This window comes from Vombatus ursinus, unplaced genomic scaffold, assembly GCF_900497805.2.
Source record: "Vombatus ursinus unplaced genomic scaffold, bare-nosed wombat genome assembly UNPS02014945.1, whole genome shotgun sequence".
Taxonomy (NCBI): domain Eukaryota; kingdom Metazoa; phylum Chordata; class Mammalia; order Diprotodontia; family Vombatidae; genus Vombatus; species Vombatus ursinus.
In genome coordinates this window covers 3,947,199-4,235,556 of record NW_020954723.1, presented here as the reverse complement: position 1 = coordinate 4,235,556, position 288,358 = coordinate 3,947,199, and the positions used below count along the sequence as shown (strand labels likewise).

At 36.2% G+C, this 288,358-nt stretch overlaps 1 protein-coding gene across 3 annotated transcripts; it reads right to left on the bottom strand.

Moving 5' to 3' along the window:
- Nucleotides 1-51,290: 51,290 nt before the first annotated feature.
- RPS6KA5 (ribosomal protein S6 kinase A5) lies at nt 51,291-242,243 on the bottom strand. Of its 3 annotated transcripts, none has more exons than XM_027844930.1 (17): nt 241,920-242,243; nt 195,133-195,204; nt 178,859-179,077; nt 152,057-152,172; nt 146,729-146,836; nt 132,737-132,820; nt 117,053-117,156; nt 110,302-110,452; nt 106,569-106,730; nt 105,048-105,173; nt 104,543-104,676; nt 103,350-103,443; nt 98,576-98,746; nt 80,567-80,758; nt 64,785-64,941; nt 56,551-56,714; nt 51,291-53,187 (listed from the first exon to the last, which is right to left on the bottom strand). In XM_027844930.1, the coding sequence occupies exons 1-17, from the start codon at nt 242,026-242,028 to the stop codon at nt 52,951-52,953; spliced, it is 2,400 nt and encodes a 799-aa protein (XP_027700731.1). In that variant the 5' UTR covers nt 242,029-242,243; the 3' UTR covers nt 51,291-52,950. The 3 variants fall into 3 exon arrangements, with proteins under 3 accessions (XP_027700731.1, XP_027700732.1, XP_027700733.1); XM_027844931.1 differs by lacking the exon at nt 241,920-242,243 and adding an exon at nt 241,728-241,774; XM_027844932.1 differs by lacking the exons at nt 51,291-53,187; nt 56,551-56,714; nt 64,785-64,941; nt 80,567-80,758 and adding an exon at nt 98,251-98,447.
- Between the last annotated feature and the right edge of the window lie 46,115 nt (nt 242,244-288,358).

The window sequence follows — 288,358 nt, the reverse complement described above, 5'->3', positions numbered from 1 at the left end:
GGATTTGGGGGAGGGGGGTGAGAGGGTGTTAAATATTTTGTATTTTTTTAATTTTAAAATTTTTGATAAATTTATTTCAATAAAATTGGTTTCCTTTGTATTCCTCTGTATTTTAATTTATGCATTTAAAAACATTCCTGTGAGAAGGGGTCCATAGGTTTCACCAAACTGCCAAATCAACATTTATTAAGCACAACATTTATTGTACCAAGCAGGAGGCAGCTAGGTGACTCAGTGGATAGGGCACTGGGGCTGGAGTCAGGAAGACCTGAGTTCAAATTCAACTCAGATACTTACTAGCTGTGTGACCCTGAGCAAGTCACTTAACCGCTGTTTTCCTTAATCCACTGGAGAAGGAAATGGCAAACCACTCCAGTGTCTTTGCCAAGAAAACTGCATGGAGAGTGTGATCTGAGGGGTCATGAAGAGTTGGACAAGGGCTGCTCATCCACCTTTGGTGTCCACCTGTCACCCAACTCTCACCTGTGGCTACAACATGCACAGAGACCATCCTCCAGTAAACCATCTTGGGCTAAACCAGGTTAAGGGTAATTGACAGGCCTCAAAACCTAACGGTGAATTAGAGGGAAGTCTACCCCAAACACATGAAGACTTCCCCCAGCAGAATGGGCAGATGAGAACAATTTGTTCTAACAGCAATGAAGACAGCTTAAGCAGGTGCTATGGAGAGCTTAGAGCAGGGGTGGGGAACCTGCAGCCTCGAGGCCATACGTGGCCCTCTAGGTCCTCAAGTGCAGCCGTTTGATGGAATCCAAACTTCACAGAACAAATCCCTAAACTTCACAAAACAAATACCCTTAATAAAAGAATTAGTTCTATAAAACTTGGACTCTGTCAAAAGGCTTCACCCAAGGACCTAGAAGGCCACATGTGACCTCAAGGCTGCAGGTTCCCCACCCCTGGCTTAGAGATTTGTCAGATGTTGAAGATATAAACATCATCCACTGCATCCCAGATCACAGACAGTCGTCTTGACTTTTGTTCTGACACTGGACTTCCAGAACTCTGAAAGACAAAACAAGGCTGAAGACTTTGTGCAGATCTGCCTCACTTAAATCTAATTCACACACAGATCAAGACATTACCCCATGAAGTCACTGGTCCTCTTTAAAACAAAGCTCTGAACAACAACTATGTGCCAGACACAGAGCAAAGCACTAGGGACACAAAGAGGCAGAAAATATTACCTGCCCTCAAGGAGCTTACAATCTAATGTGGGAGACAACATGCAAACAATATATACAAAGCAAGCTATACCCTGAATAAATAGGAAATAATTAACAGAGGGAAGGCACTAGAATTACAAAAAAAGTGAAAAACTCCTGCTTCAAATATCCTCGTATCTAGGAAGAGGAACTGGATTGAGCCTTGGCAATTCAATTCAAAGCAGTAGATGTGCTATGTGCAAGACACCCGCTTTGTCTAAGATAAAACAAGTGGTCAGTCCCAGTCCTGAAGTCAATCAATCTGTCTCTCAACTAGACATTATTAAGTGCCTACTATGTACCACACACTGTGTTAATCTCTGGACCTATAGGTGAAGGAGAGAGAAAATATGTGTGACAATCCAATTCAAATCTGATCCAAATTACATTTTTTAAAGCCCAGGTAACAAAGATAAAATGCAACTTCTATAGAGGAAGGAAAAAGGACTCAAGATTTTGAGTCATGAGATGAATTCCAATCCAGGCTCTAACCCCTAAAACATGTGAAACATCAACCAAGTCATTTAATGTCTCTGTGCCTCAGTCGACTCAACTGTAAAAACAGGGTCAATAATATATACTTTACCTTCCCCACAGGTTACATCTCTTAAATACTACAAATGTGAGTTGTTAAAATACAACATTTGATTGATTTGTTTTCACAAATACATAGTAAAATAATATGAACTAAGTATTATCTGCTATCTAAGGAAAAAGGAGAAATAACTCTGGGCTTGGGGGAATCAGGGAAGGTTTCACTAAGGAGGGAGCTCTTGAATTGGGACCTTGAAGGATCTTAATAGGCAGAGATGGGAAAAGGGGATAAGTAAGGGGGAGATAGATACCACAGGCAAAGATGCCCTTCTGAAAAGGTATGGTAAAGGGCAGGATAAATCTATGGTACAGTGAGATTGGCAGGCATGAGTCCATTCCAGCAGAGTTAGGACTGGGCATAGGCATGGTGGACTGTATCAGTCTCAAGAAGCAGACATCCCACACTTGTCACTATTCCTTACCAGGTAGGTGCTCATTTCTCTGACACAGTGGTGGACCCTCCAAAATCACTAAGAGCACATTTCCTTAGCTCTAAGAATTACTGAAGAATAGGGATTGCATTTAGCTGACCTTACCTCCCATACTTAGCCCAAAGTCTTTAATCTTTAAAAAACAAGTCTAAGTTACTAGTAGGACAGGTGTTCCTTTCCCCATTTTACAGATGAATAACCAAAACTTTCCTTTAAATACAATTTCTATGATGAGCAAGCAGATTTCAGAAAAACATGAAAAGGCTTATATGAACTGATGCTGAGTGAAGTGAGCAGAACCAGGAGAACATTGTACACAGTAACAGCAACATTGTGCAATGGCTAACTTTGTTAGACTTAGCTCTTCTGAGCAACGCAATGATCTAAGACAATTCCAAAAGACCCATGATGGAAAATGCTATCCACATCCAGAGAAAGAACTATGGAGTCTGAATGCAGATCAAAGCATATTATTTTCACTCTGGTTTTTTTTCTTGTTTTTTCCCTTTTGTTCTGATTATTCTTTCACAACATGACTAATGTGGAAATATGTTTAGTACAATTGCACATGTATAGTCTATATCAGATTGCTTGACATCTTGGGGAGGTGAGAAAAAAAATTTGGAACTCAAAATCTTATAAAAATGAATATTGAAAACTATCTTTACATGTAATTGGAAAAAATAAAATACTATTAAGTAGAAAAATAAATAATTAAAATTTTTTAAAAATATATAATTTCTAGCTCTAAAAAGGGTCCCAGTCATACAACCCCTTCCTTAATACCAGTCTCAGCATTTCATTCAGACTGAACCTCGTAATTCTAATCTTAATTAAAGCACAGTAGATCTCCAGTGCCTGGAATTTTTACTGGAAAATCTTTCTTTCTTTCCATCGGGATTGAAATGTTCTTCTTACTTTAATGCCTTAAAAGATTTATGATTTCATCAGTGTGGGTGTTCTCTCTATGGAGATAGATTATAACCTCTTCCTGATTCTAGTAGGTGATCTTTATGAGTTGCTGGAACCAGAAAAATCCATCACCAAGTGGTGATGATGAACCCCCTTCCAAACTTAGCAAGACTTGGTTCTAGCTATCATACAGTCTATCACATCACTGAACCCAGAATCAAGAGGTGTGAAGAGTGTGTTGAATTCTATGGTAGCCTTAAAGAAAACAAATTCACTTCCATGTACAGAGACATGATGCTGGAGAACTATATAGGAACCTTCTCTGCCTGGCAGCCTTCGAACCCTGGCAATGTCTCCAATCTGTGTCCTTTCTTTTGATTGGGACCTTCATAAGGTGACTGGGCCGTGCTCACTTCATTCCCTTCTCTACTATTCGTTATTCTCCATGATTCTCTGAACCACCCACCCAAAAACATAATAAATGTTTAATAAATGCTTTATCCATCTGGCATTAGAGGAAGACTTTAATGTTAGAGATACAGGGGGTGTTTCTATAGCATGCTTCATCGCTGTGGGGAACCAAGGAGCTTCCCAGAAGTTCCATAAGTGGACACAAAATTGTGAAACACCAGGAAGTGATGAGATCTGTATGGGGACATATAGGTCTTAGGGCTTCCTTTTTCCTTTCTGTTGCCTTTAAAAGAGACTTCCTGATAGCCAGGTGGGTGGTGGCAGTCACTGATCGCAGTTGCTGCTGCAGCTCAAGATGGGAGCAGCATGACCCTTAAGAAAGACTTTCTGGTCACCGTGTAGGACAAAACCAGGGAGCTACTGTAGCAAACAAATGAAGACATTGAGAGTGGGACACTGGGCAGTGGCAGTTACTGATCAACACTGCTAGCACGAGCCAAGACTCATTTCACCAATGGTCAGGACCAGTTTGACTGGAGTGGGGTGGAGGGGAGCCTTAAGCCCGGTGACCGGTATTTAAACAATCCTCTTCTTACAGAAGACAATGGAAATCAGCACAATGAAGATGAATCCATAGTCAAGGGAACTGACAGTTGTTGAAATCCCATCAACTGACAAGATGGAAGGAAGGCAGATCTCTGCCCTCTGGACTTTCTTCCCCACACTTCTCTTTAAATATAATTCCTAATCCCAAGGGGGTCCCAGACATACATTGTTGTTGCTCAGTCATTTCAGCTGTGTCCAACTCTTTGTGACCCCATTTGGGGTTTTCTTGGCAAAGATACTGGAGTGGTATTCTATTTCCTTCTCCAGCTCATTTTACAGATGAGGAAACTGAGGCCAAGAAGGTTAAGAGACTTGCTCAGGTAGTAAGTATCTGAGGCCAGATTTGAACTCAGGAAGATGAGTCTTCCTGATTTTGGGCCTGGCACTCTATCCACTGTACCACCTAGCTGGCCCAACCCAACCCCAGCCCCAGACATACAACCCCTTCCTTAATCCTTTCTCTGATCTTTAGAAATGGGTGATTCTGGACTATTCCCATTAACACCCCACATACACCTCCACACATCCCACACCCCCAACGATATTTGTAAGGTCAAGTGGGAGGAATTTGGGAAGATGTTTAAGGAGGAAGGCTTACAAGTATGAGCACTAAACTTCTCTTCTATTTTCATGATATTTAATGAACTATATGGCCACAGCGTATTGTTCCAGTGAAGGTAGAAGGCCACTTTGACAGGGTTAGAAAATTCCAAATGTGAAATGAAAACAGAGCCATAGATCTCCTATTTTTTAAAATAATATTGAGAAATGTTCCATGTAGTTAAATTCTGAACCCAGCCAGTGTGGGTTTTAAATTGCTTAGCACTGCCATTTATAGCTTCAGGGGACAGGAGTATCAGAGTCCAGATAGACTCTAATGAGACCACTTGTCTGAAGGCTTGACTAGAATGCCAGGAAGTGAATGATTCAGATACTATACTCCTTTGGTGGAAAATTGCTATAGTGGTACACTGACTTTCTATTGGCTTAAGTAAGGCAACATACAAACTAATTTGGACTATCTACACTGCATAACCCACATACAGTGCCTCAAGTAAGAGCACGTAAATGTAAGCACCATCCCCACAAACCAGGATCATTTGAATGTCAAAACAATACTGGATTTCCAATGTTAACACAGACCGCAATGGAAGTAGTCCATATGCGTGAAGATGAAGCTGACAAAAGATAAAATCCTCACCTTGCTGGTTTAATTGAGCAAAGGGGAAATGGAAATGATAGAAAATAACTAAAATTTAACAAAATGAGTGTTTGCTAGGCATTGGAGAAGAGAAGACAAATTAACCCTATGAGCTGAATGGTTTAAATGTTTACCTGTATAGAAGCAGTAGCCTTAAACACCTGACCTCTCCAAATTCCCTTCCAGTTCGATGATATTGCAATTCTAAGTCCATTAATTAGGATCCTAGAAAAGTTGCTGCTTCAAAAAACTTAGAGACAAATAAATAACAGTGTGTAAAAATTTTCCTAAACTGCAGGTGAGACCACCTATAGATAGCATGCCAATAAATTTAAAAGTAGGAAGTATTTAATGTTGATAATAGTAATTATGCTGGCATCTTATGTCTGGGTTTTCAGGTTTTACGAGTTTGACAAGGATGTGAACAGCACAGCCTTTGGGCCCAATCCAACCCAGAATGCTTGCAGGAAGGGAGCCAAGCTGGAGAGTGCATAGGCTTGGTGTCCCCAAGCTAATATTTTGAAAGACATCAACTTGACAACCACAGGTACAAGATCTTGTGGGTACTTAACAAAGGAGGAGTGCTAATAATGTCAGTGGAGTGAGTACCTGTCCTCCATGAACCTGGTTCCTTCCCTTCAAGTCTGACTTTTTAAGTGATCATTTACTGGATGAGTGGAATATGGAGGCAAAGCAGGGGAATGGGAAATTGGGAATATCTTGAGGGGGAAGAGAGGGGACACCTGAGAAAGGGGGAGGGGTAGAAAAGGAAGAGGAAAGGAGAATGAAGGAGCACAAGAAAAAAGGGGGAGGAAAAGGAAGTAGTAAGAGGAAGTACAAGGGAAGGAGGAAGAAGAAAGAGGGAACATGGGGAAAAGGAGGATGAATAAGAGGGGAAGAGAAAAAGAGGAAAGAAGATAGATATAGAGGAAAGGGGGAAGGAAGAAAATAGGATAAGGAAGAGAGAGGTGTATGGGTGAGAAGGGAGGGAACAAGGGAAGAGCTGAAAGATAGAGGGGAAGGATGGGGAAGGCAAGGAACATGCAGAAAGGAGAAGACAACATCAAGAATATAGATGGGATAAAAAATAATAACAATATAAAGAAAAAAGATAGAAAAAAGACACAGGGCAAAAGGGAAGGGTGAACACAATAGAAAAAGGAAGGGAATTAGAAGGGACATGAGGAGAAAAGAGAGAGAGGAGGGGCAGCTAAGTGGCCCAGTGGATAGAGCACTGGAGTCAGGAGGACCTGAGTTCAAATCCAGCCTCAGACACATAACATTTACTAGCTGTGTGACCCTGGGCAAGTCACTTAACCCCAAGTCCCTCACCAAAAAAAAAGAGAGAGAGAGAACGAGGATATAGAGGAAAGACAAAGGGGTATAATATAAAGGAATCATGTAGAGAAAGGAAAATGGAAAGGAAAAAGCAAGGAGGAGCCAGAAGGAAGGAACACTGGGGAAAATTATTTCAGTCTCTGAATATCCTGGCAGGTTATCAGTAAAGGAACTAGGATCCTATAGATGTGGGTCAGTTTCAAGATGGAAAAGAAAAGCATGGAAATAGATTAGGCAAAGGTAAGGGGCCTGCATGTTGAGAACAATAAATTTTAAACACCAGTTTAGACTTTGAAATTAGTAGTTCAGACAGAGGAAGGATAGGGCCCCATCACTTTATCACGCTGCATGGGTCAGATATTTCAAGAACTTAAGAGTCACATGCTTACTATCTCTAGAATGCACCATGGTGAGATAAACTACAGAAATATATTTGGGTAATTCAGAAAGATGACTCAGCAGGGTTGAGAAGTTAGGTCTGCCATGCGTTCAGTTTAAGCAGGTTTTCTGTCCAGGTTCATGATGATTCTTTGCGTCTGTTCACCCCTCTGTAAGCACCCTTGCCCTGCCTTGGTTTTCCCCCGAGATGCACCTGTATCCAATAACCTCCAGCTATGGAAACTCTGATGGAACAGAGCCAATCTGTCTCCCAGAATGCAGGGATTGTGAAATTTAAGAAAAGCTTTAGCCCTAATCTTAACCATAACCCACACGTTGCCCAATAACAAGAAGTCTATACTGTCACCAAGGAAGAAAGGTGCAGTTGCTTCTTGCTTAAATGGGGAGACAGTAGCTGAAATGAGTTAGCTCTGGAATTTAAAGGGATCGTTCTATCATTTCCTAAGCATGTACTAGGTGCCAGATGTGGTGAGGGAAACAACAAATACACATGTAGGGATGGAGACTGGAATGGTGATTTCATTTGTAGAAGGAACTCCTAAAAGAAAAACTCCTGCCAATGCAGGTCAGCATCTGCTTTGCAACTTGGAATGTTTCCTAGAGTAAGGAGAGGAGAAGAGGCCTTCTCAGCTTCGCACAGGCAGGCTGCACATTAGTCCATTTCTTTTCATTTCAGATCGACTCCTTCGAGTTATGTCCAAGGGATTTGGATTGGCCTTGTGCTATTGATATATACACACATATATATGTATATATATGTGTGTATATATATATAATATATATATATATAAAATGTGAAACCTCATATAATAGCATGATATACCAATAACATAATATTAATTGTATTATATTATTTATATTATATACAAATATATTTTATAACCAATGACTTGGCTATATAGATGGCGTCCTTTTCAAATTTGCAAATGACACCAAGCTAGGAGATAGAACTGATTAACAGTCTGGATTCAAAAGGATCTTCAATGAGGTATTAAACAATTCAATGGATCTTTTAACTTCCTCTGCTCAGAGTATGGAACCTCTGATTAAATCCTAAAGATTCTCCTGAGGCGATAAGAGTTAAATGACTTGTCCAGGGTTGAACGACTAATGAGTATGAAACAGGATTTCAAGCCAGGTCTTCCTGGCTCTAAGACCAGCATTCTTCCCACCATACCAGATGCCTCTTTAAAAAAAAAAAAAACAAAAAAAAAACATTTTTTTATTAGACCTATGATTTAATCAGCTTAAGAGAATTCACGAAGGACTTTCTCCACCAACTCAGATTTTCTGCAGTTGTAGATTCTTTACAATTTAATTTATAGTCTTAGAGAGTTGACTACACCCTGAGAGACCTACTCATGGTCAAATAGTCAATGTGTGTCAGAGATGAGACTTGAACCTATGTCTTCCTGATCCCAAAGCCAGCTTCCTCACACTGCCTCTCTATATTAAATTAAACCAATTAATTAACAAATATGGGGATAAATGTAAAGGTTTATACTTGAATTCTAAAAAAAAGTAAAAGATGAGGGATACATGGCTAAACAGCAGCTGATCTGAAAGCAATCTAGAGGTCTTAGTGGACTACAGACTCAATATGAGTCAATATTACCACATGGTAGCCAAGAAACTGATTACAGTACTAGGTGGCATTAAGAGAGTCATAATGTCCAGGCCTAGGGAACTGATAATCCTGCTGTACTCTACCCTGGTCAAACCTGGTCACATCTGGAGTATTGTATTCAGTTTCTGGATGCCACAATTTTGGAAGAACATTATTAAACTGAAGGGCATTAGCAGATTGAGGATATAATTTCATGCCATATGAGTTAATAATTTCATGCCATATGAGGAACTGGGATGTTCAACCTGAAGAAGACGAGAATCATAGCTTTCCTCAAGTAGAGCCTTTCCCACAAGTCTTAGTATGGTTCAAAGCTTAGACATTCCAGTTGAATCACTCAGTTTTATATTCAAACTTTTAATATAGTCTGAGTTTTGTGCTGCTTAGATTTTTAATCTTTCTGAAAATAAGAAACTTAAATGAACATATACGTGTATCTTTTCTTCAAATACCAGATTTGCCATAAATGTTGTAACATAGGCATGTAGATGATTGATCCTGTATGGAACTGACTTCTTTTATGAAGAATCCAAATTGTCCCAAAAGTCTTAGTGCAGTTCTAAGCCATTAAAGCTCCAACATTTTTGGAACACTCTGTACTTGAAAGTCTGTCACATGGAGAAGGGATTAGACATGTTATACTGGGCCATAGAGAGTAGAGCCAGAAATAATGGGTTAAAATTGCAAAAGAATAAATTTAGGCTTGATGTAAGGAAAAACTTCCTAAATATTAGAGCTATCCAAAAACAAAATGTAACTGTCTTTGGAGATAGTGGGTTCTACCTCATGAGAAGGCTACAAGGAAAGGCTGGATGACCATTGATCAGACAGGTTATAGAGGAAATTTTTATTTAGATGTTGTTTGGACCGGCAGCTATACAGCACAGTGGGCACAGCGCTGGGCCTAGAGTCAGGAAGACTCATCTTTCTGAGTTAAAATCAGTACTCAAACACTTACTAGATGTGTGACCCTGGGCAAGTCACTTAATACTGTTGGCCTCCGTTTCCTCATCTGTTAAGTGAGCTGGAGAAGGAAGAAAATCCCAAGTGGGGTCACAATGAGTTGGACACAACTGAAACAACTCAGCAGCAACAACCATTAGTTGGACAGAAGATCCTTCCAATCCTGAGATTCTGCGTTCATGTGAAATTCCTCCTTTCTCTCCAATGTGCCAACTCTACTCCAATCCCTTGTGTTTCAGTAAGGGCCACCATCAACTTTACTAAGATGATGGAGGCCATCATCTGTCATGGTCCCAGAGAAACATGAGGGTCTAGCAGTACCCCTGAGCTATTTTTATAGTAATAACAACTCATGTTTCTGTTCTTGTTTAGTTGTTTCAGTCATGTCTGACTCTTTAAGACTCCCTTTGGGGTTTTCTTGGCAAAGATACTAAAGTGGTTTGCCATTTCCTTCTCTAGCTCATTTTACAGACGAGGAAACTGAGGCAAACTAGGTTCCTTGTCCAGGGTCACACAGCTAGTAAAAGTGTCTGAGGTCAGATCTGAACTCAGGAAGATGAGTCTTCCTGACTCCAGGTATGGCACTCTATCTACTATGCCTTCTAGCTGCCCTGAAGAGGGAGATAATGTGGACACAATTATATACATATAAGTTATAGACCAGATAAATTAGGGATAGTTTCAGAGAGAAGGCACTAAGATTAAGGAGGACTGGGAGGACTGAGAAAGACTTCTTGTGGAAGGTGGGATTTTAGTTAGAGCTTAAAGACAAAGTTGAGGAAGTAGAACGTAGTAGGTATGGAGTACAGCCAGTGATATATCTAGAGTGGAAAGATAAAGAGTGTCTTGTATGAGGAACAGCAAGGAATCCAGTGTCACTAGATCAGAGATTATGTGGAGAGGAGTAAGGAAGATTGTAAAGGGAAGAGGTGGCCATGTTATGAAGGGCTTTAAAAAACATCAGATTTCCTATCCAAGCCTGTAGGTACTAGGGAGCCATTGCAGTTTACTGAAAGTAGGATGACATAATCAGACCGTCACTTTAGGAAGATCAGTTTGACAGCTGAGTGGAGGATGGATTGAAATAGGGAGAGATTTGAGGCAAGGAGACCCACCAGTAACCTCTTGCAATAGACCAGGTATGAGGGGACAATGACCCACACTAGGGTGGTGGCAGTATCAGAGGAAAGAAGGGGATATAGATAGATGTTGTGATGGTAGAATTGACAGCACTTAGCAACTGATTGTATCTGTGGGGTGAGAGAATGAGTGGAGGATGACACCTCAGTTGTAAATCTGGGTGACTGGAAAGATGGTGATATGGACTACAGTAATGGGGTCAAATTCAAATTGATCAGTTGGGGGGAGAGAGGGTTGTCCATTAAACCATACATAAAGATCCCTGATGGCTGCATATTGACTTAGAAAACCATACATTCATATTACCTATGTTTTATTGTATTTTTATTTATTTTGTTAAGTATTTCCCAATTACATTTTAATCTGGTTCAGCCCATGGCCACTGCACCTCTGGTCTACAGTATTAGGAAAATTAGGAATAGGGAAAGTTTGATGGGGAAAGGGGGAGGGAGGAGCTAAGATAATGAGTAAATTGTAATGTAATATAAACAAATTCCAGCTAACAGAGATGGGTACAACCTTGCCTTAAGGGTATTCACAGGTAGATCTATGCCCCACCTGTCATTGCAAACTAGCTTGCCAGGTTCCTAACAGAAACCCCTTGTATGTCGTGAGTTTGACTTTTCACATTCTGTAAGTAATGCTTCTTAAACCCAAGGAAGAACCTGAGAAACTTGGGAATCAGATGTGAAAATCAGAAGTCTAACCTCCTGCTTCAACAGATGAAGAAACTGAGGGCTGAGGAGGTTGTGACCTGCCCAGAAGCACACAAATAGTGTCCCTAAAGATTTAATTATTTCATCTCCAGAACTCCTACCCAGGGGCCCACTGGTCTGATTGACTAGCACTTCCCCAGGTCCCCTATTTCAGACTTGGCACCATCCATGCCTCACTTTTCTCCCAGGCTGTGTTGCATTCATACTCTGCCATTACTTCTGAAAAGGGTGTGTCAGTCTACCAAATACCCCTGCCTAGCCATTATACATACGTACATAACATATACAATACATACATACACACATATACACATACAAGTATACATAAAACACATACATACATATATATGTGTGTGTGTGTATATATATATATGTATATATATATATATATGCATATGCCTCCCTTTATTAGAATTGGGCAGCTAGGTAGCACAGTAGATAGAGTACCAGACCCAGAGTCAGGAAGACTCATCTTCCTGAGTTTAAATCTGGCCTCAGACATTTACTAGCTGTGTGACTCTGGCCAAGTCATTTAACCCCAGTTGCCTCAGTTTCCTCATCTGTAAAATGAATTAGAGAAGGAAATGACAAACCACTTCAATATCTTTGCCAAGACCCCAAATGGGGTCAGGAAAAGTTGGACATGATTGAAAACAACAGAACAATAAATTATTAGAATGCCCTTCTTGAGAGCAGTAGTTGTCAGACTCTTGTATCTCTGTGCCTAATGCTTAACACATAGTAAGCTCTTAAAAATGCTTTTTAAAATTTATCCATCTATAGCCTTCTCTCCCCCAAACCACCAGCCATCCATATCAAGGAACTAGGAGAAATCTTGGATTGCTTACTGGATAAAGGGATTGAAGAAGCTGTGTCAAAAGGGTGAGTTAGGGTCAATCCTCCATCTTGAAACATCTTGGCCTTACAGAATCTTGCTTTAAAGATTCTTGGGAGAAGACGAATCTTGGTAAAGGTTGCAGACCTATTCAGAAGTCTACAGGAGGGGTGGAGAGACAGGCCCAGGAATGATTAGAAGGTTAGCCTGCCACAGTTTTCCTTAGCCCACCTGAGGTGATAAGCCGGAGAAAAAATAAGCAGGGACAGTTATTTATCTAAGGTATTATTAACCCAAAGCTCTGGATAAAAAAGGAGAGAAGAGGAATTTGCTCTTCTGGGCACCATAGGTCCCTGTTGTAATCCTATAGAAGTATAATCCTGGGTCTCCCTCCTCAATTTACCTCCTTTTTTGGCACCTTACCTATGGGTGAGGATATTTATAGGGGATGGACAACTTTCATCCACTGAAACCCATCACCATTATTTACTTTACAGTAGAGACCACCTCCCATAGAATTATTACGTCTCTCCCAAAATCATTCTGTGCAAAACTTAAATGTAGGGGATCAAGGCAAACCTAACTCTTCTAATCTTCCTATTTTATTTTACCCATAGGAGGCAAGCCCTTTAGTTCTATATTAGATGTAATAAGCTTTGTTACACAGTAGGATTTTATTACATATTCATTGGCAGGATTTGAACTCAGATCCTCTGTCTCCAGAACTTAGTTTCTACTAAACAGTATTATCTCCCAAGGCAGAAAGCCATAGTGTTAAAAAAAGAATCTTCTTCTAGGTGATCAAGTTCCCCTAGGTCTGAACTCAGTTCTGACTGCTTGCTTGGGACCAGAGGAGAGTGGCCTCTTAGTGGAGAAGGGAGACAGATAAGTGCTCCAGGCTCTTGGACCCAGGAGCCCAGCTCTTATTAATAGGCTTATATGATCACACAAAAAAGGAAGATTAGTGAGGGTGGACAGTTGTTAGACGTAACAGGAGTAGTGGAGAAGGGAACTGCTAAGCACAATGTGACAATTTCTCCTAATAAACTGCAGGAGGCAAGTTTGCAAGCCCATCTATTAGGTGTGCAACAAATACAACAAGCATTTATCAAACATGTACTATGTGCCAGGCACTGTAAACACTGGGATTACAAAGAATAATGAAAGAGTTCCTGATCTCAAGGAGCTCACAGTCTAATGGAGGACATAACATACAAATAGCTATATAGTACAAAGTATAAACAGGATAAATTGGGGATAATCACAGAGGGAAGGCATTAAGGGGGCTCGGGATAGGTTTCTTGTAGAGGGTGACATTTTAGCTGGGATTGAAGTAAGCCAGGAGTCGGGGATTAGGAGGGAGACCCTTCCACGCAGAGAGTCAGAAGATGAAGCATCTCCTGTGACTAACAGCAAAGAAGCCAATGTCACTGGATCTTTGAGTATTTGGGGAGGGGGTTGGTTAGTATGGTGTAGAAAACTGATTCACCCAGGATTTTTTTTTCAAAGAAAACAGAACTGTCCTATTTTGTGGCTTGGTTGTTTTGCGAGGCACCTGACACTTCCGCTAAGCAAAACTTTTAGGTATTTGGGGAGAGCTTAAGATAAAAAGCAGGTGGGTACCAGATAAGAAGCTTCACCTTAGGTGAATAAGGCAAGCGGCTTTCAGAAGCCTCAAGCCAAAGGGCTGTTCCTGCAGGGTAGCATGAGCCAATGAGAATCGATCCTGATGATGTAATGCCTCCCACTTGGCACCTCATTGGAGGGTCCTAAAGACTATTTCACTCAGCTTTGGAAGAAAGATTGCAGAGGAAGAGGTAGAAGGCTGGGGCAGAGGAAATTAGTAGATAGGGCTAAGAGAAGGAAAGGGAATCTCCCAAACGGAGCTGTTCCCTCAGTTTGTACCTAAAGGGAGGAAATATCCTGGGGACTACTGCGCCTTAGCTGGAAAAGCTTTCCACCATGGTCTGTGCTTCTTCTATCCCCCTTAACTATTTCTGGGTTCCCATTGAGACAAAATTCCTGCATAAAAGCCTGTCCTCTGACTTCCCAACACCCAGTCAGTCTCCCATAAATCAGATTTCTCTGTGCTGTTGTTCTGTGCCCTTTGAAATGAAAGATAGGATTTTTTAAAAAATGAGATCAACACATTTACAAATACATAGGATATGCTAACAACTTACAACTTTCAGGAATGTATTCCTTGATTTTTCCATAGCATTCTTCCCAGCCCCCTTTCCCTATATTAGAACAGGGGATATTTTTACCGTTATAAATCACATTTTAAAGCAATACCATACAAGGCAAAAGCTGGCAAATATTTCAGGGATGTCGATTGACTGAAGTATGCCCTCTTCAACACTTGTTAGGATTTGTGGGAGAACTTGTGTACTCATTATACTAAGACTTGTGAGGAGACTTGTGGGTTTGGGGTTGTCTTTTTGTTTTTGTTTTGTTTTGTTTTTTAATAACTTCACTCTGGCCTCAGATCAAACACTTGACACTTACTAGCTGTGTGACCCTGGGCAAGTCACTTAACCCCAATTGCCTAAAAAAAAAAAAAAGAAAGAAAGAAACAACTTCCCATTCTCCCTCCACAGGGCAGTTTGTAATCTCAGTGTGAGGGCTTTTCCAAGCAGTTTACATCCTTGGAAGTTTACTTGAACTTCTTCATCAGGCTGGGAGTTGTTGGGGAGGGGCACTAGATCAGATATTACATAGGACTCTTCCTGATCATTGCCTTGTGGGCCATTCGGTTTCAGCTCAAATTCTGCTTCCTTCATGAATCCTTTTCTGTTCCCCCCACACCCCTAGCTGCTTGACCTTGTGCTTAGTTTATACTTATGAAATTAAGGAAGGGAGGTGGGTTTGAACAGAGTATGCCCAAATTAGAACTTCCCTTTCTGATTCCAACTAGCCCTGTTCATGACTCAGCACTGAAGGGATGTTGGTATGAAGAATCGAAGTCCTTGTTGACCTCTGAGCAGGAAAAGCCAGTGACTCAGAAGACTTTAAAAATAAGGAGTGACTCCATCCCTATCCCCTTCTTCTTTCAACCCTTCAGGGGGCCTTCCATGAAGGAGGGGTGGGGGTGGGGATGGGAAGATCAGCTTAACATATTCCCAAGCCCCTCCCTCCCCAGCTGTCATAAGCATACGGCAGTCAAAGCCCATGTCCTGCCCAAGCAAGAGATACCTGGTTTAGGGCTACCTCTTTGTGTTTTCTCTTTCTCAATTTAAGTAAGCTAGTATTAATCCCAAGAGGAGGAATATGGCCAAGGCTTGAAGGTCATCTTGTGAGCTTCCAAAGTTCAACTGTCCCCAGCTCTTTGGTTGGAGCTGACTTGTGGTAATAGGAGGAATCCCTGGCAGCTACTACAGTGTTCTTTTTTTTGTTTGTTTGTTTGTTTTGTTTTTGTTTTTAGGCAATTGGGGTTAAGTGACTTGCCCAGGATCACACAGCTAGTAAGTGTCAAGTGTTTGGTCTGAGGCTGGATTTGAACTCAGGTCCTCCTGACTTCAGGGCCGGTGCTCTGTCCACTACGCCATCTAGCTACCCCTACAGTGTTCTTAAGGTAGGCAGCCACCAAGAAGAGAATGAGCTCTGACCTGGTTTGCCTAACAAATATCTACCAGGAGAGGGACAGTGCATAGCCAAGGTGAAATGCAAAATGCCTGCGTAACAGAGTCTCACAAGGTACCTTATGTTTAGATGAAGTTTAGGTATCAACCTTCTGCTGAAGTATAACAGAAGCTGTTTGTTTAAGTCTGTGGCTGTCAAATGCATACTTGTCAGTGTTTTGTGTTTAGATTTTCTTTAGAGGGTAGAAAATAAATACCTGCCCCATATCTGATTCATATAGTACCTTGAGTGCCTTTATACTTCACCCTTTGGGAGGCCTCTCCTTAAATGTGGGTCAAAACCTAAGCCTTAAGCAATTTTTCCCCAGGGTAGGGTCACAACAAGCCAAAGAGCATGAGAAAAGGAGTCTGACTCTTCTTCAGCTGGTCAAGCTCCCTTTCAATTAGTTCAGGGCATGAGTTCCTTAGTGGAGAAAAAGAGGGAGGGATAAGTATCCCAATCCCTTGGACCCAGTAGGAGTTCATATTGTTAGACTTCTATGTATACATGCTATCTCTTTGGTTAGAATATAAGCTCTTTGAGGGCAGAGAAATTTAATTGTGTCTTTGTATCCCCAGCACCTAAAACAATCCCTGGCACAAAATAGGCTCTTTGTAAATGATTATTCTTCATTGATTATGAGTTATGTGGCACTCTAATAAACATAAGCATAAAACCCTGGTTGGGGGTGGCGAGATTGAGGCCCAGCTGTGAGTAGAACATTCTTTTATGCAAGTAGGAGGGGTGAGCAAAGGAAAATGATGACACTTGAAAAGTTAACAACTTTATTGGAGTCAAAGGATATACTTCCCCCTTCTCTGCCAAACCAAATGTTCTGAATCTCCAGCCTCCGGGGTGTGCCCGGTGATTTCATATTATCTCAGTCATTCATTGGAGGGAGGAAAGGAGCCTCATCAACTATTAAAGCATTAGCCCTCTCAAAGTTATTTTCATTCTAATAAAGGTCAAGGCTTTACCCAAAGGAATTAAGAGTTAAGGATGGGATTTCAGTCCTCAGGGGAAGTATTTTTAAATTAGGAGTGTTCTTTGCACCCTCAAATGGCAAACCTGTCAGTCTCATTTGGATTATTCCTTTATTTAATTTCCTTATTATAATGATGTCGTTAAACTTCACTAGGCTAATTTTTAAAAAAAATTTGTAAATTGCTTTGTTTATATATGTTCCCTGATTAGACTATAAGCTTAAAGGTGAGATGAAGACTGGATACATAGATCTGAGAGTTATCTATGCAACCAGGTGGTGGCATTATCTGGCAAGGTTTGGAGGTTTAAGGTAGAAGGCAAAAATGAAAGGTAGAGGTACTCATGGCCCCATTTGGGTCATTGGAATGTGAGCATGGCCATTCTTCACAAACCACTATCTTCCTCTTGCCACTTGGCTAATCTGGTCACCACCTTCTATCTAATGAATGTGGGGAGAAACAATTGAGAAGATACAATGGCTCATTAGTACCCAACCCCCCCATGAATTCATGGTTGTTGATTATTTCCAATTTATCCTGTGTCCATTTTGTTTGTACATAGTTGTTTGCATGTTGTCTTCCCATCATAATGTGAATTCCTTGAGAGCAAGGACTATCTTTTACCTTTTTTAGTATCTCCAGTGCTTAGCACAATGCCTGGCACATAGTAGGTGCTTAATAATTGCTAGTTCACTGACTGAAAACGAAATGGAGGCACCGTTATAGGTCATATCTTCTCTGCTACTGGGAAGTTTATAAAAGTTATTAATAAATCAATACCATAATATTCTCTCTTAATTGGCTCAGTCCTCAGCTAGATGAAAACAACCAAACCATTAAAACCACACCCATCAGGGTACCAACCAGCAGAGGAAGCAACTAATGGGGCCAGCCCCTTTCAATGCCCACTCTCTAGTCTTTTGACTCAAATTGCTAAATGCCTGATGGTTGTGGTTTTAACTGTTTTGTAGTGAGTGTTTTTTTTTTCTTACAAGACTGGGAGAAGAGATAGGCAGTTATATACTTTTATTGCCTCCCCCTTTCTTCCTACAGATGGTTGAGATTTACTTCCAACTCTATTCTTTAAGTCATATTTAAAAAGCTGTCTTACCCTCGATGTAAAATTACAATGGGTCATAACTTCTTTATGACATGTGTATTTTCTTATTTGTAAATGAGAAACAAAAGAAAAAGTCAACATCTGTTGGTATAAAACTGGAAAGGTTCGAACCTTGTTCCATAACTTTAGGATGAGAGCTGAGTCAATTAAGAGAGAATATTATGATACTGAAACCAAAAGCACAAGGCCCTTCCTCAGAGTGGTTTGGGCTAGGGCTCTGAGTACTGTGTATCTAAAGGGTAAAAGGGCTAGAGAGGAGAGAAGATGGTACCCTACTTCACCCCAGAGCTGGCAGGAAGGACCAAATCATAGTATTTATTGCTAAAATGGACCTTGAGATCTAATTTTGTATTGCATTTTACATTCATTTACAAAATTTTTAAAAAATTAGCCTAGCGAAGTTAAGTGTGCTAAGTGACACAGTAGATTGAGTGTAGGACTTAGCTCAAATCATACCTCAGATACTTACTGTCTTTGTGACCCTGGGTAAGTCACTTAACCTCATCCAGAGGCAACCAAGTGGATAGAGCACTGGTGCTAGAGTCAGGAAGATCTGAGTTCAAATCCAACCTGACATGTATTAGTTGTATGATCATGGGCAAGTTACTTAACTTTTGTCTGCCTCAGTTTCCTCAACTGTAAAATGGAAATAATAACAGCACCTACCCCCGAGGGTTGTTGTGAGGATCAAATGAGATCATATTTGTAAAGTTCTTAGCACAGTGCCTAGAACAAAGCAGGCACTTAATAAATGCTTGTTTACTCCCTCCCTCTCAGACTCAGCTTCCTCAAGCATAAGGTGGGGATAATAATAGCACCTACTTCACGGGCTCATTGTGAGGATCAAATGAATTAATACATGTAAAGTGTACATTATATAAATGCTATCTATTACTACTACTGATAAGTTAACAGAGAGGATAGGTGATTTACTCGAGGTCAGCTGTGTGAACCTGGGCAAGTCACCTTTGTCTGCCTCAATTTCCTTAATTGTAAAATAATTAGGATAGCAGGTACAAGTAGTAGGAGCAAACAGTGAGTACAGTTTAGTTAGTAACAAGCAGGGCCAAATTCAAACCAAAGTTTTCTGGATATAAATCCATGGATCCACTACATAATATAGACTCAGGGTATTCCCACATTGAGACTCTAAGACACAGGCCAGCTGTAAATTGAAGGCAGGGAGGGTTAGAGAGTTATATGTAATAATAACAACTTACCATTTATATAGCTCCTTAAAGTTAGCGAAATGCATTATTGAAATTATTTTTTTTTTATCCTCCCAACAGCCCTCTGAAATAGGTATTTGAATTAAGGCATAACTATCCTCAGAAACTGAAGCTTAAAATGTTTGGCCAATGTCACACAATAGTGTTGGAGGCAGCATCTGACTCCAGGCCCAACATCCTATCTCCAGCTCTCAGTAAGTTGGAGCTAGTTAGCTGTGTGTAATTGGCATTGGTGGGTCAACCACAAATTTCATTTAAATGATCACTTTGATCTGTCCTCTGTCCTGGGACAGGCAGTGCTTCTAACACACATATACAGATTGGCGCATTTGAGTTTCACCTGTTCTTTCTCTCCTCCTCTGGATCCCCTTCCATTGGCAGTGCTAGAAGGCAACACTTGAATTCTCCAAGGGCAAGGAGACCAATGGAGTGAGAGATTCTGATAAGGCTTTCACCGTGTCAGTTCAGGACTGCAGCTGCATTGGCTTGAGCCTCTGGTAAGTCAGGATTCCTGTGGTCCTCTGCGTCTATTCCTGTTACATAGAACTCACCCTGGAGCAGATTTAAAAATACTTTCAACTGAACAACGGCGCAGCTGAAAATAAATCTTGGAGCACATTATGAGATTCCACAGATTAGGTTGGCAAGCTAGACACCCGCCTAGGTCATTGATTCTTAGCTTCTTTTGTGTTAGTTGGCAGTTAGACTCCCTTTGGCAGTCTAATGAGGTCTATAGACCCCATCTCAGAATCATTTTTTTAGTATGCAAAATAAAATAAACAATATTACAAAGGCAGCTAATTATAATGAAATATAGCTATCAAATATATATTTCTTAAACTTCACAGACCTCCTGACTTCTATCTATGGACCTTAATTAAGAACCTCTGGTGTAGAGTTCTAGACTAAGAACCTCTGGGCTGTTGTCCCTCCTTCACTTTCAAAGAGGACCAATTACATCAGGAAGGTGATATCTTGACTTGCAAGTGGATTGGATTTAAGTGAGACAGAGCTGTGCAGAATCATCAGTCTCACTCTCTCCTCCAGAGTCCAGTGGCAAGACGTAAGTCAAGATGACTGGTGATGGCCCAGCTCTAGATGTTACAATTTAAAGAACATGATCAGAAAAGCATCTGTGAAAGATCATCAGAGTTGGAAGACCCCTTAAAGATTATCAAAACCAACTCCATCATTTTGTAGAGAAAGAAACAGAGACCCAAGAGGGGTGAACTCATTGACTTTCTCTTCCATGCCCCAGAAAGCTCTTCCCTCTGGAAGCTTGTTCTCCAGGCCACTGAATTCACACAATGGAAGTACCATATACCGCTGGGTTTTACCCTCTGATTGGAGGTCCCTTCCAGAACTTTCATTTAACGAGGTACCCACACCAACTATGTCTCTTTCCTCTCTAGGCTACAGCACTCCAGCCTTTCTTTTTGATTTCTTTTTTTTTTTTTTGTTGGCTAGGCAATGGGGTTAAGTGACTTGTCCAGGGTCACACAGCTACTAAGTGTCAAGTGTCTGAGGTCGAATTTGAACTCAAGTCCTCCTGACTCCAAGTCTGGAGCTCTCTCTGCTGCGCCACCTAGCTGCCCCTAATAATAACAACAATTTGATTTTTTTTTTAGCCTTTCTTTACCATCCTCATCCTCCCACCCCATTCTATCTTACTTCCCATTCCCCTCCTTAGGGAAGGGACTCCCTTTCTCTGTGCCTTTCTTTGTATTTCCTGTGCTTAGCACAGTGCCCGACACATTAAGCACTTAATAAATGCTGTTTGACTGACTGAACTAACCTGCCTAGCATCCCATTGCAAGTTAGTAGTAGAACCAGGGCTAGAGAATTCTCCTCTCTAGACTCCTTGTTTCACTTGCCAACCATGTTTGCAGATGCTGGGGGAGGCACAAAATTTAGTTAAGATCGTTTTTGTCCTCATGTAGTTGATAATTCAGTAGGGGAGTGAGTCACAAATGGGGTGTATGGGGTGTTCAGGAAGACTAGCGTCTCTGGCGCGAGGCCTTGTCGAGCTCTTTTCAGGGCTGCTTATCCACCTTTGGTGTCCACGTTTCACTCAGCTCTCACTTGTGGCTCCAAAAAGCTGTAGCATACATAGTGACCACGTGCTGGTAGAACCATCTAGACAGACTGGCTAAACTGGATTGAGGGTAACCAACAGGCCTCAGACATGTCAGGGGGTTAGGGGGATGTCCTCCCCAAGTATGTGAAGACTTCCCCCAGCAGAAAGGGCAGATGAGAACAATTTGTTCCAATGGCCGTGAAGGAGGCTGAAGCAAGTGCTGTAGAGCTCAGACATCAAAGATGCCAAGGTCATCCCCTTCATCTCCAGCCTTCCCAGACATCCCGGCTTTTGTCCTGCCACTGGACTTCAATGATTGTAGAAGACAGAGTGAGGCTGATGACTTTGTGCGACTCTGCCTCATTTAAATCTAATTCATGCATCAGTCAAGACATCACCCTGTGATGTCATTTGTCCTCTTTGAAAACAAAGAACAAACAAGTCACAAGTACAGATAATAATAATATATACAACTTTACATAATAAATGTATTTAAGAATTAGAACAGGGCATAGAATTCCCATATTATTTACAACAAGGATTCCTAACCTTATATATTGTGTTGTGACTCCCTTTGGCAGTCTAGTGAAGCCTATAGACCCCTTCTCAGAATAACATTTTCAAGGGCATTAAATAAGACACATAGGATTACAAAGAGAATCAATTACTTTGAAATACAGTTATCAAAATATTATAAAAACGGACCCTAGGTTAAGAACCCCTGATTTATAGTTTTTACTACACAACCTTCTCTTACATGTTGCTTTGTAGTCTTCTCTCATTACTCTCATTTGATTATAAACTCCTTGAGGTCAGGGACCATATTCTATTTTTTAAATTATATATATTTTTAATTAGCAAAACTCATCCTCGTCATCCCCCTCAAACACTCCCCACCACCACATTGAGAATGAAAGAAAACCAAAATCCTTATTTCTGCAATAGTCTTGTCCAAAAAAAAAAAAATGGAACCATGTTCTATTAATCTTTGTATCTTCCCCCAGGGCTGAGCATGATGCTTTGAACATTGCAGTTGCATAATAATGATTTGTTGAAAGAATAAATGAATCTGTCTCATCATTTAGTCCTATCTCATCCCCCCTCCTCCAATTCCTTTCTTCCCCCAAAGTCTTCCCACCTCAGTATGACAGTCTGGTACAAAACTAGGGACAGAGAATAGATCACAGAAAAATCATAGAAGTATGGAATTGGAAGAACCATGATGCTAAAGAGTCAGCACATCCCTTTGCTTCTATTCTTCTCTTTCCCAACCCCTCTTAATTCCAGTGCTTTCTCTCTTTTAATTATTTCCTATTTATCCTTCATAGAGCTCATTTGTACATATTTGTTTGCTCGGTGTCTCCCCCACTAGATTGTAAGCTCCCTGAGGGCAGGGACTGTCTTTTACCTTTTTTTTGTATCCCTAGTGCTTAGCACATTGCCTGACACATAGTAGGCACTTAATAAATGTTTATTCTAGACTGGCCTACATCTCCCAGAAAATTAGTTGAAATGAAAATATCAAAGTGAATACCTTATTTACATTCATTAATAGGTTCTTTTTTTGTTATATCTGTCATTTATGATTAACTTCATATCCCTTCCCCCCTCTAAAAAGCCCCTCCCCCCATAATCTTTGTTCACTTATAACAAGTAAGTATTGTCAAGGAAAAAAAGTCTTAATACATTAGTCATGCCTAGAAATACATATCTTATTCTAATAATAGCTAGCATTTATATAGTGCCTACTATGTGCCAGCTACTGTACTAAGTGCTTCATTACAAATATTATTTCATTGGAGCCTCACAACAATCCTTTGAGGGAGGCACTACTATTATCCCCATTTTACAGTTGAAGAAACTGAGGCAAACAGAAACAAAGTGACTTGCCCAGGGTCACACAGCTAACAAGTATTTGAATCTGTCTGCCTTACTCCAAACCTAACACTCTAACCACTGTGCCATCTACCTGCCTCTATACCCTTGATTCCACACATGTCTGCCAAGAAGCAGGAGGCACCCAGCCAGCCATCAGTCTTCTGAAGTGATGATCTGTCACTGTATTAATCAACATTCTGAAAATCTCAACATTGCATTCCTTTACATTATAGTGGTTATCAAGTAAATTGTTCTTCTGGTTTTGGTTATTTCTGCAATCAGTTCACACAAGTCTTTCCACATCTTAAACTCAGCATATTTATGACTGAACTCTCTCTCCCCTTAAAATTTCCCTTCTTCCAAACTTCCCCATTTCTGTCAAAGGCACTACCATCCTCCCACATCTCAGTTTTATAATCTCTCCATTGTCTGAATTCCTTATTCTCCATTGCTCCGTATACAGTCAATTGCCATACTCTGCTGTTGGTGTCTTCACAACATCTCTCACGTTCAACCCCTTCTCTCCACTCACATGGCAACCACCTTAGCTAAGGCCTCCTTCATCACCTAATGCCTACGTTATCACAACTGTGGTGATTAAAACGGTTTCAGGAGACAGAATTTCTGGATAATTTAATCATTTTATTAACAATGCCAGTATTTTAGTAAGAGGACGGTCATTTGGCTGTCTCTCTCTTAGACCAAAGACTACCATGGCATGCATGGGCTTATATGTACATTGGAAAAGGGGTGTTCCTGACGGTGGCAATCCACTCTGATTGGTTAACAATTAATGAGAGAATGAATATTACAATGAGGGGGCTGGACCTGAACTTTGACAACTTCATTTACTTCAAAAGGTACCCCCAGCCTTGGGCAATCTATTCAAAGAATTTCTTCCTAACCCAAGGCAAAGCAGAAGGGAGTTTCACGTTAGATTAGAAGCCTGATCTAATTGAGTGGAGTAGTAATACCCAGAATGAGTAAAATGTTAATTATATTTTCCATCAGCCCTGTCCTTGAGAGACTGGACAAGGAAATAGTACAGGGGAAAACAAGCTGGGGTGTCCCCAGTTTTAATAAGTGGCTACTAATATGAGAGAGATATAATCATTTCCCTCATAACATAAGCCTCCTAATTGCTTTCCCTGCCACAATCTCACCACCCCAGTCCATTTTATACATTGCTGCCAGAGTAATTTTCTGTAAGCACAAGTCTGACCTTGTGACTCCCCTATTAAAATAACTCTAGTAACTTCTTATTGCTTCTAGGATAAAATACAGGGCATCCCCAAAGTCTTAGTGCAGTAAACTTCGTTAAGATTTTGGGGACACCTTGTAGGAATTCCTCTGTTTAACTTTTAAAATCCTATACGACCTGTCCCCAACCTATCTCTCATTCCTCATTGGACACTACTACCCCTCCTGCATTGTGATCTAGCCAAACTGGCCTTCCCTCTGTTCCTCTGTTCATGACACTCCATCTACCATCTCAGTTCCTTTCCTCTGGCCATCTCCCATGCCTAGAATACAGTCCTTCCTCACCTGCACTTTACCCAATCCCTCTCTTCCTTTTAAGGTGCAGCTCGGGTACCATCTTCTACGCAAAACTTTTCCTGATTGCCCAAAGTATTAGTTAGCCTCCCCCCACCACCTCCAAACTACCTTGTGTTGATGTGTGCATACATATGTCTATGCATGTATACATAAATGTCTGGGGAAATTGAGACATAGAAATATGGAATATTATTGTGCTGTAAGAAATAAAGAATATGACAGGTTCAGAGAAGCTTGGGAATCAACCAGTATTTATTAAGCACCTTCTATGTGTCAGGAACTGACTTGGTTTGGTTTGCTGGGAACACGGAAATGTCAGGGTACAGGGCACCATTTGCCTGGAATGAATTCACACACTCAAACCTTCTTCCAGTCAAGTGACAAGGTTTATTATAACACCGATAAAGAGGGTGAGATTCTTTGGGAACCTGCAACTTGATGGGAGTGAGACTGATACATACAAAAGGGACAGTGAAAGGCTCTGGGTGGGATTAAGGAGTGGTAAGTAGTCTGGGGTGGGCCAGTGATCTGGGCTGCTGGAATGTATGGGAAAATTCAGGAATTGGATTGTTTCTAGAGACATGGTCTTTTCCTTTCAGGGGTCCAGGTCCCATAACCCCATCATTACTATACCAGGTAATGGAAATACAAGTACAAAGACTTAAACAATCTCTCCTAGTAATGTTCTTACGTTCTAATAGAGGAGGCAACAAGTGCTCATAAAAAGATATACAACTTAAATATAAAGTTAGTAAATACATATATGTGTATATGTGTACATATAAATAAATATAAGATTAGTAAATACATATATCCATATATGGACATATAAATAAATGTAAGGTTAGTAAATGCATATATACATATGTGTTCATATAAATAAATAGGTTGGTAAACACATATATGTGTGTGTATATACAAATAACTACAATGTTAGTAAATATATATACATTTATGTATATGTGAATAAAGGTTAGTAAATACATATATGTACATATAATAACTAAATAAAAAGTTAATAAATATATATATGCATATGTGGACATATAAATAAATTTAAGGTTAGTAAACATATATATACATATAAATAACTAAATATAAGGTTAATAACTATATATATCCATATATATAAATATAAGGGTAGTAAATATATACATGTGCCTATAAATTACTAAATATAAAATTAGCAAATACACATATACATATATGTAACTATAACTACATAGAAGGTTAGTAAATATATTTATATATGTGTATAAGTAAATATAGATTAGTAAATATCTATATACATATATGCATATGAGTAAATAAATAAATATAAGGTTAGTAAATTCATATATACACATATGCTTTTTCTTGTTGCTTTTCAGTTATGTCCAACTCTTTGTGACCCCATTTGGGGTTTTCTTGGCAGATAATACTGGAGTGGTTTGCCATTTCCTTCTCCAGCTCTTTTGACAGATGAAGGAATGAGGCAAACAGGATGAAGTGACTTGCCCAGGGTCACACAGCCAGTAAGTGTCTGAGGCCAGATTTGAACTGAAGTTTTCCCGACTCCAGACTTGATGATTCCAGACTTATTCTGTGCCACCTAGCTGCCCTATACATACATGGACATATAAATAAATATAAAGTTAGAAAATAAGTATATATATAGGCATATAAATAGCTAAATGTGAGGTTAGTTAATACATAACTATTATAGTTATATATATATGTGTATGTATTATAGTTAATACATAAAATAAATACAATGTTATTAAATACATATATACATATAAATAAATAAGGTTAGTAAATACACATATACATATATGGACATATACATAAATAAAAGGCCAGTAAATACATATACATAAATATATATAGGCATATTTACTAACCTTGTATTTAAGTTGTCTGTATTTTTATAAGTATTTGTCTCCTCCATTATTAAAATGTCAGCTCATTGCTAGGAGAGATTGTTTACTTCTTTGTACTTGTGTCCCCATTGCCTGGTGCAGTTCCTGGCACATAGTAGGTGCTTAATAAATGCTGGTTGATTCCCAAGCCTCTCTGGATCTGTCATATTCTTCATTTCCTACAGCACAATAAAATTCCATCATATTTCTGTGTCATAATTTTTCCAGACATTTCCCAATTGATGATTGCATTTCTCCCTTCCACACAACAGAGATTAAGGGCACGGTGCCCCTGTGATCTGGAAAATCCACACAACATTTTTCGGTGCTCCCTTCATACCAGAGAAGTCTGACTTTTTTCTTTTTCTTTTTCTTTTATGGGGTGTCTATAGTACCTTATTGTAAAATTTGAGTTAAGTATTTGATTGTAGGCTCCATGTTGTCTGCTGGCCTTTGTGTATTGTCTGCAGCTTCTGCAAAACTCCCCCAAAATTCCCATTTAATTTCTTATGCCGAGGCACTATATATCAAAACCGCCATGGGAAAGTTGTGATGTGGAAAGGATAACTATACTCACTTTGCTAATAAAAAAGTGTTGCTATAACTCTTTTGGGCACTAGGTGGCGCAGTAGATTGAGCTCAGGCCTGGAGTCAGGAAGACTTGGGTTCAAATCCAGTCTCAGACACTAGCGGTGTGACCTTGGGTATTTCACTAACTCTGTTTGCCTCTATTGCTCTTCTGTGAATGGGCTGGAGAAGGAAATGGCAAGCTATTCCAGTATCTTTGCCAAGAAAACCCAAAAAAGGAGTCACAAAGTGTCCAATACAACTGAAAACAACTGAACAACATAACTCTTTATGTATATATGGGATCTTTGCCTCAGTTTTTTTTTTTTGTTGTTGTTTTTCTACTTCTTTGGTGGTATATACCTTGTAATGGTATCGCTGGGTAAAAAGGTATACACAATTCAGTGACTTTTGGGGTATAGTTCCTGATTGTTTTCCAGAATCGTCTATTCATACCTCAACTATCAGTGCCTTAGTATGTCTACCCTCTTACAATTCCTCCAACATTCATTTTTTTTTTACATTTGTTATCTTTCCCAATCTGTTGGTGTGAAGTGAAATCTGAGTTGTTTTAATGTACATTTACCTTTTAATTATTTGTTTGAATTATTCTCCTATATGGTTGTTGATAGCTTGGATTATTTCGTTTCAAAACTGTGTGTTCATACTCTTTGACCACTTATCTTTTGGGGGAAGATGATCGCTCTTGCAAATTTGTGTCAATTTTCCAGGTATTTTAGAGATTAGACCTTTATCAGAGATATTTACTGCAAAGATTTTCTCCAGTTCACTATTTCCTTTCTAACTCTAACTGCATTGATTTTGTTTGTCTTTTCAATTTTATATAATAAAAGTTGCCCATTTTATCTTCTACAATTTTCTCCTTTTTTTGTTAATTAAAAATTCTGTACCTAGCTATCACCTTCAATTCCCTTTTCATTTTTTTATGATGTAATCTTTTATATTTAGGTAATTTATCCTTTTGGATATATTATATCTTTTTATAGGTATATATAAAGATTATATATATGTATATGTAAAGGTATATATATGGTATATCTTTTTAAAAATAATTTTATTGTTATTGCGAAATTGACAAACATGAACATTTTTTCATATAAAGAACAGGAAAAAAGAAATTGCAAATCTTTTATAATTGCAAATCTTTTATGCTGTTTTAAAAAAGTATATAAATTCTGATTGTATTGTTTACCATTAATTTTTCAAAAGTACTTTCACATTCATTGTATCTTTTGATTCTTACAATAATTCTATAAGATAGATTTGATTGATGAGGAGGCCAGCATAATTTGCTTAAGTATCACGGAATTTTAGAGCTGGAAGTTCTCAGACATCATTCCATCTAATCTCATTTACAAAGGTGGCCCCACCTACAGTCTTCCATGGACCAGTGAGATAGCTCCCTGGGGGAAGGGTTTTCTAGCAGGGCTCCACAAGTTTTGGTTGTAAGGGAATGTTTGTGGAAGTATGATGTTTGGACACCAGAAGAGCATAGCCAGGAGACAGCATGGAAGATAGCCAAAAGCAAGACAAGAGTCTGTTTAATTGAGTGAAAAACAGTAAGTCTTTCCTTGGGGTAGCCAGGCACATGGGACTGTAGCATCTCAATTGGATTGAATTCGGAAGAAGCATAGGAGATTCTCTCTCCTGGACCGTGAAACAAGTGATTAAGGGACATGTCTTTCCTCTCCCTTTCCACTTCCCATCTCTTCCCTTCCCCTCTCCTCTCCTGTCCTTTCCTCTTTCCTCTCTTCTCTTTTCTCCTGTTCTGCTATCCTTTACTGCTGCTCCTGGTATTTTGTAAGCTTGATTCTCTTTGGATAAATTAATTTGTTCCCATAGTCAGTGATGGGTATGTCTTTAGTGGAAAGCACAACGTGTGTGGAGGTATGGGCCTGAGGGCTTTTGTGTTTCACAAACTTTCTACCTTAACAGCTTTGTAATTCTAGCTTGGGAGGTAAAAAAGCCTCCCTGGGGACTACTGAGTCACAGTTTAATTTTATGAATGATCTTATAATTCTTTCAAGAAGAACCCTGAAAATTGGACTTGGTCCCACTTAGATTTCCCCTGGAAGATTGAGCAGTTGGAGAATAGCGCTGCTAAGGGCCAGGGTGTATTTGCTGTTTTTGTAGCATCCCAGCCCTGATTCACAACTGCCTCAATCTTAAATGGCGATTTTCATCTCCTGGGTCACTATCCTGTTCCAGAGATAACTGTTGTTTGAAACTGCCCCAGAAGCCTCAAGAAGCTGTCGGCTGTATTAGGAGCAGCCAGTTCCTTGGGTGGTTTTGGGTCAGAGGCACTAGCTCTTCTATAGCCCTGCCCAGAAAGGAGATTTGGGTCAACTCTCAGGAGAGAGCCTCAGCTCCAAAGGCTGTCTAGAAGCTTAGACTGAGACTTTCCTGAGTGCCTGGTAAAATGGGATTTCTGATTGCTTAAGTACCCTGGGTCCTGGCACAGGCAGGACTCTCTGAGGGACAGAGAAGGCATTAAAGGCCTTTTTGGAAAACTTACTTGGCTTCTGAGGGGCTTTCTAAGGTGGCTTTCATAACTCTACTCTGACCACTTCAAAGCTGTTCCATTCTGACCATGCCTTTTTTTGTATACCTTATTGGTGTACTAAGCACTTTCTATCTATCTATCTATCTATCTATCTATCTATCTATTTATCTATCTATCTATCTATCTATCCATCTATCTATCTATATGTATATATATACATATACACACACACACACACATATATCTTATTTAGTGTATACTGAAACAGGTATTTGGATAGAAGAGAGAATGCCCAGGTTCCTAGGAAATTTAACATAGATGTAATTTATTGAAGTCAAAATGAAAGATACAACAAAGGCAGGGCTTATAATAAAGACACCTAAGGTCCCTTTTATCTCAATCTAGGACATGCCATTACACACGTGAAGTATGCTTAGAAACTAGTCAACTTCACCAGGATGTCAACTGACCTGAATGGCCTTTGAAGGTAAGGTTTGGTTCACACTTTTATACTGTAGAGGACAGAGAGAGCTGGTATCTTCTACACATACATCAGTCTAGGCTAAGGGGATCCTAAATATCTTTGAATTTAGCAATTATGAGTAAGGTATATGAAGATGTGGGTAGAATTCCCTTGGTGTTCTGTGGTTGCTCTTAACAGACTCAGTCATTCTAGCTGTTTTTATGTGGCACAGTGGAGAAAGTTGCTAGACTTTCTAGGTAAAGCTGTGGTATCTAAATGTAATGGATGCTACTGTGCAATAAGAAATGATGAACAATCAGATTTCAGAATATTCTGGAAAGGCTTGCATGAACTGATGCAAAGTGAAATGAGCAGAACCAGGAGAACACTGTACACAGTAACAGCCATGTTGTGTGATGACTAACTTTGATAGACTTAGCTCTTCTCAGCAACACAATCATCCAAGACAAAGGACTCACAAAGGAAAATGCTGTCCATATCCAGATAAAGAACTGATAGACTCTGAATGCAGGTCAAAGCATATTTTTTTCACTTACTTTATTGTTTCTTGTGTTTTTTTTTAATCTGTTTCTTCTTTCACAACTGTGACTAATATGGAATTTTTTTTTTACATGATAGCAAATGTATAAACTGCCTACCATTTTCAGAAGAGGAGAGTCGAGGGGAGGGAGGAAGGGAGGAAAATCTAGAACTCGAAATCATATAAAAATGAATGTTAAAAATTTTCTTGACTTGTAACTGGGGGAAACAAATAAAATACTATTAAAAAAATAAAAAATGTTTGCTCACTTGACTTGACCTAGGTTTATATCCTGCTTTGCTTTAGACACTTTCTGTGTGTCCTGGGCTAGTTACTTAACCTCCCTTAGCCTCTGTTTCTTCATATGTGAAATAGAGATAATAATAGCACCTATTTGACAAGGTTGTTGCAAGGGACAAATAAGATACTGTATCTCAAGCACTTAACAAATCTTAAAGCGCTATATAAATGCTAGCTATTATTATTACCATTACTATTATTATTATCACTATTATTACCATGTCCCTTCCCTTTTTCCCTTTGAGTTTCAGCAGAATGCATTATATGTTGTTTGTATTCTGTTGGTAGACTATGTAAGATGGAGGGGAAGGGCAAATTGGTGGTTCAGTGTTTGATAAATCTCTTTAATTTAATCTTTATTACTATAAACTCCATATTTTTTTTTCCACCCAAAACAGCTCATCTTGAAACACGGCCTAGGCTCGGCCTCAGGAATGATGTATATTTGGCGCATCTTGTTTCTGGCTCATTTTGTTGTGTACCATCACATAATCATGTTGTTGTAGAGATAAGAAAACTCACAACTTATCTGCTTAGCTAAAACCCTAAGGTTTTTTAAAGTCTTCATTTTATTGACAGCCTTCATTTTTGTATCACATTCATGAATATATCCCTTCTGCCTCTCCTATCCACCAAGCCTTGTCTCGTAATGAAGGTTTTAAATGAAAGAGGAAAAATATAGTTCAGCAAAACTAGTCAAAACATCATCTATGTCAGACGGTATATGCAACATTCTACATCTACATTCGCATACACTGCTTCCCATCACTTTATCTTGGAATGCTATTTCTGAATTTGTATATGCTTTTTTTCCCCCTTGTAAATTAATGCTAGGAATTGCAATTGTCATCTGGAATACATGGAAACAAGCAGTTATAGGGAAAGAAGAGGCAGATACCAGAACTGGTCATCCCATCAGCAGCAGACCATAAGGAAATGTCATCAGGAATCAGTGTGGCAGATCATTGAATCTAGAGAGTGAAGCAAGTTCAAGGACCAAGAAGCTAGGGGCTTTAATGCTTTGGGTTGGGGGTTAGAGATCAGTAAAATTGAATAAATCAGTAAAGGTGAAAGCTCTGGAGCAAAAGTCCCTTGGATTGGTTCCAAAGAAGAGCCTGGTGCCCTGGGAACCTGATAAGATAGAGCTCGACCAGGCCTGACCAGGGCCGGATCATCATATTTCCCCTTCAGCTTCCTTCCCTCCACCAATATTCCCTTAGCACTCTTTCACCTCTCTTCCACTTAATCAGCCCCAGGCAATGTCTAGTACTTTGAAAAATGCATTCAGGACTAACAGCAAAATAAGTGCAGAGTGTTTTGACTAATTCATACTAAAGTGTGAATGATAATTGATGAGTAATGTTCTTTAGGGAGATCAGTATTTTCAATGGGGATAATGCCTTAATCCTGAAGGAAAGAATGAATCTTAATGTGGAACTTCAGACTGATGGAAAAAAAAATTAGAGAAGGTGGTGCCCCCTCAGACCATACCACTGGCCTTGGCTTTTTGCTGGGCTGTTTTGCCTGCCACTGCTACTACTTCTTAATCATCCAGAGCTGTGCTGCATTGTTTGAAGGTGTGGTCCAAGGAGGCCTTGAAACTGTTCTTCTTTAGTACCAGACAGACTCTGCAGGACCAGCTGCTGTTTCTAATCAAGCAACAACTTCTATAAATGCTTCACCCAGAAAGACTGATGAAATTTTCAGCTGGGCCCTCCCTCATGAAGGAGAGTAAACATTCACTAGTATCATCCTTTAATGTGAATGTCAGAGAGAATAAATGAACACTAGTCGTGTTACTGTTAAGTCGTGTCCAAGTCTACAGGACCCTATTTGAGGTTTTCTTGGCAAAGATGCTGGAGTGGTCTGCCATTTTCTTCTCCAGCTCATTTTACAGATGAGAAAACTAAGACAAATAGGGATAAGTGACTTGCCCAGGGTCACAGTTATTTAAGTGTCTTGAGGCCAGATTTGAACTCAGGAGGATGAGTTTTCTTGACTCTATCCACTGCACCACCTACCTGCTCTATTGCAGTCATACTTCCTAGGAATATTGATGAATTTTGCATATTATGATAATGAATATGAGTTTGTAAAGCTTTTAAAATGAGGTTTTCCTGATCCACATACATGTTCCTGAACATTCCAGGGGACTACTTAAAGGGGCAGTCATATATGTCATATATGCCCGGGCAATTGTCATGTATGACAAGCCAAAGGATAGACATTAATTTCAGTGTATACCAAGAGAAATATCCCCTGAACAGTGGAAAACCCAAAACTTGGCTGAGGGGCAATGATATTCCCTGGCTCAGTCTTGCAGGATAATTACTTCAGTGTCTTTATAAATAGCTCTACACTTGCCTTTTTTTTAGCTGCTAAACCACAGGGCTGACTTTGTAATGTTTGCGACAATCCTGTCTGTGATTTTGCCGGTGTGACAGACTCCATGGCCCTAAAAGAACTCCAACTGATCAAAGTCAGAGAACTTAAAAACGCAAACTACAAAGTCAGAATTCTATCTTGTTGGTCTTATCTGGATGTTAAAATTGATAGAAAACCTCAGCTGCTTTTCGTAGCTTAAATTGCGTTTGCTATTCCATAATCACATCTGATCACTGTGATCAGCTACAGAAGTCTGACATAATAGAATAGAAAGAAGGCTGGATTGAGAGATCAGGGTCCTGATGTTACTTTTGCCATTAGTTAATGAACTAATTAGTTAACATAGTTAATAGTTATATTTACATATAGTATATAGTTAATATGGTTAGTATTTATAGTTAATACATTAATTAGTTAATATAGCACCATGGACAAGTTTAATTTCATCTCAAGGGCTCTCAATGGTCTCATTGTGAAAAGAGGCTTTTTGGCTAGACCTCCAGAGTGACTTTCAGTGACGTAGTGCATGCTGAGCCTTCCTTAGTAATCGGCTTAAGAGACATGAAGGGCCCAGAATAGGAAGTAGAAAGGAGAAATAAGAAGATGTTGTTGAGAAATTTAGTGCTATTCTGCTATGATTTATTTTTAATGTATTATTATTACTAATAAAAAGAAAGTAAGAAACATTTCAAGGAATACTTGGTCATGTTGTCTTATAGTATGCTCATGATAAGCTTTAAAGCAATCTGCATCAACTTTATTTTATTTTACCCACTGACTACTATGTACCAGGAATGATGCTGGAAATACAAAGATAAAAACAAAACAATCCATGTGCTTTAATAACATACATTCTACTGATAGGAGCTTACCAACGTATTCTCTGCTAGCATAGCCTTTGAGAACTCCAAAGTCACCTCCATATTAGGAGTAGGAATTTAGTGGAAAATTGGCTTCAACAATCTTTGTGGTTGCATCTATAAAGGAACTTTAACATATCCACAAGAAATGCCTTGTTGGGGAGTAGTTGTATTTTTGTTCTACTGAGTCAATTACTTTCTTGTAATAGGCTGGGACAGAATGTTGCAAACAATCTAAGACATAATCATTTATCAGTCATTTTCAACTATTTTGGGGAGAGGGTAACATGGGAGGGTTCAATTCTGTAGGGAGGTGAAGGGTAGAAGGTTATATCCAGAAATGACTATGACATAAAATCAATACATGTATTTTTAAAATAAATAATTAATCAAAGGGCATTTGCAATAAGTAGAAGCTTGAGAACACTGAAAGCACTATGCAGTTTCTACAATATGATGCAATGTTGTCGGTCTCCTGCTACTTTTTAAAATTATACTTTTTTCAATTAGCAAAAATCCTTCTTCTCACCCTTCCCCCACAACCCCTACCCACAACTGAGAACTAAAGAAAAGGAAGCCCTGTTGCAAACATGTATAATCCATCAAAATAAATGTCCACAGTGACTGTGTCCAACATTCTGTACTCTGAGTCCTTCACCTCTCTCAGAGGAGGCGGAGATAACATTTCATCTTTGGTCCTCTGGAATCTTGGTTGGTCATCAAGCTGATAAGAACTCTTAATTCTTTCAGAGCTGTTGGCCTTGACCATATTGTTGTCATGATGTAACTTGTTTTCCTGATTCTGTTCACTTTGCTCTGCATTAGTACATACAGATCTTCCCAGGTTTCACTAAAACCATCCCCTTTGTCATTTCTTATAGCATTGTAGACTTCCATCACATTTATGTACCACAACATCCATTCCCCAATTTATAGACAACTCCCTAAGATTCCTATTCTTTGCTACTTAAAAAAGAGGTATATTTTTATACATCTTTAGAGTTTACTTTGTTTAGGATTAATCCCTCTCTTAACTTATCCTCTAATTTCCTCTTTCCTTGTTCTTTCCTATTTCCCTGTTGAGTTAAGTGTATTTTTGTATTTGTGTATGTGTTTTTTTTCTTTTAACCAATTCATATTAGTACTCTCCTTGGCCCAGTTCATTACCCACTGAAATGTTTAATCAAAATATTTGGGCTTAAATGTATTAACCTAACTCAATGTGCCTTCTGTACAACTGCACATCATAATCAAGGCAATATGCACTCTGCATCCACTTTTCCTTTTTTTAATCAAGTGTCTACTATGTACCAAGAATGGTGCTGGGGAATGCAAAGATAAAAATAATTCATGTTCTTTAAAAACTTACATTCTATTGGTAGGAACTTATCAATTTATTCTCTGCTGGCAAAGCCTTTGAGAACCCCAGAGTCACCTCCACATTAGGAGTAGGAATTTAGTGGAAAATTGGCTTCAATGAATTATGTTTAAATGTACCTACTGGCCCCAGGGCTCTTATTTATCATCTATTATATCAGATGATCAAATTAATTGATAGCCACTTTGAAAGGTACCGAAAAACTGGTTCTGAGGAAATAATACCTTCCACTGGTAAGTTTCAATAGACCAGATGGAATGGAGGTGTTTGAAAAAACTGGTAGAGTTAACCTGAAAAACACATTTTTTTTTCAAGTGCAATGGATTGAGCGCTGGGCCTAGAGTCAGGAAGACTCATCTTCCTGAGTTCAAAATTTGACCTCAGATACTTACTAGCTGTGTGACCCTGGGCAAGTCACTTAACCCTGTTTGCCTCAGTTTTGTCATTTCTAAAATGAGCTGGAGAAGGAAATGGCAAACCACTCCAATATCTTTGCCAAGAGAACCTCAAATGGGGTCACAAAGAGTCTGACACAACTGAAATGACTGAACAACAGAAAGGATTTCATTTTAGTTCAACCCCTTATTTTACAGCTGAGGAAACTGAGGCCCTAGAGGTTGTGACTTGCCCAAGGCCACGAGGCAGTTAAGTGGCAACATGCTTGACTGTACCACATTGCTCTTTCTGAAACAACCCAGACGTGGTATGTCTTTGAGTAACAGAAGTGTTGTTATGTGGAAGAGGGATCACATCCATTTCTACTCAGCCCTGAAGTAAGCAGTAGAGAAAGCAATGGACTTGGAATTAGGAAAGCCTGAGTTCCAATCTCATTTACTACATTTACTAGCTATTTGACTCTAAGCAAGTCACTCAAGCCTCTCTTGAGTTTTGGTTTCTTCATTTTTAAAATGGCAATAATAGTGCCTATAATACCTACTTCCCAGGGGTGTTTTGAGGATAAAATGAGATAACAAATGTAAAATGATTTGCTAAACTTAAAATTTTATACAAATGTCTGCTATGATTATTAAGAAAACATTAGTGCAATAGAAATATTATCATTCATGCTCAGAGGGGTTTGCTTGCTGATGGTCACACAACTAGTAAGTGCTAGAGCTAAAATTCAAACCCAGCTCTCTCAGCTCTGACTCAAATGCTCTTCTCTGCTCTAGTATATTGACCTCCAGTGCCACCAGCACAGCAGAACAAAGCAGATGTGTTATAGCGGGTAGGTCTGCACAGCATGTTCATTGGTGCCAATGACAGAAAACCTAGTAACATGCAATCAGCCATAACTATAATTATAGTTCTGAATGAAAGATAATTGGATTGCTACGTCTTTCAAGAGGGAAATGTATTAATTGTCACTGAACCATAATGAGAGCAATATAACAAAGAAAAAGAGTTTTCGGGTATTTGGAATTGACAAGTTTATTATTTTTCTTAAAGCTAGAACAAATATACCTCAACACATAAGAGGCTAGTAAAATGTAAGCCCTTACTGCTTTGTTAAAAATAAAATCCACATATAAAGCTTTTCAGCAGAACCCCAAAAGCAATAAAACACATTTTATCTCCACAATATGTGTTCTACTTTTCGATACATGTGTCGTCAAGTTGATACAACTCATTCAGTACTTGCCTATACAAAGGAAAAATAAACTTCAAGACATGAGGGGAAAAAACCACATGCTTTTCACAACTAAGACAAGTATCTATTGAACTCTTTAAATCTGTCAATAAATAATCCATAGTATAAAAATCCTTAACTCTGTATAGTTTAAATTAATGGCAGTGCCAATTATCACAATAAAGCAATCAAAGAACACTAATGCAGCTGAGCATATGTACATCAACAAAAAAAAACAGACGCGAATTGGAAATCTTTGTTCTCTAAATAATTCCTGAAGAACCGAAGTTCAATGTTACACAATAAATTAATACCTTAAAGTTCTAGCCCAGCTAGAAGTCATCAGTCCTAAAAAGTGATTTACCATAGTTAAAGATTTGCATATAAAGGGTATAAATGTTAAGTCTTAGGTCAAGAGATAAGTAAAGACCATGGCTAAATGTTTAAGTCACTCCTTTGGAGAAGAATCTCTATACAAATATTAAATAATCATAATAATAAAATGTTCTCCTATAAGATGGAGATATAAACTGAAATTGATCTTTGACATGTAGAATAACTTTATTCATTGCATAAACTGTCTTGGGTTCTGCAAAGAGTTATGATACAGAATAAACATGCTGAAATATGAATTACATGCTAGTGACCTTGTTGGGTTTACCCAAAGCCCTTATTGAAGAAGATCCACTGTAAATGCTATTCAAATGGATGATTGCATAAAGTTTCCTCCATTCAGGTCTAAACAAGGAAAAATTGGCAATACCTGAAGCAATTTTCAATCTAGGAGCTCAAATACATCATTTTAGGCTACAGCAGTTCATGTGGGGAGTTGAGGCAAGGGGGTACATTGCTGAGAGGAGGTAGAAGAAATGGAGGAGGCATAGTATTAAGGTGGAAAAGTCAGAAAGTACAGAATCAGCAAGAAAATACAAACAAAAAGAATCTGTGAATCACCATAAAAGCTGCTGATCAATCCATCTTAACTAGTAGAACATGTACAGATCAAGTAATAAGCTGGCTATAACAGATGTTTCTGTAATTTTGATGGAAAGGTGAAGACACAGCTATTCAGGCAACCAAGAAGAAAAGTACCAAAGGTACAGACCTTAAACTGGGAACTGGGATGGATACGGGCATATATCAATGTCTGAAAAAAATTTAAATGGGGGTTTAAACACATTTTGCTTTTTGCTATGCAGATATAGCCAATCTCAGAATCACAGAATTTCAGAGCCAGAAGGAATCTTAGAGATTATCTAGACCTGTTTCCTCATTTTATAGGTGAGTATTGGCTCAGAGAAGCTTGCCCAAGATAGACAGTTGGTAAGTGGAAGAATTGTACTACTGCTCAGATTTCTTGAGTTTTAAATCGAGTGGCTGTGTTGTCTGAATGACCATTTTGAGGTGTTGCAGAGTTGAGCCAACTGTACAATAATTTAGCTGCTTAAGACAATCAAAAAGAAGGAGGGAAAGATTGAAATCATTAGGAAGATCATTAGGGTGATTCCTATCTGTCTTAACATGAACACTACAAAGTAGAAAAAGTCTGGATTTCAGCAAGATTAATTATACCATGCTTAAGATGTTATTGAGATGAATGAGGATTCCCTTATTTTTATGACTGTAATGAAATAAAGAGAAAATATAAAATGGTTTCTTTCACTCATGACCAAATTTGTAGCAACTAAGCATACCACGATTCCTGAAAGATGACAAAATGGGTTTCTTTTGGTGATGGATAGCCTATGTTGGGCCATCTTCTTCATCACCTTCCCTCTTTTACTCCAGCTAATAGACAGGTCTTAATGCAGTTTTAAAAAATAAAAAATTTTGGAGGCAATCAGGGGTAAGTGACTTGTCCAGGGTTACACAGGTAGTTAAGTATCTGAGGCCACATTTGAACTCTGGTCCTTCTGATTCCAGGACAGGTGCTCAATCCACTGTGCCACCTAACTGCCCTAAGGTCTTATATACTTTGAAGCAGAATTTAAAATCTACTAAGCGTTTGAAGCCTTATTCTTTGAGTCTCCTCCATAGCAATGACACCTCTGTTTTCCTTAAGATATCTGCACTCCACACACATAATTTGTACCAGAAAGTTTGGGTTGTCTCTATGGGTAAAAATCTCTGCTTGAGTAGATTCCCACTAATGAAGGATAGACGTCAATGATATGAGTGCCAACATAACACAACATAATACAAATTGTGACCAAAAGAGACATTTAAATACTTGAGATCAGAAAGGCAGTAGGAGACAGACTCCTTGCTTCCATATCTCTGGTACCTTTCAAATCATTAAGAGTCCAATTCTCCAAGATGTCCTCATGAAAGTCATCCCTGAAACCTTTAATGGACTATTTATTGCAATAAACTCCAAGTCTTGATAAAGGGACATATACAAGTCGTTTCCTTTTTTTTTTTTTTTGGACTTTATCTACCATCTTGTCCCAGGATGCTCTCATACTTCTCAGAGCACGTTTTCTAGAAGAATACACGATTCTAGTACATACCACCTATCTATGCCCTGAAAAGATGTCAAGTCCACTTTCATGACTTGCTGGGGACATAGACCTAAGATCACGTAGTCTAAACTTGTTTTAGCAAATGAAGAAACTTTTCATGGCGGTGATCAATGTATCCCGAAGTCCAAAATTTGTACTTCAGTGGCAGTCATCACCACCATCATCAGACATGAATTTGTAGCCTAACATATTGATTTAAGGGGTCTGTATAGAGAGGGTGTCAGAATAGGAATTGGAGCCAACCTGTACTTGAGTATGAATCACTTTTACAATATCCTCAAAAAGTGAAATGCTTAAAGATAAGAAATCCATCAATCTCAAAGGCAGCCCATTCCACTTTTAGGTAGTTCTAATTGCTAGAAAGATCTTTCCAACTTCAAGCCTAAATTTGCCTCCCTACACTTTCCTCTACCCATGGCCCTTAGTTCTGTGTTCTAGTCCTCAACGATATATCTTTCTAAAAGTTTAATGATTTGGCATGCTACTTCTGGATCTGCCGCTGTTCCTGCTCCCAGAAAATCAAAACAACACAAGCTTGGCACGAATGTAAGATGGTCTTATTCCACATGGATCCAAAGAACCTTTTATAAAAAGATTGTTTCCAACCTGGAAACTAAAGAACCAAAATATTGGTTTCAGTAACATTATAAACACTGATGACAAAAAGAAACAAAATTCCCACATGTTCCAAATGCAAAAAGATAAGTTAGGAAATACACGGTTTCAAAATTATTAAGAAGGTAGATTAGGGAATCCAACTTAATATTAAAACTTAAAAATGCACTAAGATCACTGGGACACTTTGTATTTTAGGCCAGTTATAGAAGAAAATATTTCAGTATAAAACTAATGAAGATACAAAAACTTTCATAATTTTCTAGTTTTAGTGATTTAGGGCTAGAAAGGACCTCAGAGCCAACAACTAATCTCACCCCTACATTTTGTTTAAGTCTTCCATAATAATAAAAAAACAGATTCAATTTTTAGGAATTTCTTGAATATAAAATGTGCTACAAATACTGTCAATAAGGTTATTGATTAGATCATTCATGTGGTCCTCTGAAATAAAATCAATTAGCTAAAAAAAGTCTTTAAAAAAGTCATGTTCAACAAACTGACTACAATGCTATAATGTAAAAACTCAAAGCACAAAATTTACTACAGATTATAATTTAAACATACATGGTGTCTATAAATAGTAAATATTTATTTAATTCTGAATATTACTCTTTTGCTATCTGTCTGAAATAGCTACTCAATTTAGTTGGTACAAAACACCTCAGTAGAACTCCTTCTTAAATAAGTTGCTGTTCAACACAAAGTAAATAATACCATATCTTTGTGATCAATGAAATGTTTGGCTCTTCCCTTTTCTGTCTAATGGTCCCTAATACACTTGTGAGATAGGGAAGGGCAGATATAATTATCTTCATTTTGCAGAAAAGGAAACTGAAGCACAGACTGGGTAAGGGATCTGCCACAAGTCACACTGTTAATGGTATATATCAGGCTAAAATGCTAAGTACTAGATCAACCTTTCTCATCATGAAATTATCAGGAATATTCACACAGCTGTCACAGTAAAATATCACATATTGCAATTCTGGTCCTAACTTAAGCCAGGCAACACTGAAGGACATTTTTTGGGGTAACCTTTTGTCCTTTTTAAAAAAAAGACAAACTCTTTTTAAGGTAATGTGGGTACTGACAGTCACCTTTAACTAAATTAGCAAAATTTTAAAATCTGAACAAAGGTACAGATTTGATATTAGTGAACTGAAAATAATATAATCTCCATTACATCACAATTTGTTGCTTTATGATAGGCTTGCTACTAAACTCTACCTTTCACCTTTAAAACAAGTACTGCCCCAATTTTCTCAGTGTACTTTTAAAAATAAAACAAAAAGTACATTAGGAGATTCTAGACACACACATTTTCATTTTTTATACTTAAAAATGTGGAACTGAAGTTGAAAATACATTAACAATGCCATCTTATTAGGAGATAATGCCTCAACTAGATTTTCATTTAAAATTGTTTATTAAATTTATGTCCTATAACTAGATTTGTGCATAATCAACTAGTGTATATATACTGGACCTTATAAGAAAGCTGTGTTTTATGTGTGTGTGTGTATATATATATATACACACACACACATATATATACATATATATATATACGTATATATACACACACACATACATACACACATATATTTTAGATGCCCATTAAAATGGAAATCCACTTCAATAATGAGTAATTTAAAAGCACTTTGCAAATATAAAGTGCCAGATTAATCTGAACATTATATATATACTCACTCATGGTATGGTGGGTGCACACTGCAGTATCACAGGGCTAAGACTACTTTACTGTTCTCCACAGAAAGAAATTTATCTTAAAAGTAAATTCTAATAGTCTTCTAATTAGGGACCATTAGTTATATACTAAGTATTCACAATGAAAAGATCGAATTCGCCATTAAGTATTCACAACGAAAAGAATTCACAATGACATGATTAGATTCTGAAAGACTGTTAGAAATATCTTCTAATTATATTTGAGAAAATGAGTATGAGGCTTTCTGCAAAGTAAAAATAAATAAGATATTTTTCTCTAGTAATTAAAAAAGGATTGTAATTATATGATGGCACAAGGTCCAAAAAATGAAAAAAACATGACGTGTGTATGTGTAGCATAGCCTATTTCAAAATTGTGTTTGCTTCTTTTCAGAATAGCTCCAGAGAGTATTTATTTTATACACAAAATGAAATCTGTGCTACTTTGGATGTGGTAGATACATGGACTGTTAGAGCTGGAAGGGACTTTATACATACTACCCCTTCATTTTATAGTCTTAGCAGATGAAATTGAGAGAGTCAAATGATTGAGTTATCATAACAAGGTCATGTAGATGTTAAGTCCATTTTGAGTAAATTTGATTCTAAGATTTTTTTCCCTAATAGATATTTGCACTACTTCCTCAAAATGTTTTGTCCTTAACATTTTCATGACACTGTATCTATCAGATATTTCTGAGTGCTTCATCAAGAAAGAAACAGGATGAAGGGCATATGTATTTTAAAAAGTTAGTTCCATTGGAGAAGAATGCTACTTACAGTAAAATAGTATTTGAAAAAAATTTCATTATTAAAAAAAGCCAAATGTAGATTAATCAAACACATTTAAAAAAATAATTTATAAAACATGACAAGGCTATTTAAAATTTTTAATTGATTTCTTTCTTTTTCAGGGTCAAGACCTGTGATTTCATCTGTGTGGGGAATTCCCACTGAGATGTTTATCACTTGTAATCTGTCTTCTGGAAATCATTGTGTATTTATAGGTTTAGTCTCTTCCCTTTGTTGAAATAGAATTTTTACTCAGTGTTGTACATTGTAATAAAGTTAAGGTTAACATGGCTGACTACCTAACAATATTTTCATTCAAAGATCATTTGTACTAAAACATATGTCAATATATGCTAGCATAAACAGAGGAGAAATTCAAAATCATTTCTTGGTAGTTAATTAGGTGATGTAAGTCCCAACTGGTAATCTGAATACTCTTAAAATACAGGACTCTTCACAAATGATAGCCTAGAATGATTTTTTTTTTTTACATAGCCAGCTACATCATTTAAATGTTTAAATTCTCCTATCTAGTTTCTATTATTTTGCGGTATAGCTTATTAGAATTTAATACTCTTAACATAGCCACTTAGATGTAAAAAATCCCTAAATGTGTTTCTACCTTTTGAAGAAATATCTTGACATTCAGGTGGGAGAGGAAGAGGCATATAACAGTATGCATTATTTTCCTGAACTTAGCATGAAACTACTACAAATGTTAACTACTAAAGATTTCTTCCTGTAAACCACAAAACATGCATTCAGTCTGAAATGTGTGCATAGACTTATTAGATTTTTAAATACACATATTTCTAAACCAACACTTCTTAAATTCATTTTCCCCTAAGTTTATCATTAAAAATTTTTGAGTGTTTCTGCAAGTTCGTATATTGACAATGACTTTTGATAGCTTAAGAGCAATATCCAGTTCAAGATAAATATATATGTATATATAGATATAAAAAGGATAGGCAATCACTTTTGAATAAAAAAATCTAGAAAACTCACACGTGATTTTGCACATAAACCGTAAAACTAATATATGTATATATGTATGTATGTGTATATATATGTTGTATGTTTACATATCAAAAACGGTGATTCAATAAAATATAAATTGCATTAAGTACAAATAAATCTATCTTTTTAGCTTAGAATTTTTGTTAACAAATCTACTTATGATTCTATTAATGATGCAACAATATATTTATACTGTCCCATAAATAATAGGTTTACTTTATTTTAAATGTTTTAAGCAAATATATTATACATTTATCATTAAATATCTTTAAAACATTTACCATTCAAATTTTGTAAAAACTTCTGAATTTCTACCCTACACAAGTAAAGACTTTTATATAAAACAATGAACAATACTAACTTTTTTTTATAAAATCATTTTGAAGTATATACAAGGCCTAAACAATTTTCTTCAAAAAGCTTTTTTCATTCTATAGCTTTTTCATTAACAAAAACCAGATTTCACTTGTTATCTCAATCACTTGACAAAATAATTTATTATTATTACTGAAATACTGATAAAACTAAAATTGTACCTAATGGGTATATAAATATTTAGGATAAAGAAGATAAAAAATTTACTAGATATAACCTTAGAGTTAAGAAAGAAAATATTATAAGAAGGGAAAAATTATAAAATTGCGAATAGCAGTGTTTCAAGAATAATTTCTAAATGAATTCAATATTTCTTTTATTTCACCTGTATTATGTTTGATGTAAAGAAACCTATTGTAGGTAACTTTAGATGAATGAGATATTGACATACACACATCAAACTGTTTTATAGAAAAAGCTAATGTGGGAGAAGATTTGAGAAAAGTACTAATAAAATAATCTGCCTGTGAATCTAGGGAATCATCTTAGCTTCTCCTTTGTTAGAGATCAACAAGAATGATTTATCCTTACAGCAGAGATAACAGTCTTGTTAAACTAGAGGTAATCATCCTTTAAAGTATATATTGCACTTTGATACTGCTCAAAAGCCCAGAGAAACATTTTCAGATTTTCACATATATGGTTTTTGCAAGGAAGAGAAATATACAATTTCATTAAAAAAAACTGAATTCTGCCTGTAGCAGAGGATTTCCGACAATGTTAGCAGTATTTATTTTTAAAACAGAGTTGATGCCATGCCAAAAAAAGGCAGCGTAGAGGTGGATATTCCTTGAATAGTATGTATTGAAATTGATTACACATGAGAACTACGTCAGGAAGGGCTAGCAATAGCTGGCTGAAAGTTTTTAAGGCGCCTGTAAATCTTACTCCTATGATCCACCAACCAATTGAGATAATTTTCCAGCCTCCTAGTACCATCACTCACAGATTTTGTGAAACAAGATTACAAACAAACTACAAAATTAGTAATTGTTTAGCCCTTAGAAGATAGAATTAATCCACTGGATAACATTTTTTAATTAGAAAGGAACAACAATCAAGAAAAAAATAAATTCATACTTCTAATCTACTAAGAAAAGTGTGTAATAACTGTAAATTCCTAAATTTAATTTTTTCTCTTAATCACTAGCAATTTTCAAATTCTGGAATACCAAGCAACAGTAAGTCATTTTAGTTTTTTAAAGCATTTTCTAAGTGGCTTCATAATTTATAAAAAAAGGTATCAAGTTACAAACTAAAGTCAAAATGCAAAGCCACAGTCAATATTTTTTTTTAACCTGTGGGTTTGAGGGTGGGCATGTATCATGTTTGCTTCTGTGAAAGGTGCTAAATTTCTTATTTATCCTTTCAATCTTTGGTATTTGATTTCAGAAAGTCACATAAAATGCTACAAAATGAGATGCTTTTATGATGCAGATGCCCACACTTGGGGAACTTATCTACTCATTATAAACTTTACTCATCTTAGCAGCACAGAATCTTGAATTGGAAGGAAACTCATAAATCATTGTTTACCCCCAAATCTACATAATGAATCCTTTCTACAACATTCCTGACAAGTGATTATACAGTCCTTAGTCAAGTGGTGAGGAGTAATAACACATTTTAGTCACTGATGGGCCGCACTCTACTCCAAACAACAAAAGTTTTGTGGCCATCTATCAGTAACCACGAATTCAAGGATCCTAGGCTACTTGTTTTGTAATTTGGAGTTGTATAACAACATAACCACATGAAGAAAGGCAAGACTTTTCTGTAGGTACTTCCTGAATATGTAGATGTGGAATCACAAACAACAGTATATTCCATTAGAACAAGAAGTTCTACATAGATAGCACCGAGTAATCTATTTTTGAAATAACACACTTAGTAAATACAGTGCTTTCCTAACAGATATAAAAAAAAATTGCACACACAGTTACTATTTCCTATACTTTCTAAAACAAGTGATATCCGACACATCAATCATGATGATTAAAATGATTGTCCCTAAATAAACAGATCTCTAGTCTTCCTGGTTTGATTTTCATTGATTAATGTTAGTAGGTAGGTGAGTGTGAAGAAGGGTTGCCTAAATGTCTCCACTCAGAAGACAATCACTTTACTGGGTCTGTATAGAAACTCTAGGTAGCCATTATATATGCATGTCTTTTAAAAAAAATTTTATTATCATATTTTTTGGACAACAACTAACTAGAGCTCTCATAATAAGATAATAAACTCAAAACCATTTTGGAAAGCTGCCATCTTTAACTTCATGCCAATTTTTCTGTCTCTAACGTTATTTACTTGTCCATAAATTATCATTTCTATTCTAAGATTTACATTTCCATAACTCAAGAAAGAGGCTCTCTTCAAGATTTTGCATTATGGTTCAATCCAGAGAGGAGCGAGAAGTGGAAAATGCACTACAGTGAAATACCAGGAAAATCAAATTAATGTGTGTATGACACAAGTTTAAAATGTGTAGGGGGAGCAGAAAAATGGTTGGGAGAAAAAAGAAAATGCACTCATAAATATGAAAAAAATCTAACAAATGTGGTAAAAAAAATGACAATGGATATGTTTACTCTTAATTATCAATGCGGTCTAAGGGGCACAAAAATGCTTTCATCCAACCATTTCCAACAATCCTGCTAAGACATAATGAATGGAAAAGTTTATTTAAAATCACATTCTCATTCTTGCTTAACGTTGTGGGAGAATTTACATAGTTATAGAATAAAATTCTAGTAATTTAAAATGTATTCTTTTAAAATTAATTTAAAAAAGCAATGTTTAAGAAAATATAGAGCTTTAAATAGAAGTTTAAAGGCACTGGTTTTATCAAATTAAAATTCTAACTGACTTAAAATTCCTATATCTATGCTCATTTGGTTTTCTATCATACCTTTTTTTTCCTTAAATTCATAGAATAAGCAATATTTTAGGAAAAAGGACTTACTAAATTTGGGGATTGCAACAAAAACACCTTTTCAACAAAATAGCACCTACATATTTTCTCTGCTTATTTATCAAAACAAAAACTATTCTACACTTTAATTTTAATTTTGCTAGATTTTTTTGTTTATGATAGATGTGAAAATAATCTATCCAAATACACTGTGGAACCTGAACAAGAATGAATATGAAAGAGTTAATTAGGATGGGGAAATGTCTGTTTTCAAAGTCCAAAATTTATATTACTACTTAAAAAATCAAAATGTCATGAGTTACAATAATAATAATAATAATAAAAGCATCATACCAGTCTAAATGACTACTAAACTAATCTTTTGCCTTGAAATAAAATGTGAGAAATGTCAAAAGTACCCATGTTATTCCTTAGTGGGATGAAAAATAATTATGAAACAGGTCACTTGAAAATCTTTGGAGAAAATGGTTTATTAAAGCTTTATGGAGTGTTAAAAAAAACTACGATAACACTACAAAGCAACATGTCTATTTTTGAAAAAAAAAAAAACAAACAAAAAACAACAACAACAAAAAAACAAAAAAACAAAAACCCAAAAACTGAGACAACCTCTTCGCAGCAAACTGAAGTTCAACTTCCTATTGTGGAAAATCAAGAACTATTCATAAATACTATTCATAAAACTCCAATTTTCCTTCTTCAATTGTGCAATTTCAAAATACATTTGGGGGTTGAGTATAAGATGACTTAAAAGTGGATAGGAATTTTTTAAAGGAAAACTAAATACTCTTAAGGGATGATCTAAAAAGAAAATGGACTTTTGGTAAGGTGACAGATTTTGTAAAAAATCAAATACAGTGCACAGAAAGGAGCCTTAACAACAAGAAGAAAATTAACAAAATGTAAAATACTATTGCCACAGTGTCCAGAGGTGCAGAAACAAATTAAACACATTCAACCTACTCTACAATCACCTTTAAAATATAAGCATTCCACTAACATGTTCAAATCTTTAACATTTTCTTTCAGTCATGACAAACCAGAAGTGTTCCGTATTTAGCAGTAAGAGCCTTCATTTTTAAATACATGTTGCTTACACATAAAAATCTGGGTTCTTACACATGTCATGTAAAAATGGAAGTAAAATCATAAGGATCAATTATTTTTGTTCATATACTCACCTACTTTGCCCAGGCAGGAAGAAGCCAAGTGTTTTGGAAAAACATTTATTAACTGTACTTGTTATAATCTAACTACACATCCCAGTTTTTCTGGGACAGAACCAAATTCAAGGGAAAAAAATGTACTTTCAAAAATTGAGGTTTTGTGAAAGGATTATATCTTTTCACATGATTTAAGATTTTGGTTCAAAAAATATGTTTACCTCAAGTCTAACAAAAGCAATATACAGAGCAAAGGTAGCTGGCCAATTTCCAGACTCATGAAACAGGATGGACAAACAACTTTAGACAAGGAAACAAATTTCGATGGCAAGCACCCAGCTAAAAAATACAACTGGAAGCAAACAAATGGAAAGAAGGAAACAGGCCAGAAGGAATCACCTGCGAAAGCTCAACAGACAAAATACTACAGATCAAGACTGAAATCAGGCTTGTGAAGTGCTTTTACGGTGAAAAAACTGCCCCTTTCTCCTTGAAATCCATATCTAAAAGCACTTTATAAAAAAACTATCTTTTTGGGGACACATCTTTTATTTCTAAGAAATGTCATGGTTTGAGGTGGACTTGATTAGGAAAATGAATAGTTGAATAAAACCTACAAGGTAGTTGTAGAGACTTTTTTCTCTGGGTTAAGAATATTTACAGTATTTTAACTGACAAACATTTCTTTCCCTATTTTTTCATCCCTTGAGCCCTTACAATTTAAAAATTGCCTCCTATTAAAATTCTTGATTCATTAGTTTTCTGCTATATTAGTTTTTTAAAGAGCCAGTTCCCTAAAGAAGATATACATGTGAATGATATATTTAATTATCATAAGGAAATATGATAGGATTTAGTAAGATAACTTTTCCAAATTTATTAAAAAAGTAAAAATAAAAAGATATTTAATAAAACTATAATAGAATTAATCTACAAGACAATTATTTTTGCCATCATTTAAGTGGCTCATCATAAATAAACTTAGCTTTTTAGGAGTTAATAATTATTAGGAATTTTATTACATAAACAAACATCTTCTCTTATCACTGGCCAAGAGAAGACTACACTGAATAATTAACACATCCTGGGTGACAGAAATGAACAATAAATTAGAAATGGTCCCCCAATAAAAACCTGTTTCCTAGTGAATGTCTAACACAGCTAACTCAAAGAGGTGAACAAGAACACATTAAAGAGAAGTGATGTTCTCATAAAATAACATTTGAGAATATATTTAAAAATAATGTGACATTCAAAATAGATTTTATAAGTCTTCTGTAAATAAAAAGTTATTGCAATTCTACTAGTCTTTTAAAATAATTTCTCATATAATTAAATGTATTCATTATGTAATCACTTTAGAAACACTAGAAGCATTAAAATTAAGACTAATTTCAAGTGGAAATAGAACTAATACTGGAATTCAAGGCAGGAATACTGGGATGTGCATTAACTGTTTCAGGAAAATGGGTATATGTTTTATTAACGTACTTTCTCAGAGGTGTGACCCATATTTCCTAGATAACTGAAAGAGTTCATGTATTTTAGAATATCTAATATACATTTACTCACCTAAAAGGATCTCATCTTATGGATACTGATGAATAGAATCATAATTTCTATAAAGCTAAAAAACTGATCTTTTCTTTGTTTCCTTTCTATAATATCATCTTTATTCATATCTCAATCATTGATAGTAAGATTCAAAAGAAAATAGTACCCCATTAACTAGAACTTATAATGGGTCAAGTCACATATTTCCCAAACAAGTACATTCCTACAGTAAAAATGCTGTGGGAGGTGGCAGTGGTGGATTTAGGTGGAATTACAGTCTGCCACACTAATGGTATAAAGGTAGTCATATATCTCTTTTTGGTTTGTTCATATGCATTTTCATTATCTGTTGATAAAGAAGACAATCGTTTCATGTTAACATTTTGCATGCAGGAAAACTGTTTTCTATTTTAGTAACCTGAAAGCATGAATTTCAAAATGTAATGCATTGTATATTACGAAAGTCTGAATCCAAATTTAAATGGTGCTAATTACAAGAGCATAATACATTAAATAGTAACCTTTTGGTATTTATAATTAGGGGAAGGAGAATTTTGAAAAGGGAGGCATTACTATGGACTTAATTTGAAGCCTTATCAGAGTTAATCCTTGATTAAGAGATGGGTTATTAATTTGCGGTTTAACTTAACCTTTCCTTCCTCATTAGTTACGTGTGGTTTTTTGCTTATTTTATCACTTTACAAGCTCTTCCATTCAGAGGAAGACAGGGGAAAGAAGAAATGAAAATTACATCTTTCAGTTTTCTAATGTTCACTTTAAGCTAGCATCAACCACACTACCAAAAGCATATTGTTTGAAAATTTTTCTTAACTATTTCCTTTATACAAGAAAATCCCTTTAGGTTTATACAGCAACTGTATATTTACTACTTTATTGTACAGTTAAAAAAACTACTTATAGAATAACATTTGATATTAATGGAATTTTAATGAATATTAAAAATTCAGGTTTTATTTGCATATTCTGTGGACTATATGTGGATTGTGGTAATTCATTCTAGGCTTTCCCATCATTACCTTAAATACCTAGTGCACAAATAACAATCCCTGACTCAATAAGAATTATGAAACCATTGGGCTCTTTCAAAAATAGGAAAAAATACTCTTAATAATCATTAAGAAGAAAATGTGAATAAAATTTATATCAATATTTTGAAAATATCAATGTTGGCCATTTAATTCCCAGTGACATCAATTACATAATGATTTAATATTAAATATTTTACTACATACACAGTGCAATATTTCAGTATTCACATCAGGCTAAAGTTAATGCTGCTATTATCTTTGATGTTACCATCAAGAAAGTAATAAATAAAGTAAGTTCATGCCCAAATCCTTTCCCAAATATTCAAAAGGTTATCACTGATTAAAACCACAAAAGAAACTTAGTCTTGGCTTTACTACACATATTCTTGTAAATGTGGCTAATCTTGATTTTCAGAGTCCTTACAACTCCCTGTGATTTCTGTAAAATAAAAACTAATCTACACTTCCTATAACCTTTTTGTTGTTGTTTTTTTGCATAGGGAATGGATTTATTTAATTTTAAAATGCAGCAAGCTCTTAATGAAACTTCTTAGACAAAAAGTTAGCACTTAAGATTTCCATATGAGTTCAGAACTTGAGCAATAAAAGTGCTCTGCATAAGTTTATAAAATGTTTTTCATATTTAAAAGTTAACAACTGTAATGTTTCAAAACAAATCACATTTAGGATGCTAAAATAATTATATACATAATAAACTACCAGAAGAGGAAATCCCTCCCTGTAGCACAACACAGTGTACAGTTATGAAGCACAGTGTTTAGTAAAATTTCCCTTTAGTTTGTCCTCACATCAGTGCATAAGTGGCATATGATTTCATCATATAGCCAGGCCTATTCTATTTGTTGCATACAAAGTAGAAGAGGGATGTGAGGAGTAATTTAAAGTAGATAATGGAAAAAATGGTTAAAATACAGTACATGTGCTATAAGCTGTGCACTTTATAAAACAGTCTGCTTTCTTTCATCATACTCCTTCATAAAGTGCAATATGACTTAGAAAAGAGATAAATGTACCCTAACATTTTTCAATAACCATTAAAACATTGCTAGGAAAGAGCAGTGTGTAATTAAAAACGTACATAGCTTAACATGCATTTCACATGGATCCCAAACACATACTGTGGGATCTTATGTTTTTTAATCCTTTTTAAAAAGAAAAAGATTTACATTAATAGGTTATCATCATCTGTAACCATAAACTGGAAACAATAAGTTAAAACCTTCCCTCAAGAAACAAACATATTTAACACATTAAATTTATCACAAATTCCTTATGAAAAAACCAACCACCTTCACTGGTAAGTCATTGAGCAAAGGGTGCAAAGTTTTCTTTTAAACCCCATGCCATCCAAAATGGAAACAAACGGTCATCTTAGCACAGGCCAATTCCTGTTAGCAGACATCTAAAAAAACTAAGACATATTTTGTAAGCAGCTCAAAGCTAAACAGTTGGGGAAAATCTCTAGTTAAATTTACTGAAAGCTTTGCTCTTTTAAGAAAAGTACTGTTGATAGATATTATTCTTGATTTCCAAACAGTGTTAACACTAGCTCTATTCACAGTAATATACTGTGTCCAGAATAACTGGACAAGGACAAACCAAATGGGTTATTTAGAAGAAATTCATTAAAAGGCAGAATTCAAATGAGAGTAAGAAGACATGGCAGGTACTTTTAAACCAGTAAGCATCTCTCAGTTCTAAACCAGGGGAAGTGAAGGCGCGGTGTATCACCAACTCCATGCCCACCGTTGTGGCATTCTTCAGTCAGAGAACTGGAAGATGGTCTCTGGATTATTGCTATCGGGATTGCTTGGCTGCAGTGTCTTTGTTGGTGTAGTTTTACCATGAGAATGAGAGGAAGAAGAATGAGAACTTTCACTTGAACTGCTGCGTGTCTCCGTACTTGTGCTGGTTTTCTTCATTTTCCTTCTCTTTGCAAGAGGAGCCTTATCAACATTCTGAAGGCAGAACCCCTCCCTCTTGTACTTGTTAAAGGCCTAATGGAAATAAAAATGACATATGATAGGGTAAGAATATGTTAATATAGATTACACTAGTAAGTCATGACAAGAACCAACATTTGGGCATTCCCTTCCTCCTGACTAGGAGGATTTCCAAACAGGCAGCTAGGTGGAGTAGGTGATGGGCCTAGACTCTAGAGTCAGTAAGACCTGAGTTCAAATTCAGCCTTAGACACTTCCTTGCTGTGTGACCTTGGGCAAGTCACTTATCTCTGCTTGCCTTAGTTTCTTCATCTGTAAGGTGAGCTGGAGAAGGAAATGGCAAACCACTCCAGTATCTTTGCCAAGAATACCCCAAACAGGGTCACAAAGATTTGGAAACAACTGAACAACAACAACGTTCTCTCTCTCTTTTTATGTTTGAGAAATGAAGTCTTTATCAGAGAAACTCACTGTAAAATTTTTTTTCACAGTAATAATTACCAACTATGTATTTCCCCCCCTCTTATTTTCTACTTATCCTACTCTCTCTTTTTATATTGCCCATTCTCAAAAGTGTTTTGCTTCTGATTTTTACCTCTCCCAGACTACTCTCTTTTCTTTTTTTATTAATTTATCTTGATTTATCAACAATCACTTCCATAACCTTTTGAGTTTTAAATTTTTCTCTCCCTCCCTCCACACCTCCCTCCCCACGACAGCACACAATCTGATATAGGCTATACATATACATTTCTATTAAACATATTTTCACATTAGTGAAGTTGTAAACAAGAATTAGAACCAATAGGAGGAATCACCAGAAAGAGGAAACAAAACAAAACAGAAGAAAAAAATAGCAAATAGTATGCTTCGATCTGCATTCAAACTCCATAGTTCTTTCTTCTTTGTGAACAGCGTTTTCCATCATGAGGCCTTTGGAGATGTCTTAGATCCTTGTATTGCTGAGAAGGGCTAAGTCTATCAAAGTTAATCATCACAGAACATGGCTGTTACTGTGTACAACGTTCTCCTGGTTCTGCTCACTTTACTCAGAATCAGACCATACAAGTCTTTCCAGTTTTTTCTGAAGTCTCATCATTTCTTATAGCACAATAGTATTCCATTACATTCATATACCACAACTCGTTCAGCCATTCCCCAATTGATGGGCATCCTCTTAATTTCCAATTCTTTGCCACCACAAAAAGAACGGCTATAAATATTTTTGTACATGTGGGTCCTTTTCCCATTTTTGTGATCTCTTTGGGATATAAACCTAGAAGTGGTGTTGCTAGGTTAAAGGGTATGCACAGTTTTATAGCCCTTTGGGCATAGTTCCAAATTGCTCTCCAGAACAGTTGGATCAGTTCACAACTCCACTAACAATGCATTAGTGTTCCAATTTTCCCACATCTTCTCCAACATTTATCATTTTCTTGTTTTGTCATGTTGCCCAATCTGATAGGTGTGATGTGGTACCTCAGAGAAACAACAACTCTCTTGCCTGTTAGGTTAGGAAGAAGTGTCTTTAAATCACCACCTCCATATTATTGAGGATGGTAAAGTAGACCATGGGAGGAATATTTTTAAAAGTTGTGCAGCATAACAAAATTGCCCCCATTGAAATATAACGTGCAGGTCAAGGGTTCTATGTAATCAATGGAAGAAATCAATTAGACTCAATTTAGGAAATTATTGATTAACTAGAAATATCTGGAGAATGCTAACAATTCAGAACACCACCATTTTACTGGCATCAGGTCTTTGAAATTTTTATCACCAAGCAACCAAACTGAGCAGCTATGTTTCATTATAGTTCAGTTTAACTAAGATGTTGTCTTCTTGACTCCAGGTCCAACAATCTGTGCCCAGTAACTTGTTCCTGGTTATTATAAAAAGTCCCTCATTGATTGCTTGGCTAATTCCTCACCACAGCTATGCTGAAACTATTCTCCTTTAGTCTCCAGCCCCAGCTTTTTTTGTTCAGTCATCTTCAGTCATGTCTGACTCTTTGTGACCCCGTTTGAGGTTTTCTTGGCAGAGAGATAGGAGTGGCTTACCATTTTCTCCTCCAGCTCATTTTACAGATGAGGAAACTGAGGCAAACCGGGTTAAGTGACTTTCCCAGGGCCACATAGCTTGCAAGTGTCTGAGGTGCAGTGAGCTATCCATTGTGACACTTAGCTGTCCCCCCACTCTCATCCCTATTCTACAGCTATTATGTCTATGAAGCTGGCACAATCTAGGCCACCTACATAAAGCTAGCCTACTAGAATTTCTCTTTTCTTCAATACACATGCCCTATCCTGACCTTTCTTCTCTCATTCTTCTCTTCAGTCTCAAAGGAAACACTGTCTTCCTTCTTTCTTAGAAAACCTCTTAAGACTGTATTTACTTGTTCCTGACTATTTCCATACAACATTGATTTTTCTTGAATTACCACTCCGCACTTTTGTACACAATTAGTTACCATAATAACATGCACTTCATGTTAGGCTGAAAATTTATCAAGTTTCTTCATTAATAACAACAATAACAATAATGACAGCCAACATTTACATAGTGCTTACTATGTGCCAGGTACTGTGGTAAGTGCTTTTTAAATATTATCTCATCTTGATCACAACAACCCTGTGAAGTGGGTGATATTCTTATCTCCATTTTACAGATGAGGGAACTGAAGCAAACAAAAGGTTAAATATCTTGCCCAGGGTCATACAACTAGTGTGTGACCTATGTGGCTACATTTGAACTCAGATCTTCTTAACTCCAGGTCCAACACTCTATCCACTGCAATATCTATAGGACACACAGAGAAACATAGACACAAGACAGATACACAGACAGACACACACATTCACACAGTGTATCTTGACTCTCCATCTAGACAGCAAACTAGTTGAGCATGGGTACTGGATTTTCTACTTGCTTTGTATTCATGTTGGCATTTTGTAGAATGTTATATACATAATAACTACTTACTGAAGGAACGGCTTTATTTTTGTATAGATTATATAGTTTCAACACAAACGTTTATGTTTTTTAAAGGAAACAGCCTGGAATTTTTTCCACTGTGGCAAGTCATATTATAAACAATTTAAATTTGCTACTTAAAATTATGGAACTGTTAAGCAAAATACCCTTTTGAAATTCCTTTTGATATTCAAATAAAGAGTTCTGTGGAACCAGAAGTGAATCTGATCCATTAAACATATATTATTTTCTACATATATTAACATATATTGAAGTTACCACACAAATTTTAGCTGCTATTATAAATCTAACATTTAAAAAATAGGGCATATACTATCTATAAAATTGCATTTATGAGAGATTCCATTCATAACATTAAAAGTAAAATCAGTTTATAATCTTTTTCCAAACTTTAGTTTGCTTTCAAAGCATATTTGCCCTTACATGAAATGTTGCTTTTACACAGGTATGCACAGCAGCTCCTGAAGATCCTAGTATATCTGGAGTCATCAAAGGATTTGAAGATAGCTGACTGCCATCTTGAAGCCATTCATTGTATCTCAAGCCAGACATTTTAAGTCTCTTATGGGGATCCACTGTAAGAAGTCCTGGTAGAAATATATAATGTATTTTTATTTTATACAGTTGAACACAGAGAGTGGTGGCTTTGTGCAAGGTACTGTGCTCAATGCTAGAGGAGATACAAAGGTAAAGAAGATAGAAAGAAGTTCTGTTCTCAAGGAACTTACAGTCTAGTAGGGCTGATAAGACAAAACAAAAAAACCCCAAATATTTAGTGTTAAGGAAGATTTCTAAGACATTTGAAATTTGTAAATATTAAGACTAGACATAAATCTGAATATGTAACATGAGGGAGTCTACAAGTCTTCAAACCTGAAACATCACATTTTGATTTGAAATTAATCCTTCTTTGAACACTAAATGGTGATATTGAGTTAATTGTTACCTAGGAAAATGCAGAAAGACTAAATGAATTTTCAACTATCATAAAATCACTAAAAGAATTTTAAACAATATCTTTTGGTTTTATATCACCTTAATTGCTGAACATATTCAGAAAAAAAGCAGTTTAGCAAAATCAATTAACCACCAACCTATGTCTGACGTGCACATTATTCCACACATCATTCCCCTACCTCTGTAAAGATGGGAGGGATACAGCTTTGCGACTCTTCTCCAGGGCCAAGCTTGGTAATTATAATTTCACAGGATTCAGTTTTGTTTCATTGTTGCTTTTCTTTCTATTTACATTGCTGGAGTCTTTGTAGATATTGTTTTTCTAGTTCTCCTTACTATATTTTGCATCTACTATTGTCTCTCTTTATCATAATAATCATTTCTTAAAGGGCATAGACATCTTAATCACTTTCATAACATAATTCTGAACTTCTTTTTAAAGACTATTTTATCTTAAATTAACAAGCCCTTATTTTCTTGCCTTCTCACAATGAAAACAAAAAATACATATATTCCGATCACCACACTGGGCATGTCTAAGAACGTCTGTCTCATTTTGCAATGTGAGTCCATCAGTTCTCAGTCGGGAGGAGGGTTAACACACTTCATTTTGGTCCCCTGGAATCCTGGTCGGTCATTGTACTGATCAGAGTTTTTAAATCTTTCAAACTTACATTTACAATGTTATTACAGAAATTCTCCTGGTTATTACCTTACTCAGAATTGGTTTACATAACTCTTTCCAGATTTCTTTGAACCCATCCCTTTCAGGATCTCTTAAAGCACAACAGTATTCTACTACATCCATATGTTATAATTGGTTCAGTCATTCCCTTAGCAAGCATTCTCTTATTTGCAATTTTTTGCTTAAACGTTTAGAAAGAAAAAATATTTTTGCAGAAATGGGTCCATGGTACAGCTAGGTGGTGCAGTGGATAGAGCAGCAACCCTGGAGTCAGGAAAATCTGAGTTCAAATTTGATCTCAGACACTTAATGAGCTACGTGACCCTGGGCAGGCCACTTAAACCTGACTGCCTCCAAACATCAACAACAACAACAACAACAACAACAACAAAATCCATAAAAATCAAATGTGTCCTCATCATCTTTTTTATTTTTGGCATTTGACCTAGTAGTACTAGTATAGCTGGGTTAAAAAGTATGCATGGTTTAGTGGTACTGGGGGGCATAGTGCCAAATTGCTTTCCAGAGTGGCTGTGCCAATCCATAGCTCTAAAAAGGGTCTTTTTCCTCCGATGTTTGTTTTTCACAACATTTCCTCAACAACATTTGTCATTATACTTTTTTGGGTTATCTTTGCCAACTTGAGATGAAACCTCAGAGTTATTTTAATTTGCATTTCTTTAATTATTACTGATTTACGACATTTTATATGTTTGTTGATAGCTTGTATTTATTGCTTTAATACTTCCTGTTCATATATTTTTGATTATTTATTAATAGGGGAAAGAAAACCACTTATTTTTATAAATTTGAGTTCTTTATATATCTTGAAAATTAGATTTTTATCAGAGAAATCTGCTGCAAAATTTTTTTGGCAGTTGTTTCCCTTCTAGTCTTAGCTGTAGTGGTTTTGTTTAAGCAAAAAAAAAATATTTTAGATAATGAAAACTGTCCATTTTGTCTTCTCTCTATCCCGTGAATGGTCATAGACTCTTCCCCTATCCACAGATGTGATTTCTTCCTTGCTTTCCTAATTTTTTTATGATATCATCCTTTAATATCTAAGTTGTATATCCATTTGGAGTTTATTTTGGTATATGGTTTGAAGTACTGGTCTAAACCTAATTTCTACCAGAATGCTTTCGAGTTTTTCCAGCAATTTTTGTCAAGTAGTGAGTATTTACCCCACCATCGAGGGCTCTCTGGGTTTAGCAAACACTAGACTACTCTGCTCATTTGCTTCCATGTGTTGCTGAAGCTAGTCTATTCCACTGATTCACCTATTTCTTAACCAATGCCAAACAGTTTTGATTACTGCTTTGTACAGTTTGGGATATGGTATTCATAGGCCCCCTTCTGACCCAATTTAAAAAACAATTTTCACTTGAGATTTATTACCTTTTGTTCCTCCAGATGCATTTCATTATTTTTTATTGTTCTATAAAGAAATCTTTTGGTAGCCTGATTGGTCTGGCTCTGAATAAGTAAATTCATTTAGGTAGTATTATCATTTTTATTATATTGATTCAGCCCACTCATGACTAATTAATATTTCTCATATTGTTTAGGTGTTTATTTACATAAGAAGTATTTTTTTAAACAACTCTGAAAAACTTAAGAACTCTGATAAGTGCAGTGAACCACAAAGATTACAAAGGACAACTGATGAAGCATTCTATCCATTTCCTGACAGAGATGATGGATTCAAGATACAGAATGAAACAAACATTTTTGGACATGGCTATTGTGGCAATTTGTTTTGCCTGATTATGTATATTAAGTATAAGGATTTTGTTTTTATTTATTTTTTTCCCAAGGGACAGCAGAAGTGAAAAAGGCAAGAAAATAAGTGCTTGTTAATTGAAAAATAAAATAAAATGAAATAAAATTTTTAAACAAATTGTACTTGTATTCATATAGTTCCCATGTATCTTGGTAGGTAGCCTCCCTAGTTATTTTTTATGTTACTTTTTGAAAGGGATTTTTCTTCCTAGCTCTTCCTGCTGGGTTTTGTTAGTAATATACAACAATGCTGGTGATTTATGTGGATTTATTTTATATCCTGCAACTCTGCTTAAGTTACTGTTACGATTGTTTTTTTACTCTCTAGGGTTCTAAGTAAATTGTCTTATCTGCAAAAGTGACAATTTTGTTTTCTCTTTGCCTATACTTAATCCCACAACTTCTTTTTGTTTTACTGTTACAGTTAACATTTCTAGCACTTTACCAATTAGTAGTGGTAATAACAGACATCCTTGATTTTTTTGAAAAGTCTAGTTATTATTATTATTTATTACAAACAATGCTGGCTCTCTGTTTTAGATAGATGCTAGTTACTACATTAAAGAAAGGTCTATTTACTTTGATTATTCCTAGTTTTTTTTTTTAAAGTAGAAATGAGTATTGCATTATGGCAAAAACTTTCTTCATCTACTGATAGAATAATATGAATTTTTTTGTTCTTGATAATACTATGGCCTACTATGTTGACAGTTTCCCTAATATTCAACCAATCCTCATTTCTAGGATAAATCCAACCTGGTCATAGTGTATAATTTTTTTTTTAATGTTTTTGTGGCATCTTTGCTAATATTAAAAAAAATTGTCAATATTTAGTAAGAATTTGGAGTATAGTTTTCCTTCTCTGTTTTGGCTCTCCCATTTAGGTATCAAAACCATATATGTATTATAAAAGGAATTTGGTAGGATCTTTCTTTTCCTATTTTTGCAAACAGTTTATGTAATGTTAGAAAACTAATTGTTTTCCAGTTTTCCTAGACATTTTGGTCAAATAGTGAGTTTCTATCCCCAAAACTTAGCTCTTTAGGTTGATAAAATACTAAATTATTATGGTTATTTACTACAGTATATTTTGTACCTAAATCTATTCCACTTATGCACCACTCTATTTCTTAGCCACTATCAGATTGTTCTGATGATTACTACTTTACAATAAAGTTTGAGATCTGGTACTTTCTTGTTTATTTTTGTTAGATTTATCTACCTCTGAAAGGACTATATGGAGGTCCCCAACAATTACAACTTTACTGTCTATTTGTCCTTATAACTCATTTAGCTTTTTCCTTAAGAATGTGGATTCCATGGCTTTTGATGCATATATGTCAAGTACTAAGATAAGTTCATTGTTCATGGTACCTTTTAGCAAAATGCATTTATGTCTTTTATTTGAATCTATTTTTAGCTGTGATCTTGTCTGAGAATATGATTGCTACACGAGCTTTTTTGAGTTCACCTGAAGCATAACAGATTCTATTCCTATACTTTATTTTAACTGCGTGAATCTTTTTAAAGTGTATTTCTTATAAATAACATATTGTTGGATTCTGCTTTCTAATCCGTTCTGCCATTCTATTATTATTGTTAGGAAATAGTAATACCTAATATTTATACAGTACCATTCGATCCTCACAATAATCTTGTGAGAAAAATACTATCATGATTTCCATGATACTTTGATTCCTTTATGATACTTTAAGGTAATTTTTTCCTTTTTACCCTACAGCTTTCTCTTCACAAAGAAGGTAGCGAAAAAGAAATGTCTCAGCACCAGTGCTCTACGTTTGATATAATTTGCACTCCCATCCCATTTTTCTTATCTTCTCTTTCAGACTCAAATCAAAGTTCTTACCTCTATTTCCTTCTATTTTAAATCGCCCCAACTCCCACCCCATGCTAGAATTTATTTTGCTTATGACAACTCCCTCCCTTGGGCAGCTAGGTGGCATAGTGGGCTTGGAGTCAGGAAGACCCGAGTTTAAATCCAGCCTCAGACATTTACTTCCTGTGTGACCCTGTGCAAGTCATTTAACTCTGACTCAATTTCCTCATCTATAAAATGAGCTGGAGAAGGAAATGGCAAACCATTCCAGTATCTTTGCCAAGAAAATCCCAAATGGGGTCACAAGGGACTGAAAATGACTGACTCCTACCATCTATGCTCTTCCTATTCCTCTCTTTCCTTTTCCATTTCCTTTCCGCTTTCCTACTGAGCTGAATATATTTCTACACCATTCTTTTTGTATGTATGTAAGCTCCCACGTGTGTTCCATCATTCTTTGAACAGTTCAGATGAAAATGATACTTAAATGATATCAGTTCCCTCCCCATCCCTTCCTCTGTGTATAGTCTTCAACCTGCACACCCAAATTATATGAGATAATTCTTCCCCTATTCCTCTCTTTTTCTTTACTACTATATTCCTTTTATTTTACCTTTCCTTAAAAATTAACAAAGTGTAACAAAACCATTTCCAGGACCTCTGTCTTATTTAGTTCCTTCTATGTTCCCTAACGATATTAAGGGTCCTGAAGGGACATTTGTATCATATCCTCCTCTTAGAATCTAAATACTTCCTTCTTGTGTAATCTGTCTCTCTTGTTTGCTCAATCATCATTTGTCTTTTTATGTTCCTCTTGACTCCTGTGTTTGCATTTCAAAGTATCTACTCAGCTCTGGTCTCTTTTATCAGGAATGTTTAGAAGCTGTTTATTTCATATATAGGAGGATTATATTAAGTTCAGCTGAGTAAGTTATTTGTAGCTGTCAGTCTATATCTTTTGCTTTTTGGAATATCATATTCCAACCTTTTCACTTTTTTATAGTGGTGGCTAAATCATATATGATCCTGACTATGACTCTTTCGCACTTGAATTCTTTATTCTGCTGTTGCAGTATTTTTTCTTTGACCTAAAGGACCTAGATTTTGGCTATGATGTTCCTTGGAATTTTCATTTTGGGGTTTCTTTCAGGAAGTGATGGATTATTTCAATGTTCACTTTGCTCTCTGGTTCTCGTAGATGTTAGAATAATTTGTGATTTCTTGAAATATGATAGCTAGGCTCTGTTTTTGGTTATAACTTTCAAGTAATCCAGTGATTCCTAGCTTTTTTTCCTCTCTAACTTATTTTCTAGATCTATTGTTTTTTAAAAAATATTTTCTTCTATATTTTTCAGTCTTTTGAATTTATTATAGTATTTTTTCATGTTTTATGGAGTCACTGACTTCTGCTTATTCTAAATTTCAAGGACTCTGTTGCTTGAGTAACATTTTGTACCTCTTGTACTAAATTGTTAATTCTCTCTTGAAGGTTTTTCTTTAGAACTCTCATTTATTTTCCAGTTCTCTTCTAGAGCTCCCTTTCATTTGATAATATAACTTTTAAGGCTTTAAAAAAATTTTTTTGTTTCATTTCTTCCAGTCTTGCCAAACTGTGTTTTCCTTTGAGGCTTTTTAGGATTGGAGTAATTCTCTTTTTCTGGGTTTGTGTCTTGGGCATCCTTGGTCCCATCATAAATCTTTATTGTTGCTGTTGTTTTTGTTTACTAATTTTTCAGCCTTACTTGCCAAATTGGGAATTTGTGTTAGGGCCAAGCTTTGTGCACTTCTGTAGATAATGCTGGGTCTTGTATTGTCGTTATTCCTGCTGGGTTTTTGAGTGCTGCTTTATTCAAGGATCTTAGGAGGGGCTCAAGCTACAAACTTTAAGCAGGTAGAGTTAAAGAGTTTGGGAACGGGGGTGGCCCATAGCTCTGTGGCTGATCCCTGGTCCTAATAGCAATTTAAAATCCCAAGAGAGGATTCAACCCATAGGCCAGTAATGAAGACAGACACTGTGGACCAGGGGTTGGCCAACAGCTCTGTTGCTTTCCCAGCTACCTGACAGGGAATGAGGCCTACTGAGGGAATGAGGTCTGCTGAAATTCCATTCACAGGGCAAGCCTAGAGTTTTTTGTTTTTTGTTTTTTTGGCCTGAACCCAAACCAGAGTTAGGAGCCTACAAACCTCAGAGACTAGGTAGGCAGTGACCATATTTAATATTCGTCTATCCCTCTGCCTACTGGCTGAATCTAGGTTCCTGCTCTAGGGTCACAACAACATAGCTATATACTCACCCTTGGACTGTATTTCCTGCCCTAGTTACTTGCCTGTGGGCTGACTCTCACTGAAAAAATGGTCCCCTGAGGTTTCTCCTTGGATTTCCCAATCACTACTCAGTCTGGTGCTCTTTCTCAATTTTTGTCTAAGTTGTTGTGAGAAAGAACTGGGTTGTCTTGCTTCCCCCTACTCTGCTATCTTTGCTGTTCTCCCAAATTACTTCTCAGAATGGTCAGATGAATTCATAGCTCCCCCAACAGAGTCTGTCTTTCTACAGCTTCTCCAACACTGACTATTCTGATCTTTTGTCACCTCTGTCAGTTTTCTGTATCTGAGCTGAAACTTCCAAGTTGTTTTTAACTTGCATTCTTACTATTATCAGTGATTTGAAGTAACCTTTCACAGGATTGTTAATAACTGTAATTCTTTTTTTATGAATGATTTGTTCATATTTTTTGACCACTTATTGCTCAGGGAATGGCTTTTGGTCTTACATATTTCTGCCAGCTGACTTATTAGATATCAGACCTTTATCAGATATATTTGTTGCAAAGGTTTATCCCCCAGTCAACCTTTTCCCTCTTCTCCTAGTTACATTAGTTTTATTCCTGCAAAAGCATTTCAATGTAATAAAAATTAATTTTTTTTATATTTTGTAACTATTTTTATCCCTTTTTTTGCTTAATTATTCACACCCTAGCCATAGCTATGAAAGATACCTGATTCTCCTTTTTATGTTATGATCCTAAATATTCAATTCACATATGCATTTTGAGTTTATTTTACGATTTTATTTCTTTGTCTAATTTCTGTCAGAATTCTTTTCAATTTTCCCAGAAACTCTCATCAAACAGAGAGTTCTCTCCTAGGTAATTTAGTTTTTTCAAAATGATCCAGCACTGGGTTAATGATTCCTCCTAATTGTCTCTTCCACTGATCCTCTTTTCTAAAATAATTAATGTTTACAAAAAGATCGCACTGTAAACTTAAGTGAATATAGTCTTGAGAACTGAAAGAATATACTTGATTTCCTGGCCAAAAAAAAGTATATACAGGTACTTACAACTTAATTATAATCATGAAGCCTAATAAAATATTAAAAAATCAAAACCTATTTACCTTGAATTAGATCTTTGGCTTCCTGGGATACATTCTTCCAGGCTTCGCCTTCGAAAGAGAAATCACCTTTTTTAATTTTTTTCATGATTTCTACTGCACTGGTAGTTAAACTTTTGTCATGAGACTGGAATGGAACCTGTCCTGACAGCATTGTATACTATTAAGAGAAAACAAATGGAACATTAAATTAAGATCACAGAATGATTCTGAAGTTACTACTGATAATATCTAAGGATACAACTAATAATGGTGACAATTTTATTAATGCAAATTACTATTCAAGTATTAACAAACAGCATCACTGCATTTAACAAATTATTTTATTTACAGATCCCTGAGTATCCTTCACACTGAAAAAGCTTGGTAGTTTTTTCATTGTTTTGTTCTTGCTTTTACTTGTCTTTCCTTTCTTTTGTTCTTAATCATATATCTGAATTCTCCCCATTGAAAATTAAAATAAAATTTATAAAAAAATTTTCTTTAAAAGTAAAATAGCTTGTTAACAAAGTGACACTACACTTTAGAGCTAGAACGCATTTCATAAGTTATCTAGTCCAATCCCTTAATTTCCAGATGAGCGAACAGAGGCCTAGAGAAGTCATATTTAATACAATGCCAAAGTGATTTTCCTATGGTACAGATCTGACCATGTCACTCTTGCCAACTCAAAAAATCCAGTGACTCCCTATGAATTCTGGGATGAAATATGAATTGTGAGTCATTTAAAGCTCTTTATAACCTAGTCTCATCTTACCATTCTTGCCTCAGTACATGATTCCATTTTATACACTTTGTTCAGTCAAACTGGCCTCCCTGGTCTCTTCCAGAATTCAGCTTCATTACCACCTTTGGCATGTCTGATCCAGCTACTTAGTGCTTTTCCCCCAGGTTATTTTGCATCTTTTGTTTTGTATGTGTTTTATGTTTACCAATATATGTTTATGTTGCCTATCTGATTATAGCATCACTTTGTAAAGGTAGAGATTGTTTTGTTTTTGTCTTTGTGACCTCAGTGCCTATATGACACCTAGCACATCGTAGGCACTTAAGAAAGGTTGTTGGGGGGGGGGACAGAGCCAAGATGGCAGAGTAAAAGCAATGACTTGTTGAGCTCTCCCCCAAACACCTCCAAATACCTGTAAAAAATAGCTCTAAACAAATTCTAAAGCAGCAGAACTCACAAAAAGACTAGGTGAAACAAATTTATAGTCCAAGACAGCCTGGAGGTTGATCTGAAAGGTATACAGTGCCGGGCGGGGAGAGGAGTGCAGTTCAGCATGGGCACGCAGGCAAACCAGGCCTCAGCAAACCTGGAGCAGGCCTCAGAGGACTGAATCGAGGGCATCTGTGGTGGTTTCCAGACTTCTTAACCCACAAACACCAAAGACAACTTAGAAGGTCAGCAGGAAAAGTCCGCGACTACAGTGAGAAAGAGAAGCGTGGTCCCAGCCCCAGTCCCCAAGCGAGGCCCTAGGGCGGTGGCTGCTTCCTGAGCTTCCGGCCCACAGATTGAGGGGGAATTGAGTGACTGATCAGAGGGGATTGCAGGGATCTCTTTGCTGGTACAAGATTCTCTTGCTTTGCCCTTGCATGGATCTGGGTCACAGGTCTGGGTGGTGGTCCTGGGGCAAGGAAGAGTACTGGAGAGAAGGCAAGAATTCCTTTTTATTTTTCCAGGTTAAATAAAGCACAGAGCAGGAACGTTTTGACGTGGTTTGATGTGAGTTTCCTTTGTTTTCAAGTGCGTGTTAACATTTATTGCCTTTTTTCTAGAGCCTATATCAAATTCTGATAAGCAGTATTATTTAATGAGACTTTTTAATTTTATTATTTGTTGTTTTCCGTCCCATGGCAACTGGGTATTTATACTTCACAGACAACTTTTTTGCTCTATGTCTTCAAATCATGCTTCCCTTAGACTATTATAAAAATTCTTGCTCAGAAAAACTTCCCTAGTAATATGTCTATTTGTTTATATATACTCTATCTTCCATAGAAAAGTATTCTTCATTCATCCACTATAGATAAAATGAGCACATGTCAAGTCAACAGCATTGATTATGTGACAGGCACTGTGCTAAACACTATGGACCTAAAGAAAGGCAAAAGATTGTCTTTGCTTCTAAGGAACTCACATGTTAATGGAAGAGAAAGCATAGAAATAACTATGTCCAAACAAGGTATGCACAGGATAAACTGGAGATAATTTCAGTGGGGAGGTGTTATTAGCATTAAGGAAAATTGAGAAAGGCTTCTTGCAGAAGATGGGATTTAAACTAAGATTTGGACACAGAGATAAGGAGAGGATTCCACTCCTGGGGACAGACAGTAAACATGTATAGTCAGAAGATAAGAATGTCAAACAAAAAACAGCCAGGAGGCCAGTGTCACTAGATCACTGAGTAAGTAGAAGGGAGTAAGTTATATGGAAAGATAAAAAGGGGCCAGGTCATCAAGGTCTTTAAAAGCCAAACAAAGGATTTTATATTTGGTCCTAGAAGTAATAGGCAGCCGTGGAAATTTAATGAATTGGGGATGTGTATAATATAGTCATATCTTTACTTTAGGAAGAATACTTTAGCAGCTGAGTGCAGGCCTGGAGTAGGAAGAGATTAGAGGCAGAGAAACCAACAAGAAAACAATTGCAAGAGTATAGGCATGAGGTGAGGAGGTTGGATCTGCACCAGTATGGTGGTAGTTTCAGTGGAAAGACAGGGGCTTATGTGATAGATATTACAATGTAAAATCAAGAGAAATTGGCAATAGATTGGATGGGTGTGTGTGTGTGTGTGTGTGTGTGTGTGTGTGAGAGAGAGAGAGAGAGAGAGAGAGAGAGAGAGAGTGAGGAATTGAGGATGACACCTAGGTTGTGAGCCTGGGTGGCTGGGAGGATGGTGGTAATCCTGACAGTAATAGGAAAGTTAGGAAAAGGACAGGGTTTGTGGGAAACATAAACGTTCAGTTCTGGATGAAGTGAGTGTAAGATGTTTATGAGACATTCAATTTGAGATGTCCAAGAGGTAGTTGGAGATACAAGACTATAAGTCAAGAGAGACGTTGGTGATAAAAAGAACTGAGGATCATCTGCAGAGATGATAACAGTAGCTGTCAGGTAAAACCTTGCTGAAGATCCAGGAAAAAAAAATGGGAGCAGTCAGAGAGTTAGAAAGAGAACCAGGGGATAACAGCATCACAAAAACCTAGAGAACAAAGAATATGAAGGACAATAGTTACTGACAGTGCCAAAGTTATAGAAAGGTCAGGGAGGATCAGGACTGAGAAAAGGCCATTAGATTTGGCAACTGAACAATCACTGGTAACTTTAGAGACAGCAGTTTCAGTTTAATTATGAGGTTTGGTAATAAAATACAATGAAAACATCACAAAAAGTATCTGGAGATTTTATATTTGACATATTTGGCAGATAAATGAATGAGTACGCTGATAACAAATGTGTCTATTTAGGCATGTTAGAAAAAGGGGAAGGGTAAGCATATGCATACCATTTAAAACTTCCTTACCCTCCCAAATGAGATGACTGTAACTTATGCCACTAAATCATCAAAGACCCATCCTTATACTTAAGACTAAAAGATTTTTAAAAAGGTTGATTTTTAAGTTATGTTTTGAGAAAGAAGAAGACCCATTGCTTGGACTAGTATTAAGAGATGAAAAAAGAAAAGACATAACTACTGAATTCCTATTTTTCTTCTATCTGCTCTATCAAGGACAATGATTTTCAAATTTGGAAAGTTATAACAAACATCATGATACAGTGGAGAAAATACTAGATAAGTAATTAAGAGATTTATGTATATGTATTAATCAAGACTCAGTCAATAATTATGTGTGAGACACTAGATCAATCACTTCTCTGGTCTTCAACTTCTTTGTATTTAAAATGAGGCTGCACTAGATAACCTTCATGGTTTTTAATAGCATTCAGTTTTGTAATTCTAAGAAACAGAAGATGAACATCAAAAACACAAGCAAAATGCCCCAAATCACTATCAATAAGAGAAATACAAATTTTTAAAACTCTGAGGTCCTACCTCACAACCATCAGATAGGAAAAAATGACAAAAATTGAAGACTGTGAGAAGACAGGCATACTAATGTATAGTCAGTGAAGTTACAAATTGGGCCAACTCAATTTGGATTTCTAGAAAACAATTTGAAACTATAGCCCAGAAGTCACTAAACTATATATGCCCTTTGATCTAATAATACTACTACTTAACAAATATCCCAAAGTGGTCAAAGACAAAGGGGAAAGAGCCATAAATACAAGCATATTTATAGCAACTTTTTTTGTTGTTGTATAAAGAACTGGAAACCAAGTGGGTGTCCAACAACTGAGGAATGATTAAACAAAATGTAGATATGACTATGTATGTAAGGTGGCATGGTTCCAATTTAATACAGGCAGCCAGGATCCATGGCCCATAAATACCAATACTGTGCTTGTTCTGTATTGACACACCACTATGTAACCATTAATGTAAACTTAGGAGTTTGGTCCATAAACACCAACACTGTGCTTGTTCCGTGCTGATACATCATTATGTAACCACAGATAATGTAAACTTATGAGCTTATTGTTGGCATGATGCCTTCTTTGTGTGCTTCTCTATCTATCAAATGAGCACTGGTGGTCAGTAAGTGCGGATGTTCCTGTTCCTTGTCTCAGCTGGCCCCACTGAGAGTAAAGTGAAAGTGTGGCTGTGGATGCTGTACTAAAGGTGGATGTTCCCTGCTTGTCTCATCAGCAGCCATGATAACAAAAAGACAGACAGATGTTGTAAGGGGGATGCTCCTACTCCTCCTCTCACCAGCCACTGCCAGAATAAAGTGAAAGTGCAAATGCTTCCACCCCTTGCCTTGCCAGCCCCTGCAAGAATAAAGTGATATAACTCCTTGTTGCAAGAATAAAGTAACATAACCCTCCACTGTCATCCTTCGGTCTGGCCAGATCCAGTGTAAACATGATAGAGGCTGGAGCTGAGGAGCTCCCACATTACAGACTGGAATGGAATATTACTGTTCCAGAAGAAATGATGAACACGACAAATTCAAAGAAACCTGAAAAGCCTTGTATGAACTTATGCAGACTGAAAGCAGAACGTGAAGAACAATTTATGCAATGATTACAACAATGTAAAGGAAAACAATACTGAAAGAATTTAGAGCTTTGATCAATGCAGTGGACCAAACATGGCTTCAGAAGACTGAAGATAAATCATGTTTCCCACTTTTTGGCAGAAAGATGATGAATTAGAAATGTGGAATGAGGCACACATTTTCAGACATGGCCAATATGATAATCTGCTTTTTTGACTATGCTAACCTGTTACTATTTGGGGTGGGGTAGGGGGAAGGAGAATTAAGTTGGTGGATAGTTACAGATATTTAAAAAAATAAAAGAACATAACCATTTTTAAATTTGCAGAAGAAAACAAAATGTCATAAGAGCACACAAATAGGGCAATCTTGTTAAATCTTTTAAATTTAACATAAACAAGAAAGCAAACTACATAACAAATTCATAGTTTTGTATATAATTCTGATTTGTTCTTTACATGTTGACATGTCTGTTTGTTGATGATTTAGCTCAAAATAAAAAACAAAATAGTAAAAAATAGTAAAGGAGTTATCTAATAGTTTAAAGTAAGTTCAAGTCTTCAAGCTCGGACACATTCATCCCAGAACACTGGAAGAACTTGTGATTGTGAAAGAACCTTCTATGAGAAATTATGGAGAAGAGGAAAGGAAGCAGAAAAATAGATCAGCAAATGTCCCAATTTTCAAAAGCAGATTAGGTAAATTTTAAAAACTACATATGGGTAGTCTTGAATCAGGTCCTCAGCAAAATCAGTGAATAGATGATAAACAGATGGTTTGTGAGGACCTAGTAAATAACGAGTACTAAAAAGATCCATTTACTACTAAGGAATTAGTGCCAAATTAACTTCACTTTCTTTTTTGATAACATCATTGGACTTACAGCTTTACAGATATAACATCTTGATTTCAACAAGACATTCAGCAAAATCTCTCATGATCTCTTTGTGAGGAAGATGTAAAAATGTGAATAGGAAGGCAAAAGAATTATGCTTTTCCCTTGGCCGTGTCCAGTTTAACATTTTTATCAATAACTTAGAGGAAGATGTGTCTAATAAATCTGAAGATGACAAAAAGTTGGGAAGATATGCTCATCAAATTTGAAAATGGTAGAAAGATGGGAAATATAGCTAATTGGATAAATGACAGATTCAAAATTAAAAAATGATCCTGGAATGAGACAAAATCAATAAGATGAAATTAATAATGATAAATGGAAAGTCCTTAACTTAGCATAATAAAAATCAATTTCACTAGATTGGGCAGATAATTGGATTAATGCCATTTTTTTGTGGGAAAAAAAAAGACTCCCAAATTTACACCAATCAGGCCAAATATGACCTGACATTTGAAAATGAATATCTCAGACATCTCAAACACATCTTCTTGTGTCTATATTAATATCTCTCACATCTGACTCCTCTCCATTCACACAGCTATAACTTTCATTCAGTCTCTCATCACCTCTTGCCTAGATTAATGCAAAGATCTCTCAAAAGTCTTCCTGAAAAAAAAAAGAAAAAAAAATCTTCCTGCCTCAAATCTTTCACCACTTCAGTCTATCCTTCTCATTGCTGCCAAAGTAATTTTCCTTAACTACAGATATGACCATGTGACTTCCCTTCTCAATCAACTCCAGTTGCTTCTTATTACACCTAGGATAAAATATGAACTCTGTTTAGTTCCTACTTTTCCAGCATCACTGAGCATTATGGCCCCCTTACACTTTGAGATCAAACCAAACTTGTCTCCTCTCTGCTCCTCATACATGATACTATATCTCCTCTCTCCATGCCTTTGTAATTCACTTCAGAATCTTCTCTTCTTTCAAGACATCTTCTGCATGAAGCCTTTCCGGATCACCTCAAGTTCTAATGTCTTCCCTTCCAAAACCTCTTATATTTAAGTAATCTGGGGTTTTTAAGCATTAAATTAAAAAATTTCAATTAACAAAAGTCTATTTTCTCTTTTTTCCACAGCCCCCCTCCCAAATTATGGGAAAAAGAAAACTCTAGTAAGAAATGTGCCTATTCATTCAAAACAAATTGCCACACCAGACATATCCCAAAAATATTTCATTCTGCAACTGAATTCATCACTTCTCTGTCAGGAGATGGGTAGCAAGTTTCATCATTGGTTCTCTGGAATATTAGGTGGCACTGCATTTATCAGAGTCTTCAAAAAGTTTTTTTTTAAAAATACTGTTATATAAAAAATGCTCTCCTCATTCTGCTCACTTGATGCTGCATCCACTCACAAAAGTCTTTTCATGTTTCACTGAAACCATTTATTTCATCTTAAGGTAAAAGAGTATTCCATTATATTTATGTAGCTTCTTTTGTTCAGTTATTCTCCAAATGATGGGCATTCCTTTTGTTTCCAGTTCTTTGTCACTACAAAAAGACCTGCAATACATATTTTTGAAAAAAAAATGGGTCCTTTTCCTTTTATTATTTTGGTGTTTGGCCTACCAGTGGCACAGCTGGGTGAAAGTGTATGCAGAGTTTAGTGACTTTTTGAGCAAAGTTCCAAATTGCTTGGTGATGTCAATTCATAGCTCCACAAATGGTGCATTAATGTGTTTAGTTTCCCACAGTCCCTCCAACAATTGTCATTTTCCACTTCTGTCAACTTTGCCAATCTGATGGGTATGAGATGGAATCTTAGAATGTCTTTAATTTTAATGTCTCTTATTATTAGTAACTCGAAACATTTTTCCACATAGAAATAACTCAGATTTATTCCTTTAAAACTGCCTATTCATATTCTTTGACTATGTGTGTGTGTGTATAGTCCTCTTTCATCTTGTCTCCCTCATTTTATATATAGATACACACACACACACACATATATATACATGAGAATGGTTTTTATTTTGATTAATTTGAATTAGTTCATTATATATATTAGAAATGTGAATCTTACCAGAAAAACTTGCTGAAAATACTTTCCCCTAGTTATCCATTTTACTTCTAATTTTAGCTGTATGGATTGTGTTTTGCGAAAAACCTTTTAGTTTTATGCAATAAAAATTATCCATTTTATTTTATGCAACTCTCAGAGCTATCTCTTGTTTGGGCATGAACTTCCCTCATCTATAGATCTGAAAGTTAATTTCTTCCTTGCTACATTTATGATGTCACCCTTTATGTCTAAATCATGTATACATCTAGAGATTATCTTGATATTTGATGTGAGAGGTTAGTCTAAACCTAATTTCTGCCAGACATATGACTAGCTTTCCAAGCAGTTTTTGTGCTATATTATTTAGTTTCCAATTACTCTTTAATATTAAAAAATAGCTCTTCACTGAATATGATTTTTATTGTATTGTGATCAGTAAAAGATGTGTTAAATATTTCTGCTTTTCTACATTTGCAAAGTTTTTGGGGTTTTTTTATACACTAATACATGGTCAACTTTTGTAAATGTGGCATACACAGCTGAGAAATATGTAAGTTCCTTTACATTCCCACTCAGTAATTGCTAGATTTCTATGATAGCTAATTTTTCTAAAATTATATTCAGGTTCTTAACTTCACTCTTTTTATTTTTATTAGATTGTTTATTTCTGAAAGGGATACAAGAAGATTCCCAACTATTATGGTTTTACAGTCCATTTCTCCCTGTAACTTATTTAACTTTTCCTTTAGATTCTATGTTATTTTGTACATATATATTAAATACTGATATTAATTTTTATAGTATGTTTTTTCATAATGTAGTTTTCCTGTTTATTTTTTATCATATCTATTTTCCCTACTGTCTTGTCTAAGATCATAACTGCTACATAAGCATCTTTTTTTCTTTTAAAAATATTTTATTTGTTTTAATCAGCAAACATCTATCTTCTCCCTTTACCCTTCCTACCCCCTAACCCCAGTTAGGAAATAACGGATGACAAAACCCATTACAAATATGTTGGGCAATCAAAACAAATTTCTACATAGCCCATATTAAAAAAAAAAACAAACCTTTTCTCATTTTGAGTCTTCCACTTTCTATCAGGAGGCAGGTAGCATATTTCACATTAGTCCTCTGGAATTGTGGTTAGTCATTAATTACACTAGTAAGAGTTCAGTAGAATAGAATTCCATCACATTTATAATTTGTTCATCCATTCCCTAATTTATGGGCACCTCCTCAGATTCCCATTCTTTGCCACTTCAAAAAGTGACACAGCCACTGCACTGGTGAGCATGAGACCAGCTCAATACTCTTAACCCGGAGGCGCACTGATGAGGCGGGAGACAGCAAGATGGCAGTGGCAGAAGCTCCATTTATTAAGTGCTAGTAGCTTTCTTTTATATCCCTAGTAACACCTGATCAAAGCATGATCTCCACGTGATAGCCGATCACCAAGTCTGCTGGACACCTGCAGCCCTCGTGTCAGGGGTATGAGTAGGACTTTTCTCCCAGTGAGAGGAGAGCCGAGCCAACCGTGGGAGCTGCGTGTCAGCAAAGAAGAGGTCTCGTGAGACTTCCTTGTTTTTGCCACGCAACAGGTTGTGACCCTCAGCTTCTGCTGAGAGAAGCTAGAACTCCCATGAGAAATTACCCAAACAAAAAAGAACAATAAATACTTTCTGTATCTCTTTAGAGTGTGTTTTGTGTAGTATTAATCAGTCCTCCTGCTAATTCCACATGCCCCCATTCTCCCCTTTTCCTCCCATTTTCCTGTTATGCAAAATATTTTTCTGTATCCAACTCTGTGTGTGAGGTTCAAGTGCCAGCCGTTCCTCCTGACTCCCCTCCCCCTTTTTATATAGATGTCTGCTTGCACACACTGATTATGTGAGATAATTTCCCCTAATCCTCCTTTTCCTATCTCTACCCCCAGTATATTCCTGTTCCCCTATCTTTCCATACTTTTCTTAAGATCATCAAGACATAACAGAACCACTCCCAGTCTAATTGGACTCCCTCTATGACTCTTTTGATGGTAGGGCCGAGGGGGGCTACATGTATCATCTTCCCATATTTGAACGTAAATAGTTTATCCCTGTTTAATCCTTTATCTTCATATTTATCTTTGTATGTTTCTTTTCACTTCAGTATTTGAACTCTGAAGTTTCTAGGCAGCTCTGATCTTTTCATCAACATTGCTTGGAAGTCCTTGATTTTATTAAAAATCCATTTTTTTTCCTCCTGGAGTATTATACTCAATTTTCCTGAGTAAGTTATTCTTGGCTGTAAGTCCATTATCTTTTACCTTCAAGATTATTGCATTCCAAGTTCTTTCCTCCTTTACAATGATGGCTATGATTCATGTGTGATCCTGATTGTGGCCCCTTGATATTAAAAATTTTTCTTTTTGGTTACTTAAGTTTTTTTCTTTGGCCTTTAAATTCTGGATTCCACCTATGATGTATCTGGGAGTTTTCAGTTTGGGCTTTTAGAAGGTAGTCAGTATATTATTTCTATTCTCATTTTGCCTTCTGGTTCTGAGCAGTGTGGGCAGTTTTCTTACAAGATTTCTTGAAATAGTCTAAAAATTAGTCTCTCTCTCTCTGATCACAGAAATCAGTTCAGTGATTTCTAAGTGTTTCCTTCTTGATCTGTTTTCTAGGTCAATTGTTTTTGCTATGAGATACCTTATATTTCCTTTATTTTTTCAAGTTTTAAACCTTAGTATTTCTTGTTGCCTCATGGAGTCACTGGCTTCTATTTGGTCCATTCTAACTTTCAGGGAGTTTGTTGCTTGGACAAGGTTTTGAATCTCTCGTGTCAAGCTGTTAATTCCCTTCCCAATTCTTTTTTCCATAGCATTCATTTCTATTCCAATTTTTCTTCAAGCACTCTTATTCCATTTATAAAATAACATTTTAAACTCCTTTTTAAACTTTTCTTTCATCTCTTCCAGAAATTCTCATTGAATTTTTGCCCAAGCTATGTTTTTCTCTGAGGCTCTGCTTATATATGTTTTGGAATCTGGGTTCATTTTTTGAGCTTTCCTGACACCAAAGTAGCTCCTTATGGTGAGATTCTTTTTTTGTTTGCTCATTCTTCCAGCTTATTTCCTTACTTTGAACTTCATGTTAGAGTTGGCCTCTGTGGCACTTCTGGAGGTTAGATCTGAGCTTGTCCTTTTGCAGCTTTCTTAGGGTAGCGGTGCGTTGTTCTAGGATCTCAGAGACAGGAGCTGCTAGCTTTCAGTGTTCTCAAAGTGATCTGATCCTGTGCCAAGTCTGATGGCTGCTTCCTTGGTCTAAGCTCCGCAAGTTCTTGAGCTGGGTTTGAGTCTGTGCAAAAGCAGACTGCTGCTGGACTCTGCCTCCATCAATCAACCAGAAAGTTTTGTTGGTTCAAGTAGTAGAACTGTAGGTTCCTCTTTGGTCTGAGATTTTTGCCTTAGTTTTTTATCTGCTGGTTGGGCTAGATGGTGGAAATAAGACCCTATTTTGAGTCTAGGGTCTGAGCCACACTCCTACTGGCTTCTGAGGTTCCTCCTTTCTTAATATACCACCCAGAGCCTACTTACCTAGCAATGGCAAGCCCATGATTAAGTTCCCTTCTCAAAGGAAAATGATAAATGTTGGAGAAGACATGAGAAAACTGGAACACTGATGCACTGCTGGTGGAGTCGTGAACTGATTCAACCATTCTGGAGAGCAATGTGGAACTATGCCCAAAGGGCAACCAAACTGTAAATCATACTCTTTGATCTGGCAATATCACTACTAGGTCTTTATCCCAAAAATATCATAGAAAATGAAACAAAAATATTTATAGCAGCCCTTTTTGTGGTGGCAAAATTTTGGACATTGAGGGAATGCTCATCAATTGGGAAATGGCTGAACAAGCTATGGTATATGAATATAATGGAATACTACTGTGCAATAAGAAATGATGATCAGGCAGATTTCAGAAAAAACTCTGCCATCTTGGCTCTGTCCCTACACAAGTCTGTGCGTGTGTGTGCGTGTGTGTGTGTGTGTTCACCTGAAGCAAAATAGATTCTTCCTCTGCTTCTTATTTTAACTCTGAAAATATTTAAGTTTCAAGTGTGTTTTTTTGTAAACAACATACTGGAGGATTCTGCTTTTAAACCATTCTTCTATCCTCTTCTGCTTTATAAGTAGGTTCATACCATTCACATTCATAGTTATGATTATTAATTGCATATTTTCCTGGAAGTTTTCATTGTGGGATCGAGGTGATTGGTGGATTCTTTCAATTATTTATTTTACCCTTTGGTTCTAAGATATCAGGGCAGTTTTCTTTGATAATTTCTTGAAAGATGCTATCCAGGCTTTTTTGATCATGGCTTTCAGGAAGCCCAATAATTCTTAAATTATTTCTCCTATATCTATTTTCCCGGTCAGTTGTTTTTCTAATGAGATATTTTACATTTTCTTCTATTTTTTGATTCTTTTGATTTTGTTTGATTGATTCTTGCTATCTCACAGAATCATTACTTCTATTTGCTCAATTCTAATTTTTAAGGAATTATTTTCTTCAGTTGGCTTTTGTACCTCCTTTTCCATTTGGCCAATTCTACTTTTTTAAGGAGTTCTTTTCTTCAGTGAATTTTTGCACATCTTTTTCCATTTTTTGTGCTTCCTTTACCCAGCTCGACTCTTTTTTCATAATTCTCTTGCATAACTCTCATTTCTTTTCCAAGTTTTTCTTATTCCTCATTTATTTGATTTTTAAAATCTCTTTTGAGTTCTTCCAGGAGAATTTTTTGGGCCTGAGACCAATTCATACTCCTCTTTGAGGCTTCATATGTAAGCATTTTGACACTGTTTCTTCTTCTGAGATTCAGTTTTTGCTGTTGTTGTTGTTGTTGTTGTTGTTTTTGGTGAGGCAATAGGGTTAAGTGATTTGCCCAGGTTCATACAGCTAACGTATATCATGTGTCTGAGGCTAGATTTGAACTCAGGTCCTCCTGACTCCATGGCTGGTGCTCTATCTGCTGTGCCATCTAGCTGCTCCTGAGTTTGTGTTTTGATCTTCCCTGTTGCCATAATAGCTTTCTCTGCTTAGGGTTTTTAAAAAATTTTTCTTGTTTTTTAGTTTATTTCATGACTTTTAGAGCTGAGTTCTGCTCTTAGGACACTGTCCCAAGCTTCTTGCACCAGCAGCTAGGGGGTCGGTCACTGGCTTTCTGTGCCATGGACTCCGGGACTGGCAGCTAGTCTGTTATACTGGGATCTCCTAGCCTAGTCTTGCAGGTTGTGTTGGGGCCTCTGGGTCTGCTAGGCAGCACAAGCCTGCTATACTGTGGCTGGAGGCTTCACAGTTGGCCCACTGTGCCACTGGCCTGCTGAGCTAGGACCGTGGGGCCTCAGCTGCTGATTGGTGCTGGGGCTAGAGGCCTCCTGCTGGCTTACTCCAACAGTGCTTGTACTGGGCTGTGCTCCCCTTTTACCCAAGTGAGACAGACCTTTCCTATAGTCCTTCCAAGTTATCTTGGGCTGGAAAATTGTTTTACCCTCTCCTTTTGTGGGTTCTGTTACTCCAGAATTCGTTTTGAGGTATGATTTAAAGTTGTTTCAAGGGAAATTGGAAAGAGCTTAGGTAACTTCCTGCCTTGTCTCTGCTACCTTGCCTCTGCCTCATGCATATTTTCCTCCATTCTATTTGCTTATACTCTTTTTTCTTTCTGCTCCACTTTTCTTTCTTCTTCATTTAGTACAATAATTTAAGTGATTATAATTAATGAAATCTGAATTCACTTACATAGAAAAAATAGAAGCTAATATTGTGTTTTTCAAAATAAGCTGATTTCTGATTTTATAAGCTTCATATCAGAATTGTTGAAGTGATAAATTAGATCTTGAAGGTTTTACAAAAATAATACAATTAAGGCTTAACACTGTTTAAATACAAAATACTTACAATTTCATCAATATGGATGCTCCCTCTAACAACACAGATTGCAACCCCTCCATACCTTAGTACAATTTTAATAGTAGCTCTGTTCCCCCCACATTCCAAATATTTATTGCATGGCGAACAACTTTCTGGTAATGAATCTCTTTAAATTCCATAGCACATAGGTAGGACCAGCCCTGAAGTCTTTCTGGGTTAATAAGCCTTGTCAGAACTCATAATGTATTAGCATAGCCTTCAAGAGACAAGGTTACCTCCATGCTATGATTTTCAAGAACCAAGGCTACTCTCATGCTATGATAAGATATCAGTGGAGACAATTTAAATAATATAATAACTAGAAGTAATCTCTTCCCAATTTTCTTTCATAACACTTCGTATTTCTCTAATGCATTCTATTACATTCTAATTTACAATACATTTATATGGGTACATGTCTTATCTTTACTACTAGATGGTAAGTTCCTTGAAAGCAAGGGCCATGACTTATTTACATTTACATTTCCTAAGGGTCTAGTATGTATGATAGGAACTTAATAAATGTCTTCTGAATGGAAGAATAAAAGATGATGGGCAATGGCATCAGGGGACACACTATTGCTTATTCAGCCCATTGTTCTGTTTCTGAAAGTGGCACCAAATATTTTGTGACACTGGGGTTGCTACATGCCATGAAATATATCCAAACATTTCTAATTGTTCTTAAAAGCTTATAATAAATCATTGATTAATTTAACTAAATCATTCTTGGATTTATGTTTTCAGGTTGTATAGCCTCTCAGGATAGAAATTTTCTACAATTTTATAGTTTTAATGAAAAGCTAAATAATACCATCTCTTTATTATCCTACTTTCATATTATATAAAACAAAATGTTAATTTATTTTGATATTATACTGTAGCTTCTTGAATTATAATGCAACTCATTTGTGTTTATTCATATCATAATATAAAGCTGCTCACCAAATATTTTTGCAAATAAAAGGCATATTTTAATTCTAATGTATGAGCCCAAAATTCAAAATGAACAAAGAATAGTACTAATACATTTAAAACATACTAGCAAATGAATCTGCTGAAGAATAAGCAGCAAACAAAAGGGTAAAAAGAAACTATGATAGCTTGAGAGATATCTCTAGATAGATATATGACATATTCAAATAAATTAAGAAATAACTTGTAGGGCTATGAGAATTAAAAGTTTAAATAAAAGAAAAGGCAAAAATAAGTAAGAACATGTCCACAAAAAGGTGAGAAGAATGGCAAGGGGACTAGAGAACATCCCATACACTGACTGATTAAAGGAGACTGGAAAGAAGAAGACTTAGGGGTGATTTGATAGCTATCTTCAAATAACTGAAGGGCTGTCAAATGGAAAAGGAATTAGATATGTTCTGTTTGTCCCCAGAGGGCAGAACTAGGAACAAGAGGTAGATGGTGTAGACAGAAAGATTTAGGCTCAAAGTAAAGAAAAGCTTGGTGTAGACAGAAAGATTTAGGCTCAAAGTAAAGAAAAGCTTCTAATAATTAGAGCTGTACCAAAGTGAAACAAGTTGTCTCTGGAATCAGTGGATTCCCCTCAATACTTTGAGCAAACCTGAATGGCCAATTCTTTAGGATGTTGTAGAAGAGACTTTTGGTCGGCCACAAGTTGAGGTTCCTTTTATCTTTTAGATTCTGTGATTTTTCAGAAATCTAATCATCTGTGTATTTTGAATAATTAATCCACTGGTATTCCCAAATTCAACAATGTGATAGCAGCAAGATATCAATTCAATATACTTAATTACTTGAACAAGTTTATTACATTGAAAGAAACTCACCAAAATGACTCCCAAGCTCCACAGATCACAAGATTCATCATAGCCATTATGATTTAAGAGCTCTGGAGCAGCATAATGAAGGGTAAAGCACGGTGTTTTAAGAGGCTGATTATCAGGTGGCTTTAAACGTGCAAATCCAAAATCAATTACCTTAATTTCCAAATTATCATTTTCATCAGTGAACAATAAATTCTGTAAAATATAAACATTAAAGTTAGATTAATGATTAACATTCCATAATAACAGTTGCCTTTATGCAATGCTTTTAAGTTTATCAAATATTTTACATATATCATCTCATCTGCTTTTCACAACAACCCTATGAGGTATGTACTACAGATATTATTACCCTTATCTTACTGATGAGGAAACTGAAAATCATCATGTATCATATAGCTGGTAATCTCCACTTACTCTAAGGTTACCCTTCTTTCCACTATACCATACTTCCTTCCCAGTAGAAAAGATCCTTGAATATATGCTATTTATAACTATAATTTAGAGAAGTAGCATAGTATAGTAGCTTATGAACAGAAGGATGTTGGATTAGGTGGATTCTACTTCTAACTTCATGAAAAATATCAAACCATTGACAACGGGCAAAACACATGATTTTTCTGTGCTCAATCTTATCATCTGGCAAACAGGGATAATACATATTTCCATCTCTAAAGACAATTATCATAAAGATTAAGAAATAACTGAACTGTGCTTTTAGATCACTAAGTGAAGTATAACACACTTGTAAGATATTTCTGATTGTTTAGAATTCAGTAGTATAGAAGCTCAGCTCTACTTAGCAGCATATGTGGTATATATTTCACATAGACTAAAGAAAACTTACATAAATAAGTCTCATGTGCTATTCTGCACAGAATGCCCAATAGGCTACATTAAAAATGCTACTGAACAGATTGGTAGTACTGTATAAAAATATACTTCTGCTAGAATTTACTATAAATATTGGTGCATTGGCAAACAGACCAAATTTAGGGAACAATCTTCAACTCTACCAAATTATATCAGAGTTCAAGTTCCCTGATTTATGTAACAAACAAATTCCTAGTAAAGTATCAGAATTAAATTGCTGTCAAGAGTTTTGCATGTTATGTTGTATTGTCCAGGGAAAGAGAACTTGATTAGGAGTCAGGAATCCTGGGTCCCAGTTCTCATTTTGTCACCTATGGAACTCTGACCAGTCTCTCGCTGAATCTCACCATTAAAATGATGAAATAAGACTAGCTGATATCTAACATTCTTTCCAACTATACATTTAATGTGTTTCTTTATCTTCAGATTCTGGCAATTAGAGAAAGATATATCTTTATAGTATCTTCAGTTGGCAATCTGTGTTTTTGAAATTTTTTTAAAATGAGGAAAATGTATTGCCATTTGAATATAGTCATTTTTTATTTTACATTGATTCTATGTGACTGGCAAGTAGAAATACGTTGTTACATTCAAAAGAAAAGAAATGCTATGTTAATATTTTAATTATGGCTTATTTTAAATAAAATAACCCTTTATTGATATTTTGCTTTTTACATTTACATTTTACATAGTTTTCCTTAATACTCCTCCCCTTCCCAGAGAGCCATCCCATTTAAAAATAGTATTTTCTTATGACAAAAAGAAAAAGACAAAAAAAACCCAGTACAATCGATCAATACATTGAAAAAGTCTGAAAACACATACAATATTCAATGCTTGTAGACCTCTCACCTCCACAAAGGGGTGTGTTAAGAATGTATTGTCATGTATCTTCATTCAAGCCACGCTTGTTCTTTATAATTTTGCAACATTCTCCTTTGATTTTGTGTGTGTGGCTGCTCTTAACATTTACACTGTTGTATTCATTGTGTGTACATATTCTGCCTCTGCTTACTTCATGCAGATAGTTCCATACCTCTCTGTATTCATCACATTCATCATTTCTTATAGCACAAAAATATTCCATTACATTCATTTACCACACTGTGTTTACTCACTCCCCAATCAATGGACACCTACTTTGTTTCCAATCTTTTGCTATTGCAGAATACTGCTGTAAGTACTTTGGTGTATATGGGAATTTCCTTCCTTTCAATGACTTCCTTGGGGTATGTGCCCCAAAATGGAATTTCTGGGTCAAAGAATATGGACATTTCAATTGTTTTACTTGCATATCTCCAAACTGCTTTTCAAAATGCTTGTATCAATACTTGTATCAATTGGGGGAACTATTGATAGTTCCACAACTTCTCAAATATTGACTTTTGCCATCTTTTCTGATTGGCAGGGTTAAAGGTGAAATCTCAAAAAGGGTTGTTTTGATTTGCATTTCTCTTATTATTAGTGATTTGGAGCATTCTTTCATGTAGTTGTGAATATTATGTAATTCTTTTGAGAACTACTGGTTCATATCCCTTGATTACTAGAGAATGGCTATTATTATAAATATGTACATACACATACAAATAAAATATTCACATATATTTATATATGTAACATGAAACATAATGTTAATTGGTTATACATCTTGGGGTAAATTATCTCACATAAAAGGGGAAAGAACAAGCTTTTACAGGGGCAGTTAGGTGTTGCAGTGGATAGCGCTCTACCTTGGAGTCAAGAGGGCCTGAATTCAAATGTGGCCTCAGAAACTTGACACTTACTAGCTGTACAACCCTGGGCAAGTCACTTAACACCGAATGCCTCACCAAAAAAAAAAGAAAAAAAAGAAAAAAGCTTTTACAGTGGAGGGGAAGAGGGGGGAAGTGAGAGGGAATGAGTGAATCTTACTCTCATTGGATTTGGCTTAAGGAGGGAGTAACATACACACTCAATTGGGTATGGAAATCTATCTTACCCTACAGGAAAATAGGAAGGAAGGGGATAAGAGAGGGGGGATGATAGAAGAGAGGGCAGAATTGGGGAGGGGGTAATCAGAAGCAAACACTGGAGAGACAGGCTCAAATGAGAGAATAGAATAAACGAGGGGCAGGATAGGATGGAGGGAAATACAGTTAGTTTTTCATAACATGAGTATTACGCAAGTGTTTTGCCTGACTATACATGTATAACCCGTATCGACTTGCTTGCCTTCTCAATGAGGGAAGGTAGGGAAGGAAGAAGGGAGAGAAGTGGGAACTCAAAGTTTTAAAAATGAATGTTAAAAATTGTTTTTACATGCAATTGGGAAATAAGATATACAAGCAAAGGGATACAGAAATCTATCCTGCCCTACAGGAAAATAGAAGGGGAAGGAGATAAGAGAAGGGGGGGTGATAGAAGGGAAGGCAGATTGGGGGAAGGGGTATTCAAAATGCACACTGTCTTGGGGCGGTGGTGGGGAGAGATTGGGAGAAAATTTGGAACTCAAAATCTTGTGGAAGTGAATGTTGAAAAGTAAAAATAAATAAATTAATAAAAATACAACTAAAAAAAAGTTTTGCTTCTGTCTTTGACCTATTGCAATTCACTCTCCCTTCTATCACTGCCCCCTCCTCTTATATCCTTGCTTTCCTACCTTCCTGTAGGGTTAGATAGATTTCTATAACTAAGTATATATGTAATTCCCTCTTTGAGTCAATTATGATGAAAGTAAGGCTCATGCACTTCCACCCCCTAAGTTCCCCATCTTACTCTACACTGTAAAATCTCTTTCGTGTCTCTTTTATGTCAGATAATTTACCCCAATCTCCTTCTCTCTTTCCTCTTCTCCCAGTGCATTCCTTTTTCTCACCCCTTAATTTTATTTTTTAGATAATAATCACATCATATTTCATTCACAGGCCAACTGTCTATATATACTCCTTCTAAATGCTCTAGTAATGAGAAAGTTTTTAGGCATTATAAATATTTTCCCATGTAGGAATGTAAATTGTTTAACCTTATTGAAACCCTTATGATTTCTCTTTCCTTCTCTTGAGTTCTGTATCTGAAACTCAAAATTTCTCTTTATCATTGGTCCTTTCAACAGGTATGCTTGAAAGTCTTCTATTTCATTGAATACCCATTTTTCCCCGATTGATTATACTCAGTTTTGGTGGGTAGGTGATTCTTGGTTGTAATCCTAGCTCCTTTGCCTTTTAGAATATCATATTCTAAGCCCTCAGATCCTTTAATGTAGAAATGGCTAAATCTTGTGTTATTCTGACTGCAGCTCAACAATATTTGAATTCTTTCTTTTTAGTTGCTCACAGTAATTTCTCCTTGACCTGGGAGTTCTAGAATTTGGCTATAACATTCCTGGCAGTTTTGGGATCTCTTTCAGGAGGTGATCGGTGGATTTCTTCAACTTCTATTTTTTACCCTTTGGCTCTAGAACATCAGGGCAATTTTCTTTGATAACTTCTTCAAAAATGATGTCTAGGCTCTTTTTTTTATCGTGGCTTCTGGTAGTCTATTATTTCACTCAAAAATTTTTGTTTTATTGTTTCTTGATTATGGTTTTTTAAATTCTGTTTTCTTGATAAAGTCATTAGCCCTCATTTATCCAATTTTAATTTTTAAAAAATTGTTTTTTTTTTCAGTGAGCTTCTTTATCACCTTTGCCATTAGGCCAAGTTTACTTTTTAAATTCTTTTCTTCAGTGAATTTTTGTACCTCTTTTTTCCATTTGGGCAATTCTGCTTTTCAAGGCATTCTTCTCCTCACTGGAATTTTGGATGTCTTTTACCATTTGGCCTATTCTTTTTTTAAAACTGTTATTTTCTTCAGTATTTTTTTGTGCCTCCTTTACCAAGCTGTTGACTCTTTTTAAAAATTTTCTTGCATCTCTCTCATTTCTCTTCCCAATTTTCCCTCTACCTCTCTTACTAAATTTTAAAAATCTTTTTTGAGTTCCTCCATGTCCTGAGACAAATTAATATTTTTCTTTGAGGCTTTGGATGTAGCAGTTTTGACTCTGATGTCTTCTTCTGAGTGTGTTTTGATCTTCCTTGTCACCATAAGTAATTTTCTATAATCAGATTTTTTCCTATTGTTTGCTCATTTTTCAGCCTATTTCTTGACTTTTAACTCTGTACTAAAGTGGGGCTCTGCTTCTGGGGTAGAGGGCTCACTTTCCCAGGCTTCAAGGTTTCTGTGCTGCTAGCTTCAGAGCTAGTTCTGGGGGGAGTGTGGTCTGTAAGCTTTCAATTCTTCCAAGGTAGTATGATCTAAGGAGAAGTGTTTTTACTACTCTCCTGGCCTTTGCTCTGGTCTGAGTGACCACAAGCACTCTTCAGCCCTGGAACTGTGACCAGGGTCCCTGCTCCCCTGCAGCCACAAGCTCTTGTATGCTAGTGATCTTTCTTGCCGTGGCACTGACATCCACGGCTGTGAATAAATCTGAACATGGGCAATGCAACAGAGTTCTGCTCCCAGTGCCAGCAAAAGGACCCCTGTAATCTCCTTCTGAGTAGTTGTCTGACCCTCTCTTACCATCTGTGAGCTGAGAGGTCTGGAAGCAACTGCTATAGCTGCTGATTCAGTCACTCCCAAGGCCTGTTGCTGGTTTGCTGGGGATGGTTTGCACTGGCAAGGCCTGCACTGGACTGTGCTCCTCTTTCACCCCAGTGTGACAACAGACATTTCCTGCTAACCTTCTAAGTTGTCTTGGGCTGGAAAATTGTTTCACCCCTTCCTTTTATGGTTTCTGCCACTCCAGAATTTTGTTTTGAAGCATTATTTAAAGGTGTTTGGAGAGGTTGGGGGGAAACCTTAGGCGAGTCCCTGCCTTTTCTCTGCCATCTTGGCTCCACCCTCTCTCTATTTTGTTATCTGTGTTTGTAAGGATATGATTTTCCCTTTGAGGACTGCTTTATCCACATCCCAGAAATTTTAGTATATTTCACATTTCTTTCACACAACTGTTGTTTCTATGATTTATTCTTTGATCTACTCATTATTTAAAATTTCACTGTTAAGTTTCCATTTAAATTTGTCTTTTGTTTATGATCATTGAACTAATCGCTATTTTTATTATGCTATGGACTGTAAGTGATATATTACCATTTCTGAGTCTTCACATTTGTTTGCAATATCTCTGTACTCCTATAAAACACATATTTTTGTTAGGTCATGTGGTGCAGATAAAACTGCATATTCTTTTGCAGTTTCATTCAGAAGATACTATAATTCTATCTCTGGTTTCTCCATCAATTTGTTCAGTGCTAATCTTTGTCTTTTGTATATATTTCTGTTAAGACTTATCTAAAACTGAGAGTGGGACACTAAAATCTCATATCACTATGCATATAATGTTACTATCCATGTATTTATGTATTTTTATAGCTCAGTTAATATTTTCTTTATGAGTTTAGATGCTAGGGCATATGTTTTGAAGCATATATGTTTAATATTTATATTGGTCTCTTGTCTACAGTTCTTTTCAGTATAATATAGTTTCCTTATTTATCCCTTTTTATGTTTTGAATGTTTGTTTTTGCTTTATCTGGCAGTATGATTACAGCTCCTGCTTTTTTGGATTCACTTAATGCATCGTGAATTTTTTTCCAGCTCTTTGTTAGGAAAGGTGTCTGCATACATCTTTACTTTTTAATTGTTTCTTGTAAGCAACAGATTGTGAGGTTTTGTTTTCTTATCTAATCTATTATTTTTTCCTTTTATTGGATTGTTTAATTTATTCACATTTAAAGTTATGAGGTTTATATTTTCTTCCATTTGTCTCTAATTTTTTTTTCTAAGTTATGATTTTTCTTTCTTCTATTGTAAACACAGTACTATGTCTCAAGTTATTTTAGCTTAATCTTTTTTTTTCCCTTGGCAATTGGGGTTAAGTGATTTGCCCAGGGTCACACAGCTAGTAAGTGTCAAGTGTTTGGTCTGAGGTCGGATTTGAACTCAGGTCCTCCTGACTTCAGGGCCGGTGCTCTATCCGCTGTGCCACCTAGGTGCCCCTTAATCTTTTTTTTTTTAAAAGACAATCCTATTCCTACTAGCTCTATTCCCCTGACTCTCCAGCCTTATCCTCCCATTTGTTACCCCAGACTCAGGTTTTGAAGTTTTGCTTATTAGTTCCTTTTTCTTTCTTGCTTTTATCTAATTATTTAATTCCTCCCTCCCCTTTCCCCCTTTCAATTATGTAGCCAAGTAAAATTTCTCTTACTCACCTTCCCTTCAAGTTATTGTGTGTATTAGTTTTAAAAATTTCTTAGTTTTTGTGGCTTTTTTTAAGAAAGGATTTCTTTCCCTCATTCTCATTATTATTTACCTTCTCTTTCAGTCTGTTCTACTCTTTTATTCTTTGTCTCATGGCCCTCATATTATTTAGTGCTTTTTAATTCCCTTGTATTCCTCATGGAATTAAAATGATGAGGTACCTATTTTGAGTTCTCTCTTCAAAAGGCTTTCTGTTAGTGCCTTGTAGATCTTGTGCTTCCTGTTTCCCTTTTTTCCCCTATCATGCCCCAGCAATTTCTGCAGTAATAGAGAAGATATATTGTCTACAGTAGCATTCCTCCAATGTACTTGATTGGGCAGTTCATTATTAACCTTGGTACTCTTATCATTTTTTTTTAACCATTTGCCTAAAAATTTCTTCCCTTGGTGCATGCTCTTCCACTCTTCTGGTTGTCAGATGTTCCCAGGAGCTCTGATTCCCCTTCTCCTGAAGCATGAGAAGTGGTTTCTCTAAGCACTGAATTCCTGTAGCTAATATTCACCATAAGGTCCATGTTTCCCTATGTAGAATAGCTCTCGTCTCTCATAAAAACATTCAACAGGGATACCCACTCTCACCACTGAAACAAGGTTCCCCCTCTTTTTTTAAATAGTATTTTATTTTTCCCAATTGCACGTAAAGACAATTTTTAACATTCATTTAAAAAAAAATTTAGTTCCAAATTCTCTTCTTCCCTCCTTCCCCTCCTCTCTTGCTAAGATGGTAAGCAATGTGATATAGAGTATATATGTGCATCCATATAAAACATATTTCCATATTAGTTTTGTTGTGAAGGAAGAAACAGCAAAAGAAAAAAATGCCAAGAAAAAAATAAACAAAGTGAAAAATAGTATGCCTTAATCTTTATACAGATTATCAGTTTTTTTTTCCTCTGGTGGTAGAAAGCATTTTTCATCATGAGTCCTCTGAAATTGTCTTAGATCATTATATTTGTGAGAATACCTAAGTCATTCATTCATGCAATATTGCTATTACTGTGTACACTGTTCTCCTGGTTCTGTTTACTTCACTTTGCATCAGTTCATGTAAGTCTTTCCAGGTTTTTCTGAAATTATCCTGCTCATCATTTCTTGCACAATAGTATTCCATTACAATAATATACCACAACTTGTTTAGCCATTCCCCAATTTTTGGGCATCCCCTCAATTTCTAATTTTTTTGCCACCACAAAAAGAGCTGCTGTAAATATTTTGTACAAATAGGTCCTTTTCCCATTTTTTGGATCTTTTGGAGATATAGGAGCTATTCTATATAGTGGTATTGCTGGGTCAAAGGATATGCCTGGTATCATAGCTCTTCAGGCATAGTTCCGTTGGCTCTTCAGAATGGCTGAATCAGTTCACAACTCCACCAACAGTGCATCAGTGTCCTAATTTTCCCACATCACCTCCAACATTTGTCATTTTCCTTTTCTGTTATATTAGTCAATCTGATAGGTGTAAGGTGGTACCTCAGAATTGTTTTAATTTGTATTTCTCCAATCAATAGTGATTTAGAGCATTTTTTCACATGATTATAAATAACTTCGATTTCTTTGTCTGCAAACTGCTTATTTGTGTCCTTTGACCATTTATCAATTGTGGGATGACCTGTACTCTTACAAATTTGACTCAGTTCTCATACATTTGAGAAATGAAGCCTTTATCAGAGACATTTGCTGTAAAAATTGTTTCCCAGCTTTCTGCTTACCTTCTAATCTTGGCTGCATTAGTTTTGTTTGTGCAAAACCTTTAAAATTTAATATAATCAAAATTATCCATTTTACATCTTGTAAGGCTCTCTATCTCTTATTTGGTCATAAATTCTTTCCTTTTCCATAGATCTGGCAGCTAAACTATTCCCTGCTCTCCCAATTTGCTTATGGTATCACCCTTTATGTCTAACTCATGTATCCATTTTGACCTTATCTTAGCATATGGTGTAGGATATTGGTCTATACCGAGGTTTTCCCCCTTTTCAATCCCTCCCTTTATGTTCTCATCCATTCTCCTTTGGACTTTCTTCTTCCTAAGAGACTAGAGTTTATTTTCCCTCATTGTTATCTTTGATTTGAACAGGGTGCATCACATATTCCCCTGTATCTTCTTCCTCCTCTCCTCCTTTTTTACAAACCTTCTTATGTTGTAATATTGTTCCACAAAATTTTTTTTTTTGCTCAGGCAGGGTGCTGTAAGATTTAGTCCATGAATTGTCCAGGCTATTTCTCCACCATTGCTTCTATTTGACTTCTACTTTCATCCTTGTCTACTTGTGTATATTTAGAAAGTAGTCTCTTAATAGCCTTTCTGTTGTTATTTTGTTAATGTTGCTGCTGCCATCATCGTTCCTTGGTTGCTGCGGTTGTCTGGGGTGTTTAAAAAGCAAATAATCTTCAGGTTTGGTTTTCTTCCTAAAAATATTTTGAATGCTTCTTTATTGTTGAATATTCATTTTCTTCATTCATAGTTAAGATATGCTTAGATTTCAAAATAGGCCACTTTGGGCTGCATCTTGAGCTCCCACTGCTTGTCCACATTATCTTATTCCCTCCTGCATTACCTGTTGGGTGCAGAATAGTCTTGTGTTATCCAGATTTCCTTTCCTTTATATTTGAAGGTCTTTCTCCTGGCTGCTTATAAATTTTTTTTCTTAATGAAATTGTTGAATTTAACTACCACTATATGTCTTAGAGTTTGCAGCCTCAGTTTTTTTGTTTTTTTCCTGGAGGTGGTCTAAATTTTTTTGATTGGAACTTTGTTTTCTGTGTTCAGACATTCTGGGCAGTTTTCTAGTATTATTTTCTTGCATTATATTGCTCAAGTTTTTTGGCTTATCAAGTTCTTCTGGAAGACTTAGCATCCTGAAGTTGTTTCGATGCATTCTGTCTTTAAGATCAATATGTTTTGTGTGTTTTGAAAACATGTTTTCTTTTAAAGTTACTGCTTTTTGCTTCTCTTCTTCCATGGGGTTCATCACTTCCCTGTGTCTACATTCCCAATCAGTTATCCTCTCTTTTGTTTCTTTCGTGAGACTTGCCACTCGGGAATCATTTTTCTACTCTGCCAGTTATTTCTGCTGTGCATGCAATAAATTCTTCTCTCAATTCTTATTTCTCTTTTAGACCATTTAGGAACAGTGTGCTATGATTGATGCTTTCTTCAAAATTCACAAGCTCCTCTGCCTTATAAGGTATTGAATCATGTTCCTTTGTTTTGCAGCATTTATTTATAGATTCCTGAAATCTTTTACTACATCTGGAGACCATATTTCCTTCTGCTGTTAATGATTTCCTTGTTGGTATATCTGCTTATGTTCAAGGTCTTTGAATTTCTTCCTCCTGAGATCCTGAATAATTTCAGTATTTCTTCCCCTTATTTTCCTCTACTGCTCATTTTCTGACTCTCTTGTGAGTTTCCTGGTACCTGGATCTCAAAGTAACTCAGTCTTTTTCCACACTGAAAAATTTACAGTTCACAAGCCTAGGTTTTAGCCCCAAGTGCCTTCTGGGAAGAGAGAATTAACCCCAGATGGATGATAGGCTCTTTCCTTCAGGCTTAGTGGAATGCCACACAGTGTCCCAACACATATGTCTTGCCTAGTTCCCTCTGATCCTCAGTTCTCTGGCCAACTGGCCAGAGTGCTGCCATACAGCTATTGCAGCCTGAGCAAATTTTTGCCACTTGGAGTTTGGCACTGGGAGGAGGGGATGTCAGGGGGAAGAGTTGAGTTCTATTATGAGCAGACATGTTCAGCCCCATTCCCTTTGTTTCTTCACTCAGGCTATGCTCAGAATGCTGCCACATGGCTATCAAGACCTGTGCAAATATCTGCCACTTCAAGTACAATTTGGATCTTCAAGGCATTGGAGGATTGAGAGAGCTGGAATGTGAAGCTGAGTTCTGTTATAAGCCAGGGGTCAGTTTGTGCAGCAGCTGTATTGTCAGGAATGTGAGCAGTGGGGCAGGGGTATTAATTGGCTCTTAGGAGAATACTGGCCTTCTCTTCTATTAGTTCATTGACTTTTTACCCTATTTGAGTTCTTAGTGTTTCAGACTGTGGTGATAGCTAAAACTGTTTTATTTCTGGTTCATAATTCCTACTTTGGAATTACCACCTAACTATGCTTTCTAATTAGTTCTAATCCAGACTTGAGATTTTATGGGCATGTGGAAGTCACAGTATGGAAACTTCTTTCACTAACACATATTGCAACTTTTCCAATGAAACCTGGGTCCAGTGCATTTTGTATATGTGTCATATACTCTCAGCTGAACTCTAAGCCTTCAGAGGGCAGAAACCATGTTTTATATGACTTTATTCTGTGAAGGCCTAGCATAGCAAATTGCAAATAGCAGACATATAAAAAATGCTAAATGGGCTTAAGTTGTAAACATCTGAAAGTAAAACATTAAAAAACTGTATTAAAATTTTATGAAGACCTTTTCACATTTAAAATTTATAAAACTTATAATACAAATGTCAAACTAGACACTACAAATTGTGCTACTAGAGCAGATTACACTAGGGCAGATAAAAAGAATGTTTTCAATTTATGGTGTCAGTTTATGATGAAGGAAGTACCTGAATATACTAAGTACCATTAGAAATAGTATTTCATGGACTCTTCATCTCTTACATGATGGGGATGAATATAAATCCCATAGAATTTTTTTTCTGAAACCTTTTTTGGATTCATTCCTTATTCTACGTATAATACCATTAAATACATAATCCAATACTTCATAACATCATATCACACTTGGATTGGTGCAACAACCTTCCTGTTTTCTCTATACGTCTTTCTAAAGAGAATAATGTTCGTAGAACAATAGCTCCTAGATGTTACTCCCTTGTACAAAACTCTGTGGTAAATAAATTGTAGTGCTTTCAGCTTTATTCCTCTACCTTCACTTTTCTTATTTCTTTAAATTCTACTTATAATGTTCCCCTTGTATACGCTTTTTAACTCTTCTTGATCCTTTTGTTTTTGTTTCAGAATTTTTGCTTTGTTTAAGATTTGACAATGATTAACTCATCTGTTATATGCCTTATCAAGGAAATGCCTTATCAAGACATCCAGGACCCTCCAAACTTATATCTCCTTATTCTTCATTCAGGTTATTCTTTTCTTTGGTCTCAAACTACAGAATGATTAATTCCAACCTATGCCTTTGGTAATACAACTCCTTCAACCTGGAGAGCAGGTCTTTCTAAAATTTTAGTTCCTCCTTAAACTTTTCCAATAATTCTAATCAATATTGTTCATTTCCCTCCCTGACTGCCCATACTATTAGCTTAAAAAAACAAAATAAATCTGAAACATATGGCACTTAACAAAATATAAGCTTCTTGAGGGCGGAGACCATTTCATTTTTGTCTTTATGTCCCCAGTACCTAACAAAATATGTTGCATATAGTACTGGTTAATAAATATTTGTTGAATTGAATTACATTTTTGTTATTTAATTGTTTGCTATCTTGGTTTTGTTTCCCCAACAATACTCTAAGCAGTTGTTGAATCACTGGTCATTGATCTTTCATTACTAAGTGAATGAGAGAGATATCTAGGTATGCCCCAGGACTGTTCTATGTCCCTTTCTCAGCAATCTCTTGATCACAGCAGTTTTCATGTATTTGGTTATCATCTCTATACAGATGACTTTTAGATGAATACATTCAGCCTTCATCTATCTCCTGAACTTCAGTCTGAATCACCAATTGCCCATTAGATATCTCCAACTAGATATCCTCTAAGCATCTCAAATTGTACATGTCCAAAACAAAACTCACTATTCTACTCCTCCCATCTCCTCCCCAACTTTCCCTACATTTCTGACTTCTTTATTTCTATTGAAGACACTTGGGCTACCAAAGGGACTATTCAATCTGGCCTCAACTTATATTGCCAAATTTACCAAATACTATTCTCTTTAATGTATTCTATATGTTTAGCCAGACTGGCCTTTGTACAGCCCTGTCCTGGCACTCCATTTCCCATCTCTTTGCCCTTTCACATAGCTATTCTACATACCTGGAATGCATCTTTAATGCCATCCTAGTTTCCTTCAGAGTCAGCTCTGGTACCACCTTTTGACATGACCCCCCCCTTCCTGCTTCCACAAATTGCTAGTACTTTCCTCCCAAAATCATCTGGGTCTCCTTGCCTCAAATCTCTCCCTCACAAATCCATCTGCCAAATGATTGCTAGAGTGAAATTTATGAAACACAAGTGGCCACTCCTCTGCTCAATGAACTCCAGCAATTCCCTATTGCCCCTAGGATCACATGCTTCTGATTATCTTTTAAAACCCTTTATAACCTGGTTCCAACTTACTTTTCTATCTTTATTATACATTACTTCCCTTAACATATTCTGCAGTCCAGGCAAACTGGCCTTTTTGCTGTTCTCATATATGATATTCCTTCTATTTGCCTTTGAATATTCCATCCCTCATGACTGGAATGCAGTGTTTTTGCAGTGAATGCTGAATCTGTGCTACCCATTATGAACAAGGTCCTGTGAACCAGCTGGGTCTCTTTGACTCAATATATTTCAGTATTTTTTCATATTTTATCAAAATTATCTCAACTTCATCAACATGATTGGGTTTATTCATATTCTACACTATTTTTTCAAATTTTAAAGGGAAATATAATTTCCTGTAATAAGTAGAATAAATCAAGCATTTGTTAAGCATTCACTACGGGCCAGGCACTATCCTAGGTATTAGGATTACAAAATACAAAGGCGAGGCAATCCTTGCCATCAAGGGGCTTATGTTCCAGAGGCAGAGATATATGGATATTTTATATATGGGTATTTAAAAAATGCATATAATACAGATACAAGGTAACCTTATTGCGACAGCCACTGGCTGCTGAGGGATCAGGAAAAAGCTTGTGCAGAAGATGGCACTTTAGGTGATGCCTAAAGGAAACCAAAGATTCTAAGACGCAGAGCTAGAGGTGAGGAAGGAGAGCATTCTATGTATAAGAGTCAGCTGGTACAGAGGCCCCCAAAGAGGAAATAGACTATAGTGTTCAAGGAACAGGAAACAGGCCAGTATGACTAGACTCTAGAGTACATGGAAAGAAGAAAAGTGAGAGGGTGGGCAAGGTTGGTATAATGACTGGGACTTACAGAGTGTACATGTTATATGGGTGGTGAGGGTGTAGGACTGGGGTGACCTGGTCAGAACTGTACTTTAGAAAAATCACTTTGGTGTGGAAGAAGGATTGGAGAAGAGAGAGGCTTGAATTAGAGAGTACAATTAGGAGGATCTTAAGGTGAGAGGTGATGAAGGCTTGAACCAGAGTGGTGGTTATGAGTTACAGTAGATGAAGAAATTCTGAATGCTGTGGATAAGTTCACTTACCATGGTAGTATACTTTCCAGGAGTGGTTATGAGGGTAGAGATAAAGGGAAATAGGGCAAGATATTGTGGAAGTTAAGCCAAGATTTTGCAACTGACTGAATATGCAGAGTAAAATAAGAGTGAGGAACAGAGGATAATGCTAAGGTTGTAAAACTGAGTGACTACAAAAGATGTGATAGCCTTGACAGTAATATGGAACTTCAGTGGAGGAGTAGGTTTTTTTGGAAAATATAATGAGTTCTGTTTTGGACAAGTTTGGATGACATGATTGACATGATGCATGTAGGGCATCCAATTTGAATTACTTAAAAGGCAAATAGTGACTGGTATAGAGCTCAGAAGAGAGACTTGGGCTTGATATTATTGATCTGGCAATCTTGTTAATTAAGAGGATAATTGAACGTATGGGAAGTGATGAGATCACAAAGTGAGAGAGTATACAGAGAAAATGGAAGCAGGTTCAGGGCAGAAGCTTGGGGCAGAGGAGAGGAAAGAGTATTCAGAAAGAAAGGGTCAAATTCAGCAGAGCTTAAGAAGGATAAAGACTGAAAAAAGGTTTTCAGATCTGGCAATTAAGAAGTCACTGGTAACTTTCAGCAGAGCAGCTTCAGTTGGATGATGGGGTCAGAAGTCAGAGAACTATTGGCAAAGAACAGACACAATTTTTAAAAGGAGATTGGCAGAGAAAGGCAGAGGAGATACAGGATGATAACTAGTTGACATTGTAGAATCTAGTAAAAAGGGATTTTTTTGGTTTGTTTTTGTTTTTTTTTTAAGAATGGGGAGACTTGGGCATATTCGGAGGTCTAGAAAGAAAGGAAGCAGTGAACAGAAAGAGATTATAATGAAAAACAGCTCAGTTTTCATTAAATATAATTGTTGAAGATTTTTTCCTAAAATCAGGAGGAATAATAAAGAAATAAAAGAAAGCTAAAAATACTCATTACAAAGTTTTTTTAAAGGCATATTAGATTTTACAATATTCAAATCTAGATATGTGATCTCAAATCTGCTATGATTATATGCATTATAATTCACCATAATTAAGAACTTTATCATCTACTAAAGGCTAAAAAACAAGTGGGATTCTTTAAGTCTTGAAGAAGTTTCACAGTACATTTAAGTCAAGTCTAAATGTAGTACAATCACTGAAAAGATGGGGAAGTGGGGAAAGAATAGACTAATGAGCTTTTATTAAAATGGAAATGAAAAGATATTATAAATGTCTAACATTATTCTGTATTGTGAATGAACTATGATGCCCCTAAAACCATTGCTAAAAAGGCAGATGGAGTAAAGTGCCTAGCACAGTGCCCAGCACATAGTAGGAACTTAATAAATGCAGATTTATTTGATGGATTAAGGGCAAATGGCTACTGTTCTTATTTCAGTGACTCTAATGCCATTCTATCCTGTTCTGAGCAGCTGCACACCAAACTGGAGGCCCCCTCCTAATTTTTATTTTCTCTTTCCCCAAAGCCCACAGTACAGAGACTGAATAGATTTTTAGAGGCAGGTATTGGGTTTGGGGATGTGTACAGTCAGAGGTAGTGGGGAATAAGCACTATAGTTTCTATGTTTTTCACCTAATTTTGAAATTATAAGTGAGTAAGTGATAATTTTTAAAAACACGCAGCACCTTATTAAAGTATTTAGTGATCTCATGTAGTAGGAATGATTTTACCCATACAGGAAACCAGCAATGAATACCACATAATTGACCATTGAAAGAAGTATAAATTTCTGATCTTAATGAAATATGGATTCAGGGTAGGAGAAACACTTCAATTTCAGAAAAATATTCTAATATTTAAATCACAAAATGAAAGATGTCCTATAAGAAGCTAATAAAGTACCCCTTTTTATTACTCCAAAACCTGGGGAAGCTAGGTGGTACAGTGGTTAGAGCTCTGGTCTTGGCCTCAGGAGGACCTGAGTTCAAATCCAGCCTCAGATACTTGACACTTATTAGCTGTGTGATCCTGGACAAGTCACTTAATCCCAACTGCCTCACCAAAAAGCAAAAAAAAAAAAAAAAATTACTGGAAACTTACCTAAGAATGTATTAAATAGGTTAAAAGTAGAGTTCAATTAAAATATTTTTTAAAAGTCTCCAAGTTAGATAAATGAAAAGAGTATAATATTTTTCATTAAATATGATCAGAGGTCAAATTTGGGGAATACATATACTCAGATACATATATGAGATGGTTAATCATTAAAGAATGAGATATATGAAAATGTGTGGTTCTATATAGACATAAAGCAGTAATTTCAGCACCTTCCAGTTTTAAAAAAATCATGCCTGTTCCTTGTCTATCAGGAAAACATTTAAGTGGTGTGCTTTCACATTTAAAAATAGACGTCTAATCTCTAACACAGAGCACCATATTTTCAGTGGGAGGCAAGTAGGAGAGTGAGAACTGCAATGAAGGAAGCACAGAGACTGCTTTAAGAGCTGAAGATATATGAAAGACATCTTTTTAGGCAATTACCTATAATATTAATAAAAGTACGTGAGCAATTATAGCCATTGAAAGCTGAATTTTAAATATGTTAATCAGCTGTATTGGTGTGATCCAAAGATATCTGTGTTAAAAACCAAAGTTATTTAAATTAAAGGTATGAATTCTATTTCTAGAGAAATATTTTTTATGTCTTTACTCACATGGAAATAAGCTTCAAATAAATTATTATTTTTAATGCTGTTTAGGGTGTAATATAATCAACAAACATTTAACATAACTATATGTTTTAAAAGAGAGGAATATACGATTTTGTATTAAGCTAATGGGAATTCATTAGTATAAAACTATCAGTTACACATAACACAGGAATAATTGGTTCATTCAAACACAGCAAAATTACTGTTTTTCTCATTAGTTTTCTAAAGGAGGCTTTAAAGTTCACAATTTTGCTATTTAAAAAACATTTATTTGAGAGACTGAACAACTAGAAATGAGAAATACACAAAAAGCTGCTACATTTGAAGAAGTGATTGCATAGTTAACATAAATTATACCACCACAGCATTTAAAAATACGCATACAATACAGTTAAATAAACTAAGGAAATTATATTTGGATACTAGCAATGCAACTCTTTACATTTCTATTCATAGAGCAATAAATAAATCAGAAAGGTAAAAAAGTACGCTTTCTAAATGCATTACTAAAAAACCCCTAATATAGTATGTGTGTATGACAATATTTCCTGATTTTTTTTGTTACAAAATTTCCACTGCTAATTTTAGTTCACAACTGTTGCATAAAGCATTCATTTGATAAAAGGATCTCTCACCCATACAAGTATAACTTCAAGATGATCAACTGGCAAAAAAGGATAGTTTCTTTTGAGACTAAAAAGAAATCCAAAAAGCATGCTTTTAGTTTTTTTTTTTCTATTTAAGAAGAATGCCCTAGAAGTAGAAAGGACACAAACAATTACTGAATAAGTAATAATGATGCTATTTAAGATTATATATACCTCAGGCTTCAGATCTCTATGTACCACTCCCACATCATGCATGTGGCTTACAGCTGAAACAAGCTTCCGCATGATATAACTGGCTTCAGTCTCACTGAAGTGTTTCTTTTTCTTAATTCGTTCAAAGAGCTCTCCCCCATTCAGAAGTTCCATCACCAGAAATGTGTGAAGCTAGAAAACAAATACAATTGTGTGTGGAATTCTTAATATTGGTAAGTCTGTGTTAATGCTAAGTCTTTATGACATTTTCGATAATTTATTATGAGCATTACAAATTGTGTTTTACACTTGGATGAGTCAAAGGTTTAATCAGTGAAGCTTTATCTTCCACCGATGCAATTAATGATCCCATCAAATGTTCCCATTTTGTGCTATCTGAATCCATGTTTTTTCATCAATCATTCATATAGGGTCTACCTAATCTGCTGGAGAACTTCTCAGGGGTATCAGGCAACACTTGGCCTTTCCATCTGTTGTCCCTAAATAACCCCTAAATAACTAGGGGTTTGTGAAATGTTAAAAACATTTTTTTAATTTTAATTTTTTGGTTCAGATCTGTGACTTCACTGGTATAAGAAACTTCCGGGAAGGAAACCCTAACAATACAGATCAGCATCTGTTTTGCAACTTAAAATCTTACTAAAGAACTGTTAGCATCATTCCGATGTTGAATGATTGTCCCAGAGTAACACAGCCAGTATTTGTCAGAGGTGTGACTTGAACTCAGCTCTTCTTGACTATTAAGGCTACCTTTCTATCCAATCAGCCAAACACCTTCACTTGTATGTATTTCAAAATATATAGTCTCCTTGTTAAAATAATAGGTGTTCAAAGTAACAAAATAAAGGAAAAATGAGGAAAATTATGGCTCTTTAGAATTTCATTTGGGTGATGATGGAAAATCTAAAATACCATAGTAAAATATTTGCATATCTTTTTCCTGAATGATTTCCTGGGAATTCCATGCAATACAAAGGTGTTACACAATAGGAAGAATGCTGAAATTCAAGCCTGCTTTTAAAGCCTTGCTTTGCTACTTACTACTCTGTGAACCTGATTCTGTGGCTGACCTACACTTCTGAGCCCATTTCCTCATCTGTAAAACAAAGGATTATACTAGATGACCTTTGAGGTCCCTTCCAACTCCAAACCCATAATCCTAGATGGCCTGGGTTCTTAACTTTGGATCTCTGGAGAGATTTCAGGGGGCCCATGAACTTACATTTTAATTTTTACTATTTTTTTCAATTTCGCATTTTCTTCAGTTATGAATGTAGGAAATAAAACATTATTCTGAGAAGGGGTCTACAGGTTTCATCAGACTGCCAAAGGAGTCAATGACATTAAAAAGGTTAGGCATCCCTGCTCTACGGAAAGAATTACTTCAACCCTCACAATCTAGTTTTTTTTTTGACTAAGAAGTAGAAACAGCGTTGATCTTTACTTTTAAGAGCATACAGACCAGACTATGGTCTTTCTTAAAAATAAAGAAGATCAATGATTACTTTGGATTCCCCTCCCTGACTGAGAGCATGATACAACTATTTAATGGCAGACTTAACTTCAAAAGGTATAAAAATGTTTTTCTACCACCTGGTCTCAGTGTTAGCCAAGTAATCAGTTTCAGAGCTCCTATGAATACCTATGACAAACACCTATGTGTCAAGCTGCCAATGCATTATGATGGAAATTTACAAGTGACACTCTATGTCTTTACACTTACCTTTGATCTCAAATTCATGAAAGTTCAGATACTGTGCCATGATTAATTACACTGTTTCTTTCATAAATTAGATAAGCTTTGCATGTGTTTTATTACCAAATATTAACATAGGAGCTATTGAAAAAGTACATTTTAAAATTAAATCTTAAAGAATTCTCAAATTTAGAAAAAGGGTAAAATATTCAAATTATAAGGCCCAAGCATAACTGCATTGTTATCTTCTTTAATAATTCAAGAATCTATGTCCTTTGCTATCACAAATAATAACCCTATCACAACTTGGAAGTTAGTTTTCAACAACTGCTATGGCAAAAAATTTGGTCAATTTTGGTCGACCTGATGATAAGCATCTCCAAATTTAACTAGGCTAGCTCTAAAATGATGAAGGGAAGATCTGTTGGTAAGCCATCCTCCAAACTTTCCAGACTTTCCACTAGCACTGACACTGAGACCCCCAAGGACACCTCCATTTCATGATGACATATAAGAATAGGACTTGAGTGGAAATTCACTGTCATCTAATATCATCTGAATATAGCATGTTTCTTTTCTACTTGGTAAAAAAAAATACAATGCAAAGTCTGTTAAATTAAGTGCATCATTCCAGTATGTAATGAACAAGATATAAAAGTGAACTGTTACCTCTCTATGAGACCAACTCTTAGGCTATCAAAGACCAAGCTAATTTGACATAATTTTTCATGGATGAAGAAGGTCAAGGTTAAACATTTAATATACATTTGAGTCAGTTGGCTTCATAAAGAGAATACTATTCCACATTCACAGTCTGAAGCCATACCTCTCATCCAGCTGCTGTTATTAGTTACAAAGAATGGATGGTATGAGAGTATGGCTCAGGAAAATCCAGCAACACTACTGGAAAATCAATCAACCAACAAGGATTTATTAAGTGCCTATATACTGTAGTAGGTACTGGGGACATAAATACAAATATGACATAATCCCTGTGTTCAAGGAATTAAGAAAATAATTTTAAAAATAAGTTATTCTGATGAAAAGTTAACAGAGTTTTCACATAGGAAGAATACCACATTTATATAAGAAAATATGGGATTGTATCATATGAGAAGCAATTTGTTCTGATGGCTCCTCTGCATAAAAAGTAAGAAATAGCATAAAACTAATACAAACACACATAATAACTTTTGACTATATAAATATAAACTAGGCATTAGGAATCTGGTACCTGAGATCTGCTGTCAACCTGCCAGTCAGGGGCCAATCCCCTCTGATGCCACCTGCTTGGAGATTAATCTGAGATTTTTTTTTAATGCATAGTAGCTTCAGAACTCTAGCTGGCAAGTCTTACCTCTGACTTTTAGGTTGGAAATAGGTTTCAGATGCCCCTTGATATCTTGGGTGGTGATATGGGGACAGGAGGATACAGTGCCCCTCATAATTCAGCACATTAACAACACCTGAAAGTGGGAATAAGCAGGAGGGAGGGAGGAAGGAAGGAAAGGAGAAGCCAGTAATAGGAACTGGTACAGGAGGAAAGTCTGAAAAATGTTGCCGCTGCCACTGGTCACATCTTTTCCTCTGGCTCCTACAACTTCAGCTTTGTTCTCACAGCATGGACACTGATCCTGGGTGCGTGGTTTCAAAGCCATAAGTTCTTCTCCAATCCCAAGTGCCTTCAGTTAAGCTGATTCTCTGACCCTTGATGAGAACAAAAGGCTGAGGGACACTGCATCCAAATGCTTAGGTGGCTGCAGACACAATGATCTGGGGTCCCTCAAACATTATTTTCTCTATCAGCTTAGCTATATTTAATGCAACTTCTCTTCTCACTGCCAGCTTGCTCACACTAATCTGTCTCTTGACCCCACTATAATTCCACTAGCCTGGTCAGATATTTCAGTGAATGAGGGTAGCACACTAGAGCTGTCCTAGGTCAATAATGTCATGGTTCCTAGTAGAAAGACAAGAAAGCTGAGATAAAAGGAAAAATAGAGGCTGGCACTTGGCTTCTGATTTAAGCTGGTCTTATTATCTGGAACAGGGTAAATAACATTAAATTTACACTTTCGGGTGTCTCCTTTACTTTCTGCCTAAAGAGGCTAGGATGCGAGGCTTTAAGAGCCCCTCTAGGAAAGAAGGGATTGCTGAGTAACTATCTATCCAGTACTGGGGAAGGTAGGCGTCCTAGGAATTAGGTTACAGCTATGGCAGTTGAATCATCAAAAAAAAAAAAAAATGTAGCTAGTAGCAGTGATAGCATTGTCCAGATCCCACTAACATTTAACCCGTGTACCACAATCAGCCCTTCCTTCCTTTAATTGAGTGCAATTTGATTCATTTCAATAAACATTTATCAAGGATTACTACTGTATGAGCTATGCACTATACTAGGTAACAGGAAAACAAAGATGAAACATTTATTAAATGTCTTCTTCCATTTTATGTGCAATTGCATATAACCACATACCTAGTTTGGACAGGTATATGAATCTGATATAAAGATTTTGGGGAGGGGAGTAGGTGCTGTTCCAATGGCATGTGAAATTTCTTTCCTATCATGACCTGTAGTGTCACTCAAAATGGCATTAAAGCCACAAAAAGACTGTCAAATGAGCTATATGTTTTCATTTTTGCCAACAGTACTCTTCCAAATTAAAAATAAGTCACCATCAGGATTTACTATTTGAATGTATAATTAATTACTGTTAGTGTTTAAAGTAATCAACTTTTTGTTAAAGTTAATTCCTTAGAACTAAAGGAACCAACCAACCAAAAAAAAGGGAATATGGACCAAATACAAAATAAATGCTTATAGGATAATTAGTTACATGATCAAAGAAATGACTTCTTAACATTCTGAGAGTTAAAAGGAGGGTACTGGAAAAATAAAGGACCCCCTATATTAATTGATTTTGAAGAGTCTCTAACAATACATAAGAGAAAAGATTAATATGTGGTCTAATTTTAGTATATGTTTTTATTATGATAAATGGTATGTTTATATCAAACCATCCTGTCAGTTAATGGTAGGCAAAGAAACGATAATGCTTATGTTTAGCAGTGAAATACCTGATCATGATAAACTTCATACAACTTCACTATATTGGGGTGTCCTTCACAGAGTTTCAAAGCTGTTATTTCTTTCTGAGTGTTGGCTTCCATTCTGTAAAATGAAGCAGCCATATTGTACCAATCTATTCAAGCATATTTCCAATCCAATACTACCCTAAATCTAATTCTGTTTTTATTTAATGTGCACCAAAAACTTAAAATCAGTGTTAGGGCAGAACAAAATTTCTGTGAAAGTAATGACTTGTACAGTTCATTTGGACAAGCAGTCCATTTATTTCAGAGAAAATCACTGTCTGAGTCCCTAAAAACCAAGTCAAATGATAATATTCCCTATGTCTCATAATTTGGTAATTGTATTATGTGGTACAATTACAGAAGTCAGAACAATCATTTACTAAAACACATCTCTTTGCTAGTCCTAATAATAACCCTTAGTAACCTAGTATCTTTTTTATTAGAAATGTTTTATTGATGATTTTAAAAATATTGTTATCATGCCTCAATGACTCTCCCCATTGTATTCCCCAAAAGAACTCTTCCTTGTAAAAAGGAAGTACAGTCAGGTAAATCAAATCAAGACATTCTGACAATGCTAGACTAATTTCTAAGGAAAAGTAATTGCATACATTCAATAGCATCTAAAAAAATCCAGACAAATCTGATTATTAGTAACACTTAATAAAACCATCTCAGTTAAATGTCCCTGTCAGAAGCAAAGAACATTTCTATTAAAATGCATTATAAGGATACACGCTGTCTGTGAAAAAAAATTGTTACTATAAAGTACAATATCTAGTGTAAACTATTATTTTGAGACAGCATGTCATAATGAAAAGAACACTAGATAAGGAATTAAAAGAAATGTGTTAAAATTATGACTCTTCCACTTATAAGCTATATGACCTTGGTCAAGTACCTTAACTTCTCTGAGTCTCATTTATAAAATTAGAAAAATAATATGTGTACAAGCTGGTTCTCACAGGGCTATTGTAAGAAATGAAATAATGTATGTTAAACTGTGATGTAAAGTACTAAATCAGTATATGTTATTATGAATCAAAGGACTGAACCTCTGAGTACAATCCTAAAAATGTTTTGAATCATGATTTTTTTAGGAAAAACTTCATTTATAATATTAATTAGATGGTATGGGTATAAAAACACAAAAATATTTTTAAAAACATTTATACCTTTTGCTTATTATTTTGACTGCATATTCTTGGTTGCTTTTCCTATGTAAACATTTTCGACAAATTGAAAAACTTCCTTCTCCCAAAGGTTTGTCTTTAAGATCTAGGTCATAGTGCTGATAAAATGGAGAGTCCTAGAAACAAATCAACAATGTATAACTTAGAGAAATAACATTAATATACAATACTTAAAAGACCATCTTAGAATATTGATTAATATTTGATATTCACTAAAACAAAGTTCTAATATTTTTATTTCTTTCATCCTTGTTAAAATTCATTTAAATTATGTAACCCTATTATACTGTTTTTAAAAGCTGTATCAGCATTTAACAGTTCTTTAGAACAAAAGGTACAAATCAAACATCTTCAGAGCATTTTTTCTCACATTAAGACTTTAATAAATCATAGACCTCTTAAGAAACAAATATTACTATTAAAGTACTCATATCAGAATTCATTCAAGCCACAAATACATTCTTTAGCTTAAAAAAAATCTATCTACCTTCATCATTGCACTCCTGGCGACATTTGTTATTCCTGGACGTTCAATTCCCATGTGAAACTGAAGAGGATCTATGACAGCTGCATTACGTTTAAATAAGATAGAAGGAGCAACAAAAGAATACCCCTGGGGGTGGAGAGAAATAAAAAAAAAATATGATAAAGGTTATAGACCGAAAATATTAAGTTTAGGCTGCTAGGATTCTAGAATTTTTGAAGAAAGGAAAAAAATTAAAAGATGGGTAGCTATTATTTTATTTAAGGTTTAAGACACATTTTTGTTAGAAATCAAAAGGTAGAGAGATGCTTTTTAGAAGAAAAATATGCCACCTTCTGGCATAGTTAAATTAATTTAAAATTAATAAATTTTAAAAAATGCTTTCTTTGTCATCTCAAAAAAATGATTCTTAACTTCAGTTCTTTTTCATTGGTAACAAAAGCACACATTTCAAAGTGGCTAGATTTCAAAGAAACATATAGTTAGGGAATTAAAAAGAAGCTGAGTTGATACTAGAATAAGTGCTATTTTAAATTGGAAAAGTGGGTTTCACCATAAAGTTTACAATTTGTGAACACTTGATCCTATTACTGGATTAATTTAGCCCAATTAAATTTAAGGTCAAAGTTTCATGCAATTTACAAACATAATATAGTATACTAATGCAATGATATATCAACAGGACAATGATGCTTAATCCTGATTAAGATTACTAAATAATATATTTGTTTGTATTTGTATTTGTAATCCATGATTTAAAGAAATAAAGCCTATTAGTCAGAATATAAAATCTCAAAGTATAATAAAAATCATTTTTAAATTGAAAAATCTTTTTTAAATGCTTAACAAGTGGAAAGTAATTAAAAATAACTATCTAACATAAAAAGTGAAACCAACAATTGTAATGATCAACATTTCACTCTATACAGAAGTAAAATAATTAAGCACATTTTCTATAAAAAAGTTTTGAGAAATAAAAGCTATCATATAGAACTACAAATAAATTAATTTTTTGCATATCAAACTCTTTTTCTTCTTTTTTTGGCCTGGACCTGTGATTTCATCAATGTAGGGAGCACCTAGAATACTCGTAGAATACTCTCTGCCAACGTAGATTAGCCCCTCACCAACAATTTACAGAGTTGCCTGGGGACAAAAAGAACTTAAATGGGTTACTGAGAGCCATAACCTCTAAGTGTCAGAGGTAAGACTTCAATCCGGGTCTTCTTGACTCCAGCAGTGGTTCTGCATTTACTACACCATGCTGCCTCTCATATAGCAATAATAAACTCTTAAAATACCTTAAAATAATAACTATAAAATAAACCATAACATCTAGCAAATGTAACTGATAGCTGTAGCCTTTCAATACCCCCTTGCACTAAATTAAGAAACATTTAAAGAACATTTTCTTAAAAGACTGTTAAAAACATGTAAAGACAGGAAAAACTAATAATCAATTTTCTAAACATATGTACACTAAATATATAAAGGTATTTAGAGAGATCTGCTTTTTAAAATTACCTGAAATAGCCTCTCTGAACTCTGAGGCAGAGCCGCAGGAGAATATGTGGGATCCATTTCTGTAAACTCCTCTGCAAAATTACTGACATCTAACTCATCCCGGATTACTGGTTTAAATGGTGCTGGCACTTTTTTGGCAGCTAAATCATCCCAATTTATTTTCTAAAGCAAAAAGTAAAATTAAAATTAAGTAGTAATTAACAAAATAAGATAACAGAGAAAAATGATTTTGAATAGAATCACTAAATTTCAACAAATTGGACTAAAGGTAGTTAAGAGTTTAATTCCGTGACTTTAAAGAAAATGTAAATCACAGCTGTCATTCAGAATGCTACTACTGAAAGGTACCATGTATTTTAGAATACTGTGGTATCCTCCAGGGGGCACTGCAATATACTAGTTTAGAGCCAACAAAAAAGGAAAAAAACTTCTTTCATCCAGAAGTTTCTTGAAAGGTAGCAGGCTAAAGCAAAAATACAAAAATTTAAAATTCTCACCAAAGAGACCAGTTGCTATTCAATTATTCTTTTCTGATATAATTAGAGTTGTGAAAAATCCTCTTCTTGCCCCTAATTTCATTCTTCATTCCCAACAGGCACAGAGCTCTCACCTTCTCTCAAGTCTCAGCCCACATCTCGCCCTGTCTCCCGCCCCTCTCCTCCCCTCCCTCGACTTCTCTCCTTTTCAGAATTGAATTATGTTCACTGATCCTATTCTTTTTCTTTTAGTAGTTTTCTAATCAACTGATGCAGATTGTTTGGGAAGAAAGTGGTATTTGGAGGAGGAAGGATTGCATGATCCTATAGAAGGTTTAAGGAGTTTCTAAATATTAAAAATATGATAATAGATAAAAACCTCATTCAAATTTTTTTCAATTCCTCTTAACTCTATTTTCCATAGCAATATTTACCCTGATAGTAAAACATACTTGGTAGTACTAGATTAAAGTTATAACCTGACATCTTTCCTTCTTATTTATGTCCTTCCTAGTACTTTAACAAATTAGTCTTTTAAAAACTTAAAAAACAAAACAAAACCCAGTCTCAATACATTCCCCTAAATGTTTATTTCAGAATGTCTTTTTAAATGATTCTGGGTATATAGTGTGAGGCAGTGACTAGTTACCAATAGTGACTATGTGACAGAAACTAACAGTATGGAGAGTAATAAAAAAAGCTAATGAACCTATATATTCCTACAGACATTGCTCTATTAAATTTAATCAGCTAATACAAAGTGTTTTCCTTATGCCCTCTTGTGGAAGAAGTGGGAATAAATTTGATCATAGAATTTTCAAATTTGAAGGGACCTTCAAGATATCCTAGTTCAACCCCTTCAATTCCATAAATTATGATCTTAAAATCTAGAGAGGAAAGTGACTTGTGCTGTTTTCATTGACACAGTAATGGTTTCCATTCAAAATGAATCATCCGTTGGAGCCTTGAATAGTTGGAGAGCATCCAGAAGGGCAACCTGGATATCGAAGGGTTCTGAGTTCATGACCAGTTGAAGGATATGGGGACATTTAGTTTGAGGAAGAAAAGATGTACAAGGGACAAGATCAGTGTCTTTAAGTACTTAAGGGCTGTCATCTGCAAGAGTGATCAGAATCTTTCTCTTCAGGCCCAGAGGGAAGAGTTATGAGCATTAGATAGAAATTGAAAGAAAAAAAAGGCTTGAAGTAAGGAAACACTTCTTAATAGTTATTTACACAGAAGTGAAATGAATTGCTTAGGCAGCCTGGGCAGTGCTATGTAAAGATTGAATGGGTTTGGAGTCAAGAAGTTACTATGGTTATTCAATCATGTATGACTCTTCGTGACTCCGTGGACCATAGCAAGCCAATATTGTCCACCGGGTTTTCTTGGCAAGGATATCAAAGTAGTTTGTCATTTGCTTCTCCAATGGACTCAGGCAAACACAGATTAAATAACTTGTCCAGGGTCACAAAGTAGTAAGTGTCTGAGGCTGGATTTGAACTCAGGTCTTCCTGACTCCAGGGCCACAGCTCTATCCACCGAGCCATCGAGCTGCCCCTGCAGTCAAGAAGAATCGAGTTCAAATCCTGTCTCAGACACCCAGCTATTAGGCTAGGCCATGCTGGGCAAGTCACCTAAGTCACTTATCTCACTCTGAGTTTTCTCATTTGTAAAATGAGGGGGTTGGACCTGATGGCCTCTGAGGTCTTTTCTGGCTCTAAATCTGTGAGGGTGTAGTCCGAGATGTGCTGACTGACCTTCTTCACTGGACATCTCCAGAGCCTGGGTATCCAGTTGTTCAGGATGTCAAAGAGGGGATCAACCCTTTTTCAGACATGACTTGGACTAGAAGGCTACTGAGACGCCTTCCAATTCTTAAATTCTATTAATTTTATTGACTGAGGTTAATTTTTAAGCCAAACTGCTGAATTTTATCTTTGAAAAGAGAGATGGTATTGTTAGTTTAAACACTAATCTTTCTAGGTATATGACATTACAGAGCTTGCAGTTGTATCTTGAGAAATTCACTTTATTTTTAAAAGACTCAGAAACTCATCATAGATTGTAGGTTTGTCTTCAAAACTTGGCAGTCCTTAACATAAATTGAAAATTTTGATATCAGCTATCCAAAGTTTATTCTAAGAAACACATTTTTACTTTTGATTTTTTTTAATACTCAAAATCTTCTTGGTTTCAATGATTTTTTTTCATGTCTTCTGGGTAAATGTCATACAAAGATTTTTCTTAGAAAGAAAAGGAACCCAAAAAGTTGATAGTGACTTTGGATTATAAATATTCTCAGGTCATACTTCATTGTTGTTGTTCAGGTGTTTCGGTGGTGTCTGACTCTTCATGACCCCATTTGGGATGTTCTTGGCAAAGATACTGGAGTGATTTGCCATTTTCTTCCCCAGATCATTTTACAGATGAGGAATTTGAGGCAAACAGGGTTAAGTGTCTTGTCCATAATGGGGTCACACAGCTAGCAAGTGTCTGAAGCCAGATTTGAACGCTTGAAGATGAGTCTTCCTGACTTTGGCCCAGAACTCTGTCCAGTGCACCACTTACCTGATTCTTCATTAATATGATGTTACTGCTTTGAAATCAAAATCACAGTAGCCAGGCTAGCAATGCTGCATCTTTAGAGAGATACTAAGTTTGATGGATTTGTCCTGTCAATTTCATAATCCAAAGAGTAAAAAAAAAAAAATTATTCCCCCTTCCCCCAATAACAATCTTCTGGAATTTTTCTGGGCAATACTGACCAAAATAAATAACTAAATTGATGGCTGAAGACAGTTATTAATCTTAAAAAATCATAGGTAAAAACCACTATAAAAAGTAAAAAGCAATCCTATACTACAGATAAATCACCAAGAAATACGTAGATTCTAAATTAGCCAAGAGATCTCTTATAGAAAAAGAAAAACACACACACCCTGGCATATTCAAGGCCTCTTTGTAAAATAAAAAAAAATTTACTTGCATAAAAGTTGATAAAGTGATAGCAATATCTAATAAAATGAAAGTGACATAAAATTAGAATATATAAATAGAAATTAATTTCTGGATTCAACCAATTCAACCAATGTGGTCCAATGGCATCATATTTTCACATGATATGAGGATAGTAGCAGCCTTAAAAGAAAATAACAATAAAAATGACTCAGGGCAAAGATTATGGACAATCATTTTATAGAGCACAGTATTATACACACAGTCGACACAATAAATATTAACTGAATTAATTTCACCTGAAAGAAGGGATGCTCTTTGATTTCATCTGCATCTCGTGGACCGCAACCCAATCTTTTCTTAGGATCTTTCATCAAGAGATGCTGAATTATATCTTTAGCTAAAGCACTCATTTCTTGGGGATATGGAGGTTCACTTTTTAATATTCTCCTGTAGATAAATATTTGCTATTAAAATATAACATCCATAGTAGATGGCTAAATTAAGTATTTCCTTTAGAAAACAGTGTTAAGATACTTTATAATTGAATTAGGCCTTGAAAAATTTTACTTAAAAACATGTTTAAACATGAGGTACTGGGTTCTTAAATGGAAGGCAATCAAGAATGAAAATTAAGGCATCATCCTTCAATAAAAAATTAAATATACTTTGATCTTTCCCTTTCTATTGATTCTATCCCAGCTATCTATGATTATTCCCAAGTTTCTCCATTCATTGAAAACAAAAATACTCATACTTTCCCTTGATGCTGTCATCCCCTCAAGCTACTGTGTTAAATCTCTCCTGTGTTATACTTAATGAGATTTTAGTTTGGAATTAAAGGAAGCCAGGGGAGTCAGCAGGCAGAGATGAGGAGGGAGAGTATTCCAGGCATTGGAGACAGCCAGAGAAAATGTCCAGGAGATGAAGTGTCTTGTTTGTGGAACAGCCAGGTCAGTGTCACTGGGAGGATGGTGCTGCCCTCTACAGAATAGGGAAAGTAGGAGGGGGACAGAATTTAGGAGGAATGATGAGTTCATTTTGGACATATTAAGTTTAAGAAATCTACTGGACATCTACATAGAGATATCTGAAAGGAAGGTAGAGATGTGAGATCAGACCTCAGCAGAGTTTCGGGCAGGATAGGTGGATGTGAAAATCATTAGCATAGAGACAGTAATTAAAAAAAAACCCTTTATTTTTAACATTAATTTTTTAAAATTGGGTTACAAATTCTCTCCTTCTTGTCATCTCTCCCCCACCCACTGAGAAAGCAAGCTGTATGATATCAATTATACATGTGAAGTCATACAAAAAATTTCCACATTAATCATGTTACAAAAATAGGTGAGAAAAATAAAGTGAAAAAAGTATTCTTCAATCTGCATAGAGATAGTAATTAAATCCATGGTAGCTTATGAGATTATCAAGTCAAGTACTATGGAGGGAGAAGAAAAGAAAGCCCAGCACAGAATCCTGAGGGACATCTATGGTTAGAGGGGGTGACCTGGACGAGGATTCAGCAAAGGAGACAGAAGAAGTGGTCAAATATGTAGGATGAGGGCCAGGAAAGAGTGGTGTCCCAAAAACCTAGAGAGAAGAGAACATTAAGGAGGAGAGAGTGATAAATAGTATCCAAGGCAGCACAGAGGTCAAGAAGAATGAGGACTGAGAAAACACCACTGGATTTGGCATAAAAGATCATTAGTTAACTTTGGAGAAAGCAGTTACAGTTGAATGATAATGTTGGAAGTTGGATTGTAAGGGGTTAAGAAGAGAGTGGGAGGAGAAAAAGTCGAGGCATCTACTGTAGACAGACTTTTTGAGGACTCAGCTTTTATAAAGGGCAGAAGAGATATAGGACAACAGTGGAAATGAAAGGATCAAATGAGGATTTTTTTTCATGATGAGAGAAACATGAGCTTGTTTGTAGGCAATGAATTGGTAGTCAAGAAGAGTTTGAAAATAAATGATAGAGTGGGGATGACAGAGGGGAACACTGTTAGAGGAGATGGGATGGAATATCTTGGAGGAGGGAGAGACTGATGTCAAAAATTGTAAAAAGGTTGAGGACTATGACTGAGGAAATGTGAAAGTATTTAGCTGATGAGATTGCTGATAACGTGAAAGAACAGTTTCAGCAGACTGGTGGTGCTGGAAATTCCAAGGGGAAGAGAAGTGTGGAAGTGGAGGCAGCAAAAACAGACAATTTTTTGTAGGATTCTAGAAGAACAAGGACTCCTGTGGAAAACAATGAGATTAAACTGGAGGCCAGACTACAGCAAAAAAGGATATTGTAGGAGTGATATAGAAGGATGGAATAAATTGATAAGATAATGCTTTCTCTGACAATGTCAATCATGCTTTTCGTTTAAGCACATCTTTTTGCTTTTTAGGACATGTGTAACTATTTCAAACCATAATTTCCCATTTCCCTTGAACCTTCATAAACATAATGCTAAACTATTTTAAAATGGGGTTCAGTGGTGACCTGGTTCAAAGTAATGAAATTTTCAAAATCAAAATTTCATTTTGTGATTTGTAACAACATTTTGTCAAATAAATGTATGAAATCAATAAAGCTTTCTCAATATCCGAAGACAAAAATAAAAGAAAAAGGAAATTAGAAATAAACCATCTCAAACAGTCTCTGAAAATAAGATATCAAAAAAGTTCTTTAAAATATTTTATTAGCTGAAAATAATTTACATTTGTTTTTCAAATAATTATGAGCAAGAAAGCATCTTGACAATAATAAGATCAAAGTGAAAAAATAGAAAGGCAGCTGGCCCTGCTCTATTCTTATAGTCACATTTTTAACAGTAAGAATTAGAAATTAGAAAATGTGAATTAGAATGTAAGTTCATTGTGAGTAGGGATTGTTTTGTTATTCGTACTTATATCCCCAAGGCTGAACATGGTGCCTGACACATAGAAGGTGCTTAATAAATACTTGATGACTGACTTATTGATTAAAAGAGCATTACTTTCGCTGGTAGTAAGAAAATGGAAACAAAGGACTACCTAAATAAATTGTGGTACATGAAGAAACAATGGCATCTCTCAACAGACTATACATTATAGGGTAGGTACCAATTTTTATTGGGAGAAGAAGTTTCTTGGCGTTTACCAATGAAATTTCAGGTTAAAACAAAGAATGCTTAATATAAAGAATTCAGAGATGTATGGAAAAACACGAATTAATGAAAAGTGAAATATGCAGAATTCAGAAATAAATGTACAAAATGACTATAATAATGTAAATGGGAATTTAAAACAAACAAAAAGAAACTGAATGCTGTACAATCACAATGACTCAGAAGAAGAGGTACGAAAAATCTATTTCTCTCCCATCATGTTGGATGAAATATGAGTGTAAAACACTGTATATGCCATCAGATTCAGTTGTAGTGTTGGTTAGCTTTGATAAACTCCTTTATTTTTCTTTCTTTGTTTATTCTTTGTTAAATGGGTAGGGCAGGAAGGAGGGATAAATTTGGAAATGAAGTTCATACAAAAAGAAAAAATATTTAAAAGAAAATTAGTGAGCAAGAAAAATAATAATGTTGATTACTTTAAATTCTGCAATTTTATTATATGTATTCATATAACATTTATGTATCTATCTTTAAATAGAAATTCTTGATATAAAGTTATTTTATTTTAGTGATTAAAGATATGTATAAAAATATTTAATATATACATGTATATTGCATGTATAATTTTGTGAGCTTCTAGAAGCTTGATATAGTAGCTAAAGAAATTTGTTCGTGGAGTCACCAAGACCTGCCTTCAAGGCCTACATCTGACAAATACTAACTATGTAAGCATAGGCAAGTCACTAACACTCTTAGTATACATGAAACTCTGTAAGACTACAAGTTAAAGATGAATAGCTTATCTGCAATGAAGGAATTTTCATTATTTTGCATTACCCATCCAGGAGGGGAGGAATACATAATTTTAGTGGTTCATGGTAGAGAATTTATAGGTTTTCAGTATACTTTAGGTTGGTAAAACTTTATAATGAGAGTGATTAGCTTAAGAGGAAAATTCATGTCATCAGCTATGTTTAAAAATTGCAACAAAAATCTAGAACAGATTTTAAAAATTGTATAAAAAGAATTGCTAAATATATTATACAATGGATACCTGATTGAAGCATCAAAATATCTTATTTAATTTCATGATCTTCTCTAGCTTTTAGATTTTGGATAGTCCAATTTAGATAAGAGGGAATTTTGAAATAGAAATTAAGCCTATTATAGTAAAAAAAAAAAAAAACATTTTTGAGACCAGAAATAATTGGCATGCTCATCCCTAATCCCAACTTCTCATTCCCTAATCCCAACTTCTCATTCTCTCATTCTCATTCACCTGAATCCTACTCTTTCTGAGTCCCACTCCAGCCTTTCCCACTCATTCCACTGTGTGTCCTTTGGAACTCCTATTTCATAGTTAACTATTAGCATAGAATTTTAATAGCTTAAAACTGCACTAAAACTTTTGAAATACTATATATATGAGCAAAACTCTGTCCTGTGTAATGTCTTGAGTCATTCTTATGTAAAAGGCGACTTTCAATTTATTTCTCTTTCTTCTAATGTTTATATTATTACATTTTAAAAAATCTATACATTTAATTAGAGGTGGTATGGCATAATAGAAAGTTGGCCTTAGAGTCGGGAAGACCTGCATTCAAGTCCTTCTCTGACATATGCAGTAATTCTGAGCAAATCATTCAACATTTTAGTACCCCAGGCAGCTCTTCCAGACTAGAAATTGCAAAAGAGTTGTCAATTAACATTGTTAAATCAAGCTTCTCAGAATTTTCTTACACAAATGGAATCATAAATTAATTCAAAGATAAAAAAGAGAATCCAAACTCTCAAAATACTTAATATAATGATGGAATTAGTCTGGGTTGTGAGTTCTATCACCAATATTGTTTTATAAGCAATATAAACATGAATATTTTTTATATTAACAATGTATAGCTACTAAATTATAATGAGATTTTTGTATTTCTTTAAAAGATTATTAGTTTTTACAAGTTAGGCCATTATAAAAGTAATAAAGAAGAACATTCAGGTATAAAACTCTTAAAAACTAAAAAAGCGGGGCAGCTAGGTGGCGCAGTGGATAAAGCACCAGCCCTGAAGTCAGGAGGACCTGAGTTCAAATCCGACTTCAGACCAAACACTTGACACTTACTAGCTGTGTGACCCTGAGCAAGTCACTTAATCCCAATTGCCTAAAAAACAAAACAAAACAAAAAAACCCCCCAAAACTAAAAAAGCTTTTGGTATTATTCCAAGGTAATATGGTATAAAAATAATTTAAAAAAACTATTCATGTCACGTTTCCATAACTTATAAATAAGATGTTACGTTTAAATAAATCTTTATCTTGTTTTCTCATATAATTTTTTTTTGAGTGAGGCAAGCAGGGTGAAGTGACTTGCCTAGGGTCACATAGCTAGTAAATACCAAGTATTTGAGGCTGGATTTGAACTCAGGTCCTCCTGAATCCAGGCTGGTGCTCTATCCACTATGCCATCTAGTTGCCCCACTCACATAATTTAATGAACATAAAATAGCGCCACCTTTTTTTAAATGGGAAAACTTTGATTTAAAACAGTAATTTAATCATTTAATGAATTAGTGCTAATTCTGTAATTAAGATTTCAAGACTTGTGATTTCTAGCAGTATACTCATATAAAAATAAGGTCATATCCACACTTAAAAAAGAGAGAAAGGAAATCCTTTACAATGAAATTTCTTTCAAACCTCACTATCTTTGACTAACATATGTAAATTGCTTTGATTTTCAGAGCACAAAGGAAATACAATAAAAGTGGTAAATGCTAAAGAGCAAAGGGTTATATTCTGTTGGCCATTCATAGATAGTGAGACAATAGATATTCATACATCATGGGTTGGGTAGGCAGGCCCACAATGGAGTAAGCATTACCATCTGTACTTGTCTTGAAGGTGTTGGGAACACCAGGCCTATGTCATATGTAGAATTATGATTGATTTTTTAAGTACAACTTCCCTGGACTCATGTAGAGAACTTTCTTCAAGATTATGTCACCTTTAGAAATACTATATCTTTTTTTCCCATTTAAAACAAGAACAATTCTCTGAATATTAAATATATTTGGCCACAAAAATATTTTTGGCATGCCACAAAATTCTCTACAATTCCCTGAGATTTCAAATTTAACTTTGGGACTCTTTGAATGGAGAAATAACATCTTTAATTTTATATATCTACAGCACATAGTTATATTTAAATATTAAACCAAGTTATATCTTTGACCTTAATTACTAATATAATACTTGAATGTATAGAGCATATAAAGAAGGAAAACCGAGCAAAACTGACTGGTAACAATATCTAGTCACAATACTTACATTTGAAAAAAAAGTACTGATTATATTAATAAGACTTTAAGTTAGTGTCAGTTTGTCATTCTGGATTGTACAACTCAAGGTGCAAGATTAGTTTTTAAAACACACTGACATAGGGGCAGCTAGGTGGTACAGTGGATAGAGCTCCAGCCCTGATGTCAGGAAGACCTGAGTTCAAATCCAGCCTCGGATCAAACACTTGACACTTACTAGCTGTGTGACCCTGGGCAAGTCACTTAACCCCGACTGCCTTAAAACAAAACAAAACCACACTGACAATGTTGCAATTTTTAGGTTACTTACCTCCTCTATTGAAGAACCTTAAAAATCTGTTTTAGCACAATTAATAATAAAGCTCTTTAGACAGTGAGAAAGCAACTACACAAATTTTATCTTAGATTTAAACTTTGATTTTTATATTGTTTCTGTTCACTCCTTGTAAATCAATTCTGTCTTTGTAAATCAAAATCACTAACATTCTTTCTATACAATGGTGCCGACTATATGGAAATTCTCCAAATAAGCTTTTCCAACAAACCTGAAATAAGATCATGTCTTAAATTGCTTCCTGTGGCAGCAGATTTCAATAATCAATTTCAATGAAAAACTACACATTTATTTTATTATACTTACCTAGATATTTCAGCTTGGGAATTTTTCTCTCCATCAACAGTAAACGGAGACGCTCCAGTTAATAATTCATACATAAGAACACCTAAACTCCACCAGTCAACTGCCTATAAAACAATAATCATTGCACTTTACAGAATTACTGACAAATAAGATTAAAAAGGACATAATTATTTCTATAATGAGAATTCAATAATTTTAGTAGATATTTTTAACACAAGTTTTGTACTATTTCTATAAGCATATATGTATATATATATATGTATATGTATATGTATACATGGACAAAATATTAAGGAAGGTTAAATTATCAAATGCACAAAAAAATTAGAGGACTACTACCAAGGTAATTTATTTTCCACAAATTAGGCAGTAATAACAATATAATTATATTAATGGCTTCATTTGCTCTCCCTAGTTAATTCTGGGACTCATGCCTTTGAAGAATTTATAGTAATGATCAAGTAATGACACTATAACATAAAAGTTTTCACTTGTCAGCAAGCCCCTAAATTCAAACACAAAGTATTTCCCCAAAATGAAGTCTATTAATTAGATCAATAAAAGTGGTGGGAAAGTCATGTTGAGGAATACTATTAATCATTCCCAGTGTTTTTGAGCTTGGCACATAGTCCATGCTTAATAAATGCTTGTTATTGATTGATCAATTGATTCTGAAACTTCCTAAATCAGTTTTTCTTGTGAAAAAACAAGAAAAACAATTTTCTTGTTTCAAATATACTTCAGAATCTTCAAGGAGGAGAATCATAAATTTAGATTTGAGATCCATGTGACTGGCCTGAATATGGGCTGCACCTTTCCTCTACATCTAGTGTGTACAAACACTAGAATAAGGCTGATAATTAGTGTTATTTTCAGCCTATATACTGTTTTTCTTTCAGAGAGGTATAATATTAGGGGTTTGGCTTATATTTAGGGATGGCCTACATTCAGACTAAAATTGTAAATGGTGTTATATGATTGAGAACATGGAAAAGTATATGTTTCTTTTTAAAATGCTATTTATGATGAAAATTATTCTGACTGAAAAATCAGATTAGTTAAGACTGACACTAGATGACAAAGTTCAAGCCAACATGAGATTTTAAATGGAATTCTGGCCTTTAAAAAAAACAACCCTGCCCTCGAATTTTTCCTGTTGTACCAAAATAAACTAAAATTTCAGTAGACGACTAAAAACTTACAAAATATAAGAACTTTAAAGTATGCAACAATATCACATGCCAAGGAAAAAAATTTTTTATAAGAAATACAATACAAAATCTAGAAATTTTGGTGTTGGAAAGATAACTGTTAAGTAAGTAAAAATACCTTTCATAAAACCATGACAGGTACTCAAGAAATGTTTGTTGAATTGGGAAAAACAAAACAAAACAAAATTATTAAGAGGGAATAAATCATCACTTCACTAATTGGATCCTTAGCTTCCTCATTTTTAAAAAGAAAGGGGTTGGACTAGATAAGCAGAACTACAACAGGTTGGAATACATAATTTTCTTTAGTTAAACTGTTCTTTTAGTCCTTGAGTAGTGATTTTTGAGATTTTTAATAGGTCATAAACTTGTATAGAATCCAAGCTCTCAATTTTTGTAAAAAAGGTAAGGCACAGAAAACAGCCAAATTAACTGAGCAATTTCTAAAATTACGGGCCTTTACTATGTCATGAGGTAAAGAGTACCAGAGTTGGAAAGAAGGAGACTGGGTAAAAGTTCTGACTCAGATACCTAATAAACTACAGCTACTACAGTTGTGTGATCACAGGTAAATACCTGTTTCCTCATCTAATAGGGATATTAATATTTGTAATTTACAGAGTTGTGAATTTTAACTTTAATACTTTGATGGATCAATAATCTCATCAATGTAGATATTCCCTAAGATAATACCAATAGCAGCCTATTTAATACCTTCTCATCCTGTGTGATTCCAGTCTTTATTGTTCTGTAAATTCTCTACTAAGCATGCTGGGGAGGGGTGTGTGTGGTTTTCTTTAGTTCTCTTAACATTGCTTGGATACCAAAGATGCATGTGAGTATTAATTATCCTCCACTCTGGCTCATGGTCTTTCCAATGATACACTTCCAATGATAACCTTTACATCAATGGTGTGAAACTCAAATAGAAATGGGGCCTCTAAAACTACCCAAGGATTTTTATAGGGCTTCATATTGACTTAGAAAACCACATATTAGCATTACTTACATTCTATTATATTTTTGTTTATTTTGTTAAATATTTTCCAATTTGGTTCACTACTCACTCCTGAGTGTTATGGGACACAATGCAGCCCTTGGTCTTGTGCTCAACACCTCTGCTTTATACCACTTTAGATGCACAAATCTTTGTAATGGGCTGCAGCCTGCTCAAGCCCAGCATGAGCCTCTCCATTGCCCTTAGGATAATCATACACAATAGGTGGAAGAATACTGTTGTTAAAAAGATGGACCTTTTGTGAACTGATCCAACCATTCTGGAGAGCAATTTAGAACTATGCCCAAAGGGCTATAAAACTGTGCATACCCTTTGACCCAGCAATACTACTACTAGGTCTGTATCCCAAAGAGATCATAAATGAGAGAAAAGGACCCATATGTACAAAAATATTTATAGCAGCTCTTTTTATGGTAGCCAAGAATTGGAAATTGAGGGGATACCCATCAGCTGGGGAATGGCTGAACCATTTGTGGTTCATGACTTGGGGTATATGAATGTAATGGAATACTATTGTGCTATAAGAAATGATGAGCAAGTGGATTTCAGAAAAACCTGGAAAGACTTACATGAACTGATGCTGAGTGAAGAGAGCAGAACCAGGAGAACATTGTACACAATAACAGTAACACTGTGTGATGATGAACTATGATAGACTTAGTCTTCTCAGCAATACACTGATCCAAGGCAATTCTAAAAGACTCATGATGGAAAATGCTATCTACATCCAGAGAAAGAACTATGGAGTCTGAATGTAGATCAAAAAATACTATTTTCACTTTTTTCTTTCTCGTGGTTTTTCCCTTTTGTTCTGATTCTTCTTTCACAACATGACTAATGTGGAAATATATTTAATATGATTTGTACATGTATAACCTATACCAGATTGCTTGCTGTCTAGGGAGGGTGGAGGGAAGGTAGGGAGAGAGAAAAATTTGGAACTCAAAATTTTATAAAAATGAATGTTGAAAACTATCTTTGCATGTTATTGAAAAAAATACTATTGAGATTAAAAAAAAAAAAAGATAGGCCTTTGATTCATGAATAAGTTTGGGGTCATTAGAAGCACTGCACTTTCCCAAAGGCAATCCATGCCACTCTTCTTGTTTTGTTAGATTCTAGGACCAGTTTGTTGTCTAACTTGTGAAGTGTCCATTTAGCTACCAATCATTATCATAGTTTTGAAAACAGGCATTGTAACTTTTCAAAATTTTTCCCCTATTGGTGGGTCAAACTTGAGTAAAAGCTAATCTCATTTGGGAGACTCTGAAATGCTCCAGGGCTTAATGCAACCACTATCCAATATTATCTGCAAATGGGAGCAAGACTATTTGGAAGACTATATCAACTATGGGGATTTTCTTTTCTATTTGGACTCTGAGGTGGACATCCTCCATGACTGAGCATATACCTCCCTTCTTTATGCTTTCCCAGATATTAACAAAAGAGGTATCAAACAAAGGTTCCTGTGTTGTTAAATCTTCTAAGGTGGCATTTTATACTACTGAATAAAATTCTTCTTTATAGTCAACAAACAATAAGAAGAGTTGGATCTTGTATTCTGTGTAACCTTTAGGAAACTGTGACTATATAAAGACATGATCTATTATAGAAAGTAGTTTAAGAAAGGCTTTCCTTTTATTATTATTTTGTTATATGTAAAATCAATGTATAATATATAGCATATGTTATTATAATTATATTTTACATATGTATATAATTTATAAACAAATATAATTATTACTAATTTTAATTATTACAATACATAGCATCATTATATTAATACATCATTATTGTTTTATTAAAATATCTTTATTAAGGATGCCCTAGAAACAAGTATAAATGACTCTCATAAAAATTTTTGGAAAGATAGAAAAATACGCACAGAGTCCAGAAGTTATAAATATTCTCTTAACTATTTTCTAGCAACAACATGTTTTTTCTCATGCTTTTGGTGACCTCCTTTTTTTAAGATCCTTTATCAACCTCTCAACACTCTCAAATTGTTTTTGATTCCAGCACAGACTTCCTCTGGATACATTTTTGGTTTATTTTCTTTAGTGTCACTTCTTTGTTTTCTTAGGGGATTAGGACTGTTACAATACAAATGTGGTAGCTCCATTATCATTGATGGTGGAAAGATGATCAACAAAAGTTTTTGATTTTTTTCCATTTTTTGTTCTATTCTCATCTTCCTTCCACTTTCATCCTTATATTTCCCTTAGCTAATTTTGATTAGGTGGGCCTCTTCTCAAACATTTTAAAATTTATTCTTACTTTTGGGGTTTTTTTGGAGTTTTATGAGGTGACATTGCTTACAAAATGATGATCATGCACTATTTTCTAATATAAGATATTACAAATGATTTTATGCTGTGAACTCAATTTAAATCCTTGGCTGTCATTTCTCTTCACTAGGCAAGGTGCTCAAGGATTTTTTTTTGACTGAGGTGGTTTCTAGACTCTTTTGGTCTCCTCCTTGTGGCAATTAATTTACATGAGCTGAATTTCCTTAGTCTTCATCAGTGTTTGTTCTTTTAATCATTTTCCAGTTGTCCGCTTCAAAAATTTGTTTAAATAGGTCAGGTTGGAGTTATCTCAATTATTCACCATATCTTTGCATTTTTATTTTTCTTCTAGTTTGATATGGATTTTTATCTTCACTACAACAAATCAATGGTATGACTATATACAGAAAGCTTTTTTGGAAATAACCCACAGTCATTTTAAATAGTTATTTCTTGTCATAATAGAATGAGTTTCACTTCTGTGTTCTTATTTGATGCTCACTATTTCTGAACTTGCCAATTCACTTTTTGGAAAAAAAAATAAGAGTAATCTCTCAGATGACAGGAGGCATCTATTTCTACAAACCTCTGACACACTTTTCTATCATATTACTGAACTATCTTTCCTAAAATATTTTTTGCTGACTTCCCTTGCACTCATCTTTGCATTAAAATCGCCAGATATTAAAGTATATTGTTATTTAATTTGAAGAGGTTTATCAAATGCATCACAGAATTTTTTGTCTTCATTCTTCACAACAGATTTTTGACATATGTTACCATTATTTTCAAGCTGATCTTGCAGAGGTGACAAAATGTCCCAAGAAATGTTTCTTGTCCTTAGATACATGATAAAATTGACTAAAAACTCTTCTCTTTGACTCTCCAGGGAGAACTTGTGCCCATTCTTCCATATAACTGCAACTTCATTGTGCCTTTTAGTTTTATATATAGTGAGATTGTTAAAACCAATAGAACTAAGTTCCTTTAGTATTTCCATTTGTTGGTCTTTGGACAAGGATCTCACATTTAGAGTACCAACAGCTAAATTAATTTTTGAAGCAATCTTAAAAATGCTGATTCTTTGTACTTCTTGCCCCCTTTTCAGTCATTCTAATTTTGTCATTATAGATGCACAGAAGGAGTATGAAAAAGAGTGGGGGCCATTTTTTATTTTCTTTATTTTCATGAATTGCTATGGTCAAAAGATTCATCACTAAGTAGCCATTTTAATGGCGATGTGCTTCTCTGTAGTTAGGATACTTCTCAGAGAATGGGCATAATTTGTTGCTGAGATTGTACTCAAACCATTCCAGTATGAGGAAATCTACAAAGTTTATCATGCTCTACTGGAATAATCTTCAAGAATCAAAGGGCACCTCTAAGCAGTGATGAGGCAGCACAGCAGGGCTTTGTGAAAGTACTATCCTTAAGGTATTACATAAATTTGAATTATTATTATAATTATCGATTGCTTATTGGGAAAATTAATTATATTTTCACAAAAACTTCCAACTAAAGCAAATAGCATATTAATAAATCAGTTTTTTAGAGAATTTCTCTGTCCAAACAGTTCCTCTGGAGAAGAGATACCTTCACAATGGCCTTCTTATAATTTTCTTTTAAATGTGAAATGTGATCACTAGGGTCAGGCTAACCTGAGGCAATTTATGGGGAAGGAGATGCTTTACAAGAGTGAGACTTTAGAGTGAGACTATGATGACTAGAAATAGCAATCTTAACCTAAAAAGGTACCATCATTTTAAGGGTTATACAGGATACCCAGGAATTAAAATGATAAGGAAAGATAAGAGAGAATGTTTAAAAAAAGGTACTTGAACAGGATCAAAGTCATCATAGCCTGACTCAGGCCTATAGTGTTATACGTGTGAATTTCTTGTTTATTTACTTTTTGTTGCAGAGGAAGGGATATTATCATTTTTTTTCTTGTCTGCCAAGAATAAGAGTAAGAGGAAAAGGATTAAGGAGAAATTAAATGAATTTAAGCCTCGTAAAAGAGAAAGAGAGATTTTGCTATATATGTTCACCTCAGGAAGCTTCCATGATAATCCTGATTTAGTGCAAGATAGTGGGAGAAGGGAAAAAAAGGATTAGATTTCTAGAAGAATCATTAAAAAACTGGAGGGTTTATATATATATTTTTAATATTTAAGCTAATTTTTCACTCATGAAGACTATCAAAACTTTTAAGCAGATAGTCAAATGAGTTACTTTGTCTCACACACAAAACAAAACCAGGAGAAAGAAACCAGGCATGGGGAAAATATGACTGCTTGCCTTCTTTCTTATTGTGACTTTTCATGTAGCAAAAATTAACTAATAAAAGAGGAGAGTAAAATCAGAAATGCCCATAATTCAAGGAAATATTTTCTTCAGTACTGCTCTACACCTCTTTAACCAAGTTATTAACTTCATTTTTCATAATTTTCTTGTATGTTTCAATCAATCAATAAACATTAACTAAATATCTACTATGGTGCCAGGCACTGTACTAAATGCAGAGGTTACAAAAAAGAGGCACAAGATAGTCCCTACCCTCAAGGAGTTTACAATCTAATGGGGAGACCATAAGCAAACAAGTATTTTATACAAAGCAAACTATATATAGGATAAAAAGGAAATGATGAACAGAGGAAAGGCACTAGAATGAAGTAGGGTTAGACAAGGCTGCTTGTAAAAGATGAGATTTTAGTTGGAACTTAAAGGAAGTCAGAGAATTCAGTAAGTGGAGTTAAGGAGGAAGAACGTCCTAGGCATGTGCAACAGCCAGAGAAAATGCCCAGAGCCTAGAGATGAAATGTTTTGTTCATGGAACGGCTAGGAGGCCAGTATCACTAGACTGAAGAATATGTATCAGGAAGTAAAGTGTAAGAAAACTGGAAAGGTAGAAGGGGACAGGATTATGAAGGGGTTTGAATACGAAAATGGATTTTGTATTTGATCCTTGTGGCAAAAGAGAATAACTGGAGTTTATTGAGTGTATAAGGGGAGAAGGGAAGGTAACATGATTGGACCTGAGCTTTAGAAAAATCACTTTGGTGGCTGAATGGAGAATGGACTGGAGTGGAGAGAAACTTGGGGCAGGAAGACCCACCAACAGGCTACTGTCGTAGTCTAGGTGTGAGGTGATGAGGGCCTGCAATAGAGTTGTGGGAATGTCAAAAGGAGAAAAGGGGGCATAACTGAGAGATGCTGCAAAGGTGAAACTGACAGGCCTTGAAAACAGCTTGGATATGGGGGTAAGAGATACGGAGGAGAGTCCAGAATTAGTCCTGGGATGAAAGCCTGGAGGACTGGACGGTTTAAGAATCGCTGAAGGGGTCAAGAGTGGAAAAAGTTTAAGAAGCTCTGCAAAGTAGTAGGGAAGGAAGGAGGAGGGGGTAATTTTTGGGGAAAGATTATGAGTTCCATTTGGGTATGTTTGATTTAAGATGTCTACTGGGCATACATTTTGAGATGTCTGAAAGGTAGTTGGAGATGGCAAATTATAAGTCAGTAGATTTGGGGACAGGATAGGTAGATTTGAGAGTCATCATCATAGAGATGGTAATTAAATCCATAGGAGCTGATGAGATCACCAAATGAAGTAGTATAAAGGATAAAGAGAAGGGGGCCCAGGATGGAACTCTGACATCTATGGTTAGAGGTGATCTGGATGAGGATTCAAGAAAGGAGACAGAGAAGGAACAGTCAGATAGGTAGGAACAGAACCTAGAGAGACTGGTGTCCCAAAAACCCAGAAGGAAGAAAGTATCAAGGAGAGAGTTTTCAACAGTGTCAAAGGCCATAGAGAGGTCAAGGAGAATGAGAACAGAGAAAGAGCCACTGTATTTGGCAACTAAGAGATCATTGATAACTTTGGAGAGGGTAGTTTCAATGGAATAAGGTCAGAAGCTGGGTTATAAGGGAAGAGAGAGAAAGAAGAGAAAGGGGAGGCACCTACTGTAGATGGCTTTTTTGAGGAATTTAGCTATAAAGGGCAGAAGAGATATAAGACAATAGTAGAGATAGAAGGATCAAATGAGGGTTGTTTCAGGATGAGGGAGACATGGACATATTTGTAGGCAGTAGGGAATGAATGAGTAGAGAGGGAGAGATTGTAAATAAGTGAAAGTGGGGATGATAGAAGGGACAATCTGTTAGAGACAGAATGGAGTGGGATCACTTTAATAAGTAGAGCAGTTAGCCTTGGTCTAAGGTAAGTCCACTTCATCATGTTAGAGAGGTGGAAGGGGGAAGGAGAAGAGAATGACAGAAGACACCTAAGACATAGGAGAAGAGAAAGAGGGGAGAAAAGGGAATTCACAGTGGATAATTTTTTTTCTGTAAAATATGACGCAAGGATTTTAGCTGAGAGAGACGAGGCAGGGAGGGGAGACTCATAGAGATTTGAAGAGGGATGAAAAGGTTTGGAAGAACCATTGTGGAGAGTGAGACAGTAAACTGATAAGGAGATATAGTAAGATTTCCTAGCAGCAGAGGGCCCAGTTGAGGTTATATAATATAAATCCATAGTGGATCCAGTCAGAAAAGTTGCATGTTTTTCTTCATCTTTGTGTAGGAATGAAGACATCCAATGGTAACAGTGATCCAAGTCTGAGGCTTTGATGGGTAAAAAGACGATATGATATAAGGGGGCTGGGAATTCAAGAAAGGAAGAAAGTATAGGGCTGAATTGGTTCACTCAGGGATTGAGTTCACTCAATTGCTTCACTGAGGAAAAGAGGAGAGAGTGGCTAGTACAGGGAGATGGCCTGGGAGAGAATTAAGGGGTCAAGGGATTGGAGTTCATGTTGTGGACAAGAAGTAGAATATTATAAGGAAAAGCAGAGGAAGAGGTGAAAAACCAACAGATTTTGGCTGGATAAGGGGATTTCAGAATTCTTGAACATGGAAGTGGTACATTTGCGGCTGATGGCAAGATCATAACGTTGTAAGACCATATTTATGTGTGACAAAGGTAGGGTGGAGTAGCTCATGGGAAGTGAGTAGGTTGAGAAACTGAGTGGTTGGGGTGTTTGAGAGAGCATCAATATGTATGTTGAAGTCTCCCAGTTTGAGGGCAGGAGTTGGGAAGAAGAGAAAAATTGTAAGCCAGGTACCAAACTCACTGAGGAAGGATGGGGAGCTTCCTGGGAGTCTGTACACAGTAGCTACAAGGATTTTTACTGAATGGTAAATATTAATAACCATGAACCTCAAAGGAAGAGAAGTTACTAAGTGATGGAGGCAGGGGGAGAATCTGGGAAGTGGCAATAGGGAGCAAAGAGTATTCCAACTCCCCTGCCTTGACTAGTGAGCTGAGGAGAACGAGTGAAGGTGCAGCTAGTACTGGAAAGTGTGGCCAGGAATGTGTATTATCTTGGGAAAGACAGGTTTCAGTAATAACTAGTAGATGAAAGGAATGGGAGAGGAAAAGAATTAGGATGAAGAGAAGTTTGTTGCCTATGGAACCAGCATTCCATAAAGTAGAGGAGAAGGGCTGGGTGGTTTTTGGTTGAAACTTTGGGGTGGGAGGGTTGAGGAGGGTGATACTAAGGAACTGAGTGATGCAGGGTCAGGAATGGGATTTGTATAATGATCTACCAAGGTTCAAAATTGCGGAGATCTGAAGGATATGACCAGGTATGAAAATGTTCACCACTGAGTGGAGAATGCCACTCTTCTCAATGAAGGCTGGAGATTGGTCTGGAGGCAAGTGCAGAATGAAACGGGAGGGGTTACAGTCAGACAATTAGATGATCAGTTGGGGAGCGTTGGCTTCACTACTGAACCTTCTCCCTATGACAAGTGGAGATCATGCTGGAAAAGGACACAAGAAAAAGATATGAAAATTGAATCTGCAAAGCAGGGGAAAGAAGTCCTGTTCCCCACACACTTTCCTCTTCCTCTTCCCTCTAGGCACAGGCACAGAAGAAGATGAAAGGCCTGAGGTCAAAGGAGAGGTTACTCCTCTTTTCACTAGTGGTTCTTAACATTCTCTCTGAGATATCAAGCTGATAGCAGGTAGCGGAAGTCGCCTTGTGCCAATTCGGGCTGAAGTCATTGCTTTGTGGCAGGAGGAAGACCTCTGGGACTGATGGAAGATGCCCAGCCCCTTGCTGCCTTTCCTTGGGGGACAGCAAGAGATGGAAAGCACAAAGCACAGGATCAGGAACTTCTGCCTCAACTTCTCACCTGAAGAGGCTGTCAAGGAGTCAGTAAAACAAGTAGTAGACTCCTTGTATAAGGTAAGTCCTTTGGGGCAGATGGAAGACTCTTGGGCTAGCCCTTGAGACCTTTCCTTAGGAGACACACTGTGTCCATCAGGAGATGGAAGACACAAGTGGCAAGGTCTGAGAACTTTTGGCTCTTCTTCTCCCCTGAAGAGACTTTTGAGGTCTCATTTCTTTCCTCAATTTTCCCCCACTCATTTGATTTTTAAATCTTTTTTCTTTTTTGCTTTTTTAAAAAAAATCTCTTTACATCTTCTAGGAATTCTTGTTGGGCATGTGTCCAATCTGCAATTTTCTTTTAATGCTTTGTGTGTAGATGTTCTCACATCATTGTCTTCTGTGCTCATTCCAGTCCATTTCTTGACTTTGGACTTTATGTTGCATTGGGCTCTGCTCAGTTGTTGGGGGAGGGGGGAGAAATATCTGGCCTGAGCTTCTATCTTTTTATGTCCTTCTGCTGTTTTCACAGCTCAGTCTGGTGCTATTTACGTTGTCAGTTCTTCCAATGTGCTGTGATCTGAGGAGAGATCTGTTCACTGTCTTCCGGTTCTATGTGCTGCAAGTTCCTCACCTTATTTGGGTTTGTGGATTGTGCTTCTGCGGTTGCAGCAGGACTCAGTCACTATAAGCATCTGGAAGATTCTGCAGTTTCAGAGTTTCTAACCTGCTGGCTCTCTTCATCTTGGTTGCATGCTCTGGTTTATTCCTCTGCAGGCTTATGTTCAGGACCAAAAGTTAGAGCTGAGTCCTCATTCTGTTCTTGGGCTCAGAGCCACAAAGTGAGGTTTCTGGAACTTGTTTTGCTCCTTCCACAAGCAGAGTCCTTCCTCCCCCCAACCTAATCACTTTATCTCCCTGTGCCTTAAGTTTCATTGTCTGTAAAATGAGGGGATTAGATTAGCTGATTTTTAAGTTCTATTCAGTCCTGAGATATTAAGCTATGGAATAAATGAGCATGATTACACTACTGAATGGAATACTGAATGTGAATTTTACTTTTCTACATAAATAACGTGAGTTAAATTCATAAAAGAAAAACTGACAAGACAATATATGATAAGAGAGAAATCTAACAATATTAACAAAATTGCATAAGAATGTGATAATTCAAACTAAGCAACAGAGGTGGAGTCAAGATGGTGGAATAAAGGCAGGGACTCACTTCCAAACAATTTTAAAATAATATCTCAAAACAAACTTTGGAACGGCAGAACCAACAACAAAAGAATAGAATGAAGCAATTTTCTAGCCCAAGAAAACTTAGAAGGTTGGCAGAAAATATTTGTTTCACTAGGGTGAGAGTGGAGCACAGTCCAACTGAATCAGCAGCATTATCTTCCAGATTTCTCAGCCCACAGACAATAAAAGGGTTGGACTACTGGTCACAAAGAGATTACAGGGATCCCTTTGCTGCTACTCAACACAGGACTCTGCATTGCCCATACACAGTTCTGAAGAGAAGAACTCCTTAAAAAGCAGACTTAGCCACATGGAAAAAGATGTACAAAAAAACACTGAAGAAAAGAATTCCTTAAAAAATAGAACTGGCCAAATGGAAAAGCAGTAACAAAAGCTCACTGAAGAAAATAATTCTTTAAAAATGAGAACTGGGCAACAGGAAGCTAATGACTCCATGAGACATCAAGAAACAATAAAACAAAATCAAAGAATGAAAAAAATATAAGAAAATGTGAAATATTTCATTGGAAAAATAGATCAAGGAGAAATCATTTAAGAACTACTAGACTACCTGAAAACCATGATCAAAAAAATAGCCTAGACATCATATTTGAAGAAATTATTAAGGAAAACTTCCCTGATATTCTAGAGCCAGAGGGTTAAAATAGAAATTGATAGAATCCACCAATCCCCTTCCGAAAGAGATTTCAAAATGAAAACTCCCAGGAATATTACAGCCAAATTGCAGAGCTCCCAGGTAAAGGAGAAAATATTGTAAGCAGCCAGAAAGAAACAATTCAAATATCATGGAACGACAGTCAGGCTAACACAAGATTTAGCAGCTTCTACATTAAAGGATCAGAGGGCTTAGGATATGATATTCTGGAGGGCAAAGGCGCTAGTATTAGAACCAAGAATCACCTGCCCAGTAAAAATGACTATAATCTTTCAGGGGGAAAAATGGACACCTAATGAAAGATGAATTTCAAGCATTCCTGATGGAAAGAACAGAGCTGAATAGAAAATTTGACTTTCAAATACAAGACTCAAGAGAAGCATAAAAAGGTAAGCAGGAAAGAAAAATCATAAGGGATTCAATAAGGTTAAACTGTTTACATCCCTGCATGGGAAGATGATACTTGTAATTCCTAAGAGCTTTATCATTATTAGGGCAGTTGGAAGAAGTATACATGGAGGGCATCAGTATGAATTGACTATAATGGGATGGTATCTAAAAAAATAAAATTAAGGGATGAGAAAAAGGGATATACTGAGAGAAGGGGGAGGGGAGAGGTAGAGTGCAGTAAATTATCCCACATAAAAGAGGCACAGAAGAGCTTTTACAGTGGAGGGGAAGATGTGAGGGGTGGTGGATAATGCTTGAACCTTACTTTCATCAGAATTGGCTCAAAGAGGGAATAACATGCACACTCAGTTAGGTATAGAAATGTACATTACCCAACAGGGAAGTAGGAAGAGAAGGGGATAAGAGAAGGGTAGGACTGATAGAACGGAGGGAGGACCGGATGACATGGTGGTCAGAAGCAAAATACTTTGGAGGAGGGATAGGGTGGAAGGAGAGAGAGAGAGAGGGAAGGATAAATGGGGAAAATAGGATGGAGGGAAATACACAGTAATTAAAACTGCAGAAAAAATTTTCTAACAAGTTTCTCTGATAAAGGCCTCATTTCTCAAATATATAGACAACTGGGTCAAATTTATAAAAATACAAGTCCTTCCCTAATTAATAAATGGTCAATGGACAGGAACAGGTAGTTCTCAAATAAAGAAATCAAAGCTATTTACAGTCATATGAAAAAATGTTCTAAATAAATATTCATTAGAGAAATGCAAATTAAAACAACTCTGACATACCATATCACACTTATCAGATTAATATGACAGAAAAGGAAAATGACAAATATTGGAAGGGACATGGGAAAATTGGGACACTAAGGAGTGTTGGTGGAATTGTGAACTAATTCAGCCATTCTGAAGCAGTTTATGCCTGAAGGGGTATAAAACCATGCATACCCTTTGACCAAGCAATACAACTATTAGGTATCCCAAAGAGATTAAAAAAAAAAAAGGAAAAGGACCTATATATAGAAAACCTTTACAGCAGTTCTTTTCGTGGTGGCAAAGAACTGGAAATTTAAGGTATGCCCATCAACTGGGGAATGGCTAAACAGATTATGGTATATGATTGTGATGGAATTCTATTGTGCTATAAGAAATGATGAGCAGGATGCTTTCAGAAAAACCTGGAAAGACTTACATGAACTGATGCAAAGTGAAGTGAGCAGAACCAGAAGAACAGTGTACATAGTAATAGCAATATTGTGCAATGATCAACTATGAATAAGGCAGTTATTCTCAGCAATATGATAATCCAAGAAAATTCCAAAGGACTTAACGATGAAAAATGCTATCCACCTCCAGGGGAAGAACTGATGGAGTCTGAATGCAGATTGAAGCAAATTTTTTTTTAATTTTATTTTTCATGGATTGGGTTTTTTTTTTGTTTTTTCACAAGACTAATATGAAAATACACTTTGTATGACTACACATGTACAATCTACATCAAACTGCTTGCCATCTCCGGGAAGGAAGAGGTGAGGGACAGAAGGAAAAATTTTTGAGCTCAAAATTTAAAAAAATGAATGTTAAAAATTGTTTTTGCATCTAATTAGAAAAAATGAAATCTTTAAAACAAAAAAAAATTAACAAGTCTAAATATTAACAACATTAACAACTTGAAACTACAAGACATCTGAAAAGAACTAAAGGAAATGATCAGATAAAGAACATTTTTTTCAAGTACACAAGGATATCACAAAAATTTACAATACAGGCAACAAAGAAGTTCTTTTTAATACAAAATCATAATTTCTATGTACTACTTTTCAGACTACAATCAATAACAGATGATTTGAAAGACAACAAAATTATAATGATATAACATCTGGAGAATACAGGCAGGGAATACAGATAATTTAATAATTGGCTCTCTGAAAAAAAAGTATGCATTATATACTTTTAAGTTTAACCTCCATCATTAAAATGTTCTCCATAATTTTCTAATTGCAAACAATAAATCAACCCCTGATTTGTAGCATTTGCCTATTTAAAAAGTATAAACACTCACATTGAAAATTTAACAATCAGCTCTCTCAAGTCAGTATAAACATACCCCTGACAATATAGTGGGTATCTAGGTAAATTTATAACAATGAATGCATAATAATTGAATTACAAAACCATGATCAATAAGAGATGAACAAGTTCATATACATGGCACATTTGTCCAACAAAGCATTAGATAACTTTAATAATAAAAATGATAATGACAATAGTTAACTGCCAGGCACTGTGCTAAGCACTTTATAATTATTAATTCACTTGATCTTCACAACAAGCCTGGGAAGTAGTTGCTATTATTATACCTATTTTACAGATGAGGAAACTGAGGCAAAGAGATTTAGTGACTTGCCTACAGTTACATAGCTAGTAAATATCTGAGGCTGGATTAGAACTCAGGTCTTCTTGACTCCAGGTCTGGCACTCTATCTACTATACTACCTAGTCTTCCGGCATACTAAGTAAAGAAGGGTATCAAAGATAAGAATGTCCATATAGACAAATGAACTGAATGAAATGACTGTCAGAGAGACAACTTAGTTAGCTAAAACTTTTATTATTAAACCTTTATATAAAGAAATCAATAAAAGGAAGGTCAAAATAAAGAATACCTTATCATGTCCTGCATCTCCTCCTCTGACAATATCAGGTGCCATATATTCTATTGTTCCACAAAAGGAATATGCTCGTTCAGTCTGAAAAAAAGTCATCAACAAAAAATACGACATGAAATGGTTAGGACTACCCTTATACTTGGGTGAAATAAGCAATCATCTATACCAGTGGTGTCAAATTCAAATAGAAATGAGGCCACTAAACTGTACCTAAAGATCCCATGCTATTGTATATTGACTCAGAAAACCACATATCAACATTATCTATGTTCTATTGTATTTTTATTTATTTTGTTAAATTTTTCCCAATTATATTTAAATCTAGTTCAGTAAAGAGTATTGGGTACCACCTGTTGGACACCTCTGATACACATGATAGAAGAAAGAACACAAAAAAAGTTCCTTCTCTCTCGCTCTCAAAAACTATCACTCTTAATCTTTGAAATCCCAAACCTAGTCATTTTTTTGTAAGTGGACCCTTTCAGGTATCTTTTTATCAATCAATCAATCAACCAATCAACAAGTATTTATTAAGCACCTACTATGTCAAGTATTGTATAGCTCTGAATACAATAAATCAACCAATGCCTATTTTAAAAGAATTTGCAGTCTAATGTGGAAAACAATTTAATGTGTGAACATAAATATTATAAAATATATATGTAAAACTTGCATATATACATTGTTGTATATATGTGACATGGATATATCTACATATGGATACACATATATATAATATGCACATATAAATGTATACTGAATAAATAAAAAGATAATAAATACTTCCAGGAATCTAAATACTGTCTAGGAGTAAAGAAGTGTGCTGCTGTGAAGAGTATTAGATTTTTGATCTGACAACATAATTCCAAATCTTTCCTTGCAGAATGTGTGACCTGGGGATGGTCACTCAACCGCTTTGGCCCTTAGTTCTTTTATCTATCAAATGAAGGAATTGGGTCAGGTAACCTCTTAGGTTTCTTTCAGCTCTAAATACAGCTTTATGACTTTAATGTAGATTAATTTATTACATCTCTTTCTACCCAGAGAGAAAAATGGAAAGTGTGGGTTTGAGGTTGAGGGGAAGGAGGGAAGGTATTTCCAACAGGAAGATAAACTTCTCAGCTGTACTACACTGCCTAGACACAGCTTTAAGAGTGCAAATATCTGACTTACAGTATCAAGCAATTAAGCATTTATTAAGTGTCTACTAAGTATGAGGTGTTTGTACTAGGTAACAAAAATATCAAAGACAAACAGTCTCTGCCATCAAGGAACTATATTCTAACAGGGAAGACAATATATACATGTATAGCTCGCTCTCTCTCTTTCCATATATATATATATATATATATATATATATATATATATACACACATGTAGATACACACACACACACACATACACACAATTTATATGTAATGTGTATATTACATATAAAGTGGATATACATATAAAGTACCTTAGGAAAGGAAGAAACTAGTACCTGGGAGGAGTAGGAAAGGCTTGACATAGAAGGTGGTATTTGAATGGAATCTTGAAGGAAAGGGATACCAAGAGGTGGAGGTAAGAAGGAAGTACATCCTGGGCATGGAAGGCAGTCAGTGCAAAGGCACAGAGATAAGAGAGCATCACCTGTGAAGAACGGCAAGTAGGCCAGGGTGGTTGGATGGAAGGAATAACACGAAAGAAGGCAAGAAAGACAAAATGGGGCTCTGCTGTGAAGAGTTTTTAATGTTAGATGTGAAATTTGATCCTTGATGAAATAGGGAGCTGCTAGAGTTTGAGCAGAAGAATGACAAAGTCACATCTGTACTTTAGAAAATTACTTTGTTATATGTAGGAAGAAAAGATCAAGAATCTCTTTTTTTTAATGTAAAGAGTATTTTATTTTTTTTCCAACTACATGTAAAGAAAGTTTTTAACATTAATTTTTTACAAGATTTTGAGTCCTAAATTTTTCTCCCTACTTTCCTCCCCTCTCCCCTCCCCAAGCTGGCAAGCAATTTAATATAGGTTTTGTTATGTGCAATCATGTTAAACATATTTCCACATTAGTCACGTTGTGAAAGAAGAAACAAAACAAAAGGAAAAAGAATCACAAAAAAATCCCCAAAGAAAGTGAAAATAGTATGCTTCCATTTGCATTCAGACTGCATCAGTTCTTCCTCTGGTCAAGAATCTCAAGGATATAATGGAAAAAAATTGGGAAGGAAAGGGGTCTAGGAGGATCAGACATCAAACTACACTACAAAACTGTAATCATCAAAAGAAACTGAAACTGCTTAAGAATAGGTAGATATATTGGGTGAAGAATGCTACTCATCTCCTGAGAGACAGGTAATACATTAAAATGCAGAATAAAACACATTTTTAGATATGGCCAATATTGGAATTTGTTTTGCTGCTCTGTTTGGTTTCAAATCCATGTAATAAGACGTCTCTTCCAGGATAAGCTGATCACTTGAAATCTCTTCATCATGGTGCTTACTCAGCCTTGGATACTCAACTTCCAATTCCTGTAGCCTCCTCTCTCCTCTGATTAGAGGGAGGCATACAGATGTACCCCATTGTGTTCCCCTTCTCTCTGTCCCCCTCTACTTCCTCCTTTTGAGTGTTGTCTTCCTTCAAGAGATTATAAGCTCTGTGAGGGCAGGGAATGCCCTCCAGCCCTCAGCACAGAGCCTGACACATAGAAGGCACTTAATAAATATTTATTGACTTCATAGACCCTGGATCAGACCACTGTGAGAGTTCCCAGCCTCAGCTGTCTCAAATCTTAGAGTAACATTACACTCATTACAGCAAGAAACAAGCCTCAGGACCCAAGAGCGCACAAAACAAGACCAAGCACAGCACAGCCATTTCCTACAGAAGTATTTAATAGAGCCTGGTCCTAACACAAAGTCAGAAGTTTAATTTTTTGAGGATGTGGGAGACATGGGGATGTTTGTAGCCAGGAGACAGGAAAAAACTGAAGATAAGTGAGAGAGTGAAGATGACAGAGTGGGCAATCTTCTACAGAAGTCAGCAAGGAATGAGATCACTTGTGCATGTACGAGGGTTTGCCTTTATAAGGAGATGGGTCATCTCTTCAAGTGAGACAAGGGTAAAGGTGGAGAAAGTGGCAGATGGCATCTGGAAAATGGGAGATGAGAAGGACAGGAGAAGAGGAAGTTCTCAGCACATGGCCTCAGTTTTTTCTGCAAAGTATGAGCAAGGTTCTCAGCTGAGATCTGGGCTTGGGTCTCTAAGCAACACAACTATGGGTTTACCCTTGACTGGAGCTCCAGTGAACTTTTGCTGGAGTCAATCACGATTAGCCAGCTGAAAAGCTCCACAGATTCAGAATGTTAGAACTGCAGGCCCTCTTTTGGTTTGGGCTTCTTGCCCTGATTATTCTGCTACAGGCTGCCGACCTGGCTAGGGGCTGGAATCTGACACTCTACCCCACTACACTCCTAAGATAAGAGACACTACCTTTGCTTGTTTCTGTACTTGTACATTCCTCAGTTCACAGCCTAGGGCTCATGACTGCTCCTTGATATTCACTAGCCCCAGGTGCAAGGTCTCTCATCATTCTGTGCTATTATATACCAGCAGTAGGCAACAGAGTTGCCAGGTGGTCCCGGTTTCTGATCCCAAAGTCAGACCCCTCTTCTAGATCTGAGCCTTATTCATGCCTTGATGAACTGTTGCAGGCAGGCCCTCACTTAGTCCTTGCACTATGCTCTGTACATCTTTTCTTGGCTAGATTCCATGCCCAGTGTCTGTAGGCCTCTCTATCTCCTTATGACTATTTGGACTAGAAAAAATGACGCAGTGTGATTTTTTTCCTTGTATTTCTCAATCAAAACTTGGTCAGGGGCAGCTAGGTGGTACAGTGGATAGAGTACCAGCCCTGAAGTCAGGAGGACCTGAGTTCAAATCTGGCCTCAGACCAAACACTTGACACTTACTAGCTGTGTGACCCTGGGCAAGTCACTTAAGCCCAATTGCCTTAAAAAAAAAAAAAACTTGGTCAGAAATGTTTTCTAGACATTTTTGGACACATTTTGTGTTTTTTGGGAGACACTGGCTATATTATTTCCTCGTATTCTGCAATCTTGTCTTAAGCAGACATTCTTTTTTTATTATTGACCTTTTGGTCAAAATATGGACTATCTTAGTCACTTCCTTAGCATGTTTTGAAACTGCTTTCTAGAAATGCTGCACCAATTCATAGTTCCATCAATAGTATACCAGTGTGCTTATCTTTCCACAACTCCTCCAACAAGATTATTACCATCTTTTTTATCTTTGCCAATTTGATAGCTATGAGTCAAAAAATGGGTTGTTTTGATTTGCATTTTTTTTGTGACTTGGGGCATTTTTCTCATAGCTTTTATAGCTTGCAGTTCTTCTGAGATCCATTTGTCCATGCCATTTGATCTTTTATTTACTGAAGAGTAGCTTTCGGTCTTATTTCTTTCTCTTGGTTACCTTTACATATTAGATACCAGACCCTTCTCTCAAAGATCTTTGATATAAAGATTTCTTTTATCCATCAACCACTACTCTTATTTTCAGTTTCGTGTAATTGAAATTGTCTATTTTATCTTTTGTGATCAGTCATTTTTAAAAATTAAGAATCCTAATCATAGCTATGGGAGGTACCTCATCTGGTGTACTGCTAATTTTTTTTTGTTACTGTGTAGGTTACATATACATTTTGAGTTTACTATGGTATATGTTGGTCGAAGCCTAATTTATGCCAAACTGCTCTCTAGTTGTCCCAGCAATTCTTATTAAATAGAGAGTTTTCTCCTAGGTAATTTATGTTTTCAGGTTTGTTGAAGACAGGGTAATTGAGTTAAAATATTTCTGATTCTTCCTTGTCTAGCCTGTTCTAACATCTCCTTTCTATTTCCTAACTAATATTCAATAATTTTGATGATTACAGTTTTATAATATAATTTGAGGTAATGAGGTGCTATTTCTCCTTATTCCTACTTTTACTTCCATTCTTTCTCTTGACATTTTAGATCTTTTATTTTTATTTGTCTAGCCTTTCGGTAGTCTGGTTGGTATAGTACTAATTCTATAACTGGTAGTATTATCAGGTTTATTATATTGGCATGGCACAGCCATGAGCACCAAATAGCCCTCCGGTTATTTGTCATTTCTGAGGTCTGAAATAGCAGCATGTAATAATTTGTATCTATACAGATCAATCAACAAAGATTTATTAAGCACCTACTATGTGTTAGGCACTATATGCTAAGAATTGAGGATACAAAAAGAGGCAAAAGACAGTCCCTGCCTTCAAGGAACTCACAATCTAACAGGGGGAGACAACATGTACAAATATATACAAAGTAAGCTGCCTACAGGATAAATAGGAAATAAATGAAAGTGAGAAGGTACTAGAATTAAGAAGGGTTAAGAAAGGCTTCCCACTGAAAGTGGAATTTTAGTTGGAACTTAAAGGAGGCAAAGAGAGATCAGTGGGTGAAGTTGAGGAGGGAGAGCATTCCAGACACAGAATAGACAGAGAAAATGCCTAGAACTGAGAGATGAAGTGTCTTGTTTGCTGAACTATCAGGAGGCCTGGATTACTGGATTGAAGAGTACATGTTGAGGAGTAAGGTATAAGAAGCCTGGAAACATAGAAGGAGGCTAGGTTATGAAGGGTTTTGAATGTCAAACAGAGCATTTTATATTTGATCTTGGTGGCAACAGGAAGAAGTCACTAGAGTTTATTGAGCAGAGGGATGTGACATGATTGAACCTGCACTTTAGGAAAATCACATTAGTGGCTAAACGGAGGATGGATTATAGTGGGGAGAGCCTTAAAACAAGCAGACTCACCAACAGGCTATTGCAATAATCCAGGCAGAAGGTGATGAGGGACTGTACTAGAGTGGTGGCACTGTCAGAGGAGAGAAGGGAGTGTACTCAAGAAAAGTTGCAAAGGTAAAATCTACAGGACTTGACAACAGATTGGATATGTGAGATGGGGGTGGGTGAGAGATAGTGAAGAATCTATGAAGACTCTTAGGTTGTGAGCCTGGGGGTCTAGGAGGATGGTGTTGCCCTCTACAATAATAGGGAAGGTAGCACAGGTATAAAATTTGGGAAGAAAGATAGTAAGTTTTTTTTTGACACACTGAATTTAAGATGTGTACTGGGTATGCATTTTTGATATCTGAAAGATAGTTAGAGATACCAAATTGGAGGTTAGCAGAGAGTTTGGGGAAGGAAAGGTAGATTTGACAGTCAACATCACAGAGATGGTAACAGATCCCCAGGGGAAGCAGTATAGAGGAAGAAGAGAAGTGGGCCCAGGACAGAACCCTGAAGGACATCTATAGTTAGAGGGTGCGAACTGGAGAGGATCCAACAAAGAAGGCACAGAAGGAGTAGTCAGATTGGTAGGAGAACTAGGAGAAAGCAGTGTCCCAAAAACTTGGAGAGAAGAGAGTATCAAGTTGGAGAGAGTGTTCAACAGTGTCAAAGGCTACAGAGAGGTCATGGAGAATGAGAAATGAGAAAAGAATATTGGATTTAGCAGCTAAGACAATGAGTAACTTTGGAGAGAGTCATTTCAATGGAATACTAAGGTTGGAAGCTAGATTGTAAGGGGATAAGAAGAGAGTGAGAGGAAAGTACAGGCACCTATTATAAAAAGGGTCTTTTTGAGGAAGTTAGCTACAAAGGTCAGAAAAGATAAAGGATAGTAGCATCAAGGATTAAATCTTGGAAGGATCAAATGAGGATTTTTTTTTTAGGATAGAGGAGACATGGGAATGTTTGTAGACAATAGGAAATGAGTCAGTAGAGGGAAAGACAATATAAATAATAGAGTGGAGATGAGAGAGAGGAGAATGTGTTGGAGGAGATAAGATAGGTGAGATCACTTGGACAAGTAGAAGGGTTAGCCTTCGTCAGGAGTAAGACCACTTCATCATGTGACACAAGGGTGAAGAAGAGAGTGGCAGAAGGCACCCAAGAGTGGGAGATGAGGAAGAAAAGAGAAAAAGGAATTCACGTGAAATCAATTTTTTTCTGTAAAACATGAGGCAGGGTTCTCAGTCAAGTTGGGAAAGGGAGACGTATGGGGGATTTGAGGAGGGAATAAAAAGTTTGGAAGAGTCACTGTGTAGAATGGGACAGTGAGTTGATAAGGGAGGTATAGTAGGATTGCCTAGCAGCAGTGAGGGCCCAGTTGAAGTTATGCAAGATAAATTTATAGTGGACCCAGTCAGAAAAATTTGCATGCTTTTCTCTACCTTTGTTCAGCAGCATGTGTGTAGGAATGAAGGTGAAAAATGGTAGGAGATATCCAAGACTGAGGGTTGGCTGGGCATAATCCATAATATGATAAGGGGACTAGGGATTCAAGAGAAGACAGTGTAGAATTGAATTGGTTTACTAAGGAGTCAAAATGAGGAGAAGAGGAAAGAGTGGTTAGTGCAGGGGTGATGGCTTGGGAAAGAACTGAGTGGTCAAGTGATTGGAGGTCACAGTGGGGATGAAGAATAAGGTCATGTAAGGGAAGGGAGAGGTAAAAAGTCAATAGAATACAACTGGATAAGGGGATTTCCAAATTCTTGAAAATGGAGGTAGTATATCTGTGAGTGAGAACAAGATTAAAAGTATGACAATATCTGTGTATGGCTGAAGTGGAGTAGAGGAATAGCTCATGGGAAGAGAGTTGGTTGAGTATGTTGAGGTCCCTTGGTATTATGGCAAGAGTTGGGGAGGAGAGAAAAATTGTAAGTCAGGTATCAAATTCATTGAGGAAGGAAGGGGAGTGCCCTGGGAGTCTGCAGATAACAGCTACCAGGATTTTAATTGGGTGGTAGATATTAATAGCATTAACCTCAAAGGAAGAGTTAATGCATGGAGGAAGGGGGAGAAACATGCAACTGGCAATGGGGAGCACGAAGTATTCTAACGTCCCCTACTTCAACCAATGAGCTGAGGATAATGAGTGAAGATGCAGCTAGTACTGGAAAGGGTGGCCAAAGAAGGCTGTGTCATAGAGAGAAGCCAGGTGTCAGTAATAGCTAGCAGATGGAAGCAATGGGACAGGAATAGTTTATGATGCAGGGAAATTTGTTGCTTATGGAACAGGCCATTTTGGAGGGCACACTGGAAGAGCTGGGTGGAGTTAGAATGAAACTTTGGGGTAGGGGGGGTTGAGGGGAATGGGAGTGAGGTAAGGGGTGTGGAGTGGAATTTAGATAATGATCTATAGTTTAGAGTCGCTGGGATATGAAGGGTATGACCAGGTGTTAAAATGTTCAACACTGAGTAGAGGGCACCATTCTTCTAGCCTCAAAGCCTTAGCAGAGATGAGAGGTCTGAAGTTTAAGAGAGGGTTGCTCTTCTTTGCTCTGGGGGTTCTCCACATCCCAGTTGGGATCTTGAACTGCCAGAAGGAGGTGGAAGATGCCTTGCGCTGGTACAATGGAATTAGTTGCTTTGAGGCATATGGAAGACTTCTGGCCTGGCCCCATGCAGCCTTTCCTAAGGGACTTGCTGAGCCCAGAAGGATATGGAAAGCTCAGGTCTGGAGTATGTATTGATAGGTTGTCTCTAGATATTTTCTGCATTTTGAAGTCATGTGGAATAGGACTCCCTTTTCTATTATTCTTTCCTGGGTTTTTTTCATTACTATATAGAAATGGTTTTAAATTTGAGAGATTTATTTAGAATCTTGGTATGTTATTAAAGCTATTGTTTTAATTAGTTTCTTAGCTGATTCTCTAGGAAGTAAACCATTAAGACATCTTCAAATATGAAGAGCTTTGTCCCCTCATTGGTTATCTTTATACCTTTAAATTTTTCCTTATAACATTTTTCAAACTATATGGGGAAAGGGTGTTCCTTGATTTACTCCCATATTTACTGGGAAAGCTTTTAACATTTCCCCACTGGGTTTTAGATAGATTCTTTTTATCCTTTTATATAAATATCTTTCCATGTCCATGTTCTGTAGGAGTCAACTTGACTCAGTTTCTCTAAGCTTCAATTTCCTCACTGTAAAATGATGGGGTTCATCTCTATAGTCCCTTCCATATCTATGTTCTCATATTTACTATATGAAGAACTAAGAGTCAGGGAAAGATACAAAAATTAAGTAAGAAATGAGCTCTACTCATGAAATTTACAATTCTAGCAAGGGATAAAGTATTAGAAATCACATGTAAAAATTCATAAATTTCTCAAAATTAATCTAATGCACTATAATACCCCACTGACTTTCTTTTAACCTTCAAGGGGGCATCTGATTTAATTATTTATTTTATGGCAATAAAATGAGGTATAGAGGTAAAGGGGATCTTAAAGGCTCTCTAGTCCAACCTTCACATTTTATAGATGAAGAAACGAAGGCCCAGAGAGGCTAAGTAAGTGCCCCATATCACCTTTTTACTATACAACTGTTGTCCCTTATAATGTCCCACATGTGTTAAGTAAGAGACAGAACCAGAATCTGACTCCAGACTATCTGTTCAGGACAGGTGCTTTTGTTATTACACTATACTGCTTCTCCAACTTTTATTATTATCATTATTTTGTTACTTTAGCATTTGCCCTATGAAGGCCTTTTAGTAAATATAGACACTTGTTAGAAAATAACCAATGGTCCCGCCTCCTTCTTTGAGAAACATCAACAAAATCAAAAGTGAAAGTAAGTTATATATAATTTGAAACATATGAATCAAATATTTCATGATAACAGTATCCTTCTGAGCTAGAAATTTATTATAATTTACATTCTACACTGACTCTATCTTATAGTAACTAAACTGGTCGGTAGAAATCAACTGAAACTCAAATTTATTTAGGTAAAAGTCATTTTCTACCTTCAGGTAGTATTTTATTTTTCTTCTTTATTTTAATTTGTATTAGTCATGTGAAAGAAAACACAGATAAGAAAAAAACTCGAGAAAAGTAAAGTTAAAAAGTATGTTTCAACCTGTATTCAGACATCACCAGTTCTTTCTTTGCGGATGGATAGGATTTTTCAACATAAATCCTTCAGAGCTGTCTTATTGCTGAGAACAGCTAAGTCATTTACAGTTGGTCATATTAAAATACTGCTGTTAACTTGTATATAGTACATTTCACTTTGCATCAGCCCAGGTTTTTCTGAGAGCATCCTGCTCATCATTTCTTATAGTACAATAGTATTCCATCATAATCACATAACACAACTTTTCCCCCAATTCTTGGGTATCCCCTCAACTTCTAATTCTTTACCCCTAGAAAAGAGTTGCTATAAATATTTTTGTAGATACAGGTTCTTTTCCTTTTTTTTTAAATCCCTTTTGGGATACAGACCTAGAAGTGGTATCGCTAGGTCAAAGGGTATACATGGTTTTCATATCCCTCTGGGCATAGTTCCAAATTGCTCTACAGAATGGCTCAATCAGTCCACGACTCCACCAACAGTGCATTAAAGCCTCATTTTTCCCACATTTCCTTCAACATTTGTCATTTACCTTATCTGTCCTATAAGTCAATCTAATAGGTATGAGGTAGTACCTCAGAATTGTTTTAATTTGCATTTCTCCAATCAATAGTGAGTTAGAGTATCTTTTCATATGGCTATAGATAGCTTTGATTACTTCATCTGAAAACTGATCATATCTTTTGATCCATTTATAAATTGGGAATGGCTCTTATTTTTATAAATTTGACTCAATTCTCTATATGTTTGAGAAATGCAGTCTTTATCAGAGAAACTTGTTTCAAATTTTTTTTCAGTTACTGTTGCTAACTATATTTCCCTCCATTCTATCTTCCCCTGCTCCATTTATTCCTATTTTCTCTCTCTCCTTTCACCCTGTCCCTCCTCAAAAGTGTTTTGCATTTACTACCCCCTCCTCCAATCTACCCTCCTTTCTATCACCCCTCCTCCCTTCTATTATTCCCTTCCCCTCCTACTTTCCTATAGGGTAAGTAAGATAGATTTTGATACCCAATTGAGTATGTATGTTATTCCCTCTTTGAGCCAACTCTGATTAGAGTAAGGTTCATTCACTCCCCCTCACTCTTTCCCTCCACTACAAAAGCTTTTTATGGCCTCTTTTATGTGAGATAATTTACCCCATTCTACATCTCCCTTTCTTTTTCTCCTAGTACATTCCTCTCTCTCACCCCTTAATTTTATTTTTTATATATCATCCCTTCATATTCAACTCATACATATGCCCTCTCTCTATATATGTTCCTTTCTAACTACACTAAAAATGAGAAAGGTCTTATGAGTTAAAAATATCTTCCCATGTAGGAACGTAAGTAGTTTAAACTTATCAAGTCCCTTATGATTTCCCTTTCCTGTTTAACTTTTTATGCTTCTCTTGAGTCTTGGATTTGAAAGTCAAATTTTCTATCAAGAATGCATGAAAGTTCTCTATCATATTGAATGTCTATTTTTTTCCCCTAAAGGATTATACTCAGTTTTCCTGGGTGGGTGATTCTTGGTTGTAATTCTAGGTCCTTTGCCCTCCAGAATATCATATTCCAAGCCTTCCAATCCTTTAATATAGAAGCTGCTAGATCTTGTGTTATGCTGACTATGGCTCCACCATACTTGAATTGTTTCTTTCTGGATGCTTGCAATATTTTCTCCTTGACCTGGGAACTCTGGAATTTGGCTATAATATTCCTGGCAGTTTTCATTTTGGTATCTCTTTCAGGAGCTCATCAGTGGATTCTTTCAATTTCTATTTAACCTCTAGTTCTAGAATATTAGGGCAGTTTTCCTTCATAATTTATTGAAAGATGATGTCTAGGCTCTTTTTTTGATCATGGCTTTCAGGTAGTTCAATAATTTTCCAATTATCTCTCCTAGATCCATTTTCCAATTCAGCTGGTTTTCCAATGAGATATTTTCCACTGTGTTCTGGTTTTTCATTCTTTTGGTTTTGTTTTATTGTTTCTTGATTTCTCATAGTCATTAACTTCCATTTGCTCCATTCTAATTTTAAGGAATTATTTTCTTCAGGGAGCTTTTGAACCTCTTTTTCCATTTGGCCAATTCTGCTTTTTAAGGCATTCTTCTTCTCATTGGCTTTTTGGACCTCTTTTACCATTTGGCCTTGTCTGTTTTTTCAAGGTGTTATTTTCTTCAGTATTTTTTGGGGTCTCCTTTACCAAGCTGTTGACTTGTTTTTCATGATTTTCTTGTATCACTCTCATTTCTCTTCCCAATTTTTTCTCTACCTCTCTTACTTGCTTCTCAAAACCATTTTGATCTCTTCTATGAGCTAAGTGAGACCAATTTATATTTTTCTTGGAGGCTTTGGATGTAGGAGCTTTGACTTTATTGTCTTCTTCTGAGTGTGTGTTTCAATCTTCCTTGTCCCTATGGTAACTTTCACTAGTCAGAGTCTTTTTCCATTGGTTGCTCATTTTCCCAGCTTATTAGCTGACTTTTAAGTCTTTGTTAAAGTACGGCTCCACTTCCAGTGTGGAAGGTGAACTGCCCTAACCTTCAGGGGTTTTATGCAGCTGTTTTCAGGGATACTTCTAGGGACCTTCAAGTTTTCAGTTCTTCCAAATTGGTATGATCTAAGGTGAGGTGTTTAACTCCTCTCCTGGCCTGTGCTCTGGTCTGTGAGTGACCACAAGCACTCTTTACTGCTCTGCAGTTGCAAGGTCTGCTGTACTAGTGCTCCTCCTCACCCAGGATTTGGATACAAGTACGGGCAAAGTGACAGAGTCTTGCCTCAGTGCTAGCAAAAAGACCCCTATACTCTCCTTCTGACCAGTTAACTGTTCAACCTCCTTACTGTCTGTGGGCTGAGCGCTCCTGAAGCAGCTGCTGCCTGATTTAGTCACTGCCAAGGCATGTTCCTGGTTTGCTGTGGCCTGGGCTGTGTTGGTGCAGCCTGTGCTGGACTACACTCTACTTTCACCCAGGTGTTACAGATCTTTCCTGATGACCTTTTAAGTTGTGTTTGGTGTCTGTAGGTTAAGAGGTCTGGAAATCACCATTGCTGCAAGTGATTCAGTCTCCCTGAGGCCTGCTCCAGGTTTGCTGGGGCCTGGTCTGCAATGGCGCAGCCTGTGCTGGACTGCACTCTTCTCTAACCCTGGTGCAACATACCTTTCCTGCCAACCTTCCAAGTTGTCTTGGGCTGGAACATTGTTTCACTCCATCTTTTTGTGAGTTCTACTGCTCTAGAATTTGTTTAGAGTCATTTTTTAAAGGCATTTGGAAGGGTTTGAGAGAGAGCTCAGATGAGTCTCTGCCTTACCTCACCATCTTGGCTCTGCTTCCCCAAACAGTACTTTAGTACTATTTCTGTGACAGTTAAGTCAAGTCAATAAGTATTTATTAAATGCCTATTATGTGCCAGGCATTGTACTAATACTAATACAAAGGAAGGCAAAAACCAAACCAAAATAAACAAACAAAAAGTCTCTGCTTTCAAGGAACTCACAGTCTAATCAGAAAAAAAAAAAAAACCAGGCAAACAGCTATGGATGAATAAAATATATCTAGGATAAACTGAAGATAGCTTTCTTATAGATGTTGGGATTTTAACTGAAACTTGAAAGAAGCCAGTGAAAATGTATAAAGAAAGGAGATGGCATGCTATATGTGAGGAGCAGCAAGGAGGCCAGTGTTAACTATATTGTCGAGTTCACATAGGAGAATAAGGTGCAAGAACTTCTGCAAAGCAATTTCAAAGAAACTGCTATAACAATACTTAGTTTACAACGAAAAAATATTATTTAACCTAGTGTTGGACTCTAAACTTTTTTTATCACGTACCCTTACAAATAAAAAAAAGTAAGCACCTATACCTCATATGTGTATGCTTTAAAAATCATACATATATATATGTATATATGTATATATATATATGTATATATATATATTATAGTAATCTGGTACTAAAAGCAATCCACAAAAAAAATTCTCAAATGAATCAACTTCTTTTCTATTTATAAACATACTGATAACTTTAACATATATACAATACTTACTTCATCAGCAAGGAATTCCTTACTTAGACCAAAATCTGTCAGCACCACATGGCCATTATTATCAAGTAGAATATTCTCTAGTTTAATGTCACGGTATATAATACCCAACTGTGAAAATAAGCAAATAAAAATTTAAAATAACAATTTCTTAAAAATAATAATAAAAATTCTTAGATGTCATTTAAAAAAAAAATCATCATTCCATTGCTCAAGAATTCACAGTAGTTTCCTATCACCAATCAGACTGATTCTAAGCTCTTAAGAAAGTCTATCATATAAGGTTCTCTACCAGCTTTCCTTTTCCTAACTACCCAATGTAATTTCTCCTTATTCCCTATTTTGACCTTTCAATCTAGCAAGACCAATTTTCTTACCTTTATCTACTTTCATCATATTTGTCCCTGCTTTAATGCCTCAGCTAATGTTGTTCCACAGTAGGAAAAACCTCCACTTTCTCCAAAGTGAGGTCTTCCTTGAATACACCCTTTTAAGAAGCCTTTCCTGACTAAACAACCCACAAAGTACATTTCTTTACTTAGTATTTCACACCACTTATATATAATTTGTACTACATTTATTTATAAATCACACCTCCTTCACTTTTTTCCTGTATGTTTATTTGACAGTTAAATTGTAGATTTTTTGATTTTCCATTTATTTTGTTTTCAGTGTCTAGTAAAGTGCTATGTATGCAACAGGAAATTAAAAATGTCTTTTAAATGAACTCATTTCTAAATTTAAATATCTAAAATAATTTCACTTTAGTTAGTCCTTAGGGTTTAAACAGCTAAAGCAAACCAATTCAATATTTTATAATGATTTCATTCTGTGTACAACCACTGATGAACAAACTGCAAATAGCTGCCTCATCATCTCTTACAGAAGCTACATCATTGACACTTTCTCAGTGTAAGTCTCATATTCAGTCTTAAAATGTATTCCTGGCCTAAAATAAATGTTTTAAGCAAAAGAAACCTATTTTCACCAATATCAAGGGTATGAAATCTTTGATAATCTCTTAAAAGATAAATAAATTTAAATATAGGAAATACAAGACAATTACTTCCAAGAAGCAACTTTTTCCGCTTGATAAGGTATGAGGAAATATATATCAATCAATTTGATTTATATATCTAAGTCATAGGATGAGTGCCATTCAAAGAATGCTGATTTCAAAGAAAAGTATGGCACATCATGATAACTGAGGGAGAAATAAAATAAATATATGTTAATATTAGGATGAGATAAAAATTTCTAGGTTTTCAAGTTATTTTACTGAACATTAGAAAACACATTTAGCAATAAACAATTTTACCCTGTCATCCCCTCCTATCCCACCCCAAATGTCTCTTTTGGAAGAGGGAGTTCAAAAACAACAGGAACAAAGAAATAAGCTTTTCCACCATGATGCATTTAAATCTTTTTATAGGCAAATTTTTTACCCTAGAGTCTAGTGATATAACTAATTCTTTTGCTTTATCTGTTTAGACATAAGTACTGGAAATATTTATATTCAATATTTAAAATTTAAATTTAATATTTAAAGCGTGTTAGATTGGCAGTCATTTAGTAATCACCTTTACATATATGGTATTTACTCGACACTATGAAGAGGCAGCTAAGTGGATCAGAGGATAGAATGCTAGACCTGGAGTCAGGAAGACCTGAGCTTAAATCTGGCCTCAGACACTTACTAGCTGTGTGACCCTAGGCAACTCACTTAAGTCTCAGTTTGCCTTAATCCACTGGAGAAGGAAATGGCAAACCATTCCGGCATCCTAGCTAAAAAATCCCCATAGACAATCTTGGCATATCCAGGGGATCATGAAGAGTTAGACACAACTAAACAACTGAACAACAAATGGGAACATAAAAAGAAATTAGAAAACAAGTATCTAAATTTGCACAGGTTTATGTACCCACTGACCCTCTCCCTTGAACACCTCTTGCTAATCTATTACTATTCTCTGTCTCTCATTCCCAATCCGTGTCAGCAGTCATGTGAAGATGATCTGTTGGACCAGGAACAATTCTCAAATTTTTGATTGGTAAAGTCCTTGCAGCAAAACAGTTTTAGATGGTATCAACTACAATGAAATAATACCAATTATCAAAAAGCTAAATTTTAAAAATTATGTATTTTCAGAAAAATTTTAGTTTAAATTTAATAATACTTAAGTGAGAGAGATGGGATTGTTTGATATCATAAATGAATAATACTGAATATGACATCTCATCTTGTAAGATTTTTCACAATAATTTTTATTTTCCTCTATTTATATAAGAGTATTTGGCAGATCATTTCAGTTGATGCCAGAGAACTTTCAAAAAAGATGTTTTATTTGTAAATGCCTTATTAACTTTGCCCAAACCATGAAACAACTTTTAAAAATTTAGTAACATAACACACTGCACACTGAGATAAGCAGACTTAAACCTGAAAGTCTTGTTTGGCTTTTAAAGCTCTTCACAATCTGGTTCCATCCTACCTTTTCAATCTTCTTACACTTCACTCCTCTCCACATACTTTGAGAGAGAGAACACAGAGTTGCTTGTATATTGTATCACCTATTAGAATCGAGCTTTTTGAGAGCATGGACCATGTTCTGGACTTTCTTTTTCTGCATACCCAGCACTTAGTAGCTGGCATATAGTAAGAGCTTAATGCTACTTAATGTTGTTGCTGCTGCTGCTGCTGCTGCTGCTGCTGTTTACTGATGATGATATTTATTATCATGTTTGTTTTTCATTTGTATTTAGGACTTGATATTCAGGGGAGGCTTGTAGATACTTAACGTCATGTTTTTAATGAACATTTTTGCCTTCTTATCTCTTCAAATCTTTCAATTTTCCCTAATTATGAATAAGGAGAATTGGTTAGTCAGTCAACAATCACTTATTAAGCTCTTATTATGTGCCAGTCACTAAGTGCTGGAGATAAAAAAAAAAAAATGGCAAAAGCATGGTCTCTGACCTCAAGGGGCTCATATTCTAATGAAGGAGACACATGCAACATGTATATGTGTGTGTATATCATATTTGTATGTATGTATGCAGGCATGTATGTATGTAAAGACATAGTACAAATGGAAGGTACTTAGAGGGAAAGCAGAGGGGGCACCAAAAAAACCCATTACCGATGATGGGACTTGAGCTAAGACTTAAAGTAAGCAGGGAAGTCAGGAGGTAAAGGTAAGGAGGGAACAATCTTCTAAGCAAATAAAAGGCAAAGAGTCCAGATATGGAGCATCTTATGGAAGGAACAGCAAGAAGGGCAGTGACACTGGATTGTAGAACACATGGATGAAGAATAGATTATATGAAGGCTGGAAAGGAAGGAACAGACCAATTTGTGAAGAGCTTTAAATGAAAAACAAAACATTTCATATTTGAACCTATAGGGCATAAACATGGTTGGACTGGCACTTTAAAAAAATAATTTTGGCAGCTGAGGGAAGGGTGGATCAGAGTGGGGAGAAAAAGAAGACTTTGTATTAATCTGGCCAAGAGGTAATAAGAGCCTGCACCCGTAAGGTGGTTGTATAAGTGGAGAGAATGGGACAGGATATATAGGAGAGATGTCATGAAGGTAGAAATGACAAGACTTGACAATAGATTGGATCTGTGGAGCGAGTGCAAGAAAGGAGTGAAGAATAACATCAGTGTTGCAACCCTGAGTGATTGAGAGGATGGCAATGTCCTTAACAACAACAGGGAAGTTCAGAAGAGTGGAAGGAAGAATGATTTCTGTTTAGGATAAATTTGAGTTTAAAATGTCTAAGCACTGGCATAAGATTATTTATGTAAAAAAAAAAACAAACCCTAACCATAATTTATTAAGTGATTACTATGTGCCAGGCATATGCATATGTACATTTGTATGTGCAGCAATATATACAAATATAATATTTATACAAATATATACATAATTATAGATACATAATTTTGTACCTATAATTTTACCCACAATCTGCCAGGACAACCAATTGATACTCAATATTATTGAACACATTAAATGAATGATAGCCTGAGCAAATTTTTTGGTTGCATGATCGACTGACTTCAAACTCCTTAGCAACATGTGAATGACATTGTTTGTCACTGATAGAGATAGTAAAGCAGGTGGGTTTTAAACCAGTCATTATTGTAGTATACATTTATATACTTTTTCTTTCACAAAGGCAATTGATGTTTTCATCTAAGCTAAAAAGCACTCAATTTTTAATATATTCCTTCTGCCTCTTACTCTTATTACACTGCTTTTGGTGATTTCATTATGGTTCATAGAAAACAAAAGATCACATTTGTGTTCCTAAGCATGAAACTTTCGACATTTCTTTTAACTGGCTCCTGGTTCTAATTCCGTTAATATACAACAATGTCTAAATAAACTTATAAGCAAGAAAAATAGAATTAAGCACAATTATAAAAATACAGCCATAATATTTATGTTTCTGTGTGGCAAGTTTTGTTTTAAACTTACGGCTCTCATAAATTATGCTGGTAGTTTTATAAGTAGATTTTTAAAAAATCTTCATATTCCTCTGGCAATTTCAATACATCCGGTTATACCTAAGGTACTTAACTAATAATATGGTTCCCACATATAATACCAATTCAGTAGGTCAGAAACACTTCTTAAATCTAAGTCAGAAATATGAAGATTGTAACTAAAATGTCTTAAATCTAGATAAATGATATTTTCAATAAGATATGAAAGACTTTTACACTGATTTTTTGCAGCATGAATTACAAATTATAGACTAGAACTGAATATTTAACAGCTGAGATAAGTCTACATAGGGGTAAGGTAATGAGACAAAGAAAGTCAAAGACTAAAAAATTAGAATGGAAATAGAGGAAATTGAGTATAGGAGACTCTCAACCAATAAGAATAAAGTAATTCTTTCTCCTTAACCCAGTTAGTGTTTTCTCAGATATGGAAGAAAGCTTAGCTTGGGAAATACATAATAGGAATTATGGTTCCATGTTAAATAGGATGTTTTCTATGTTATACTTTTTGTTTTCTTTACTGAAAAATAAAAATCATAGGGCTACTCTGTCTAATATGGTAGGTGGGGAGGAAGGGAAGGGAGGTAGAAGTTAGGAAACCATTGTTTCTAACTCCTAAGTAAAACAGAAAAGTTCCTTAGAAACTACTTCTTAGTTTGATGCACAGGTAATACACTAGGGAAGAGAATGAAAAAATACTTTTACAATTAATGAAACTAGTAATACACTTAAGAAATATGCTCAACATGTGTCTAAAATATAGAAACAATACGAGAGCTACTTTGAAAAAGAAGCTAGGGAGGTTAAATAGCTTACCTTATGGAGGTGTTCAAGGGCAAGCACAATTTCCCCAATATATATCTGCACTTCATTTTCCGTGAAACGTTCTCTTTGAGAAAGGTGAGTAAAAAGTTCTCCACCATTTATGTAATCTAAAAAAAAACCATGTATTTTTTTTATTCTTTAGCTCACGTTCAAAAAGTAAAGGGAATGTTTCTTTTTATGCTGCTCTTGATTAAGGACAATGCAGAGACTGTACTTATTTATTCTTATATTTCAATTTTTTTTTTAACATTTGAAACTACCATGTTATAAGCACACTCACATATAACAAAGTAAATCTGAATAATTTAAATAGGAGGTTTTGATAAAAATTACCTCATGCCAGTAACCAGTATTTGCCAAATAAGTAGGAACCAATTTTTTTTAAAAATTGACATTTTAATTTGAACTAATAAGTAAAATACATATATTTATTAATGACAGCCTGGTGTAATGGATAGAAAGCTGGCCTTAGAGTCAGAAAGATAGGGGTTCAAGCCTCATCTCTCATACATATTGACAGTGTTACCTCGAGCAAATAATTCCACCTTTGAGCCATAGGCAACTAAGACTATGTTTTGAAAGGAGGTGCCAACTTGCACTGATAGAAGGAGTTCCTTCAAAGAGGTCCAGGAAAACAAACAAACAAACAAACAAAAAACCCACGTACTCACATTTATAAATCATTCCAAAAGGACATAAAATTCATTGTAGTTAATGTGCAGGAGCAGCATATCTCACCGGAAAGTACTAAATCATCACTACAACTATGATAAACCAATACTGTTTCTTCTTAAGTAACAGTACTCAAGTTACTCTATTTTTTTTTTTAATCCTTAGATCTCTTTCTCTCTGACTATATACACATACATAAACATGTGACTATATGTATATGTGACTACACACACACACATAACACAGTATCTTTAAGGTTTTAGTACAGTTTTAACCTATGAAAGCTTTTTTTAAGGGACTCCCTATATATATGCACATGCATGCACACATATATATTTCTTTTTTTTTGCAGTTTAAATAATATTTATTTGATATTATTAAATAAATGCAACTAATGCAATTCTTGGAAGAAAATTAATATCTAAGAATATTTACAGTAAGAAAAGATTATTTAGCATGTAACAGGTACAGGCAAAGCAAGAGAATCTTGCCTCAGTGCCAGCAAAGAGATCCCTGCAATCCCCCTCTTATCAGCCACTCAATTCCCCCTCAGTGTGTGAGCCAGAAGCTCTGGAAATAGCCACTGCCCTGAAGCTGCAGCTGGGACTGGGACTGGGACTGAGCTTTGCCCTCACTGTGGTCATAGACCTTTCCTACTGACCTTCTAAGTTGTCTTTGGTGTTTGTGGGTTGAGAAGTCCGGAAACCACCCCAGCTGTCCGTGAGTCAGTCCTCTGAGGCCTGCTCTCGGTTCGCTGAGGCCTGGTCTTTGCCTGCGCCCCCATGCTAATGTTCCTCTGTCAGGCTAGCGCAATAGACCTTTCCAATCAACCATCCAGACTGTCTTGGGCTAGAAATTTGTTTCACTCTGTCTTTCTGTGGGTTCTGCTGCTCTAGAATTTGTTTAGAGCCATTTTTTTACAGGTATTTGGAAGGGTTTGGAGAACAGCTCAAGCAAGTCACTGCTTTCACTCCGCCATCTTGCCACATATATTATTTCACAGAAGAAATTAAGAATATGTATTATATAATGAAAAAAATACAACAAAAACAAAACAAAAAAAAAGGTTTCTTCAGCGGGGGACCCCTTGATTAGTTTAGAAAAGTTACTCTGTACACATATATGTAGAGAATGGTAGTTTATCTGAAATTAGGAGATCTAATTTCACCTATACTCTTCCCTTGGGTCACACCACAAGGTGAAAAATGTAATGAAGAAAATGCATCCTCTCATTCTACCCAAAGCCCTCCCCCAACACATAAAACACTAGAGTAAAAAGAAACAAGGCATGCAACTAGTATGTTCTCAAAGATGAAGAAAATTATGTTTATAAAACACATTTATTCTCCTATAACTTTCTGCCAGGCATAGTGAATCTGGAAGTAAACAAGGACTAGATTTTTGAAGAACTGGGTTCAAGCCCTGCTACTGAAACAAACAGGCCTTGTGTCCTTGTCTGGCCAGTAACCAACTTCTCATTGTACTGGGCAATTCTGTAAGTTATGTTTCCTTACCCATATTCCTACACCAAGGAACAACAGGTCCAGACGAAGAATAACCCCATACTCCTAAAGCCCTCCATAGACTTGAAAACAGCTCAGTGCTCCTGAATAACTGACATCCAAAATGAGGCATTCCCAAAATGGGAAGAGATTCCTAAACTTGCAGTGCCCTAACATTATTTTTATAAAAATTTATAAAAATAACACTTCAACTCGAATAAATATTTGGAATATTGGTAATAAAATTTAAATTGTTTTTTAAAAAAGTCTAGTAAGGAAATAACTGAAAGAGCAGAACCAGGAGAACATTACACACAGTAACAGCCACACTGTGTGATAATCAACTATGATAGACTAAGCTCTTCTCAGCAATACAATGATCTAAGACAATTCCAAAAGACGATGGAAAAAGGTATCCACATCCAGAAAAGAACTATGGAGTCTGAATGCAGATTGAAGCATACATATTATTTGCTCTCTCTCTCTTTTTTGTTTCTTCTTTCTTGTGGTTCCTCCCATTAGTTCTAATTCTTCTTTACAACATGACTAATGTGAAAATAAGTTTAATGTGAATGTATATATATAGAGCCTATATCAGATTGCATGCTGTCCTGGGGAGGAGGAAAAGGGAGGGAGGGGGAAAAAACTTAGAACTCAAAATCTTATAGAAGTGAATGCTGAAAACTAAAAATAAATAAATAATTTTTTTTTAAAAAGAAAAAATAGTCAGCAATGTATAAGTAGTTACAAAACTTTTCACCTGATAATCCTAGAAGTGTTTCTCCTACATGATCTATGACATATGCTTCTACATTCTGAACAAAGACTAGAATAAGACTTCAGAACTAGAAGAGAACTTAAAGATCAACAAGTTCCTAGCATTTTACAGATTAAAAAAAAGCCAGAGGCACAGAGAGGTGGAACAACTTGTTTAACAGACAATCGTCAGTTACAGAGGCAGGATCAGAACCACATCTTCCAGAAGAAGTTATGAAGCATAGAATGTTTTGTTCTTTAAATGTTTACTAGGATTTTTTTCCTAGTAAATTTTCCTAGTAACAAATTTACTAGGAAATCAATCTGGACCACGGTTTTACTCTTTGCTTTTATATTTCATTTGGAAATTACTTTATATTTTGAAGATAGTCATCTATTTTACTTAACTTTTCAGTTCTGTTGCCATATAATTGGGCACAGTAGTTTCCAATAATTTTCTTTATTTCCTCTCCACTTATAAGGAATGCCTACTTTTCATTTTTTAAGTCATGGTAATTTGGTTTTTCTCTCTCTTTTCAGGGGAATCAAATTAGCTAATATTTTATTAATTTTGTTAGTCTTAAAATAACATAGTCTTTTATTTCATTCATCAGAATTGTCTGTTTTTTATTTCATTTTTTTCCTTGATTTTTAAAATTTAGACTTTTAGGCTTGAAGGTTATTTTTTGGCTTTCTCATTTTTAAATTACATGCTAAATAATCTTTTCTTCCTCTAAATATTCTTAGATATTAATTTTCTTCCAAGGATTGCATTACTTGAATAACAAAAATTTTAGTAAGCTATCTCACTCTTACTCTTTTTCCTATAGTTATCTGTTTCAATGATTTGTTCTTTGATCTAATTCCTTATTTGAGAGATAACATCATTCTGTTACTTATAAAGACCTATGTATTTTGTTCATGTTTATTCTATTAGTTACAATTTTCTGTTCATGTCTGTAAAAGGGTGTTTTCTAGGTTAGTGGTTTTTGCTATAACATACTTACATTTTCTTCTATTTGTCCAGTTTTTTTTTGTTTTGTTGTTTGTTTGTTTGCTTCAGGCAATTGGGGTTAAGTGACTTGCCCAGGGTCACACAGCTAGTGTCAAGGGTCTAGTCTGAGGCTGGATTTGAACTCAGGTCCTCCTGACTCAAGGACCGGTGCTCTATCCGCTGCGCCAACTAGCTGTCCCTTTTTTGGTTTTTGTTTTGTTTTGTTTTTGTTTAGGCAATTGGGGTTAAGTGACTTGCCTAGGGTCACACAGCTAGTAAGTGTCAAGTGTTTGGTCTGAGGTCAAATTTGAACTCGTGTCCTCCTGACTTCAGGGCCAGGGCTCTATCCACTGCGCCACCTAGCTGCCCTTTTGTTCAGTCTTTTGACTTTGTTTTAATATTTCTTGTTGTCTCATGGAGTCATTGTTTTTTTACTTGGTCCATTCTAATTTTCAAAGAGTCTTTTGTTTAAGTAAGGTTTAATACCTTTTATAGTAAGCTGTTAATTTTGTTTTCAGTTCTTTCTTTCATAACTCTCATTTCTTTTTCAGTTTTTTTCCTCTGGCATTCCTATTTCATTTACAAAAACACTTTTAAAAAAACTCTTGCTTAATTTTTTTCCAGTTTCAAGTAACCAAAATTATCTGTTTTGTCTTTTATAATTGCCTCTATCTTTTGTTTAGTTAAGAATACATCTCCTACTCATAGCTATGAGAGATATAGGATCTCTTTTCTATTTTTTTTTTTTGATGTGAGACATTTGGGGTTAAGTGACTTGTCCAGGGTCACACAGCTAGTCAAGTGTCTGGTCTGAGACGAGATTTGAAGGCAGATTCTCCTGATTCCAGGGACGTTGTTCTATCCACTGCGCCACCTACCTGCCCCTCTTTTCTATTTTTTTTTTTTTAAGAAATTATGATCTTTAACATTAAGGTCACATATCCACTTAGAATGTGTTGTGGAAAATGGTACAGATCAACAGTCTAAGCTTAATTTCTGCCAGTCTACTTTCTGGTTTTCCCAGCAGTTTTTATCAATAGTTATTCCCCTAGGTAACCTATGCTTTCCACTTTATCAAACAATGAGTTATTGAATTCTATCATTTCTGATTCTCCTTTCTTTAGTTTCTTTCACTGATCTCTAATTTTAATCAATACTAGATGGTTTGGATGACTGCTACTTTCTGACACAGTTTGACATCTGAGTGTTATTCCTTCTTTGTTGCTACTTCTTTTCATCAGTTCCCTAGATAGTCTATCTTTTGTTTTGTTGTTTCAAATGAATTTTGTTATTTTTTTTTATCAAGTTCTAGAAAGTATCCTCATTTTAACTGGATTGTTATAGCATTAAAAGTATAAATTAATTTTGGTAGTATTGCCTTTTTTATGACTCTGGCATAGCCTACCCATGAACACTGACTATTCCTACAGTATTTAAGTTGCCTTTATTTCTTTAAGGAGCACTTCGTAATTGAATCTATTGAATCTTGTATAGATTCAATGTGTACTTTGGCAGGTCAATTATCAGATATTTTATGTATTTTGTAATTATTTAGAATGGGATTTTCCTTTCTTTTATTGCTTCTTGAGTTTTGTCATTTTTATATAGAAATGTAGTTGATTTATTTTGTATACCACAACCTGGCTGAAGCTATTAATTCAATTAGTATCTTTGCTGATTCCCTAGGATTTTCCAAATAAACAATATTATCAGCAAATAGGGATATTTTTGTCTCTTCTGTACCTATTTTTATGCCTTTAATTTCATTCTCTTGTCTTATTGCTGTTGCTAGCATTTCCAGAAATATGTCAAATAATAGAGGGGAGAATGGGCATCCTTGCTTCATTCCTGTATTTATTGGGAAAGGTTCTAGAGTATCCCCATTGCAAATGTTTTCCTTTGATTTTAGATGATTCTGATGATATCAACAAATATTCCTTCATGCCAATAGTTTGTAAGGTTTTTAGCATAAAAGATTATTGTATTCTGTCAAAGGCTTTTTCTATATCTATTAAGATGGGCATGTGGTTTTAGATGTTTTGGTTTTTAATATGATTATGTCAATAATTTTTTTATTGTTGAACTATCCTTGCAACTTGGTATAAGTCCTATTTGGTCATAATGAATGGTTTCTTGGATAAATTGCTGTAGTCTGACAAGATATTGTTTAAAATTTTTGAGTCAATGTCTATTAGTGATACTGGCCTACAATTTTCTTTCTTTGTTTTATCCTTCTCTGTTTAGGTATTAGAACTATATTTGCCTCATAAAAGGATTCTGGGAGGGTGCTTTATTTCTCAATTTTTGAGAATAATTTGTGAAGAATAGGTACTACTTGTTCTTTTAAAAATGTCGTTCTCATTTTTTTTTAAATAGGTATTAATTGTGTATATGACCCATTCATCATTTAAGATTTCACTGTTAAATTTCCATTTGGATCGGTGGTCCTCAAATCAATTACTTTTTTTCTTTTGGCATTATGATCTATAAAGAATATATTAACACCATGTCCCTGATTATGCAGCCCACCACTAATCTATACCTCCCTTGGTCTTTTTTTCCACATGACTAAAAATCTCCTTGGATCCATCCTTTCTCACTTTAAAAAAAAAAATAACTTAAAACTAGGAGTTTTTTTTTTTTTTAGGGGAAAACAATGAAGTAGATTTGATTTTTAAGAAACCAAAATACCAGTATCAAAATGAAAAAAAAATGAATTCACAATCAAGAGTAAATAAAAGAAATTGTTAGAAACTATTTTGCCCAACTATATATCAATAAAATTGGCTGCTCACACTGAGGACCTTTAAGCTTTTGGGGCTCCTAAAGTGGTCTGATCCAGGGCAAAGTCTGAACACTGTCCTTCTGGTCTAAGCTCCTCAAGATCTTGACGTGGGTTTGGGTCTGAACATAGCTGTAGGCTTGTCCCTCAATGGAGTTCCATCAGACTGCTAATGGTAAGCTGAAAAGCTTTCCTGGTTCACAGTGACAGAATTGTAAACTCCCTTTGGTCTGCATTCATGCCCTAGCTATTCCACTGCAGGCTTCACGTTCAGAACCAAACAGTAGCTACTTACTTCTATACTTGCTCTTCCCTCAGTATACAGCTTAGGGACTACCATAGCTCTTCAACCAGGAATGCCTCTCCTAGGCACAGGTCCCTTCCTCACTCCATCTTAAATTTGTGAACTAGGTATGGAGCAATAAATCTGCTAGCTAGTACCTGTTTCAGCACCATGTACAAGGGAGGTCTCTTTGTGATCTCTTCTTACCATAGTGCATAGCCTCAGCTGTCTTTCAATTCCTGTGCCAGAATGCTCCACATCTTCACTGAGTGTAGATTTCTCTGTCATGTGCTGACATGGGCTGCAAAAAATACTCGATTTTTTTTTTCTTAGCGTTCCAAATCCAGACTCAGTCTAGCACATTTTCTTATATCTTTCTGGAGAAGGTGTAGGAGGTGGCGTGGCTGTATTTTTTTTCTCTACTACTCGTCACATCAGTACATTACTCTTCAAAAAAATCATTCCTAAGTACCTATAGTTTGTGTTGCTTGAAGAATAGAATGAAATGTTGAATCAAATACTAAAAGCTAGATAAACTCTACAGAACTGTCCTCATCTACCAGTTTAGCAGTCCTATTTAAAAAAAAAGGAATTAAGTATACTCTGATATTGGTGAAATCAAGTTGGCTTTGTCATTGCTTCATTTTCTGCATATTCACCAACAATTTTTATTGATCCGTTCTAGAATTTCCTTAGAATCTAAGTCAGGCTCACTGACCTATAGTTTGCAGGCTCTTTTCTCCCTTTTTTGAAAATTTGGACATATGCACTTCACCAAACTTGAGAACTCACAAGCTTTAAAGTATTGCTGCCAGTGGTTCATCAAATATATCTGACAGTTCCTTCAGTACTTGAGGATGTGGTTCATCTAGGCCAGGTGACTTGAAAAAATCAAGGACAGTGAGTTGCTCTTTTATTTTCTTACTTACCTTGGGTATCCAGCTCTGGAGTTAGAAGACCAGTTTTCAAATCCTACCTTTGATCCTTACTGTCTTTGATCTTTGTGAAGAGGTATTGTAACAGTCTTTGTATTTATATCTCTAATGACTAGAATAGCAGTTACATAATACTAACTTGTAACATTGAGCAAATTATTTAATCTCTTTGGGCCTCTGTTCTTAATTGATAACATTTGGGGCTGGATTAGATGGTATCTAAGGTCCCTTCCAGCTCCAGATCCTATGAATTCTCTGTAAGCCATTTCTGTTCTGTCATTTCGCTGCACTTCAATATTTATTGGATTATCTTGAAAAAGAGTGAGAAGAGCAAACTGTTGCTGGATTAGTAGAGTACTGATTTACTTTGCGTTATATATAACCAGAAAAATGACAGACTGAATATACTTGCTTTTGCCAGGTATCTTAAGTCTTCAAAGGTAATGTACGGAAGTAAAGATAGCTATTTGCTCTTGCATGCACATACAACAAAGCTGTTCCACACCTCTAGTATTGAGGTACAGGTCACTGTTTTATAATCCAAATCCCTTAAGCCCAGTTATTCAAAGGGATTCAAATCCACCAAAGTGGGTTATTATACAGTACAAACCTTTCTGACTAGGATATTGTGGGAGACTGTCACATGCCTTTTTAAAATTAAAGTAAATTCAACAAGCATTTATTAAATATGGGAATAGTGGAGGAATACTTGAAAAAGTATACAAATAACAATGCTCTCAGAAACTAAGAAAAGTACAAAAAGTCCAAGTAAAATGTTATGAAAAATTTAAGAAGTAAAATATCACTTTCATCTGGAGGAATTCAGGGATGCTTCATGAAGGAGACATCATTTGAGATGAATATTAAAGGAAGGCAAGGATTTCAAGAGATGGTCATTATTAGAGGTAGGGAGGAAGTGGGGGGGTCAGAAAGAGGAGGGAAAATAATGGTATAATTTACGTCAGAACTGGAGAATGATGTGAGCAATAGAGACTGGAGAGGGCTGAATGAACAGAGGACAAAGTAGTACAGTTCGTGTAAAATGTAGAAGATGAGCAGTGGATGGGAAGCTAAATAATAAGGGATTGAGAAGTGAATGGACTTCTAGCAAAAAGAAGTTGCTAGCATAGACATAATATGGCCATACAGTTTATCTACATTTTAACAAAGCATTTGATAAGCTATACAATAGCACAATTAAGTAGAAGGAGTTTTTAGAATATGAGAGGGTAATTTTCAATTATCCACTAACAACTGCCTTAACTAATATAGCAGCATATGAGTTTTCAGCTCATGCAGTCTATCTTCTCCAGGTTTTAGCATCAGTAGGAAGATAAAAGAACCATAGTACAATATTGGTCTTATTATAGACACCATGCTTCAAATAGGTCAAGGCACTGAAAAGAAAAAAAAGGAAAGACTGGGGAAGGAAGAAGGAACTGGGAAAATGTTGAAAAGCTATCTAGCCAAATGTATTTTTTTCTTATCAATTGTTCTACATTCTTGGTAGTTATAGCACAAAGATAGTTAAAGAAAACACACACACACACAGAAGATCTTTTTTATTTGCTCCTTCCCTGCTGCCTACAAGCCCATCCAAGTCATCCTTAGCCTTAAAAAACTCTCACTTGATCCAATCATCCCTGCAATATATCATCCTATATTGTTCCCCCTCTTTTCAGCTAAACTACTTGAAAAAGCTTTTTACAAGGTAGTTCCACTTCCTTTACTTGCACTTGATTCTAAACTCTCTACAATCTGGTTTCCAACTTCATCATTCAACTGAAATTGATCTTTCCAAAGTTGCCAGTGATCTCTTATTTGTCAAACCTAATGGTCTTTTCTGAATCTTCATCTTTCCTGATCCCTCTGCAAGTTTTAACACTGTCAATCATTCACTTCTCTTGAATACTCTCTCCTCTCTAAATTTTCCTTACACTCGTCTCCTGGTTTTTCTAACAGGTGTCTGACCACTACTTCTCAGTCTTCTCTGTTGTATCTTCACCGAGGTTATGCTTACTAACTGTGAGCATCCTCCAAGGTTCTGTCTTGGTCTTCCTCATTCTCTACTTCGTCTAAACTATCAGTCAGTCAGCAAGCATTTATCGAATACTCACTATGTGTCAGGAACTGTTCAAAAACAAAACAAAACAAAAAAACACTGAGGATACAAAGAAATGCTAAAATTCTAACTGGATGATACCATCAATTACCATGGTGTGTTCAATAATCATTTCAACTATCTCTATATAGATGATTCCTAGATCTAATAACTCTCCTGAGCTGCAGTCTTCCATCACCAATTGCCTTTTGGACATCTCAAACTGGACGTTCTGTAGGCATGCCAAACTCAGCAAGTCCCAAACTGGATTTCTTATCTTCTTCCCACTCCTAAACTCTTTGTTCTTCCTATGTATTGTTGGGGGCACTACCATCCTTATAGTCATTCAGACTAGAATATCCTCCTCAACTCTTCATTCACATATACCCCACATATTCAATCTTGTCAAATTTTGTTTTCACATCCTTATCATGCCTCTTATATGTCCCCTACTCTCCACTCACATAGCCACTAATTATTGTATACTCTCATCTCTCACTGAGGCTACTGGAATAGCCTTCTAATTGTTCTCTCTTTCCCAAGTTCTTCTCTTCCAAACCATCTTCCATTCAGCTACCAAGTGATTTTCCTAAAGCACAAATCTGACCACATCACTTCTCTCCTCAATGAACTGGATCCAATGTAAAATACTGTGTGCGGCATTTAAAGCCATTCACAACCTGTTCCCTTCCTATCTTTCTACTCTGTTTATACTTTATTTTCCTCTACATGCTCTATTATCCCCAGCTGGGATTGAGCATTTTGTGAGCCCCAGCCATGTTCACATCTGCTCAATTTATTCTCTAGGATATTCCACCTCTTACCCAACAACTCTGCTTGCCTCCAGATGACATAGCCCTAGGATGAGTTCCTAGGAAGGGTCACTATGTTGTAGGAAATTCCAGCCATGTTCCTTTCCAGCTCAACTTCTCTTTGGATTGTTCTACCTCTTCCCCAGCAAACTTGCCCCTGAATATATATCCTTCTTCCCTCCTCCACTTCCAGGTTATCTTTATGTTTGGTCTCTTCCTATTAGAATGGAAGCTTCTCAAGAGTAGGGACCATCATCTTTTATTGCTTGGCATTTAGTAAGCACTTATATGCACTATCTATGAAGTAGTTAGATTCATTTACTTGCTGTTCCTTATATTGCACTCCAGATCCTGACTCCACAGCATTTGCACTGGCTGTTCTCCATTCCCGAAGTGCTCTCCTGCCTTACCTTCAACTCTTACCTTTCATGGCATCCTTCAAGTCTTAATTAAAATCCCTTCTTCTGCAGGTGGCCTTTCCCTATCCCCACCTATCCATTCCTTCCATTTGGTGTAAACCTTTCACGTCAGAAATTTGCAGGTTGACTTTCCCATTAGAATGCGAGTTCCTTGAGAGCAAGAACCATGTTTTTGCCTTTCTTTGTATCCCTAGCATTTAACACAGTACCTGGAACACTTGGAATACAGTAAATGATTGATAAAAGTTTGCTGGTTAACTTCTGGCCAGAAGGACCCATTGTCAAATTTATATAACAGAGAAGCCAGAACTACTGACCCCTTTGTCTTAGTCTATGGAGCAACTCTCAGCTTTTTCTCCAATGAAGAGATAGTAAGAACGTTTCATGCTCAGGAATGAACTCAGTATTCTGGGCCCAGTGGTAGAAAGAACCAGGCTACATCAAAGCAAAAACGTCATTAACTCCTAGTTTGGTCAGCTAGCAAGATCAAATTACCTCAGACTTGAGAAAAATAGCCAATCTGAATAAAACTAATACGATAGTACATTTTCAAAGTTCTTCAAAGTACTTAACTACTTTAATTTTCTTTTGAGAAAGCAATAGACATCAGTTCTACAGTGCCAAGTTCTCTTGAGCTCTCTTTAAATAAACATTTTCTCTCTCATTTACCAAGAATATTCAATTACCAAAGAAATATCAATTCTTTTAACATCACATTATTATATTATTGGGATATATTTTTACATTTCTTTTTTCTTAACTTAATAGTATTTTATTTTTTTCCCAATTACATGTAAAGATAGTTTTTAACATTAATTTTTGAGTTCCAAAATTTCTCTCCCTTCTTCTCTTTCTCCTCTACCTCCTCAAGACAACAAGCAATCTGATACAGGTTATACATATATAATCATGTTCAACATATTTCCATATTTGGCATACTGTGAAAGAACAAAAGCAAAAAACCACGAGAAAGAAAAAATAAAAGAACAAAAAAAAGTGAAAATAGAATGCTTCTATCTGCATTCAGACCCCATAGCCCTTTCTCTGGATGTGGATAGCATTTCCCATCAAGAGTCTTGGAAATATCTTGGATCATTGTATTGCTGAGAAGAATTAAATCTATTATAGTTGATTATCACACAATGTTGCTGTTATAGGGTACCATTCTCTTGGTTCTGCTCACTTCACTCAGCCTCAATTCATGTAAGTCTTTCCAGGTTTTTCTGAAATCCACCTGCTCATCATTTCTTATAGAACAATAGTATTTCATTACATTCACATACTTGTTCAGCCATTCTTCAATTGATGGGCATTCCATCAATTTCCAATTCTTTGCCACCACAAAAAGAGCTGCTATAAATATTTTTGTATATGTGGGTCCTTTTCCCTTTTTTATGATCTCTTTAGGATAAAGACCTAGAAGTGGTATTGCTGGATCAAAGAGTATGTACAGTTTTATAGACCTTTGGGAAATGTTCCAAATTGTTCTCCAGAATGGTTGATTAGTTCACAATTCCACCAACAATGCATTAGGGTTCAAATCCACATCTTCTCCAACATTTACCATTTTCGTTACATTTCATTTCAATAGGGTCTAATTTATACAACTCTTTCTTTCTTTCTGGCTAGGTAATGGGGTTAAGTGACTTGCCCAGGGTCACACAGCTAGTAAGTGTCAAATATCTGAGGCCAGATTTGAACTCAGGTCCTCTGACTCCAGAGCCAGCGCTCTATCCACTGCACCACCTAGCTGCCCCCAACTGTTTCTTTTTTTAAATGATACAACTTTTCTATATAAACCATAGTTGACTAACGTGTGTGTTTGGGGGTGGTGGTTAGAGAATCATTCTTTATAAATTTGTTTTGAAATAATTGTGGGAGCTTGACCTAAATGTCTTCATAAATTTGTTAATTTTTCCAACTCCCCAGAGAACATATCTGAACTTAGTACTAAGGTCTTTCCAAGCTACATATGCAGAGGTCGTATATATTGATCAAAAATTCTCACTGATGCCTCATTGTGATGTGTAGTAAACCGAGTTCTCAAAGGCTAGAGTGTAAGTTCTAGCAGGTTCTATCATGACAGAAACAGTCTAAACATATTTTCTAAGGACCAAGCCAGATAAAAGTGGAGAGCGACATCACCAGTATGCTAACCACTAGTGTTAAGGTTTTTGTTTCTTTTTTTCATAGCAACTCAACCCATGGGGAAAAAAAGAATAAATGTCTCTCATTCTTACACAGTCATCTTCTACTTCTGCTTCCATAGTATCAAATGTGGCATGAAAATAGGTAGAAATTGTTATGAATCACACAGTTTTCAGGCTGTTAGTAAATTTTAATTTGATGACCTTTACCCTGAGATCCCTATCCAATATTTCTGAACATATTTCTGGAAGTGTTATGAATCACATCAATAACCTTGACATTCTTGCTATAAGGAAAACCTGAAGAAAGAAGGAAGTTGCAGCTAAATGAAAAGATGACTCATAGATACTACTGGGAGAGGAAGAGAAAGAAGTTGGAAGAGTAGATTTTTATCGTATACCCAAAGGCAACAAAATATTATTTAATAGGATATTTGGTCATCATGTAATGAAGTTCTAGTACTAAGCATTTTTAAAAGACCACCATGAAAATAACTGTATTATGTATAACAGTACCAGTTACTGAAGATGAAGCGGTTGAGAAATTTTACAAAAAACTTGATGAGATATCATAAATCAATATACACTTTGACATTTGGTAACTTCAATACAAAACTGGCAAAAAATGAGGATGGGAAAGTATGTTTCAGGAAGAAGTAAAAAGAGAAGCCACAAACTTGTTGATTACACATAAGCCTCCCCCATATCATGAAAACTTTCTTTTAAAAAAGAACTAGTAGATGCTGGGCATGGCAAGCAGCAAATAACAGTGCAAAGAACAAAAAAAAGATTATGTTAACATATATTATGTTAAGAGCTAGGACAGACTTGTCATTGATGTGGGAGTTATCCTTGAGTTAGCTGTCTATGCACAGTGTGAGGCCAATGATGTGTTTCAGATAAAGATCAGAAAAAAGGGAAGAAAAACCCCAAGAAATAAAAATGAGAAAAAGATATGCTGTATAACTGAAACAACTTAACCATGAATTATATAAACAAATAACCATCAAAAATGGGAAATGAAAAAGAGAAAACATTCACGCTGACCAGAATGTTAATTCAGATATTTAAGCAATATAAATTAATTGCCACCACAAGACACCAAAAAAGCCCCCAAAATACCTCAGTCAGCAAACATTCAACTTACATGCCAAAAAAAAAGGGAAGACTACCAAAGGCAACAACAGATTATACTGTAAACTCATTTGTAAAATCTTACATAGAAGAGTGATAGATGATTATAAGCAGTATTATCTCACACAGCATAAAGAAACATTGAAAGGTAAAACAAGTTTAAAGAAAGATTGGTAAGTGTTTCAACTACGAAAAATCAACACAAGTGAATTCAAGGATGAAAATGGAAAGACTGCTACAAACAAAGAAAAAACAGAAAAGTTTTGCAAAAATCATCATAACAATACTCTTTTCTACATCAAAAGAAAGAGTAACTACCACATCAGACCTCTAACATCACAGTCTTAGATTGGAATATAGAAAAGGTATAAATGGCTCTTAAGAGGACGAGAAACACAAGCTACTTAGACCAAGTATATATAAAGATCAGTGCTAGGAATGACAAAATTGTAGAGGTATTGAGAAACTGATATGCAATATGTGAAAGGGGAAGATACCAGAGGCGTGTGTAAAATATTCAGAACTTACTAAGAAAAAGGCAGGGGAGAAAATATCAGTAACAATCTATATGATTAATCTTCTAATTGTACAAAACCTCTATCAGCGTCATCTATACACAAATCAAATGAACATTGTCAAGGGGATTAGTGGAGAACAAATAAAATTTTTCAAGTTATATTCAACAGTAGACTACATATTTACCATTCCATAATTAAATTGGAGATATGGAGACTATGTAATTTTTTTACTTACTGTTTGATAACTATGAAAAAAGCATTTGACTTTGTAAAAGAAACCACCTTAAAAGGCTCTTTTACAATAAGGTCTTTATCATTCATTCATCAAATCATTCAAGATGCTTGAGAAGATATAATAACCCTATTCTATGGCCCTCTGATAATAAAAACATCAAGAGAGGCTTCAAATAGGAATATGTATATTCACCAAAGGTGTTCACCATTGTAAGGACAAAATTTGGAGGAGAATCCAGGTCAAAGAAAAGGACCTGTTCAAGTCCTCTAGATGCTCCCATTTGAGGATGACATTATATTGATTCAATCAAGCTCCAGAACACTGCACAGCTTCCTGGAAGAGATGTGCAAATTACTCAAAATAATGATTTTCTTTGAATCCACACAGAAATTCCAAGTGTATGAAGAATGTTTACTGCCAGATTTGAAGATGCATTTGGATGAATATATTTGGGACAGGCAATAAAGGTGGACAAGTTGGGCCTAAGTTGAATAGGAAGAGATAAGGTGGACTGCCTTAAGGAAATAGGAAAACTCTTATGCTGATCCCCTAGCTTCCATGAAAGTAAAGGCCCATCTTTTGAGTAATCTTATTAGTGCTGCTATATGGTCCAAGACATAGAATACAATTGCCTCTGAAGTCCTAAAATTGAGTATCATACAGAGGGCAATGAAAAGCATCATGGTAGGTGTGAATAAGCTGCATTTTATAATTAATGAGAAATTTTGAACAACATGAGTAAAAGATGTCATCAAGGAATTTTAAAGATAGGAAGAAGAGATGGGCAGTTCATATGACAAGAATCAGTGATCACAGGTGGACATGTGTCAAAAGAAAGGAAGGTCTCTAACATTGGGTAGACATGGACAAAAATTGCTCAAGATGGGCAGGCATGGATGAATTGCAATCTGCATAGTTACAGAGAATTCCCTTTGGATGAGGTCAGAAATCCTTTTGAGCAAAAACACCTACTCACCTCCAGTAAGATTATGGATATTTTCCTAAGAGCTAGCACAATCTAATTTGGTTAGGTATATTTCAAAGTCAGATGCCTAAGAATTTTTAAGGAATGCTACTACATTCGTGGAGGGTAATGACATATATAAGTATTTTAAAAGATTTGTTTGTTCATCAATGTATGCATCCACATCCTCTACTGATACAGACCAAAACCTCTCTACAGCTTACTAATTATACCATAACATTAATAAACCAGAACAAAATAAACCCATCATTATTTCAGAGCTACTGTCATGGTGGAGGGATTCAATTGCTTATACTTTTCCTTTGTACTTGTTTACTACTGGAGAAGCTGAAATATACTGGGGATACTCAGTTTGGTAAGCCTTAAGATACCATCGAAAATTAAAGGAATTATTTCTTCTGGATTAATTTGTACAAGAGTATACAAATATAAGAATGACAGGCCCCTAGTTATCTTTAAGGATGTGTCTTTCTCATTCAATTGGTTCAATTCAAACCTTTATTTAAACTTCCAGGGAACAAGTACTGTGCCAGGTAGATGAGGATGATACAAAGCTCAAAAACAGTCCCTTATATTCAAAGAGCTTACAAACCAAATAGGAAGGATTAAGATCTCTATATAAGGTAAGAATGATACAAAGTAGAATGTATAAGATAAAGGCAAAAGAGATATCTAGACAAAGTGTTTTTCCAGCAGCTAGCACAGCGCCTGGCTCATAGAAGGACCTGAATAAATGTTTTTTTTTTTTGTTTGACTGATTGGTTTTCATGAATTTTTGTTTAAATACATAATAAACCTATTAGCCAAATAATATTTTTATTTTTCAGTCATGTCTGACTCTTTGTAATCCCATTTGGAGTTTTCTTGGCAAAGATAATGGTTTGCCATTTCCTTCTCCAGCTCATTTTAGAGATGAGGAAACTGAGGCAAATGACCTGCCCAGGGTCACACAGCTAGTAAGTGTCTGAGCCCAAATCTGAACTCAAGAAGAAGAACACTTCCTGACTCCAGGTCCAGAACTCTACCCACTGCTTCACCTAGCTGCCCTAGCTAAATAATACAGCTCCTGCTTAATGAAGAGAAAATGTTCAACATTTGAGTCTCTTATGACTAGAATACAACTAAGGGTACATTAAAGTTCCTGTCATTCTCCCTGACCTCTTTTTTGGGGGGAGGTGGGAGGTAATCCAACTTCCAAGGATTTGGCCTTGGTTTTGGTCTATTCTACAGCTATAATTTCATTGATGTACAGAATTCCTGGTGGGGAAAATTCATCTACCAATTCAGATCAATGACTGTCGTACAGATTTACATGAGGTCACACTGCTAGTATGCATCAAAAATGGGACTTGAGTTTAGGTCTTCCAGACTCAAAGCCTGGCTCACTGCCTTTTTTGACCTTTTTACTGCAACTAATCAACTTCTCATTTTCCAGAATTTCCCTTTCTCTCAGTAATACCTCTTCCCAAACTCCTAATTGCTAAAGATTCCCACATTTTTCATCACATTTTGACCAAGACAGAGGCATCATGATGTAGAAGAAAAAAACTGATATTAGAATTAGAAATTTGGCTCTAAACTTGCTACATACGCAACTCTGAGCATGTCTCGTTTCACTTTTCTTGGCATCAGTTTATTTATATGTGTGTGATTATTGGTTTCGACCACACAATGTCTAAGGTCCTATCCAGCTACAACATTGTGTGAAGTCTCTATTGAGAAGAAGAAAAGGGATCAAGATCTGCATAAAAAAGGACAAAGTATAAATTTCCTCTCTTCCTGCAGAAATGTCTCACATGTCTCTGCACCCACTCATTTCTCTGCTTATTTCTACCTACACTCTTCCTCCCTTTCATCCACCTAAATCTTTCTATTGTTCCCTATTTTCTTCTCCTTAGTACTTTTTTTTCATGATGTTCTGATGGAGACAGCCATGCCAACTTAAGCTGATCTTTCTAACAGTTACCTTGTAAAAATGCATCTGAGCTACAGAAAAAGCATAGTTTCAAAACATTATCTGTGTGTTTTAAAATTTAAGCTTCTTCAGGCACTGGTCTTACCACCTTTGTTTTGAGACACTACCTCCTGGAAAGTATTATGAATTTTTATAACACTGCAATAATCTCAGCAAGTGTCTTCAATATTACAATGATTTAGTTTCAATTACTACTAGCAAATGAGGCTTTAATGTCTTAAAACTTTGTTGCTTTTTAACTCACATGGAGAAGATGACTCATGACTGAACTTTCTAAAAGGCTGGGGTGGCATTCATTATTGAGACAACTCATTGGCATTACCTTTATAAGTGCCTTTGTGATTTGCTTCTTTAGCATGATGAATTCCACTGATTAATCTGACAGTTTATATAGTCTTATCTTTCCTGCTATTCTGAGACAATCACCACTAACAAAGAACAAAGAATACTAAAAAGAAAAATTCCAAACACAAGTTATTTCCACGTGGATTCCCTCCCACTTGACAGTTGAAGTGAACAATTCATGCATTTGAACCAGATCATAATGTTTACGTGTCATTTTTGCTGCAGCAATCAACAGTTGCCAAAAAGGCTATAAAAGATCGGTCTCTACACTGTAAAATCTGGTATTTCCAAGAGAAATCTAAAGGAGAAAACCTTAGGCACATATAAGGATATATTTGAATTATGTGAAAATTGTATACTAGTAAGGTGTCTGTATGGTAGGAATAAAGGAAAACTGATATTTCTACATTGTAGCAACAATTTTAATGAAATTGAATCCTTGTTTACAGATAAACAAATACTACTACTATGTTCTAGGGACCAGCCAGAAAAGCTAGTGATTCTTCTATTTCTGATTCCTATCATCACATGATATTAAACAAGTCATAGGTGAGACAATACAAACTATCATCATTAATTTTTCCTTGAGAGAACTCATTCACAATCAGGAAGATTCTCTTCCTATGGAAAGCTCATAAAAGTCTAAAATTGACCACTCAAACCAAAGAATTATTTGGAGCTCCACAGCTTAGAAATACTACTAAAGTAAACTAGGGCTGAGAACACTGGCATATATAATAAAAGCCAACATTTTCAGTAGTTTTTTAAAAAGAATTGAGTACTTGGTACATAGGACCACTGACCTAATGTGGATTTTAGAATTTTTAAATAAGTTTAGCCACAAAAATCACTTGTGTTATAATTCTGCTTTCCCAGTTTCTGGAAAATTTTCCTCACTCTTAAATTTCTAAATTTAATTTCAACATAAGAACAGTAAACAGTAACTATGCATACACATTCATTCACAAACACATACATGTACACACAAATAAAAACAAAGGAAAAGCAGCATATTTACAAAATGTGCCCTTTGCAACTATGTTCGCATAGTATTAATTGGTTGTGTGTCAGCGTGTGTGTGTGTATGTGTGTGTCAGTGTATCTATATGTTTACTGAACCAATCTTGGAGAACTAAAGGGCCAGGAAAACTTTTAAAAAATCTAAGAAAACAAAACAAGAAAAAGAAAACAAAAAACAAGAGATAATGACTCTATGAGAGATCAAGAATCAGTCAAACAGAAAAAAAAGAATGAAAAAATAAAAGAAAATGTAAAATACCTCACTGGTAAAACAATTGACCTGGAAAATAGTCCATGAGAGACAATTAAAAAATTATCGGTCTACCTGAAAACCATGATGAAAAAAAGAGCCTGGATAGCATCTTTCAAGAAATCATCAAGGAAAACTGCCCTGATGTTCCAGAACCAGAGAGTAAAATAGTCATCAAAAGAATGACTGAAATTCACCTCCTGAAAGAGATCCCAAATTGAAAACGCCAAGGAATATTGTAGCCAAATTCCAAAATTACCAGATCAAAGAGAAAATACTGCAAGCATCCTGAAAGGTGCTGAAAGAATTTAAATATCATGGAACCAGAGTCAGGATTACACAAGACCTTGCAGCTTCTACATTAAAAGATCAGAGGGCGTGGAATATGATATTCCATAAGGCAAAGAACCTTGGATTACAACCAAGGATCAGCTACCCAGCGAAATTGAGCACAATCTTTCAGGGGAGGAGACAGACATTCAACAAAATAGAAGACTTCCAAACCTTCCTGATAAAAAGACCAGAGCTCAACAGAAAATTTGATCTCAAAAAGAAGACTCAAGAAAGGCATAAAAAGGTAAACAGGAAAGAAAAAAAAAACAATAACATGTTATTAAGAAGGGCAAATTGTTTACATCCCTACAAGAGAAGATGACACTTGTAACTCTTGAGAACTGTACTGTTATTATATCCCTGAAAAGGGATATACGTAGACAGAGGGCATAGTATAAGTTGACTTTGATGTGATGACAAAAAAATCTAATTAAGTGGTGATAAGGTAAGACAAAAGGAGGAGCCAGACAAGGGTAAATTGTATCACATGAAAAGGCACAAAAAACTATTACAGTAGAGGGAAAGAAGGGAGGGAGATGAGCATTGTTTGAACCTTGATCTCATCAGATTTGGTTCAAAGAGGGAATAACAATCAAGTACAGAAATCTAACTTACCCTTTAGGAAGTAGGAGGGGAAAGGGAAAAGAAGAGGGACGGGGTAAATAGAAGGGAGAGAAGAAGTAGTAAGGGTAAAGGGGAAGAAAAGAGACGGAGCTAATAGAAGGGAGAGCAGACTGAGGGAGGCGATGGTCAAAAGCAAAACACTAGTGAGGAGAGAAAGGGAGAAAGGAGAAAGGAGAAAGAAAAGCATAAACAGGGGGGAAATAGGATGAAGAGAAAGACACAGATAGTAATCATAACTGTGAATATGAATGGGATGGACTCCCATAAAATGGAAAGAGATAGCACAGTGGATTAAGAACCGTAATCCTACAATATGTTGTTTACAAGAAACACATCTGAAGCAGATGAATATACACAGAGTAAAGGTAAAAGGCTGGTGTAGAATATATTATGCTTCAGCTGAAGTAAAAAAAGCAGGGGTAGCAATCCTGATCTCAGACAAAGCAAAAACAAAAATACATCTAATTAAAAGAGATAAGGAAAGAAACTACATCCTGCTAAAAGGTACCACAGACAATAAAGAAATATCATTACTAAACATATATGCACCAAGTGGTATGGCATCCAAATTCTTAGAGTAGGAGTTAAGGGAGTTGGGGGAAGAAATACATAATAAAACTATACGAGTGGAGGATCTCAATCTCCCCCTCCCTGAAACTGGATAAATCTAACCACAAAATAAACAATAAAGAAGTTAAGGAGATGAATAGAATTTTAGAAAAGTTAAATATGGTAGACCTCTGGAGAAAAGTGAATGGGGATAGAAAGAAATATACGTTTCTCTTGGTGGTACATGGCACCTACACAAAAATTGACCATGTACTAGGGCATAAAAACCTCACAATCCAATGCAGAAAGGCAGAAATATTAAACGCATCCTTTTCAGATCATGATGCAACAAAAATTACACATAATAAAGGGCCATGGAAAGACAGACTAAAAATTAATTGGAAACTAAATAATCTAATCCTAAAGAATGAGTGGATCAAATAACAAATCACAGAAACAATAACTTCATCCAAGAGAATGATAATAATGAGACAACATACCAAAATTTATGGGATGTAGTGAAAGCAGTTCTTAGGGGAAGCTTTATATCTCTAAATGCTTACATGAATAAAATAAAGAGAGAAGAGATTAATGAATTGGGCATGCAACTAAAAAAGCTAGAGAAAGAACAAATTAAAAATCCCCAATTAAACATCAAATTAGAAATTCTGAAAACCAAAGGAGAGATTAATAAAATTGAAATTAAGAAAACTATTGAACTAATAAATAGAACTAAGAGCTGGTTTTATGGAAAAAAAAACCAATAGATAAACTTTTGGTTAATTTTATTAAAAAAAAGAAAGAAGAAAATCAAATTACCAGCATTTAAATTGAAAAAGGTGAATTCACTACCAATGAAGAGGAAATCAAAACAATAATTAGGACCTATTTTGCCCAACTGTATGCCAATAAATTTGACATGAAATGGATGAATATTTACAAAAATATAAATTACCCAGATTAACAGAAGAGGAAATAGAATAATTAAATAACCTCATTTCAGAAAAAGAAATTGAACAAGCCATCAATGAACTCCTTAGGAAAAAATCTCCAGAGCCAGATATTTACAAGTGAATTCTATCAAGCATTTAAAGTACAACTAATTCTAATACTATATAAACTACCTGGAAAAATAGGTGAAGAAGCAGTCTTACCAAATTCTTTTTATGATACAAATATGGTACTGACACTTAAACTGGGAAGAGCCAAAACAGAGAAAGAAAATCATAGACCAATTTCCCTAATGAATAAAGATGCAAAAATTTTAAATAAAATATTAGCAAAGAGATTACAGCAACTTATCTTGAGGATAATACACTATGATCAAGTAGGATTTAAACCAGGAATACAGGGCTGATTCAATATTAGGAAAACTATCAGCATAATTGACCATATCAATAACAAAACTAACAGAAATCATGTAATTATCTCAACAGATGCAGAAAAAGCTTTTGACAAAATACAACACACATTCCTATTAAAAACACTGGAGAGCATAGGAATAAATGGAGTCTTCCTTAAAATGATAGGTAGGATCTATCTAAAACCATCAGCAAACATTATATGTAATGGGGATAAGCTAGAAGCGTTTCCAGTAAGATTGGCAATGAAACAAGGATGTCCATCATCATCACTGTTATTCAATAGTGTACTAAAAATGTTAGCTTTAGCAATAAGAGAAGAAAAAGAAACGAAAGTATTAGAATAGGCCAAGAAGAAACAAAGCTATCACTCTTTGCAGATGAAACGATGGTATACTTAGAGAATACTAGAGAATCAAGTAAAAAATTACTTGAAAAAATAAACAAATTTAGCAAAGTTGCAAGATATAAAATAAAGCCACATAAATCATCGGTATTTCCATATATTACTAATAAAGCCCAACAGCAAGAGACAGAAAGAGAAATTCCATTTAAAGTTACTGTAGACATTATAAAATATTTGGGAGTCTACCTGCCAAAACAAAATCAGGAACTATATGAACACAATTACAAAACACTTTTCACACAAATAAAGTCAGATCTAAATAATTGGAAAAATATCAGTTGCTCATGGGTAGACCGAACTAATATGATAAAAATGACAATTCTACCGAAATTAATTTACTTTTTCAGTGCCATATCAAATTACCAAAAAATTATTTTATAGAGTTAGAAAAAATAATAACAAGATTCATCTGGTAAAACAAAAGGTCCAGAATATGAAGGGAACTAATGAAAAGAAATGCAAGGGAAAATGGCCTAGCTGTACCAGATCTTAAATTGTATTATAAAGTAGTTATCATTAAAACTACTTGGTACTGGCTAAGAAATAGAGTGATGGATCAATGCAAAAGGTTAGGTAAGCAAGACACAATAATCAATGACTATAGTAATCTACTATTTGATAAATCCAAAGACTCCAGCTTCTGGGATAAGAACTCACTATTTAACAACAACTGCTGGGAAAACTAGAAAATAGTATGGCAGAAACTAGGCATAGACCAACATCTTACACCCTACACCAAGATAAAGTCAAAATGGGCACATGATTTAGATATAAAGACTGATATTATAAGCAAACCAGGAGAGCAAGGAATAGTTTACCTTTCAGATCTATGGAGAAGGGAAGCATTTATGACCAAACAAGAGATAGAGAACATTATGAAATACAAAATGGATGACTTTGATTCTATTAAATTGAAAAGTTTTTGCACAAACAAAGCCAAATCAACCAAGACTAGAAGGGAAGCAGAAAGCTGGGAAACAATTTTTACAGTCAGGCGAATTTATAGGAATACAAGTCATTCCCCAAATGATAAATGGTCAAAGGATATGAACAGGCAATTTTCTATAGCCATATGAAAAATGCTCTAAATCACTATTGATTACAGAAACGCAAATTAAAACGACTCTGAGGTACCACATCATACCTATCAGATTGGCTAACATGACAAAATAGGAAAATAATAAATGTTGGAGAAGATGTGGGAAAACTGGAACACTAATGCATTGTTGGTGGAGTTGTAAACTGATCCAACCATTCTGGAGAGCAATTTGGAACTATGCCCAAAGAGCTATAAAACTGTGCATACCCTTTGATCCAGCAATACCACTTCTAGATCTATATCCCAAAGAGATCATAAAAACGGGAAAAAGACCCACATGTACAAAAATATTTATGGCAGCTCTTTTTGTAGTGGCAAGGAATTGGAAATTAAGGGGATGCCCATCAATTGAGGAATTGCTGAACAAGTTGTGGTATATGAATGTAATGGAATACTATCGTGCTAAAAGAAATGATGAGCAGGTGGACTTCAGAAAAATCTGAAAGACTTATATGAACTGATGCTGAGTGAAATGAGCAGAACCAGAAGACTGTTGTACACAGTAACAGCCACACTGTGCAATGACAGATTTTGATAGACTTATCTCTTCTCAGCAATGCAAGAATTTAAGACAACTCCAAAAGACTTATGATGGAAAATGCTATCCACATCCAGAGAAAGAACTATGGAGTCTGAATGCAAATGGAAACAAACTATTTGCTCTCCTTTTCTTTCGTTCTTTTGTTTTGTTTCTTCTTTCTCATGGTGCCTCACATTAGTTCTAATTCTTCTTTACATCATGACTAATGTGAAAATATGCTTCATCTGAATGTATAAATACAGCCTATATTAGATTGCATGCCACCTTGGGGAGGGGGCAGGAGAGGAAGAGAGAGAAAATTTAAAACCCAAAATCTTATGGAAGTGAATGCTGAAAACTAAAAATAAATAAATTATAAAAAGAAATAAAAGTATTTCATTTCTTAGAATAAGTAACAGTTGCACTGTACTTATTATCTATAATCTACTAAAATCCATCAAGGAATTCTAGAAGATATATATCTTACAAAAAGAATGAGACTGTTTATGTGTCTATGAGTTTTTGTAAAAGGAAGGTGGAGGCTAGGAGGAAAGAATAAAGAAAGAAGAAAGGGATTAACGGAGAGGTGGGATACCCATGGTATAAAGCTTTGCAATGAAAGGAGGCTAAGTGTTCTCTAGGAGTAGAGGTCAAAGTTTATATTCACTTGACTGACACTGGATGCTATGGATTCTCCCCTTAATAATAGCTGCAGACTAAATCCACACTTACACACATCTTGTGCCAAAAGCAAATGATGAAAGTACTTTCTGGGATGACATTATCAGCTGTAATAAGAAATGATAATTAAGGAACAGTGGTTTGATGTCCTTAACTATCTTTTTTCTAAATTTTAACTTAGATAACAAATTGTTTTCATTTCCTTGTTCCAGTGACCATCAACGATGATGGGAATCCAAAACTGTATTTTAGAAGTAAAACCTGTAAGACCTACTGAAAAAGCAATACACATTTATGTCCTCTGCTACATTCTCCAATTAAGTTAGGTAGGATACAAGTATGCACGGTAGAAATAAAAGCTTAAAGCCTGCTTTACTATTCTAAATTCTAAGGCAGTCCTGACCATAGCCACAGACAAAGGTATAACTTTAATAATTCACAATAATGACTACAATAACAATAGCTAGCATTTGCTTAAGGTTTTATATTTTATAAAATATATATCTCATTTGGTATTATAAAAACTTGTGAAGTACTTAAGGATAAATAATATTTGCCCTATTTCATAAATTAAAAAACCAAGGTTCAGCTTGCCTAAGACTACCAAGAACTAATAAATAAGTGTGAGAAGCAGTTTGTAAGCTGATCTTCGGACTCCAAGTTCAGTGGTGATCTATAATGCTTCCTCCAAATAAAATAGTGGGTGGCTAGCAAACCATCTAAATAATCACTTTTTGACTAGGGGTGAGAAGCTATGTTCTAGAGAAGGAAACCAAGGAACAGGGAAGGGTAGGCCAGTGACTGGACCTGTGATTTCATCAGTATAAGGAACTTCCAAGTGAGGAAACTGCTTCTACCAATGCAAGTCAGTAAATCCTCTGCAATTTATAACTTTACAGAGTTGTCTAGAACACTGAAAAATTAAATTATCTGTACAAGTCATAGATAGTACGTATCAGAAACATTCATGGCTTTAAGGCCAACTCTCTAACCACTATACCATATTGTTATTTTATCAATACTCTTACTCCTTTCCCCAATTTTTTTCTCTCTGCTACCTATAAAAGTCACCTTTTAAAATGCCTCAGACATATTCTATTATTTCTTAAGACCAAGAAATCACTACAGAATTTTGTTATGCATTTTGTCAGGTTAGAATGTCATATCCAAAGTCCTAAAGAATTATAGTGTTCAAGACAGACCCACCAAGAAGACAGGAATGATGAAGGGTCAACATATTTCTTCTAATTCAAAATTGTAAAGTTAGTTTACACAATGACACCAAAAACTTACGTGTTCTCTGAGAATAAAAAAAGTGTTGTTTTCATAGAAAGGTTGAAACTGCTAACACTCACCTAGAATGAGATGCAGCTTGGTCTCTGTCTGGAAAGCATAATGCAGTGTAACCAGAAAGGGCGAGAGCCTGATGTGTTCCAGCACCTGCCGCTCTGTCTTTGTGTGCTCTGCTGTCTTGGCTTTCTGAACAATGGTGGCTTTTTTCAGAACTTTCATAGCATACAGCTTTCCAGCATCATGACCACTTATTTTACGAACCAGGAATACTTTTCCATAGGCTGCAAGGAGACATAAAAAGGAAATAAAAATTCAGTACATGCATAACAGTCAATTGCTGGGAAAATCTAGTCATCATTGCATACATATGCTTTATAAGTATATAGGAAAATTAATATCAATACTCTTTGGAATAAAGGTCTTTAGTTACTTCCTTCAACTTGACAATAGATCTTTTCTAACTAGAACTTTCAGTGTTTATACATTTAATCACAGCTGACAAGGAGAATTATGCTTGCACTCTTCTGTTTTGTTATTCTCACCTTAATTATTTTTAGTTGGAGGGAAATAGCCACAGTTATTATGGTGAACTAATTACAACTCACTCCTGGAACTTGGACATTTCAGATTGACATAAAATCTCAAGGCATCTATCTATTATCGTCAGTAAATAACAGACAGGTGAAATATATGGCCTTCTGAAGAAGTTTATATACAATGAAGGTATTACTGACATCTGATTTAAAATATAAGGAATAGCCTGGAAGTCAGTAAACCACTCAGTTCAGGATCTTAAATACATCAACAACCTTTGTCCTCTTTTTTTTAAAAAAATTTTTTAAAATTCCTTTTTGTAGGCAATGTGGTTAAATGACTTGACCAAGGTCACACTGCTAGTAAGTGTCAAGTGTCTGAGGCCAAATTTGAAGTCAGGTCCTCCTGACTCCAGGGTCGGTGCTCTATCTACTGCACCACCTAGCTGCCCCTCGTCCTCCTTTTTTTTTTTACCGAGGAAGAAGACAGCAGAAGAGGAAACGGAATAAGAAATACATATTCCATTCCACTTTATCTTTCCTCCCTTTTTATCATCAGTAGTGGTATAATATTTATGGAATTTCTGTATTTAAACACATACTAAACTATTTTTTTCATGAATGCTAAGGATCTGTTGCAGTTTATCAAAAGAAATATCAATAACATAATGAGAACATTCTGGGAAGTAGAAAAAAAAGCTAATGAAAGGCTGGCATTTTATTTGGTTGAAATATTATTATGTGCTTTGTAAATAAGACAATTATAAGTTGAAGCATTCTGAAGTTAAAAGTGAGCTAGAAAAATGAAAACTATAAAAACTGATATCTCAATCCCAACTGTAGAGAAAAAAAATATTTAGAAACATTATCTAAAAGTGTCACAAGGAAATTAAAAATATATCACAATGTAATAGAATATCAATATCCAGAAGGGTGATTTAGAATTCTAATAGTAAATATGAAACATATAGATTGTAATTGTTCATGACAGTCTTATTTTTCTACCCATCACAGACTAATATTAAATTTTGCAGGATACATTAACTTCTCCAACACATAAACTCTGAGATACTATTATACAAGCTCCATAGGTTTTATGATCCACTGCTGGTATGGCAGCTTTGTTTTTTTAAAGTTTCTTTTATTTAACTGAGATCTAATGGGCATGCATACAAATAATATAAAGTGATAGAAGGTAAGACTTGAAGAACCACTGTACGTACGTACACACAGTGACTGAAACTGATAGATGAAGAAAACATAGCCAAAGATAGTACAACTTCAGACTTATAATGGGACAAAGAGAAAATTACTTTTGTTCATTGTTAATTTTGTTTTCCTATTAAATACTAATAGTGTTATGCAAAATCTTATTGTTTATGTGTTTATTTGTCTTTGTTGATGGAAATTAGATTTATGACTTTTTTAATTTTGGGGAAAAAAGGAATAAATGCATGTCACTAGCTGCCCCTTCCCCAATTATTTGGACAGAATTAAGGAGAGAGGCAGATAAAAAGGAACATTAAAATTTAAAGTTGCAATTTCTTTTTTTCTGTTCAAAATTTAAACTCAAACTGCATTTCCTAGAGAGACTAAAATTAGGAAGATCAGGGTCTTGTTGCCATGATGGTGTTAAAACTCAAAGTTACATAAAAGGAGAAAACCTTTTGTAGATTAGAATATCTGTAGAGGACTATGGTTCAATGATCTGTCACCTCTATGAACACAGACAGTTCTATGAGCTACAAGTCAGTACAAGAGGAAATGAAAAGAATAAAGAACTTGGGGTATTTAGCTTGGGCATAAGAGAAAATTTAGGGGGATAGGAAAGCTATCTTCAAGTGTATGAAGTGTTTTCATGTGGAAGAGACTTGATCAATGTGGCCTAAAAGAGAACTAGGAACAATGAAGGGAAGTTGTAAAAGAAGAAAGAACAATTCTATCTATCCAAAAGTGGAACAGAATGTACAAAAGATAGTGGGTTCTGCAACACTGGAGATATTCAAGCAACCAAGATTATTTGACCACTTGTCTGGAATGTGATAGATGAGATTCCTTTTTAGGTACTTACTAGCCTGAATGACCTCTGAACTCCTCCAACTCAGATTCTATGATGTGTCTTTCCAATCATACCATCCATCTAATTTTCAACTGTGACCCCCCCTGCAGTCAGTTTAGTAACTATTTATAAGAAGAAGCCTCAACACAGTAATATAAGAAAGGCCAACTTAGAAGAGAAGATTAAAGTTTTGACTCCTTCAGAACTTCATTTTATTTTTGTTACTCTACACATGTGTACTAAGAAAAATATCTAAAAAAAAAAAATCTTCTATTAATGTGAATGGGAACCACGAGAGTAGGATCCATTTCACAACTGAAAATTTACCAATTATATCCTAAGTTTCCTGAGAAGGCAATAAAACTGTCATATAGTTTTAACTAAACCAAGAGATAAAGGCTTAAACCACTGACATAACTTACAACAGAAGAAATAAAATAAAAACAACTATATACAAACAAGATATATACAGAATAAATCTGGCCTCAGACCAAACACTTGACACGTACTAGCTGTGTGACCTTGGGCAAGCCACTTAACCCCGACTGCCTCACCAACAACAAAAAAAAAGGAAGTAAAAAGGTACTCAATTTGTTAAAAATATATATATATATATATATATATACACACAGAATAAATTGGAGATAATCTAAGAGGGAAGATACTAGCATTAAGGAAGACTGAGAAAGGTCTCTTGCGGAAAGTGAGATTGAAGGGAGTCAAGAGATGTAGAAAATACCAGGCATAGTGTCAGCCAGTTAAAATGTGGAGTTGGGAGATGGAGTATTTTTTGTAAGGAAAAAGAGCAGCAGTCAGTGTCACCAGATCATAGATTATGTGGAGGAAAGCATAGTATAAGACTCAAAGGGTAGAAAGGGATATGAAGGGCATCAAAAATAGAGGATTTTACATTTGATTCTAGGGTAAAAGGGAACCAGTGGAGTTTATTGAATAGAGAGTGATGTAGTTACACCTGCACCTAAGGAAGATCAATTTAACAGCTAAAAGGATGAACTAGAATGGGGAGAGAGTTGAGGCAGGGAGACCAACCAGAAGGGCTACTGTAATAGTCCACGTGTGAGACGATGAAGGTCTGCACCAGGGTGGTGGGCAATGCCAGAAGAAAGAAGGAAGCATATATGAGAAATGCTGTGAAGGTATAATCAACAGTACTTCCCAACAGATTGGATATGAAGGGATAAGAGAAAGTGACAAGTTGAGGATGAAATAAAAGTACCCACCCAATGTAGATGGCCTTCTCAAAGAGTTTAGCAACAAAAGGGAAGAGAGACATATAACAGTAGCTAATGAGAATAGATCAAGTGCGAGTTTTTTGAGGATGGGGGAGCCATGGGCATATTTACAGACACTGGGGAAGCAGCCAATAGACAAGGAGAGACTGAAGATTAATGAGAGATTACAAATGACAGAAAGGGCATGGGATGAAACGGGAATCACTTATGCAGGCAGAGAGAGGGGTTTGCCTTGGGAAGGAGAAAGGAATACCACCAACTCATCTAAGACAAGGGTGAAAGAGGATAGGCATCTATCCTATGGAAGGCATCTCAGAGTAGTGTGAGATGAAGACAAGGAAAGAACTGAAAGAAGAATAAGTAGTTTAGAAGAGAAAATGGTAAACCTTACCTCATTTTCCCACTAGCTGCACTCTTTTGCTTTGATTCCACCAATATCAAGTCTCTCCATGTCGTGCCACGCCCCCTACCCCACCTCTGCCCCTGGACAAGATCATCATGGAGATTTATCATCTTTGGTACTCACACCTCATCAGTGTACTCAACTGCCTCTACCCCTTCAACAGGCAGACTAGAAGGCAGAGCAGAAAACTCTTCCCAGAGCCTCCACTTAAATTGGACTTAGAAGGTCAGTCAGCTCTCCATTTCCCATGTCTGCACTCTTTAATTTAACTACACCATCATCACCTTCATGTTGGGTACTTTGTTTTCCCTCCTCTCCATTTTCAGCTTCTTTCTGCATGTTATTTTCCTTCAATATAAGCTTCTTAAGGGCAGGGACTATATTTTTCCTATTTGTATAACCAGTGCTTGGCACAGTGTCTGACTGCATGGTAGGAGCCTAATATTTATTTATTGTATTGAATTGTACCTTACTCCTCTCACAATGGAATCCCTGAAAACTAATGTAAATTAAATAAAAACCAATGACTCCAAGAGAAAGGAAGAAATACTAGAACAGAATCAAAAGACCAAAAAAGTAAGGCATATGATATAAAAAATAAACAGACCTCAAAAACAGTTTAGGAAGATGTAATTTAAGAATTATTGGACTCCCTGAAAGAAATTTTTAAAATCCTATACACTGTATTTTCAAAAATCAAATGAAAACTGACTAGATTTTTTAGAATCAGAAGGAAGTGATGATAGAAGGGGACAGGGGGTTAAAAGAAGAATACCCTATTGTAGAAGGGAAGAAGGGGAGGAGGAACTCACTGTTTTTCATAATTAGTGTGTGTGAGAATATTAAATATGGAGGAAGTGGTGGGACAGTGGGCACCAGATGAATCTCACTCTTATTGGAAATGAGCAAAGAAGTGAACATACATGCTAACAGACTGTTGTAGATGTACATTAAACTCAATAAAGAAACAAAAGGGTAGAAAGAGGGAAGATAACGCTGAGGAGGGAAGAATTGCAAGCAAAACAAACTTCTTGATCCTGAAAGAAAGATTAAAAGGGGAAAGAAAAGAAGAAAAGAGAAAAGGAAAGTAAAGAGAAGAAAGGAAAGGAAAGGAGAGAAAAAGAAAAGAAAAAAAACCCCACAGTCCAAGGAAGTGCATTTGATTGCTTCTCAGGCATCTGGGGAGTAGCTAACCAAAATATGGTATATAAATGTAAGGGAATACTACCACACCATATGAAATGAAGAAAGTGATAGCTTCAGATACTCCTGGAAGCCTGGATAATAGGATTGATGCAGAGTAAGGTAAACAGATCCTGTAGAAAAAAGTATACAAGATCAGCAACACTATAATGAAAACAACCATGAAAGACTTAAGAACTCTGATCAAAGAAATGACCAGCCAGGCTCTGCAGAACCTATGATGAACAATGTTACCCCATTTCTGACAGAAATGAAGAAAAGGGCAGAAAGAGATAACATTTTTTTGACATGGCCACTATGTGATTTCTTTTGGCTTGAGAATGTTTGTTACAAGGTTTTTCATTCCTTTCCTTCTCTTCTTTAAATGGGGGCAAGAGGAGAGAGTACTGCAGGGAGGGTGTTATCAGGATATGCATTAAAGATACCAATAAAAAGAGAAAAAAATGAAGAGGAAATAAAAAGTGTGTACATTTTTCTCAACTGTCCATGTTGCCTTTACAATAATACAGGAAAGCAAAAGCGTTAAGCTTTTGCTTATCACAATACAATAAAAATTATGCAATAAAGGGCCACTGAAGAAAATTTTAAAAATTAGAGACTAAATAACTTACTTTGAAAGAACTGTGGGTCAAAGAACAAATCACAGAAATGATACTTTCATTAAAGAAAAAACAATAAGTCAATATATCAATATTTTGGGAATTTAGCCAAAGTAGGCCTTGGGGGAAATTTTATATCTCTAAACATGCTCATCAACAACAACAAAAAAAGAAAGAACAAATGAACTGGACATGAAACTAAAAAAAAACACCTCACAAAAAATAAAAATATAAAAATCAATATATTTTTCAAAACCCAATTAAATACCAAAGAAGACATTTTGAAAATCAAAGAAAAGACAACCAAATAAAATGAAAAAAGATGAATTCATAAAAGGTAAAGGAAATTATTAAAAATTATTTTTCTCAATTACATGCTAATATAACTGATAATCTAAACTGAATGAATATTTGTAAAAATTAAAAATGACAAGATTAACAAAAAGAAGTAGAAAACTTAAATCACTCCAATCTGAGAGAAAGAAACTAGATAAACCATAAATGAGCCCCTAAAAGAAAAAAAAAAACACCTGGGACCTAATAGATTTACATGTGAATTTTAACAAATATTTTAAAAAATAATTCCAGTATTACAAAAATTATTTGAAAAAACTAAAAAGAAAGAATCCTACCAAATTCCTTCTATGATACAAGTATGGTTTTCATACTTAAAAGAACAGAGAGAATCAAAAAAAGAAAGAAAACTACATACCAATAAACCTAATAAACAATGATGAAAAATTTTTAAATAAAATATTATTAAGAAAAGTACAGGAACATATCACAAAGACAATAATCACCAAATTGGATTTATACCAGGAATGCAAGTTTGATTAAACACTAGGAAAACTATCTATAAAACTGAATAAAGTAATAACAAAAACAATAAAAAGTCACACTATAATAACAGATGCACAAAAAGCTTCTGACAAAATATAATACCCATTCTTGTTAAAAAAAAAAATACCTAGAAAACATAGGATTTTTCCTTAATACATACAATAAGTATCTAACTAAACCAAGAGTCACCATTATAAGTAATGGGGATAAACTAGAGGCCTTTCCAATAAGATCAGGGATGAAGTAATGATGTCCTTTATCACCACCACTTTTTGATGCAGAGCTACAAAAGCTACCTATAATGATAAGAGACAAGAAAGACAAATTGAGGGAATAAGCAGAGGAAATGAGGAAACAATATTATCCTTTTTGTGCAGATGATCTAATTTGCTTAGAGAACCACAGAGAATTGAAAGGTAGCTAGGTGGTATAGCAGCTAAGCACTGGGCCTGGAGTCTAGAAGACCTGAGTTCAAATTTGGCCTAAGATACTAGCTATGTGACCTTAGGCAAGTCATCTAATCTTTATTTTCAATCTTTATTTGTCTCAATTTCTTAACTGTAAATGGAGGATAATCCTTCCTCACAAGATTGTGAGGATCAAATGAGATATTTGTGAACTGCTAAGCACAGTGCTTGGCACATAATAAACACTATATAAATGCTACTTATAATAATAATCATTATTTAAATAAAATTAATTCAAATAATAACTTTAGCAAAGTTACAGGATATAAAATAAATCTATATAAATCATCAGTTCTATATATTAACTGAAAAATTCAGTAGGAATTTCAGTAGAAAGAAAAATCCCATTTAAAATAACTACAGAATATATAAAATACTGAGCAGTACATATCAATATACATAGGAACTATATGACTAGAACTAAAAAATATACTTTACATAAATATAGACCTAAATGGTTAGAGAAATATTAATTACTAATGAGCAGACCAAGCTAATATAATAAAATTTATATTACTACCTAGATTTATTTATTCAGTGCCATAACAATCAAACTACCAAAGAACTACTTACCAGAGTTAGAAAAAATGAGAACAAACCAGAAGGAAATGAACACAGTAGCCTAGTGTTTGATAAACACAAAGACCCTACTTAGAGGAGAAAAATGTTAAACAAGGAGGTTCCCTGGGATTTTGAGAGCTCCCTATTCAAGTCCTAAAAACAACTTTTTACTTTTCTTCCAAAAGGACTCCAAATTTGCCTATAAAATGAATTCTTGTAAATCATATATAACTTTTCCATTAATTTTCCTTATAATTTCTTAGGTGGGTCCCCATAGAATGCCTGGATTCAAAGTATACTGAGAATCATATTTAGGAATATAAGACTAGAAAGAAAAGTGAGCAGCTCAAGAACCTTAATAATGTCATATCTATGAATAGGGGAAGAGTTCATGACCAAATAAGAGATAAATATTATTCTTTGGATAGAATTGGATCATTTTGATCACAAAATTAAAAAGGTTTAGTGCAAACAAAACCAATGCAGCTAAAATTAGAAGGGAAACAGGTACATGGGAAAAAATATTTGCAGCAAGTTTAAAGGTCTTATTTCTAAGATACATAGGGAACTTATTCCAATGTATAAAACTAACAACCATTCTCCAGTTGATAAATGGTCAAAGGCTATGAACATGTAGTTTTCAAAGAAAAAAATCCAAATTTTTAATAGCCACATGAAAAAGTGCTTCAAATCAATAATAATTTGACAAATGCAAATTAACACAACTCTAAGGTACCATAGTATTACAAAAATTATTTGAAAAAACTGAAAAAGAAGGAACCTATCAGATTGGTAATATTGACAAAAAAGGAAAATGATAAATGCTGGAGGGGCTGGGGGGAAATAGATACATTAATGCACTATTGGTGGAGTTGTGAATTAGTTCAGTCATTCTGGCGAAGAATTTACAATTACACCCCCATAGTTATTAACATCTACATCCTTTCACATAACAGTACTTGTATCAGGTCTCAACTCCAAAGAGATCAAAGAAAGAGAAGAAGAATAGATATGCACAAAAATATTTATAGAAGCTCTTTTTGTGATAGTAAAGAATTGGAAATTAAAGGGGTACACATCAATTGGGGAATAACTAGCTAAACAATGATATATGAATGTAATGGAATACTACTGTGCTTTAAGAAATGATGAGGGAGATGTTCAGAAAAAACCTGAAAGATTCGTATTATCTGATACTGAATGAAGGGGAAGAACCAGGAAAATAATTTATACAATGACAATATTATAAAAACAATCAACTTTGTAAGATTTAAGAACACTGATCCATGCAATGACCAACTGTAATTCCAGATGGCTCAGAATGAAACATGCTACTGACCTCTTTAAAAAAAGGGATGATACATTCATAGTGCAAAGTGAAACATTTTTTCTTTTGTTTTTGGACATTGCTGATGCAAGAATGTGTTTTGCTCAACTACACGTGTCTAGCACATAGCTTAGTGCCTAGCATACAGTATGTGCTTTATAAATGTTTATTGACTAATTAACTGGTTTGCTACAGGGAGAGTGTTTTCTTTTCTTTCCCAATGGGGGAGGGAGTAAGGTGGGAAGGGAAGAAAGCAGATTTTCATTTACACAAACAAAGTTTTAAATTTTTAAAGTTTAAAAATTTTAAATTAGATTTAAAAAGTAGTATAATGTGTGTGTGTGTGTTTTTTTAAAGAGTGCTAGGTTTTACTTAGGAGAAATCCACCTCCAACAGCTACCAGCTGTGTAACTAACCATGGATAAATCACTTAACCTAAGCTTCAGTATCTCATCTCAAAATGAAATAATAATAGTACCTACCTCATAGAGTTGTCCTAAGGCTTAAATAAGATAATGTATAGGGTGTCCCAAAAGTCTTAGTGCAAATTTAAACTCTATCAGTTTTAGATTTGTCCTAAGACTTTTGAGACATCTTATATACAAAATGCTTCACAAATCTTAAAGCACCACGTAAATGTTATCTATAATGATGATGATATCTCCTCCTTAAAGGAAACTTATCAATAGCTAAACTTTGGAGGAAATATCCATTACAAAAAGAGGATGCAACAAACACAAGAAAGTGAGGGAAATAGGAAGGGAGGTACCTGGAGGGGCATGATGGTAAAGTTTAGAGAATGAGAGATGGTTAGTCTCTAGGCCTTTTCCCAAAATGGAGGTTCCAAGAAAAATTCACCAATGGGAAAATGGGACCAAAGGAGAGGAGTCTGGAGGGAGCTGAGGCATGGTGGCTAAATCCAGAGAAGGTGAGGAGAGAGAGCATTCCAGAAATGGTAAAAACTACATATGCAAAAATATTGAATTGGAGATGAAATATCATATGGAAGACAGGTAGGAGGCCAGTTTAACTGGAACAAAGAGTATGCTAAACGTAGTAAATAATACATAGGGAACTGAGTCAAATATACAAGAATAAGCACTATTCCCCAAATGATAAATGATCAAAGGATATGAATAGGCAGTTTTCAGAAAAAGAAATCCAAGTTATCAATAGTTATATGAAGGTTCTAAATCACTAATAATTAGAGAAGAGTAAACTAAAACAACTCTGAGGTATAACCTCACACACAGCAGATTGGCTAAGATGATGAAAAAAAAAAGAAAATGACAAATGCTGGAGGGGCTACAGGAAAACTGGTACATTAATGGTCTGTGGGTAGAACTGTGAATTAGTCTAACCATTCTGGAAAGCAACTTAGAACTATGCCAAAAAGCTCTATTAAGCTATGCATATTCTCTGACTCACCAATTCTGCTACTAGATCTATATCCCCAAGAGTTAAAAAAGGAAAAGGAGCCTTATATAAAAATATTTATAGCAATTCTTTTTGTGGTAGCAAAGAATTAGAAACTGATGGGATATTCATCAATTGAAGAATGGCTGAACAAATTATGGTATATGATTATAATGAATACTACTTGTGCTGTAAAAAATGATAAGAGTTTCAGAAAAAGCTGGGAAGACTCATGTAAAAGAGAAATGAATGGAGTAAAATCAGGAAAATAACAAAATTGTAAAGATAATCAGCTGTGAAAGACTTAGTAACTCTGATTATCATAATAACCAACTACAATCCTAAAGAAATTATAATGAAACATGCTACCCACCTCCAGAGAGAGAGCTGATGGACTCAGGGTACAGATTGAACATATTTTCTTTTCTTTCTTTCATTTTTTTTTGGACATTGCTAATGAGAGAATTTGTTTTCCATGACTTTACGTATTTGTAATGAAATATTTTTTCTTGCTTTTTCAATGAGTTGGGGAGGCAGAGGGTAGGGAAGAGAACTCAGAAAACTGAATTTTAAAAAAGGTAGTAAATAATGTGAAATAAGAATGGTGGGTGGGTAAGAATGTGGAGGGCTTTAATTACTAGACCAGGAAGCTTGTGTTTTATCCTAGAGGCAACAGGGAATCATGGAAGATTTTGAATAATGGAGTGAATTATCAATTTTGGAGTTGGATGAGGAATGGGTTAGAGAAGGCAGCACCTGGAAATAGGATGATCAATTATGAGACTATTACAATAAATGAAGTGAACAGCAACAAGGGAATGGAGCTCTTCCTATGAAGGCCCCTGAAAATGAAGTACTCACTAGATGCTGTTATAGGCAGGGAACCCTAGATTCTACCACTCTTCTAGAGTTTAGGTAGACAATACAGAATTATGCTAAATTTCTTAACACAGGAATGACATGTTGCAAATTATATTTTAAGAGAATTAGACAGGAAACAATAGAAAGGGATAATAAGGATAAGCCTCTGGCTAAAGACAGGGGGACCAGACTGCATTAATCTTAACTAAAGAACTATAGCTACTCCAAGTAGATTATGAATAGTGATGGAGGCTGGCCCATAGACTCTGAGACAAAACTCATGAGCTTCAATGCACTACCCTCTGCCCCCCAAGACCTTACTTAAGAATGGAAGAACAGTAGGAGACATTACTTCCATAAGTGAGAAATTAAACATAGGGGGCGGAAAAGAAGAAAAGAACACTACTAAGTTTTGTGGTCTTAGAAGGCCTGAAATAATGGACTACACAATCAGTTAACACAAAATAGACATGGCTAATGTGAAAATGTTTTATCTGACTTAATATGTTTAATGGGTAGTATGTTTCTAGCCTTTTCAACGGGTGGAGAATGGGCTGAAAGGAGGGAATTCAAAACTAGAAATAAATGCTTTTAAATTAAAAAAATACAAAATAGGCTTCATTTGACAAATGTTACAAATGTTGACTATATAATTAAAATGATTCACATTACAATATTCTATTTTAAAAGCAATACTTCTGATTCGAACTGTTTGTCAATTTTATAACATATAAAAATCAATTCTTCAGAAGTTTTAGTTGCTTCTTCACCCCCCCAAAAAAAACCCCAATGAAATACATAAAGATATTTGATAAGGTTTTTCTTTTCTCCCTAATGTTGTTAGAAACAGAAGTTTGTAAAAAGGCAGCACAATATTCTTCTCTAAGATAACTGGCTTAAATTTTTAATATAAATTTAGCCTTCATTATATTTATTTTTTAAAAGTCCCATCTACTCTAGTCATTAAATGTGAATTAAATTCAGATATATATAATGAAGCACTTTTAATTATTTTAATAGCTTATATATATAATTATTTTAATTATCATATATTCTCATAAATACTATGAGCTATCATTCTACCAATTATATTCAGTTCAACATTAATTGCCTACTACATGTATATAAAGAAAAAAAATTCCCTTCCCTTAGTAGTTTTCATCCTATTAAGTGAGAAGAAGGAATAAGCATTTATTAACGCCTACTCTATGCTAGGCACTGTGCTGAGTGGTTTACAAATATGATCTCATTTGATTAGAAAAAACAACATGCACAAAAATAATAAATGGAAGATAATTTATGAGAAAGCACTGACAAATGGTTTTTAAATGTCAGGCTGAGGAGTTTAAATTTTATTCTATAAACAACAAAGAGTCACTTCAGATTCTTGAATAGGGGAGTGACATGGTCACAACTCAAAGTCTCAGGTTTACAATCTCAATCTTGTGCTTGACTCTTCACTATTTTTCACTTGACATATCCAGTTGGTTGCCAGATCTTGGAGATTCAGCCTCTATAATTTCTCTCACATTCAATCACTTCTCTATTCACGTGGGCACCACCACAATTGAGGCCTCATCATCTCTCATTGGTACTTCAGAAGTTGTGCCTTAACTGGTCTTTCTCCCTTAAATCTTTCTCCCCTCTAATTTATCCTCCACACAACTGCCAAAATGATATTCCTAAAGCATTTGATAAGTGGGATCAAATACACACAAATACCTTTGTCTGGGATTTGAAGCCTTTTACAATATGGCTCCAATTTACCTTTCCAGCTGTCTTATATATCATTTTCTTTCACACTTTGGTCCAGGCAACCTGGCCTTCCACTTACCTGTTCCTCAAATAAGATAGTCCATTCCATTTCACCTTTTTTTTAAATTCTTAGTTTCCTTCAAAACTTAGCTTTGAGTACCACTTTCTACATAAGGTCTTTCCTCCCCTTCTCCTCTAGAAGCCAGTGGCTTCCCCTAATATTTCTTTGTATTTATTTTGTATGTATTCTGTACCTACTTAAATATGTACATTATTTCCCCCAATAGAATGTAAACTCCTTGAAGGCAGAAGTTATTTCATTTTTAACTTTGTACCTCAGTGCCTAGTATAACACCAAGGAACATAGTAGACATTTAATAAATGCTTGTTAACTGATTACTGATCAGACCTGTACCTTAAGAATGTTAATGAGGCTGTTTATAAGGAAGCTCACAGTGAATGGCCTTGACTTTCTTGGTGAACTAGGAGGCAAAGTTTTCTGTTGAGAAAGAAAAGGAAAGGGAGTGGTTTTTAAGTGGCTTGAGAAGAGAAGATTTGGAATAGACACTGCAGGAAGTGTGATAAGATCAAAGGATCATATATCTAGATCTGGAAGGGATATCAGAGGCCATTTGGTTCAAATCCTTCATTTTATAGATGAGGAAACTCAGGTGCAGAAGGTTAAGTCACTTGTCCAAAGTCACAGAGGTAGTAAGCATACAAATTTTAATAACAGTGAACATCTGTTTTCAACACTTGCAAAACTGTTTTAAAACAATAGAATCAAAGATATTATAAACTTATGTTACAGGGTGCAAATGCTAAAACTTTAAAAGGTTTTATTGTACAAATTCCTAATTAAAATTATGAATGTAGATGAAAATGATTTGGTTTAAATAATTATTTAAAACAAATATAAATTAATATTTCTACAATCCAAGTTATAACATTTTGTCTTAGGAATCCTTCAGAATCTCTGACATTTTGCCAGAACTACTTGTAAAGAAATACTAAGAATGAGGCCAGAATCAAGAACTGAGTGCAGGCTGAGACAAAGTTCAGAGCCTAATCATGAGACAGAAAGCAAAAATTAAAGTACCAAAAAGGATTAAATAAAAAAAAAGAGGCAGTCAAGCTCAGGGATGCTGTTGTACTCTGTGCCTTTTTTTTAATTAGCACTGGACAATCACCAGGTCACAAGATAAAAATAAGAAGCCCTGGTAAATGGGGGCAGGTATCTACAGTGGATCCAGAGAGTGAGTCAGAGTAGCAATAATATCCATTCCTGGTCCTAGGAAAGAACCAACAACAGCACAGACAGAGATATTTCAGGTAAGAGGCTTTCAAAAAGTGCTATTAAAAATCTGACACTCTTTATATATCAAATATGATTAAAATTTAATTTCCTTCATGACTTTTGAGGGTCTTGGCTACTAATAAAAAGAGACAAGTATCAAATATATAAAAATGCACACAAAATGCTATATTAAAAGTGAGTACATGCCAACTTCAATTAATGAGTCATAAAAATCAAAGAACTGGGGTACAAGAGAAATATAGTACAAAGATGGAGAAGGTGGTGAGGAGCAAGCATCAGATAAACTTCACTTATCTGAAATAAACAAGAGAGTGCTGAACATACGCACATATACACAATAACTATTTGGTTTAGAAACATATCTAATACAGTGAGGAAACAAACGAATGGATAGGGAGACAGAGGAAGGATAACAGGGAGGAAATACTCATAAAACAAATTTCCTGATCCTGAAGTGGGGGGAAAAAAAGCAAATAACTAAAAATGAAAGGAGTGCCCATCAATTGGGGAATATATGAGCAAATTATGGGATGTGAATGTAATCGAATATTACTGAATCACAAAAATGACAAAAGAAAGTATTACAGAGAATCCTAGGTAGCATGAACTCATGTAAACTGAGGAGACCAGAATAAGGAGAACAATTTATATAAGGATAACAAGATTACAAAGAAAAACAACTTTGAAAGATTTAAGAACTCTCATCAATGCAATGACCATATCTCCAGAAAAACTATGATGAAACAAGTTACTCACCTGCTAACAGAGAGATTAGAGAGGCAAGATCCAGAAAAAATCATCTATTTTTGGACATAGCTACTGTGTGAATTTGCTTTGCTTGACTATGCTTATTTGTCATAAGGGTTTTTCCTTCTCTCTCTCTCTCTCTCTCTCTCTCAGTAGGTAGAGGTATTTGGGGAGAGGGAAAATTATCAATACTGATTTTAAAAAATAACAACTAAAAGAAGGCCATTGAAACACTATAAAAATGCACAGAAGAGAATATAAAGGAAGTCAGAAGGAAGCAAAGACAAGTAGGACATTTTTAAAAAGTAAAGTATGAATTTATTATATGCTTTAAAAAATAGGCAGCATAAAATGGAGAGTCATATTCTCTTTCTGTGTTATGTTGTGTATACGTGGTTTCTTGGATATTTAAGATTAAAAAAATTTTAAATGCATCCACAAAAACCCCACACTTGTGTATAAATGCTTTAAATACTCCTTGCTATCCTAGAAAGACTTAAAGAATTTAAATAAAAACACTGTATACATTGAGATTCAGGCAAATTGTCCTTCTAGAGAGAAAGAACAGAGGTTCCTCATACAATGTCTCCACCTGCCTTTGCGCTGGCCATCTGCCACATACAGCTTCCTTATAGTATCTCTCTTCCTTCAAGACTCAATGTTGTGCACAATCATTTATATAAATGTACCCTCATCCCCTATAAATCCCAGTACCCTCTTTATAAATTATTTTGTATTTAACTATTTTGTGTTTATTCATATTTATTCTGCATATACTTCTAAATATATTTCGTGTCACCCATTTCAACATAAACTTCTTGACAGTATGGATTGTTTCATTTTTTGTATTGATATCCTCAGTGACTAACAAAATCCCTGGCACATGGCAGAAACTTAATAAATGTCTGCTCATTGATAACTTGGCTGCAAACCTAATGCAAGAAAAATATCTATGAACAAGTATCATTCTGAAAAAGCAACCTAAAAATCTTACCTCCTGTTCCTAGAACCTTCAGAAGTTCAAAATTTTCAATTCCCACTTTCTCCGCATGTCCTGTTAAATTAGCTAAAATATAAAAAAATCAAGAAAAAAACATATTAAAAATTTGATTAAAAAATCTTTGCTAAAATTGAGCTTCTAACAGTACCAGATATCAAAAGTCTGTTAATTTTAACATAAATACATAAAACATTTTAAAGTAAATTAAACTGACTACTCTTATCTGAAATCTTTCAAATATTTTTAAAAAGTCATTTTGACACAGAGGTAAACAGAAAAATAAGTAAGACACTGGACTAGGATTCCGAGATTCTAGTCCTTGTTTTACTACTAATTTTGACTTTTAACAAATCACTTAACTTGTGATATGTCACTCATGGAGCTTCATTTCTTTATTTGTAAAATGATGCCAGAGTTGGACTATGTGATCTCTAAAGTCCTTTTCAGTTCTAAAATCCTATGAAAACAGGTACTAAAGAATATTTTTTAAAATAAACTATATGTACTCATAAAAATTATTCTTTTGAATAAATACTTTTTAAATATTCCTTCCTATCTATTCTTAAAGAATAGATTAGGGTAGCTTTTCAGTCTCATTGTACGTTATTGCTGCTCTTAAACACTGTGATCCAGCCAAACTGTCTATTAAAAAAAAACATACAAACAACAACCTGCTCAAAAGTTTCCTATAATTATTAATAAATTTAAACAAAATATTTGATCCTAAGTGTTAAAAAGTTCTCAAAACTATCTCTCTTAAGGAAAAACTAGTTCTCAAATGTCTTTGTACAGTTCAGCTAATAAGTGCTTTGTGGGGCAGTAAATAAGTAATATTTAGTGAGACTGCACTGTGTGCAGAGCACTAAGCTTCTTGCCTAGGAATATATAGGATCATAGATTTATAACTGAAAAAGACCTCAGAGGCATTGAACATCAAGATAACTCTAAAATGATGGCTAGAACAATCATAATTCTGTTATAAAAAAAAAAACCTTTATGTTTTAAAGTCTAAAGCATATTTTTAACTACCAGTTATCTAACAGGTAGCTCACACAAAATTATTGAACGATCCATTTTTCACATTGATGCTCCATTCTAAAATAATGACATCCACTTTTTTTTTTTTTTTTTTGCAATTGGGGTTAAGTGACTTGCCAGGTCACACAGCTAGCAAGTGTCAAGTGTTTGGTCTGAGGCCAATTTGATCTCAGGTCCTCCTAACTTCAGGGCCTATGCTCTATCCAATAGCTGCCCCGACATCCACTTTTAACTAAATTTGTTCAATTGCTTCACTGGAATTTGACTCTGTGTGACTCCATTTGTGGTTTTCTTTGGCAAAGATCCTAAAGTGATCTGCCATTTTCCTCTCTAGCTCAATTTATAGATGAGGAAACTGAGGCAAACAGGGTTAAATAACTTGCCCAGGGTCACACAGCTATTAAGTGTCTGACGCCAGATTTGAACTCAAAGATGAGTCTTCCTGACTGCAGGTCTTGCAGTCTATCCACCGAACCACCTAGCTGCGCTTTGCTAACCAGTCTAATCTATATTATTTATCATGCCTCATAACATAAATTAAAACATTTAAACAGTTATCTGTTTACACATGACAAAGATTACTTTTCAGTTTTCTTTCCAATACCATTATGGGATGGGTGCTGAAAGGTACAAATTTCTAAAATCATTTATGTACACCACAATTACCCATAATCTCCTCAGTCCCTAGACCTGTGCTATCTTGGGAAATGGAAGTAAACTTTTCTTCACAGTGTACACAGCTAAAACTTTCCTTATTAACAATAACTATGATAGGGGCAGCTAGGTGGCACACGGTGGATAGAGCTCCAGTCTTGGAGTCAGGAGGACCGAGCTCAAATCTGGCCTCAGACACTTGATATTTACTAGCTGTGTGACCCTGGGCAAGTCACTTAACGCCAATTGCCTCACCAAAAAGCAAAACAAACAAACAAACAAAAAATCCGAAAACAAAACAAAAAAAATAGCTATGATAACGTCCATAAAGTGATTTTTAATCATAAAGCTTGACAAAAGCCATGGGCTATTTTTTTTTTTTACTATGTAATGGGTTATTGACATGCCCTATTATCCATTAACTCATTCATAATCACAAGAGGCCACAGTGAAGTTATACTCTTCCTTAAAGTATTTTTTTTTTAAATATGTAGTCCAAAAGCCAGTGGTCACGTAAAAAGTTCTTCCCAATGGCCTCCAGACTGGCCTCTTACAGAGTTTATGGTATAATCACATACCTTTTTTATGACATGAATTAATAACTTCCTCTCTGTTTCTTTGGTTCAGTTTTATGATTTCATTGGTATAGGGAATTTCTGGAGAAGAAATTATCATTATCAAAACTGACTGGTAACTGTTCTACAACTTAAGAGTTGTTTGGGGGCACTGAGACGATAAGGGACTTATCCAGGGTCACAAAGTCAGTATATGTTAGAGGTAGCACTTGAATCCAGTTTTTCCTGATTCTGACACCTGTTTTCAATCCACTGAGTCAAGCTGTCTCTCATTTTCATATGACATTTAATAAAAAAAAAAAAAAAACCAACCACCATTTCATTAGACTCGAATCAAAAGTAGTAACATTCATCTTTTAAATTGCTAAAGTTTTCTAAATTTAATTTTGCTCTGAGGATGGAGATTACAATGAATACAGCATATAGTCTTTTGCCTTGTTGAAGAATTCATAGATTGAAAAAGTTTGGAAAATCATTTGCCTGCAGTAAAAATGGATGCTACACTAAAAAGTTAATGAAAATGACCACTACACATAGCAATTTAGCTGACAGGGAGAAAAAACATATAAACAGATACAACTTAAATTTACATGGTGTTGGATTTCTGGGTAAGACAGCAATTTAAAACACTGTTAAGAAGACCTCAGCTCTCCCAAAAGTAGAGACATGAAGTGAATAAAGCCAAATAAAATAAACTTCATCTTTAGAAGATATATCATAAAGAGGAAGACAGAAGAGATTAAAAGAGGGAAAAAAGCATAAGAACTACAGATCAAAAGTTGGACTGGTGAAAAAAGCAAGAGATAAGGAGTGGGAGAAAACCTTTTCAATTATAGATAACTAGAGCTGATGACATTTCTTCACTTTTAACACCTCTTTCTTTACTATAAAGAGTCAAGCAGGGAGTAAAGAGAAGAAAAAGTAAAAGTATTTAATAGAGGGAAATACACAATTAACAATCATAACCATGAAAATGAATGGAATCAACTCAACTAAAAATAGAGGATTTTTAGCAAACTGCATTAGTAAAGCAGAATTTAACAATATGCTCTTTATAATAAATATTTTGGAAACATAAAGATTCAGAAAAAGCTAAAATGAGGGGTTGGAACAGATTTTATTATTTCTAGGGTGAATTTTAAAAAGCAAGGGTGGCAATCATGATCTCAAACAAAATAAAGTTAAAATTGATAATTGAAACGTTAGCAGGGAAATTACATTTTGAAGGCAATGGAGATGAAACAATACATACTTAAAATATATGTATCGAATGGTAAGGAAGCTAAGTATTTGAAGGAAAAGTTAAACCTATTGCAGGGAGAAAGAGAAAACAAACTACAATAGAGATTTCAATATACTCCTTTTAAATGTCAAAAAATTTAATAAAAGCATAAATAAGAGGACCTCGATAGGACTTTAATAGAATTTCAGAAAAATCATATACAAAGTGTCTCAAAAATCTTAGTACAGTTTTAACAGAGTAAAATTGCACCAAGACTTCTCAAATGCCCCATGTAATAGATTTCTGTTGATTATTCAATGGGAATAAAAAGAAGTATACATATTTTTCATCCATGCAAGACACCTTTACAAAAAAAAAGCTAACTATGGCATAAAAATAAACTCACACAAATGAAGAAAACCAGAAATATTAAACACATTCTTTATCAATGACACCACAATGAATATTTATACTCCACAAAAGGCCTTTGAAGAAAGAACTGAAATTTAAACAGACTAAGTAATTTCACCTTAAAAAATTAGAGGGTCAAATAACATATACACAGACATGTATATACATACACATACATATATACATACATATATATGTGCAGTCTTAAGATATTGACATGCTTCAGGAATGTCCATGCTAACATACAATTGTAACCAGAAAATTCCAACCAGCCAACAACAAAAAAATTAAACTGAAGGAATAAATGACTTCAAAAAAAGAACAAGCCATAAGATAAACTCACAAAAAAAAAATCAGGATATCTATATTACTACTCACACCTATGAAGAGCATAAGGAAATAATAATGTCAACATATATCAGATATCTGGGCATCAACAAAAACAGCTCCCCTCAGTTTCTGATTCTTTGCCACCACACACACACACACAGACACAGACAGACACACAGCTATTATTAATATTTTTGTACATATGGGTCTTTTTCCTCTTTCTTTAATTTCTTTGAGGTTACAGATCTAGTAGCAGTATTGCTAGGTGAAAAGTTATACACATTTTAATAGTTTGGAGGACACAGTTCTAAATTCCTCTCCATAACGGTTGGACTAGTTTACAATTCTACCAACAGTGCCTTAGCGTACCTGTTTTCCCTCAGCCAAACAAGCAGTAATTTTCCACTTTTGTGAACATTAGCGAACTAATTTTTTTTTGGTCAATTAGTCATGTCTGACTCTTTGTCACCCCATCTGGGGTTTTCTCAACAAAAATACTGGAGTGGTTTGCCATTTCCTTCCCCACCTCGTTCTACAGATGAAGAAACTGAGGCAAACAGAGTTAAGTGACTTGACCAGGGTCACACAGCTAGTTAAGTGTCTGAGGCTGGATTTGAATTGAGGTCCTTCTGACTCCAGGGCCAACACTTTATCCACTATGCTACCTAATGGCAGCATGCATGCACAGCAGCCATACCATGGTAAACTGCCTTGGCAGATAGGCTAAACCAGTTTGAGGATAACCCAACAGGCCCTCGAACTCGTCAGTGAGTTAGGGTAATGTCTACTCTGAGCATATTAAGACTTGCCTGGCAATGAAATAGACAGATGGGGACAGTTTGTTTCAAAAGCCATGAAGGCAACTAGAGCAGGCTCTGTGTAGCACTTAGGGCTTGATCAGGCAACAAAAAAGCCAAGGTCCACTGTATCCTGGGCCATCATCAGTCATCTTGACTTTTGTCTTGCCACTAGATTTTGATGATTCTGGAAGAGAGAAGTAAGGCTGAGGACTTTTTGCAACTCTGTCTCACTTAAATCTAATTCACATGCAAGTCATCATCCTGTGATATTATTGGTTCTCTTTGAAAGCAAAGGCTTTTCAATAACCAATCTGATGGGAGTGAGGTGGTACCTCAGAGTTATTTTAACTTACATTTATCTAATTATTAGTGATTTAGAGAATTTTTTCATATGGCTATTGATAGTACGTATTTCTTTCTCTGAAAATTGGCTATTTATATCCTTTGACTGTGTATTAATTGGGGAATGGCTCTTATTCTTAAATATTTGACTCAGTTCATCGTATATCTTAGAAATGAGACCTTTATCAGAGACACTTGCTACAAAAATTTGCTCCCAATTTCCTGTTTCTCTTCTAGTTTTAGCTGCATTGGTTTTCTTTGTGCAAAAACTTTAATTTTATGTAATCAGAATTGTCCATTTTATCTCTCTATATCTTTTTTAGTCAGTTAATCAATAAACATTTATTTTGTTTGGTCATGATCTCTTCCCCTATCCATAGGTGATCCACAGGTAATTTTTTCATGCTCCCCTATTTTACTTATGATATCATCTTTTTTTTTTTGGTCTAAATTGCATATCAATTTGGAGTTTATCTTGGTATATGTTGTGAGATCTTGTTCTACACTTAGTTTCCGCAAGACTGTTTTGCACCTTTGCCAAAAGTTTTTGCTAAATAGTGAGTTCTTGCTCTAGAATCTGAGATTTTTGAGTTTATAGGTTACTGTGCTTATTCACTTCTGAATACCGTGTACCTAATCTATTTCAATGATCGACTTCTTTGTTTCTTACCCAGTAAAAACTGTTTTGACAATTATGGCTTTGGAGTAGAGTATGAGGTCAGGTACTGGTAGAAGTCCCCTTTCTTTCCATTTTTTTTTTTAAATTGACTCCCTTGATATTCTTGACCTTTTGTTCCTCCATATGAATTTGGTTATTATTTTTATAGCTCTATAAAGTAGTCTTTTTTTTGCAATTGAATTGGTATGGCACAGAGTAAGTAAATTAATTTAGGTAGTATGGTCATTTTTATTACATTGTCTTGTCCTACCCATGAGCAATTAATATTTCTCCAGTTATTTAGATTTGCCTTTATTTGTATAAAAACTATTTTGTAATTTTGTTTATAAAATTCCTGTGTGTGTCCTGGCATGCAGACTCCCAAGTATCTTATATTGTCTGAAGAGATTTTTTTAAATGAAATTTCTCTCTATCTCTACCTGATGGTAATATACAGAAATATAGATGATTTTTGTGAATTTATTTTATACTCTGCAATTTTGCTGATGTTTCAATTAGTTTTTTTAAATTACTTTTCTAACTAAACCAATATCACCTGCAAAAAGTGATAGTTTTGTTTCCTTTTACCAATGTTTATCCTGTATTTCTTTCCCTTGTCTTACAGCTATAGCTAACATTTCTGGCTAACATTTCTTGACAGTATTTTATTTAAAATTTTTGCATCAATAGTCCTTAAGGAAATTGGTCTATAGTTCTCCTCCTCTATTTTGACTCTTACTGGTTTAGGTATAAAAACCATATTTGTGACAGAAAGAATGTGATAGGACCCCTTCTTTACCTATTTTTTCAAACAGTTTAAATGGTACTTAAATTAATTGTTTCTTTAAATGTTTGGTAGAATTCACTCGTAAACTCATCTGGTCTTGGGGATTTTTCTTTGTGAGTTGATCTATGGTTTGTTCAATTTTATTTTTCTAAGATAGGATTATTTAAATGTTCTATTTCTTGTTATATTAATCTAGACAATTTGTATATTTCTAAATATACATGCATTTCATTTAGTGGCATTGTCAGTTTTACTGGCATATTGTTGGGCAAAATAGCTCCTAATAATTGCATTTATTTCTTCTTCACTGGTTGTCTATTCACCCTTCTCACTTTTGATACTCGTAAGTTTGTTTTTCTTCTTTCTTTTTTTAATCAAATTAGTTAATGGCTTGTTTATTTCCTTGTCTCCCTGCACCCCTTCTAAAACGTCCTAGTTTTATTTATTAGTTCATTTTTTTTTTCAATTTTAATTTTGTTAAACTTTCATCTGATTTTGGGGGATTTCTATTTGGTATTTAATTGGAGGTTTTTAAGCTTTTTTATTGCATGCCCAATTCATTGATCTGCTTTTTCTTGCTTTTATTGATGTGTTTAGAGATGTGAAATTTACAATATGTACTGCTTTGGGTGCATCCCACAATTTTGGTATGTTGTCTCGTGGCTGCCATCTTTAATGAAATAACTGAACCATTCTACAATTTGTTCTTTGACTCACCTACCAATCAATGTTTTGCCTTTCCTTCAAAGGTCATTTATTAAATGCAATTTTTATTGCATTTAATACTACTGCATTTAACATTTCTACTTTTCTGCATTTTTTTGTAAGGTTTTGGGAACCTAACACATGGTCAACTTTGATGAAGGTGCCATGCACAGCTGAGAAATAATTATACCACTATTTCCATTCAACATTCTTCAGAGGCATTTTGGTTGGTATGGCACTGAATAAGTAAATTAGCTTAGGTAGAATTGTCATTTTTATTATATTAGCTCAGCCTACCCATGAGCAACTGATGTTTTTCCAATTATTTAGATCTGACTATATTTGTGTGGGAAAGTATTTTGTAATTGTGTTCAGATAGTTCCTGGGTTTATTTCAGTAGGCAGACTCCTAAATATTTTATAATGTCTATAGTAACTTTAAATGGAATTTCTCTTTCTATCTCCTGCTGTTGGGCTTTGTTGGTAATATACTGAAATGCTGATGATTTATGTGGGTTTATTTTATAGCCTGCAACATTGCTGGCTATAAATACCTTTGCAGGTCTATCATGTCTGACTTTTCTAAATTCTATTCATCTCTTCAACTTTTTTCTTTTTTTATGGTTAGATTCATCTAGGTTTAGGAGGGATAAATAGAAGCCTCTCACCATTATAATTTTATTTTCTATTTCTTCCTATAACTCACTTAACTTTTCCTTTGAGAATTAGATGATATGCTATTTGATGTACATATGCTCAGTATTGATATTAATTATTTGTCTATGGTATCTTATGGCAAAAAATAGTTTCCATGATTATCTCTTTTAATTAGGTCTATTTTTGCTTTTTCTTTGTCTGAGATCGTGATCGCTACTCTTGCTTTTTTTTTTTTTACTATAGGTGAAGCATATGATTCTCCACCAATCCCTTATTTTAATTCTGTGCATATCTTTTGGTTTCAAGCATGTTTTTTGTAAAGAACATATTACTGGATTCTGGTTTCTAATCCATTCTGCTATCCTCTTCTATTTTATGGGTGAATTAATCCCATTCACATTCACAGTTATGACTGATAACTGTTCAGATGAGAGTAAAGTTCAAGTGTCTTCCACTCTCCCCACCTGCCTTCTCTGTTGCAGTTGCATAAATGCTTCCTTGAGCACCTCATTTATATGAAATTATTTTCCCCACTCTTCCTCCTTGACTTTGGACTTTGTTAGTGCTAGGCTCTGCATTGTGGAGGGGATGTCTTTTGAGCTTCTGTCCATTCATATCTTTCTGCTGTTTTCACAGCTCAGACTGGGAGCCTGCAAGTTTTCAGTGATTCCAAAGTGGCATGATCTGGGGAAAAGTCTGTTTACTGCCCTTCTGGTCTGTGTTCTGCAAGTTCCTGACCCAAATTTGGATCTGTTGGATTGTACATGGTAGATTTTCAGAAGACTGTTACTCAACTCAGCCATTGTTAGCCCATTGGAGGTTCTGCAGATTCAGAGTGATTCAGTTCCCCTTTGACCTAGGACTGTTGCCCTGGTTATTCCACTGCAGGTTTATGCACTGGGCTAAAGTTTAGAATTGAGTACTAACTGCTCTGTTCTGGGGATGAGAGTCTGGAACGCGTTCCCTGCTCAGTAAAAAGCGAAGGCTCAAGCTCACGACAATACCTCACTTTCTTGGATCTGTGGCCCAGATCTGGGTAATGGATGACAGAGCTGCAAGATGGCACCTAGCACTGGGTACTTCTTACTCTGATGCTTTGTCTTAGCCTTCTTTCCATTCCTGGGTGCTGGAGTGATTCCTGCTGCTGTTACCATGCATACTCCTTGCCAGCACCCATCCATAGAGTCCAAAGACTTGTCTATCTCCTTAAGCTACCCTGGTCTGGAAGAATGACTTATGGTGACATTTTCTTGATTTTCTTGATCAGAATTCAGACTAGTACATTTTCTAGGTCATTATAGAAGAGGTATGCTGGGTGAGGCAGGCAAAAATGCTTCCTCTAACTCTGTCATCTTCCCTGTACCCTCATTCTGCATTTCTGATATGTCTTCCAACATTTCTTCCATCCTTTTCTATTTCTACATTTGCATTGAAGTCTCTGAGTATAGCATATATGTTGTTTTACTTTGGAGGGTCTTACTGAGTTCTTCTTAGAATTTCTCTACTTCTGGGGCAGCTAGGTGGTGCAGTAGATAGAGCACCAGCCCTTAAGTCAGGAGGACCTGAGTTCAAATCCGGCCTCAGAACAAACACTTGACACTTACTAGCTGTGTGACCCTGGGCAAGTCACTTAACCCTATTTGCCTAAAAAAAAAAAAAGCTTTACTTTTTTTCACCTACTGTCATAATGATAGTGCATATGTAGCAATCATTTCCACTGCAGTACTTTTGCAAATACTTACCATACCCAATGCAATATAAGATGACTAAATGGCTTACAAAATGATGTTTCTTGTTGCTTTCACATACACACTAGTACCAACTTTTTTTCTTGCCTCTCCAAGGAGACTTCTTTTCATTTAGTTACAACTTCCTTCAGGCTTCTAATTTTGTTTATAATCAGAACATCAAGATTGATACATTTCAGTTCTTGTAGCAGTATGCCTATTCATTGAAGAAGGATCTTAAATGCTCAGTTGAAGTTTGCAATCACAAAGTTATGTGATTCTTAGCACTCTGACCCTCTTTGTACCACTCTACCATCATCACTGCAGAAACAGAAGAGAATCATAACAAACTGAAGGGCCTTTTGTATTTTTTGTTTGTTTGTTTTGGAAGTTGCTTTGGCTGAAGAATTCATCATCATCAAATGATGTGGTGATAAATTTCCCTGTACTTAACTAAGCTAGTCCTCAGAAGGAAAGGCTATATTTGAAGGCTTTGCAATGTGGTAGAACCTGCTAATACTTGCAATATGCTGGCATACTATTCAAGAACCCATGGTAACTTCCATAATACAATGAGGCATTGGAATAGAACATTGTGGAAGGCTCTGTGTGCATGTAGCATTTTAAAAATAAGTCAACAAGCATTTATTAATCACTTACTATGTACCAAGCACTGTGCTAGATGATGGGAATATAAAAACAAAAGTGAAATTGTCCAAATCCTGAAGGAATTTTACATTCTAAAGGATGATAAAAAAGCATGCACATAGATAAGTATACAGAAAAGACACACAAATCAGATACAAAGAACCTTAGAGAGAACACACTAACAACTGAGGGGAACAGGAAAGGCTTCATGCAGAAAATAACAATAACAACAATAATAACTAAGTTACTAGTATGGGTGAACCTTGGATTTCACGGAGGTGATTCACGTATAATAAGGTTGACAGGATGGAGCCAGGTGGGCAGAGATCTAAATATCAAACAGCAGAATTTGTATGTGGATATCAGAGGAAATGAGGAGTCACTAGAGTTTACTGAGTAAGGTAGTGAAACAGTCAAACCCAGACTCTAGGAAAGTCATTTTGGCAATGTGTGCCAAAGTATGTAGAAGATTCCATTATGTGGAAGATTGATTGGGGTGAGGGCAGACTAGAAGAGAGATCCATTAGGAGCTTAATGCAACAATCTAAGTAAAAAGTGATAAAGGCCTGAATTTAGAGTGGTGGCTGTACTGGAAGGAGAAGTTTGTAGGATACATTGTAGAGACAGAAACAACAAGATTTGGCAACTGATAGGATATTTGGGATGAGTGAGAATGAGGAGTTAAGGATGACACCAAAAGCTGCAAACCTAGGATCACTGGAAGGATGGTGAGGTCCTTGACAACAATAGAGAATTTTGGAAGATGGACGGGTTTGGGGGAGTATATGATGAACTTTGTTTCAGAAATGCTGAATTTGAGATGCCTATGGAAATAAAGTTGAATATGTCCAATGGATAATCGGTGACATTTAGTCTTACATGTAAATCAAAACACATTTATAATTAACAGTCTGAGTTAGGCTAGATTCTGAAGTTAAAATATAGAGAAGAAATACCATGGCATAGAGGACAGAAGGCCAACCTTGGAGTCAGGAAGACCTGGATTCAAGTCCAATCTCTGACATACAATAGCTGTATGACATTGGGCAAGTCCCTTACAAAGTACACAACTCTTTATAACTATAAGTTACAGTTGATCTGTACCAGTGGAGGGTGTTTCCCAATCATAATTCTCTAGACCAATGAAATCACAGGTCCAGACCAAGAAAAAAAGGAAACGTTTTTAATTTTTTTTTAAGCCATTATTGGCAAGGCAAACTTTTCAGCTTCATAAGTGTTACTTCAATGCTTTTGCTACTTGTCAGTAGGTGTTCAAGAAAAGTCACACATTTAATATAAGACATATATATATGATTTTATACAGAATGTTAAAAAGTCAAAAGTAATATTTTGAGCATCAGATTTTAGCTTAATGCGGAAAAAATATAGCAAAGCTTTGTTTTTCCTAAGGCACTAGCTTTATTTTTTCACCTGAAAAATCTATTGTCACCTCTATACTTATTTTGAGAATGTAGTTTATTTACAACTTTTTTTTTCTATTTTTTAAAAAAAAATACATAGTTACACTGCCAATTTGGTTTCTATTATCAAAAACATAGCTGCCTTCACTCAAACATCCATGAGAGACAAGTTACTCTCTGGCTACAAACTTTTACAAGGTCACAGAATCTAAAAGTTAGAAGGAAAGTGAGAAGTCACTGAGTACAACATGTACCTGAGCAAGAATGCTCACACCACACTATACTTAACAAGTATATTGCAGTCATTGTTTTTCTAGTGAGAAAAAACACTTTCCATAGCAACCTATTCTATCCTTGGTGGATCCAACTGTTCAAAAGTTGTTCCCCAAATTAAGTACAATTTGGCTTTCCAGAAATCCTAGCCTGCCCCATAAGGTCAAGCTGAACAAGTGCAAGCCCTCTGCCATACAACAACCTTGCAAACACTTGAAAATAACTGTCATCTCCCAACTTCTCCTTCCTGCCCTCCCCACCATGCTACTTCTATCTAGGCTAAATATCCCTAGTTGCTTCAACCAATCCTCTTTATGGCATGATCTCAAGGTTCTATCATTACAGCTGACTTCCTCTGGACACTCAATGTCCTTTCTAAACTGAGGCACCCAGAACTGAAAATAATACTGCTAACGTGGTCTGATTCGGGCAGAATATAGTAGAACTATCTCCCCCCTATTCCTAGGCCTTATGTTTCTCTTACTCAAGCCTAAGATCACATTACCTTTGCCACTGACATATTATTTAAGCTTGAGATCTTTTTCTTCATTAAATTTTATCTTATTTAACTGACTCAATATTCTCAGATTCCTAACATGATTCAATGTCTTAACTGTACTTTCTGGCTTTACATCATTGGCTGATTTGATAACCATGCTATTTATACCTTTATTTAAGTAATTTATAAAAATGTTAAACAGCATAAGGCCGAGAAAATATGTCCCAGACATTCCACTAGAGAATTACTTCTAAACTGTCAATAAATCATTTATGCAGACTCTTTGGGGTCTACCATTCAACTAGTTCTGAATGCACCTATCTGGATTATCTTCTTATTCATATGTCTCTATTCCAGCTTCCCTGTCCAGACTGACTGAAGGAAAATGTCTAGAAGGCTAGGTTCACTTTATCCCTGTTTCCTCCAAATTTTCTGTTCACCAGGGTCGTGTGAGAGAGTCTGTCAAATGTATCACCACTGATAAGGAGTTCAATAACAATTCTTGTTTAATATACACTAAACTTAAATGCAAAGCTCAGTACATCTTGAGGGAAAAAAGAACATAGCACAGTCTTGTCTCTCTCTCCGTTTCTCTCAACATCAATCATGTTCTCTCTCCCAATACTGTGTCTTCCATCAACAAAGACATTTTGGCTTTGGAGAAAAAAGAAAAGGAAGGCAAAATAAGTATACAGTAAGCATTCACAGCTACTCAAGAAACAGGAACAACATTCTCCATTGTTCCCCTCGCCCTTCCTCATCTCAAATAATAATTATGGAAATTATGGAAGCCAAGATTAAGATGGTACGGTCAATACTCACAGTTTTTTGGAAAAGGACCTGTGGCTTTGTCACCATGTCAGCTTGGTAGTCTGGGGAAAGCATCTCTAGTGGTACTTGAACCCAATTTCTGTTAAAGTAGTTGCAGGGAGACACTAAACCAATCCCTTCAAACTTTGAGAAGCATATACAAGTTATCTGTATCACTCCACAGCCATGTTGAAGAATTCCAGGTCTTGCACAAATACTTACAGAGTTCCCTAATCACTTTAAAGAAACGTCTAGTTTTTATTGCACCCCAGAATTAACAGGCAAATTTTTACTTTCTTACAAGTAAGTAAGACTTCATTACCATCTAGTCATCTCTAGAGGGCTCATAGAAGAAGGCAAACCTCATCATAATGCTCATCTCCAGAACCTAGATTTGATTTCTATGGAAAATATCACACAGCACCCCCAACTTGCTGCTTTTGTCCACTCTTCCTATTTACTAAGGTATCAAATTTGTGCAAAAAATGGCCCACTTCCAAAATTACAGGATTTTAGCATTCAACTTTTATAATCAATTAAGGCTGGGAAGCTAGACTAAAATTCTTTAATGCCATTCAACCACTTTTTTAGTTAGCAATTTACTATTTCAGAGCACTAGAAACCCAGAAGAGTTAACAAAGTTTCCTAAAAACATGTATTTCCCAAGGAAAAGATTTTTCAAAAGGAAAAATAGTATCATGTTATTAACTTTCATACCAGGTGGTATATGAGATAACACTCATTTTGCAAATGGAGAAGACTAAAGTGAGGACAGGTTAAGTATCACATACATTCAAAGGTAGATATAGTATGGTAGATCCCCAATATACCACATAAAAAATCTGGATAGTATTTTAATATGTACACGTTATCTCCTCCAACAGAATGTAAGTTTCTTTAACGGACTATTTCATTTATTTCATTAGATCCCTAGTACCTAACATAGTGCTTGGCACATAGTAGATTCTCAACAAATGCTTCTTGATAGACACTAAGTATCTTTGTCCCAAAGGCCAAAGCACTTCTGAACATCTGCTATATCTCAAAACAAAAATAACTTTAGAAAAAAAAAAACTTCACTTACAAACAATTGCCATGACATAGAGCATATCCAACCTCTTTTCTGAAGGCTCAACATGTTCAGCTATATGGGGAGTATTAAGTATGATCTGAAGAGGCAATAAAAATCAATTATCTTTAAAAGTTTAACTTTATTCCCTTTACAGGAGTAAGACATTTACTAAAAATACTTGGAAAAGAATCACAATGGTTCTTGATTTGTTCCTAAGTGCAACAATTCTAAATTGTACATTTGAAAAACACATTGGTTTTTGGTAAGGAAAAATACTTATTTTCTTAGTGAAGTGATTTTAATAAATGTAAGACAGGATAAGTACAAGATTTAATAAACAAAATTACTCAAATCAAAAAATGTTATCTGCCTTTTATGTGCAAGGTGTTGCTTTAGGTGCTAGTAATACAAAGATAAAAATGCTATAGCTTCTTCCCTCAACGAGCAATTGAACAATAACTGAATTGGAAAATCAGACAGATACATCTAGATAACTACAATACAAATAACTATATACACAAAAAATTATAATACCACAAAGGCGAGAGTAAACTGAAACATTCCAGGAGGGTGGGAGGGAAGACTTTATAGAATGAGTGGTACCTGAAAGTATCTTAATGAGGACTTCTTGAGATAGGAGGGGAAAAGTCTGTTCTTGCCATGAGAAACAGCATGTATTGGCAGAAAAGAGCAAAATGAAAAGGAAACAGGAAGTAAAACAGTTTAGTTGATGTACAGAGTATACAAAGAGGAGCAATGAGAAAGTTACTCTGAATGTCAGGCTAAGGTGTCTGCATTTCATTAGTTAGGTAAAAGTAGAGAATACTGATAATTCATAGCACTAAAGGATCAGTCCATCAGTTAACAAACATTTCACTACAGATACAATGTGACAAAAATTATCTGATGATCCATTGATAGGTACTGTTGTCAATCATAACAATAAATGACACAGAGATATATAGAGAAACCAGAGTATCTTGCTTAGAGCATAAGCACCACTGTATACAAAAATCAGTGATCCCTAAGTAGCAGTTTCAGCAACTTTACATAGGTTTTGATTATATAAGCAGGATGGGTACAGTGGAATTTCAAAGCGTAAACAAGGGAAGAAAATTATTTCCAGACCAAAGAACAGATGAGAGAAAAGGAAGATTGTCAGGTAAAACAGAAAACTAGGTGGTGAACACTGGAGCTATAGCTGACATCTCAAGTTATAAATCTGCAGACAGAGCAGGAACTAAACAGTTAATACCCAAGCTATAGTTGATGTCTCTATTTTTACAGATGCTAGCTTGTTATGTGACTTGTGTATTCTAAGTAAATGATGGTAATAAAGTTGAACTAGAAATTCTCTTATCACAAAAGAAAGGCAAAAAACATTCCCCTGTCTTTAAGGAGCTTACATTCTAACGGGATAGATAAAATGAAAATAACTATGTACATAAAGATATAGAGAGAGTAGATGGAAGACAATTTGAGAGAGAAGGGATTTGAAAGACAGGTCTTGAAGGAAGCCAGGGAAAGTGAAGCAGAAGTGGGCAGAGTACTCCAGGCATGCGGGGCAACCAATGAAAACGCACACGACTCGAGATAGAGTGCCATGTTTAAGGAACTGCAGGTAGGCCAGTGCTGCTGGATCATACAGTGAATGGAGGGAGTAAACTGTAAGAATACATGAGACAAGGGGACCAATCAGAAGGCTATTTGCAATAGTCTAGGCCAGTGGTGTCAAACTCAAATAGATACAGATCCTATTGAAAAAAATAACACTAGGGGGCGGAGCCAAGATGGGGGAGTAAAGGCAGGGACTCACAGCTCTCCCCCAAACCCCTCCAAATACCTTTAAAAAATGACTCTAAACAAATTCTAGATGAGCAGAACCCACAAAAAGACAGAGCGAAACAAATTTCCAGCCCAAGACAATCAGGAAGGTCGAAACGAAAGGTCTGTTGCACCAGGCTGAGAGAGGAGCGCACTCCAGCACAGGCCATGCCAGCGCAGACAGGGCCCTAGCAAACCCAGAGCAGGCCTCAGGGGACTGAATCACTAGCATCAGTGGTGGTTTCCAGACTTCTCAGCCCACAGATGCCGAAGACAACTTAGAAGATGAGCAGGAGAGGTCTGTTGGACTTGGGTGAGCTCAGTCCAGCGTAGGCTGCACCAACACAGCCACAGCCACAGCCCCAGCGCAGCCCCAGCTTCAGTCGCAGCACATCTGGAGCAGGCCATGGGAGTGACTGAATCAGCAGCTGCAGCAGCTGCTTTTGGAGCTTTCAGCCCACAAACACTAAGGGGATCAAACAATTGGTCAAAATGAGATTACAGGGGCCCCTTTGCCAACACAGAGGCAGGACTCTGTTACTTTGCCCATACCTGGCTCTGGGTCGCAGTCCTGGGTGGCAGTCCTGGGGCAAGAAGGAGTACTACCATAGCATAGCTTGTGGCAGCAGTGGAGAGGGAATCCTTCTCACAGTTCCAGGGTAGAAAAGAGTGCTTGTGGTCACTCAAAGACCACAGCACACACCAGGAGAGGAGTAACACCTCTCCTTAGATCATACCACCTTGGAAGAACTGAAAATTTACAGGTTCCTAGAAGTATCTCCGAAAACAGCTGCATAAAACCCCTGAAGCTTGTGACAGTTCATCCTCCACATTGGAAGCAGAGCCCTACCTTACCAAAGAGTTAAAAAGTCAAGTAATAGGCTGGGAAAATGAGCAAACAATGGAAAAAAACAAAAACAAAAACAAAAACCTCTGACTACAGAAACTTACTTTGGTGAAAAGGAAGATCAAAACATACACTCAGAAGAAGACAAGAAAGTCAAAGCTCCTACACTCAAAGCCTCCAAGAAAAATATGAATTGGTGTTAGGCCATGGAAGAGCTCAAAAAGAATTTTGAAAATCAAGTAAGAGAAGTAAAGGAAAAATTGGGAAGAGAAATGAAAATGAGACAAGAAAATCACGAAAAATGAGTCAACAGCTTGGTAAAAGAGACAAAAGAAAATACTGAAGAAAATAACACCTTAAAAAATAAACTAGACCAAATGGCAAAAGAGGTCCAAAAAGCCAAGGAGGAGAAGAATGCCTTAAAAAGCAGACTTGGCCAAATGGAAAAGGAGGTCCAAAAGCTCACTGAAGAAAATAATTCCTTAAAAATTAGAATGGAGCAAATGCAAATGACTCTATGAGAAATCAAGAAATTATAAAATAAAACCAAAAGAATAAAAAAAATAGAAGACAATGTGAAATAACTCATTGGAAAAACAACTGACCTGCAAAATAGATCCAAGAGAGATAATTGAAAAATTATTGGATTACCTGAAAGCCATGATCAAAAAAAGAGCCTACACATCATCTTTTAAGAAATTATCAAGGAAAACTGCTCTAATATTCTAAAACCATAGGGGAAAATAGAAATTGAAAGAATCCATCAATAACCTCCCAAAAGAAATCCCAAAATGGAAACTACCAGGAATATTATAGCCAAATTCCAGAGTTTCCAGGTCAAGGTGAAAATATTGCAAGCAGCCAGAAAGAAATAATTCAAGTATGGTGGAAACACAATCAGGATAACACAAGATTTAGCAGCTTCTACATTAAAGGATTGAAGGGCTTGGAATATGATATTCCAGAGGTCAAAGGAGTTAGGATTAAAACAAAGAATCACCTACCCAGCAAAACTGAGTTTAATCCATGAAGGGAAAAACTGACATTCAATGAGATAGAGGAATTTAATGCATTCTTGAGAAAAGACCAGAGCTAAATAGAAAATCTGACTTTCAAATACAACACTGAAGAGAAGCATGAAAAGGTAAACAGGCAAGAGAAATCATAAGGGACTTGTTAAAGTTAAACTGTTTACATTCCTACATGGAAAGGTGATATTTGTAATTTCTAAGACTTTTCTTATTATTAGGGTAGCTAGAAGGTATATATATAGACAGGGGGCACAGGTATGAGTTGAATATGAAAGCTTAATATCTAAAAAATAAAATTAAGGGTTGAGAGAGGAATGTACTGGGAGAAAGAAAAAGGGAGAGGTAGAATGGGGGTAAATTATATCACATAAAAGAGGCAAGAAAAAACTTTTATAGTAGAAGGGAAGAGGGAGGAAGTGAGGGGGAATGAGTGAATCTTACTCTCATCAGAATTGGCTTAAAGAGGGAATAACATACAAACTCAATTGGGTATAGAAATCTATCTTACCCTACTAGAAAGTAGGGGGGAAGGAGATAAGAGAAGTAGGGGGGGGACAGAAGGGAGGGCCAATTGGGGGAGGGGGTAATCAGAAGCTAACGCTTTTGAGGAGGGACAGGGTGAAAGGAAAGAATAGAATAAACGGATAGCAGGATAGGATGGAGGGAAATATAGTTAAGTCTTTCACAACATGACTATTATGGAAGTGTTTTGCATGACTACATATGTGTAATCTATATCAAACTGCTTGCCTTCTCAGAGAAGGGAGAGATTTTGGAACTCAAAGTTTTTTTTATTTTTTGGTGTTTTTTTTTTTGGCTAGGCAATGGGGTTAACAGGGTCACACGGCTAGTAAGTGTTATGTGTCTGAGGCTGGATTTGAACTCAGGTCCTGCTGAATCCAGGGTTGGTGCTCTATCCACTGCGCCACCTAGCTGCCCCCAAACTCAAAGTTTTAAAAATGAATGTTAAAAATTGTTTTTTACATGTAACTGGGGAAAAAAATAAAATACCAAAAAAAAAAAAACCCTAAAAAAAAAAAAATGAAAAAAAGATACAGATCCTGTTGCCTCAGACTAAGAAAACCACAAATTAACATCATCTATGCTGAATTGTATTTTTATTTTTTTAAACATTTCCCAATTATATTTTAATCTGGTACAGCAAAATCTGCTTGCCCATGGTGAATTTGACACACCTGCTCTAGGCAAGAACCGATGAGGGCCTCAACTATGGTGATGGATAGAAGAGACAAGACGACGAACACAAGAAAAGCTGAGAAGGTGGAAATTCAACAGAATGTATATGTAGGAAGGAGGAATCAAAGATGATGTCAAGGTTGCAGGCCTGTTAAACTGAGAAGACGGTACAATAGTAATAAGACGATTCTGAAGAGGGTAGGACTTGATGGGAAAGATAATGAATTTTGTTTTGGATATACTGCGTTTGAAATCCCTTTAGCATGGCATAATGGAGTGTGGACTTGATATCAGGAAAACCCGAGTACAAACCTTGCACCAGACAGTTATTAGCTGTGTGACCTTGGGTAAGTTGCTTAACCCCTCTCAGCCATAGTTTCCTCATCTGAAAAATGGGGATGATAATAGCAGCTACTGCCACTAAGATATAACATATTGCACAAGAATTATTATATACCGTTAGTAATATCTTCTATTAACAGTCCTATTCTGACAGTTCATTACAGCAAAGTGATTCTAGGTTCTTAAAGACTAAGACAAGGGAACCCAAGCTCTAGCAATTCCTACCCCAAGCTGGAAAGGTATCAAGCGTGGACCCAACAATGGATTATATGTCTGTGTGGTGTACTGATTGGAGAAAAAGCCATAAAATACAGTAATAAGTGAAGAACCATAAAACTTAAACTCTGTGAAAGGTGGAAGCCTGAATATGGTGACCTGTTTGCAATCATAACTTAGATCCTAAATTTTATTTTAGACAGATGACCTATGAAAGTCAAAACAAGAGGATCATGATCTATATGTGACTAGGACATGATTGATACACAAACTTATGTTTGGGCATAACACTAGCTTAACTCCCAAGCTCATTAATAAGCAGAACACCAAAAATATCCACCAATCAGTAGTAATGCACTCTTTAGTGCTCCTGCCTTTGTCTGTTTTCTATAATTACTACAGGGATTGTGGGGGTTCTTTGTGGGGGATCCACTGAACTGTCTGGCAGTTGTCCCAGATTGAAGATTGCCCCCATTTGTAAGAATTCATAATGATTAATTAAACTACTACCTATAATCAATCCTGAGCTCTTTGGACTCTTCCTTTGGTATCAAAAGACACCAACCAAAGATACCATAACCCCATGGTTATGGGGGAGGTACAGGGTTCCCTGGCCAGGGATATTCCAGACCTTACAGTCTGTTTGTTGAAGAATGAATTAGCTCAGTCTGAAGACTATAATTACTAGAAGCCTTGCCATCACTTAATTCATCTTTTTTCAGGAACAAGAACTTGTAATGATCACCTCCTGAGGCATTAAGCAGTTTCAGTCTATATGAGCTGAGGGAGTACTCAGACCTATTCAATTTAATATCCATTTGTTTATTAAGCAATGTGCCAAACTATAGTTACCTACTGGACAGTTCAAAGTGCATGTTCCAAAGACATCTTAAACTCAACATATCCAAAATTGAACTAGTTATCTTTAGCCCCAAACTATTCTTTCTCCCTAACTTCCCTATTTCTTGTTCAAGGTACTACCATCTTTCCAATCTTTTCGGTTCATAACCTTGGCATTATTTCCTTATCCCTCATATCTAAGCAGTTCCCAAATCTTGCCATTTCTATTTCCAAAATATTTCTCCCATTTCTAGAGTAAAATATGAACTCTTTTATTGAGGTATTTTTTTTGTGAAGCAGTTGGGGTGAAGTGACTTGCCCAGGGTCACACAGTTACTGAGTATCATGTGTCTGAGGCCAGATTTGAACTCAGGTCCTCCTGACTCCAGGGCCAGTGCTCTATCCACTGTGCCACCTAGCTGCCTCAATTGAGTTTTTAAATCCTTAAAAAATGTGGCCCCAACCTATCCTTCCACCCTCAATGGACATTACTCTCTTTCTCTCTTAAACTGTGCAATCCAGCTAAAGTGGCCTCTCTGTCCCTCAAACACCTTTGAATAAATCGTCCACCATGTCTGGAATACAGTCTTTCCTTAGTTCTGATGCTTCATAGAGATTTTTTCCTCCTTTAAGACATGGCTCAAGCATCACCTTCTACATTGCTCCAATTGCTAGTCCTTACTTCCAAACTACCATGTGTTTAATAGATATATATATGTATTTATTCATATTTATATATTATATATACTACTAAACATACTATCATATATGCTATTATATATTACATTTGTTATATATATTTTTATATGTATTCATCTCCACATCAGAATGTTAGGTACCTGAAAACAAGGATCGTTTCACTTTTTGTCTTTCTATCCCTAGCTACCTAGGATGGTGCCTGGCACATGGAAGGCTCTGGAATATTTGTGGATTAATTGATTAACACTGTACTATGTGGTACGCATTCAAAGACAAAAATGAAAACAATTCTGCTCCTAAAAATTTATGTTCTATTAGATCTGTGTGAGCAAAGGTACAAATTTATGGAAATTGAGATTACAGAACAGTTAATTGTACGTTTAAAATGTAAGACTTACAGGAGTTTCACCCAGAAATTAGCTGCTCACATTTCTGCCACTGGTTCTGCCTTTTACGTTATTATATACCAAGTGTGTTATTAGTTTAAAGAATTTACATTTACTAATACTTCAGGAGAAAGCTTACAACTTTAAATTTTCTAAACTTGTTAGATCCCAGAGGAAGAATATTTTAGAAAAATTACATTCTGCAGGCTAATATTGCAGGTATTTCAGTAGAAAAATATTCCACTTCCAATTTCATAAGCTATGTAAACATTTTGTTCATTTGTTATGAAATTATGTTGTTCTTCATGAGAAGCAGTGTGATATAGTTGAAAGGTAACTAGATTAAGAGGTAAGATATTTAGTTTCTAATTCCAGCGAAATCACTAAAGAAGTGACCTTGGAAAAGTCAACTTACCTCTCTGGGTTTCAATTTCATCATCAGAAAAATGAAAGCTTCTAGATGATCTTCAAATTCCTTTCCCACTGTAGTATTCTATGATTTTGTGAATGACAAATCAATTTTTGTACCCCACAGATGTTTCTAGAAATTAAATATCCTAAAAATTATCCAGTCACAGAATTTTAGCTTGGTTTTTTTTTAAGCAATTGGGGTTAAGTGACTTGCCCAGAGTCATGCAACCAGTAAGTGTCAAGTGTTTGGTCTGAGGCCAGATTTGAATTCAGGTCCTGCTGACTTCAGGGCCGGTGCTCTATCCACTGTGCCACCTAGCTGTGCCCCAGCCACAGAATTTTGGAACAGGGACCTCTGAAATTAATTAATACACCTCCATTTCCAGGCTACAGAATATGAGAGCCATTAAATGATCTGCCCAAGATCACAAACTAGTAAATGACATAGCTGTGACCTGAACCCAGGTTGCATTTATATAGTGTGTAAAGATCTACAAAGTACATTCCGTCCAATAATCCTCTGAAGTAAATAGTGTAAGAATTATCATTCCCATGCTACAGATAAGGAAAGCAAGAATCAGAGAAGTTAAATAACTTGCCCTGAGTCACATAGTACTGTGACACATAGAAATCCAATTCTAACTTCAGGACTAATACTCTTTCCACTCTGCCATACTGCCCCTGAACTTGTGAAATATACATTAGTTGCATGTATATTTTGTATAAGCTTATCAGAAAAAAACATTTTAATGAAGTGGCTTCCAAATATTATGCAGTAATAATGCCCTCTTTATCAAATAAAATACTTGGTTCTATAAAATTTTCATAAAGTAACTTGTACAAATAATGTTCAAAGCACATGTTTTATTCAAATAAAATTAATGACATATTACAAAATGTTAAACATTCAAGAAAATAAAGTACTAACAAGTTCTTTTAATTATTTTCATATGAGTGGGATGTCCCTGTGAAGACTTCTCAGTGTAATTGAGATAAGACTATCCTGAATTTGGAGAATAAGTTCAGGAGACAGAATTAGATGAGTATAGATTTCTATAGTTCCCCTTTTCTCCCAGTGTCACATCAGTAGTTAAAGTTTGCCAAGCCCGAAACGCCCCCTGTACCCCTGTATTCTGTTGTTACATTCCGGTCACGGTGACTTTCCCACAGTAGCGTCTAGCTTGATCGCACATTCTAAATTGTTCATTTTGGCAGCAAACTAAGGTGATGGATATGTATATTGTTTCTTTGTTCTCTGTCTCTGGGGGTAGATTTTCACGTTTAGATTGTAAGCCAAATATTGGTTAGTTGGTGGGAGGGGGAATTTCCCCGTTAGGGCTATTAAATCTGGCTTTCTGCTTCTGTAGTTTGTTTCCTTTCCTCAGAACGTACTGGTGGAAGTACCCTCAAGATCCTCAAGAATTGAAATAAACTTTCTGTTCCTACCTTGAGATACCTCTAAGTGATTTTTTTTAGGTCGCATCCCACACACATATTTATAGCTTTAAAATAACCATAATAATATACATACTACATAATAACCATATAATAAATATACTACATAAATAAATAATACTAATTATTATTATATTAGTATTATAATTAGTATTATTATAATAATACTAATAAATAAATATACTACATAATAACCATATAATAAATAACCATAATAATATACATACTACATATACAATGTATATAATATATTGTTATCCTTTCTTTTAATGGACTGTTTTTTTATTAAGTTGATTACTCTTACAACACAACTTAGAAAAGTATATATAATTCCTTACTCGTATTTCTTGATATGTATGACTGTCAAGAACGCAATATATCCAACATGCATAAAAAGCGTATTTTTATCTAGTTCCTGCACACGTGTTTAGTTCTGACATTAAAGAGTTCCTCAATACACTTTACTCACATTATATAATTTTCATTGAGTTTAATTTGAACATTTTGTAATGTGACACTGCTATCAATAAGTTTATAAATAAATCTTCACTAGTATATGTTTCAATCGCATCTCCTACAAAAATAATCAAGTGATTGTCTTTTAAAGATACCTATTGTTAGTCTACTTGCAATTCAAGGGTTTAGTTTCTCAATAAACCCACCGAAAAGGCAGCATAGTAGAGCAGAAAGAGCACTGGCTCTGGGGTCCAACGACCTGAGCCCATATACCTCCTCTGACCCTTAATACATGATTGTGCCTCACAAGCGTCTTAGGCCTCAGTTTCTTCATCTATGAAGTGAGAAGGTTCACTGGATGGCCTCTGAAATATCATATAGCTTGAGATCTGAGATCTTAAATGAACAATTATTCTCTTTCATTATTTGAAGCCGTTTTGCATGTGATTCACCAAGCATTGTTTTCAACCATATCAATAGCTGTATGTGGCACCAATGATTCTCCTATCCAATGTGAATTTTTACACTTAGCAATTCAGCAGTCTTCAAGTCAGAGATGGGTTGGGTTTTTTTTTAATGTGTTTTTTGCTTATCAAAAATATTTAATTTTCTCTGGAAAAATTATCTTGCCAAACTATTATGCATGTACCCTTTCCTTTCAAGATGTCATTTTAATTTGTTAAAATTTCTGCCATCTGCAGCTAAAATATTCACTTCGTATTTGTTTTGTACATATTTTCTACTTACTTAAGTGTGGATATTCTGCATCTCTCTAGTATAGGAAAGCTTTTTGAAGTTAGGGCGTCTCACTTTTGTATTTATATTCCTAACACCGAGAATAATTCCTGCAACATAATAGGCAATTAACAAATACCTGCTGACTGAAGAACCACCCCCCCCACCAAAAAAAAGGCTTACCTTACACAGTGAACTATAAAAACACAACCATCCAGGGCTATTTAGCATAGAGGCAAACAGCTCTATATACTTCAACAGTATATGAGGCCATATTATTGTACAATACAATGTACTGGAAATGGAGGTGTATTAATTAATTTCAGAGATCCCTGTATTGTACAATACAATGACTTATAACTGATAATTCTTTCAAATATATTAAAGTACTTACTGTGTCCAAAGTACTATGCTAAGTACTAAAGAAGAAATGAAGATTTGGGCAGGGATTATTTTAACTAATGCCAAGTCATCAAGAAAATATTAAATTGTGTTCTGTAAACTTGGTTTAAGAGGACCAAAATGCACAATAAATGTTAGGAAGGCTATCAATAATATTTAAGATAAAGGTTTTATTAAATTCTAAGGGGAGATGTGCAAAGAACTCTCACTTTTTCCATTGCTACCGAGTATCCTCCAGTGATTTCCAACACAAATGGTCTCTGTGGCCTAGCACCCCATTTCCCAGTGCCAGGTCACCTGTGATCATCAGTCACATTCCCTACTTCCTGAAAGGGAAGTAACCTAAGATTTACATCATTACAACATATAAAAGCAAGTAAAATGGTAGCAGTCCCGTACTATGGTTTGCTTTTAGCAACCCATGACTACAACCAAAGGTATCTTGGTTCCACTTCCTGGGACACTTCTGTGGAAGTAACAATCACTCTGGGGAAGTGATTACCCACCATCCTAGTCTTTTGGAATCAGATCCAGGCCATTAGTGGGCACACTTCTTTGGGAAGTTGAGTCACTCATTCATGACAACTGTATTGGAATCTCCAGAGCACTCAGGAACTTTCCAGGTTGTTCATGGCACAATCACCTGTGACCCAGTTCAGGAGACCATGAGGAAATAGCCAGTCAGTAAGCCCAGCAAAACCAGGCTGGGCCTTCTGCCTGAGCAGCAGTATTTTACCCCACCTTGGGCTTCTGAAATATACTGGGACTCAATGCATCAGTGTAATCCATTTGCCCTTTACTCTCTTTACCTACACTTTTCCTTCTCCACCCTAACCGTTAGATAAGGCAGGCTGCTTAAATGTAGAAGCAGTTTTGTGTGTGTGTGTGTGTGTGTGTGTGTGTGTGTGTTAAAAGGAAAATAAAAGCAAAACATCCAAAGTTAAGACAAGAAACTATACTTCAAAAAACCTATCCAAGTCACCTATGTGTTTTCCAGCAGTCTCAGTAACTTTAATTTGTACTCAATAGAAACTAATAAATTTTGAGCAGTCTCTAAAAAGATAAAAAAAGTCTAACCAGAGGAACAAAACTCAGCTGGAAAACATTTCTTATGTAAAACATCTTATATTACCCCCTGAAGATACCAGAAAAATACTATACTTGCACTTTTCAAGACTGGTGAATATTTTGCTTTTTAGATTGTGGCTATTTTGTTTTAAAATTTTGAAAGTCATGCATTTAAAAAATATAACATATACTTGGTTACTGTTTTCCAGATCCAATATATTGACCATGACTTTTCCTTTTATGTTAACTTGTGCTAATAATCTGACTGGGACTGGTATTTTCTATCTCCAATCCAAATGTGTCTCTGTCCTGTCTATATTCTTCCAGTAGGTATAATAATATTATGGTTTTCCACTGCTCAAATTAGAACTTGCCCTTGGGTTGGGATTACTTTAATCTGCAATTGCAAAAACACCAAAAATGTATTGTCAAATAACAATGACAATAACAATAACTAGCATTCATATAGTGCTTTAAGGTTTGCAAAGTGCTTTGCAAATATCTCCATTTTATCCTCACAACAACCCTGGGAGGTAGGTGCTATTATCAGCCCCATTTTATAGAATGAGAAATTGAGGCAGACAGAGGTTAAGTGACTTCCCAGAATGATACAGTAAGTGCCTGAAGGAAGGATATGAACTCAGGACTCCCCCAAGTCAAAGTTGAGCTATGCTAACTAGCTGTTCATCTCTACCTCTTTGGGGAGACAACATGGATTACTGGAAAAAAAAACAATGGATTTGGAATTCCTCTGTCTGAATCCTGAACCTGCTACCTCTGGGCAAATTACCTTCCATTTACAGGAAAGAAATTTCGTCAGCTTTGAAGTGACTAGGTTAACCTACATAACCCCTGAGGTCATCTCCTATCTCTTATGAAATATCCCCAACTTAACAGGTTTTATGGTTTATTTAACTCAAGGCTAACTCCTCTGAAGTCTAAGATGCTAACAGCATTATAGACAAAAGAAGATACTCATCTTCCTCTACCCATGTCCTCTCCAGAAGGGGAAGCACTTTTTTTTCTGACAGAAATGATGGCAACAGCACCTATCATGTTTGTAAGTGACAAAATCCTACAGAGAGAACACTATTTTGGCTAAACTAATGGAACTTATTTATTCTCTAATAAGAAATATGGGGTTGAAACAATATAGCATTGAGAAAAAATGAGCTCAGTAAAGAAAAATGCTTTTACATTAATACTGAATGAAAATGGAAGTAGTGGAGATCTTTTTTATTTTTGTCTTCTTTGTGCAGAAAAAATGTCCACATGTTAATGTTTGTCAAGGTCATGACAATTAAGAGGAAATTTTTTTTTTTTTGCTTTTTGGTGAGGCAATTGGGGTTAAGTAACTTGCCCAGGGTCACACAGCTAGTAAGGGTCAAATGTCTGAGGCTGAATTTGAACTCAGGTTCTCCTGATTCCAAAGCCAGAGCCCTATCCACTGTGTCACCTAGCTGCCTCAAGAGGAAATATTTTTAAATTTATCAAATGAATTTCTAAATTTTTCCCATTTATCACCAGAAAAATGTTTCAAGACTTTTAAAAAATACATAGATCCCATCCCTTTTCAAGAACTGCTAAAATTACTATCTGTTTTATTATACCACAAAAATCAAACCTAAAAGTTAGAGTTTAGAGACTATACAGTATGGTAATAGAGTAACTAGTTAAATTATATACACTGTGTCAAACATAAGGAACAAATACCATTCTCAGATACATTGTATATATAGAGTTAAAACATCTTCACATAAACTGTCCACTTCATCTGGTTTCAGGATCATAAAAGCAAGAAATGCACAAAGATCAAAAAATCAGAATACATTTAATAAATTTATTTTTAAGAAGACATGTTTGCAATAAATAATAGTAATAATAAAAGTCTGTCTTCATTAAAAATTACATAAGAGTCAAAAATCAGATACTCCTTCATTCTGGGTCCTTACAGAGATTTATACAAGGGTCTTTTCCCCACATTATTACAGGCAAAAAGCTGACAAGTTTTCTTTACACAAATTCATTTTCTGAATAATCACCTGCATACGTGAATCAGTCAGGGATAGCTTCAGTGTGGCAAAATAACAATAAACACACTCTAAACTACAATAGTTTTGAAACTACAACAGGGATTTCAATATTAAAAAAATAATACAACAGCAAATTCTAAACATAAAAAGTTAGCAGTACCAATGGTTAACATTGTCTCTGGTATATAGCAAGGTGCTTAACAAATGTTTATTGTCTGATTTCAAAGTGAGCAATTTCATTTTAAAAGTCACCTGTATTGTGAAACACAAATCTCCTATATATTTTTCTTTCAACATACCAACATTCTGACTTTTGTGTATGGATGTAAATACCAACCACGGGCAATGAAAAAACATTATATACAGAACAAGGGATAAGCTTATTTCCCATTCAGTACATATATAGGTGAAACTCATTTTAGGGAACCATATAGTCAACGGCTGGGAGAGAGAGCAGCTCAGAAATCATCTAATTCAACCCCCTTATTTTAGATACAAAGAAACTGAGGCCCAGAGATGACAGCCAAGACCACACAACCTGTTAGTGGCTAAGCCAAGACTAAAAGGAGTGTTCTTATCACTCCTAGTCTAATGTGTCCCACTACCCCATGTGGCTATTAATATGCAATATTGGAAATTTGCAAGAAACTCTTTTTTCTTCAAATATAATTTTTCTTAATTTTTATACTTTAATGACTTGGACCCTTGGGAATGTGAAAAATTCCCTTGTAAAACAAACAACCATCACTGAAATTATCTAATTTACATTTGAATTGCCATGTATTGATTTTTTTAAAAAGAAAGACACACCTTTATCTTCAAAAACTTTATTCCAAAACTAGCTACAGCAAAGCACAGATGAGACATCTCCAGGACACTGAAAAACAAAATTACTAATATAAAAAGAAATACCTAGCATGGACATATATGAAACCTGCTCTCAGTATATTCAGAATTGTGTGCTAAAGAGTACAACTTTGTAATGTACATGGTTGGAATTTTACCTATGTGGAAGGTAAGACAATGTAGGGAATGAGTTTTTAATATAGCAGTAAAGTAAGTACATAAAAACTCAATTGTACACTTAACTTCCTCAATTAAAAACTGTGTTTTTACAGACCCTTTTCACAGCCAAGGTGAAATAGGAAAAAATCATGATTCGTTCCAATATTCTAGAGTTAAGATTACTCAATAATGTCAGAAAAATGATAGATAAATGTAGGATTTAATTTTTTAAATTTTAACAAAAAAGAATGTTATGCAACTTATAACATGGGGAGAAATTACCTTTAATCCTCTTAATGAAAACTTAGGTTCTCTTCAAAAATCCAATTTACTTTACTGACTTACTGCTGGAAGAAAGCTAAACAAAACAAAGAACTAGTGTATATCTCACTAAGATGCATAAGAAAAATTCAAATTGATTCAGAGCAGATGATTGCAAATATCAAGTAAATGCAAACCTTGAAAAAAATATATTTGTCTTTAAGAAACTGGACACAATCATTTTTATTCAGCATGTTTTTCCCCCTCAAAACTCTAACCTAGGAATATGTGGTTAGCATCTCATTTACTGGAACTAACCTAATCATTAAAGTTATAAAATAACTTTTCTCATAAAACCTTTCCTTTTACTTGGCTTTCTAAAATATGAGCTTCTCGAACTAATTTAGATTCAGTCAGAAGGTGAAAATTATGCGGTACGTGAGAAAAAAATCTCTTTTTTGAGTTTTTGAAATTTTTCATCAAAAAAAATTCTTTTGTGGTTCTCTTTTTTCTATAAATCCATTTATGCGACATGCTCTCAATGAGGTCTTCATTCTGAGCCCAAAGAGTCAGGAATTCCCTATTTTGCAGGTCTAGGAAGAAGATAATGAATTCAATTTTGGTTATGTTGAATTTGCAGTGCAAGTGGGTCACTCAGATACAGATATTCAGAGACAATTGAAAATATCATCTGAAGCTTGGAGAAAATATTGAAATCCAAACTTGAAGTATAATTGTGGAAGTAATAGTAGAAACTGTAGGAACAGATGAGTTCACCAGCAGTCAAAGTACTGAGACAGAAAGACTAAGAATGGGACCAAGCTAGAAGATGACACTACATGCAATTATTAGGGCTCCAAACTAACCTATTCAGATAAGCTACTGAAGCTGAAAAACAGGAAATGGAAAGAAGAAAACTATATTGGGTAAACTATAGGAAACGGTGATAATCTATTTCAAAGTAAGACAATCACCCCAAAAAGGAGGCCGAGGTCCCCCAAAACTGCTTTCGCCTGAAAATGCATGACTTCCTTGTTAAGCAGAGAGGTATGTCAGTCAAGAGAAACACTGGTTTACAATATAAACATATTTGCAGAGCTCTACAGAAGAGGATAGTAAATATTACAAAGAGCATCTCCTAACAAAATAAAAGTAGTAGAGAATAAGTATATGAGAATGAGATCCAGATGAAACTGCAAAGTGAATAATGGTGAAAAATGGAACAAATTTAACTGCAGGGCTATTACCATTACTGATGATAGGGAATCCACATTTGAACTCTTAAGACCTTAGTGTATAACTGTACTTAAGAAAATGTCAGGTACAACAACTGGACTAGATCAAGTACTGAGAAAACATGTGCAAGAAGCAATGACATTTCTAATGCAAGATTTTTCAAAATATGTAAAAGTGGAGCAGATACTGTGGTGAGAAAAATATCATTGGTATAATCACCAAAAACAAACACAACTGAATGGATGTGGGGCAAGATGGCCTAGTGACCTATCATCTTCACCTCAAAATAACAAGACATCAATCGTAAAATAATAAACTATAGGAAAAGGATAATAATGTATCACAAGGATAACCTGACAGATACTAGGGAATAAAAGTTAAAAGTCAAAAAGACACTCTAATACAATGAATAAATGTTATGGAATAAAAAAAGGTGATGCAAATACCCCAGGGACAGGGATATATATATTGGACCTGTAGTTCTTTGGTAGAGGGAACATCCAGGTGAAGAAACTCCCTTTACCAATGCAGGTCAGCACTTTCTAGCTAATTTATAATCTTTGAGAGCTATACAAAGGACTAACAGGTTAAGTACTTGCCCTGAGTCACATAGCCAGTGTATGTCAGAAGGACTTGAACCCAGGTCTTCTAGGCTTCAAGGCCAACTCTCTATCCACTATGCCACACTCCTCTAGATGAAAAGGAAAATACTACAATAGCAACCAGGCCCCCAGAAATTATAATGGAACAACAAGAATTTCCAAAGTATTTTAGGGCAGAGCTATCAAACTTGAAGTCAGTCTGCTGAGGCTGAACTAGATAAAGTGTAATTAGGAAACAAATAACAAAACAAATAAATTTAACAAAATAAATTAAAACACAATACAACACAGATGATGTTAATTTGTGTTTTTCTAAGTCAATATGCTTCCTCCAGGATCCCTTTCTATTTGAGTGTGACACCATTGGTTTAGAAGATCGTTTATGAAGGTACCAGGGACACTGAGGCTGGTAGAGCTCTTGACCTTAGGAGTTCTGAGCTTACATAAACTAAACTGCTGAATGGATGTCTGTATTAAGTCCAGCATTAATATAATGAATTCTCAGGTGCAAGATCCCACCCAACTTGTCCAAGGAGGGATAAAATAGGTCCAGGTCAGAAACAGAACAAGTCAAAGCTTCTGTGCTGATCAGAGTGAGACCAGCTATGAAAACTCCCTTACTCTTCCAGCCTGGGCAAGACAGAGAGAACTAGTCTCTTTATAAAAAATTCAATTTTAAAAGAAGCAACAAAAAAGGAAATGAGGACAGAAATTTGGGGTTTCAAAGAATGATTAAAATATGCAAATAAAACAATAGATCAAGGAACAAATGGTTAAGAATTTCCTAAAACTGAATTGGGGGGGGGACAATTGACAGATATGAAACTGAAAGATATAGAGATAGAAGAAAAAATACAAAACCAAAAATTTTTAAATAGCAAGACTGGAAGAAAATGTGAGTTCTCAATAAGCCAGAGAAATTGATCTATCTTAAAGACAAAGTGTGGTGGAAAAATCTGAGAATTATTGATCTTCCAGAAAAATGCAATGAAATAAAAAGTCTAAACAGATTACTTTAGGAAATCATACGAGAAAATTGCCCCACAGTGTTGGAAACAAAGAGAAAAGGACAGCTTTATGGAATTCATAGATGTCTGACAGAAACTTTAAGTTCAATTCCCCTTGAAAGTCAAGTCCCAAAATTCCAAAGTGAAACAACAAATCTTTCAAGCAACCAAGATCTACCAATTATCTTGTTGGAGTGCAGGGCAGTAAGACTGAAAGGTCCTTTTCCCTTAGGCTAGTTTTTCCCTAAAAAAGTATGAAACCGTCATCCCCACTCAACTGGTCCATGGGATTAAAGTTCCAACCAATGCTTGCCTATGGCTGAGAATGTCAATTTTTTCAATTGCACTCATTATATATGTATGCTTACTTATTTTAAAATAACATACATGTACTATTACACTAATAATATGCACATTATAAAACACAAAAATATAAATTAAAAATTAAGATAAGGTGACTGTGGAAGCTTAATGAGAACAATATGATTGAACATGCTTCATTATTTTTTAAAATCTTCATTTAACACTTTGTGATTCAGTGATTTGAAGGTCTGGTTCTAAGCTTAGTTTATTTCAAAACTGGGTTTTAATAGCTATCTTAGTTGAAAAAAAAAAAGCTCACAAAAGAAATACTGATCCACATGGAAGAAGTCCATTGCTGGCTGTGCTTAATAATCATGGCATTTATTAATTTTTTTAATCCCACCCATCAATTATGTGAAGATTTTAATTTAAATTCAGCTAGTAAATTCCCTTCTTCCTCAATGTCAATTAGTAGTTCTTGCAAACTAATTGGAAAGTGTTGAATTTTTATTATTTTTAGCAAATGAGCTTGAAAACCCACTGAAACCATTTAGATTTTTAAACAAGTTAGAAAACTCTGTTTCCAAGCTTCTTCCTTAAGTGTGAATATATGACAGTTCTGTTAAGTGACACACTTACTCTCTCTTCTATGGGTTGCTGTAAGTATCCAGGAAAGGAGAATAGCTAATAATGTCAAATGCTATTGCAAAGAGGGCAAGAAGGATAAAGATAGAGAAAAGGCCATCAGATTTGACAATTAAGAAATCATTGGCAACTTTGAAAAGAGTAGTTTCAGTTGTGGAAATAGTCAAGGATAATTAAAGCGTTGAAAACCTGGGAGACTAGGATGCTGGTACCCTTGGGAAAAACAGGGAAGTTTTGGAGAACGACAGATTTGAGGGAAAAGGTAATATAATAAGATTTGCAATGCAAATTGTAACCTGTCCAGCTTATCCTAGGCTATTCACTCTTTCCTGCTGAAAAATAGTGTAGAGAGTGTGTGTGTGTGTGTGTGTGTGTACACGCATGCATGTGCCCATGTGTACATGTGGGCGGGGGAATATCTTACAAGTTATAGTACAGAACACTGGGAAGGCAGAGTTTAATTTTGCCTTCATGCCCATTCTAGGTACCTCAGTGAATGTCTTAGCACAGTGCTTGGCACATAGTAGGCTCTAATGAATGTTTATTGACTGGCTGACTGACTGGTTCCTTCATAACTGTCCTGAGGCGCTTATGTCTGGACTAGCCACAGGAAGACAATGTGTGAAGGAGTAGATTGCAGGATGCTGAATAAAAAAGTGAAAGGAATACGATAATGGTGTTAGAGACAAGTCTCTGATTATGTAACAAAGGGTCAAATATGATCCATTTTCCTACCCTCCATCTAGCTATCACACCACCTTTTGGATCATGCCATAGCCTCTCTCCATTTCGGAGACCACTGTTCTAAGGCATAAAAGTCCAAGTGCATAATTAGTTGGCATTTCTCAAGTCTTCCCACTGCCAGTTAAGTCAACATACCCTTTTGAGAAGGTGCAGCACCATGGTAAATATCAAGACAAAGAGAACTGAAGCCAGTAAACTAATATTATGGCTTTGATGAATATTCTTTGCAAGCTATTTCTGAACCAATTTCCTTTTGTTAAAGGTAGTGGGGTATGTGAGTGTCTCATTTCATTTCAATTAATAGCCTGAACCAGAGGACAATCTGAGTCAGGCTGAACTAAAAACAGCAATCAAAACAAGTCCAAAAGACTTAGTGCTGGCTTGAGAGAAATATTTTAATATAAGAGAATTTGATTAATGAAAAATCACATTTAACAAATAAACACATTAACATTTAAACAACATTTAAAACTCACATTTACTAAACACTTTCCATGAAACAAGTATGGTCTAGATACCTCAATGAGGGAGAGCCAAAATGGATCAAAAATCAATACTGATTTTCCTAAGTTCATAATATATTCCTATGATCCCTTACATATCATAATACAATAACAGTATTAAACCTAAATTGTGGCCAAGAAACATTATCCTAAATAATAAGTGATTCAAAGAACAAACCTTAGAAACAAAAAAACCTAATATTTTTAAAGAGAATAATGACACTAAGACAAAATACCAAAATATATGAGATGTAACTAAATAATTTTCAGGGAAAACATCTTTTTCTGAAAACATATTAATAAAAAAGAAGACAGACAACATGATACAGTGAATAGAAGATTATCAATCTGTGTCATGAAGACCTAGACTTTTGAATCTGACATGTACTAGCTATAAGCTCATGAGGCAAGTCATTTCACCTCTCAGTGTTATCAGGCAATTTTTTATTTATTTTTAATAGAATCTTATTTTTTCCAACTACATGTAAAAATAGTTTTCAACATTCATTTTTTTTAATAAGATTTTGAGTTTCAAATTTTTCTCCCTCCCTCCTCTCTACCCGACAGCAAGCAATTTGTTATAGGTTATATATGTGCAAGCATGTTAAACATATTTCCACATTAGTCATGTTGTGAAAGAAGAAACAGAACAAAAAGGAAAAACCACAAAGAAAAAAAAACAAAAAAGTGAAAATAGTACGCTTTGGTCTGCATTCAGACTCCACAGTTCTTTCTCTGGATGTGGATAGCATTTTCTATCATGAGTCTTTTGGAATTGTCTTGGATCATTGTAGTGCTGAGAAGACCTAAGTCTATCTAGTTGATCATTCCAAAACGTTGCTGTTGCTGTGTAAAATGTTCTCCTAGTTCTGTTCACTCAGCTTCTGTTTATGTAAGTCTTTCCAGGTTTTCCTGAAATCTGCCTGCTCATGTCTTGTAGCACAACAGTATGTCATTACATTCATATACCACAACTTGTTTAGCCATTTCCCAATTCATTCCCTCACTTCCCGTTTCTTTCAGGTAACTTTTAAAATAAGTCACAGATCGGTTGTCAGTCTGCATTGGTAAGAGTTTCAATATAGGGAATATGGAAAATGTTATGTTTATTTCTTTTTATAATGTTCATTCCTATCCCCAGACATTAAAAGAAGGAGCAAGAAGTCTCCAGTACGTTAGTTTGATCCTTTATGGAGGACAGCACTATTTTGTGGAGAGATATGTTCAAGTATTGCACAGGATCGTGAGGCATGGAATACCTACACTGATTAAATCACAAATCTGCCAAAGTACCAAAGATGGGTGTAAAATGACATTTTTTACTTAAAGATTTTACTCACTGGAACCATGTTATGATTTAAAAGTATTTAACATCTTTAATTTTACAGAGAAAGTGGCATCCTCTGTAACAAATGTTGTTACAAGTATCTTTTAACAATTTCACCAAGTTTGAGACTAGAGTAATGAGTTATCCTCTTTTGCATTTAACTATTCATATATATTATCCATTTTCAATATGTATATTTATAAACATACACGCAAAGATCTTTCAAAATAATTTCCAAACTGGACATTAAAGTAGCCATCAAATTAAATTCCAAAAATGGTACCCTCTGATTTCTATGTCAAAATTCACAAAAAAGAAAAAAATGATTTTATATATTTTGCTTTAAGCATATTCCATTTATCTATGTTTTAAGGTAATATGAAGAAAATGGAACTTAGGACCCTTGAGAAAAAAGATCCAAGTTCAGAAGGAAACTGTAAGGCTGCTAGAATGAAGACAGACTCTTAACTATTTCACAGTATCTATAACTGGAAGAAATCTTAGATATTAACTAATCCAACTCTGGCATTTTGCAGGTGGGAAAACTAAGGCCTTCAGAGAAGTTTAATGACTTGTCTCAGGTCACATAGGTAGTCAGCAGCAGAGCCAGGATTCACTCCAAATCAAGTGCTCTTTCCTTTTTTTCACATTATATTTAAATTTTGCTTTTTATTCTAGTTCAGGATTTCTTCCCTCTCTTTCTCTTCCTTCACGTAGCCACAACTCTCACTATCTTTTGCCTAAACCACTACTACAGCATCCTAATTAACTTCCCTACCACCAGTCTCTCTCCCTTCTCCAATTTTTCATCTGTTCACACAACTATAAAAGTGATATTCCTAAAACACAGATCTGACCATATCACTATCCTGCTCTAGAAACTCCAATGGCACCCTATTGCCTCTGGGATTAAATACAAACTCTGCTATAGGGCATTGAAAGCCTCTCTCTCTCTCTCTCTCTCTCTGTCTCTCACACACACACACACACACACACACACACACACACACACACACACGCGCGGCAGGAAAGGTGGGAAGGAAGGAGATTATCAGAGAGTACCTGGCCCACAGCATATTGTTCCATGTAGCTGAAACCAGGCAGGGCAGCAGATGCAAAGTGGAGTTTCTGCCCTATCGAAAACAATCCATTGGGAGGACTTTGTCCACTTTCCATCCCTTCAAGCACAGAGGAGAGAAGACTGAGGGTGTCAATCAAGGTTGGGTTAGCAGCATGAGGGGAGTTTAGAAGTGATCATTTTATCCTGGGAGGGGGATCATGTCCCATGGAGTTGAAACCAGGAAGGGCAACAAATGTAAAATGGAGACTTTCTAGGCTTAACTGAACATCACTATCTTTTTCGCACATGTTCCAGATAATACGGCCTATATGCTGTTCCCCATACATGCTGTTTCATGCCTTTGTCAATGTGTTTCTGCAAGTTGTTCCCCCTGCCTGAAATGCACTTCCTCCTCACCTTGGGAAATCCCTAGTTTCCTTCATAGCACAGCCCAAGTGCCATTTCCTACATTCCTACATTGAGCCTATCCTAGTCCCCACAGTTTTTAATGCTATCCCGCCCAGAAACTTATTCTGTATATGTCTGGTATTTACTTACCTGTGTACTTGTTGATTCCTTCAAAAAGAATGTAAGCTGCAGGAGGGCAGGGTTAATTTCTTTTTTGTCTTCATATCTCAAGGGCTTAGTATAAACAGGCATTTAAATATATACTTGTTGAACAAATGTTAAAGGAATGGGAAGGAAAAGTATGGCACAAAGGAAATAGATTTTGAGTCAAAGGATCCAAATTCCTGCTTCTGTCATGTAACTGTGTGTCTTTGGGCAAGTCATTTAACCTTTATGGACCTCAATTTCCTCATCTGTAAAATAAGAGTTGAACTAAGCTTCTAAGATTTCTATTAGTTGTAAAATTATAGGTTTCTTTAATTTGAAAAGATCAAGTCAATGAGACTTTATTAATATTTACCACATGCCAGGCATTCAAAGATAAAAATGAAAACAGTCCTTGTCCTTGTCACATTTTAGTGGGGGAAAGCAACATAAACAGAGACAAGGCAATAAAAAATACACACACAAATATGAGAAATCTCAACAAGAAGGGAAGTACCAACAATGGAGGGAGAAGGATATTAGGAAAGGCCTCTCTTGCAGGAGGAGACACCTGAGCTGGGTTCCAAGAGGTAGATGTGAAGAGGGAGAGTATTTCAGAAATGGAGGACTTGTGCCTTTGCACAGAGCTGAGGGACAGAATGTCATGTAAAGGGAACAACAATTAGGCCAGTTTGGCTAAATACAGGGTATATGAAAAGTAATAAAAAAAAAAATCTGAAAAGATAGGTTACAGCCAGATTGTGAAAGGCTTTAAATGCCATAGTAGTTTATTCTAGAGACAATATGGAACCACTGAAGCTTCTCAAGTTGAGCAGGGAAATGATGTGGCTCAGACATAACAGTTATGTATGCGGAAGATGGATTAGAGTTAAGAGAGAGTGGAGGAAAGAAGATTAGGAGGCTCTTGCAGTTCTTCTGATAAAGATCTAATTTTCAAGATATTTCAAGGAACTGGTTCAAATTTATAAGAAGAAAAGCCATTCCTCAAGTCATAAATGCACTAAAGATATTAACATAAAGTTTTCAAAGGAAGACATCCATGCCAACAAAAGTCATAAGAAAAAAAAGCTCCAAATTACTAATAATTAGAGAATGAAAATTAAAGCTGCTTTGAGGTTATACCTCCATTAGATTGGCAAAGATGACAAAAAATGGAAAATGACAAATACTGGAGGGGCTGGGGAAAACAGGCATGGTGATGCACTGTGGGTGAAGCTATAAATTGGTTCACTCACTGTGGAAAGCAGTTGGAACTGTGCAAAAAAATAAATCAATAAAATGTACACAGTCTTTGACCCAGTGAAAATTCCAAGAGGCTTATACCCCAAAGTAATCAAAGAAAAGAGAAAAGGACTCACATGTACAAAAATATTTATAGCAGCTTTTTTTTTTGTAGTGACAAAGAACTACAAACTAAGGGGATGCCCATCAACTGCAAAGTGGCTGAGTAAATTATGCTATATGAATGTAATGTAATAATATTGCACTATAAGAAATGACAAAAGGGTTAGGTTGGGTTCAGAGAAACCTGGGAAGATGGAGAACAATGAAGAATAAGGTGGGAGGCTGCTAAGTGGCACAGTAGATAGCGTTCCAGCCTTGGAGTCAGGAGGACCTGAGTTCAAATGCAGCCTCAGACACTTGAAACTTACCAGCTATGCGACCCTGGGCAAGTCACTTAATCCCAATTGCCTCACCAAAAAAAAAAAGAAAGAAAGAAAAAAAAAGAAAAAAGAATAAGGTGAGTAGAAATAGGAGAAGAATTTACATGATAATAACAACATTGTAAGGACAAACAACTTTGAAAGAATTAAGAACTCTATCAGCTCAAGGACCAACCATCATTCCAGATCAACTATAAAATAATGAACTATGTTACCCAGCTACTGACAGAGAGCTGATGGTCAAGACTCAGAATGTCATGTACATTGTACAGGTACATTGGACATTGTACCTGTACACTGCACACAAACAATGTGGGAATTTGTTTCAATTGACTATGCTTATTTGCTGTATCTTCTTTTTTCTTTTTCTTTGAAGTTGAGGTAGAAGTAGAAAGGAGAGAAAATAAATGTTTTTTTTTTCTTTTTAAAAGCTATCACTGGCTCCTTATTCTGCTCCCACTCCCCTCAAAAAGGAGACTATTATAATTAATTCAAGCAAGTGGTAATAAGGGATTTCAGCTCACAAATGAGATTGTTAAGATGTAGAAACTGATTAATTATGAGGCTTAGTAAGACAAAGTGAAGAGTTTAACATTGCCCTGAGGTTATGAACTTGGGCAACTAGAAGAATTAGAATACCTTCAAAAGAAATATGGAAGTTCAGAAAAGAAGAGAGTTTTAGAGGAAAGAATGAGTTCTAGCACACAGTCAAGATGGTAAAGAACCAAAAAGAAATACAGCCAAGTTCTTCCTCACAAACCCTCCAATTAGTCTAGTGCATTTTGTACCACACCAAGACCTGATCGGAAATCCAAGGAAAAAAAGTCACCATAAGTTGTTTTTCCAAACCAGTTCAGCAAAAGGAGATAGAGATAAAGGTCTGTTGACACTGAGTTTGAGAACTAGCCAGGAGTGGTAGAAAGAAGCATTCCAGTGCAGGGAAAGACTGTGCATCAGCGCAAGAAGAGGTCCCAAAGCCAGCACAGAAATGCCGAAAACTGTTCAGGGAAGAGGAAGAGGTGCCAATCTGCAGCTCCATCACTCAAATGAAGGCTGGATATATAAACTTAGGTGTCATGTGCATAGAGGCAATAACTAAATCTATGGAAACTATTGAGATAACAGAGATTATAGAAGGTGAAGAGGGTTCAGGGCAGAGCTCTGATATATATACTCATACAAATAAGACAGGAAGTAGAAGATGAACCACCAAAGAAGACTGAGAAGAGTTAAGGCAGATAGGAAGAAAACTAGGAGAGTGCAATGATAAACTCTTTTACCAGGAGCTGAGGAAATCCACTTCCTCCTCCATACAAACACAAAGTGGTATCTCTCATTCAAGACCAGTATAAACACTCTCTTTAGGGCTCACTCACCCACTGGGGCCCAATGGGCCCCTAACAGCAGTAGCTGTCACTACTTCCAGGATTCTAAGGGTAACCTTGTAAAGTGGCTAGCCTTATAAATACTAATGCACAAGCCCCCACCAGTGTGCTTCACCTTAATCAGCCAGTTAACTCTATTAGTTCTTTAGCAAAGGCATTTACTCAAAGGGCATAGCAAAGAGATAAATTACAAAACACTTCCCTTAAACATTAGGGGCTCACTCTTTCATAAACACACACAGAGTCCAAAAGGGGTAGAGTGGCCACTAACCTGAAGTATAACGGTAGTGAGGCAGGAGACTTTGTTGTCCAGTCATCTTTCAGTTGAGTAAGATTGCTTGTGACCCTATTTCAGGTTTTCTTAGCAAAGGTACTGGAGTGGTTTGCTATTTCCTTCTCCAGCTCATTTGAGAGATGAGGAAACTGAGGCAAACAGAGTTAAGTGACTTGCCTAGGGTCACATAGCTAGTTTGTGTCTGAGGCCAGATTTGAACTCAGGAAGATAAGTCTTCTTGCCTCCAGGCCCAGTACTCTATCCACCGTGCCACACAGCTGCCTCAACATAGTGGATACACATGACCAAAGCAACTTACAACTCTGGAACTACAGAAACTTGATGAACTTTGTCTCTCCAGAGTTCTCACAAAATTCACTATAAGATTTTCTACTTTTCAACTGGGCTGGCTCTTTGCTGGACATGGTGTCTCCACTAGAACATTGGCTCAGCTGTTTATTCTTTCTAGGGTGCAGTGTAATAGCTAGAGGAGCCAATCTGTGGCCCATTGGGGTGGAACAGGTCACTTGGTGCTGCTGTTCATTAGGCTCTACTGCTTCTGTACTAGACAGGTTGATCTGTTGGTCTCCTGGGCTCCCTCTTCAACAGGTAGTTGCAGTCTTTTTTCTACTTTCAGCCATTGACTCTACTAAGGGCAGGGTAGGACCTGCGCTTATTCAGCTGGAGTATTACTGAGCTCTTTCATATAGGGCAATGGCTCATAGTTTTTGGACAAATTTTTCCTTACTCAAAAGTCCTTTCCTTTCTTAAGTCATTCCATTTTATTAGCCTGTTTTCAAGCACCACACTCCTTTGGAACTATTGCATAGAAGAATAGCTAGAGACAAAGGTGTGAATACAATCCTTTCCCTGAAGACTCATTCACTGTCTTGCTAGCCTCTTCATATGTGAACAAGGTTTCACAAACGCCTACCCTTTCTAAGGTGAGGAATATCTATTTTCCATCTGAAGATTCTAGTCTTTATTTTTCAATATCACTTTTAACCTCTGCATATCTTCACTTTTGCTGAATTCTCAATAGGGCATGGCTCTTAAACAAGGAAGATAGAACAGAAATAGTTCTAGTTGGTATAAAGATATTTCAAGTGAAGCAGTAAATAGGTAGTATTCAAAAATTATTTGAAAGAGTTAAGAAAACAACATCTCTAATAAGTTGCAAGAAGGTTTTGAGATTAAAGGCAGCATGGTGTAGCGTATGGAGCATGAGATTTGAAGTCAGAAGACATAGATTCAAATAACATCTCAACTAGATGTGTGCACTTTAGCAAGTCACTTAAATACTCTGGGCCTCAATTTCTCAACTATAAAATGGGCATAATAGCCTTTTCTGTTAACCAATTCACAAGCTTCTATGATATATGATGTGATATAACTGGAAAAAAAAAAGGTAAGCCAGTCACTCAGCAGGAAAAGTATTGCCAGACTACTTACGTGCCCCATTTGTAGAGACATTATGTCAAAAGATCTAAAGGAAGGACTCAGAATGTTGAGTGAATCCCAAATGATGGACTTTTACAGTAAAATAAAAATAAAGTTCTACCAAAAACACATCATCTATTTTTTTTTGAAACACGGCAACTATCCATTTACACATCCTAGATGTTAGTTTGCCATGGCCACTAGGACTTTACATAGAAAAAGAAAAAAATTCTACCTATTTCCATAAAAGTAAGGAATTCTGAGATAACAGGTATCTTATACAGCCAAATGCTTAAGTTTGAAGAAAATGATCTCTGCTGACAGGGAAGCCAGTATGGTACCCAAAGTTTATCAATTAAAGAAGTTTTTCTGCTAACAAAATTTTGTATTAGGATAAGAATACTTTGTTTTATTTTTTAAAAACTCTAAATGGAATCCCATTTAAAATGCCCTAGGGAACTTGCTGTTATTCAAAGAAATACACATATGAATTCTTTTGTAGAGCAAAACCACTCCTGCATTCATCTTTTACATAAATCTATACTTTCAAAATCTTTAAGTTAACTAATCCAACCATCTGACAGTAGGGACAAGGAACAGAAAGCCCATAGAGGTTAAGTGACTTGTGCAAGAATCAGAAAAGACAGTTAGTGAGACTAGAACCCATGCATCCTAAATCCTTATCCAGTCTTATTTCCACTACACTACATAGACATATCTAAAGTATACCTATAAACTAATCAGGTAGGCCCTCCTTACTTGATATACTGCTTTAGAAATGAAATCTGTCAAAACTTTTAAAAGTTCTTAAATTCCAAAACACATTTATCTTGTTTTCATCTACCACATACACAAAACAAAGATAGAAGATAAATTACTTTTAACTTCAGAATCAGAATGGAGGAGTGAAGGCAGGAGACAATTAAGATAAGAAATGGATCAATTTATAGATAACATTAATAATACAATACTGTATTCTTATTGATTCTTTATTATCTTCATCCCTTCGGCTTATACAGTCATCATCAGCATACATATATTAAATTCTACTGTATACAGGTACTGGAAATAGAAAAAGAAATATAGTCCCAGCTCTCAAGAAGCATAAAATCTAGTTGCACAGCCTGAGTATAAATATAAAAAAGATAAATAGCAATATAAGATATCATATACCAATTGTCAAATGAGTATTTAGATACTAAGAGGGGTTTTTTTTGCACTTTAAAATAAACTATTTTCTTAATATTCTTAAGTAGTTTTCAGGAGTATTCTGTCACTTCAACTACTATAGATTTTAATTTCCTCAAGGTCTGAGGATAGTGTAGCTTTTTTTTTTTCTCAAGTACTTAGTATAATGTCAGGCACATATTAGGCACTTAATAAATGCTTGTTTCTGATTCATTTCACTCTCATTTGTTGTGTCTAACTGTAACCTCATTGGAGGTCTTCTTGGCAAAGAGAGTGCCATTTCCTTTTCCAGCTCATTTTACAGAAAAGTAAACTGAGGCAAACAGGGCTAAGTGACTTACCCAGGGTCCTACAGTTATTAAGTGTCCAAGGCCAATTTGACTCCAGGCCCAGTGGTCTCTATCCACTGCACCACCTAGCTACCCTTTCACTCCCATAGCACCTAATACATAGTACTCAGCACCAAGTAAACAATCATTAAATGTAGACAAATACCATATTATAGATATGTCAACACTAATGAGGACAGGTCCCACATCTAACTGAATTACTCTAGTGAAGGGGGTCTTACCTTTCTGGGTATCATGGGCCCCTTTGGCAATCTGGTAAAATCTATGGATCCCTTCTCAGAATGTTTTGTTGCCCACATTAATAAGTGAAATAAAAACTAAATTTCAATTAGAGGACAGTGAAAATAAATAGGTATTTTTTTTTACCGGCCAAGTTCTCTCATCCCCTGAAATCTATACACCAATCCCTTGAGGGCTAAGAACCCCTGTTTTAGCATCTTTTACAGTACCATATTCCATAGGCTGAAGATGAATAATTCTAGCATGTTAGATTTCAGTAATGTTTTTGACTACATTTTCTGACCAGTTGTCCTTTCAACCAGAGCTCAAGGTGAAGGCTCATTTTCTTTCCCATTAATGCTACTTATGAGTTCATTATAATTTACAACAGTCAAAAATATTTCTACAATATAAAATTAGGGTAACGATTCATGTGCTGCTGGTAAGGCAAAAAAAAAAAGCAGTTTTCATTTTGTACAAAACTAACATTGTTTGCAAGAAAAAAAAAAAACTGAGCAATTTGTTGAATACAAATAAGTGGGTTATTCTTTAGTCATTCGCCACAAAGCTTCTTGCTGACTTTTGCCATGGTAAATATCTGATGATCTTACCTCCACTCAAGTAACATTTGTAGCACACACCACCTATGTTTCATATGAAAATACTGAAGGACTAAAATACTGAAAGATAAAATCAATATACTTTTAAAACCTACAGTAGTCTTTTTGAAATACCATTTGTATTCATACACTAGGACTGATCGATACATTATTCATATAAGAGAACTGATAAATAGGACAAGCACTAAGATTAAATACAGGTTGACTTTAGAATTCAAAAGATTACAGAGTAATTAATTCAAGAAACACATCCTAGTCTAATAGTGACCCAAAGCAATTACAATGAAAAGTACCATAATTGGACTTTAATAGAAATGAGAGGGAAATATAGGCATCATTCTGTCACTACACCTGGCATTAAGTGAAATACTGATCTGAACACCTTGAACAAAGTGTCATAAAAAGAATCAGAAACTAACAAGCAGGGAGAGATAGCTAACTCTCTCACCTGTTGGGAAAAAGAAGGAACAATATGCTTATATTGTTTATTGTAATCCACCAAAAACCTAATGCATAGCTTCTGCAGCTACATAAGGAACAGCCCAGTACGCCACATGGGGAGCTCCATAGGCACTTAATAAACACCACCAGCATATACGCTAATAAAAATTACTGGTTACAATTATTTTGTGTTTCTGCAATTTGACCAGAGATTTAACTTCAAACTCATAAATTCAAACTGCCACTATTTAAGAATTGTTCCACTCGGATGTTTTTAAAAATGGAGATTCTCAGCAGATAAGAAAACTCAGTTGCCAGGACAAGTCCTTGACGAGTAACCACTGACATGAAGGAGTTTTAAGCAAGAAGCTTGAAGGCATTTACCCACTAAATCCTGCTGCTTTAATTGCCTTACACAGGTCTTATAATTTACAGAAGCTTAAAAGTCTTAGTTAAAATACTCAAGATCTAAGTATAGGGTTTTATTTTAATCGTAAACAAAATCAGGTCACTCCTTGGGACCAGTCTCCCTTTGCCTTATTAAAACTAGGGGGGGGAGGAGGAGGAGAAGGAGGAGGAGGAGGAAGAGAGTACCCATCCTCTTCTCTCTGGACCACACTACCTCGAGGTAGTTAACCACAAACACAGCCACAAACTGTTTTTGAAGAGACGCACTAAAATGCCTGGTGACAATTTAACTTTTTTTATTACTATTAAAAAATAGCCCTTTCACCCTAGATAAGATACTGTGACACAAAGCGTCACCACAGAGGAAAAATTACGAGGAACTCCCAACACATGCTCCCAACTACGGAAAACAAACACGCAGAAAAAGCGGAAGATACAGACATCTGAAACACTTTGGGGGCGTTTTAACGAGGGACTGCTCCCAAAAACTCCCGCCAAGGCACCTGACGCCAGGCCCTCGCCGCTCCTCCCCAAGACCACAGCTTTCTCCTGCCTCCGACCCCGTTCCTCGCTCCCTCCACCACTCCCCCGCGGGGCTCCGCCCTGGCCCCGCCCCCTCTCCCCCTCTCTCCTCCCACCCCCAGCGCCCGGCGCTCGGAACGCGCCGGGGCTAGCGTTTGCTCGCTCTCTCTCTTTCTCTCTCCCCCACCCCCGCCCCGAGCCCTCCCCCGCCTCCCGCCCGGACCCAACGGTGGCCCTCCGACCTGTGCTGCGCGGCTCTGTTTCTCCGCCGTCGCCGTCGTCGCCTCCCCCTTCTCCCCCTTTCCCTCTCCCCTCCCGGCCCAGCGTCGCGCGGCCTCCTCCTCCTCCTCCCCCCCCAGCCTCCCCGCAACGCGAGCCCCCGCCCCCCTAGCCTCCCCACAGCGCCCGAGCCGGCGGAGGGCGGGGTCACTCACCGGTCCGCAGCTCGTGTTTGACAGTTAAGAGCTGGTCCCCTCCGTCCGCGCTGGTCCCCGCGGCGCTGACACCGCCACCGCCGTCGCTGCGGCCGCCACCCTCCTCCATTTTCCCTTTCTCGATCTCACAGGGACGTTTACGTGGGGAACCTCAGGCGACACAGAACACCCAGAAAGCTGACAGCTCCAGCCGACGCCGCGTGTCAGCTCCAGGACTCGGACGGAGAGACCGGGCTCTTCCCGCTCTGTCCGTTCGACTCCCTCCTCTGCCTCCTCCCCCTAGCCGAGGGCACTGTGAGTACGGCGCAACCAAACTCACCCCGTCCCCTCCGCCTCCTCCCTCCAAGCCCAGTCCCCGGCTCCCCTCCCACCCAGCAAGGTAGGGAAACCGTTGGAACCACCGTCGCCCATTGGACTCTGGGCGCGCGCGTCCTCCGAGGCGAGCCCGTATTGGACCCTCGCACCAGACGCCCCGCCCTGCTCCTCGAATTGTTGCTTCGCGGGGAGGCGAGGGAGGGAGGACCTCCGTCACTTGGTAAGCGAGCAGCGAGATTCTTCCCCACTCTCGCCCCAGCCTCCTTTCCCCTGGTGCGCAGGCGTACCTACATCTTGCTCTTCCCCCCCCCGCCCATCACCCATCCCAGGCCACACCTCTCCACTTTCCCCACCCGGCTCTGTTAGTAAACATTCCCTCGGACAGTAATCCGGCGGCGTTCCGGTTTTGTGATTGGTCTTCTATTGGGGAGGGGCGGTGAAAACTGATTGGAGCCTATGGTCTGTCAATCACTGTAAGGCGGGAAGGAATAACAAAACCAGCACCCCTGGCTCACGTGTGTGTCGTCTTAGCAAAAAGGTATCAAATTCCTATGTCCTAAGTGAACTGCTGGAACAAGGTATTTCAAGGCTGAGGAGTGTTAACTTCTTTTAAGTAATCAGGCAAAGCGCCTGTCGCTGCGGTTAAGCGGTGTAAAACTGATCTTTGGCCTTAAGTCAGCTCAAAGTCCTAGTGCTCCTAAGTAAAAATTTTGAGCTCAGAGTGAGTAACATTATTTATTGAATTTTGAATGTTTGTTAAATGAGATCAAAAATAAAAAGATACAATAGAATTGGGCGTTGCCTACAAACTAGAAATAATTATTAGAAATATAATACTACTAGATACACTAGAATACTGCCTGTTATAGCTGTATTATTTCACAACAGACCAAAGGGTCAAATTTTGAAAAAATGTTAAGCCTGTCATCCTCCTTTGTGAGTTTTTTCAAAGTCCCTAACCCACAAACATGTATACCTGAAATTCAAGATTTGTGCATATGTTCAAACTGACCCAAGGAGCACTTTAGCTATATATAAAATATTAGGAATTTAAAATTTTATTTCACTATATGCTTATTTCTATCTCTTTAGGTAGGAGATATTATGATTACAACAAAGCTCACAAGTAAGTAAATTGGGAGACAAAAAGTTGTGCTGCACCCATGTTTTGTTCAACAAGTCACCCCATATAATTGTGACCCAATCTAGAATGGCCATCTGTTCTGTGACTTCTAGTCTTGTTCCTCATGCCCTATCAGTTCTGGTTCCTATGTGGTCAAGATTTGGTTTCCCTTCCTATAGGTCTCTTTCATTGTCCAAAGAGAAGTGACTTGGGCTTCACATATGCCAGAAGGATGTGGGTTAAACTCACTTTTCAAATAATAACTTTTCCCCAGTATGTTAACAGGAAGGCTTTTAACTATTTGATAACAGAAGGAAGAGGAAGACCTGAGTCTTTTCATAAAAAGAACAAGCGTAGGGTCCTGACATTGAAAGGATCATTGGAAGTTAGCACACAATTGGTTAGAGAAGAACAGTTCCAAAAGAATGATTACCAAAGAGCTAGTGTCATAAAAGCAATTCTCATTGTCAATATTCCAAAATTCCTTATGACACTGACAAATTATTAAGTACCTACAAAGACTAAAATGAACTAGTTCCTGCCCCTTCAGGAAGCTTAAATTTTATTTGAGAGGAGATAAAGGGAACTATACAAACCTACTTCATAATCTGCTGATCAAGTTATACACAAAAGTTATAGAGATAGGGGCAGGTAGGTGGCACAGTGGATAGAGCGCTGGGCATGGAGTCAGGAAGACCCGAATTCAAATCTGGCCTCAGACACTTATAGCTGGGCAAGTCACTTAACCCCAGTTGCCTCACAAAAACAAAACAAAAAAAAACACCCAAAAAAAAGGAAATTGAAAAGTTATGGAGAATCAGATGGCTATCAAACTAAAGACTACATACATACTTGGTCATCTTTGTTTCTTCTTGGTCACTCTGCCCCACCCCTCCTATTCCCATGTTCAATCAGTTGCCAACCCATTACCTAACAGAATGCCTTGGACATAATAAGTAGTTAACAAATGTGAGAATCAGAGAATATGGTTTATTTAAAGTTTTGCAAACCTTAAAGTATTACATGGCAATTATTGTTTTCAATGAATGAACGCTATTGGATTGTAGAAAACAGTCCAACTTTATGGCTATGAGATTTGGACCCATTTATCTGCCTCATTACTTGATTTCATGAATGCCACCCACAAGTTATACTTAAATGATGTAGAATTACCATAAATGATCATCTTGGATGCAACTTTCTAACACAGTTCCATTGGCGAAACTTGTTTTGAGGGTGGATTCTTAACTCACTACCATAAGGGCAATTGAAGTGAGACAACCAAGCAGAATGAGCAGAACAAATGGATGAGACCACCCTGAAACCCAGCTTCAAATAATGTGGCAGATTGTATGGCATATGCTGTAACAGAGGCTCAAAGGATATATAGTAATCAAAGGTGAGCCTCTGAGCTAAACCATCAGGCAGATAAATGTACAGAAGTGGCAATGACAGACCTTGGATATTAGCAGGTGCAATAGCACATAATGATTGAATGCTGAAAAAAGGACAGTAGAAATAGAAGTACAGAAAGAAAGAGGAATGAGTGTTTGGAATTAGAGAACGAGTTCAAATGTGGACTCTGCCACTTCTCTACCTGTTTAAACTTGGATAAGTCACAACCTCTTAGGGCCTTAGTTTCCTTAACATGAGTTGTAAACAAAGGTAAAAACAACATAATCCTAGTTCTAGTGTAGCAGGGGTTAAGACTTACCAAAAAAAACCTCTTATACAGGTCAGAATGTGATAAATACACAGAAGTCCAAAAGAAGGATGAAAGACTAGGTAGGGAAGTCTGAGAGTATCAGGGAAGTCTTGAAGTAGTGTCTGGACTGGATATTGAAGGAGGAGATGGATTTCAACAGGTAAAGATGGGGAGGAAGGAGAGTGAAAATGGAGATGTAATATACAAATGGATGGAAGTAGAAAAAGCATAATACAATTGGGGCAGCTTGGTGACACAGTGGGCAGAGTTCTAGGTCTGGAGTCAAGAAGAACTAAATTCAAAATTGGCCCCAGACACTTACCAGCTATGTGACCCCCAGAGCAAATCATTTAGCCACTGTTGCCTCAATTTTCTTATCTGTAAAATGGGGATAATAATAGCATCTACCTCCTAGGGTTGTTGTAAGGATCAAATGAGATAATATATGCAAAGTGCTTAGCACAGTGCCTGGCACATAGTAGGTACTATATAAATGTTAGGTAAGTAGTAGTAGTAGTAGCTGCAGTAGTAGTAGTAATACTAGTAGTAGTAGTAGTAATAATAGTAGTAGTTCATGGTTCAGATAGAGTAGAATGGAGAGTTAAAGGGAATAGTATGAGATAAGACTGGAAAAGTAAGTTTGAACAAAATTGTGGAGGACCTTGATTGTTAGGAGAAGAAACTTGTATTTATTCTATAAGCAATGAATGGGAGCCATTCCTTAAAAAGAATTTATTATAAATGCTAATGATCCAAACAAAAATGAGCAAACAAGCTAGATGAAAAATAAAAGCATAAACTCTAAACTTATTTAATTTTTTATCAAATAAAAATATACTTTTACAAAATAGCTTATTATTGTTCCAGTATCTTTTTCTTCTGTGTATTTATAAGGTTTTGTTGCTTATTTTTTATACAGTATTTACATTTTGTTCTGAATTGGTTTTCTTTTCTCTGTATCATTTCATATGTCTTCCCATATTTGTCTGGATTCTTTGTATTGATAAACTACATTTTATTCAGCTATTAGACAACTTCTGTACATAATAGATTGTTTAGTTTTTTCTATTACATTTTCAATTCAACAAGTTTTTATTAGACATCTACAATATTCCAGGCACTGTGCTAGGCACCAAAGATACAGTCAGGTATAAAACAGCCCCTGCTATCAAGGAACTTACATTCTATTGGGAGAGGAAGAAAGACACATACATAGAAAATTAAAAACAAAATTTCTGCAAAGTAATTTCCAAGAAAAGGGAAGTAGCTACAGGGAGCATTAGGATAGACTTCCTGTAGGAAGTGGCATTTGTGCTGATTTTTAAAGGAATCTAGGAATTCTCTGAAGCAGAGGTGGGTAGGGAGTACAATTCAAGCATGGAGGACTGCTTGTGTAGACAGAGAACCCATATTAAATGTTACACGCCCTGGAGTCAGAAGAACCTCAGTTCAAATCCAGCCTCAGACACATAATACTTTGTAGCTGTGTGCTTCTGGGCAAGTCACTTAACCCCAATTGCCTCACAAAAAAAAAAAAAAAGAATATCAATTTAACAACTGCAGGGAGAATGAATTGTTGAGTAGAGCTACTGGAAGCCAGGAGACCAATTAGGAAGTTACTGTAATAGTCCAGGAGAGTGGTAATATGAGGCTGAACTAGGTTGTGGCTATGTGAGTGGAGAGGAGGGAACAGATATGCAATCTAATGTGAAGGAAAAATTGACAACTTGGATGTGAGGGGTGAAGGAGAGTGAAGAATCTGAGACAGTTTGTATACCTAGGTGACTAGAAATATGGTGATGCCTTCCAGTGAAATAGAGAAGTTTGAAGCACAGGTTTTGGGGGCAAGATATTGAATTCTACCTTGGACTTGTCAAGTTTGAGATAAATTAATTAAAAATTATTTATAAAATGCTGTGCCAGGCACTGTGGATACAAATACAAGCAAGACAGACAGTCTCAGGCCTCAAAGAGCCTTTATTCTAATGGGGAAGACACCATAAGGGGGAGCTAGAAGTGGAGGGAGGTTGAAAATGGCCAAGAAGTGGCAAGGTGGCCTGGATGCTGGAAGACAAGGTGAAAGTTCAACTAGTAGAGCCCAGGATCCCAGAGGCAGAGTCCAAGACCGGATGGGAGGGGGATGAGGAGGGTGGTCAGAGTACAAGTGAATGGTTTGGAAGGAAATGACTAGAAAGAATTATGATGTCTAGGTTCCAGGCAATATAAAGCAAAAGAAATGTTTATGGGACATCCAGTCAAAAATGTCAAATAGGCAATGGTGATGTGGGCCTGCAGGCTTATAAATTCAGGGTAGAGGAGAGAGTTGAATCTCTGGGATCTTTTAACATTGCCAACAAAAGAGTTTAAGTAGAGAAGAGAAGAGGGCTTAAGGCAGAGTCCTGGAATACGTAGGTGGGGGAGGGGACAAAGATGATTCTGCGAAGGAGATTGAGAAGGTGTGGCCGAGAGGGGAGAACCAGGACCGCACAGAATGGTGAAAACCCAATGAAGAGATGGCGTCTCAGAAGAAAGGGTGTCAAACAGTGTCAAATGCTGCAGAGAGGTCAAGAAAAATGAGGATTGAAAAAAAATCAATCAGACTTGGCAATTAATAGATCCAGGTAATCTTGGGGAGCATAATTTCAGTTGAGTGGTAAAATCAAAAGCCAGATCTCCAGGGTTTGGCAAATGAATCTGGGGGAAGAAAATGTAGGAAACAGTATAGAAATCATTTTTTAGGCATATGGCTGTGAAAGGGAAGAAAACTATAGGATGGTAGCTACTGTGTGTCTCTGGTTCTAATAGATCTGGGAAATTTTATGGTTTTTTAAAATATAGTGAAAGGATTTTTTTAAAAAAATCATGGTTTGGTTTTTGTTTTTTTGGTGAGGCAGTTGGGGTTAAGTGACTTGCCCAGGGTCACACAACTAGTAAGTGTGAAATGCCTGAGGCCAAATTTGAACTCAGATCCTCCTGACTCTAAGGCCAGAGCTCTATCGTTTTGCCACCTACCTGCCCCAGAAATCATGGTTTTAAAAGAATCCAGTGATTCTTAAATTCTCTCTCCTTGACTTGTTTCCCAGGTAAGATATTTTTGATATCACATGTCTTACACTTCTTCAATTTTTCAATATTTTGATTTTGTTCTAATATTTTTGTCTCATACATGGATTTCTATGGGTTTAATCTAGTTTTCAGGTATTCTATTTTTTTAAAATAAGATTTACCACTTTCTCTTTTAAACTACTCATTCTTCCAATTTGTTCTTCAAGAACATTTATTTCATTTTTATAAAATCTTTTACTTTGTTTCTTCTAAGTATTCTACATATATGTGGAAAATCCAATTTTGTATCTCTACTTGCAGGTTTTTTGAAGTTAGATTTATCTTTTTTGTTATTGTTTTCTTCAATTTACTTAAATCTCCAGCTTTAGGTCCTGATTTGAGATTTTGTGCTAGGGCCAGACATCACCCTTTGCTGCACTTTTGAGTGGGGTAGTCAGCCTTACATATTCTTACCCTTGGTCCTTTGGATTCTTGTGCTGACTTCTCTACCTTGTGGAGTTAAGTCCCCTGGATCTTTGAGATGCAGGGTGCTGTATCTTCAGGGCCTACTCTGATGTCTCAGGATAACAGTGTTAAGGATGTCAGAGCCCCTTGGCCTTGGTCGTTCTGATCTGAGTGCTGAGGCACCACAGTGAAAGCTGCCTGCTTCTGCTCCGTGGGGCTTCCGGTATCTCCAACATAATCGGTTTTTCTGGGGAGCCCACTGCTCTTGTTGCCTCTGAACAAAGAGCTTTTCAAACTATACGTGATCAATTTCTGGCCACATTAGTGATCATTTTCCTTGAGGGGACCCTTTTCCTATTAACGCTGGGGTTTTGATTAACCTTTTTGTGCATTTCTGTGTGGAGATTGTCACTTACTATGACTTCTTATTGGATTTCTCAATTATTATTCAGTTTGGTTCAATTTCAGCATTTTGGTGAAGTAGATGTGAGGGAGTCAGGCAGCCTCCAATTCAGGCATCTTGGCAGGAAATCTCATAAGGCAATATTTTACTAAGTTCATTGCTTTTGGGGGGGGTAATCAACAAACAGTAGCAAAATGGGATCTTATATTTTGTACATTTTTCAGGCCATTGTGAGATGGTAAAGATATGGTACCTGGTTGAATATCACTTGATAAAACCTACTTATTTCCTATTATTAACCTCATCAAGGATGCCCTCAGTTCTTGTAAAGATGACTCTCATAAAGATTTTATTTAGTTGAAAGAGTAGGCACATAGGCCAAAGTTGTTGATATTTTCTTGGTCATCTCTTTTACGAATCAATAAGACCAAGATTTTTTTCCATGCCTTTGACATTTTCTCTTCCTTTATATATATTATGAATTTGTTCCTTATTCCTCTTATAATCGTATTGCTTCCAGCAAGATCTCCTCTCTATATACTTGATTCAATCCAGCTGTTTTTTCTGTCTTTATTCTCTTTGGTACCATTTCTCCTTCCTCTGTAAACACCTCAGGGACCATAATATGAGGGTCCAAATGTTCCACTCTAATTTTTGCAGACTTTTCTATTTTTCCTATGTTTGTGTTCCTCTTTTCATTTTCATTCTTGAATACCCTTGGGATAATTTTGCTTAGTTGGATATCTTACCAAACTTTTTTTAGACAGTTTTTTGCTTCTCTGTGCTTTATGAGACAATATAGCTGTAATTGTTCATCAGTCTTCTTCATATGATTTCACAAATGAGTTTTTATTCTAACCTGCCTTTGGCAGCCATCTCTCCCATTTGGCAAGTAAGTCAAATATTTATTGGCACTTTCTGGGCACTTTTGATCTTCTTGTTGTAGCAAGACATTCATATCAATGCAACTTCTGTATACAATTATTTGATTTTTTTCCATTTTGCAGTGTTGATGATTTGTTTAAATAGTTCAGGATTGAGCTGTTTCAATTGTATGTATGTCATATCTTGTTCTCATGATGATTCTTTCTTTTTGCTTTTTGTTAATTCTGATCTTTGCCCTGACGAGTTGATGGATTAACTGCAGACAGTTCATTCAGGGATAAATCCCACTTCAATATTACACATCTTTTTCCCATTTGTTAAAATATGATCTATTTTTCTTTTTTCTTACAACATTGTTGATTGCCATGTACAGATCTTACTGGTTATTTTCTTAAAAAGTGTTCATGATATAAAGGCTTCAAACTTCTGTATAGTCTTTCTCCTCTTTCATGCCTTTCTCCTTTCCCATGTATTTCCACCATCCTCACCTTTTTTCCAATTTCCACTGAAATCACCCGCTGTCAGAGTGTATGTTGATTTAATTTTGAGGGTCTTACGGAGTTCTTCATAGAGCTCTTCATGCAACTCATGTTATTGCATGTGCTACAGTTATTTTCATGGCAGAAAAGGAGGCACAGGGTGCTAAGAATCACAATTTTTAGAACATATATAAATTGACTGTTAGTACTCTAAATTTGAGATCCTGAAGTGACCAGCAAGAGGACATACTCCTGGAGGAGCTGTACTTTATTATCCTTGATATTCTTGCTAGAAGGAATTGGAAGTTAAATGGAAGAATGGGTCATAGGTACACTTAGCGAGGCAAAGAAAGGAATTGGGTAGGATTGGTTTTATAATTCATCCAAACACAACAAGAAACATTATTTCATGGGCTATCTGGTTTTCTCATAGGGCAGTTGTATTCTTTGCAAATTAAAGGATTTAGGATTAGGGAATTCCTCTGATGTGAGAGGGAAGCCCACTGTTAGGGGACTATAAGTATTTTAAAGCTGACCACCTAAAGCCATAGCTAGGAACTCTGGCATCTAGGGTAAATTTATTGTGGGGTGGGGTGGGGTGCTACGCAGTGGTATGGAAGGTAGTCTGACAGTGAATGCAGTCATGACTGGGGAGGGGATAGCTAAACCCAGAATAGCCGTTCCTTGCCCTCAAGGGAAACAGTTTCTGATCAGAAAAGAAAAAGGACATTGGGAAAGCAGGAGAAAGTTGGGACTAGGCCAGAAGAGGCGAGCTGGAGACCTCAGTATTCCCAGGTACGGTCATACAGGACCATTCAGGCCTATGTTTACGGTTTGTTGTTTGGCCTGCTGTTGCAAGCTGAAATAGTACCCCCTTGAATGGAGATCAGATCAATTCACCTCCCTTGAATTAAGCTTACACAAGTCAGTCTAAGAACATTGCTTACAACATAACACATTTCAGCTTTTGCAGGAACCTAATCCCCAGGTCATCTGATGGGGAGGCTCAACAAGTTACCAAGAGTTAGATGAGATAACAAGGTAGGACTGGTAGAATATACTCCTCAAGTGTAGCAACTGTCTCACTTGTGTCACTCTATCCATAGTGCCTGAAATATAGTTATTGTTGTTGTTGTTCAGTCTTTTTAGTCTAACTGTCTCTCTGTGACCCCATTTGGGGTTTTCTTGACAAAAATACTGGAGTATTCCAGTTAGTATTCCCCTAACTTGTCATTTCCTTCTCTAGCTCATTTTACAGAAGAGTTAAGTGACGGAGAGAATAACTCTTAGCATAAACTCAACCTTCAAGAGAAGAACATGAGGGGTAAATTCTGTAGAAAGACGATGCAGGGGCAGCTAGGTGGTGCAGTGGATAGAGCTCTGGGCCTGGAGTCAAGAAGACCTGAGTTCAAATGTGATCTCAAACACTTACTAGCTGTGTGACCCTAGGCAAGTCACTTAACTCTGATTGCCTCCAAAAAAAGAAAGATGATGCAACGAGCGCTAGCACTATGTATGTAGTAGAGAGAACTGGAAAGCATTGTATGTCTTTAGTTGAGATACAATGTGGTGTAGTGGAAAAAGCTCTAAACTTGGAGGCAGGAGAGCTTCTGGCTCCAGTTCCGCTTCTGGCATTTAGTACTTGTGTGATCCTGGCTGAATCACTTTACTTCTCTCACTATTAGTTTTCCTTATCTGTAAATGGGTATAATAATAACTGCAGTACTTACCTCCTGGGGTTGGTGTGAGGATCAAATATGGCAGGGTTTCTTAACCTTTTTTTTTTTTTTTGAATAATAGACCTGTAATAGAACCAGTGTTTCCCCAATACAGCTTCCTTCCTCCCACATGGGGAGGCTTTACCAAAAAACAAAACAAAACAAAGCTGCCTCCAAAACCTGATTAGCCTCCTTGATTGGCCTGGTTTCCCTGAATAGGTTTCCTTACCTGTCCCTCCCTGCCCCAATAGGGGGTTGTTATTTGTCCTTCTTTCTCCAAGAGGACCATGACATCAGGAATGTGATGCCATGACTTAGGCCTAGAGCAAAGCTGCCCTTGGGATTTGATTGGCTCTAGCTTCCTTGATGCAGCTTCCCAGTCATCTCAGGGGATTAAAAAATCCCAATTCTATGGATCTGAAGGATCCTTGGGACCTTGGCAGATTTCTGAAGCCCACATGAGTCACCTTACCAGGACCTGCTGTCCAAATGGAGACGGGAAGGGAAGGGAGTAAAAGGATGCCCAGAGAAACTAAGTGCCACCTTATATCTGTTATATATCCTTGCAGTGTGAGGGCTAAATAAACCTCCTTGTGTTAAATATTTGATAACTTGCAAGTGCCTCATTTTGTCCCAACATCTAACCTGAAATTAGAGAGTGCTGATATTGAGAGACAAGCCTCCAATAGACAGACCCCTTTGGTAGTCTAGTGAAGCCTGTCAACCCCATCTACAACTAATGTTTTAAAATTCATCAAATAAAATGCATAGGATTATAAATAAACAATTACATTGAAATAGTTATTAAAATATTTTTCATAGAACAAGTTCACAGATACTAGGTTAAGAATACCTGAAATAAGGTCATGTCTATAAACCATTTTGTACCTACTCCTTTTTCCTAATTTCCCATTTTTCTTCCAGTCAGTCAGGTTCGAAACATGGAGTCATCTTTGACTCTTCACTTTCTACTCAACCCCACATCCAATCAGTTGCCAAGTCTTATCAATTCCATTTACACAGCAGCTCTCACATCCATGCTCTTGTTTCTTGGTAACTCAAGTTCAGGTCTCCATCACCTCTTGCCTAGACCATTGCAGTTGCCTCTGCCCAAATTGATTTCCCTGCTGTCAGCCACTTTCCTCCCCAATCCATGTTCCTCATGGATATCAAAGTGATAGTCCTTTTTTTTACCTTTTTAAAAAATAAATTTTATTGATATCTTTTGTCTTTACATCACCTGTATTTCCCAGTGTATCTCCCAAGCCCTACTAGAAAGTCATTCTTTTTTTTTGTTTGTTTGTTTTTACAAGGCAGTTGGGGTTAAGTGACTTGCTCAGGGTCACACAGCTAGTGAGTATCATGTGTCTGAGGTCAAATTTGAACTCAGGTCCTCCCGACTCCAGGGCCGGTGCTATATCCACTGTGCCATCTAGCTGCCCCGAGAGTCATTATTTATAACAAAAAATTAAAAAAGAGGAAAAAGTAGTCCAATAGTTAGCCCAAATTAACCAACACATCACAAAAGCCTCACATTACCCTCAGTGTTCCACACCTATTGTCTCTGTGCATAGAAAGTTGGGTGGGGGGAGTGCCCTTTGATATCTATTCTTTGGGGCCAAACTAGGTCATTATAATTTCACACCATTCAATTTCCATTGTTTTGTTGTTGCTTTTCTTTCCATTTACCTTGTTAGTCATTGTATTTTTCTGGTTCTGTTTACTTTACACTTCATTGGCTCATGTAAGTTTTTCCTTACTTCTCTATATTCATCATATTTGTTATTTCTTATAGCACAGTGATTAAATAAGTCACGCACCACAACTTGTTTAACTATTCCCCAGTTTGTGGGCATATATTTTTGTTTCCAGTTCTTTGCTACCACAAAGAGTTTAGCTATAAACAGTTTGGTGTATGTGTGGGCTTTCTTTTTTTTTTATCATTGACCTTCTTGGAGTATGTTCCTAGAAATGGAATCTTTGAATCAAAGGGTATGACCATAGTAGTTCCCAGAGATATTCCTAAACACAGGTCTGATGATGTCACACCTCTGCTCCAGAAACTGCAGGGCTCCCTATTGCTCTAGGACTAAGTGTAAATGCATATTTAGCATTTAAAGGCCATTACAATGTGACTCCAACCTATATCTTTCCAGATATCCTACATATTACTCCCCTTGGCCATACTTTATATGCCAGCCCAGCTGATCAGTTTGCTGTCCTTCACACAATACATTGTCTTCCAGACGTTCAGGCACTGCGTCCTCATAATCACCACTCACAATTCTTCCACCTCTCTGTTCAAGCCTATGTGATGCTTTGCCAGAGCCTTCAGGTGTTAGTACCTCCCCCCCCCCAAAATTATCTTTCATTTACTGTACTTTGTGCATATTTTATGTCAAGTTATAAAGACAGTTTGGTGTTGTAGTGGATAGAGTGCTGGGCCCAGGGTCAGAAAGACCTGAGTTCAAATGTAGCCTCAAATACTTCCTACTAAAATCTCTACCTCAGTTTCCTCATCTATAAAATGGGGATAATAATAGCACCTACCTCCAAAGGTCATTTTGGGGATAAAATGAGATAATATTTATGAAAGGCTTTGCAAACCTTAAAGCAAAATATAAATGCTATAATAATTACTATTATTATTACATGTTATTTATTATTATTACATGTTATATCCTCCAGTAGAATGTCAACTCACTGAAGCTATTTTATTTGTATCTTCAGCATCCCAGCACAGTGCTTGGCATATAGTTAGTGCTTAATAAATGCTTGTTGATTCACTGACTAATTAATTGAGCTATTAATATTAATAGTAGCTCTAAATAGCTGACACTAGGAAAAGCAGCCATAATAAATATAATTTCAGTCACGTTGTACTCCAATGGACAGAGGATAAAAGTCCGTGCCATTACAAGGGTAAACCAGTTCTCGCATGATACATATAGGGAGAGATGGGCAGGTCACACACCCTTTCCTGCTATAAAGGGTTATTAAAAAGAGTGATAATATTAGGAACAGGAAGGCTGCAATTGCTGCCAAAAGCTTCAATCCCACTCTAAGCCTGCCTGTGGGAAAGTATATAAAAGCAAGGAGAGCAGTGAGTGGCCTCTGGCATGGTTTTTTTTTTCTTAAATTGTTCCTTTATAATGTGACTATTATGCTTAGTGTGTTGATTGGGATAGAGATGGAGTAAGCAAGCTGGGTGAAATATCTTCCTAGCAAGGTAGTGAAGCTCTGGGGAGTTTGATTAACTTTGTAGCTTTCTGACTTTGTCTAAGTTTATAGGTTATATTCTCTTCTAATCATTTCAAGTTGCCCTTGAATCCCTCAGCACCTTATCCTTATAAGGCTGTTTCTGGCTTCCCCAAACTAGGAATTAGTCCCTGAAGCCTACTCCTCCATTTCCACCCCTCTCAAGAGATGATCTCACCTTTTATTTTACCCAGAAGTTAGAAGATGTCATGAGCTCTCTTACCACTCATTCTCCAAACACCTTTATTGACTCATCTATCCTGTCTCTTCCTTTGCTTCAGTCTCAAAGAATGAAATAGCCTTTTCCTCTGTCATGGTCAACCTTTCTATTTGTGCTGTTGATCTCATTTCTCTCACCTTCTCAACTAGCTTGTTCCACAATTCATCCCCTCTCTCTCTCTCATTCCTCAGTTTCTCCTTAACTACTGACTTCCTGTCTGCCTATTGCCTACAAATGTCTGTCCCTCAATCCCGGTATCTCTTCAAGCTGTTTCCTATCTCTCCTCTCTTATACTGCTAAACTCCTTGAAAGAGTAGTGGTCTCTTCCCCCAACTTTACCAAAGCTCATTCATTCCTTTGGCTTCTGACCTTTACTGAAACTTTTCTCTCCCAGGTCCCTAATGATTTCTTAAGCGCTATATCTAAATGACACTTTCTCAGTCTTGATCTTTCTTGTCTTTTGTTTAGTGTTTGACTACCTCTCCCTAGAAACTCTCTACTGTCTTGGCTTCTACATATATCTTATTCTTTCATGGCTTTCCTTCTTTTTTACTTATCTTTCTTGGTCTCTTTAAAGGATCTTAATCCTCCTGCTACCTCCTAAGTATAAATTTTTCTCAAAGGTCTTTCCTAGCCCCCCTCTCCCTTCTCTCCTGACACTCCCACTATTCCTTGATGATTTCATCAACTCCCATGGCTTCTATCATTACCTCTATACAAATGAATTACAAACCTATATAGCCTACCCTGAGGTCCAGTTCCATATATCCAACTAATTATCCATTGGTCATCTTTACCTGGATTTTCTATGGGTACCTAAAGCTCTTTTCCCCCTAAACCTGCCCCTCTTCCAAACCCCTCTAATTCTGTCTATGCAAGGAGGCAGCACGAGAGAAGAATTAGACTTGGAGTCAGAAGAAATCTGGGTTTAAAGTCAGCATCCAGCACTTACTAACTATATGAGCATAGGCAGCTCACTTTACCTCGCAACCTAAATTTCCTTATCTATAAAATTGGAATTAATAATAGTTGTAGTATCTACTTCCTAGGGTTGAAAATACTTTGTAAACCTTAAAAAGCTATGTAAAAGTTTATTGTTATTATTATTGATAGCATCACCATCATTCAGGCCCAAAACTTTAGGCCATTTTGTACTTGTCTTCTTCCCTCCACACTCACTGAGTTGCCAAGTACTACTGATTTTGTTTCTCAATAGTTTTCACATTTGTCCTCTTCTTTTCCACTGACTTTGCCACCAGGCCCTCCCCCTCTCTTGCCTGTGTTAACTGTAATAACCTCCTAACTACTTAAGAAGGTTAAAATAGGGAAATTGTCTCCAGTTTCTCCCTTCTCTTAACCATCCATCTAATACCTGCCAAAATAATTTTAATGTACAAGTCTTATCATATCACTCCTCTGCTCAAAAACTTTTATTAGCTTCCTCCTAAACCATAGATTCATAGAATCTCAGAATTTGAAAGAAATTCAGCAGCCATTTAATCTAGTCCAGCCTATATCTGAACAGGAATGATCTCTACAACAATCCTCACAAGTGTTCATCCATCCTCCATTTGAAGACTCCCAACAACAAAGAACTCACTACCTCCTGAGGCAGCTCATTCCACTTTTGGATTACTCTAATCTTTAGCAAGTTTTTCCTTACCTAATGCCTAAATCTGTCTAGATGAAATTTCTATCAGTTTTTCTTCATCCTATCCTCTGTGGCTAAGCAGAGCAAATCTGATTTCTGCTCTACATCAGGCCATTATGTACCTGAAGACAGCTTACTTGTTTTGAGTCTTTCCATCTCCAGGCTAAATCTCCAGTTCCTTCAGATGATCCTTACTTATCCTTATATGGCTTGGTCTCCTGTCTTCTTGCCATCCTATTTATTTTCTTCTTCATGGGGTCCAGTTTGTTTATGTCGTTTATAAAATGTGACTCCCAAAACTGAATACAATACTAGATGTTGTCTGAACTGGGCAATTCTCAGTGTGACTATCACTTCTTTTGTTTTAGACATATACTGTGTCTTAAATAAACCTAAAATTGCATTCTTTTTATGAATGCCAGGTCACATTGTTGATTCATGTTTTCCTGTTGTACTTAGAGTCACTACAATCCCAAATCTTTTTCATATAAGCTATTTTCTAAACAAGTCCTCCCCATCTGTTTTTGTGAAGCTGATTTTTAGAACCCTAGTATCAAGCTTACATTTTATCTTAGATTTGACTTATACAGCACACTTACCAAGACCTTTTTGAAAGCTGATTCTGTCATCCAGGGTGTTAATTATCCCTTCCATCTCCTTACAGTCTGAAAATTTGATAAATATATCATCTATCCCTTCATCAAAGCCAATAATTTTTAAAAAGGCTGAATAGCAGAAGGCCAAGGGCAGGTCCCTGGGGCCCTTCACTGGAGACCTTCCTTCATTTTATAACTGACCCATTAATGATATCCTTAGCCCAGTCAGTCAACCAGATCTGAATGAACCTAGCCCACACCCTCATACCTTGTCTACAAGGATAGCATACGAGATTTTGTCAAATGGTTTTCTGGGAAATCTAGGTACACTATATCTACAGTGTTTCATAATGCTATCAAAAAAGGAAATAGCATGAACTGTTCTCAATCGAAACATGCTAGCTTATACTAATGACTGCTTCCCTTTTGAAACTTTCACAAACCATCTTTTTGTTGCTCTAGAATTTTGCCAGGAATCAAAGTCAAACTGGCTAATCTATAGTCTGCATACTCCAATGATTTCCCTCTTGTGAAAATTTGGGCATTCTCCTTTAGTCTTATGGCCCTTTTCCCCTTTTTTGTTACAGAATATTCAGGTCCACAGAAATTGTATCCAGCAGTTCTTAATAATGCTCAGTCTAGAATGATGTTCCTTTTTTCTTGCTGCATATCCTTACTTTCAGCTTCATGAGAACAATTTTTGTTCCATCCTTCTTAATTGAAAGACCATTATCCTTAGAAGATAAAACACAAGCAAGTCACCTTGTGTCTTCTAACTTAATTCTTTTTTTCCCCCAATATATTTTTATTTATTTCACTAAATGTTTCTTAGTTACATGTAAAAATCTTTAACATTCATTTAAAAATATTTTGAGTTCCAAATTCTCTCGCTCCCTTGTCGCCTCCTTGAGAAGGCAAGCAATTTGATATAGATTAAACTTGCGAAGTTGTGCAAAACATGTTTCCATATTAGCCATGTTGCAAAAGAAAACACAGACCCCAAAAAAACTCACAAAAAATAAAGTTAAAAGTATGCTTTTATCTGCATCAGATTCCATCAGTTCTTTTTCTGGAGGTAGATACCATTTTTCATCATAAGTCCTTTGGAATTGTTTTGGATCATTGTATTGATCAGAATAGCTAAGTCATTCACAAGTGATTATCATTACAATATTGCTGTTACTGTGTATAGCATTCTCCTGGTTCTGCTCACTTCATTTTGCATCAGTTTATATAGGTCTTCCCAGGTTTTTCTGAAACCATCCTGCTTGTCATTTCTTATAGCACAATAGTATTCCAACACAATCATATACCACAACTTGTTCAGCCATTCCCCAGTTGATGGGCATTTCTTTGCCACCACAAAAAGAGCTGCTATAAATATTTTTGTACATATAGGTCCTTTTCCTTTTTCTTTGATCTCTTTGGGATACAGATCTAGTAGTGATATTGCTGGGTCAAAGGGTATGCATAGTTTTAGAGCTCTTTGGCTATAGTTCCAAATTGCTCTCCAGAATGGTTGGATCAGTTCACAACTCCACCAACAGTGCATTAGTGCCCCAGTTTTCCCACATCCCCTCCAACATTTATTATTTTCTGTCATATTAGCCAATCTGATAGGTGTGAGGTATTGTTTTAATTTGCATTTCTCTAATCAATAATTATTTAGAGAATTTTCTCATGTAATTCTCATATAACTATAAATAACTGATGTCTTCTTCTGAAAATTGCCTGTTTGTTCCTTTGACCATTTAACAATTAGGGAATGACTTATATTCTTATAAATTTGACTTAGTTCTTCTTTGTATTTGATAAATGAGGCCTTTTCAGAGAAACTTGCCATAAGTTTGTTTTTTGTTTTTGTTTTTGTTTTTTTTTTTGCAGTTTCCTGCTTTCCTTCTTATCTTGGCAGCATTGGTTTTATTTGTGTAAAACCTTTTTAATTTAATGTAATCACAATTATCCATTTCATAACCCATATATTCTCTAATTCTTGTTTGGTCATAAATTCTTCCCTTGTCCATAGATCTGACAGGTAAAATTATCCATACTTCCCTACCTTGATTATGATATCTCCTTTTATATCTAAGTCATCTACCCATTTTGACCTTATTTTGGCATTCAGTGTGAGATGTGGGTCTATACCTAGTTTCTGCCAAACTACTTTTCAGTAAAATAGTAAGTACTTATCCTAAAAGCTTGGATTTTTGAGTTTATCAAACACTAGATTACTATGGTCTTTTACTACTGATTTATTACTCTATTTCTTAACCAGTACCAAATTGTTTCAATGATTACAACTTATAATACAGTTTGAGATCTGGTACAGATAGGTCACCTTCCTTCACATTTTTTTCATTGATTTCCTTGATATGCTTGACCTTTTGTTCTTCCAGATGAATTTTGTTATTTTTCTAGCTCTATAAAATAATTTTTTTCACAGTTTAGTATGGCACCAAATAAATAAATTAATTTAGGTAGAATTGTGATCTTTATTATATTGGCTCAGCCTAGCCTTGCGCAATTAATATTTCTCCAATTGTTTGGATCTGACTTTGTGTGAAACATGTTTTGTAATTGTGTTCATATAATTTCTGGTTTGGTCTTAGCAGGTAGACTATTCTAATTCCTTCAATTTCTTTTTGTTTTCTTATTGCTACAGTGTTAATGGGCATCCATGCTTCACATTTGATCTTATTGGGAAGTCTTCTAGCTTTTCCCCATTACAGATAATGCTTGCTGATGGTTTTAGATAAATACTACTTATCATTTTAAGGAATGCTTCCTTTATTCCTATGCTCTCTAATGTTTTCATAGGAATGAGTGTTATATTTTTTCCTTTTTTTTTTTTCTTAAAGGTAATTGGGGTTAAATGACTTGCCCAGGGTCACATAGCTAGTAAGTGTCAAGTGCTTGGTCTGAGATCAGATTTGAACTCGGGTCCTCCTGACTTCAGGGCTGGTGCTCTATCCACTGCGCCACCTAGCTGCCCCATGAGTGTTATATTTTGTCAAAAGCTTTTTCTTTATTGAGATAATCATGTTATTTTTGTTATTGACATGGTTGTTTATGTTTATAGTTTTCCTAAGATTGCGACAACCCTGCATTCCTAGTACAAATCCCACTTGATCATAATGTATGATCTTTGTGATATAGTGCTGTGATCTCCTTGCTAGTATTTTATTTAAAAATTTTGCATCAATATTTATTAGGGAAATTGGTCTACAGTTTTCTTTCCTTGTTTTCACTGTTCCTGTTTTTGATATCAGCACCACATTTGTGTCATTTAAGTAATTTGATAGGACTCTTTCTTTGCATATTTTTCCAAATAGTTTATATAGTATTGGAGTTAATCTTTAAAAATTTGGTAAAATTCACTTGTGAATACATTTGGTTCTGGGAATTTTTTCTTAGGAAGCTCATTTATGACTTGTTCAATTTCTTTTTCTAAGCTGGGGTTATACCGTTCTATTTCTTCTTCTGTTAGTCTGAATAACATATTTTTGTAAATATAGATTGTTAGATTTATTGACATATAATTAGGCAATTTACCTCCTAATAATTGCTTTAATTTCATCTTCACTGATGGTGAATTTACCCTTTTCATTTTTGATACAGGAAACTTGGTTTTCTTCTTTCTTTTTTCAGTCAAATTAACTAGTTTATCTATTTTATTTTTTCTCATAAAATCAGCTCCTAGTTTTATTTATTACTTCAGTGCTTTTCTTTCAATTTTATTAATCTCTCCTTTGATTATCAAGATTTCCAGTTTGGTATTTAAATGGGGATTTTTAATTTATTCTTTTTCTAGTTTTTTTTTAATTGCATGCCTATTTCATTAATCTGCTCTTCCTCCATTTTATTGCTGTAAGCACTTAGAGATATAAATTTTCCCCTGAGTACTGCTTTGGCTATATCCTATAAATTTTGGTGTGTTATCTCATTGTTATTTTCTTTGATTAAATTATTGATTGTTTCTATGATTTCTTCTTTGAGCCCAATTAATCTTTAATCTATGCTTCCATGCTTTATAAAATATAATTTTGCAGCATTATGGTTTGAAAAGGATGCATTTAATATTTCTGCTTTTTTGTATTTGGTTGTGAAGTTTTTATGGCCTAATACGTGGGCATTTTTTTTGAAAGTGCCATGGACAGCTGAGAAAAGGGCATACTTCCTATTTTTATTCAATTTTTTCTAGAGGTCTCCCATATCTAACTTTTCTAAAATTCTATTAATCTTCTTAACTTCTTTCTTGCTTATTTTATGGTTAGATTTATTTACTTCTGAGATAGGAAAGTTGAGGTCCTCTACTAATATAGTTTTAAAGTCTATTTCTTCCTATAACTCATGTAATTTTTCCTTTAAGAATGTAGGTGCTATGACATTCAGTGCTTGTATGTTTAGTATTGATATACTTCATTGTCTATGGTACGTTTTACCAAAATGTAATTTCCCTGCTTATTTCTTTTAATTAGGTCTGTTTTTGCTTTTGCTTTGTCTGAGGTCATGATTTCTACCCCTGCTTTATTTATTTATTTTATTAACCTCAACTGAGGCATAATAGATTCTGCTCCAGCCTCTTATTTTTATACTGTATATATCTCTGTTTCAAGTGTGTTTCTTGTAAACAACATATTGTTGGATTCCGGTTTTTAATCCATTCTGTTATCTGTTTCCATTTTATTTATTTATTTATTTTTGCTTTTTGGTGAGGCAATTGGGGTTAAGTAACTTGCCCAGGGTCGCACAGCTAGTAAGTGTCAAGTGTCTGAGGCTGGATTTGAACTCAGGTCCTCCTGATTCCAAGGCCAGAGCTCTATCCACTGTGCCACCTAGCTGCCTCATTTCTTTTTCTTTTTCTTTTTCTGTCTGTTTTTCTTTTTTTTTTGTGAGACAATTGCCCAGAGTCACACAGTTAGCGAGTGTTAAGTGTCTTCTGTGGCCAGATTTGGACTCAGGTCCTCCTGACTTCAGGGCTAGTGTTTTATCCACTGCTCCATCTAGCTGCCCCTCCATTTTATTTATGGCTGAGTTCATCTCATTCACATTCTCAGTTATGATTAGTAATTGTGTGTTTCCCTCCATCTTATTTTTTCCTTGTTTATCCTCCTGTCTCTTTTTTCCCCTCTCCTCAAAAGTCTGTTTTGCTTCTTACCACTGTCTTCCTTAATCTCTCCTTCCCTTTTCTTATCACCTTCCCTTCCTATTTTCCTATAGGGTAAGATAGATTTCCATACTTAACAGTGTTTATGTTATTCTCTCTTTAATTAAATTCTGATGAGAGTAAGGTATTTTAATTCTTGATAGATTTCTCCTCCTTTTGGACTGACTTGTCCTATAGCATTTTAAAAAGTAGGACTCTACCTATCCTTTCTCTGAACCCTCTGATAGATGCTCATTTGCATTGGCCACTTTATAATATTTTACCCTGTTGGCTGCCTTCTACTCCTAGCTCTCTCTCCTTTAGTAGTTTTAATAGCTTTAAATAATGTTAAGACTTTTGGGACACTTTGCATATAGTTGATATAAATAGGCTATAGAACATTACCAACATGTGACATATGACCAACAAAACAACATGACATATAGAGTAATTAGAAGAAAATTCCATGTCCAAATGTTCTCCCTTCTCAACTCCATCTCCTGGTTTTCTTGGCCTCCTTCAAGTCCCAACTAAAGTTTCATCCTCTATAAGAAGATTTTCGCAACCTGTCTTAATTCTAGCACTTTCCCTCTTTTAATTTTTTCCTATTTTTCTTCTATGTAGCTTGTTTGTACATAGTTGTTTTCTTCTTGTCTCCCCTATTAGATTGTGAGCTCCTTGAGGACAGGGAGTAGCTTTGGTGTTTCATAGGATCTCCAGTGCTTTGCACAGTTCGTGGCACATAGTAGACACTTAATAAATGTTTATTGACTGACTGACAGAACAAAAGGAAAGCCTTCTGCATATTGTGCATATACTCTGTGGGAAATTTATGGAAAGTTAGGAAAAGAATCACAGGAAGTGAAAAGGTACGGATGGGTATGTAATCTATTGGCTGTGGAGGGAAGGAAACAAGTACCTACTTTGTGCCAGGCACTGTGCTAAATACTTTACATATATTATCTAATTTGATCCTCACAACAACCCTGTAAGTAGGTGCTCTTGTCCCCATTTTACAGTTGAGGAAACTGAGACAAATAGGGGTTAAGTGACTTGCCCAAGGTCACACAGCACGTAAATGTCTGAGGTCACATTTGAACTCAGGTCCTCTTGCCTTCATAGGCCCAGGGACTCTATCCACTGTACCACCTACCTACCTGCCTGTATCCATGACATCATGAATCCATTGAAGTATAAAGCATCTCTAGCTCCCAACACAGTGCCTCGGGTATAATAGACTCTTGATAAAAGTTTACCGGATTGAATTACTGTGTGCACCCCAAGGAAGAATCTTTGAAGGATAAGAGCTCAACCAAAGCGTAGTGGAGAGATGTATGGCATGGATAAATAGGCTGCAGCGTGTTACTCACAGTAAACTGCATGCAAGATGCAATGAACAAGAGAAAGGAAGCAGAGCATCATGAAACCAGAACGAGAGAGAACAGATGGACAGCCAGCATGATGTGACGCACCAGTATCCACACATCAAGACCTAAGCACTATGTAAATGAAGCTGATAATAATGACCACGTGCTTTGTCTTCCCAACCAGGAGTTATCCCATCCTCGAGGATGGGAACTTTGTTTTTTATTTCTTTCTTGCCCTCCACCGTGCCCAGTACAGTGCTGGGCACATAGTAGATGCAACACAACAGATACCTGCTAATTGTTTACAACACTCAGTTGAACATTTTTCTTTTACTCTTACTGCATTTCAGTATTTTGTGGAGTGTCTGGCACTGGACTTGGCTCAGTAAAAACTCCAGTGTTCCCTCTCTGCTGTTTTGAAGTCAGGCAGGCATTTTAAGAAATGGCATTGATGATGTGTTGCAGAGCTGATTGTTGGACATGAAGGTAAAGGGAGGGGGCAGCTTGAACCTACAAACCGGTTGTAGAGGAGGAGGCAGAGGCAGAGAGTTTGATTCAATATAGGTGTGACTGCAGCTCATGAGTCAGCCTGCTTGTGTTGACCTCTGAGAGCAGAACTGAGACAGACTTATTTTTTTTTTAGTGCTGTCCTGCAGGAAAACAAGGATTAAGTGCCTCACATTGCTTATTTTGAGCTGTTGAAATTAGAAGTACAAACTATCCCCAGATATCTATTAACTATTCAGCTGCATTTATCAGCACAGCAACCCAAGATAGTTTTTTTCGAAAAATTATTATTAAATTTTCTTTTTCTGTTACAATGGTTTTGTTTTTCTTTTTTCTCCCCAAGCTAGTTTCCTAACAATGCTTTTCTCACATCTGCAATTTGCCCAGATAAGACAGAAAATATATGAAATAGTTCTTTTGGGGAGTACCAATTAATTTTGCTCCTAAAGCAGACCCTTTATATCAGTTAATTATTTCTTCTTCTCAGCAGTCATGATGTTATTGTTCAACCTGTCTTTTCCTTCTAGAACTTCTTTGTGCAATAGCATTAGTATAAAAGTTATTTCTAAGAAATTAATCCAACTCTACCTTAAAACTTACTAAGGAAGTGGTAGATCTAGTCAGGAAATAGATAATTTCTTAGTGGGGTGGGATAGGAGGGACAGACCCAAAAAGAGTATAAGAGCTATGGTTTTGTTACTGGCCCCATGTCTATAAATATATATTTATAATTTAAAATATGCATATAACAGAAAATATAGATGGTCTGCTTCATTATATATACATATGTCATTAGCATGGAATAACATATATAGCCAGCAACATTTATACAGCTAGTCAGCAAATATATATTACCTATGCACAATATATATTATATACATATTAACATACACACATATATATTCATATACATGTGTGTGTGTGTGTGTGTGTGTGTGTGTGCAACCAAGCAGGAGGAAGACAGTGACCTTGTTCCCAGGGCTTAATTTTGTTCTTACGCTTTTTCCCTTTTCCCATAGTTTGCATGAAAAATCAAAAAATTCTCTCTCTCTGTCTGTCTTCCCTCCATATATATATATATATATATATAAAATAATTAGCATCCAGTAATATATATACATATATATATAGCCAGCAGTATATATACAGCTAGCCAGCAAATGTGTGTATATTACATATACATTATATATATACATGCATACACACTGTGTGTGTGTGTGTGTGTGAGAGAGAGAGAGAGTATAGACATGGCGAGAATGCAGCCAAGCAGGAAGAAGACAATAACCTCATTCCTAGGGCTTAGGTTTCTTCTTGTGCTTTTTCTCTGTCCTATCATTTGTATGGAAAATCAAAAGCAATTTGGAGTTGAGAAACCTGGTGGCGAAAGGCTTGAATCCAGAGAGCCCTAGGCAACGTTTTTTGAAGCGTGGACTCTAAACTGATGCTGACTGTGTGCAATTTAGCAATTGGACAGGAAGCAGGGAGCTAAGAGGAATTTCTAACCTTAAGTCAGAGGGAAGAGGCTGTAGTAGATATAGAACAGGCCTCTCAAGAACGTCCTAGGTTTAAGTCCTGCCTCTGACAACTGCTGGCTATTGTGATACTAGGCAAGTTGCTTAAACCTTTCAGTTCCCCTAGGCAATTCTTTAACAGTATAAGTGGCACAACAGTTTCAAACACACATGAAATAAAAGATCCAGTCTCCCCTCCCCACCCCCGGACCAAAAAAAAGCCCGGAATGAGTCTTGATAGAGGCTAAAAATAGATTTAAGCCTATAGTCCCTAGTTAGCTGGGACTGTTCTGTATTTCAAAGAGTTCGACTCCTGAAAACCCTCTAATATAGCCAAGTGGTTCAAAATAGACAGATATTTTTACAGAATATCTCATGACTGGGTATGTGAGGGCTCCACTTTTCTAAAAGAGCCGCATCAAAAGATCTTTGGGCTCCAATCTAAAAGAGGGACATGGCAGCACCTATTCTTCCTCTTAGTGGGCTGGTAAGTCAGCTAAAGATTCCATTTGAAGTCAGGACCCGGGAGCAAAGAATTTCTGAAACCTTGTGCCCATTCCTACCAGAAGTCTTACCTGGCAGCAGTTAGTAGTGACCTCAGGAGCAGTGGAACACCATCAATCAGTGGCCACGTGAGGCCAGCAGAGAACAACTGACCAAGTCTACATGCCATACAGAGACTACATCCTACCCAGCAGGGACTGTAGATCATGAGGGTGGGGAAGAGGGTAGGGAAGGGATAGGGAGGAACAGGGTAATAACATCACTGGAATAACTTAATGGCCCCACAACATCAAGAGTATGAGTTAGCCTTCTTTATGTATGTTCTGTCACATTGTTTTTTCTATGTGTATGTCCCTCCACATGTGTTCCTTACCTAGGTTCTCTCTCCTGTGGAAGCATGTGAAAAAGCTTGTTTTTAATTTCTCTAGCAATATTATGAAACAATATCTATGCCCTTAAAAAAAAACCATGAAAACCCTTTTCAGAGTTCCCTGTGTGAAACTGAAGTAGGTTGAGGGCAAAAGGATTTTTTTTTTTAATTTTTGGTGAGGCAATCAGGGTTAAGTGACTTGCCCAGGGTCACATAGCTAGTAAGTGCTGGGTGTCTGAGGTCGGATTTGAACTCAGTTCCTCCTGACTCTAAGACCAGAGCTCTATCCACTGCACCACCTAGCTGCCCCAGACAAAAAGATTTTCTTAGAAAAATGGATCAAAGTTGGTAACGAAAACTTAGATCAATGAGTACCTCTTGCCTTATCCACCCTTAAAGTGTTCAACCCCTCTAATGGCAGTCTCCTCCCTGCCTCAAGTCTCTTCCTACTGTAATCCATTCTCCATACAACTGACAAAGTCAACCAGTTAATCAATCTGTCAATAAGCATTTATTAAATGCTTACTACATGCTGAACTGTACTAAGTACTGGGGATACAAAGAAAGGCAAAAACAATATGTGTCCTCAAGGAGCTGACTTTCTAATGAAAACAACAACTTCAGACTACTATGTACATACATAGATATATGGTGGTACGTATAAGAGATAGATAGATTGATTGATTTATTGATTGATTAACCCACACAAAGTAGATGGAAGGTAATCTCAGAAGGAAAGTACCAACAGGGAGAGGGGGAAGGAGGGGACCAGGAAAGCCATATAATGAATTCCTCTCCTAAGTTCCTGCCTTATACTGTTGAATCTACACTATGTCTTAAATTCATCAATTGTCTGTGGAGTACCTAGTCTCTTTAATCACTGCGTCAGAGGCTGTTAAGGATACAAAGATGAATGAGTCATTTCTTGTCTTTGAGAAACTCCCCCATATGAACACACCCAATGAAGATTCCCTCAACTATCTGTGTTTTAGTAGATAATTTCTGAGAACTGCCTGAAGCACAGAGGGGTTGAATGATTTGCCCAGGGTCACATACCTCATAAATGTAAGAGATGGAATTTGAAGCCAGATCTTCATAACTCCTAGGCCAACATTCCTTCCACTAGCTATGGGACCCATAGGGGCATGAATATAATAATAATAAAAGATAGAATGTGATGTGTCATAAAAGAGAAACAAACAACATGCTTTGGAAGTTCAGAGTAGGGAGAAGTCACTTCTGGCAAGGGAAACAGAAAAGGGATTTGTGGGGCAGGTCCTGAGACAATGGTAGTGTTTTTGACATGAGCGCTCCTTCAGACCTTCAGTTCCTAGACACCATATGTGTTTTAATAGCAGTATTCTGGAGACATCTGTGCTGTCACACACCAAGAGGGGGTTGTGGTGTAGTGGATAGACCTGCTTTGTCCAATTCCACTTATTCCCGTAATGACTGTGTGGTGCTGGGCCATTTACTTAACTTTTCAATTCCCCCAGGCAGCCTCACTTAGAGAGATTTGTAGAGAAGTTACTTATCTGTATAGGTAAAATTTTCTTCACTGTGACTTGCCTATACTAATGAAATCAGAGGTGGAGTTAAAAAAAAAAAAAAGAAAATCTGGAGGGAATACACATTAGAGTGATGGTGACTTTATGTGATGTAGTGGGCCAATGGAAAATGAAAGATTCATAGCTTGCCAAAGTTAAAAAGGATCTTAGAAGTCATCTAGTCCAACTCCATCATTTTACAGAAAAGGAAACTGAACCCCAGAGAAGTTGCTTACCTATGATTACACAGTAAGCGCTAGAGCTCAGTCTCTCACTTCAAAGTATAGTGGTACTCTTTCAATTAACCTCACTGATACTTGGGGAGTAGGTGGACCCTTGTCATGTCTGTCAAGTTATAACACCTATGTGGAAGAAGAGATGGCAGTTGAAAGGGAAAAATTTCTACTATTGACATAACCATAGAAGCAAAGAAGTTCAGAACTGAATGGGAGTTCACCTCCCTAATTCAACAAACAAACATTGGTGGCCTTAGAGAAAACACTTTTAGTGGAACACTGGGAACAGAAACCAAATTCGAGTGGACTGGAGAGTGAGAGACTGATGAAGAAGTAGAGGCAACAAGGGCAGGCTACTCTTTCTTGGTATTAGACAACGAGGGGAGGAAAGCGATGGTATGTATGGCAGCTCTAAGGTGGGGAGGGAGATATGGCAAGGTTCAGACAAAGTTATTTTCGAGACAGGGAAAATCTAAGCATATTTGTAGGCAAAAGGAAAGGAGATAGTGGGAAGGGAGAAATTGAAGATGAAGGAGATAAATGGGTGGAGCTTGGTCCATCAGATGTTAAGAAGGATGGGACCAAAGCCACAGATAGAGAGGTGAGCCTTGAAGAAGAGGGACGCTTCTTTCTCCTTCTCCCCCCAGAAATTCCTTGGTTTTCACTTTGCTCTCATTTCTTCAGAAATGTGTTCATTTCTATATTTTGCCTTTCTGTATCTTTCTGTAAGATTTGCCCAAAACAGAGTGAGACATTAAAGTCTCCTGCCATTATTGCATTGCTGTCTATGTCTTTTTGTAATTCAGTTAATTTTTCCTTTGTGAATTGTTACTAAGGTATTTGAAGCATATAAAATTAACATTGGTATTGTTTAATTGCCTATAGTTCCTCTTAGCATAGTTTCTTGTTTATCTTTTTATATTTTAAATGTTTGTTTTTGCTTTGTCTGATGTCATGATTACAAGTCTTGATTTTTTTTTTTTTGGATTCACCTGATGCATAGTAAAATTTTGCCCTTCATTTTTATGCTGTGTATGTCTTAGTTTTTCCAGGTGCGTTTCTTGTAAGCAACGGATTGTAGTATTTTGTTTTCTTACATAATCTGTCATTTTTTTTTCATTTTATTGTGTTGCTTAACCCATTCACATGTAAAATTATGAGAGTTAGATTTGTGTTTTCTGTCATTTGCCTCTAAATTTTTTTTTTCTGAATAAGGATATTTTTCTCCTTTCTTCTGTAAAGGTAGTACTATTTTTTTCAGGTATTTTTGCCTAATCTACTTTTAAAGAAATGCTTTTTCTTAATTTACTTATTTATTTCTTCTTTAGTTTCTGTATTTTTCATGGAATTTAAGCTTCCAGGGTACCTATTTTGAGTCTCTTCTAAATGATTTCTACTTTGGCTTATCGATCTTGCTTTTTCTGTTTACCTCACTCTTAAAAACAGCAATTTCTGTAGGAGAATAGAGACAATACAAGTATTGCCCCATGGTAAGGATTTTCCTGTATCTCAGATTGTACATTTCATTACTACATCTTGTCTTCCATTTTATTTTCCATGAAGTCTCCTCTTTGGGGGTATGACCTCCCATTCTTCTGGATATCAGTTGCCCCTGGAAGCTCCAATTTCCCTTCCCTAGTCAACATGCTGTTCATGGAGGTGCAATATTCTCTCAGAGGTTTGGTTTCTCTAAGAACTAAATCACTGCAGATGATACCCATTGTAAAGTCCCCATCTACCACTATAGGGATCCCATGCACACATTCCTCAGTGGGACCCCCTTCCACCACTGAATCAAGATTCTCTCCTTCTCTTTCCCATTTCAATCCCTCCCTATGCCATCTCACCCATTCTCCTATAGGACCTCTTCTTCCTGAGATACAACAGGATTTGTTTCCCCTTTAAGGTTGACCATTTACTTGATTAGGGCACTTCACACATTCCTTTTTATCTTCTTCCTCCACTCTCCCCTTTTATGTACCCTCCCATTCTGCAATTTAGGCACACAAAAAAACATTGACTCTCTTGTAGGAACAGGCCTATAATGTTTCAGGCCTGTTTCTCTGCCATCATTTCTTTCATTTGTCCACTTTCACTCTTGTTTCCCTCTGTACTTTTAGAAAGAAATCTCTTAACACTCCATCTTTTTTTTTGTTTGTTGTTGTGTTTAACTCCATAGATGTCTTTCTCTTTCTAGTTCTCCCCTCCCTCACCTTATTTCTGGTGTAATCACCTGTGCTTTCCTTGGTTGTTATACCTGTTTACTTATTTCACATTTCTGTTGTCTGGGGTGTTTGCAAAGCAAACAATCTGCTCCAGTTGGGTGCTTTTTTTTTTTGGTAGGAATGCTTCAAATGCTTCTTTTATTGAATATTCATCTTTTTAATTGGTGATTAGACTCTGATTTACAGTGTATGTCACTTTGGATTGCATCTTAAGTTTTTTGCCTTTTCATAACACATTATTCCATTCCCCTCTGCAGATTCTCCGTAAGGTTCTTGGTGTCTGAGACCACAGAGATAGCTAAAATTTATCACTCATGCATAATTTCTATTTTTGAGAGCTTTGAGAAACTGTAAGAACTAGGCAGAAATGATTAGTCTATTATACTGGTTATATGACATGAAAGAAGCAGCATTTACTTTTTATATATTTGTTCTTATTAACTGTGTACCTATTATTTATAACCCTAGTGGAATTAAGCACCTTGAGGACAGGGACTGTTTTCATTTTTGTTTTTGTATCCTTAGCAACTATCATAGTGCCTAACCCATAGTAGGTGTTTAGTGAAAACTTGATAAAATTAATCAAAGACAGAAGTCTTGAGTTATAAAGGAAGCTCACCTCATATGGCCTCATTTCAGTGAGGAAGAAAGCAAGGTCATTACTGCTGAGACTGGCAGGTTGGTGGGTTGTGGTTTGGGAGTTTGAGGAGAGTGGATGAAGAAATAGAAGCCTTGAAAGGTTTGGGTTTTGCCCAATTTCATTTGGAGAAATCCACAGAGCCAGGGCTAAAATATAGGCCTCTGTTCCTAGTCTAGGATTCTTTTCACTGTGTCACATTTCTTCTCATTTCTCCATGGGGGTCAAACCCACTCTCTAGGCATAATTGTCCAGAAACTACAGCTTTAACCATAGAAGTTTGTCTGTTTATTTGTTTGTTTTTCAGCAGAAAATACTTAGGAACCACTACCCAGTTCTTTGTGATGGGGCAGCTAGGTAGTGCATTTCAGCCTTCAGTCAGAAACACCTGAGTTTAAATCCAACTTCGGACACTTACTAGCTATGTGACACTGGGCAAGTCACTTAACCTCTGTTTGCCTCCATTTCCTCATCTGTAAAATGGGGATAATAAAAGCATCTTCCTCCCAAGGTTGTTGTGAGAGTCAAATGAGATATAAATTGTAAAGTGCTTAGCATAGGACCTGGCACATACTAAGTGCTATATAAATGTTAGTTATTATTTTCTGCCCTTGAAATATTCTGACTCCACACCCATATTAATTCTACTGTTGAGAAGGTACTCCTTTACTCTACATTCTTTCCTCATCAAGAATTTAGGTTACATATTCAGCCTGAGGGTAATCTCTAATTACTGACTTCTGTTAACATACATGAACTCTTTCTCCCTGACCCACCAAAATCAGATCGGCATATCTAGCTGGGGGTAGGGGAAGGAGTCTCAGTGAATTTCAGGATAATATTTCACTACCATAATGTTGAGCACATTTAGTAAATTACTAGTGACCTGAAGCATGGCAACTAGGAAACTATTTCAGAGATTACATGATGTGCTTATGGGCTTCTACATTTGTTTTTTGTAAATATCATTATCTTTTCTGATGATCACATTTAGCCATTACAACTGCCAGTAAGGCTGGATTGTCAGAATTCCTTCTTCATCTACCTCAGCTTTTTAAAAAAATCTCAGCCATCCTTCAGTTATCCATGGTAGGGATTCTCTCATTTTTTTCTCTGTATCTCCAGCACCTAGAACAGTGCTTGCCCCATACATAAAGGGTCCTTAACAAATGCTTTTCAATTAATTTATTGATTGATTGGTTAAGGCTCAGATCAAATACCATCTACACTAAGCCTTTCTCTCCCTCCTCTGAATTCTCCCAGCACTGAGCACAGTGCCTGGCACATAGGAAGTGATTAATAAATGTTGATTAATTGATTGATTGAACTCAAATAGTAATTTTGTTGATATCACTCAGATAGCACTTAATACATGTAGCCTTGTAAGAGATAACCTCGTTGTATCTATACCCACTAAACTGTAATCTTCTTGAGAGCCAGGACTGTGTCTTATTTATCTTTGTATTTCCCCCTAGTGCTAAGTACATGGCCTCAAATATAATTAAGTGAACAGTAAACATTTGTTGAAAGAGAGGTGAATGAATGTCATCGTCAAAAATGTAAAAAACAAAGAAAAAACTAAGAGAAAGATTCCCATTGTGTTATAGTTGGGAAGAACACTAAATAGAGGAATCAATAGGCTTGGATTTGAGTTGCATTTCTGTCATTACCTTTCTGAATGACCTTGGACAGATGCCTTTTCCTCTCTATCCTCACTTCCCTCGAGGCATGGACTAAATGAATTTTAGTCGGTTCCATTTCTAACTTTTTTTTATTTTATAATTTCAGGTAATGTATCACTATAAGCTAAGCATAAAAAATCCCAATTCTATTCCATCTGCATTGTTTAAGACATAAAAAAATTTGGATTTGAGATTCTGTGTTGCAGAGAAGGATAGACAGAAGAAAAGGAAATTGAGAGCAAAGGAAAGGAGAGCTTTTATAAAACAGGTATAAGAACAAGACAAAAAAAATCACCTTGCCATCCATCCTCCCAAATATGATCAGACATAAATTCATGTTTCCTTCTGACCTAGATTTTAAAGGTAATGTATTTAAAATATTGTAACTTTTAAAAGTGATCAGCATATCCTACGCATAGATATGTCATCCCAGGCAGCACATTGGTAAATGCTTTTGCTGGTGGGTGTGAGGGTTTTTTTTTCTTTTGGTGGAATGGGAGGTGGATATTTGGTGGAGGACAGGTTGTGATTTTTTTTTTTATGTGAGTTCATCTTTATCCTTTCTAGAAAGTAATCTCAGCACTTTTGAGGGGGAAGACTTTATGAAGGGCCTTGGATATCCGGAAGGAAGTCAAAATAGGTGTTAGTTTTAAGATGCATGAAAGATTCTTAGTTCTTGTCCTGTGTTAAGGAAAGTCATTGAGTCTATCCCAACATTGATTCTATATATAACTCCACTGTGACATGGATCACAGAATTTAGAGCTGGAAGGGATCTCAGAGAATATCTAGTCCAACCTATCTTATCCAATGTTCCTTCTAGTGTTGCTAATTGTAACCCACTCATTTCTCCCTGCCCATCTGGTATAATTCTGGTCTATATCTTTCCAAAAGCTTTCCATTGAGAAGCTACCTATATACTAAAGCTTCTCTTTGTTTTCTGCAGACGTGGCAAGTATCTCTGGCTGTCCCACTGTCTTCTCTTGTTCTTGCCTTGTGATCAGCATGTCTTCAATAGGCAGAGCATTTATTAAGTACTTACTACATGCCAGGCACTGTAATAAAAGGAAAAAGTGAGCATGAATGGCCTTGGTACTTCCTGAAGATTATATTCTAATGGGGTAATATAATATGCATCCAATTAGTAAATACATAGTTAAATAAGGCTGCTGGAGAGGAGGTGGAAAAGTCTAGAAAGTCAGTGGAGGAACAGGGAGTGAAGTGACCATGGATGGCCTGGGTACTTCATAAAGTTTTCATTCTGATGGGGCAATACAACATGTATCTGAGTAAGTAAGTACTGATAAATACAAAGCCTGAAGTCAAGAAGACTCATCTTTGTGAGTTCAAATCTAGCCTCAGACAGTTATTGGCTATGTGATCCTGGGTAAGTCACTTAGCCCTGTTTGCCTCAGTTTCCTCATCTTCAATTGAGCTGGAGAAGGAGTAAAATGAGCTGGAGAAGGAAATGGCAAACCAATCCAATGTCTTTGCCAAGAAAACCCCAAATAGGGTCATGAAAAATAAGGCACAACTGAAACGACCAAATAACAACAAAATATGAAGTATAAACATTGAAATACAAAATAATTTCGGAGCAAAGAATGTTAATAATTGAGAGAATCAGGAAAAGCTTTGTGCAGGAAATGGCTCCTGAGCTATTCTTTTAAGGAATCTGAGGGACTCTTTGGGATGGGTCAAGAGGAAGTGCATTGCAGACAGGGGAGACCACTTATGCAAAGACACAGAGATGAGAGATGGAATGTTATGTATAGGAAACAGCTTCATCCTAAAACAGAGGATTTATAAAAAGGAATAATATGAAAATTAGACTAGAAATATAGGTAGATGGAAGTTAGTTTGTGCAAGGCTTTAAATAATAATCTAGTAATTTTGTATTTCATCCGTGGGTGCCATTGAAGAATTGTGAAGGAAGGTGTTTTGTGTGACGTAGGCATATCTTTATCTTAGGAATATTAATTTGGCTGTTATGTGGTGGATAGATTACAGAGGAGAGAAGCAGAAGATGGAAACCAATTAGGAGAATATCCCGAAAGACAGGGCAGTACCATCATTATAAATAGGAAAGTTTAGATGAAGGATGGGATTGGGGAGAAACATATTGAGTTTTCTTTTTGAACGTGTTGACTTTGACATACCAAGGAGTCATCCAAGTGAAGTATAGAAATTGTGGTTGGATAAATAGTTTTGGGAGATACTGCATAGAATGATCACAAAACATGTAAGAACTGATGAGATCACCAAGGGAGAGAGTACAAAGAGAACAGAGAAGACCAAAACATGAGGGCATGCTCACTTTTAGTTAGTGGGTGGGAAGAGAAAGATGATCTAACAAAGAACACTGAAAAGCAACCATCAGAAGGTCAGGAAAAAGAAATGATGAGTAGGATGCTTTCAGAAAAACCTGGAAAGATTTACATGAACTGATGCAGATTGAAATGAGCAGAACCAAGAGAACATTGTATACTGTAACAGCAATATTGTACAGTGATCAACTGTGAATGACTTAGCTATTCTCATTAATGCAATGATCTAAGATTCATGATCTAAGGACTAATGATGAAAAATGCTATCCACCTCTGAGAAAGAATTGTGTCTGAATGCAGATCAAAGCATACTATTTTTCACTTTATTTGTGTATGTGTGTGTGTGTTTTTTCTTTTAGTCTGTTTTTTTTTCACAACATGACTAACATGGAAACATATTTTACATGTTTGAACATCTATAACCTATGTCAAATTGCTTGCCATCTTGGGGTAGGTGGAGAGAATTTGGAATTTAAATTTTTTAAATGAATGTTTGAAAGTGTTTTTACATATAATTAGGAAAATATTATTTAAAAAAAAAGATCAGGAGAGCCAAGAGAAGAGAGTCTAGCAAAATCCAAGGGAAGAAATCTGCCCAGGAGGGCAAAGACTCAGGGGGAAAAACCATTGGATTTAATAGTTAAGCAACAGTTAGTGTTGAGGGAGAGAGCCATTTGACTTGAATGATGGGGTCAAGAATCAGAAGGCAAGGGACTGAGAAATGAATTTGGAGGTGAGGAAATGGAGACAATGCATCCCTTTCTAGGAGTTTGGCTGAGAAAAGCAGGAAAGAAAACAGTGAAGGCTCAAGAAAATGTCAGGGCCATGGAAAGGATTTTTAAGGATAGTGAAGACCTATGTATGTTTGTGAGTAGTGGAGAAAGAGTGAGTGAATAAGGACAAAATGGAGCTGAGAGGGGAGGAAAAGGAATAGTAGAGAGGACAAGATCCTATAAGAGAAAGGGGAAGGGCTAAAGTGGAATAGTTTGTTTTGCTAAAGAGAAGGCTCACTTCTTCATCAGAATAGGTTGAGGAAGGTTGAGGCAGAAGGAGATAATGAGAAATAAGCGATTGCAGTCAGAGATATTTATTTCAAAATTCTGGATCATGAAGGTAAAATAGTTATGGATAATAGTCCAATCAAGGTTAAACAACCACTATGAGTGGCTGAGGTGGAGTGAAAATGGAGATTATAGTTTAGGAGATTATAGTCCTGATTAACTGAGAAGCCGGGGCATTCAAAGGGACATTGCCATCTGTGTTGAATCCTCAAATATGAGGGTAGGGTTGGACTGAACAGAAAGACTATGAGACAAGTACCAGACTTCTTGAGAAAGAAGGGAAGATGAAGATCTCAAAGTTTGTAAATGACAATGATTAGATGTAAGATGGGGTTATAAGAGTAGATGGAGTAAACCTCAAAGGAAGAGAGGTTACCAAGTAGTTGAGGTAAAAAGACAATCTGGAAGTAAGAATGAGGCCCATCTATTCCTCCTCCTGGTCTAGTGTTTTAATGGAACAGGCAAGATGGAACAATCAATTACTTGAGAGGGTGGCCAAGGAAACAGTGCCTTTTGGCCACTCTAATCAGGACTGCTGGTGTGTATCCATATTGTATCACTGAATAAAAGTGAAACCATATATATATATATATATACACACACACACACACACACATATATATATATACATACACACACACATATATATGTGTATATATATATATATATATACACATATACACACATACGTGGTGCTATTTCCGTCCTAAGTATCTTATTAGAGTGTGGATCTCAAAAATCTGAAGTACTGATCAGCCCCAGAGAGCTGTCCAAAGTGCTTATGTGTTGGCTAAGTGCTAGGAACTAAGTTTTACCATCCCCAAGTAGAATTTACATCCTAGTTTGAGAGACAGTATGAAGACATAAAATGTAAATAGTGTAATGGTTCTTTCAACTTCCATTAGCACCTTCTATCACTACCACCATGCAAATTTTCTTGAAGCTTTAATAAGGTCCCACAAGGCATCAAAAATAATGTGAGAAGGTTACAAATTGGTGGTCTTTGCTATCTTTCTTGATGTCGTGGCAAAGTCCTTGTCATTGCAGATTTTAAATACGGAGTAACAAAAATAAAGTACTGCTTTTAGAAACTTACTCAGGGAATTTAACATGGCATACAGAGTAAAGAAAGCCAGGCTTGGAAGCAGGAAGACCTGGAACACACTAGCTATGTGACCATGGGTCTATCACCCTCTCAATGCCTCAAACCAACTCTCTAAAACTATTTGAGTTACATGCAAATGATTGCTCTACATCAATGGTAGAAATCTTTGCATGGAGAATAGCCTACAAGATGAAATCACAGGTTCAGACCGAAGACCCTAAACAATTGATACAATATTATATAGGCTGGATTGACATAGGGATAGGGTTAGATAAAGTGTGAGGCAAGAGTGACTAGAGATGAAAGACTTGTCTAGCTAGAGATTGTAACAATTGATCATACTTGAGGTGATGAAAACCTGGACTAGTTAGGTGAATGAGAAAGAAAGAATAGCTATTCTCACATCGTATATCTCTGACTTCCTTTAAACCAGCTATAAAATTATTTTTTCCTCCCTTGAATATATAGCTGAATATACTTACTGTATGCCAGTTCCTTGCTTTTTTTCTGTTTTTAATATGGTTGATCTGTTCTAAACAGGAAGTGCTACCATGACAATGATATTATTTGTGGTTAAGAAATGTAGTTTTAAAAATCTTAGTCCTTAGTTCCTCATACAGAGAGAAGCTCAGCAGAATGTATTAAGCCTCTGCTTGGGTGGGTCCCTTGTTTCAATAGGGGTCTTTATGGGATCTGCTTGCTCATAAATACTGCCAGAAAAAGAGACTGTAATTTCTTCATTCCAAAGACAGGAGAGGAGGTTCCCCAACTCTCATGATCTAGGCTTTTAAGGAAAAGGAAGCTATCAACATGTAAGCCCCATGTTTGGTAGAAGACCTCTGATGGCTGCATTGTGAGCTAAGGAGTTGTTTCTGTTATAATGATTCACAAATGAATATGAGGTGACAGGATAAATTCCTCTGAACTTTGGTACCAAATTAGCCTTTTCTACTATTGTGGAGGCTCCTATTTTAGAGGAAAGGTAATATATTGGTAAATTATGTATATGTGCATATATATATAACATATATATACACACATATGCACATACACACATGTATATATATACACACACATATATACACATACACATATATGTATATATATTTACAGATACACACATACACATACTGCAACTACTTCCTAGATGTAGTTTATGAAAAGCCTAAATATTACTCATTCTCATATTTTCAGTACAAAAAAAAAACAAATTTATAAATACATACAAAAATGCAGTGAGAGAATGGAATCAGTTAACCAAGCAATAAGCATTTTTAAGTATTTGTTATGTGCAAGATATTCTATGTTAGGTATTGGAGATACAATAACAAAAATTAAATAATCTTCATGCTTAGGTAGCTGACATTCCATTACAAAAGACAATACATATATATATAAATTTATTTGAAATAAATATAACAGAGACAGGGAGGGACTGGCAGGTGGAGGGATTAAGAAAGGTTGGATGTGGTATTTGAGCTGAGTTTTGAAGGAAACTAGAAATTCTAAAAGGCCAAAGTAAGACAGGACTGTCTTCTAAGCGTGGAGCACAGCCTGTAATGAAGGTGTGGAGTTGGGAGATGGACTGTCCCATGTCAAGAATAGCAAGAAGAGATCAGTGATGGCAAAATGAATAGAACATTTTTATTTGATTTGAAATAATCTTTTCATAGAGGACCAATATGGTGTAATGCAGTGGTTCCCAATCTATGGACTGCAGAAGTCTGGAGAAACCTGGATTAACAAGTTGTAAGGGGTCAACAAATCTACATGGCGCACCAAGAATGGTCATTTTGATCTTTATTTAGCTGTGACAAAGTAAACAATGGGAATCACTGGTTTTGTAATGGTGCTTTTTTTTTTTTTTAGAATAGGAAAAAATTTGGGGTTTTTTCTCCCTGGTTTTTTAGAATAACGTTGTCTTGTGTGACGATATCTCTCATGGAGTAAATCACCCAAGAATTTATTTTTGGATTTCACAAAGTGTCCAATGAAAAAAATACAAATTCATTTAAAAATATTACTGAATTCATATTAGCTTTTTTTGTCATTATGTATCACCTCAATCAATGGATACTAATAGTACAAATGCAATCATGGAAGGTAGGTAGAACCCCATCTTATTAGAACACTTCATTTCAAATTCTGTTTCTGATCCTAGCAACTAAAGCCTAAGAAAGTAATTTGCTTTTTCTGTGCTTCAGTTTTTATTATCTGTAAAGTTGAGATGACAGCTAAGTGGCGAAGTCCATAGAGCACTGGGCTTGGAATCAGGAAGACTCATCTTCCTAAGTTCAAATTGAGCCTCAGACACTTAATTAGCTATGAGACCCTGGGAAAGTTACTTTACCCTGTTTGCCTCAGTTCCTCATCTATAAAATAAGCATGAGAAGGAAATGGCAAACCACTCCAATATCTCTGCCAAGAACTTCCCCTCCCCCCCATGGGGTCACAAAGCATCAGACATGACTGAAACATCTGAACAACAGCAAAGTCAAGATAATAATTGCACAGTTTGCAAAACATTTTGTAAACCTGGAAATGGTATGTGAATGTCAGACATTATACATGGTAATTTGATGTAACTATTTACAATATATATATCTATATAGAATTTTCTTCCAAAGAGCAAATATAGTGGCCTATATTTGGGAGCAGCCTATACTGAGATGAATTTACTGAAACAAAGATCAAACTGTAACTTACAGGTTATATGGTGCTGTTGTGATATAAACTGGTACTTTAAGCAGCCCATGAAAAACACCAACTGTAATTTCTAGTTTACTTCCAGAATAATTCAGAAGTTTTTAGTTGAATCAACTCTGGTAGCTTCTATATCAAAGGTTCTTAATCTTTTTTTGTATTGTGGATCCCTTTGGCAATCAGGTGAAGCCTATTGATTCTCAGAATAATGCTTGTAAATGTATAACATAAAGTACACAGGTTTGCAAAGGAAACTATTTATATTGAAATATAGTTATCAAAATATTTTTAAAATACCCAAGTTCACAGACCCCAGGTTAAGAACCATTTGTAACTGTACCCTGTATACCCATTAAAAACAAAAACAAAAACAAAAACTGAACTTCCTTCTTGGTGATAAGAAGAAACTCTTTACTATGATTTTCATTAAGAAATAGAATAAACAACTGCACAAGTTTCAATTCCAGGCCCCCAAGAAAACATATCACAAAAGGGTCTCTTATTATTAAAAAGTTAAATAACTCTCCAGTGGAGAGGTGCCTTCTTTTTTTATGGGACTTCTTATTTCAGAAGAGATTGACCAGGCAATAAGTTTAACCTTACTATAGTTGTACAGTGTTTTAGAGTCAGAAGCACACTCACACCTTAGCAAGCAGGAATTAGAAAACTCTGGTTCTAGGTCAGAATCCTCCATTGGATTCTCATTTGTCTCATTACTTCTCCATACCCCACTATGGTATAATGGAAAGAACAGTGAATTTAAATTTAGAGGACGTGGGTTGTATATCTGCACCTGTTATTTATTAGTTGTGTGATTTGGGGCAAGTCAGTCACCTCTCTAAGTTTCAGGTTTTTTATCTGCTTAGCTGGTGATTAATCAAAACATACCTGATCAGTTCAGTCCCTCTATCCTGCAGAGGGCCTTGGATCAAACCCTGGGAGAACTACACTATGTCCGGGTAAAGACCCTGTAAGAAGATAGCGTACTGGAGAATGAGCATCACTGACTCAATCCAGATGAGTCAAGTTAGGGTGATTTCTTTTATGCTAATAGCACCTTGATATGCAACTTAGAGGATCAGGCACGTCTCTAGGCAGTTACAAATAAATGAGTTGACCTGCTCAGAGTCATGCCATTACCTCACTGAGCAGGTATTGCATATAATTCCACTGGCTGTGTTTAGACAAGAGTCACTTCTGAAGCTGGAAACTAGGAAACGTTTTTTGGTTACTGTCTTTCCACATAAAGTTTTCTGCAAATTCCTTGTCTTTTACAGGTCACTTCTACCCCCCACCCCTTGGCAAAATGGGCTGTAATAGGTTTCCATTTCCTTAGGAGGGAGGTATGGGTGTAAATATCTACATATGCAAAGCAGTTCAAATATTAGGAGTCACTTTTTGACAAATTGGAGATACAATTGGACTTCAGGTCCAGGAATATTTTTGTAAAACACCCTCTAATCATGAGTGAACAGGATGTCTCTTTAGAAATGACCAACATCTGTCCATATCTCAGCAGCTTCCTAGACCTTTGGATAACCAGGTGAGAGGGAAACAAGTTCAAAAACCCTAATTAAGCTCCCTTCTATAGGTGACCCTTCCAGCATCCTGGTTAGATTTGGATAGAGGCTTCAGTGAGTTGAATTAGGGTGGTCCCTTTTATACAGATCACCCCTGGGTATGCAACCTATTAAGTCTTGTTAGCCTGTAGGTGTTTATAGATAAAGAAATTCATCTGGCGAGGTTCATGCCACTATCTGCCTGGGTAGGGGTTGCATATGATTCCACTGCAAGGATTATCATTATAACAGGGGCCTGGTCAATAGACTTCACATTTCAAAAGACAGATGTATGAAATTGAAACTCATGGCTTCATATACAGTTCTCCTTTTGTTCTGCTGTGAATAGAAGAATGTTTTCTCCCCTTTTTGGTGCTTAAGTTCAGAATAAAAAGTTTTTGGAAAGAAATAAAAGAAAAAAGTATATTAAATATAACATTGTAGGAACAAAATTGCTCTGTGCCCTTTTCTGAACTTCTTTTTGTTTTTGTTTTGTATATTTTTGTTTTATCGATCTTTCTCACTCTCTTCCTCCCCTTTCTTTCCTTCCTCCCTTCTTTCCTTCTTTTCTCCCTTCTTTCCATTTTCTTTCCTTTTTCCGTTCTTTTCTTATTTCCTTCCTTGGTCCTTGCTTCCTACCTGCCTTCCTTCCTTCCTTCATCCTTCTTTGTATCTCTGTCACTTCTCACTAACTTACCTTCTCTCTCCCTTCAGTAGAAGGCCTCCCTTATAACAAAAAAGTAGTCATGCTAGGACAAATCATCACAGTTATTGACCTCCCTTTTCCTTAAAAAGCCTGGGAATCAAGCAACTTCCAATTCTCTCCTTGGAATGAAGAAATTCTTGTGGCTATTTTGCTGGTGCAGCCTGTCAACCAGGGGAACTGATAGGAATGGTGAAATAATTTCAGGTAAAACTATAGAGGAAAGATATCACTATGACTGCTATTGTTCTCATTTTTTGCTCTCTATGCCTGAAATTCAGGATGTGTAAGAAACAGCCTCAAACTAGATAACAAGATCTCTCTCAGTCTTCTTTGTCATCTTTCTCTTTCTTTGCTGCTCGGCAGATAGGAAATAGATTCCTGGCCTAACATGCACTGCCCAGCTGGTCAGCACAGTTATATGCTGTCATAGAAACAAGAAGAAAAAAGAGACTCAACAAATGGTAGCAGATAATCTGATTACTGTTTCTCAGTTTTGCCTACAGGCTGCTTAGTGAAAGGGGTTGTATATGCTGGCCAGTGGTGAAGTGAGAAATGGATTTTGATATGTCCTTAGCAGGTGATTCATAGAAATTCCCTTCAAAGGAAGAAGCCAAACTGGCTGTTCAGTTTGACCTGTCAGCCCCCAGCCCTGACAGGATCAAGGATGGCAAAGAAGAGACTCAGGAGAGACCATGTGGATTTTAATCTCAGCTTGGCCCCGTACTGTAAATTTCTGTGACCTTGAGCAAGTCACATGAGCAAGTCTTTCTGGACCTCAGTTTCCTCATCTTTAAAATAAAGTTGTTGGACTAGATCAGGAGTTCTTAACTTTTTTTGTGTTACGAACCCCTTTGGCAAAGTTTGTAGAACCCTTCTAAAAATATTATTTTAAAATAAGGAAATGCATAATTTTAGTTAGAAGTTAGTTAAAATAAAGATGTAATTTTTTTCCCATGCAGATTAATGAACCCCCTGAAATCTATCCATGGTTTATGATTCCCAGCTTTAAAACACCTGGATTAGATAATCTCTAAGGTCCCTTCCAGCTGTAGATCTGATGATCCTATAAGATCTTAGTAGAGCTGTATCTAGGACAGGGCCACTTAGGCTTTTAACCAGAGCATTTACATTCATGGGAGGAGTACTTCCTCCTAAGAGGGCACGCTTCCTCCCTAAACTATCTGGAGATCACCTTCCAGCCTGCTGACACAGTGGATGATCATGTTCCTTCACCCATCCTCTCCTCCTCTACTCCCCGTCCCTCCCCCCCACCTTGATCCCAACTACAGGGTCCTCTAGCCATGTCACCTTCTAATGAAAGTCCTTTCCTTCTCAACCTTTGTAGCAAGAGTTCTCTGCACAAGGGTCCACGACTTCCTCCACCCCGCAAGGGATCCGAGAATACATTTCAGGAGATCTATGAACTCTGATATGAAAAAATTTATCTTTATTTCAATATAATTAGAGGGTTTTTTTGTAATCCTATTTATTTGGTGTATTTATAAACATTCTGAGAAGGGTTTCAATAGCCAATTCAGAGAATAGGCTTCAGCAGACCACCAACAGGGTCTATAGCTAAAAAAAAAAAAAAAAAGGTTAGGAACTTCTGTTCTACAAGGATCTATAGGGAATGTACTAGCTATTCTTCATGACCGTAATGCACTCCCCTTCACCTTAGTCTCATGTAATCCCTCATTTCCTGAAGCACCAGCTTTTCTACAGAAAGCCTTTCCTGATCCCCACCAACTGCTAGGTCTCAAACTCTTTACCTTGGATTTACCTTGTATCTGCATGGTATATTCTGTTCCATGTATAGGTTGTTTCCACCAACATAATGTAAACTCCTTGAGGGCAGGGCTGTTTCATTTTTTGTCTTTACATCCTCAGTATTTGGTACATAGTAGGCATTTAATAAATGCTTGCCAGTTGATTGGCTCATGTGCTTTTCTTCCTGGTACAACCGTGCCCAAGACTGGACTGACACCTGAGCCTTAGCTGTCTCCTTCACCACACTATCCTCTTCAACACGGCCACCTCCCTCCCAACGCCAATGAAAGAAGTCCTAGTTTTATGGCTCTTGAGTTTTTGTAAGTCCTTTGTCAGGATTGAATACTTTGAACTCAGATCACAGGCTCACAGGAATTGAAGTTAAAAGGGATCTTTGACATATTGGAATCCAACTCCCTCTTTTTATGGATAAGGAAAACGAATCCCAGAGTTGTGAAGTGTTTTGCCAAAGGTCTTAATTAGTTACTGACTCCTCTTTCTTAACTTTTTAAATAGCTGTGATTATCCGGCTTACAATAGCTACCCAGGTTTCATTTTTTATTTTTTAGCTGCACTCAGTTTAGCTAAGTGAATACAAGTAATGACTTGATTATGCTTTTAAATACTCATGACGTAATTGCAGGTAATTGCTTCTCTCAAAGCATTCACCAAAGCTAGCTCAATACTGTCATGTTTCTTCCTCTTATTTACTTAGTAATTTTGCCTGAGTCTCAGCCACTAGAAAAAACCAACAGAATATTTTTCATTCCTTGTAATTCTGTTCATCTGCAGACCTTACCCTTCCAAGGTTCCACATTGAAGCTTTAAGCCCCCAGGGAAATGTTAGAGGAAAGAGCCAGAGAACACTCTGGGAAAGAAGGGGAAAGTTCAGGACTGTACATGAAATGCTGCTTAACTACACCAAGCCCACTAAGGTTTCCAAAATTGGGACACTGCCACACCTCTAGTTTCTGTTGATATTTATAAAAATTGCTAAAGCAAATTCTTTATAATAAAAACATAACTTGTGTATTTCACTATTAACATAAAGTTTATACTGCCCCTGTTACTAAAAGTTGTTGTGTAATTGTGCCCGCCTCTTTGTGACCTCGTGCTGTTCACAGGGTTTTCTTGGCAAAGACACTGCCATAGTTTGCCATTTCCTTCTCCAGTTCATTTTCCAGATGAGGAAACTGAGGCAAATGGTGAAGTAACTTCCCCAGGGTCACACATCTAGTAAATGTCTGAAGCTGAATTTGAACTCAGGTCTTCCTCAGGCCCAGTGCTCTACCCACTAAGCCACCTAGCTGCCTCCAGCCACCTAGCAGCCTGTTTCTACATATGCCCTATAAAATACTTTTTTTCTTTTTTGGTCAGGGCTTACAATTAAGAGAAGCCCGAGTGTAGAAATGCCCTTCATTGATTCAGATAATTTATATAGTCTGGCCACTAAGGTAAAATGACTTTCCAAGCCATTTGCTGCTTTCTAGGCAGCACTTGAATCTAGGTCATCTTGACTCCAAAACTGTCTCTCAAGCCACCATGCACAGGTTTCTTTTTGTAAATAGGAACAGGGACTGGACTAGTGATTTCATAGATGTAGACAACTTCTCAGTGAGGAAATGCCCATTACCACTGCACTACTTCTCTGCAATCTGTAGTCTTAAAGAGTGCTGAGTAGGGGCAGCAGCCAGGTGGCACAGTGGATAGAGCACTCGCCCTGGAGTCAGGAGGACCTGAGTTCAAATGTGACCTCAGACACATAACACTCACTAGCTGTGTGACCTTGAGCAAGTCACTTAACCCCTATTGCCTCACCAAAAAAAAAAAAAGGGCTAAGAGATTAAATTACTTCTCCAGTGCCTCCTCATTAATTTTTCTCAGAGGTAGGACTTTAATCCAGGTCTTCCAGGCTTTGAGGCCAGCTTTGTAACCATTATACTATAATGCCTCTCTTCTCTTTAGAAAACTAATGCTTGTAAATGTGCAGAAATAATGATAAAAGTCTATCAACAATTTTCTGTACTATTGTGTCTTTCTGACAGAAATGAAATTTAATGCAGGAAGCATTTATTAAGTGCTTAGAATATGTCAGACACTGCCCCAGGAATTAGGAATGAGAAAGCAAAAATCCTTAATGGGGTCTGCCTGAGAGTAGAGATTATTTTGTTCATTGTACTTGTATCCTCAGGGCTTAGCAAGTGCTTCGACACAGAGTGGAGATTTAATAGAAGCTTAATGATTGATTGGCCAGTTGTCTTGAACTTTGTCTTGCCACTAGATTTTGATGACTCTGAAGGAGAGAGTGAGGCTGTCAGCTTTGCCTCACTCATTTTCAATTCATGAGCAAGTCAAGACATCGCCCTCGGCATGTCATTGGTCCTCTTTTAGAACAAAGAATGAACAAGAAACGATGATTGTTTACTAGGGGAATCAACTTATCCATAAGTAAGTAAATATGTATTATATGTAATGTAAATTCAGAGTAATTTGGGGAGCTGGTAGAAGATCACTAACATCTGGGGAAAATAGAAATGTCTCTGGTAAAAAGTGATGCCTTATGACATGTGGTGCATGCTTATAAATAATTTTCTGTCACATGCTAACTGACACCAATTAAACACCAATTAAATTTACACATTGTAATACATGCAGTCAAACTTAATTAATCAATATGTACAAACAATACAAACATCATCCCTTCTAAGAACAAACCAACAACTTGCTCCTGAGAGGTCCCATAAAAGATGGCATAAGGTAGTAAGTGAGAGCTGGACACAACCAGTCCTCACAAAACCTCTCTGCCCAGCTGGAGGCTGTGTGACTCCCTTTGAGGTTGTCATCTGGCAAGTCTCCATCAATAAGCACTGTCCTCAAAGGAAAAACAGGCTACTCAAGTCTCAAGTTTGGGTAAAGACAGGAAGGAGCCTGTCCCGGTGGCAACCCAGGAGCAGGCTAATAGCTAGGGCCTCCAGTGGGTTTCTTATGGTTCTAGCTATGGGTATTCCTAATTTGTTTACCACATGATTGGATTGGTAGTTCATTATATAACCTACTGATAAAGTTGTTTATGATATTTTTTTCATTGGTGGTCTGTTCTGTAGAGGATCCACATATACTTATCAATTGTGTACAAACACAGGTTATTTACTAGATCATACTATATAAGTGCTTATCTTATTATTGAAAAACAACTTCTAGGGGCAGCTAGGTAGCACAGTGGATAGAGCACCGTCCCTGGATTCAGGAGGACCTGAGTTCAAATCTGGCCTCAGACACATAACACTCACTAGCTGTGTGACCCTGGGCAAGTCACTTAACCCCGTTGCCTAAACCAAAAAAAAGCAAACAAACAAACAAAAAAACAACTTCTAGAAAAACAATTTATTGAAAATAATTCGATCACAAAATGGAAGTCTAAGACAAAATGGAGTTCGTTATGCTAAGTTTACAAACTTGTTCCTACCATCTTATTAAAGTCATAAAATTTATTCTCACTACATACCTCAGCTATCTTTGCCACCAGGACCTTCTCCAACTAGGTTCAAGCAGCTGGTGTTTGTCCCTTAGACCAAACATGGTCACCCATCCATCTTCCCAGTCACCTAGGTTCAATT

What these genes read in the sequence shown, in the direction of transcription:
- RPS6KA5 (XM_027844930.1), bottom strand. Translation starts at nt 242,028, where the DNA reads ATGGAGGAGGGTGGCGGCCGCAGCGACGGCGGTGGCGGTGTCAGCGCC. An exon ending in GAGATGCAGGACATGATAAG is followed by an intron (nt 117,157 to 132,736) that starts GTATTCTTTATT and finishes ATTGTTTTATAG; the next exon opens with GCAGTTGACTGGTGGAGTTT. An exon ending in GTCAAAATAATAAGCAAAAG is followed by an intron (nt 103,444 to 104,542) that starts GTATAAATGTTT and finishes TTCATTTTACAG; the next exon opens with AATGGAAGCCAACACTCAGA.